The 251,265-nt window shown below is 48.6% G+C and overlaps 3 protein-coding genes and 1 long non-coding RNA gene across 4 annotated transcripts; all 4 read left to right on the top strand.

The window, feature by feature from the left end:
- The first annotated feature begins 32,476 nt into the window (after positions 1-32,476).
- Positions 32,477-187,705, top strand: LOC137302306 (zonadhesin-like). The gene is made up of 80 exons (XM_067971946.1): positions 32,477-32,570; positions 33,385-33,717; positions 34,654-34,916; positions 36,557-36,641; positions 38,830-38,988; positions 39,406-39,570; positions 39,882-39,979; positions 40,196-40,274; positions 40,755-40,979; positions 45,444-45,516; positions 47,424-47,467; positions 49,521-49,853; positions 50,790-51,052; positions 52,693-52,777; positions 54,960-55,118; positions 55,536-55,700; positions 56,012-56,109; positions 56,326-56,404; positions 56,885-57,109; positions 61,590-61,662; positions 63,570-63,613; positions 65,668-66,000; positions 66,937-67,199; positions 68,840-68,924; positions 71,113-71,271; positions 71,689-71,853; positions 72,165-72,262; positions 72,479-72,557; positions 73,038-73,262; positions 77,740-77,812; positions 79,707-79,750; positions 81,803-81,964; positions 83,072-83,334; positions 84,975-85,059; positions 87,248-87,406; positions 87,824-87,988; positions 88,300-88,397; positions 88,614-88,692; positions 89,173-89,397; positions 93,877-93,949; positions 95,787-95,821; positions 97,360-97,530; positions 98,505-98,767; positions 100,834-100,918; positions 102,303-102,461; positions 104,475-104,639; positions 105,277-105,371; positions 106,270-106,348; positions 108,863-110,512; positions 114,411-114,527; positions 117,434-117,558; positions 120,071-120,213; positions 122,246-122,389; positions 123,371-123,472; positions 127,233-127,402; positions 129,496-129,695; positions 132,843-132,984; positions 136,586-136,833; positions 139,021-139,198; positions 142,438-142,546; positions 144,887-144,972; positions 145,446-145,625; positions 147,698-147,900; positions 150,762-150,906; positions 154,804-155,045; positions 157,731-157,895; positions 158,608-158,735; positions 159,718-159,986; positions 161,467-161,675; positions 162,491-162,632; positions 164,357-164,604; positions 166,686-166,815; positions 168,263-168,509; positions 169,728-169,895; positions 173,095-173,225; positions 175,128-175,327; positions 178,072-178,210; positions 179,895-180,005; positions 185,448-185,538; positions 186,817-187,705. The coding sequence occupies exons 1-80, from the start codon at positions 32,477-32,479 to the stop codon at positions 186,956-186,958; spliced, it is 13,731 nt and encodes a 4,576-aa protein (XP_067828047.1). The 3' UTR covers positions 186,959-187,705.
- A 9,317-nt stretch (positions 187,706-197,022) lies between these two features.
- On the top strand, positions 197,023-205,136 carry tmem256 (transmembrane protein 256). Its single transcript, XM_067972077.1, has 4 exons — positions 197,023-197,139; positions 199,375-199,412; positions 200,862-200,942; positions 201,829-205,136. The coding sequence occupies exons 1-4, from the start codon at positions 197,061-197,063 to the stop codon at positions 201,970-201,972; spliced, it is 342 nt and encodes a 113-aa protein (XP_067828178.1). The 5' UTR covers positions 197,023-197,060; the 3' UTR covers positions 201,973-205,136.
- A 5,335-nt stretch (positions 205,137-210,471) lies between these two features.
- LOC137302426 (uncharacterized) lies at positions 210,472-222,257 on the top strand. Its single transcript, XR_010958456.1, has 5 exons — positions 210,472-210,672; positions 211,650-211,704; positions 215,029-215,085; positions 216,049-216,130; positions 219,956-222,257. It is a non-coding gene; the product is annotated as an uncharacterized lncRNA (long non-coding RNA).
- Positions 222,258-227,322: 5,065 nt separating this feature from the next.
- LOC137302422 (nucleotidyltransferase MB21D2-like) lies at positions 227,323-237,746 on the top strand. The gene is made up of 4 exons (XM_067972074.1): positions 227,323-227,493; positions 229,544-229,668; positions 230,679-231,227; positions 236,274-237,746. The coding sequence occupies exons 3-4, from the start codon at positions 231,011-231,013 to the stop codon at positions 237,548-237,550; spliced, it is 1,494 nt and encodes a 497-aa protein (XP_067828175.1). The 5' UTR covers positions 227,323-227,493; positions 229,544-229,668; positions 230,679-231,010; the 3' UTR covers positions 237,551-237,746.
- The last annotated feature ends 13,519 nt before the right edge of the window (positions 237,747-251,265 follow it).

Here is a 251,265-nt window from a genome sequence, read left to right as displayed (position 1 = left end):
ATCACACAGTGTCCCAGCAGAATGATATCTCACAGTGTCCCAGCAGAACAATATCTCACAGTGTCTCAGCAGAACGATATCTCAGTGTGTCCCAGCAGAACAATGTCTCACTGTGTCCCAGCAGCACGATATTTCAGTGTGTCCCAGCAGAACAATATCTCAGTGTGTCCCAGCAGAACAATGTCTCACTGTGTCCCAGCAGAACGATATTTCAGTGTGTCCCAGCAGAACAATATCTCAGTGTGTCCCAGCAGAACAATGTCTCACTGTGTCCCAGCAGAACGATATTTCAGTGTGTCCCAGCAGAACAATATCTCAGTGTGTCCCAGCAGAACACTATCTCAGTGTGCTCCCGCAGATGGTGAAAATAATGGACGAACGCTCAATGTGTTTGGGGCTAAGTTCCCTCGGATTTTCTTCGCCGCTGTATGTTTGGCGGAGACCCTGGGTATGTGCTCAAAAGGGATTCCACCAATCCTCAGCCGAAGTTACAATGACGGAGTGGGGCAAACGCTGAGGGATTTCAACCCTTGGTTTAACATAATGATGTCAGCCGTGGCTCAGTGGGTAGCACTCTCGCCTCTGAGGCAGAATGGTCGTGGGTTCGAGCCCCACTCCAGAGACTCGTGTCCACAATCCGGGCTGACGCTCCAAGTACCAGCACTGAGGGAGTGCAGCACTGTCGAAGGTGCCATCTTTTGGATGAGATGTTAAACCAAGGCCCCCTCAGGTGGATGTAAAAGATCCCATGGCACTATTTTGAAGAAGTGCAGGGGGAGTTCTCCCCGGTGTCCTGGGGCCAATATTTATCCGTCAACCAACATCACTAAAAAACAGATGATCTGGTCATGATCACATCGCTGTTTGTGGGATCTTGCTGTGCGCAAATTGACTGCTGCGTTTCCTACATTACAACAGTGACTACACTTCAAAAAGTACTTCATTGGCTGTAAAGTGCTTTGGGACGTCCTGAGGTCATGCTATATATCTTTAGTGCCTGTATTTACACAGCAGCCGGAGGAATATTAATAAACGTTAACCATTTGTCTGCCGTTACCGGCGTTAGCAATTAAGAGGTATTCGATGTTAACAGTCAGGCTGTCCGAGTAGTTATGAGGCACTGAGCTGAACACACCAGGAGGTCCCAGGTCTGGCGCCCAGCCCACGCTGGGTTAGCTGACTTCACTGGGAGAATCAGTACGGGCGTTCGAGTTGGACGCTCGAGGTGCTCGAGGGAGGTGATGTGGGGTCGGGGGAGGGCGGAATAAATCAGTAAAGGTTCCTGGTCGCTGTCACTGTCCAGAATGTGCGCATGGGGACAGGATGAGGCCTCGTTGTGATGCCGCCCACAGTCGAATAGGCTGTCTGCAATCACCGTGGGCTCATGCATGAAGAACGACCACTTGGGTGAGGTACCAAGATGGCTTCCTCAATGGCTCAGTCGGTGTGTGTAACTAGGCCCTACAGACTGGAAAGTCCCAGGTCCAATTCCCAGTCTGTGCTGAGCTGGCTGACCTAAGGTCAGGGGTGCTACTGTTGACCTCAGTACCCCTGGGCTAGGGAAGGGGAGAGGCGGGGGGGGGGGGGGCGGGGTTGCTCCTTCTCCTGACCTACAACCTTCGAACTCTGCAGGAAAGTACTTGCGGGTATTGTCCAAGGGAGCGATTGGGGGCTTGGCCGTGACCTCCTCCTCACCCGCTAGTCTAGGGTCGCCAACTCTGGTCGGACGTATTCCTGGAGGAAGCATCACATGACCCTCCTGCCGCCAACGACCTCGCCTCCGCTCTCCCCCTATTGGTCATCTGACTCATCCATCCTCACGACGCCCTGCCTTCCCACGGCCAATCGGACAGCGAGCAGGCTCCTTGTTACCCGATTGGATGATTCCGACTGTCAGCCAATCAGGCTTTCTCCCCCCCCCCCCCATCTCTAATATTTTTATGACTAATAAATGAAAGTGTCCAAAGAAAATTATAATTTTTTTCCCGGAGTGAAATCTTTAATTCCTGGAGACTCCAGGACAATCCTGGAGGGTTGGCAACCCCTAGTCTAGTTGTCCATAGAATCATAGAAAGGTCACAGCACGGAAGGAGGCCATTCGGCCCATCGAGTCTGCGCCGGCTCTGTGCAAGAGCAATCCAGCTAGTCCCACTCCCCCGCCCTATCCCCGTAGCCCTTTTTTGCTTTCAAGTACTTATCCAGTTCCCTTTTGAAGGCCATGATTGAATCTGCCTCTACCACCCCCTCAGGCAGTGCATTCCAGATCCTAACCACTCGCTGTGTAAAAATGTTTTTCCTCGTGTCACCTTTGGTTCTTTTACCAATCACCTTAAATCTATGTCCTCTGGTTCTTGACCCTTCCGCCAATGGGAACAGTTTCTCTCTATCTACTCTGTCTTGACCCTTCATGATTTTGAATACCTCTATCAAATCTCCTCGCAACCTTCTCTGTTCCAAGGAGAACAACCCCGGCTTCTCCAGTCTATCCACGTAACTAAAGTCCCTCATCCCTGGAATCATTCTAGTAAATCTCCTCTGCACCCTCTCTAAGGCCTTCACATCTTTCCTTAACTGGACACAATACTCCAGTTGTGGCCGAACCAGTGTTTTATAAAGGTTCATCATGACTTCCTTGCTTTTGTACTCTATGCTTCGATTTATAAAGCCCAGGATCCTGTATACTTTCTCAAATGCTTTCTCAACCTGCCCTGCCACCTTCAACGATCTGTGCACATAAACCCCCAGATCTCTCTGTTCCTGTACCCCTTTTAGAATTGTGCCCTCTAGTTTATATTGCCTCTCCTCGTTCTTCCTACCGAAATGTATCACTTCGGATTTCTCTGCGTTAAATTTCATCTGCCACGTGTCCGCCCATGCCACCAGAGTGTCTATATCCTCTTGAAGTCTATCACTATCCTCCTCACTGTTCACTACACTTCCAAGCTTTGTGTCATCTGCAAATTGTGTCATCTGCCCGTATCCATGAAGAATGGACTCGGTCGGGTTAGGCACCAGAAGATGACATGGGTCAGTGACGTCGTGTCCTAGCACGAGTCAGGTGAAGAAAAGTTGGGGGGAGCGACAGTGGGGGGAGGGGAAGAAACATCTGCTTCCAGCTGCTGACAGGGGTACATCTCCCCGTGTCCTGGTCCAGCAGGTGGGGGAGAATCGGGCGGGAAAGGATCACGGGCCCAATCATCCATCTATTTAAATGAATCGTAAAATTGGGGGTTCATAGAATCATAGGGCACGGAAGGAGGCCATTCGGCCCATTGTGCCTGTGCCGTCTCTTTGAAAGAGCTGTCCAATCAAGTCCCCACTCTCCCCCTGCTGTTTCCCCACAGCCCTGCAAATATTTCCTTTGCAAGGACGTGGAATTTGCTACCACATGGAGTGGTTGAGGCAAATGGCATAAGGAGAAGCTGGATAAACACAAGAGGGGGAAAGGAGTAGAAGGATATGCGGATGGGGTTAGATGTGGAGCATAAACACCGGCATGGACGATGGGTCGAATGGCCTCTTTCTGTGCTGTAAGTTCTATGTAACATCCAATTCTCGTTTGAAAGTTATTATTGAATTTGCTTCCAACGCCCGTTCAGGCGGCGCATTCCAGGCCGTAACAACTCGCTGCGTTAAAGCAGAATCTCTCCTCACCTCCCCAAGGCGGGCTCTGTCACTTACTCTCTTCCCTGTCCGATTTGCCTCCGCACTCTGAGCCCAGGCCACTCAACGCAGCTGAGGTACAAGGAACACCGATCTCTGCATTTGCTTCCCCCCCGCCCCCCTCTAATCCCGCCTCGCGTGGGCCGGTCCAGCTTTAAGTGGAGATCATAGTTCTGATCACGGCTCTGTTCGATCTGGTGAAGCACTCGCTCCCGAGAGTTATTTCTGTTGTCTGTCTGGCTCAGGCTGTTTTCTGGCCCCTTCTGAAACAGATTAAACGGCATAAAAGAGCCTCCTCTCTGAGTTATGGTCGCCCTTCCAGCTCTCCCGCTTATCAGGCGGCAAAGTGATGGGTGCGTTGACGCACCGCAAGGGGGCCATGAGACCCGACGTGGGATCCTGCTGCCCCTCGGTCGTTTAACCAAAAAGGAACTGAATGAAAATTAGGGAAGGGACGTCCCGGTAACACTGCCGGGTCCCACAGCTCCTTTTCCTACTTTCGCCATCCTTTCCCCCTTCTCGGAGTTTTTTTTTCCCCCTCTTCTCGTTTTCCTTCCCAATTCCAGGAAGGCGGCACGAGAGAAAAGCAGGCAGAGGTTGGCGATGCCAGCAGGGCGACCGAAAGCTTGGCCATTTGCAGGCCGCGGTTGGCAGGGTGGCGGGGGGGGGGGGCGGGGAGGAGGGAAATGTGGGTCAGTGAGAGTCGCCGCCCTCGTTTTCTGGCACTTTCCGCCCATGTGTCGCGCACTCTCATCGGGTGATGCAACGTATGTGACCTTTCACCTCTTGAGCTTAGGTTCAAATCTGGAGGAGGTGAAGGTTGAATGGGTGAACAGAATCCTGAATGAAGTGGACTCGGGCAGCTTTAACCCATTCAGAAGCGGGCATGAATTTAAAGGCCAACCTGCCGTTAATTGTAAAGCAGCTGGGTGATCTCACAGGAGGCAAAACTACATGCACAAATCTTTGAAGGTGGCAGGACAAGTCGATAAAGCTGTTAAAAAAGCATAGGGATCCTGAATTTTATTAATAGAGACATCGAGTACAAAAGCAAGGACGTTATGCTAAACCTTTCTAAATCACTGGTTAGGCCTCAGCTGGAGTATTGCGTCCAATTCTGGGCACCGCACTTTAGGAAGGATGTCAAGGCCTTGGAGAGGGTGCGGAGGAGATTTACTAGAATGGTACCAGGGATGAGGGACTTCAGTTATGTGGAGAGACTGGAGAAGCTGGGATTGTTCTCCTTAGAACAGAGAAGGTTAAGGGGAGATTTAATAGAGGCGTTCAAAATCATGAAGGGTTTAGATGGAGTAAATAAGGAGAAACTGTTTCCAGTGGCAGGAGGGTCGGACACAGATTTAAGATAATTGGCAAAAGAACCAGAGGGGAGATGAGGAAATTGTCTTTACGCAGTGAGTTGTTCTGATCTGGAATGTGCTGCCTGACAAGGTGATGGAAGCAAATTCAATAATAACTTTCAAAAGGGAATTGGATAAATACTTGAAAAGGAAAAATTTGCAGGGCTGTGGGGGAAGGGCAGGGGGAGTGGGACTAATTGGATAGCTCTTTCAAAGAGCCGGCACAGGCTCGATGGACTGAATGGCCTCCTTCTGTGCTGTACGATTTTATACATCTTGGGTTACAATTCTGATACCTAGCTCAGAAATTTTGAAAGATTTGTTTTTATTATCCAGCTTTCCACGGAAGGTTATCGAGGAGAAGCCATGCACAGTGATGTCATTTGATAGAAGGTGATATTTCAGAGGTTTGGTGATGGTGGAGCTGGTATCTGAGAGTGGGACAGACTGTGTGTGTGGGTGATGGAGGAGCTGGTATCTGAGAGTGGGACAGACTGTGTGTGGGGGTGATGGAGGAGCTGGTATCTGAGAGTGGGACAGACTGTGTGTGGGGGTGATGGAGGAGCTGGTATCTGAGAGTGGGACAGACTGTGTGTGGGGGTGATGGAGGAGCTGGTATCTGAGAGTGAGACAGACTGTGTGTGGGGGTGATGGAGGAGCTGGTATCTGAGAGTGGGACAGACTGTGTGTGGGGGTGATGGAGGAGCTGGTATCTGAGAGTGGGACAGACTGTGTGTGGGTGATGGAGGAGCTGGTATCTGAGAGTGAGACAGACTGTGTGGGTGATGGGGGAGCTGGTATCTGAGAGTGGGACAGACTGTGTGTGTGGGTGATGGAGGAGCTGGTATCTGAGAGTGGGACAGACTGTGTGTGGGTGATGGGGGAGCTGGTATCTGAGAGTGGGACAGACTGTGTGTGTGGGTGATGGGGGAGCTGGTATCTGAGAGTGGGACAGACTGTGTGTGGGGGTGATGGAGGAGCTGGTATCTGAGAGTGGGACAGACTGTGTGTGGGGGTGATGGAGGAGCTGGTATCTGAGAGTGGGACAGACTGTGTGGGGGTGATGGAGGAGCTGGTATCTGAGAGTGGGACAGACTGTGGGGGTGATGGAGGAGCTGGTATCTGAGAGTGGGACAGACTGTGTGTGGGTGATGGAGGAGCTGGTATCTGAGAGTGAGACAGACTGTGTGGGTGATGGGGGAGCTGGTATCTGAGAGTGGGACAGACTGTGTGGGGGTGATGGAGGAGCTGGTATCTGAGAGTGAGACAGACTGTGTGTGGGTGATGGGGGAGCTGGTATCTGAGAGTGGGACAGACTGTGTGGGTGATGGGGGAGCTGGTATCTGAGAGTGGGACAGACTGTGTGTGGGGGTGATGGAGGAGCTGGTATCTGAGAGTGGGACAGACTGTGTGTGGGTGATGGGGGAGCTGGTATCTGAGAGTGGGACAGACTGTGTGTGGGGGTGATGGAGGAGCTGGTATCTGAGAGTGGGACAGACTGTGTGTGGGTGATGGAGGAGCTGGTATCTGAGAGTGGGACAGACTGTGTGTGTGGGTGATGGAGGAGCTGGTATCTGAGAGTGGGACAGACTGTGTGTGTGGGTGATGGAGGAGCTGGTATCTGAGAGTGGGACAGACTGTGTGTGGGGGTGATGGAGGAGCTGGTATCTGAGAGTGGGACAGACTGTGTGTGGGGGTGATGGAGGAGCTGGTATCTGAGAGTGGGACAGACTGTGTGTGGGTGATGGAGGAGCTGGTATCTGAGAGTGGGACAGACTGTGTGTGGGGGTGATGGAGGAGCTGGTATCTGAGAGTGGGACAGACTGTGTGTGTGGGTGATGGAGGAGCTGGTATCTGAGAGTGGGACAGACTGTGTGTGGGGGTGATGGAGGAGCTGGTATCTGAGAGTGGGACAGACTGTGTGTGGGTGATGGAGGAGCTGGTATCTGAGAGTGGGACAGACTGTGTGTGTGGGTGATGGAGGAGCTGGTATCTGAGAGTGGGACAGACTGTGGGGGTGATGGAGGAGCTGGTATCTGAGAGCGGGACAGACTGTGTGTGGGTGATGGGGGAGCTGGTATCTGAGAGTGGGACAGACTGTGTGGGGGTGATGGAGGAGCTGGTATCTGAGAGTGGGACAGACTGTGTGGGGGTGATGGGGGAGCTGGTATCTGAGAGTGGGACAGACTGTGTGGGGGTGATGGAGGAGCTGGTATCTGAGAGTGGGACAGACTGTGTGTGTGGGTGATGGAGGAGCTGGTATCTGAGAGTGGGACAGATTGTGTGTGTGGGTGATGGAGGAGCTGGTATCTGAGAGTGGGACAGACTGTGTGTGTGGGTGATGGAGGAGCTTGTATCTGAGAGCGGGACAGTCTGGTTTGGTGATGGAGGAGCTGGTATCTGAGAGTGGGACAGACTGTGTGGGGGTGATGGTGGAGCTGGTATCTGAGAGTGGGACAGACTGTGTGTGGGGGTGATGGAGGAGCTGGTATCTGAGAGTGGGACAGACTGTGTGTGGGTGATGGAGGAGCTGGTATCTGAGAGTGGGACAGACTGTGTGTGTGGGTGATGGAGGAGCTGGTATCTGAGGGTGGGACAGACTGTGTGTGTGGGTGATGGAGGAGCTGGTATCTGAGAGTGGGACAGACTGTGTGTGGGGGTGATGGAGGAGCTGGTATCTGAGAGTGGGACAGACTGTGTGGGGGTGATGGAGGAGCTGGTATCTGAGAGTGGGACAGACTGTGTGTGGGGGTGATGGAGGAGCTGGTATCTGAGAGTGGGACAGACTGTGTGTGGGGGTGATGGAGGAGCTGGTATCTGAGAGTGGGACAGACTGTGTGTGTGGGTGATGGAGGAGCTGGTATCTGAGGGTGGGACAGACTGTGTGGGGGTGATGGAGGAGCTGGTATCTGAGAGTGGGACAGACTGTGTGGGGGTGATGGAGGAGCTGGTATCTGAGAGTGGGACAGACTGTGTGTGGGGGTGATGGAGGAGCTGGTATCTGAGAGTGGGACAGACTGTGTGTGTGGGTGATGGAGGAGCTGGTATCTGAGAGTGGGACAGACTGTGTGTGGGTGATGGAGGAGCTGGTATCTGAGAGTGGGACAGTCTGGTTTGGTGATGGAGGAGCTGGTATCTGAGAGTGGGACAGACTGTGTGGGGGTGATGGTGGAGCTGGTATCTGAGAGTGGGACAGACTGTGTGTGTGGGTGATGGAGGAGCTTGTATCTGAGAGCGGGACAGTCTGGTTTGGTGATGGAGGAGCTGGTATCTGAGAGTGGGACAGACTGTGTGGGGGTGATGGTGGAGCTGGTATCTGAGAGTGGGACAGACTGTGGGGGTGATGGAGGAGCTGGTATCTGAGAGTGGGACAGTCTGTGTGTGGGTGATGGAGGAGCTGGCATCTGAGGGTGGGACAGACTGTGTGTGGGTGATGGAGGAGCTGGTATCTGAGAGTGGGACAGACTGTGTGGGGGTGATGGAGGAGCTGGTATCTGAGAGCGGGACAGTCTGGTTTGGTGATGGAGGAGCTGGTATCTGAGAGTGGGACAGTCTGGTTTGGTGATGGAGATGCAGTATCTGAGAGCGGGACAGTCTGGTTTGGTGATGGAGGAGCTGGTATCTGAGAGTGGGACAGTCTGGTTTTGTGATGGAGATGCAGTATCTGAGAGTGGGACAGTCTGGTTTGGTGATGGAGGAGCTGGTATCTGAGAGTGGGACAGTCTGGTTTGGTGATGGAGGAGCTGGTATCTGAGAGTGGGACAGTCTGGTTTGGTGATGGAGGAGCTGGTATCTGAGAGTGGGACAGTCTGGTTTGGTGATGGAGATGCAGTATCTGAGAGCGGGACAGTCTGGTTTGGTGATGGAGGAGCTGGTATCTGAGAGTGGGACAGTCTGGTTTGGTGATGGAGGAGCTGGTATCTGAGAGTGGGACAGTCTGGTTTGGTGATGGAGATGCAGTATCTGAGAGCGGGACAGTCTGGTTTGGTGATGGAGGAGCTGGTATCTGAGAGCGGGACAGTCTGGTTTGGTGATGGAGATCCAGTATCTGAGAGTGGGACAGTCTGGTTTGGTGATGGAGGAGCTGGTATCTGAGAGCGGGACAGTCTGGTTTGGTGATGGAGATCCAGTATCTGAGAGTGGGACAGTCTGGTTTGGTGATGGAGGAGCTGGTATCTGAGAGTGGGACAGTCTGGTTTGGTGATGGAGGAGCTGGTATCTGAGAGCGGGACAGTCTGGTTTGGTGATGGAGGAGCTGGTATCTGAGAGCGGGACAGTCTGGTTTGGTGATGGAGGAGCTGGTATCTGAGAGCGGGACAGTCTGGTTTGGTGATGGAGGAGCTGGTATCTGAGAGCGGGACAGTCTGGTTTGGTGATGGAGGAGCTGGTATCTGAGAGCGGGACAGTCTGGTTTGGTGATGGAGGAGCTGGTATCTGAGAGTGGGACAGTCTGGTTTGGTGATGGAGATGCAGGATCTGAGAGCGGGACAGTCTGGTTTGGTGATGGAGGAGCTGGTATCTGAGAGCGGGACAGTCTGGTTTGGTGATGGAGGAGCTGGTATCTGAGAGTGGGACAGTCTGGTTTGGTGATGGAGGTGCTGGTATCTGAGAGTGGGACAGACTGTGTGTGGGTGATGGAGGAGCTGGTATCTGAGAGTGGGACAGTCTGGTTTGGTGATGGAGGAGCTGGTATCTGAGAGCGGGACAGTCTGGTTTGGTGATGGAGGAGCTGGTATCTGAGAGCAGGACAGTCTGGTTTGGTGATGGAGGAGCTGGTATCTGAGAGTGGGACAGTCTGGTTTGGTGATGGAGGAGCTGGTATCTGAGAGCGGGACAGTCTGGTTTGGTGATGGAGGAGCTGGTATCTGAGAGCGGGACAGTCTGGTTTGGTGATGGAGGAGCTGGTATCTGAGAGTGGGACAGTCTGGTTTGGTGATGGAGATCCAGTATCTGAGAGTGGGACAGTCTGGTTTGGTGATGGAGGAGCTGGTATCTGAGAGTGGGACAGTCTGGTTTGGTGATGGAGGAGCTGGTATCTGAGAGCGGGACAGTCTGGTTTGGTGATGGAGGAGCTGGTATCTGAGAGCGGGACAGTCTGGTTTGGTGATGGAGGAGCTGGTATCTGAGAGCGGGACAGTCTGGTTTGGTGATGGAGGAGCTGGTATCTGAGAGCGGGACAGTCTGGTTTGGTGATGGAGGAGCTGGTATCTGAGAGTGGGACAGTCTGGTTTGGTGATGGAGATCCAGTATCTGAGAGTGGGACAGTCTGGTTTGGTGATGGAGGAAGTGTATTTATACTGCATTGTTCCCAGCCACGTACAACGCTGTCCTGGAAACTGTACTTAGCAATGTCATGGGAGTCCCTGTAGGAAATGCTCCTTTCTCTATGTCACCAACCCTCTATTCAGTTATCACCAAACCTTCTCCGATCCCTTTACTTCTCTGGGCGGAGCTGTGTGGAATTCTAGGAATGAGAAGATCGACAGCTCATGAGAGAGAGCCTTCGATTCCAAACAATGTGCAGCGCGGCCTCGAAATTTGTCTCTCTGTGTTTCACTCGTCCTTGCCCAGGGCTGTCCTTCCATTTGTGGGAGGATTATTGTCTCAATGGGCCTCCATTGGGGAACCCTCTTTATCAACTTCATACATTATCCTCGACTAAGTATGACAAGGACAGTACGTTCCCTGTCTACAGCTGTAATATTAAATAAAAATGAGATCTCTCTGTTCTTGAGCAGCTTTTGTACAATGTACATGAACATAAGAGGGCATCGATTGAGGAAAGGTCACTGGGCCCATCAAAACCAGTCCTTCCACAGCCCATGTACACTCCACCCCATCACTGACTCTCTCCACCCAGTGAATCTCCTCCCACAGCCCATGTACACTCCACCCCATCACGGACTCTCCCCACCCAGTGAATCTCCTCCCACAGCCCATGTACACTCCACCCCATCACTGACTCTCTCCACCCAGTGAATCTCCTCCCACAGCCCATGTACACTCTACCCCATCACTGACTCTCCCCACCCAGTGAATCTCCTCCCACAGCCCATGTACACTCCACCCCATCACGGACTCTCCCCACCCAGTGAATCTCCTCCCACAGCCCATGTACACTCTACCCCATCACGGACTCTCCCCACCCACTGAATCTCCTCCCACAGCCCATGTACACTCCACCCCATCACTGACTCTCCCCACCCAGTGAATCTCCTCCCACAGCCCATGTACACTCGACCCCATCACTGACTCTCCCCACCCAGTGAATCTCCTCCCACAGCCCATGTACACTCGACCCCATCACTGACTCTCCCCACCCAGTGAATCTCCTCCCACAGCCCATGTACACTCCACCCCATCACGGACTCTCTCCACCCATTGAATCTCCTCCCACAGCCCATGTACACTCGACCCCATCACTGACTCTCCCCACCCAGTGAATCTCCTCCCACAGCCCATGTACACTCCACCCCATCACGGACTCTCTCCACCCATTGAATCTCCTCCCACAGCCCATGTACACTCTACCCCATCACTGACTCTCTCCACCCAGTGAATCTCCTTCCACACCCCATGTACACTCCACCCCATCACGGAATCTCCCCACCCAGTGAATCTCCTCCCACAGCCCATGTACACTCCACCCCATCACTGACTCTCCCCACCCAGTGAATCTCCTTCCACAGCCCATGTACACTCCACCCCATCACTGACTCTACCCACCCATTGAATCTCCTTCCACAGACCATCGTAAAAAAGAAGTTGCATTTCTATAGCACCTTTCACGACCTCAGGATGTCCCAAAGTGCTTTACAGCCAATGAAATACTTTGGAATTGTAGTCACTGCACAGCAAGATCCCACAAACAGCAACAAGATAAATGACCAGATAATCTGTTTTTAGGTGTTGGTTGAGGGATAAATGTTGGCCCAGGACACCGGGAGAATTCCCCTGCTCTTCTTCGTATAGTGCTATGGGATGGTTTACATCTACCTGAGAGGGCAGACGGGACCTTGGATTAACATCTCATTGGAAAGACGGTACCTCAGACAGTGCAGCACTCCCTCAGTACTGTTCTGGAAGTATCAGCTTCCTTCAAGATTCCTAAGGAACGGCCTTATAGAGCTTTATCAATTAGCGTAGCGGGAAATAATCTCTTACTGTTCAAAAAGTTAGTGAGCTCTTTGCTGTCGTGTAATTCTCCCCTCTGTATGTGTCTTCGCTCACTGTATGTCGATAGTATGTATACACATCGCCAGAGGGTCAGGGTCGTACAGCTCTGAAATCCCGACACTGTTATCGGGACACAGATTGCAGCTTGACTGACAGCCGATATCATGAACCAGGATTTTGCTGTGAAAATAACAGTGAGGCTAACAGCAGAAATCAGGCAGTCTCTGCAAAATGTGCGGGAAAAGGGCAGCTCGCTGGCTGACTCACCGTCCAAAGGAATTGAGCACCGTGAAATTTCTGCACTGACGTCTTAGATACGGGCTAAACTCGCCAGAAAAAGTTTGAGCTCCAATTTTAACGGCGTGGTAAGTCTTAATTACTGCCAAACAACCTCTCTGGCACTGAAAATTAACTTTAACAAGTGTGGAGTCTCAATGCTTCAGCATTTAATTATTGTTAGGCATTAAAAAAAAATTTAAATAAAATAATGTCTGCTTGCTTTTACTTTCTGTCTCTTTTATCTCTGTCTTTGGAGGGAGTGCAGCGTAGGTTTACTGGAATGATACCCGGACTTCAAGGGTTAAGTTACGAGGAGAGATTACACAAATTGGGGTTGTATTCTCTAGAGTTTCGAATGTTAAGGGGTGATCTGATCGAAGTTTATAAGATATTAAGGGGAACGGATAGGGTGGATAGAGAGAAACTATTTCCGCTGGTTGGGGATTCTAGGAGTAGGGGGCACAGTCTAAAAATTAGAGCCAGACCTTTCAGGAGTGAGATTAGAAAACATTTCTACACACAAAGGGTGGTAGAAGTTTGGAACTCTCTTCCGCAAACGCCAATTGATACCAGCTCAATTGCTAAATTTAAATCTGAGATAGATAGCTTTTTGGCAACCAAAGGTATTAAGGGATATGGGCCAAAGGCAGGTATATGGAGTTAGATCACAGATCAGCTGTGATCTTATCAAATGGCGGAGCAGGTACGAGGGGCTGAATGGCCTACTCCTGTTCCTATGTTCTCTTAATTCAACCTTTTTGACTCTTTCTTTATTTCGTTTTCCGTACCTGATCTGACATTGAATTCACTATTCTAATTTACACTTCCTGGTTCAGTCTCTGGGCTGCTTATTAACAATTCTTCAATCTGATCGGTTAAGGGGACAAGCAGCTGATTGCCCTGTCCACACAGGTCGCAGATGCCCTGTAGAGGGCAGCGCGCTGAATGGATCTCAAACTTAGAGTTGCCTTGCCGTTCGTTCGCTGCTCGCAGAAAAATCCGGCCCGTTATGTTTCATGCTGACCTTCGCTTTAAATCTTTTTTGAGAACAGAAAGCCTGAGGTCGCTCCTGTGTGTTTTAGCAGCATTGGGAAAGGGTGAAGGTGGTGTGGGAGCTTGCTGTGCGCAAATTGGCTGCCGCGTTTCCCTACATTAGCCGTGGCTCGGTGGGCCGCACTCTCGTTTCTGAGTCAGAAGGTCGTGGGTTCAAGTCCCACTCCAGAGACTCGAGCACACAATCTAGTCTTACACTCCCAGTGCAGTACTGTGGGAGTGCTACACCGTCGGAGGTGCCGTCTTTCGGATGAGGTGTTAAACCGAGGTCCCGTCTGCCCCTCTCAGATAGGCATAAAATATCCCACGGCCACTATTTCGAAAAAGAGCGGGGGCGGTGTCCTGGGCCAATATTTATCCCTCGACCAATATCACTAATGCAGATTATCTGGTCATTTATCTCATTGCTGTTTGTGGGATCTTGCTGTGCGCAAATTGGTTTTTTGCGTTTCTTACATTACAACAGTGACTGCACCTCAAAAGTTACTTCATTGCACTTTGGGACGTCCTTAGGTCGTGAAAGGCGCTATATAAATGCAGAGCAGGAGGATTCCGGCTTCCGTCCTGGTCTGTGCTGAGCTGGCCCTTCTCAGGTGGAGGGGCAGTCTAGGGGCTAGGCGAGGGGAAAAATAAATCTGGTCGGGTCCCTGCTCCTGATCGCTACCCGGTGACCCCTCCACCAGACGGCAGCACATTGGGCTACCGAGGTTGTCTTGGCATGCACAACAACAACAACAGCTTGCATTTATATAGCGCTATTAACGTCGTAAAATGTCTCCAAGGAGCGATTATCAAACAAAATTTGACACCGAGCCACATAAGGAGATATTAGGACAGGTGACCAAAAGCTTGGTCAAAGAGGTAGGTTTTAAGGAGCGTCTTAAAAGGAGGAGAGAGAGGGGGAGAGGTTTAGGGAGGGAATTCCAGAGCTTAGGGCTGAGGCACGGCCACCAATGGTGGAGCGATGAGAATCAGGGATGCGCAAGAGATCAGATTGGAGGAGCGCAGCGATCTCGGAGGGGTAGTATAGGGCTGGAGGTGGTTACAGAGATTGGGGGGGGGCGAAGCCATGGTGGGATTTGAACACGAGGATGAGAATTTTAAATTTGCGGCTTTGCCTGACCGGGAGCCAATGTAGGTCGGTGAGCAGAGGGGGTGAAGGGTGAATTTTTAAAAATTCGTTCATGGGATGTGGGCGTCGCTGGTGTGCTCATACCCAGTTGGGCGAGGTAGCGGGCGTGCATGGAACTGGCAAAGGGGTCGGGATTTTCAGGAGGGGAGCGGGCAAACGTTGGAGAGAGAAGCATCGCATTTAAGTTTTTAAAAGAACATTGGTCAGTTTAGTTCTCTTTGATATTAGAATCCTCCGGGACGGAGATTTTTAAATCGTATTCGACTGATCCTTCCATTGCGGGTGCAAACTCTGATTGGACGCGTTCCTGGAGGTTTCATCACAAGAGAATTAGATAAATACTTGAAGGGGAAAAATTTACGGGGCTATGGGGAAAGAGCAGGGGAACGGGATGAATTGGCGAGCTCGTTCAAAGAGCTAGCACAGGCACGATGGGCCAAATGGCCTCCCCCTGTGCTGTACCTACTGTGATAGGACTGACACAGGCACGATGGGCCGAATGGCCTCCCCCTGTGCAATGCCTACTGTGATAGGACTGACACAGGCACGATGGGCCGAATGGCCTCCCCCTGTGCAATGCCTACTGTGATAGGACTGACATAGGCACGATGGGCCGAATGGCCTCCCCCTGTGCAATGCCTACTGTGATAGGACTGACACAGGCACGATGGGCCGAATGGCCTCCCCCTGTGCAATGCCTACTGTGATAGGACTGACATAGGCACGATGGGCCGAATGGCCTCCCCCTGTGCTGTACCTACTGTGATAGGACCAACACAGGCACGATGGACCGAATGGCCTCCTTCTGTGCTGTACCTACTATGATACTATGATTGGACCAGCACAGGCATGATGGGCCAAATGGCCTCCCCCTGTGCTGTACCTACTATGATAGGACCGACACAGGCACGATGGGCTGAATGGCCTCCCCCTGTGCTGTACCTACTGTGATACTATGATTGGACCAACACAGGCACGATGGACCGAATGGCCTCCTTCTGTGCTGTATGATTCCATGTCCTCCCGCCTCCAATTGTCCAGCCCAGTTAAACAGACTTTTTTTTTAATCCTTTGCCAATATTTTTATAACTGATAAAACCAAAACGAAAAAGATACACAATTTATTTTTAATGCTGCCCCCCCTCCGAACTATGATTTTTCTCCCGGGTCGCACGCAGCGGGGTCAGCTGGAGATTAATCCGGGAGGGTCGGCAACCCTACCTTTCGTACGTGGCCGCTACGATATCAGAGGGTTAACGGCGCTGTGTGTTAATGAGCACCGAGATGCTGAACTTGTGGTTGAGGAGTTGAATGGAGGGGCCGGCTTCCTTTGCCTGCTCCTACTGCCAGCCAGCAGCACGAGGCCCCCCGAGGTCAGGCAGAGGATCGAAGGCATCAGCGTTTTACACAGGAGATCGGACCTGAAGTGATAAATGTGCCGCTGGGCTTTGTGTGAGCAGCCTGTCAATCAGCTGCACTGCATTCCCCTCATGCAGCTCACATGGAGCCGATTGGCCGGCGGTCCACTCTGTCTCAATCGCGCCCAAGGTCGTGAGGACTTGGAAGTCATCGGAATGCAGAGCAGAGCCCACTCTCGCACGTGGTGTCTGCGCACTGACAACTCCAGGCCAGCGCTTAACAGGCTCAAACACAGCCACATTAATATTTACTCAAACTCACACCTCCCTACCCCCTTCGGAATGGTTACACAGTGAGTAATCCTTACCCTGCTGAATAAAATAATACCTCAAAAAAACTACACAGCGAGTAATCCTTACCCTGTTGAATAAAATAATACCTCAAAAAAACTACACAGTGAGTAATCCTTACCCTGCTGAATAAAATAATACCTCAAAAAAACTACACAGTGAGTAATCCTTACCCTGCTGAATAAAATAATACCTCAAAAAAACTACACAGCGAGTAATCCTTACCCTGTTGAATAAAATAATACCTCAAAAAAACTACACAGTGAGTAATCCTTACCCTGCTGAATAAAATAATACCTCAAAAAAACTACACAGTGAGTAATCCTTACCCTGCTGAATAAAATAATACCTCAAAAAAACTACACAGTGAGTAATCCTTACCCTGCTGAATAAAATAATACCCCAAAAAAACTACACAGTGAGTAATCCTTACCCTGCTGAATAAAATAATACCCCAAAAAAACTACACAGTGAGTAATCCTTACCCTGCTGAATAAAATAATACCTCAAAAAAACTACACAGTGAGTAATCCTTACCCTGCTGAATAAAATAATACCTCAAAAAAACTACACAGTGAGTAATCCTTACCCTGCTGAATAAAATAATACCCCAAAAAAACTACACAGTGAGTAATCCTTACCCTGCTGAATAAAATAATACCTCAAAAAAACTACACAGTGAGTAATCCTTACCCTGCTGAATAAAATAATACCTCAAAAAAACTACACAGTGAGTAATCCTTACCCTGCTGAATAAACACAATCTACTCATTGGGTCATCCTTGATCCTTTGCTGCCAGTGGGAATAACACGCCCGCAGGGAGTGCTGGTCAGAGACACGCCTGCAGCAGTAGCTCTGATTTCCGACCCTACTTCCTGAGTGTGGTTTCCCAGTGGGAGGGGTGAGGGAGGGGGGGCAGAGTCGGGGCAGAATCGTCCTTAGGGAGTCATTCAAAACCTGCTGATAAACAGCAACGTCAAACAGACCGGCCAAAAGGTATCCCACAGTAACACTGCAACAAACCCATTGGTTCCTACGTCCAGATTCGCTGTTTGTGCAATCGCACCCTGTACACCCGCCCCAACTCTCCACACACTCTGTCACCGTCCTCTGGACTCAGTCTCAAATGGAGGTGTCCCAGAGACATGAAGCGATCTGGCCTGACGAGAAATCGGGCTGAAAGAAAAAAATAACTTGCGTTTATATAGCGCCTATCACAACCTCAGGAGGTCCCAAAGTGCTTTACAGCCAATGAAAAACTTTTTGAAGTGTAGTCCCTGTTGTAATGTAGGAGACGCGGCAGACAATTTGTGGACAGCAAGTTCCCACAAACAGAAATGTGATAATGACCAGATCATCTGTTCCAGGTCAGGTGCAGCACGGGTTAGATACAGAGTAAAGCTCCCTCTACACTGTCCCATCAAACACTCCCAGGGTCAGGTACAGCACGGGTTAGATACAGAGTAAAGCTCCCTCTACACTGTCCCATCAAACATTCCCAGGGCAGGTACAGCACGGGTTAGATACAGAGTAAAGCTCCCTCTACACTGTCCCATCAAACACTCCCAGGGCAGGTACAGCACGGGTTAGATACAGAGTAAAGCTCCCTCTACACTGTCCCATCAAACACTCCCAGGGCAGGTACAGCACGGGTTAGATACAGAGTAAAGCTCCCTCTACACTGTCCCATCAAACACTCCCAGGGCCAGTTCTGGTTGTGGGCCCGGGCTCACTAGGAACCGGACTGAGGCTGCCCGAACGCTCGGTGTACAGGAATCGTACATCCAGCAGACAGAGGGCGACTGCTGGTCTGAAGTGCACTCGAGCCCAGCTCCTGGAGGTGAAAGGTCAATGCCTAACCGAGTGCCCCCAAATGGCGCTCTTGAGGAATGACTGAAAGTAGTTCAATTCTGCCTGGGATCATTCAGTCTGATTGGGGCTGAGTCACACCAGCCAGTCACGACTCATTTTCCATTTCCCGCTGCCAAGGTGCACTGGACTGGAATATCATCATAAAATTGCTTAAGTTCGTAAACCATTTCGAACTCTCACTTCCCTATTGCTTAATATTTCACCGCCCCACTGCTCCGTCAGCCACTGATAAAATCTCACAGTTACTCTGCCCCATATTTAGAAAGAGAATTTGCATTTCTACCTTTCACCTTTCACCTCCTCAGGACTCCTCAGAAGGTTGAGGGATGAGCAAACATTTCCTCCGACTAAATAGCGGGAAGACCGAAGCCATTGTCTTCAGTCCCCGCCACAAACTCCGTTCCCTGGACACCGACTCCATCCCTCCCCCCTGGCCACCGTCTGAGGCTGAATCAGACCGTGCGCAACCTTGGCGCCCTACTTGACCCTGAGATGAGCTATCGACCACATTCTTGTTTTCAAATCCCTCCATGGGCCTCGCCCCCTCCCTATCTCTGTCACCTCCTCCAGCCCTGCAACCCTCCGTAGATCTCTGCGCTCCTCCAATTCTTGCCTCATGCAAATCCCTGATTTTAATCGCTCCACCACTGGCGGCCGTGCCTTCGGTTCCTCAGCCCCAAGCTCTGGAATTCCCTCTTGCCCTTCGCCTATAACTGCGTTGAACGAAAGAACTTGCATTTATATGGCGCCTTTCACATCCTCAGGACGTCCCAGAGTGCTTTACAACCAATGAGGTACTTTTTGAAGTATAGTCACTGTTGTAATGTAGGAAACGCAGCAGCCAATTGTGCACAGCAAGATCCCACCATCTGTTTATTTTTAATGATGTTGGTTGAGGGATAAATATTGGTCAGGACACCAGGGAGAATTCACCTGCTTTTTTCCCCAAGATTGGCCGTAGGATCTTTCCCGCCCACTTGAAAGAGCAGACGTGGCCTCTGTTTAAGGTTTCATCCGAACGTGGACGAGTGCTGTGCTGTCGGAGGTGCCGTCTTTCAGATGAGACGTTAAATCAAGGCCCCGTCTGCCCTCTAAGTGGATATAAAAGATCCCACGGTCACTATTTCGAAGAAGAGAAGGGGAGTTCCTCCCCGGTGTCCTGGGGCCAATATTTATCCCTTAACCAACATCACTGAAAACCGATTATCTGGTCATTCATCACGTTGCCGTTTGTGGGATCTTGCTGTGCGCAAATTGGCTGCCGCGTTTCCTACATTACAACAGCGACTGCACTTCAAAAGTACTTCACTGGCTGTAAAGTGCTTTGGGACGTCCTGAGGTGGGGAAAGGCGCTTAATAAATGCATGTTCTTTCTTCTATTTCCTAGACAATGGGACTGAGAGATGGATGGACCGAGGGGGCCTTTTTGTCCAATCCTAAATTAATTGGTTAAGCTCACTAAGAGAAACTCATACGTGTAATTAAGTGTTGCTTGTGTCGAAACGCAAAGGCCCGGTGCCACTGTGTGTTTGCGAGGCGGACAATTGATCGCTCCCCCTCCCACTCCCCCCAATCTTATCCCCTCCCTCTCGAAGGGGACAGTTTGATACCCGCTGGCTCTCAAGAGGCCAATCTTCAAGTGTCAATCTTCAGTGGGGTTTTTTTTGTACTTTGGTATTTTATTTTGCAGCCTTTGACCCTTATCGATCCCTGAATTTGCTGATTGTTGAGCTCAATAAGGAAGGTCCTGCGGTTTTGTTACATGTTCCCTAATGTGTTGATTATGGAACAAAAGCCCCAGTCACTATCGTCCAGAGAACAATGTGCACACTCCGGGATTTCTGAGCAGTTTTGTAAGCTCTGTTTTTGCATATTTTACTGCCCTGTTGGTATTTGTGTCGTAAACGTCTAGCAGCTGGCATCAATCCAGGTTAAGGAGCTCCAGGAAGGGGTCAGGTGTCCATATCAGCACAAATACGTGATAAGCCTACCGTCAGATTGACAGAGATTCCTGGTTGGAATGTGTTGCAGGGCAGGAATCAAGGTCAAAATTCACCAGAGAGATTCTGGATTTTAACTCTGGTTTTTTTTGCACACTTTTAGACCGGTTTCATTTTTCAAAATGGCAGCCCTTTGGCCGTCAATAGCCCAGTTTTCGCAGTTCCACAGGCAGTTACACCCCCTCCCCACCCGAGAAGCTCCACTCAACTTCACAGTCGCTCCAGTGAGACTCAGCCCCAGAGTAAACCATTTCAGGCCACGGCCTCAAGCCTCTCAAACGGTGACCCCAAGGGGACTGAGTCTCACTCTGACAGTCAGTCCCGATGGGCCTGCTTGTCCGTACAGGGCTCAGCCTCAGAATCGGTCAACCCAGGGAGCTTAGAGACTGTCCTCTCAGACCGAGGAGTCTCAGAGGCAGCATAATGGCAAGAGCGAGTGGTAGGTAAGGCTATTAAGGGTTATGGAACCAGGACGGGTAGATGGAGTTAAGATACAGATCAGCCATGATCTAATGGAATGGTGGAACAGGCTCGAGGGGCTGAATGGCCTCCTCCTGTTCCCGTGCCCACCCCAATCTGTGCCATATACCAAAATTGATTTTTTAAATTATTCGTTCATGGGATGCGGGCGTCGCTGGCGAGGCCAGCATTTATTGCCCATCCCTAATTGCCCTTGAGAAGGTGGTGGTGAGCCACCTTCTTGAACCACTGCAGTCCGTGCTGTTAGGAAGGGAGTTCCAGGATTTTGTCCCAGCGACGATGAAGGAACGGCGATATATTTCCAAGTCGGGATGGTGTGTGACTTGGAGGGGAACGTGCAGGTGGTGTTGTTCCCATGTGCCTGCTGCTCTTGTCTTTCTAGGTGGTAGAGGTCGCGGGTTTGGGAGGTGCTGTCGAAGAAGCCTTGGCGAGTTGCTGCAGTGCATCCTGTGGATGGTGCACACTGCAGCCACAGTGCGTCGGTGGTGAAGGGAGTGAATGTTTAGGGTGGTGGATGGGGTGCCAATCAAGAGGGCTGCTTTGTCCTCGATGGTGTTGAGCTTCTTGAGTGTTGTTGGAGCTGCACTCATCCAGGCAAGTGGAGAGTATTCCATCACACTCCTGACTTGTGCCTTGTAGATGGTGGAAAGGCTTTGGGGAGTCAGAAGGTGAGTCACTCGTCGCAGAATACCCAGCCTCTGACCTGCTCTTGTAGCCACAGTATTTATGTGGCTGGTCCAGTTCAGTTTCTGGTCAATGGTGACCCCCAGGATGTTGATGGTGGGGGATTCGGCGATGGTAATGCCGTTGAATGTCAAGGGGAAGTGGTGAGACTCTCTCTTGTTGGAGATGGTGATTGCCTGGCACTTGTCTGGCACAAATGTAACTTGCCACTTATGAGCCCAAACCTGGATGTTGTCCAGGTCTTGCTGCATGCGGGCTCGGACTGCTTCATTATTTGAGGGGTTGCGAATGGAACTGAACACTGTGCAATCATCAGCAAACATTCCCATTTCTGACCTAATGATGGAGGGAAGGTCATTGATGAAGCAGCTGAAGATGGTTGGCCCTAGGACACTCCTGCAGCAATGTCCTGGGGCTGAGATGATTGGCCTGCAAAAGCCACTATCATCTTCCTTTGTGCTAGGTATGACTCCAGCCACTGGGGAGATTTCCCCCTGATTCCCATTGATTTCAATTTTACTAGGGCTGCTTGGTGCCACACTCAGTCAAATGCTGCCTTGATGTGAAGGGCAGTCACTCTCACCTCACCTCTGGAATTCAGCTCTTTTGTCCATGTTTGGATCAAGGCTGTAATGAGGTCTGGAGCCGAGTGGTCCTGGCGGAACCCAAACTGAGCATCGGTGAGCAGGTTATTGGTGAGTAAGTGCCGCTTGATAGCACTGTCGACGACACCGTCCATCACTTTGCTGATGATTGAGAGTGGACTGATGGGGCGGTAATTGGCCGGATTGGATTTGTCCTGCTTTTTGTGGACAGGACATACCTGGGCAATTTTCCACATTGTCGGGTAGATGCCAGTGTTGTAGCTGTACTGGAACAGCTTGGCTAGAGGCGCAGCTAGTTCTGGAGCACAAGTCTTCAGCACTACAGCCGGGATGTTGTCGGGGCCCATAGCCTTTGCTGTATCCAGTGCACTCAGCCGTTTCTTGATATCACGTGGAGTGAATCGAATTGGCTGAAGACTGGCTTCTGTGATGGTGGGGATATCGGGAGGAGGCCGAGATGGATCATCCACTCGGCACTTCTGGCTGAAGATGGTTGCAAACGCTTCAGCCTTGTCTTTTGCACTCACGTGCTGGACTCCGCCATCATGGAGGATGGGGATGTTTGCAAAGCCTCCTCCTCCCGTTAGTTGTTTAATTGTCCACCACCGTTCATGACTGGATGTGGCAGGACTGCAGAACTTTGATCTGATCCTTTGATATCTGTGTTAGCAGGTTGTTATCTATGTTATTAGATTGATATCCATGTTACTAGGATCATATCTGTGTTATCAGGCTGATAAATATAGAAACATAGAAAATAGGGGCAAGAGTAGGCCATTCGGCCCTTCGGGCCTGCTCTGCCATTCAAAATGATCATGGCTGATCGTCTAACTTAGTACCCTGTTCCCGCTTTTTCCCCATATCCCTTGATCCCTTTAGCATTAAGAAATATATCTCTCTCCTTCTTGAATACATCAAATGACTTGGCCTCCACTGCTTTCTGTATTGTGACTAGCTGGGGCCCAAGCACTGATCCCTGCGGTACCCCACTTGTCACTGCCTGCCACCCGGAAAAAGACCCGTTTATTCCTACTCTCTGTTTCCTGTCTGTCAAACAATTCTCAATCCATGCCAGTATATTCCCCCCAATCCCAAGTGCTTTAATTTTGCACACTAACCTCTTATCTGGGACCTTATCAAAAGCCTTCTGAAAATCCAAATACACCACATCCACTGGTTCTCCCCTATCTATTCTACTAGTTACATCCTCAAAAAACTCCAGTAGATTTGTTAAGCATGATTTCCCTTTCATAAACCCATGCTGACTTTGTCCAAACCTGTAAATGCCTTCCAAGTGTTCTGTTATCACATCTTTTATAATAGACTCTAGCATTTTTCCCACTACTGATGATAGGCTAACTGGTCTGTAATTCTCTGTTTTTTCTCTCCCTCCTTTTTTAAATAGTGGGGTTACATTTGCCACCCTCCAATCTGTAGGAACTGTTCCAGATTCTATCGAATTTTGGAAGGTGATCACCAATGCATCCACTATTTCCAGGGCCACTTCCTTTAGTACTCTGGGATGTAGATTATCAGGCCCTGGGGATTTGTCAGCCTTTAGCCCCATTAATTTCCCGAGCACTATTTTTTTACTGATACTGGTTTCTTTCAGTTCCTCCCTCTCACTAGACGCTTGGTTCCCTGACATTTCCGGGAGGTTATTTGTGTCCTCCTTTGTGAAGACAGAACCAAAGAATGTGTTTAATTGTTCTGCCATTTCTTTGTTCCCCATTATAATTTCCCCATTTCTGACTGTAAGGGACCTACATTTGTCTTCACTAATCTTTTTCTCTTGACATATTTATAGAAGCTTTTACAGTCAGTTTTTATGTTCCCTGCTAGTTTACTCTCATACTCTATTTTTCCCCTCTTAATCAATCTCTTTGTCCTCCTTTGCTGAATTCTGAACTGCTCCCAATCCTCAGGCTTGCCGCTTTTTCTGGCAATTTTATATGTCTCCTCTTTGGATCTAATACTATCCCTAATTTCTTTTGTAAGCCATGGTTGAGCCACCTTTCCTGTTTTATTTTTGCGCCAGACAGGAATGAATAATTGTTGTAATTCCTGCACACGTTCCTTAAATATTAGCCATTGCCAATCCACCATCATCCCTTTTAGTAAAGTTCCCCAATCTATCATAGCCAACTCGCACCTCATACTTTCGTAATTTCCTTTATTTAGATTCAGGACCCTAATTTCGGATTCAACTACTTCACTCTCCATCTTAATGAGGAATTCTGTCATGTTATGGTCGCTCTTCCCTAAGGGACCCCACACAACAAGATAGTTAATTAATCCTTTCTCATTGCACAATACCCAGTCTAGGATTGCCTGTTCTCTAGTTGGTTCCTCAACGTATTGGTCTAGAAGACCATCACGTACACACTCCAGGAATTCCTCCCCCACAGTATTATTGCTAATTTGGTTTGACCAATCTATATGTAGATTAAAGTCACCCATGATTATCGGGCTAATCTCCCTGGTGTTGGGTTGATATCCATGTTATTGGGCTGATAGTTGTATTATCGGGCCGATATCCATGTTATCGGGGTCATATCTGTGTTATCGGGCTGAAAGCTGTATTATCGGGCTGATATCCGTGTTATTAGGCTGATACCTGTGTTATCGGGCTGATACGCATGATATTGGGCTGATATCTGTGTTATCGGGCTGATCTCCATGTTATTGGGCTGATATCTGTGTTATTGGGCTGATACCTGCATTATCGGGCTGATATCCGCATTATCGGGCTGATGCCTATGTTATCGGGCTGATACCTGTGTTATCGGGCTGATACCCATGATATTGGGCTGATATCCATGTTATCAGGCTGATCTCCATGTTATTGGGCTGATATCTGCGTTATTGGGCTGATACCTGCATTATCGGGCTGATATCCGCATTATCGGGCTGATGCCTGTGTTATTGGGCTGTTTTTAATGTTATCGGGCTGATCTCCGTGTTATTAGGCTGATCTCTGTGTTATCAGGCTGATACCCGTGATATCGGGCTGATATCCGTGTTATCGGGCTGATACCTATGTTATTGGGCTGATCTCCATGTTATCGGGCTGATCTCCGTGTTATCGGGCCGATATTCATGTGATCGGGCTGATATCTGTGTTATCGGGCTGATATCCGTGTTATCCGGCTCATACCTGCATTATCGGGCTGATATCCATATCGGGCTAATACTTGTGTTATCAGGCTGATATCCATATCGGGCTGATATCTGTGTTATCGGGCTGATATCCGTATCGGGCTGATATCTGTGTTATCGGGCTGATATCCGTATCGGACTGATACCTATGTTATTGGGCTGACACCTGTGTTATCGGGCTGATGCCAGTGCTATCGGGCTGATACCTGTGTTATCGGGCTGATTCCTGTATTATTGGGCTGATGCCTGTGTTATCGGGCTGATACCTATTTTATTGGGCTGATACCTATGTTATCGGGCTGATACCTGTGTTATCGGGCTGATATCCGTATCGGGCTGTCACCTGTGTTATCGGGCTGATATCCGTATCGGGCTGTTACCTGTGTTATCGGGCTGATACCTGTGTTATCGGGCTGATATCCATATCGGGCTGATGCCTGTATTATCGGGCTGATACCTGTGCTATCGGGCTGATATCCATATCGGGCTGATACCTGTGTTATCGGGCTGATATCCATATCGGGCTGTTACCTGTGTTATCGGGCTGATATCCGTATCGGGCTGATACCTGTGTTATCGGGCTGATGCCTGTATTATCGGGCTGATACCTGTGTTATCGGGCTGATACCTATGTTATCGGGCTGATGCTTGTATTATCGGGCTGATACCTGTGTTATCGGGCTGATACCTATGTTATCGGGCTGATGCTTGTATTATTGGGCTGATACCTGTGTTATAGGGCTGATATCCGTATCAGGCTGATACCTGTGTTATCGGGCTGATATCCATATCGGGCTAATACTTGTGTTATCAGGCTGATATCCATATCGGGCTGATATCTGTGTTATCGGGCTGATATCCGTATCGGGCTGATATCTGTGTTATCGGGCTGATATCCGTATCGGACTGATACCTATGTTATTGGGCTGACACCTGTGTTATCGGGCTGATGCCAGTGCTATCGGGCTGATACCTGTGTTATCGGGCTGATTCCTGTATTATTGGGCTGATGCCTGTGTTATCGGGCTGATACCTATTTTATTGGGCTGATACCTATGTTATCGGGCTGATACCTGTGTTATCGGGCTGATATCCGTATCGGGCTGTCACCTGTGTTATCGGGCTGATATCCGTATCGGGCTGTTACCTGTGTTATCGGGCTGATACCTGTGTTATCGGGCTGATATCCATATCGGGCTGATGCCTGTATTATCGGGCTGATACCTGTGCTATCGGGCTGATATCCATATCGGGCTGATACCTGTGTTATCGGGCTGATATCCATATCGGGCTGTTACCTGTGTTATCGGGCTGATATCCGTATCGGGCTGATACCTGTGTTATCGGGCTGATGCCTGTATTATCGGGCTGATACCTGTGTTATCGGGCTGATACCTATGTTATCGGGCTGATGCTTGTATTATCGGGCTGATACCTGTGTTATCGGGCTGATACCTATGTTATCGGGCTGATGCTTGTATTATTGGGCTGATACCTGTGTTATAGGGCTGATATCCGTATCAGGCTGATACCTGTGTTATCGGGCTGATACCTGTGTTATCGGGCTGATATCCGTATCGGGCTGATACCTGTGTTATCGGGCTGATACCTGTGTTATTGCGCTGATATCCGTATCGGGCTGATACCTGTGTTATCGGGCTGATGCCTGTGCTCTCGGGCTGATACCTGTATTATCGAGCTGATACCTGTGTTATTGGGCTGATACCTATGTTATCGGGCTGATATCCGTATCGGGCTGATACCTGTGCTATCGGGCTGATATCCGTATCGGGCTGATACCTGTGTTATCGGGCTGATATCCGTATCGGGCTGATACCTGTGTTATCGGGCTGATATCCGTATCGGGCTGATACCTGTGTTATCGGGCTGATATCCGTATCGGGCTGATACCTGTGCTATCGGGCTGATATCCGTATCGGGCTGATACCTGTGTTATCGGGCTGATATCCGTATCGGGCTGATACCTGTGTTATCGGACTGATATCCGTATCGGGCTGATACCTGTGTTATCGTGCTGATATCCGTATCGGGCTGATACCTGTGTTATCGGGCTGATATCCGTATCGGGCTGATACCTGTGTTATCGGGCTGATATCCGTATCGGGCTGATACCTGTGTTATCGGGCTGATATCCGTATTGGGCTGATACCTGTATTATCGGGCTGATACCTGTGTTATCGGACTGTTATCCGTATCGAGCTGATACCTATGTTATCGGGCTGATATCCGTATCGGGCTGATACCTGTGTCATCGGACTGATATCCATATGATCTTCATCATCGTCCTCTCCATAGCAGAGGAAAGTGAGATGGGAGAGGGGGGCAACGTCTAACCCATTGATTCCTGAGACACTATTAAACTATTAAAAAATCATCCAAGAAACTTCAAGAATTCTTAATGAATTTTTAAAAAAACTTTAATGAAGGAATTCAGTCATGTGGAGAGACTGGAGAAGCTGGGATTGTTCTCCTTAGAGCAGAGAAGGTTAAGGGGAGATTTAATAGAGGTGTTCAAAATCATGATGGGTTTTGATAGAGTAAATAAGGAGAAACTGTTTCCAGTGGCAGGAGGGTCGGTAACCAGAGGACACAGATTTAAGATAATTGGCAAAAGAACCAGAGGGGAGATGAGGAGAAATATTTTTACGCAGCGAGTTGTTCTGATCTGGAATTCACCGAAAGGGCGGTTGAAGCAGATTCAATAGTAACTTTCAAAAGGGAATTGGATAAATACTTGAAAAGGAAAAAATTGCAGGGCTGTGGGGAAAGGACAGGGGGAGCGAGACTAATCGGACAGCTCTTTCAAAGAGCCGGCACAGGCACTTTGACGGGCCGAATGGCCTCCTTCCGTGCTGTAACACTCTACGAACCCTTCAATAAATTTTAGAAAAAGCTTAAATCGACCCGTTGCTTGCGGGTTGTCCCAGCTAACCTTGCGGCCGTCAGCTCTGCTGATGAGGCGGGGAGGGGGAGGCAAATCGGCCACGCCACTATGTCACGTCCTCCCATTGTCATTCGAACATGGCCGGGGGGGGGGGGGGGGGGGGGGCGGGGGCAGGGGAGGGCAGCATGTAGTGGCAGATGAGGCCATTCCTCTTGGGGAAGGCGGAAAACATAAGAGGTTTGGCGGGGGGGGGGCGGGGAAGCTGGGATTCGGCAGTGGGCCTCCCCGCCCCACCTCCCCTCATTTTCCGCCAACTTAAATTCGGAGGCCGCCCGCAAGTTGGACCGATCCCAAGACGGAAACCTGTGCCAATTACTCAGTGACCTCTGGAATTTCGTTATCTGGTCGATGAGTCAGGAGCAGATTCGTGCCTTGCAGTGATTCAGTCCCTTTTTGCCTCGTACAAACCTTGCCATCAAGTGTGATAAAATGATAGCGTGGGCCAATCAAGACCATTCCTTTGATGATAGACGTTGTTTAAATCTAACGGGCATCCTTCTGCTCACTCCCATCAGCCAACCTTGAGGTTCGCTACCACCCGCGACAATGGGCTGTCGCAAATTTCACTTCTTAAAGATTTTAACTTTCTTCGCAGCGAGCGTCAATGGTGTGAGGTGAGAATTCAGTATGTCAAAATCTGCTGGGGGTTTGTTTTCTTAAATTTTGTTCGGTCGTGGTCCATCGGTAGAAAGAGGGATGAGGTCCTTCCGGCGGATTTTAAGGAGTTGGGGAAGAGATTAAGAAGCAGGACCTCAAAGGGTAATAACCTCCAGATTACTCCTGGCGCCATGTGAGTATAGAAATAGCAGGATAGAGCAGATGAATGTGTGGCTGGAGAGATGGTGCAGGAGGGAGGGCTTTAGATTCCTGGGGCATTGGGACCGCTTCTGAGGAAGGTGGGACCTGTACAAGCCAGACGGGTTGCACCTCAACGGAGCTGGGACCAATGTCCTCGCGGGGAGGTTCGTTAGTGCTGTGGGGGGGGGGGTTAAACTAATTTGGCAGGGGGATGGGCACCAGGATGTAGCAATGGAAAGGAGAAACACGGAGCACAAAGGATCGGGGGAGAAAGATAGCACTAGAGCAAGTAACAGTGCAGTATTAGGTGGGATCAGACGAAGAGAAAGTACAAGAAAGTCTAAGACTGGTTTGCAGTGCATGTGTGTGAACACACAAAGTGTGGTAAACAAGGTTGGTGAGCTTCAGGCGCAAATAGCCACATGGGAATACGGTATCGTCCCCACCATTTGCCATTACCATAAGCATCAATTATAAAGGCGCTGCTTATAACAGATTAAGTGTGCGGGCTATTTCGGGCAGTTCAGTAAATGTGCATCTCGTTAATCTCCTGTATTCGTGAAATCAGCCCTTTCCTCTTGGTACTCGGGTTCATCAAAGGCATCAAAAAAAAGAGCCATGAAGAGAGGAGAGAAACACACAATCGAAACTGGCCGTGAATTCACAGGCTGCCGTTTAATTCTCAGCGTCTGGAAAATTGTTTGATAACGGCCTGTCGAGATTATGTTAGCTTGTTAGAGCTACAAAACGAGGAGGCTTAACACTGAGGAAATAGTTTCTCCGAATCTACCTTATCGAATCCTCTTATCATTTTAAACACCGCGATTAGATCACTCCTTAATGTTCTATATTCAAGGGAGTACAAGCCAAGTTTATGCAACCTGTCCTCATAACTTAACCCTTTAAACCCTGGAATCATTCGGGTGGATCTGCGCTGCACTCCCTCCAAGGCCAATATATCCTTCCCGAGGTTCGATGTCCTAAACTGAATGCAGTACTCCAGATGGGGTCTGACCAAAGCTCTGAACAAATGAATCATAACTTCCTCCCCTTTGTATTCCGGCCCCCTTGTACCGAGTCACCCAAATCCCTTCGCTCCCCCACAGTTCACAATCTTTCACCGTTAAAAAAATCGCGATTTGTCCAAAGTGAATGACCTCACACTTCCCACTGAACTCCATTTGTTGAGGTCAAAGATCGTATTGGGCGGCGGAGCAGGCTCGAGGGGGCCGTATGGCCCACTCCTGCTCCTATTTCTTATGCTCTTATGCCACAGTTTTGCCCACTCGCTTAATCTGTCTTTGTCCCTTTGCAACGTCCTGCTCCCTCCTGCGCTCCTTACACTGCCTCCCAACTTAATCTCACCTGCAACCTTGGATATACGAATCTCTATTTCTCCATCGGTGTCATTGATAAATAGAGTGAAAAGCCGAGGGCCCCTGTGCAGATTCCTGGGGGACACCACTTGTCACATCCTGCCAATCAGAGTATGTAACCTTTATCTCTTAACTCAATTGTTGACCATGGCTGCTTAACTACACAAGTGGAGCTTTTGCCTTTTAAGGGTATGTACTGGTCTTGTAATCATCTAAAATCTTGCTGCCCCGTACCCTAACTCGCACCAAGTCCCGTTCACCCGTCACCCCCTTGTGCTCGCTGACCTACATTGGCCATGATTCGATTTCAAAATTCTCATCCTTGTTTTCAAATCCCTCCATGGCCTCGCCCCCTCTCCCTATCTCTGTGACCTCCTCCAGCCCGACAACCCTCCGAGATCTCTGCGCTCCTCCAATTCTGGCCTCTCGTGCACCCCTGATTCTCATTGCTCCACCATTGGCGGCCGTGCCTTCAGCTGCCTGGGCCCTGAGCTCTGGAATTCCCTCCCTAAACCTCTCCGCCTCTCTCTCCTCCATTAAGACGCTCCTTAAAACCTACCTCTTTGACCAAGCTTTAGGTCGCCTGTCCGAATATCTCCTTATGTGGCTCGGTGTCAAATTTTGATGGATAATCGCTCCTGTGAAGCGCCTTGGGACGTTTTACTACGTTAAAGGCGCTATATAAATGCAAGTTGTTGTTGTATAGTGCCAACTACTTCTTTAAATACCCCCCAGTGTTTGTCCGTAGGTTAGCCCGTCAACAGTTCGCAATGGGACGTCCCGAGGACGGGATCGGGCGCTATATAAATGAAAGACCATCCTTATTTTCAGATGGCGTTCACAGCTGGAATGCTCTTTTGATTTCGGTTATGGGTGTTCCAGGAATGCGCAGCTGTTGATAAGGTTTACTGTATTTTCTCGGGCTTTAAGGTTGCCTTTAAGAGTGATCTGATTTCATCCTTCTGTTTTCACACAGACCCTCGCATCTTCTGGATTGCTATTCAGACGGCCCAGTAAAAGGTACAGTCCATTGTACAATCGACAGGGGGGGACTCCCGTCAGAACTGAATCGCAGCAGCTCCTGACCAGACCATAAAAAAGAACACTCACCAGTTCAGGCGGCACCTGTGGAGGGAACAGCAGTGGGGCGGGGAGGGGGCAATATCTTGGGTAATGGGATCATAGGAACATAGGAACAGGAGTAGGCCATTCAGCCCCTCGTGCCTGCTCCGCCATTTGATAAGATCACAGCTGATCTGTGATCTAACTCCATATACCCGCCTTTGGCCCATATCCCTTAATACCTTTGGTTGACAAAAAGCTATCTATCTCAGATTTAAATTCAGCAATTGAGCTAGTATCAATTGCCGTTTGCGGAAGAGAGTTCCAAACTTCGACCACCCTTTGTGTGTAGAAATGTTTTCTAATCTCGCTCCTGAAAGGTCTGGCTCTAATTTTTAGACTGTGCCCCCTACTCCTAGAATCCCCAACCAGCGGAAATAGTTTCTCTCTATCCACCCTATCTGTTCCCCTTAATATCTTATAAACTTCAATCAGATCACCCCTTAACATTCGAAACTCTAGAGAATACAACCCCAATTTGTGTAATCTCTCCTCGTAACTTAACCCTTGAAGTCCGGGTATCATTCCAGTAAACCTACGCTGCACTCCCTCCAAGGCCAATATGTCCTTCCGAAGGTGCGGTGCCCAGAACTGCTCTCAGTACTCCAGGTGCAGTCTAACCAGGGTTTTGTACAGCTGCAGCATAACTTCTGCCCCCTTGTACTCTGGTCCTCTGGATATAAAGGCCAGCATTCCATTAGCCTTATTGATTATTTTCTGCGCCTGTTCATGACACTTCAATGATCTATGTACCTGAACCCCTAAGTCCCTTTGGACATCCACTGTTTTTAACTTTTTACCATTTAGAAAGTACCCTGTTCTATCCTTTTTTGATCCAAAGTGGATGACCTCACATTTGTCTACATTGAATTCCATTTGCCACAGTTTTGCCCATTCACCTAATCTATCAATATCCCTTTGCAATTTTATGTTTTTATCTACACTGCTTACAATGCCACCAATCTTTGTGTCATCGGATCAGGCCCAGCTGTGATGCCTCCATGGTTGAATGGCCTACTTATGCTCACTGCCCAAGATTAACACATGGAGGGTGGCCACTCCCGCAAGATACTGGAGGACGACAAGTGCTTGTGCAACCAGACCCCGGCAAGGAGTCCCCACTGTCAGGAGGGGACGGGTAATTAGCAGACAAGGGTAATTGAAGAAACAATTCAGCTGCTCCATTGCTCAGTATTTAGGGCCCAGTCTGTACCCTTTTCAACCTCTTGTCACGAAGCCTGGACCATCTCCTTCAACGAGCCACGCTGTCCACAGTCTCTGGGGGTGGGGGGCTCCTCCACTGACACCACAGATGTTGTTCATTGATTAACCCCGCCCCCCTCTCTCATGAAGGCCACTTTCCGACTCAGGGATGCAGCTCGGGAGTCTGAAACTCTCGTGTCGTGACTCAGTGGGTCGCACTCTCGCCTCTGAGTCAGAAGGTCGCGGGTTCGTCGTCCCACTCCAGAGACTTGAGCACACAAGCACGATATTTCCAGTGCCAGTACTGAGGGAGTGCAGCGCTGTCGGAGGTACCGTCTGTTCAGATGAGAGGTTAAACCGAGGGCCCCGTCTGCCCCTCTCAGGTGGACGTAAAAGATCGAAGGAGAGCAGGGGGGAGTTCTCTCTGGTATCCTGGGCCAATATTTATCCCTCAACCAACATCACTAAAAACAGATGCACTGGTCTTTTATCACATCGCTGTTTGTGGGAGCTTGCTGTGTGCAAATTGGCTGCCGCATTTCCTACATTACAACAGTGACTACACTTCAAAAGAAGTGCTTTGGGATGTCCTGAGGTTGTGAAAGGCGCTATATAAATGCAATTTCTTTCTTCTTAGCCCCGGTTCACTCCTTGCTTTCCGGAGTTGCCTCATTGATATCAATAAGTTTGACATGAACGCGATGTGCCCAGGTTACCTGTTTGAGGTGAATGTTATTTTCCACCTGCAGATTACCTCACGCGCTGTGACTTTAATGACGATGCCCGTCCCTACTGTGACTGGGTCCAATCGGTGACCACTGACGATGGAGACTGGAGGAGAACCAGCGGGACGACGCACACCGTACCATCGACAGACCACCCCGCCCCGTGGGAGAACGGGAGCGAGACGGGTAGGATTGTGAAAGATGTGGGAGGGGAGATTTTCGGTTTTCGGCCGTTGCGGCACGGGGCGCCCGTCCAAGGCCTCGGTCGAGCGGCCAACTGCGGTCGCCAAACCTGCACTCCGCTCATGCCCGCCGGTTTTGTGAGGCGGAAAATCAGCCGACTTCTGCATGGAGCAGGTCGGCCGGAATGACCCGTCCAGGGTCGGGGTGGGGGGGCGGTGGGAGCGGAGAGGTTCCTGGAGGTGGGGTGGGACGGGGTAACGGGTGAGAACGGACCAGCATGAATACTGCTCCTGTTCGTATAGTTGGAGCACTGCGTTCAGTTCTGGGCACCGCACCTCAGGAAGGACACATCGGCCTTGGAGGGGGTGCAGCGCAGATTCACCAGAATGATACCAGGGCTAAAAGGGTTAAATTATGAGGACAGGTTGCAGAGACTCGGCTTGTGTTCCCTTGAATATAGAAGATTAAGGGGTGATCTAATTGAGGTGTTTAAGATGATTAATGGATTTGATCGGGTAAATAGAGAGAAACTATTTCCTCTGGTGGGGGGAGTCCAGAACAAGGGGGCATAATCTTAAAATTAGAGCCAGGCCGCTCAGGGGTGATGTCAGGAAGCACTTCTTCACACAAAGGGGAGTGGAAATCTGGAACTCTCTCCCCCAGAAAAGCTGTTGAGGCTGGGGGTCAATTGAAAATTTCAAAACTGAGATTGAGAGATTTTTGTTCGGCGAGGGTATTAAGGGTTAGGGAACCAAGGCGGGTAGATGGAGTTAAGATACAGATCAGCCATGATCTGATAGAATGGTGGAACAGGCTCGAGGGGCTGAATGGCCTCCTCCTGCTCCTATGTTCTCAGTTCTGGTATCATCCTTGTAAATCCTTTTTGCACCTTCTCCAGTGCCTCTATATCCTTTTTATAACATGGAGACCAGAACTGTGCCCAGTACTCCAAGTGTGGTCTAACCGAGGTTCGATACAAGTTTAACATGACTCCTCTGCTTTTCAATTCTATTCCTCTAGAAATGAACCCCAGTGCTTTTATTTCAATGACTGACTGAATAAGATGCTCTGTGTACATTGCATTGGGTTATTATCTGGTCTCTCAAACAGGCTACTACATCTACCAGGACATCAGTAGCTTCTTTCCCAAGCAATTTGTCCGTCTGGAGAGTCCGATTGTGAACGTCAGCGAGGACGTTTGTGTCGAGTTCTCATATCACATGTACGCGGCATATGATAACGGGACAACGCTCAAAGTTCTGGTCAGGGACAGCAATCAGGAGACGCTGCTGTGGAACCGGACGATGCCACAGAGCCACTCCTGGCTATCGGGAGGAGTCACCGTCCCGGTGCGGACGGCCAAGCAGATTCAGGTGAGGGACCACTTTTATTACCAAAGACCACTGAATCTCTTCCGATCTGGCCCAGCCCCCACCCGGCAACCAATTCACTGCCCAGACATCAACAGGAGAAAGAAAGACTTGCATTTATATAGCACCTTTCATAACTGCAGCAGCGGAGAGAGGTGGCCGGGCAGTTCAAAGCCAGTAGTATAATTGCTGGCTGCAGCGCAGGAAGAAATTGAATGACCTTGCCAGGACTGCCAAGTAGAATGGGCTTATACTCTCTGGAGTTTAGAAGAATGAGAGGTGATCTCATTGAAACATATAAGATTCTGAGGGGGCTTGACAGGGTAGAGGCTGAGAGTTTGTTTCCCCTCGCTGGAGGGTCGAGAATGAGGGGGCATCGTCGCAGGATAAGGGGTCGGCCATTTAAGACTGAGTTGAGGAGGAATTTCTTCACTCAGAGAGGTGTGAATCTTTGGAATTCTCAAACACAGAGGGCAGTGGATGCTGAGTCATTGAGTATATTCAAGGCTGAGATCGATAGATTTTGGACTCTAGGGGAATCAAGGGATATGGGGATCAAGTGGGAAAGTGGAGTTGAGGTCGAAGATCAGCCACGATCTTATTGAATGGCGGAGCAGGCTCGAGGGGCCATATGGCCTACTCCTGCTCCTATTTCTTATGTTCTTATATGATTCCTCTTCATATCTTTCTTACTCTCTACACAGCCCCACAACGCTGGTCTTTAGCCTCAGCACCAGCAATCCTTCCCTCTTCCATTCACAAGCCTCTCATCCAATCACAACGGGACACTTCCGTACACCTTCTTCTGATTGCACTCAACACCTGCTAATGTCCTCACAACGACTCCCCCCCACAACACTTCAAGAAAGAAAGGAAGAAAGAACTTGCATTTATATAGCGCCTTTCCCGACCTCAGAACATCCCAAAACACTTTACAGCCAATGAAGTACTTCTGAAGCGCAGTCACTGTTGTAATGTAGGGAATGCGGCAGCCAATTTGCGCACAGCAAGATCCCACAAACAGCAATGGGACACTGACCAGATCATCTGTTTTAGGTGTTGGTTGAGGGATAAATATTGGCCCAGGACACCGGGGGGAACTCCCCTGTTCTTTGAATAGTACCATTTAATCTTTTACGTCCCCCCCGAGAGGGCAGGCGGAGCCTCGGCTCCCTTCCCTGACGGACATTAGTGAACCACTTGACTTTTTAACGACTGCTTTAATGGTCACGTTTTTTCCAATTCAGTTTCTTAACTTGCCATGGGGTTGAGGGGGGGTGGGATTTGAGTCACTGGTCCAGTATCTGTACCCAACCTAATGTCAACCATGATTTCAACATGATCTCCGCTGGGGAAACATAAATCAGGCAGTTTTGATAACGGGCAGCTGATGCCACTTTCACGCCCGGGGTGGCAAGTTGGAAATAGCCCCCTTTGGTGCCCAATGTTCATTCTCCGTGGCTGGTGGGCGCCCTCTTTGACTGGGACTCAGATAGTGTTGCTGGGAGTCTAACACCTTCATCCTCCAGATACCAGACACCCCCTGCCCTGACGATCGATCCCTGCTTTAAGGCCACTTCCCCCACCCCCGGCCTCCCCTCAATGACCGTCACGGTTTCTTCTTTTTTTGAATTTGCCGACAGATTATCTTTGAAGCGGTCCGAGGCCAAAGTGAAGATGGTGACCCTGCGCTGGACAACGTCGCTATAACGACCGGGCCTTGCTTCTGTGAGTGAAAATCAAGCCTTGACTTAAGGATGGCAGTGGTGAGGATGGAAACACTGGGGTAGATTTTCCAATTGACACCCGGGCGTGAAATTGGCATTGCCAATTGGCCGCCTGTTATAGAAACCATCTGATTTTTGTTTCTGTTGAAGTCAATGGAAATGCCAATCGGTTTCTATCAGGCGTGGTGATTGGCAATGCCAGTTTCACAACTGGGCACCAATTGGAAAATCTACCTCATTCTATACCGCACAAATTTTGTGACTGGGGTTCCCATACTCTGGGGATCAGCAAGGGGACGATAGTGGGAGCACCTCACGGTTACCAGACATATATTGATTTACCAGAACATTATTTCTGTTGCAGTCTGCCATGGTTTTTCTTTGATTATCTAAAGTTAGGACCGGGGACGGGGCGGGTTGTCCCTCGGTGCACGTCAATATTTGCAGGGACTTCCTGGGGGTCTCTCCACATCGCGGGTGATGATCATGGTCCATCTAGTTCGTCGTCTACCACCCTGGTAGTCATATGATACAACAATAATGGGAGTTGTCGACTAATCTCGGCAATCAATCTCTATCAATTAGTCTACAACAGATCCAGACATGAGGTGAGGAAAACTCCCAGTGGTTGGAGAGCTTTGGGAGTCATCGGTCCATCGGAGTAAACTAGCAATGAACATAAAAACTGACTGCAAAAGCTTCTATAAATATGTCAAGAGAAAAAGATTAGTGAAAACAAATGTAGGTCTCTTACAGTCAGAAATGGGGGAAATTATAATGGGGAACAAAGAAATGGCAGAACAATTAAACACATACTTTGGTTCTGTCTTCACAAAGGAGGGCGCAAATAACCTGCCAGAAATGTCAGGGAACCAAGCGTCCAGTGAGAGGGAGGAACTGAAGGAAACCAGTATTAGTAAAAAAAATAGTGCTCGGGAAATTAATGGGGCTAAAGGCTGACAAATCCCCAGGGCCTGATAATCTACATCCCAGAGTACTAAAGGAAGTGGCCCTGGAAATAGTGGATGCATTGGTGATCACCTTCCAAAATTCGATAGAATCTGGAACAGTTCCTACAGATTGGAGGGTGGCAAATGTAACCCCACTATTTAAAAAAGGAGGGAGAGAAAAAACAGAGAATTACAGACCAGTTAGCCTAACATCAGTAGTGGGAAAAATGCTAGAGTCTATTATAAAAGATGTGATAACAGAACACTTGGAAGGCATTAATGGGATTGGACAAAGTCAGCAAGGGTTTACGAAAGGGAAATCATGCTTAACAAATCTACTGGAGTTTTTTGAGGATGTAACTAGTAGAATAGATAGGGGAGAACCAGTGGATGTGGTGTATTTGGATTTTCAGAAGGCTTTTGATAAGGTCCCACACAAGAGGGACCTGATCAAAATTCCCCCCAAGCACATGGGATTGGGGGGAATATACTGGCATGGATTGAGAATTGTTTGACAGACAGGAAACAGAGAGTAGGAATAAACGGGTCATTTTCCGGGTGGCAGGCAGTGACTAGTGGGGTACCGCAGGGATCAGTGCTTGGGCCCCAGCTAGTCACAATACAGAATGTGGAGATGCCGGTGATGGACTGGGGTTGACAATTGTAAACAATTTTACAACACCAAGTTATAGACATGCCATGTCTAAATAAAATTGCTGGACTATAACTTGGTGTTGTAAAATTGTTTACAATTCACAATACAGAAAGCAGTGGAGGCCAAGTCATTTGATGTATTCAAGAAGGAGAGAGATATATTTCTTAATGCTAAAGGGATCAAGGGATATAGGGAAAAATCGGGAACAGGGTACTGAGTTAGACGATCAGCCGTGATCATTTTGAATGGCAGAGCAGGCCCGAAGGGCCGAATGGCCTACTCTTGCTCCTATTTTCTATGTTTCTATGGTCCAAAGTCACCTCCCAAGCCTGTTACACTCACCACATGCCATGTCTCAAATGATTCATAAACTGGATCCCAAAATGAACGAAAGTGTTCAAAGAAAATGAAGAAGAAAAACCAATCCATTCCTTCTCCATGGCCCCGATAAATTTCCTCCCGGGTTCCTCGCGGTCGTGTCCTGGAGATTAATTTCCGGTGAGAGATAACCCTGGCGGGTTGGCAACCTTGGTTGGAACGAGAGCAGCATTGACTCACTGTGTTTATTGCACTGTTCTGCACAGCTTGTGTCTACGGCTGTGATTTTGATGTGGTGGACGACCTATGTGGATGGACCACGGAGACACACGTTGGTGATGCAGACGACTATGGCTGGCAACAGTGGCTTGGCCAAACAGAGACCGAACATTCTGGCCCTAATGACGACTTCTCCAAGCCTGGCTGTAAGAAAACATTTTTCGAATTCATTCTCGGGATGTAGGTGACCCGAATTTTTCGGGTTCAAACATATAATTCTGTGAAAGTGAGTGAAACACGCACGTGCGCACACGCATATACACGCACACACACGCGCACACATGCCTGCGCACACACATGTGCACGCACACTCATGCATACACACACGCACATATGCACACACACATGCACATATGCACAACATATAAGCACACAACGCAAACATACACATGCACAACATACACATTCGTGTGCACGTGTGTGTGGACACGTAAACAGACACAACGCACGCATAAACACACACACAAGTAACACCCCCACTCACCTAATCATTAGTAGAGCAATGGGCAGAGGTGTGAAACCCTTTAACAGACGCTGCCTGAAGTCTATCCGTCCTCTTACAGTTGGTTACTACATGCTGCTTGAGTCAGCGAACAATAAACCAGGACACAAGTTCCATTTGAAGAGTCCGTCTGTCAACTCCCCCCAGTGCCTTTCTCTGACTTTCTACTATTACCTGTACGGGACGGCAAAAACAATGGCAATAAATGTCTACACACTGCAACAAGGCAAGTAGGAACCTTCCATTCACATCCAGGACTTGGCCCTTCTCTCCAACTTGTGCTTGGCTCCCCCTCCCTTTTTCACCCACCTCTCCCTCCCTTGCTTGCTCGCCCTCCCTCCCTCTCCCTCCCTCCCTCTCTCCCTCACTCTCTCACTCCCTCTCTCCCTTCCCCTCTCTCTCCCTTCTCCCTCTCACTTCCTTCCGTCGTTCTCTCTATCCCTCATGCTCTCTCTCCCCCTCTCGCTGACATACTCCAGTGAGACCCCCTCCGTTTAGCAGGCCAATGACACGTTCTTATGTTCTTGTTTGGCACAGGAGCATCTTCAGAAAGCCTGTTGCTGAGCATTGAGGGCGACAAGGGGCAGCAATGGAGAAAGGCGGAGGTTGTTCACTGTGGAGCTTTGCCGGTTCAGGTAAGTGGGTGAACCATAGGTCCGGGGTAGCTCTGGGGTGGTTCCCGGTGGGGTGGCAAACGGGCATTGATTAGGGTGCCACTGCTGCTCTTAAGCTCGTTCCGACAGGTTGCCAAGCCTGCCAAGTGCTCAGTGCCACTCCATGCGGGCAACCGAGGCCCAATTCATGCCGATCTGAACCTCGGACCTGCCTGCATCTAATTCGATTCTTTCCAGTTTGTTATAGAAGGAGTTCGAGGAGAGACGGCGGCCTCTGACATTGCCGTGGACAAAGTCTGCATCTTCACCTGCGACGGTAAGGAAGTAATCTCTCCAACCTCTCCCCCGGCTCGGTCAGTAAGTACACTGTGGAACCCGGCCGCACAGAGCCGGAAGGTTCCGGGTTTGCGCTCCGATCTGCGCTGAGACGGCTCTTACCACGGGCCTTATCGCTCCTGGGCGAGGTGGGGTGGGTGAATCAATCAGGTCTTCCCACTCGTATTCTCAATCCAGCGACCTCTGCTGGACAGGGTACGTGGACATTGGAAAAGGCAATGAGATCGGGGCCTATATCGGGCCATCTCAGCCCCCAACACCGGGGATGGGTGTTGACATCTTGTTATCGTAACCCCGAGGGAAGGCCCCGCATTCTAGATTGTTCTCCAATTTCTGAGGAGGTACAAAGGCTTTGTCTCCAACAACTAAAGACCCTCCCCGCCACACACCAGCAAAATGCACGAGGAGGTTGGTGTAATCTGTCCTTTTTTTACTGTTAGTCTTTTCTATTGTCAAACAGGGCCAGCGCCTTCAACGATGGACCCACTGACCACAGCCCCATCAATAGCTACAGGTCTCCCAACCACAATAACTATTACAAGCCTCCAAATGACTACAGACCCATCGACAGCAATTACTAGTGACCCACAGATGACTACCGCAGCCAACCCAACAACAGCAATCACCACTCCACCAACAACAACCAGAACCATCTCAACAGCACCAACCCAAGGTTCATCAACAGGTAAGACAAATGGTCCCAGTTACGAATTGTTCTGTTATTATAAGGTATGAAGCTTTTAAGATTCCAGCCTGAAACTCATTGCAGGCTCTCATAGTATGCTACAGCACAGAAGGAGGCCATTCGGCCCCATTCGGCTCTTCGTCATTTTATACTCAATTCATCCAAAACCCTCCATTAGATGCGAGCCAGTAACTTACTGGGACTCTCTCCCAGGTGCAACGCAAGTCTAGTTGTAGGTTTAAGCTTGTGGTGGACGACTAACTTTACAATTAAACAAATAGAAAGAATCCAAGTTGTCCATACTGTCCATTTCTCCAATGTTTATCTCCAAAGCAACATGGCCCTGATTTCTTCCTTTCTGTTATAACAACAACGTGCATTTATATAGCGCCTTTAACATAGTAAAACGTCCCCAAGGCGCTTCACAGGAGCGATTATTAGACAAACAAAATTGACAGTCAAAGAAGGCGATATTAGGACGGGTGACCGAAAGCTTGGTCAAAGAGGTAGGTTTTAAGGAGTGTCTTTGAAGGAGGTCGAGAGATAGAGAGGGAATTCCAGAGCTTAGGGCCTGGGCAGCTGACGCACGGCCGCCAATGGTGGAGCGATTAAAATCAGGGATGCAGACGAGGCCATACCTGGAGGAGCGCAGAGATCTCGGAGGGTTGTAGGGCTGGAGGAGGTTACAGAGATAGGGAGGGGGCGAGGCCACGGAGGGATTTGAACACAAGGTTGAGAATTCTAAAATCAAGGCACTGCCTGACCGGGAGCCAATGTAGGTCAGCACGGGGGGTGATGGGTGAACGGGACTTGGTGCGAGTTAGGATACGGGCAGCAGAGTTTTGGATGGTATGTATGGGTTAAAAACCAGGTTCACTGACAGAAAAGGCCCAACTTCTTTTGATAAATAACCAAATATTATTATTTGGGCCTGATATCTGAAGAAGGGGCTACTTCATTCGCTACAAAAATCTAGAAAGTTTTGATTGTCTGTTTGCGGGATTGGCAGCTCTTTTGGAGTTTAGTGGGCACCTTTTTAAATTAGATTTTTCCCCGTTATTTTTTTTGAAAAGTATTTCTCAGCCTGTCTTATAAAACTGAGTCGACCATCTGAAGCCATCAGAGAGAGAGATAGCCCTGAGAGAACATAGGAACATTGGAACAGGAGTAGGCCATTCAGCCCCTCATGCCTGCTGTGCCATTTGATAAGATCATGGCTGATCTGTGATCTAACCCCATTATTATGTGGTTTTTAAAAATTCGTTCATGGGATGTGGGCATCGCTGGTAAGGCCGGCATTTATTGCCCATCCCTAATTGCCCTTGAGAAGGTGGTGGTGAGCCGCCTTCTTGAACCGCTGCAGTCCGTGTGGTGAAGGTTCTCCCACAGTGCTGTTAGGAAGGGAGTTCCAGGATTTTGACCCAGCGACGATGAAGGAACGGCCGATATATTTCCAAGTCGGGATGGTGTGTGACTTGGAGGGGAACGTGCAGGTGGTGTTGTTCCCATGTGCATGCTGCCCTTGTCCTTCCAGGTGGTAGAGGTCGCGGGTTTGGGAGGTGCTGTTGAAGAAGCCTTGGCGAGTTGCTGCAGTGCATCCTGTGGATGGTACACACTGCAGCTACGGTGCGCCGGTGGTGAAGGGAGTGAATGTTTAGCAACAAACCCCCATGTAAAGGTTATTCAGGGACTTAGGGGGGTAATTTTAACTTTGGGCGATTGTGTAAGACGGGCGATATCGAATTGACCACTGATTGTAGATCCTGCACGACTTTCCCTTCCACTGACTTCACTGGAAAGGAAAATCAGACCGGGTGTATAATGGCCGGCAAATTCAATATCACCCGTTTTCACATCATCACCCAAAGCGAAATTAGTCCTCTTGGGCGCTAAATTGGGCCGTATAATGCCCGTTGTTTCGGCGCTTCAGGTCCTCTCCGACATCCAAGATGGCGTCTTAGATACGCACGCACATTTCCAGCGTGACGTGTGCCGGACACCATCTTGGTATAGGAGTTAGCGCAGGCGCAGATAACGAATGCTGGAATCGTGTAATATAGGGAGAAAATGGCTTCAATCAGTGTGCAACGCTGATTTAAAGTGATAGACACCATTTTGGGACTTAACGCTCAACTCAACGCACAGTCTTAACCCCGATCATCTGAACGTGTCTGAGAGTGCCTGGAGGACCCCCCCACCGGCACTATTTAAAAGGGTCATGCAGAATTTATAGGTTAGTGGCTGGATTATTGCTTCTGGCTGCTGAGACATTTCTAACTGTATTTGAAGGTCTCCCAGACTTGAATACTAGGACATTTAGAGCCAGGACGAGCAGGATTGAAGTTAGGAAATGCTTCTACACGCAAAGTGTGGGAGAAGTTTGGAACGCTCTTCTGCAGATGGCAGTTGATGCGAGCTCACTTGCGAATGTTAAATCTGAGATTGATAGATTTCTGTGAACCAAGGGTATTAAGGGATACGGGGCTAAGGCGGGTATATGGAGTTAGGTCACAGGTCCACCATGATCTCATTGAATGGTGGAACAGGCTCGAGGGGCCAAATGCCACTTGCTGCCTCCTGTTATGCGCCACCTTCTCCTGCAAGAAAGTGGGACGTGTGTCTGGGTGATGTGCCTGTCATGGTTGAATAGCTAGTGTATGTGGCCTGTGAGTTGTGGGTGGGTGGCTTGAAACAGTGGTAATGTGTAAGAGTGGGAGGGAGCATCTGGTTGGAAGAGTTGTGTACTGATGGAAAGAGTTTATTGGTATTTGGGTGATGGGGGTGTGGTGTAGTTGGTAGGAGACGCCACTTGACAGTTGACCTCACTCACCTTGACCACTCATGTCAAAGCATTGATCTTCTTCCTGCACTGTATCCATGTTCATGATGCTGTGCGCCTGGCATTGACTTTGTCCTCCGCTGCCTCCCACTGCCTCCCACTGCCTTTTGGATATATGTCTGGAGGGCCTCTTGGACCCCCCTCCCACCCCCCACGGATATAGGATGTCCCTCCTTCTGTCCACCTCTTGCTCCAAGGTCTCCAGTGCATCAGCAGAGAACCTTGGTGCACAGACTCTCTCAGGCCTGGTACCAACTCGGATCGACAGATTGGTGAGGTCTGACGTGCAGATTGGAGGATGTGGGATTTAGTAGTGCGCAACCTTTATTCAATGTTTTACCATAACTCATCAGCGTGTAAACATAGGGACGGGATCTGCATCTGTGTTTTACGTGTGCGATGTCTGATCTCCGTTCTGACTCCATGCAGACAGTAGACTGTTATTTTCAGCAAATAACAGGTACCAGCTACCTTTAAGAGCTTTCTAAGAAACATCCTCCCTTTAAGAGATTGAGCTCCCCTGGTGGTGGAAAGTGCAAATTGCATTGATTTCTCTTGCAAGGCACTCCACAGAGGCGTAATCAGACAAAAGATAAGGCTGGGGTGACCTGATAGAGGTCTTTAAAATTATTTAAGGGTTCGATAGGGTAGACGACTCAGCTTGTGATGAGACCAAAACTAGGGGTCAGAAATAGGAACATAGGAACATAGGAACAGGAGTAGGCCATTCAGCCCCTCGTGCCCGCTCCGCCATTTGATAAGATCATGGCTGATCTGTGATCTAACTCCATATACCTGCCTTTGGCCCATATCCCTTAATACCTTTGGTTGACAAAAAGCTATCTATCTCAGATTTAAATTAAGCAATTGAGCTCGTATCAATTGCCGTTTGCGGAAGAGAGTTCCAAACTTCGACAACCCTTTGTGTGTAGAAGTGTTTTCTAATCTCACTCCTGAAAGGTCTGGCTCTAATTTTTAGACTGTGCCCCCAACTCCTAAAATCCCCAACCAGTGGAAATAGTTTCTCTCTATCCACCCTATCTGTTCCCCTTAATATCTTATAAACTTCGATCAGATCACCCCTTAACCTTCGAAACTCTAGAGAATACAACCCCAATTTGTGTAATCTCTCCTCGTAACTTAACCCTTGAAGTCCGGGTATCATTCTAATAAACCCACGCTGCACTCCCTCCAAGGCCAATATGTCCTTCCGAAAATATAAGATAGTCACTAATAAATCCAATCGGGAATTCAGGAGAAACTTCTTTCCCCAGAGAGTGGTGAGAATGTGGAACTAGCTACCACAAGGAGTTGAGGCGAGTGGCATGGATGCATTTAAGGGGACGAGAGAGAAAGGAATAGAAGGATATGCTGATAGGGTGAGCTGAAGTAGGGAGTGAGAGGCTCGTGTGGAGCATTAACACCGACCGGCATGGACCAGTTGGGCCGAATGGCCTGTTTCTGAGCTGTAAATTCTATGTAATTTTCTGAACGGTGGGGATGAGGGGGGCGGAACAGGTTGATTTGTAAGTGTTGAAAGAAATAGAAAATAGTTTTGCAGTGATTTGTCTTAAAAATATAACTTGTTACTGCCAGTGTTGTAATATTTGAAATCATTTCCTCAGGTACAATTGAGTTGTCTTCACTTGGCTCAACGACGTCTGGACCCACATCGACACTGTACGAGTCTACCACAAGGTAACGAAGAGAAAAGTCCTCGAGATCAATCCAACCTTGCAGCCGGCATTCCTCGACCCTCGACCCCCAACTGCTTCCGTTCCGCGGGGAACCACAAGCCCTGAATATCCCACGGACTCTCTGCCGCCCTAATTTTTGCAGCGGGCGTGGCAGCGCTTAAATGGGGTCCGCGGCGGCAGAACGTCCCAGGAAATTCAGGGCCTATATCAGTGTTTCTGGGGTATCCTTATCCGCCCTTGGCTTTAATAGCCTGCTGTGAAAGAGTTAAGCCGCAGAGCATTGGAAAACTTTTCCATGTGTCTGCTTCCCTGTGTGGCAATTTTTCTGATATCTCACTTGGATTAGACTTTCAATGGACTTTGCTCATTCTTGACTTTTCTTCCTCTTGCCCATTTCCCACCCTAATCCTCTGATCAGAGTTCAAGTTTAATTGCCTGATTGCACCCACACAATTGACACCTTTCATGTTCTTTACCAATCTCCCATTCTCAAATGAGAACACGTCTCTCTTTCTCAGCCTTTCCTCAATCTTCAACAGATCAAGCCCCACTCCAGAGATTTGAGCACACAATAAGAACATAAGAAATAGGAGCAGGAGCAGGCCATTCGGCCCCTCGAGCCTGCTCCGCCATTCAACAAGATCATGGCTGATCTTCGACCTCAACTCCACTTTCCCGCCCGATCCCCATATCCCTTGTCCAAAGTGAATGACCTCACACTTCCCACTGAACTCCCATTTGTTGAGGTCAAAGATCGCATTGGGCGGCGGAGCAGGCTCGAGGGGGCCGTATGGCCCACTCCTGCTCCTATTTCTTATGCTCTTATGCCACAGTTTTGCCCACTCGCTTCATCTGTCTTTGTCCCTTTGCAACGTCCTGCTCCCTCCTGCGCGACTTACACTGCCTCCCAGCTTAATCTCACCTGCAACCTTGGATATACGACTCTCTACTTCTTCATCCGTGTCATTGATAAATAGAGTGAAAAGCCGTGGGCCCCTGTGCAGATTCCTGGGGGACACCACTTGTCACATCCTGCCAATCAGAGTATGTAACCTTTATCTCTTAACTCAATTGTTGACCATGGCTGCTTAACTACACAAGTGGAGCTTTTGCCTTTTAAGGGTATGTACTGGTCTTGTAATCATCTAAAATCTTGCTGCCCCGCACCCTAACTCGCACCAAGTCCCGTTCACCCGTCACCCCCTTGTGCTCGCTGACCTGCATTGGCCATGATTCGATTTCAATATTCTCATCCTTGTTTTCAAATCCCTCCATGGCCTCGCCCCCTCTCTATCTCTGTGACCTCCTCCAGCCCCGACAACCCTCCGAGATCTCTGCGCTCCTCCAATTCTGGCCTCTCGTGCACCCCTGATTCTCATCGCTCCACCATTGGCGGCCGTGCCTTCAGCTGCCTGGGCCCTGAGCTCTGGAATTCCCTCCCTAAACCTCTCCGCCTCTCTCTCCTCCTTTAAGACGCTCCTTAAAACCTACCTCTTTGACCAAACTTTTGGTCGCCTGTCCTAATATCTCCTTATGTGGCTCGGTGTCAAATTTTGATGGATAATCGCTCCGGTGAAGCGCCTTGGGACGTTTTACTACGTTAAAGGCGCTATATAAATGCAAGTTGTTGTTGTATAGTGCCAACTACTTCTTTGAATACCCCCCAGTGTTTGTCCGTAGGTTAACCCGTCAACAGTTCGCAATGGGACGTCCCGAGGACGGGATCGGGCGCTATATAAATGAAAGACCATCCTTATTTTCAGATGGCCTTCACAGCTGGAATGCTCTTTTGATCTCGGTTATGGGTGTTCCAGGAATGCGCAGCTGTTGATAAGGTTTACTGTATTTTCTCGGGCTTTAAGGTTGCCTTTAAGAGTGATCTGATTTCATCCTTCTGTTTTCACGCAGACCCTCGCATCTTCTGGATTGCTATTCAGACGGCCCAGTAAAAGGTACAGTCCATTGTACAATCGACAGGGGGGGACTCCCGTCAGAACTGAATCGCAGCAGCTCCTGACCAGACCATAAAAAAGAACACTCACCAGTTCAGGCGGCACCTGTGGAGGGAACAGCAGTGGGGCGGGGGGGGGCAATATCTTGGGTAATGGGATCATAGGAACATAGGAACAGGAGTAGGCCATTCAGCCCCTCGTGCCTGCTCCGCCATTTGATAAGATCATGGCTGATCTGTGATCTAACTCCATATACCTGCCTTTGACCCATATCCCTTAATACCTTTGGTTGACAAAAAGCTATCTATCTCAGATTTAAATTCAGCAATTGAGCTAGTATCAATTGCCGTTTGCGGAAGAGAGTTCCAAACTTCTACCACCCTTTGTGTGTAGAAATGTTTTCTAATCTCGCTCCTGAAAGGTCTGGCTCTAATTTTTAGACTGTGCTCCCTACTCCTAGAATCCCCAACGAGCAGAAATAGTTTCTCTCTATCCACCCTATCTGTTCCCCTTAATATCTTATAAACTTCAATCAGATCACCCCTTAACATTCGAAACTCTAGAGAATACAACCCCAATTTGTGTAATCTCTCCTCGTAACTTAACCCTTGAAGTCCGGGTATCATTCCAGTAAACCTACGCTGCACTCCCTCCAAGGCCAATATGTCCTTCCGAAGGTGCGGTGCCCAGAACTGCTCACAGTACTCCAGGTGCAGTCTAACCAGGGTTTTGTATAGCTGCAGCATAACTTCTGCCCCCTTGTACTCCAGTCCTCTAGATATAAAGGCCAGCATTCCATTAGCCTTATTGATTATTTTCTGCGCCTGTTCATGACACTTCAATGATCTATGTACCTGAACCCCTAAGTCCCTTTGGACATCCACTGTTTTTAACTTTTTACCATTTAGAAAGTACCCTGTTCTATCCTTTTTTGATCCAAAGTGGATGATCTCACATTTGTCTACATTGAATTCCATTTGCCACAGTTTTGCCCATTCACCTAATCTATCAATATCCCTTTGCAATTTTATGTTTTTATCTACACTGCTTACAATGCCACCAATCTTTGTGTCATCGGATCAGGCCCAGCTGTGATGCCTCCATGGTTGAATGGCCTACTTATGCTCACTGCCCAAGATTAACACATGGAGGGTGGCCACTCCCGCAAGATACTGGAGGACGACAAGTGCTTGTGCAACCAGACCCCGGCAAGGAGTCCCCACTGTCAGGAGGGGAGGGGTAATTAGCAGACAAGGGTAATTGAAGAAACAATTCAGCTGCTCCATTGCTCAGTATTTAGGGCCCAGTCTGTACCCTTTTCAACCTCTTGTCACGAAGCCTGGACCATCTCCTTCAACGAGCCACGCTGTCCACAGTCTCTGGGGGTGGGGGGCTCCTCCACTGACACCACAGATGTTGTTCATTGATTAACCCCGCCCCCCTCTCTCATGAAGGCCACTTTCCGACTCAGGGATGCAGCTCGGGAGTCTGAAACTCTCGTGTCGTGACTCAGTGGGTCGCACTCTCGCCTCTGAGTCAGAAGGTCGCGGGTTCGTCGTCCCACTCCAGAGACTTGAGCACACAAGCACGATATTTCCAGTGCCAGTACTGAGGGAGTGCAGCGCTGTCGGAGGTACCGTCTGTTCAGATGAGAGGTTAAACCGAGGGCCCCGTCTGCCCCTCTCAGGTGGACGTAAAAGATCGAAGGAGAGCAGGGGGGAGTTCTCTCTGGTATCCTGGGCCAATATTTATCCCTCAACCAACATCACTAAAAACAGATGCACTGGTCTTTTATCACATCGCTGTTTGTGGGAGCTTGCTGTGTGCAAATTGGCTGCCGCATTTCCTACATTACAACAGTGACTACACTTCAAAAGAAGTGCTTTGGGATGTCCTGAGGTTGTGAAAGGCGCTATATAAATGCAATTTCTTTCTTCTTAGCCCCGGTTCACTCCTTGCTTTCCGGAGTTGCCTCATTGATATCAATAAGTTTGACATGAACGCGATGTGCCCAGGTTACCTGTTTGAGGTGAATGTTATTTTCCACCTGCAGATTACCTCACGCGCTGTGACTTTAATGACGATGCCCATCCCTACTGCGACTGGGTCCAATCGGCGACCACTGACGATGGAGACTGGAGGAGAACCAGCGGGACGACACACACCGTACCATCGACAGACCACCCCGCCCCGTGGGAGAACGGGAGCGAGACGGGTAGGATTGTGAAAGATGTGGGAGGGGAGATTTTCGGTTTTCGGCCGTTGCGGCACGGGGCGCCCGTCCAAGGCCTCGGTCGAGCGGCCAACTGCGGTCGCCAAACCTGCACTCCGCTCATGCCCGCCGGTTTTGTGAGGCGGAAAATCAGCCGACTTCTGCATGGAGCAGGTCGGCCGGAATGACCCGTCCAGGGTCGGGGTGGGGGGGCGGTGGGAGCGGAGAGGTTCCTGGAGGTGGGGTGGGACGGGGTAACGGGTGAGAACGGACCAGCATGAATACTGCTCCTGTTCGTATAGTTGGAGCACTGCGTTCAGTTCTGGGCACCGCACCTCAGGAAGGACACATCGGCCTTGGAGGGGGTGCAGCGCAGATTCACCAGAATGATACCAGGGCTAAAAGGGTTAAATTATGAGGACAGGTTGCAGAGACTCGGCTTGTGTTCCCTTGAATATAGAAGATTAAGGGGTGATCTAATTGAGGTGTTTAAGATGATTAATGGATTTGATCGGGTAAATAGAGAGAAACTATTTCCTCTGGTGGGGGGAGTCCAGAACAAGGGGGCATAATCTTAAAATTAGAGCCAGGCCGCTCAGGGGTGATGTCAGGAAGCACTTCTTCACACAAAGGGGAGTGGAAATCTGGAACTCTCTCCCCCAGAAAAGCTGTTGAGGCTGGGGGTCAATTGAAAATTTCAAAACTGAGATTGAGAGATTTTTGTTCGGCGAGGGTATTAAGGGTTAGGGAACCAAGGCGGGTAGATGGAGTTAAGATACAGATCAGCCATGATCTGATAGAATGGTGGAACAGGCTCGAGGGGCTGAATGGCCTCCTCCTGCTCCTATGTTCTCAGTTCTGGTATCATCCTTGTAAATCCTTTTTGCACCTTCTCCAGTGCCTCTATATCCTTTTTATAACATGGAGACCAGAACTGTGCCCAGTACTCCAAGTGTGGTCTAACCGAGGTTCGATACAAGTTTAACATGACTCCTCTGCTTTTCAATTCTATTCCTCTAGAAATGAACCCCAGTGCTTTTATTTCAATGACTGACTGAATAAGATGCTCTGTGTACATTGCATTGGGTTATTATCTGGTCTCTCAAACAGGCTACTACATCTACCAGGACATCAGTAGCTTCTTTCCCAAGCAATTTGTCCGTCTGGAGAGTCCGATTGTGAACGTCAGCGAGGACGTTTGTGTCGAGTTCTCATATCACATGTACGCGGCATATGATAACGGGACAACGCTCAAAGTTCTGGTCAGGGACAGCAATCAGGAGACGCTGCTGTGGAACCGGACGATGCCACAGAGCCACTCCTGGCTATCGGGAGGAGTCACCGTCCCGGTGCGGACGGCCAAGCAGATTCAGGTGAGGGACCACTTTTATTACCAAAGACCACTGAATCTCTTCCGATCTGGCCCAGCCCCCACCCGGCAACCAATTCACTGCCCAGACATCAACAGGAGAAAGAAAGACTTGCATTTATATAGCACCTTTCATAACTGCAGCAGCGGAGAGAGGTGGCCGGGCAGTTCAAAGCCAGTAGTATAATTGCTGGCTGCAGCGCAGGAAGAAATTGAATGACCTTGCCAGGACTGCCAAGTAGAATGGGCTTATACTCTCTGGAGTTTAGAAGAATGAGAGGTGATCTCATTGAAACATATAAGATTCTGAGGGGGCTTGACAGGGTAGAGGCTGAGAGTTTGTTTCCCCTCGCTGGAGGGTCGAGAATGAGGGGGCATCGTCGCAGGATAAGGGGTCGGCCATTTAAGACTGAGTTGAGGAGGAATTTCTTCACTCAGAGAGGTGTGAATCTTTGGAATTCTCAAACACAGAGGGCAGTGGATGCTGAGTCATTGAGTATATTCAAGGCTGAGATCGATAGATTTTGGACTCTAGGGGAATCAAGGGATATGGGGATCAAGTGGGAAAGTGGAGTTGAGGTCGAAGATCAGCCACGATCTTATTGAATGGCGGAGCAGGCTCGAGGGGCCATATGGCCTACTCCTGCTCCTATTTCTTATGTTCTTATATGATTCCTCTTCATATCTTTCTTACTCTCTACACAGCCCCACAACGCTGGTCTTTAGCCTCAGCACCAGCAATCCTTCCCTCTTCCATTCACAAGCCTCTCATCCAATCACAACGGGACACTTCCGTACACCTTCTTCTGATTGCACTCAACACCTGCTAATGTCCTCACAACGACTCCCCCCCACAACACTTCAAGAAAGAAAGGAAGAAAGAACTTGCATTTATATAGCGCCTTTCCCGACCTCAGAACATCCCAAAACACTTTACAGCCAATGAAGTACTTCTGAAGCGCAGTCACTGTTGTAATGTAGGGAATGCGGCAGCCAATTTGCGCACAGCAAGATCCCACAAACAGCAATGGGACACTGACCAGATCATCTGTTTTAGGTGTTGGTTGAGGGATAAATATTGGCCCAGGACACCGGGGGGAACTCCCCTGTTCTTTGAATAGTACCATTTAATCTTTTACGTCCCCCCCGAGAGGGCAGGCGGAGCCTCGGCTCCCTTCCCTGACGGACATTAGTGAACCACTTGACTTTTTAACGACTGCTTTAATGGTCACGTTTTTTCCAATTCAGTTTCTTAACTTGCCATGGGGTTGAGGGGGGGTGGGATTTGAGTCACTGGTCCAGTATCTGTACCCAACCTAATGTCAACCATGATTTCAACATGATCTCCGCTGGGGAAACATAAATCAGGCAGTTTTGATAACGGGCAGCTGATGCCACTTTCACGCCCGGGGTGGCAAGTTGGAAATAGCCCCCTTTGGTGCCCAATGTTCATTCTCCGTGGCTGGTGGGCGCCCTCTTTGACTGGGACTCAGATAGTGTTGCTGGGAGTCTAACACCTTCATCCTCCAGATACCAGACACCCCCTGCCCTGACGATCGATCCCTGCTTTAAGGCCACTTCCCCCACCCCCGGCCTCCCCTCAATGACCGTCACGGTTTCTTCTTTTTTTGAATTTGCCGACAGATTATCTTTGAAGCGGTCCGAGGCCAAAGTGAAGATGGTGACCCTGCGCTGGACAACGTCGCTATAACGACCGGGCCTTGCTTCTGTGAGTGAAAATCAAGCCTTGACTTAAGGATGGCAGTGGTGAGGATGGAAACACTGGGGTAGATTTTCCAATTGACACCCGGGCGTGAAATTGGCATTGCCAATTGGCCGCCTGTTATAGAAACCATCTGATTTTTGTTTCTGTTGAAGTCAATGGAAATGCCAATCGGTTTCTATCAGGCGTGGTGATTGGCAATGCCAGTTTCACAACTGGGCACCAATTGGAAAATCTACCTCATTCTATACCGCACAAATTTTGTGACTGGGGTTCCCATACTCTGGGGATCAGCAAGGGGACGATAGTGGGAGCACCTCACGGTTACCAGACATATATTGATTTACCAGAACATTATTTCTGTTGCAGTCTGCCATGGTTTTTCTTTGATTATCTAAAGTTAGGACCGGGGACGGGGCGGGTTGTCCCTCGGTGCACGTCAATATTTGCAGGGACTTCCTGGGGGTCTCTCCACATCGCGGGTGATGATCATGGTCCATCTAGTTCGTCGTCTACCACCCTGGTAGTCATATGATACAACAATAATGGGAGTTGTCGACTAATCTCGGCAATCAATCTCTATCAATTAGTCTACAACAGATCCAGACATGAGGTGAGGAAAACTCCCAGTGGTTGGAGAGCTTTGGGAGTCATCGGTCCATCGGAGTAAACTAGCAATGAACATAAAAACTGACTGCAAAAGCTTCTATAAATATGTCAAGAGAAAAAGATTAGTGAAAACAAATGTAGGTCTCTTACAGTCAGAAATGGGGGAAATTATAATGGGGAACAAAGAAATGGCAGAACAATTAAACACATACTTTGGTTCTGTCTTCACAAAGGAGGGCGCAAATAACCTGCCAGAAATGTCAGGGAACCAAGCGTCCAGTGAGAGGGAGGAACTGAAGGAAATCAGTATTAGTAAAAAAAATAGTGCTCGGGAAATTAATGGGGCTAAAGGCTGACAAATCCCCAGGGCCTGATAATCTACATCCCAGAGTACTAAAGGAAGTGGCCCTGGAAATAGTGGATGCATTGGTGATCACCTTCCAAAATTCGATAGAATCTGGAACAGTTCCTACAGATTGGAGGGTGGCAAATGTAACCCCACTATTTAAAAAAGGAGGGAGAGAAAAAACAGAGAATTACAGACCAGTTAGCCTAACATCAGTAGTGGGAAAAATGCTAGAGTCTATTATAAAAGATGTGATAACAGAACACTTGGAAGGCATTAATGGGATTGGACAAAGTCAGCAAGGGTTTACGAAAGGGAAATCATGCTTAACAAATCTACTGGAGTTTTTTGAGGATGTAACTAGTAGAATAGATAGGGGAGAACCAGTGGATGTGGTGTATTTGGATTTTCAGAAGGCTTTTGATAAGGTCCCACACAAGAGGGACCTGATCAAAATTCCCCCCAAGCACATGGGATTGGGGGGAATATACTGGCATGGATTGAGAATTGTTTGACAGACAGGAAACAGAGAGTAGGAATAAACGGGTCATTTTCCGGGTGGCAGGCAGTGACTAGTGGGGTACCGCAGGGATCAGTGCTTGGGCCCCAGCTAGTCACAATACAGAATGTGGAGATGCCGGTGATGGACTGGGGTTGACAATTGTAAACAATTTTACAACACCAAGTTATAGACATGCCATGTCTAAATAAAATTGCTGGACTATAACTTGGTGTTGTAAAATTGTTTACAATTCACAATACAGAAAGCAGTGGAGGCCAAGTCATTTGATGTATTCAAGAAGGAGAGAGATATATTTCTTAATGGGATCAAGGGATATAGGGAAAAATCGGGAACAGGGTACTGAGTTAGACGATCAGCCGTGATCATTTTGAATGGCAGAGCAGGCCCGAAGGGCCGAATGGCCTACTCTTGCTCCTATTTTCTATGTTTCTATGGTCCAAAGTCACCTCCCAAGCCTGTTACACTCACCACATGCCATGTCTCAAATGATTCATAAACTGGATCCCAAAATGAACGAAAGTGTTCAAAGAAAATGAAGAAGAAAAACCAATCCATTCCTTCTCCATGGCCCCGATAAATTTCCTCCCGGGTTCCTCGCGGTCGTGTCCTGGAGATTAATTTCCGGTGAGAGATAACCCTGGCGGGTTGGCAACCTTGGTTGGAACGAGAGCAGCATTGACTCACTGTGTTTATTGCACTGTTCTGCACAGCTTGTGTCTACGGCTGTGATTTTGATGTGGTGGACGACCTATGTGGATGGACCACGGAGACACACGTTGGTGATGCAGACGACTATGGCTGGCAACAGTGGCTTGGCCAAACAGAGACCGAACATTCTGGCCCTAATGACGACTTCTCCAAGCCTGGCTGTAAGAAAACATTTTTCGAATTCATTCTCGGGATGTAGGTGACCCGAATTTTTCGGGTTCAAACATATAATTCTGTGAAAGTGAGTGAAACACGCACGTGCGCACACGCATATACACGCACACACACGCGCACACATGCCTGCGCACACACATGTGCACGCACACTCATGCATACACACACGCACATATGCACACACACACCCCCATATGCACAACATATAAGCACACAACGCAAACATACACATGCACAACATACACATTCGTGTGCACGTGTGTGTGGACACGTAAACAGACACAACGCACGCATAAACACACACACAAGTAACACCCCCACTCACCTAATCATTAGTAGAGCAATGGGCAGAGGTGTGAAACCCTTTAACAGACGCTGCCTGAAGTCTATCCGTCCTCTTACAGTTGGTTACTACATGCTGCTTGAGTCAGCGAACAATAAACCAGGACACAAGTTCCATTTGAAGAGTCCGTCTGTCAACTCCCCCCAGTGCCTTTCTCTGACTTTCTACTATTACCTGTACGGGACGGCAAAAACAATGGCAATAAATGTCTACACACTGCAACAAGGCAAGTAGGAACCTTCCATTCACATCCAGGACTTGGCCCTTCTCTCCAACTTGTGCTTGGCTCCCCCTCCCTTTTTCACCCACCTCTCCCTCCCTTGCTTGCTCTCCCTCCCTCCCTCTCCCTCCCTCCCTCTCTCCCTCACTCTCTCACTCCCTCTCTCCCTTCCCCTCTCTCTCCCTTCTCCCTCTCACTTCCTTCCGTCGTTCTCTCTATCCCTCATGCTCTCTCTCCCCCTCTCGCTGACATACTCCAGTGAGACCCCCTCCGTTTAGCAGGCCAATGACACGTTCTTATGTTCTTGTTTGGCACAGGAGCATCTTCAGAAAGCCTGTTGCTGAGCATTGAGGGCGACAAGGGGCAGCAATGGAGAAAGGCGGAGGTTGTTCACTGTGGAGCTTTGCCGGTTCAGGTAAGTGGGTGAACCAGAGGTCCGGGGTAGCTCTGGGGTGGTTCCCGGTGGGGTGGCAAACGGGCATTGATTAGGGTGCCACTGCTGCTCTTAAGCTCGTTCCGACAGGTTGCCAAGCCTGCCAAGTGCTCAGTGCCACTCCATGCGGGCAACCGAGGCCCAATTCATGCCGATCTGAACCTCGGACCTGCCTGCATCTAATTCGATTCTTTCCAGTTTGTTATAGAAGGAGTTCGAGGAGAGACGGCGGCCTCTGACATTGCCGTGGACAAAGTCTGCATCTTCACCTGCAACGGTAAGGAAGTAATCTCTCCAACCTCTCCCCCGGCTCGGTCAGTAAGTACACTGTGGAACTCGGCCGCACAGAGCCGGAAGGTTCCGGGTTTGCGCTCCGATCTGCGCTGAGACGGCTCTTACCACGGGCCTTATCGCTCCTGGGCGAGATGGGGTGGGTGAATCAATCAGGTCTTCCCACTCGTATTCTCAATCCAGCGACCTCTGCTGGACAGGGTACGTGGACATTGGAAAAGGCAATGAGATCGGGGCCTATATCGGGCCATCTCAGCCCCCAACACCGGGGATGGGTGTTGACATCTTGTTATCGTAACCCCGAGGGAAGGCCCCGCATTCTAGATTGTTCTCCAATTTCTGAGGAGGTACAAAGGCTTTGTCTCCAACAACTAAAGACCCTCCCCGCCACACACCAGCAAAATGCACGAGGAGGTTGGTGTAATCTGTCCTTTTTTTACTGTTAGTCTTTTCTATTGTCAAACAGGGCCAGCGCCTTCAACGATGGACCCACTGACCACAGCCCCATCAATAGCTACAGGTCTCCCAACCACAATAACTATTACAAGCCTCCAAATGACTACAGACCCATCGACAGCAATTACTAGTGACCCACAGATGACTACCGCAGCCAACCCAACAACAGCAATCACCACTCCACCAACAACAACCAGAACCATCTCAACAGCACCAACCCAAGGTTCATCAACAGGTAAGACAAATGGTCCCAGTTACGAATTGTTCTGTTATTATAAGGTATGAAGCTTTTAAGATTCCAGCCTGAAACTCATTGCAGGCTCTCATAGTATGCTACAGCACAGAAGGAGGCCATTCGGCCCCTCGTGCCTGTGCCGGCTCTTCGTCATTTTATACTCAATTCATCCAAAACCCTCCATTAGATGCGAGCCAGTAACTTACTGGGACTCTCTCCCAGGTGCAACGCAAGTCTAGTTGTAGGTTTAAGCTTGTGGTGGACGACTAACTTTACAATTAAACAAATTGAAAGAATCCAAGTTGTCCATACTGTCCATTTCTCCAATGTTTATCTCCAAAGCAACATGGCCCTGATTTCTTCCTTTCTGTTATAACAACAACGTGCATTTATATAGCGCCTTTAACATAGTAAAACGTCCCCAAGGCGCTTCACAGGAGCGATTATTAGACAAACAAAATTGACAGTCAAAGAAGGCGATATTAGGACGGGTGACCGAAAGCTTGGTCAAAGAGGTAGGTTTTAAGGAGTGTCTTTGAAGGAGGTCGAGAGATAGAGAGGGAATTCCAGAGCTTAGGGCCTGGGCAGCTGACGCACGGCCGCCAATGGTGGAGCGATTAAAATCAGGGATGCAGACGAGGCCATACCTGGAGGAGCGCAGAGATCTCGGAGGGTTGTAGGGCTGGAGGAGGTTACAGAGATAGGGAGGGGGCGAGGCCACGGAGGGATTTGAACACAAGGTTGAGAATTCTAAAATCAAGGCACTGCCTGACCGGGAGCCAATGTAGGTCAGCACGGGGGGTGATGGGTGAACGGGACTTGGTGCGAGTTAGGATACGGGCAGCAGAGTTTTGGATGGTATGTATGGGTTAAAAACCAGGTTCACTGACAGAAAAGGCCCAACTTCTTTTGATAAATAACCAAATATTATTATTTGGGCCTGATATCTGAAGAAGGGGCTACTTCATTCGCTACAAAAATCTAGAAAGTTTCGATTGTCTGTTTGCGGGATTGGCAGCTCTTTTGGAGTTTAGTGGGCACCTTTTTAAATTAGATTTTTCCCCGTTATTTTTTTTGAAAAGTATTTCTCAGCCTGTCTTATAAAACTGAGTCGACCATCTGAAGCCATCAGAGAGAGAGATAGCCCTGAGAGAACATAGGAACATTGGAACAGGAGTAGGCCATTCAGCCCCTCATGCCTGCTGTGCCATTTGATAAGATCATGGCTGATCTGTGATCTAACCCCATTATTATGTGGTTTTTAAAAATTCGTTCATGGGATGTGGGCATCGCTGGTAAGGCCGGCATTTATTGCCCATCCCTAATTGCCCTTGAGAAGGTGGTGGTGAGCCGCCTTCTTGAACCGCTGCAGTCCGTGTGGTGAAGGTTCTCCCACAGTGCTGTTAGGAAGGGAGTTCCAGGATTTTGACCCAGCGACGATGAAGGAACGGCCGATATATTTCCAAGTCGGGATGGTGTGTGACTTGGAGGGGAACGTGCAGGTGGTGTTGTTCCCATGTGCATGCTGCCCTTGTCCTTCCAGGTGGTAGAGGTCGCGGGTTTGGGAGGTGCTGTTGAAGAAGCCTTGGCGAGTTGCTGCAGTGCATCCTGTGGATGGTACACACTGCAGCTACGGTGCGCCGGTGGTGAAGGGAGTGAATGTTTAGCAACAAACCCCCATGTAAAGGTTATTCAGGGACTTAGGGGGGTAATTTTAACTTTGGGCGATTGTGTAAGACGGGCGATATCGAATTGACCACTGATTGTAGATCCTGCACGACTTTCCCTTCCACTGACTTCACTGGAAAGGAAAATCAGACCGGGTGTATAATGGCCGGCAAATTCAATATCACCCGTTTTCACATCATCACCCAAAGCGAAATTAGTCCTCTTGGGCGCTAAATTGGGCCGTGTAATGCCCGTTGTTTCGGCGCTTCAGGTCCTCTCCGACATCCAAGATGGCATCTTAGATACGCACGCACATTTCCAGCGTGACGTGTGCCGGGCGCCATCTTGGTATAGGAGTTAGCGCAGGCGCAGATAACGAATGCTGGAATCGTGTAATATAGGGAGAAAATGGCTTCAATCAGTGTGCAACGCTGATTTAAAGTGATAGACACCATTTTGGGACTTAACGCTCAACTCAACGCACAGTCTTAACCCCGATCATCTGAACGTGTCTGAGAGTGCCTGGAGGACCCCCCCACCGGCACTATTTAAAAGGGTCATGCAGAATTTATAGGTTAGTGGCTGGATTATTGCTTCTGGCTGCTGAGACATTTCTAACTGTATTTGAAGGTCTCCCAGACTTGAATACTAGGACATTTAGAGCCAGGACGAGCAGGATTGAAGTTAGGAAATGCTTCTACACGCAAAGTGTGGGAGAAGTTTGGAACGCTCTTCTGCAGATGGCAGTTGATGCTAGCTCACTTGCGAATGTTAAATCTGAGACTGATAGATTTCTGTGAACCAAGGGTATTAAGGGATATGGGACTAAGGCGGGTATATGGAGTTAGGTCACAGGTCTACCATGATCTCATTGAATGGTGGAACAGGCTCGAGGGGCTAAATGCCACCGCCACTTGCTGCCTCCTGTTATGCGCCACCTTCTCCTGCAAGAAAGTGGGACGTGTGTCTGGGTGATGTGCCTGTCATGGTTGAATAGCTAGTGTATGTGGCCTGTGAGTTGTGGGTGGGTGGCTTGAAACAGTGGTAATGTGTAAGAGTGGGAGGGAGCATCTGGTTGGAAGAGTTGTGTACTGATGGAAAGAGTTTGTTGGTATTTGGGTGATGAGGGGTGTGGTGTAGTTGGCAGGAGACGCCACTTGACAGTTGACCTCACTCACCTTGACCACTCATGTCAAAGCATTGATCTTCTTCCTGTACTGCATCCATGTTCATGATGCTGTGCGCCTGGCATTGACTTTGTCCTCCGCTGCCTCCCACTGCCTCCCACTGCCTTTTGGATATATGTCTGGAGGGCCTCTTGGACCCCCCTCCCACCCCCCACGGATATAGGATGTCCCTCCTTCTGTCCACCTCTTGCTCCAAGGTCTCCAGTGCATCAGCAGAGAACCTTGGTGCACAGACTCTCTCAGGCCTGATACCAACTCGGATCGACAGATTGGTGAGGTCTGACGTGCAGATTGGAGGATGTGGGATTTAGTAGTGCGCAACCTTTATTCAATGTTTTACCATAACTCATCAGCGTGTAAACATAGGGACGGGATCTGCATCTGTGTTTTACGTGTGCGATGTCTGATCTCCGTTCTGACTCCATGCAGACAGTAGACTGTTATTTTCAGCAAATAACAGGTACCAGCTACCTTTAAGAGCTTTCTAAGAAACATCCTCCCTTTAAGAGATTGAGCTCCCCTGGTGGTGGAAAGTGCAAATTGCATTGATTTCTCTTGCAAGGCACTCCACAGAGGCGTAATCAGACAAAAGATAAGGCTGGGGTGACCTGATAGAGGTCTTTAAAATTATTTAAGGGTTCGATAGGGTAGACGACTCAGCTTGTGATGAGACCAAAACTAGGGGTCAGAAATAGGAACATAGGAACATAGGAACAGGAGTAGGCCATTCAGCCCCTCGTGCCCGCTCCGCCATTTGATAAGATCATGGCTGATCTGTGATCTAACTCCATATACCTGCCTTTGGCCCATATCCCTTAATACCTTTGGTTGACAAAAAGCTATCTATCTCAGATTTAAATTAAGCAATTGAGCTCGTATCAATTGCCGTTTGCGGAAGAGAGTTCCAAACTTCGACAACCCTTTGTGTGTAGAAGTGTTTTCTAATCTCACTCCTGAAAGGTCTGGCTCTAATTTTTAGACTGTGCCCCCAACTCCTAAAATCCCCAACCAGTGGAAATAGTTTCTCTCTATCCACCCTATCCGTTCCCCTTAATATCTTATAAACTTCGATCAGATCACCCCTTAACCTTCGAAACTCTAGAGAATACAACCCCAATTTGTGTAATCTCTCCTCGTAACTTAACCCTTGAAGTCCGGGTATCATTCTAATAAACCCACGCTGCACTCCCTCCAAGGCCAATATGTCCTTCCGAAAATATAAGATAGTCACTAATAAATCCAATCGGGAATTCAGGAGAAACTTCTTTCCCCAGAGAGTGGTGAGAATGTGGAACTAGCTACCACAAGGAGTTGAGGCGAGTGGCATGGATGCATTTAAGGGGACGAGAGAGAAAGGAATAGAAGGATATGCTGATAGGGTGAGCTGAAGTAGGGAGTGAGAGGCTCGTGTGGAGCATTAACACCGACCGGCATGGACCAGTTGGGCCGAATGGCCTGTTTCTGAGCTGTAAATTCTATGTAATTTTCTGAACGGTGGGGATGAGGGGGGCGGAACAGGTTGATTTGTAAGTGTTGAAAGAAATAGAAAATAGTTTTGCAGTGATTTGTCTTAAAAATATAACTTGTTACTGCCAGTGTTGTAATATTTGAAATCATTTCCTCAGGTACAATTGAGTTGTCTTCACTTGGCTCAACGACGTCTGGACCCACATCGACACTGTACGAGTCTACCACAAGGTAACGAAGAGAAAAGTCCTCGAGATCAATCCAACCTTGCAGCCGGCATTCCTCGACCCTCGACCCCCAACTGCTTCCGTTCCGCGGGGAACCACAAGCCCTGAATATCCCACGGACTCTCTGCCGCCCTAATTTTTGCAGCGGGCGTGGCAGCGCTTAAATGGGGTCCGCGGCGGCAGAACGTCCCAGGAAATTCAGGGCCTATATCAGTGTTTCTGGGGTATCCTTATCCGCCCTTGGCTTTAATAGCCTGCTGTGAAAGAGTTAAGCCGCAGAGCATTGGAAAACTTTTCCATGTGTCTGCTTCCCTGTGTGGCAATTTTTCTGATATCTCACTTGGATTAGACTTTCAATGGACTTTGCTCATTCTTGACTTTTCTTCCTCTTGCCCATTTCCCACCCTAATCCTCTGATCAGAGTTCAAGTTTAATTGCCTGATTGCACCCACACAATTGACACCTTTCATGTTCTTTACCAATCTCCCATTCTCAAATGAGAACACGTCTCTCTTTCTCAGCCTTTCCTCAATCTTCAACAGATCAAGCCCCACTCCAGAGATTTGAGCACACAATAAGAACATAAGAAATAGGAGCAGGAGCAGGCCATTCGGCCCCTCGAGCCTGCTCCGCCATTCAACAAGATCATGGCTGATCTTCGACCTCAACTCCACTTTCCCGCCCGATCCCCATATCCCTTGTCCAAAGTGAATGACCTCACACTTCCCACTGAACTCCCATTTGTTGAGGTCAAAGATCGCATTGGGCGGCGGAGCAGGCTCGAGGGGGCCGTATGGCCCACTCCTGCTCCTATTTCTTATGCTCTTATGCCACAGTTTTGCCCACTCGCTTCATCTGTCTTTGTCCCTTTGCAACGTCCTGCTCCCTCCTGCGCGACTTACACTGCCTCCCAGCTTAATCTCACCTGCAACCTTGGATATACGACTCTCTACTTCTTCATCCGTGTCATTGATAAATAGAGTGAAAAGCCGTGGGCCCCTGTGCAGATTCCTGGGGGACACCACTTGTCACATCCTGCCAATCAGAGTATGTAACCTTTATCTCTTAACTCAATTGTTGACCATGGCTGCTTAACTACACAAGTGGAGCTTTTGCCTTTTAAGGGTATGTACTGGTCTTGTAATCATCTAAAATCTTGCTGCCCCGCACCCTAACTCGCACCAAGTCCCGTTCACCCGTCACCCCCTTGTGCTCGCTGACCTGCATTGGCCATGATTCGATTTCAATATTCTCATCCTTGTTTTCAAATCCCTCCATGGCCTCGCCCCCTCTCTATCTCTGTGACCTCCTCCAGCCCCGACAACCCTCCGAGATCTCTGCGCTCCTCCAATTCTGGCCTCTCGTGCACCCCTGATTCTCATCGCTCCACCATTGGCGGCCGTGCCTTCAGCTGCCTGGGCCCTGAGCTCTGGAATTCCCTCCCTAAACCTCTCCGCCTCTCTCTCCTCCTTTAAGACGCTCCTTAAAACCTACCTCTTTGACCAAACTTTTGGTCGCCTGTCCTAATATCTCCTTATGTGGCTCGGTGTCAAATTTTGATGGATAATCGCTCCGGTGAAGCGCCTTGGGACGTTTTACTACGTTAAAGGCGCTATATAAATGCAAGTTGTTGTTGTATAGTGCCAACTACTTCTTTGAATACCCCCCAGTGTTTGTCCGTAGGTTAACCCGTCAACAGTTCGCAATGGGACGTCCCGAGGACGGGATCGGGCGCTATATAAATGAAAGACCATCCTTATTTTCAGATGGCCTTCACAGCTGGAATGCTCTTTTGATCTCGGTTATGGGTGTTCCAGGAATGCGCAGCTGTTGATAAGGTTTACTGTATTTTCTCGGGCTTTAAGGTTGCCTTTAAGAGTGATCTGATTTCATCCTTCTGTTTTCACGCAGACCCTCGCATCTTCTGGATTGCTATTCAGACGGCCCAGTAAAAGGTACAGTCCATTGTACAATCGACAGGGGGGGACTCCCGTCAGAACTGAATCGCAGCAGCTCCTGACCAGACCATAAAAAAGAACACTCACCAGTTCAGGCGGCACCTGTGGAGGGAACAGCAGTGGGGCGGGGGGGGGGCAATATCTTGGGTAATGGGATCATAGGAACATAGGAACAGGAGTAGGCCATTCAGCCCCTCGTGCCTGCTCCGCCATTTGATAAGATCATGGCTGATCTGTGATCTAACTCCATATACCCGCCTTTGGCCCATATCCCTTAATACCTTTGGTTGCCAAAAAGCTATCTATCTCAGATTTAAATTTAGCAATTGAGCTAGTATCAATTGCCGTTTGCGGAAGAGAGTTCCAAACTTCTACCACCCTTTGTGTGTAGAAATGTTTTCTAATCTCGCTCCTGAAAGGTCTGGCTCTAATTTTTAGACTGTGCCCCCTACTCCTAGAATCCCCAACCAGCAGAAATAGTTTCTCTCTATCCACCCTATCTGTTCCCCTTAATATCTTATAAACTTCAATCAGATCACCCCTTAACATTCGAAACTCTAGAGAATACAACCCCAATTTGTGTAATCTCTCCTCGTAACTTAACCCTTGAAGTCCGGGTATCATTCCAGTAAACCTACGCTGCACTCCCTCCAAGGCCAATATGTCCTTCCGAAGGTGCGGTGCCCAGAACTGCTCACAGTACTCCAGGTGCAGTCTAACCAGGGTTTTGTATAGCTGCAGCATAACTTCTGCCCCCTTGTACTCCAGTCCTCTAGATATAAAGGCCAGCATTCCATTAGCCTTATTGATTATTTTCTGCGCCTGTTCATGACACTTCAATGATCTATGTACCTGAACCCCTAAGTCCCTTTGGACATCCACTGTTTTTAACTTTTTACCATTTAGAAAGTACCCTGTTCTATCCTTTTTTGATCCAAAGTGGATGATCTCACATTTGTCTACATTGAATTCCATTTGCCACAGTTTTGCCCATTCACCTAATCTATCAATATCCCTTTGCAATTTTATGTTTTTATCTACACTGCTTACAATGCCACCAATCTTTGTGTCATCGGATCAGGCCCAGCTGTGATGCCTCCATGGTTGAATGGCCTACTTATGCTCACTGCCCAAGATTAACACATGGAGGGTGGCCACTCCCGCAAGATACTGGAGGACGACAAGTGCTTGTGCAACCAGACCCCGGCAAGGAGTCCCCACTGTCAGGAGGGGACGGGTAATTAGCAGACAAGGGTAATTGAAGAAACAATTCAGCTGCTCCATTGCTCAGTATTTAGGGCCCAGTCTGTACCCTTTTCAACCTCTTGTCACGAAGCCTGGACCATCTCCTTCAACGAGCCACGCTGTCCACAGTCTCTGGGGGTGGGGGGCTCCTCCACTGACACCACAGATGTTGTTCATTGATTAACCCCGCCCCCCTCTCTCATGAAGGCCACTTTCCGACTCAGGGATGCAGCTCGGGAGTCTGAAACTCTCGTGTCGTGACTCAGTGGGTCGCACTCTCGCCTCTGAGTCAGAAGGTCGCGGGTTCGTCGTCCCACTCCAGAGACTTGAGCACACAAGCACGATATTTCCAGTGCCAGTACTGAGGGAGTGCAGCGCTGTCGGAGGTACCGTCTGTTCAGATGAGAGGTTAAACCGAGGGCCCCGTCTGCCCCTCTCAGGTGGACGTAAAAGATCGAAGGAGAGCAGGGGGGAGTTCTCTCTGGTATCCTGGGCCAATATTTATCCCTCAACCAACATCACTAAAAACAGATGCACTGGTCTTTTATCACATCGCTGTTTGTGGGAGCTTGCTGTGTGCAAATTGGCTGCCTCATTTCCTACATTACAACAGTGACTACACTTCAAAAGAAGTGCTTTGGGATGTCCTGAGGTTGTGAAAGGCGCTATATAAATGCAATTTCTTTCTTCTTAGCCGCGGTTCACTCCTTGCTTTCCGGAGTTGCCTCATTGATATCAATAAGTTTGACATGAACTCGATGTGCCCAGGTTACCTGTTTGAGGTGAATGTTATTTTCCACCTGCAGATTACCTCACGCGCTGTGACTTTAATGACGATGCCCATCCCTACTGTGACTGGGTCCAATCGGCGACCACTGACGATGGAGACTGGAGGAGAACCAGCGGGACGACGCACACCGTACCATCGACAGACCACCCCGCCCCGTGGGAGAACGGGAGCGAGACGGGTAGGATTGTGAAAGATGTGGGAGGGGAGATTTTCGGTTTTCGGCCGTTGCGGCACGGGGCGCCCGTCCAAGGCCTCGGTCGAGCGGCCAACTGCGGTCGCCAAACCTGCACTCCGCTCATGCCCGCCGGTTTTGTGAGGCGGAAAATCAGCCGACTTCTGCATGGAGCAGGTCGGCCGGAATGACCCGTCCAGGGTCGGGGTGGGGGGGCGGTGGGAGCGGAGAGGTTCCTGGAGGTGGGGTGGGACGGGGTAACGGGTGAGAACGGACCAGCATGAATACTGCTCCTGTTCGTATAGTTGGAGCACTGCGTTCAGTTCTGGGCACCGCACCTCAGGAAGGACACATCGGCCTTGGAGGGGGTGCAGCGCAGATTCACCAGAATGATACCAGGGCTAAAAGGGTTAAATTATGAGGACAGGTTGCAGAGACTCGGCTTGTGTTCCCTTGAATATAGAAGATTAAGGGGTGATCTAATTGAGGTGTTTAAGATGATTAATGGATTTGATCGGGTAAATAGAGAGAAACTATTTCCTCTGGTGGGGGGAGTCCAGAACAAGGGGGCATAATCTTAAAATTAGAGCCAGGCCGCTCAGGGATGATGTCAGGAAGCACTTCTTCACACAAAGGGGAGTGGAAATCTGGAACTCTCTCCCCCAGAAAAGCTGTTGAGGCTGGGGGTCAATTGAAAATTTCAAAACTGAGATTGAGAGATTTTTGTTCGGCGAGGGTATTAAGGGTTAGGGAACCAAGGCGGGTAGATGGAGTTAAGATACAGATCAGCCATGATCTGATAGAATGGTGGAACAGGCTCGAGGGGCTGAATGGCCTCCTCCTGCTCCTATGTTCTCAGTTCTGGTATCATCCTTGTAAATCCTTTTTGCACCTTCTCCAGTGCCTCTATATCCTTTTTATAACATGGAGACCAGAACTGTGCCCAGTACTCCAAGTGTGGTCTAACCGAGGTTCGATACAAGTTTAACATGACTCCTCTGCTTTTCAATTCTATTCCTCTAGAAATGAACCCCAGTGCTTTTATTTCAATGACTGACTGAATAAGATGCTCTGTGTACATTGCATTGGGTTATTATCTGGTCTCTCAAACAGGCTACTACATCTACCAGGACATCAGTAGCTTCTTTCCCAAGCAATTTGTCCGTCTGGAGAGTCCGATTGTGAACGTCAGCGAGGACGTTTGTGTCGAGTTCTCATATCACATGTACGCGGCATATGATAACGGGACAACGCTCAAAGTTCTGGTCAGGGACAGCAATCAGGAGACGCTGCTGTGGAACCGGACGATGCCACAGAGCCACTCCTGGCTATCGGGAGGAGTCACCGTCCCGGTGCGGACGGCCAAGCAGATTCAGGTGAGGGACCACTTTTATTACCAAAGACCACTGAATCTCTTCCGATCTGGCCCAGCCCCCACCCGGCAACCAATTCACTGCCCAGACATCAACAGGAGAAAGAAAGACTTGCATTTATATAGCACCTTTCATAACTGCAGCAGCGGAGAGAGGTGGCCGGGCAGTTCAAAGCCAGTAGTATAATTGCTGGCTGCAGCGCAGGAAGAAATTGAATGACCTTGCCAGGACTGCCAAGTAGAATGGGCTTATACTCTCTGGAGTTTAGAAGAATGAGAGGTGATCTCATTGAAACATATAAGATTCTGAGGGGGCTTGACAGGGTAGAGGCTGAGAGTTTGTTTCCCCTCGCTGGAGGGTCGAGAATGAGGGGGCATCGTCGCAGGATAAGGGGTCGGCCATTTAAGACTGAGTTGAGGAGGAATTTCTTCACTCAGAGAGGTGTGAATCTTTGGAATTCTCAAACACAGAGGGCAGTGGATGCTGAGTCATTGAGTATATTCAAGGCTGAGATCGATAGATTTTGGACTCTAGGGGAATCAAGGGATATGGGGATCAAGTGGGAAAGTGGAGTTGAGGTCGAAGATCAGCCACGATCTTATTGAATGGCGGAGCAGGCTCGAGGGGCCATATGGCCTACTCCTGCTCCTATTTCTTATGTTCTTATATGATTCCTCTTCATATCTTTCTTACTCTCTACACAGCCCCACAACGCTGGTCTTTAGCCTCAGCACCAGCAATCCTTCCCTCTTCCATTCACAAGCCTCTCATCCAATCACAACGGGACACTTCCGTACACCTTCTTCTGATTGCACTCAACACCTGCTAATGTCCTCACAACGACTCCCCCCCACAACACTTCAAGAAAGAAAGGAAGAAAGAACTTGCATTTATATAGCGCCTTTCCCGACCTCAGAACATCCCAAAACACTTTACAGCCAATGAAGTACTTCTGAAGCGCAGTCACTGTTGTAATGTAGGGAATGCGGCAGCCAATTTGCGCACAGCAAGATCCCACAAACAGCAATGGGACACTGACCAGATCATCTGTTTTAGGTGTTGGTTGAGGGATAAATATTGGCCCAGGACACCGGGGGGAACTCCCCTGTTCTTTGAATAGTACCATTTAATCTTTTACGTCCCCCCCGAGAGGGCAGGCGGAGCCTCGGCTCCCTTCCCTGACGGACATTAGTGAACCACTTGACTTTTTAACGACTGCTTTAATGGTCACGTTTTTTCCAATTCAGTTTCTTAACTTGCCATGGGGTTGAGGGGGGGTGGGATTTGAGTCACTGGTCCAGTATCTGTACCCAACCTAATGTCAACCATGATTTCAACATGATCTCCGCTGGGGAAACATAAATCAGGCAGTTTTGATAACGGGCAGCTGATGCCACTTTCACGCCCGGGGTGGCAAGTTGGAAATAGCCCCCTTTGGTGCCCAATGTTCATTCTCCGTGGCTGGTGGGCGCCCTCTTTGACTGGGACTCAGATAGTGTTGCTGGGAGTCTAACACCTTCATCCTCCAGATACCAGACACCCCCTGCCCTGACGATCGATCCCTGCTTTAAGGCCACTTCCCCCACCCCCGGCCTCCCCTCAATGACCGTCACGGTTTCTTCTTTTTTTGAATTTGCCGACAGATTATCTTTGAAGCGGTCCGAGGCCAAAGTGAAGATGGTGACCCTGCGCTGGACAACGTCGCTATAACGACCGGGCCTTGCTTCTGTGAGTGAAAATCAAGCCTTGACTTAAGGATGGCAGTGGTGAGGATGGAAACACTGGGGTAGATTTTCCAATTGACACCCGGGCGTGAAATTGGCATTGCCAATTGGCCGCCTGTTATAGAAACCATCTGATTTTTGTTTCTGTTGAAGTCAATGGAAATGCCAATCGGTTTCTATCAGGCGTGGTGATTGGCAATGCCAGTTTCACAACTGGGCACCAATTGGAAAATCTACCTCATTCTATACCGCACAAATTTTGTGACTGGGGTTCCCATACTCTGGGGATCAGCAAGGGGACGATAGTGGGAGCACCTCACGGTTACCAGACATATATTGATTTACCAGAACATTATTTCTGTTGCAGTCTGCCATGGTTTTTCTTTGATTATCTAAAGTTAGGACCGGGGACGGGGCGGGTTGTCCCTCGGTGCACGTCAATATTTGCAGGGACTTCCTGGGGGTCTCTCCACATCGCGGGTGATGATCATGGTCCATCTAGTTCGTCGTCTACCACCCTGGTAGTCATATGATACAACAATAATGGGAGTTGTCGACTAATCTCGGCAATCAATCTCTATCAATTAGTCTACAACAGATCCAGACATGAGGTGAGGAAAACTCCCAGTGGTTGGAGAGCTTTGGGAGTCATCGGTCCATCGGAGTAAACTAGCAATGAACATAAAAACTGACTGCAAAAGCTTCTATAAATATGTCAAGAGAAAAAGATTAGTGAAAACAAATGTAGGTCTCTTACAGTCAGAAATGGGGGAAATTATAATGGGGAACAAAGAAATGGCAGAACAATTAAACACATACTTTGGTTCTGTCTTCACAAAGGAGGGCGCAAATAACCTGCCAGAAATGTCAGGGAACCAAGCGTCCAGTGAGAGGGAGGAACTGAAGGAAACCAGTATTAGTAAAAAAAATAGTGCTCGGGAAATTAATGGGGCTAAAGGCTGACAAATCCCCAGGGCCTGATAATCTACATCCCAGAGTACTAAAGGAAGTGGCCCTGGAAATAGTGGATGCATTGGTGATCACCTTCCAAAATTCGATAGAATCTGGAACAGTTCCTACAGATTGGAGGGTGGCAAATGTAACCCCACTATTTAAAAAAGGAGGGAGAGAAAAAACAGAGAATTACAGACCAGTTAGCCTAACATCAGTAGTGGGAAAAATGCTAGAGTCTATTATAAAAGATGTGATAACAGAACACTTGGAAGGCATTAATGGGATTGGACAAAGTCAGCAAGGGTTTACGAAAGGGAAATCATGCTTAACAAATCTACTGGAGTTTTTTGAGGATGTAACTAGTAGAATAGATAGGGGAGAACCAGTGGATGTGGTGTATTTGGATTTTCAGAAGGCTTTTGATAAGGTCCCACACAAGAGGGACCTGATCAAAATTCCCCCCAAGCACATGGGATTGGGGGGAATATACTGGCATGGATTGAGAATTGTTTGACAGACAGGAAACAGAGAGTAGGAATAAACGGGTCATTTTCCGGGTGGCAGGCAGTGACTAGTGGGGTACCGCAGGGATCAGTGCTTGGGCCCCAGCTAGTCACAATACAGAATGTGGAGATGCCGGTGATGGACTGGGGTTGACAATTGTAAACAATTTTACAACACCAAGTTATAGACATGCCATGTCTAAATAAAATTGCTGGACTATAACTTGGTGTTGTAAAATTGTTTACAATTCACAATACAGAAAGCAGTGGAGGCCAAGTCATTTGATGTATTCAAGAAGGAGAGAGATATATTTCTTAATGCTAAAGGGATCAAGGGATATAGGGAAAAATCGGGAACAGGGTACTGAGTTAGACGATCAGCCGTGATCATTTTGAATGGCAGAGCAGGCCCGAAGGGCCGAATGGCCTACTCTTGCTCCTATTTTCTATGTTTCTATGGTCCAAAGTCACCTCCCAAGCCTGTTACACTCACCACATGCCATGTCTCAAATGATTCATAAACTGGATCCCAAAATGAACGAAAGTGTTCAAAGAAAATGAAGAAGAAAAACCAATCCATTCCTTCTCCATGGCCCCGATAAATTTCCTCCCGGGTTCCTCGCGGTCGTGTCCTGGAGATTAATTTCCGGTGAGAGTTAACCCTGGCGGGTTGGCAACCTTGGTTGGAACGAGAGCAGCATTGACTCACTGTGTTTATTGCACTGTTCTGCACAGCTTGTGTCTACGGCTGTGATTTTGATGTGGTGGACGACCTATGTGGATGGACCACGGAGACACACGTTGGTGATGCAGACGACTATGGCTGGCAACAGTGGCTTGGCCAAACAGAGACCGAACATTCTGGCCCTAATGACGACTTCTCCAAGCCTGGCTGTAAGAAAACATTTTTCGAATTCATTCTCGGGATGTAGGTGACCCGAATTTTTCGGGTTCAAACATATAATTCTGTGAAAGTGAGTGAAACACGCACGTGCGCACACGCATATACACGCACACACACGCGCACACATGCCTGCGCACACACATGTGCACGCACACTCATGCATACACACACGCACATATGCACACACACATGCACATATGCACAACATATAAGCACACAACGCAAACATACACATGCACAACATACACATTCGTGTGCACGTGTGTGTGGACACGTAAACAGACACAACGCACGCATAAACACACACACAAGTAACACCCCCACTCACCTAATCATTAGTAGAGCAATGGGCAGAGGTGTGAAACCCTTTAACAGACGCTGCCTGAAGTCTATCCGTCCTCTTACAGTTGGTTACTACATGCTGCTTGAGTCAGCGAACAATAAACCAGGACACAAGTTCCATTTGAAGAGTCCGTCTGTCAACTCCCCCCAGTGCCTTTCTCTGACTTTCTACTATTACCTGTACGGGACGGCAAAAACAATGGCAATAAATGTCTACACACTGCAACAAGGCAAGTAGGAACCTTCCATTCACATCCAGGACTTGGCCCTTCTCTCCAACTTGTGCTTGGCTCCCCCTCCCTTTTTCACCCACCTCTCCCTCCCTTGCTTGCTCGCCCTCCCTCCCTCTCCCTCCCTCCCTCTCTCCCTCACTCTCTCACTCCCTCTCTCCCTTCCCCTCTCTCTCCCTTCTCCCTCTCACTTCCTTCCGTCGTTCTCTCTATCCCTCATGCTCTCTCTCCCCCTCTCGCTGACATACTCCAGTGAGACCCCCTCCGTTTAGCAGGCCAATGACACGTTCTTATGTTCTTGTTTGGCACAGGAGCATCTTCAGAAAGCCTGTTGCTGAGCATTGAGGGCGACAAGGGGCAGCAATGGAGAAAGGCGGAGGTTGTTCACTGTGGAGCTTTGCCGGTTCAGGTAAGTGGGTGAACCATAGGTCCGGGGTAGCTCTGGGGTGGTTCCCGGTGGGGTGGCAAACGGGCATTGATTAGGGTGCCACTGCTGCTCTTAAGCTCGTTCCGACAGGTTGCCAAGCCTGCCAAGTGCTCAGTGCCACTCCATGCGGGCAACCGAGGCCCAATTCATGCCGATCTGAACCTCGGACCTGCCTGCATCTAATTCGATTCTTTCCAGTTTGTTATAGAAGGAGTTCGAGGAGAGACGGCGGCCTCTGACATTGCCGTGGACAAAGTCTGCATCTTCACCTGCGACGGTAAGGAAGTAATCTCTCCAACCTCTCCCCCGGCTCGGTCAGTAAGTACACTGTGGAACCCGGCCGCACAGAGCCGGAAGGTTCCGGGTTTGCGCTCCGATCTGCGCTGAGACGGCTCTTACCACGGGCCTTATCGCTCCTGGGCGAGATGGGGTGGGTGAATCAATCAGGTCTTCCCACTCGTATTCTCAATCCAGCGACCTCTGCTGGACAGGGTACGTGGACATTGGAAAAGGCAATGAGATCGGGGCCTATATCGGGCCATCTCAGCCCCCAACACTGGGGATGGGTGTTGACATCTTGTTATCGTAACCCCGAGGGAAGGCCCCGCATTCTAGATTGTTCTCCAATTTCTGAGGAGGTACAAAGGCTTTGTCTCCAACAACTAAAGACCCTCCCCGCCACACACCAGCAAAATGCACGAGGAGGTTGGTGTAATCTGTCCTTTTTTTACTGTTAGTCTTTTCTATTGTCAAACAGGGCCAGCGCCTTCAACGATGGACCCACTGACCACAGCCCCATCAATAGCTACAGGTCTCCCAACCACAATAACTATTACAAGCCTCCAAATGACTACAGACCCATCGACAGAAATTACTAGTGACCCACAGATGACTACTGCAGCCAACCCAACAACAGCAATCACCACTCCACCAACAACAACCAGAACCATCTCAACAGCACCAACCCAAGGTTCATCAACAGGTAAGACAAATGGTCCCAGTTACGAATTGTTCTGTTATTATAAGGTATGAAGCTTTTAAGATTCCAGCCTGAAACTCATTGCAGGCTCTCATAGTATGCTACAGCACAGAAGGAGGCCATTCGGCCCCTCGTGCCTGTGCCGGCTCTTCGTCATTTTATACTCAATTCATCCAAAACCCTCCATTAGATGTGAGCCAGTAACTTACTGGGACTCTCTCCCAGGTGCAACGCAAGTCTAGTTGTAGGTTTAAGCTTGTGGTGGACGACTAACTTTACAATTAAACAAATTGAAAGAATCCAAGTTGTCCATACTGTCCATTTCTCCAATGTTTATCTCCAAAGCAACATGGCCCTGATTTCTTCCTTTCTGTTATAACAACAACTTGCATTTATATAGCGCCTTTAACATAGTAAAACGTCCCCAAGGCGCTTCACAGGAGCGATTATTAGACAAACAAAATTGACAGTCAAAGAAGGCGATATTAGGACGGGTGACCGAAAGCTTGGTCAAAGAGGTAGGTTTTAAGGAGTGTCTTTGAAGGAGGTCGAGAGATAGAGAGGGAATTCCAGAGCTTAGGGCCTGGGCAGCTGACGCACGGCCGCCAATGGTGGAGCGATTAAAATCAGGGATGCAGACGAGGCCATACCTGGAGGAGCGCAGAGATCTCGGAGGGTTGTAGGGCTGGAGGAGGTTACAGAGATAGGGAGGGGCGAGGCCACGGAGGGATTTGAACACAAGGTTGAGAATTCTAAAATCAAGGCACTGCCTGACCGGGAGCAAATGTAGGTCAGCACGGGGGGTGATGGGTGAACGGGACTTGGTGCGAGTTAGGATACGGGCAGCAGAGTTTTGGATGGTATGTATGGGTTAAAAACCAGGTTCACTGACAGAAAAGGCCCAACTTCTTTTGATAAATAACCAAATATTATTATTTGGGCCTGATATCTGAAGAAGGGGCTACTTCATTCACTACAAAAATCTAGAAAGTTTCGATTGTCTGTTTGCGGGATTGGCAGCTCTTTTGGAGTTTAGTGGGCACCTTTTTAAATTAGATTTTTCCCCGTTATTTTTTTTGAAAAGTATTTCTCAGCCTGTCTTATAAAACTGAGTCGACCATCTGAAGCCATCAAAGAGAGAGAGATAGCCCCGAGAGAACATAGGAACATAGGAACAGGAGTAGGCCATTCAGCCCCTCATGCCTGCTGTGCCATTTGATAAGATCATGGCTGATCTGTGATCTAACCCCATTATTATGTGGTTTTTAAAAATTCGTTCATGGGATGTGGGCATCGCTGGTAAGGCCGGCATTTATTGCCCATCCCTAATTGCCCTTGAGAAGGTGGTGGTGAGCCGCCTTCTTGAACCGCTGCAGTCCGTGTGGTGAAGGTTCTCCCACAGTGCTGTTAGGAAGGGAGTTCCAGGATTTTGACCCAGCGACGATGAAGGAACGGCGATATATTTCCAAGTCGGGATGGTGTGTGACTTGGAGGGGAACGTGCAGGTGGTGTTGTTCCCATGTGCATGCTGCCCTTGTCCTTCCAGGCGGTAGAGGTCGCGGGTTTGGGAGGTGCTGTCGAAGAAGCCTTGGCGAGTTGCTGCAGTGCATCCTGTGGATGGTACACACTGCAGCCACGGTGCGCCGGTGGTGAAGGGAGTGAATGTTTAGCAACAAACCCCCATGTAAAGGTTATTCAGGGACTTAGGGGGGTAATTTTAACTTTGGGCGATTGTGTAAGACGGGCGATATCGAATTGACCACTGATTGTAGATCCTGCACGACTTTTCCTTCCACTGACTTCACTGGAAAGGAAAATCAGACCGGGTGTATAACGGCCGGCAAATTCTATATCACCCGTTTTCACACCATCACCCAAAGCGAAATTAGTCCCCTTGGGCGCTAAATTGGGCCGTGTAACGCCCATTGTTTCGGCGCTACACGGCCTCTCCGACATCCAAGATGACATCTTAGATACGCATGCACATTTCCAGCGTGACGTGCGTTGGACGCCATTTTGGTATTGGAGTTAGCGCAGGCGCAGATAACGAACGTTGGAATCATGTACAGCAGGGAGAAATTGGCTTCAATCAGTGTACAACGCTGATTTAAAGTATAGACACCATTTGGGACTTAACAACCATCTGAACGTGTCTCAGAGTGCCTGGAGGACCCCCCCGCACCGGCACTATTTAAAGGGACAGTGCAGGATTTACAGGTTAGTGGCTGGATTATTGCTTCTGGCTGCCGAGACATTTGTAACTGTTTTTGGAGGTCTCCTAGACTTGAATACTAGGACGTGGGGACATAGCCTAACATTTAGAGCCAGGACGAGCAGGAGTGAAGTTAGGAAATTCTTCTACATGCAAAGGGTGGGAGAAGTTTGGAACTTCTGCAGATGGCAGTTGATGCTAGCTCACTTGCAAATGTTAAATCTGAGACTGATAGATTTCTGTGAACCAAGGGTATTAAGGGATATGGGCTAAGGCGGGTATATGGAGTTAGGTCACAGGTCTACCATGATCTCATTGAATGGTGGAACAGGCTCGAGGGGCCAAATGCCACTTGCTGCCTCCTGTTATGCGCCACCTTCTCCTGCAAGAAAGTGGGACGTGTGTCTGGGTGATGTGCCTGTCATGGTTGAATAGCTAGTGTATGTGGCCTGTGAGTTGTGGGTGGGTGGCTTGAAACAGTGGTAATGTGTAAGAGTGGGAGGGAGCATCTGGTTGGAAGAGTTGAGTACTGATGGAAAGAGTTTGTTGGTATTTGGGTGATGAGGGGTGTGGTGCAGTTGGTAGGAGACGCCACTTGACAGTTGACCTCACTCACCTTGACCACTCATGTCAAAGCATTGATCTTCTTCCTGCACTGCATCCATGTTCATGATGCTGTGCGCCTGGCATTGACTTTGTCCTCCGCTGCCTCCCACTGCCTCCCACTGCCTTTTGGATATATGTCTGGAGGGCCTCTTGGACCCCCCTCCCACCCCCCACGGATATAGGATGTCCCTCCTTCTGTCCACCTCTTGCTCCAAGGTCTCCAGTGCATCAGCAGAGAACCTTGGTGCACAGACTCTCTCAGGCCTGGTACCAACTCGGATCGACAGATTGGTGAGGTCTGACGTGCAGATTGGAGGATGTGGGATTTAGTAGTGCGCAACCTTTATTCAATGTTTTACCATAACTCATCAGCGTGTAAACATAGGGACGGGATCTGCATCTGTGTTTTACGTGTGCGATGTCTGATCTCCGTTCCGACTCCATGCAGACAGTAGACTGTTATTTTCAGCAAATAACAGGTACCAGCTACCTTTAAGAGCTTTCTAAGAAACATCCTCCCTTTAAGAGATTGTGCTCCCCCTGGTGGTGAAAAGTGCAAATTGCATTGATTTCTCTTGCAAGGCACTTCACAGAGGCGTAATCAGACAAAAGACAAGGCTGAGGGGTGACCTGATAGAGGTCTTTAAAATTATTTAAGGGTTCGATAGGGTAGACGACTCAGCTTGTGATGAGACCAAAACTAGGGGTCAGAAATAGGAACATAGGAACATAGGAACAGGAGTAGGCCATTCAGCCCCTCGTGCCTGCTCCACCATTTGATAAGATCATGGCTGATCTGTGATCTAACTCCATATACCTGCCTTTGGCCCATATCCCTTAATACCTTTGGTTGCCAAAAAGCTATCTATCTCAGATTTAAATTTAGCAATTGAGCTCGTATCAATTGTCGTTTGCGGAAGAGAGTTCCAAACTTCTACCACCCTTTGTGTGTAGAAATGTTTTCTAATCTCGCTCCTGAAAGGTCTGGCTCTAATTTTTAGACTGTGCCCCCTACTCCTAGAATCCCCAACCAGTGGAAATAGTTTCTCTCTATCCACCCTATCTGTTCCCCTTAACATCTTATAAACTTCGATCAGATCACCCCTTAATCTTCAAAACTCTAGAGAATACAACCCCAATTTGTGTAATCTCTCCTCGTAACTTAACCCTTGAAGTCCGGGTATCATTCTAGTAAACCCACGCTGCACTCCCTCCAAGGCCAATATGTCCTTCCGAAAATATAAGATAGTCACTAATAAATCCAATCGGGAATTCAGGAGAAACTTCTTTACCCAGAGAGTGGTGAGAATGTGGAACTCGCTACCACAAGGAGTTGAGGCGAGTGGCATGGATGCATTTAAGGGGAAGCTGGATAAACACATGAGGGAGAAAGGAATAGAAGGATATGCTGATAGGGTGAGCTGAAGTAGGGAGTGAGAGGCTCGTGTGGAGCATTAACACCGACCGGCATGGACCAGTTGGGTCGAATGGCCTGTTTCTGAGCTGTAAATTCTATGTAATTTTCTGAACGGTGGGGATGAGGGGGGCGGAACAGGTTGATTTGTAAGTGTTGAAAGAAATAGAAAATAGTTTTGCAGTGATTTGTCTTAAAAATATAACTTGTTACTGCCAGTGTTGTAATATTTGAAATCATTTCCTCAGGTACAATTGAGTTGTCTTCACTTGGCTCAACGACGTCTGGACCCACATCGACACTGTACGAGTCTACCACAAGGTAACGAAGAGAAAAGTCCTCGAGATCAATCCAACCTTGCAGCCGGCATTCCTCGACCCTCGACCCCCAACTGCTTCCGTTCCGCGGGGAACCACAAGCCCTGAATATCCCACGGACTCTCTGCCGCCCTAATTTTTGCAGCGGGCGTGGCAGCGCTTAAATGGGGTCCGCGGCGGCAGAACGTCCCAGGAAATTCAGGGCCTATATCAGTGTTTCTGGGGTATCCTTATCCGCCCTTGGCTTTAATAGCCTGCTGTGAAAGAGTTAAGCCGCAGAGCATTGGAAAACTTTTCCATGTGTCTGCTTCCCTGTGTGGCAATTTTTCTGATATCTCACTTGGATTAGACTTTCAATGGACTTTGCTCATTCTTGACTTTTCTTCCTCTTGCCCATTTCCCACCCTAATCCTCTGATCAGAGTTCAAGTTTAATTGCCTGATTGCACCCACACAATTGACACCTTTCATGTTCTTTACCAATCTCCCATTCTCAAATGAGAACACGTCTCTCTTTCTCAGCCTTTCCTCAATCTTCAACAGATCAAGCCCCACTCCAGAGATTTGAGCACACAATAAGAACATAAGAAATAGGAGCAGGAGCAGGCCATTCGGCCCCTCGAGCCTGCTCCGCCATTCAACAAGATCATGGCTGATCTTCGACCTCAACTCCACTTTCCCGCCCGATCCCCATATCCCTTGTCCAAAGTGAATGACCTCACACTTCCCACTGAACTCCCATTTGTTGAGGTCAAAGATCGTATTGGACGGCGGAGCAGGCTCGAGGGGGCCGTATGGCCCACTCCTGCTCCTATTTCTTATGCCCTTATGCCACAGTTTTGCCCACTCGCTTCATCTGTCTTTGTCCCTTTGCAATGTCCTGCTCCCTCCTGCGCGACTTACACTGCCTCCCAGCTTAATCTCACCTGCAACCTTGGATATACGACTCTCTACTTCTTCATCCGTGTCATTGATAAATAGAGTGAAAAGCCGAGGGCCCCTGTGCAGATTCCTGGGGGACACCACTTGTCACATCCTGCCAATCAGAGTATGTAACCTTTATCTCTTAACTCAATTGTTGACCATGGCTGCTTAACTACACAAGTGGAGCTTTTGCCTTTTAAGGGTATGTACTGGTCTTGTAATCATCTAAAATCTTGCTGCCCCGCACCCTAACTCGCACCAAGTCCCGTTCACCCGTCACCCCCTTGTGCCCGCTGACCTACATTGGCCAATTCTCATCCTTGTTTTCAAATCCCTCCATGGCCTCGCCCCCTCTCCCTATCTCTGTGACCTCCTCCAGCCCCGACAACCCTCCGAGATCTCTGCACTCCTCCAATTCTGGCCTCTCGTGCACCTCTGATTCTCATCGCTCCACCATTGGCGGCCGTGCCTTCAGCTGCCTGGGCCCTGAGCTCTGGAATTCCCTCCCTAAACCTCTCCGCCTCTCTCTCCTCCTTTAAGACGCTCCTTAAAACCTACCTCTTTGACCAAGCTTTTGGTCGCCTGTCCTATTATCTCCTTATGTGGCTCGGTGTCAAATTTTGATGGATAATCGCTCCTGTGAAGCGCCTTGGGACGTTTTACTACGTTAAAGGTGCTATATAAATGCAAGTTGTTGTTGTATAGTGCCAACTACTTCTTTAAATACCCCCCAGTGTTTGTCCGTAGGTTAACCTGTCAACAGTTCGCAATGGGACGTCCCGAGGACGGGATCGGGCGCTATATAAATGAAAGACCATCCTTATTTTCAGATGGCGTTCACAGCTGGAATGCTCTTTTGATCTCGGTTATGGGTGTTCCAGGAATGCGCAGCTGTTGATAAGGTTTACTGTATTTTCTCGGGCTTTAAGGTTGCCTTTAAGAGTGATCTGATTTCATCCTTCTGTTTTCACGCAGACCCTCGCATCTTCTGGATTGCTATTCAGACGGCCCAGTAAAAGGTACAGTCCATTGTACAATCGACAGGGGGGGACTCCCGTCAGAACTGAATCGCAGCAGCTCCTGACCAGACCATAAAAAAGAACACTCACCAGTTCAGGCGGCACCTGTGGAGGGAACAGCAGTGGGGCGGGGGGGGCAATATCTTGGGTAATGGGATCATAGGAACATAGGAACAGGAGTAGGCCATTCAGCCCCTCGTGCCTGCTCCGCCATTTGATAAGATCATGGCTGATCTGTGATCTAACTCCATATACCTGCCTTTGACCCATATCCCTTAATACATTTGGTTGCCAAAAAGCTATCTATCTCAGATTTAAATTTAGCAATTGAGCTCGTATCAATTGCCGTTTGCGGAAGAGAGTTCCAAACTTCGACCACCCTTTGTGTGTAGAAGTGTTTTCTAATCTCGCTCCTGAAAGGTCTGGCTCTAATTTTTAGACTGTGCCCCCTACTCTTAGAATCCCCAACCAGCAGAAATAGTTTCTCTCTATCCACCCTATCTGTTCCCCTTAATATCTTATAAACTTCAATCAGATCACCCCTTAACATTCGAAACTCTAGAGAATACAACCCCAATTTGTGTAATCTCTCCTCGTAACTTAACCCTTGAAGTCCGGGTATCATTCCAGTAAACCTACGCTGCACTCCCTCCAAGGCCAATATGTCCTTCCGAAGGTGCGGTGCCCAGAACTGCTCTCAGTACTCCAGGTGCAGTCTAACCAGGGTTTTGTATAGCTGCAGCATAACTTCTGCCCCCTTGTACTCTAGTCCTCTAGATATAAAGGCCAGCATTCCATTAGCCTTATTGATTATTTTCTGCGCCTGTTCATGACACTTCAATGATCTATGTACCTGAACCCCTAAGTCCCTTTGGACATCCACTGTTTTTAACTTTTTACCATTTAGAAAGTACCCTGTTCTATCCTTTTTTGATCCAAAGTGGATGACCTCACATTTGTCTACATTGAATTCCATTTGCCACAGTTTTGCCCATTCACCTAATCTATCAATATCCCTTTGCAATTTTATGTTTTTATCTACACTGCTTACAATGCCACCAATCTTTGTGTCATCGGATCAGGCCCAGCTGTGATGCCTCCATGGTTGAATGGCCTACTTATGCTCACTGCCCAAGATTAACACATGGAGGGTGGCCACTCCCGCAAGATACTGGAGGACGACAAGTGCTTGTGCAACCAGACCCCGGCAAGGAGTCCCCACTGTCAGGAGGGGAGGGGTAATTAGCAGACAAGGGTAATTGAAGAAACAATTCAGCTGCTCCATTGCTCAGTATTTAGGGCCCAGTCTGTACCCTTTTCAACCTCTTGTCACGAAGCCTGGACCATCTCCTTCAACGAGCCACGCTGTCCACAGTCTCTGGGGGTGGGGGGCTCCTCCACTGACACCACAGATGTTGTTCATTGATTAACCCCGCCCCCCTCTCTCATGAAGGCCACTTTCCGACTCAGGGATGCAGCTCGGGAGTCTGAAACTCTCGTGTCGTGACTCAGTGGGTCGCACTCTCGCCTCTGAGTCAGAAGGTCGCGGGTTCGTCGTCCCACTCCAGAGACTTGAGCACACAAGCACGATATTTCCAGTGCCAGTACTGAGGGAGTTCAGCGCTGTCGGAGGTACCGTCTGTTCAGATGAGAGGTTAAACCGAGGGCCCCGTCTGCCCCTCTCAGGTGGACGTAAAAGATCGAAGGAGAGCAGGGGGGAGTTCTCTCTGGTATCCTGGGCCAATATTTATCCCTCAACCAACATCACTAAAAACAGATGCACTGGTCTTTTATCACATCGCTGTTTGTGGGAGCTTGCTGTGTGCAAATTGGCTGCCGCATTTCCTACATTACAACAGTGACTACACTTCAAAAGAAGTGCTTTGGGATGTCCTGAGGTTGTGAAAGGCGCTATATAAATGCAATTTCTTTCTTCTTAGCCCCGGTTCACTCCTTGCTTTCCGGAGTTGCCTCATTGATATCAATAAGTTTGACATGAACGCGATGTGCCCAGGTTACCTGTTTGAGGTGAATGTTATTTTCCACCTGCAGATTACCTCACGCGCTGTGACTTTAATGACGATGCCCATCCCTACTGCGACTGGGTCCAATCGGCGACCACTGACGATGGAGACTGGAGGAGAACCAGCGGGACGACACACACCGTACCATCGACAGACCACCCCGCCCCGTGGGAGAACGGGAGCGAGACGGGTAGGATTGTGAAAGATGTGGGAGGGGAGATTTTCGGTTTTCGGCCGTTGCGGCACGGGGCGCCCGTCCAAGGCCTCGGTCGAGCGGCCAACTGCGGTCGCCAAACCTGCACTCCGCTCATGCCCGCCGGTTTTGTGAGGCGGAAAATCAGCCGACTTCTGCATGGAGCAGGTCGGCCGGAATGACCCGTCCAGGGTCGGGGTGGGGGGGCGGTGGGAGCGGAGAGGTTCCTGGAGGTGGGGTGGGACGGGGTAACGGGTGAGAACGGACCAGCATGAATACTGCTCCTGTTCGTATAGTTGGAGCACTGCGTTCAGTTCTGGGCACCGCACCTCAGGAAGGACACATCGGCCTTGGAGGGGGTGCAGCGCAGATTCACCAGAATGATACCAGGGCTAAAAGGGTTAAATTATGAGGACAGGTTGCAGAGACTCGGCTTGTGTTCCCTTGAATATAGAAGATTAAGGGGTGATCTAATTGAGGTGTTTAAGATGATTAATGGATTTGATCGGGTAAATAGAGAGAAACTATTTCCTCTGGTGGGGGGAGTCCAGAACAAGGGGGCATAATCTTAAAATTAGAGCCAGGCCGCTCAGGGGTGATGTCAGGAAGCACTTCTTCACACAAAGGGGAGTGGAAATCTGGAACTCTCTCCCCCAGAAAAGCTGTTGAGGCTGGGGGTCAATTGAAAATTTCAAAACTGAGATTGAGAGATTTTTGTTCGGCGAGGGTATTAAGGGTTAGGGAACCAAGGCGGGTAGATGGAGTTAAGATACAGATCAGCCATGATCTGATAGAATGGTGGAACAGGCTCGAGGGGCTGAATGGCCTCCTCCTGCTCCTATGTTCTCAGTTCTGGTATCATCCTTGTAAATCCTTTTTGCACCTTCTCCAGTGCCTCTATATCCTTTTTATAACATGGAGACCAGAACTGTGCCCAGTACTCCAAGTGTGGTCTAACCGAGGTTCGATACAAGTTTAACATGACTCCTCTGCTTTTCAATTCTATTCCTCTAGAAATGAACCCCAGTGCTTTTATTTCAATGACTGACTGAATAAGATGCTCTGTGTACATTGCATTGGGTTATTATCTGGTCTCTCAAACAGGCTACTACATCTACCAGGACATCAGTAGCTTCTTTCCCAAGCAATTTGTCCGTCTGGAGAGTCCGATTGTGAACGTCAGCGAGGACGTTTGTGTCGAGTTCTCATATCACATGTACGCGGCATATGATAACGGGACAACGCTCAAAGTTCTGGTCAGGGACAGCAATCAGGAGACGCTGCTGTGGAACCGGACGATGCCACAGAGCCACTCCTGGCTATCGGGAGGAGTCACCGTCCCGGTGCGGACGGCCAAGCAGATTCAGGTGAGGGACCACTTTTATTACCAAAGACCACTGAATCTCTTCCGATCTGGCCCAGCCCCCACCCGGCAACCAATTCACTGCCCAGACATCAACAGGAGAAAGAAAGACTTGCATTTATATAGCACCTTTCATAACTGCAGCAGCGGAGAGAGGTGGCCGGGCAGTTCAAAGCCAGTAGTATAATTGCTGGCTGCAGCGCAGGAAGAAATTGAATGACCTTGCCAGGACTGCCAAGTAGAATGGGCTTATACTCTCTGGAGTTTAGAAGAATGAGAGGTGATCTCATTGAAACATATAAGATTCTGAGGGGGCTTGACAGGGTAGAGGCTGAGAGTTTGTTTCCCCTCGCTGGAGGGTCGAGAATGAGGGGGCATCGTCGCAGGATAAGGGGTCGGCCATTTAAGACTGAGTTGAGGAGGAATTTCTTCACTCAGAGAGGTGTGAATCTTTGGAATTCTCAAACACAGAGGGCAGTGGATGCTGAGTCATTGAGTATATTCAAGGCTGAGATCGATAGATTTTGGACTCTAGGGGAATCAAGGGATATGGGGATCAAGTGGGAAAGTGGAGTTGAGGTCGAAGATCAGCCACGATCTTATTGAATGGCGGAGCAGGCTCGAGGGGCCATATGGCCTACTCCTGCTCCTATTTCTTATGTTCTTATATGATTCCTCTTCATATCTTTCTTACTCTCTACACAGCCCCACAACGCTGGTCTTTAGCCTCAGCACCAGCAATCCTTCCCTCTTCCATTCACAAGCCTCTCATCCAATCACAACGGGACACTTCCGTACACCTTCTTCTGATTGCACTCAACACCTGCTAATGTCCTCACAACGACTCCCCCCCACAACACTTCAAGAAAGAAAGGAAGAAAGAACTTGCATTTATATAGCGCCTTTCCCGACCTCAGAACATCCCAAAACACTTTACAGCCAATGAAGTACTTCTGAAGCGCAGTCACTGTTGTAATGTAGGGAATGCGGCAGCCAATTTGCGCACAGCAAGATCCCACAAACAGCAATGGGACACTGACCAGATCATCTGTTTTAGGTGTTGGTTGAGGGATCAATATTGGCCCAGGACACCGGGGGGAACTCCCCTGTTCTTTGAATAGTACCATTTAATCTTTTACGTCCCCCCCGAGAGGGCAGGCGGAGCCTCGGCTCCCTTCCCTGACGGACATTAGTGAACCACTTGACTTTTTAACGACTGCTTTAATGGTCACGTTTTTTCCAATTCAGTTTCTTAACTTGCCATGGGGTTGAGGGGGGGTGGGATTTGAGTCACTGGTCCAGTATCTGTACCCAACCTAATGTCAACCATGATTTCAACATGATCTCCGCTGGGGAAACATAAATCAGGCAGTTTTGATAACGGGCAGCTGATGCCACTTTCACGCCCGGGGTGGCAAGTTGGAAATAGCCCCCTTTGGTGCCCAATGTTCATTCTCCGTGGCTGGTGGGCGCCCTCTTTGACTGGGACTCAGATAGTGTTGCTGGGAGTCTAACACCTTCATCCTCCAGATACCAGACACCCCCTGCCCTGACGATCGATCCCTGCTTTAAGGCCACTTCCCCCACCCCCGGCCTCCCCTCAATGACCGTCACGGTTTCTTCTTTTTTTGAATTTGCCGACAGATTATCTTTGAAGCGGTCCGAGGCCAAAGTGAAGATGGTGACCCTGCGCTGGACAACGTCGCTATAACGACCGGGCCTTGCTTCTGTGAGTGAAAATCAAGCCTTGACTTAAGGATGGCAGTGGTGAGGATGGAAACACTGGGGTAGATTTTCCAATTGACACCCGGGCGTGAAATTGGCATTGCCAATTGGCCGCCTGTTATAGAAACCATCTGATTTTTGTTTCTGTTGAAGTCAATGGAAATGCCAATCGGTTTCTATCAGGCGTGGTGATTGGCAATGCCAGTTTCACAACTGGGCACCAATTGGAAAATCTACCTCATTCTATACCGCACAAATTTTGTGACTGGGGTTCCCATACTCTGGGGATCAGCAAGGGGACGATAGTGGGAGCACCTCACGGTTACCAGACATATATTGATTTACCAGAACATTATTTCTGTTGCAGTCTGCCATGGTTTTTCTTTGATTATCTAAAGTTAGGACCGGGGACGGGGCGGGTTGTCCCTCGGTGCACGTCAATATTTGCAGGGACTTCCTGGGGGTCTCTCCACATCGCGGGTGATGATCATGGTCCATCTAGTTCGTCGTCTACCACCCTGGTAGTCATATGATACAACAATAATGGGAGTTGTCGACTAATCTCGGCAATCAATCTCTATCAATTAGTCTACAACAGATCCAGACATGAGGTGAGGAAAACTCCCAGTGGTTGGAGAGCTTTGGGAGTCATCGGTCCATCGGAGTAAACTAGCAATGAACATAAAAACTGACTGCAAAAGCTTCTATAAATATGTCAAGAGAAAAAGATTAGTGAAAACAAATGTAGGTCTCTTACAGTCAGAAATGGGGGAAATTATAATGGGGAACAAAGAAATGGCAGAACAATTAAACACATACTTTGGTTCTGTCTTCACAAAGGAGGGCGCAAATAACCTGCCAGAAATGTCAGGGAACCAAGCGTCCAGTGAGAGGGAGGAACTGAAGGAAACCAGTATTAGTAAAAAAAATAGTGCTCGGGAAATTAATGGGGCTAAAGGCTGACAAATCCCCAGGGCCTGATAATCTACATCCCAGAGTACTAAAGGAAGTGGCCCTGGAAATAGTGGATGCATTGGTGATCACCTTCCAAAATTCGATAGAATCTGGAACAGTTCCTACAGATTGGAGGGTGGCAAATGTAACCCCACTATTTAAAAAAGGAGGGAGAGAAAAAACAGAGAATTACAGACCAGTTAGCCTAACATCAGTAGTGGGAAAAATGCTAGAGTCTATTATAAAAGATGTGATAACAGAACACTTGGAAGGCATTAATGGGATTGGACAAAGTCAGCAAGGGTTTACGAAAGGGAAATCATGCTTAACAAATCTACTGGAGTTTTTTGAGGATGTAACTAGTAGAATAGATAGGGGAGAACCAGTGGATGTGGTGTATTTGGATTTTCAGAAGGCTTTTGATAAGGTCCCACACAAGAGGGACCTGATCAAAATTCCCCCCAAGCACATGGGATTGGGGGGAATATACTGGCATGGATTGAGAATTGTTTGACAGACAGGAAACAGAGAGTAGGAATAAACGGGTCATTTTCCGGGTGGCAGGCAGTGACTAGTGGGGTACCGCAGGGATCAGTGCTTGGGCCCCAGCTAGTCACAATACAGAATGTGGAGATGCCGGTGATGGACTGGGGTTGACAATTGTAAACAATTTTACAACACCAAGTTATAGACATGCCATGTCTAAATAAAATTGCTGGACTATAACTTGGTGTTGTAAAATTGTTTACAATTCACAATACAGAAAGCAGTGGAGGCCAAGTCATTTGATGTATTCAAGAAGGAGAGAGATATATTTCTTAATGCTAAAGGGATCAAGGGATATAGGGAAAAATCGGGAACAGGGTACTGAGTTAGACGATCAGCCGTGATCATTTTGAATGGCAGAGCAGGCCCGAAGGGCCGAATGGCCTACTCTTGCTCCTATTTTCTATGTTTCTATGGTCCAAAGTCACCTCCCAAGCCTGTTACACTCACCACATGCCATGTCTCAAATGATTCATAAACTGGATCCCAAAATGAACGAAAGTGTTCAAAGAAAATGAAGAAGAAAAACCAATCCATTCCTTCTCCATGGCCCCGATAAATTTCCTCCCGGGTTCCTCGCGGTCGTGTCCTGGAGATTAATTTCCGGTGAGAGATAACCCTGGCGGGTTGGCAACCTTGGTTGGAACGAGAGCAGCATTGACTCACTGTGTTTATTGCACTGTTCTGCACAGCTTGTGTCTACGGCTGTGATTTTGATGTGGTGGACGACCTATGTGGATGGACCACGGAGACACACGTTGGTGATGCAGACGACTATGGCTGGCAACAGTGGCTTGGCCAAACAGAGACCGAACATTCTGGCCCTAATGACGACTTCTCCAAGCCTGGCTGTAAGAAAACATTTTTCGAATTCATTCTCGGGATGTAGGTGACCCGAATTTTTCGGGTTCAAACATATAATTCTGTGAAAGTGAGTGAAACACGCACGTGCGCACACGCATATACACGCACACACACGCGCACACATGCCTGCGCACACACATGTGCACGCACACTCATGCATACACACACGCACATATGCACACACACATGCACATATGCACAACATATATGCACACAACGCAAACATACACATGCACAACATACACATTCGTGTGCACGTGTGTGTGGACACGTAAACAGACACAACGCACGCATAAACACACACACAAGTAACACCCCCACTCACCTAATCATTAGTAGAGCAATGGGCAGAGGTGTGAAACCCTTTAACAGACGCTGCCTGAAGTCTATCCGTCCTCTTACAGTTGGTTACTACATGCTGCTTGAGTCAGCGAACAATAAACCAGGACACAAGTTCCATTTGAAGAGTCCGTCTGTCAACTCCCCCCAGTGCCTTTCTCTGACTTTCTACTATTACCTGTACGGGACGGCAAAAACAATGGCAATAAATGTCTACACACTGCAACAAGGCAAGTAGGAACCTTCCATTCACATCCAGGACTTGGCCCTTCTCTCCAACTTGTGCTTGGCTCCCCCTCCCTTTTTCACCCACCTCTCCCTCCCTTGCTTGCTTGCCCTCCCTCCCTCTCCCTCCCTCCCTCTCTCCCTCACTCTCTCACTCCCTCTCTCCCTTCCCCTCTCTCTCCCTTCTCCCTCTCACTTCCTTCCGTCGTTCTCTCTATCCCTCATGCTCTCTCTCCCCCTCTCGCTGACATACTCCAGTGAGACCCCCTCCGTTTAGCAGGCCAATGACACGTTCTTATGTTCTTGTTTGGCACAGGAGCATCTTCAGAAAGCCTGTTGCTGAGCATTGAGGGCGACAAGGGGCAGCAATGGAGAAAGGCGGAGGTTGTTCACTGTGGAGCTTTGCCGGTTCAGGTAAGTGGGTGAACCAGAGGTCCGGGGTAGCTCTGGGGTGGTTCCCGGTGGGGTGGCAAACGGGCATTGATTAGGGTGCCACTGCTGCTCTTAAGCTCGTTCCGACAGGTTGCCAAGCCTGCCAAGTGCTCAGTGCCACTCCATGCGGGCAACCGAGGCCCAATTCATGCCGATCTGAACCTCGGACCTGCCTGCATCTAATTCGATTCTTTCCAGTTTGTTATAGAAGGAGTTCGAGGAGAGACGGCGGCCTCTGACATTGCCGTGGACAAAGTCTGCATCTTCACCTGCGACGGTAAGGAAGTAATCTCTCCAACCTCTCCCCCGGCTCGGTCAGTAAGTACACTGTGGAACTCGGCCGCACAGAGCCGGAAGGTTCCGGGTTTGCGCTCCGATCTGCGCTGAGACGGCTCTTACCACGGGCCTTATCGCTCCTGGGCGAGATGGGGTGGGTGAATCAATCAGGTCTTCCCACTCGTATTCTCAATCCAGCGACCTCTGCTGGACAGGGTACGTGGACATTGGAAAAGGCAATGAGATCGGGGCCTATATCGGGCCATCTCAGCCCCCAACACCGGGGATGGGTGTTGACATCTTGTTATCGTAACCCCGAGGGAAGGCCCCGCATTCTAGATTGTTCTCCAATTTCTGAGGAGGTACAAAGGCTTTGTCTCCAACAACTAAAGACCCTCCCCGCCACACACCAGCAAAATGCACGAGGAGGTTGGTGTAATCTGTCCTTTTTTTACTGTTAGTCTTTTCTATTGTCAAACAGGGCCAGCGCCTTCAACGATGGACCCACTGACCACAGCCCCATCAATAGCTACAGGTCTCCCAACCACAATAACTATTACAAGCCTCCAAATGACTACAGACCCATCGACAGAAATTACTAGTGACCCACAGATGACTACCGCAGCCAACCCAACAACAGCAATCACCACTCCACCAACAACAACCAGAACCATCTCAACAGCACCAACCCAAGGTTCATCAACAGGTAAGACAAATGGTCCCAGTTACGAATTGTTCTGTTATTATAAGGTATGAAGCTTTTAAGATTCCAGCCTGAAACTCATTGCAGGCTCTCATAGTATGCTACAGCACAGAAGGAGGCCATTCGGCCCCTCGTGCCTGTGCCGGCTCTTCGTCATTTTATACTCAATTCATCCAAAACCCTCCATTAGATGCGAGCCAGTAACTTACTGGGACTCTCTCCCAGGTGCAACGCAAGTCTAGTTGTAGGTTTAAGCTTGTGGTGGACGACTAACTTTACAATTAAACAAATTGAAAGAATCCAAGTTGTCCATACTGTCCATTTCTCCAATGTTTATCTCCAAAGCAACATGGCCCTGATTTCTTCCTTTCTGTTATAACAACAACTTGCATTTATATAGCGCCTTTAACATAGTAAAACGTCCCCAAGGCGCTTCACAGGAGCGATTATTAGACAAACAAAATTGACAGTCAAAGAAGGCGATATTAGGACGGGTGACCGAAAGCTTGGTCAAAGAGGTAGGTTTTAAGGAGTGTCTTTGAAGGAGGTCGAGAGATAGAGAGGGAATTCCAGAGCTTAGGGCCTGGGCAGCTGACGCACGGCCGCCAATGGTGGAGCGATTAAAATCAGGGATGCAGACGAGGCCATACCTGGAGGAGCGCAGAGATCTCGGAGGGTTGTAGGGCTGGAGGAGGTTACAGAGATAGGGAGGGGCGAGGCCACGGAGGGATTTGAACACAAGGTTGAGAATTCTAAAATCAAGGCACTGCCTGACCGGGAGCAAATGTAGGTCAGCACGGGGGGTGATGGGTGAACGGGACTTGGTGCGAGTTAGGATACGGGCAGCAGAGTTTTGGATGGTATGTATGGGTTAAAAACCAGGTTCACTGACAGAAAAGGCCCAACTTCTTTTGATAAATAACCAAATATTATTATTTGGGCCTGATATCTGAAGAAGGGGCTACTTCATTCACTACAAAAATCTAGAAAGTTTCGATTGTCTGTTTGCGGGATTGGCAGCTCTTTTGGAGTTTAGTGGGCACCTTTTTAAATTAGATTTTTCCCCGTTATTTTTTTTGAAAAGTATTTCTCAGCCTGTCTTATAAAACTGAGTCGACCATCTGAAGCCATCAAAGAGAGAGAGATAGCCCCGAGAGAACATAGGAACATAGGAACAGGAGTAGGCCATTCAGCCCCTCATGCCTGCTGTGCCATTTGATAAGATCATGGCTGATCTGTGATCTAACCCCATTATTATGTGGTTTTTAAAAATTCGTTCATGGGATGTGGGCATCGCTGGTAAGGCCGGCATTTATTGCCCATCCCTAATTGCCCTTGAGAAGGTGGTGGTGAGCCGCCTTCTTGAACCGCTGCAGTCCGTGTGGTGAAGGTTCTCCCACAGTGCTGTTAGGAAGGGAGTTCCAGGATTTTGACCCAGCGACGATGAAGGAACGGCGATATATTTCCAAGTCGGGATGGTGTGTGACTTGGAGGGGAACGTGCAGGTGGTGTTGTTCCCATGTGCATGCTGCCCTTGTCCTTCCAGGCGGTAGAGGTCGCGGGTTTGGGAGGTGCTGTCGAAGAAGCCTTGGCGAGTTGCTGCAGTGCATCCTGTGGATGGTACACACTGCAGCCACGGTGCGCCGGTGGTGAAGGGAGTGAATGTTTAGCAACAAACCCCCATGTAAAGGTTATTCAGGGACTTAGGGGGGTAATTTTAACTTTGGGCGATTGTGTAAGACGGGCGATATCGAATTGACCACTGATTGTAGATCCTGCACGACTTTTCCTTCCACTGACTTCACTGGAAAGGAAAATCAGACCGGGTGTATAATGGCCGGCAAATTCTATATCACCCGTTTTCACACCATCACCCAAAGCGAAATTAGTCCCCTTGGGCGCTAAATTGGGCCGTGTAACGCCCATTGTTTCGGCGCTACACGGCCTCTCCGACATCCAAGATGACATCTTAGATACGCATGCACATTTCCAGCGTGACGTGCGTTGGACGCCATTTTGGTATTGGAGTTAGCGCAGGCGCAGATAACGAATGCTGGAATCGTGTAATATAGGGAGAAAATGGCTTCAATCAGTGTGCAACGCTGATTTAAAGTATAGACACCATTTGGGACTTAACAACCATCTGAACGTGTCTCAGAGTGCCTGGAGGACCCCCCCGCACCGGCACTATTTAAAGGGACAGTGCAGGATTTACAGGTTAGTGGCTGGATTATTGCTTCTGGCTGCCGAGACATTTGTAACTGTTTTTGGAGGTCTCCTAGACTTGAATACTAGGACGTGGGGACATAGCCTAACATTTAGAGCCAGGACGAGCAGGAGTGAAGTTAGGAAATTCTTCTACATGCAAAGGGTGGGAGAAGTTTGGAACTTCTGCAGATGGCAGTTGATGCTAGCTCACTTGCAAATGTTAAATCTGAGACTGATAGATTTCTGTGAACCAAGGGTATTAAGGGATATGGGGCTAAGGCGGGTATATGGAGTTAGGTCACAGGTCTACCATGATCTCATTGAATGGTGGAACAGGCTCGAGGGGCCAAATGCCACTTGCTGCCTCCTGTTATGCGCCACCTTCTCCTGCAAGAAAGTGGGACGTGTGTCTGGGTGATGTGCCTGTCATGGTTGAATAGCTAGTGTATGTGGCCTGTGAGTTGTGGGTGGGTGGCTTGAAACAGTGGTAATGTGTAAGAGTGGGAGGAAGCATCTGGTTGGAAGAGTTGTGTACTGATGGAAAGAGTTTGTTGGTATTTGGGTGATGAGGGGTGTGGTGTCGTTGGCAGGAGACGCCACTTGACAGTTGACCTCACTCACCTTGACCACTCATGTCAAAGCATTGATCTTCTTCCTGTACTGCATCCATGTTCATGATGCTGTGCGCCTGGCATTGACTTTGTCCTCCGCTGCCTCCCACTGCCTCCCACTGCCTTTTGGATATATGTCTGGAGGGCCTCTTGGACCCCCCTCCCACCCCCCACGGATATAGGATGTCCCTCCTTCTGTCCACCTCTTGCTCCAAGGTCTCCAGTGCATCAGCAGAGAACCTTGGTGCACAGACTCTCTCAGGCCTGGTACCAACTCGGATCGACAGATTGGTGAGGTCTGACATGCAGATTGGAGGATGTGGGATTTAGTAGTGCGCAACCTTTATTCAATGTTTTACCATAACTCATCAGCGTGTAAACATAGGGACGGGATCTGCATCTGTGTTTTATCTGTGCGATGTCTGATCTCCGTTCCGACTCCATGCAGACAGTAGACTGTTATTTTCAGCAAATAACATGTACCAGCTACCTTTAAGAGCTTTCTAAGAAACATCCGCCCTTTAAGAGATTGAGCTCCCCTGGTGGTGGAAAGTGCAAATTGCATTGATTTCTCTTGCAAGGCACTTCACAGAGGCGTAATCAGACAAAAGACAAGGCTGAGGGGTGACCTGATAGAGGTCTTTAAAATTATTTAAGGGTTCGATAGGGTAGACGACTCAGCTTGTGATGAGACCAAAACTAGGGGTCAGAAATAGGAACATAGGAACATAAGAACAGGAGTAGGCCATTCAGCCCCTCGTGCCTGCTCCACCATTTGATAAGATCATGGCTGATCTGTGATCTAACTCCATATACCTGCCTTTGGCCCATATCCCTTGATACCTTTGGTTGCCAAAAAGCTATCTATCTCAGATTTAAATTTAGCAATTGAGCTCGTATCAATTGCTGTTTGCGGAAGAGAGTTCCAAACTTCTACCACCCTTTGTGTGTAGAAATGTTTTCTAATCTCGCTCCTGAAAGGTCTGGCTCTAATTTTTAGACTGTGCCCCCTACTCCTAAAATCCCCAACCAGTGGAAATAGTTTCTCTCTATCCACCCTATCTGTTCCCCTTAATATCTTATAAACTTCGATCAGATCACCCCTTAATCTTCGAAACTCTGGAGAATACAACCCCAATTTGTGTAATCTCTCCTCGTAACTTAACCCTTGAAGTCCGGGTATCATTCTAATAAACCCACGCTGCACTCCCTCCAAGGCCAATATGTCCTTCTGAAAATATAAGATAGTCACTAATAAATCCAATCGGGAATTCAGGAGAAACTTCTTTACTCAGAGAGTGGTGAGAATGTGGAACTCGCTCCCACAAGGAGTTGAGGCGAGTGGCATGGATGCATTTAAGGGGAAGCTGGATAAACACATGAGGGAGAAAGGAATAGAAGGATATGCTGATAGGGTGAGCTGAAGTAGGGAGTGAGAGGCTCGTGTGGAGCATTAACACCGACCGGCATGGACCAGTTGGGCCGAATGGCCTGTTTCTGAGCTGTAAATTCTATGTAATTTTCTGAACGGTGGGGATGAGGGGGGCGGAACAGGTTGATTTGTAAGTGTTGAAAGAAATAGAAAATAGTTTTGCAGTGATTTGTCTCAAAAATATAACTGTTGTTACTGCCAGTGTTGTAATATTTGAAATAATTTCCTCAGGTACAATTGAGTTGTCTTCACTTGGCTCAACGACGTCTGGACCCACATCGACACTGTACGAGTCTACCACAAGGTAACGAAGAGAAAAGTCCTCGAGATCAATGCAACCTTGCAGCCGGCATTCCTCGACCCTCGACCCCCAACTGCTTCCGTTCCGCGGGGAACCACAAGCCCTGAATATCCCACGGACTCTCTGCCGCCCTAATTTTTGCAGCGGGCGTGGCAGCGCTTAAATGGGGTCCGCGGCGGCAGAACGTCCCAGGAAATTCAGGGCCTATATAAGTGTTTCTGGGGTATCCTTATCCGCCCTTGGCTTTAATAGCCTGCTGTGAAAGAGTTAAGCCGCAGAGCATTGGAAAACTTTTCCATGTGTCTGCTTCCCTGTGTGGTAATTTTTCTGATATCTCACTTGGATTAGACTTTCAATGGACTTTGCTCATTCTTGACTTTTCTTCCTCTTGCCCATTTCCCACCCTAATCCTCTGATCAGAGTTCAAGTTTAATTGCCTGATTGCACCCACACAATTGACACCTTTCATGTTCTTTATCAATCTTCCATTCTCAAATGAGAACACGTCTCTCTTTCTCAGCCTTTCCTCAATCTTCAACAGATCATAGGTTCAAACTCCACTCCAGAGATTTGAGCACACAATAAGAACATAAGAAATAGGAGCAGGAGTAGGACATACGGCCCCTCGAGCCTGCTCCGCCATTCAATAAGATCATGGCTGATCTTCGACCTCAACTCCACTTTCCCGCCCGATCCCCATATCCCTCGATTCCCCGAGAGTCCAAAAATCTATCGATCTCAGCCTTGGATATACTCAATGACTCAGCATCCACAGCCCTCTGAGGTAGAAAATTCCAACAATTCACGCCCCTCTGAGCGAAGAAATTCCTCCTCATCCCAGTCTTAAATGGCCGTCCCCTTATCCCGAGACTATGCCCCCTAATTCTGGACTCTCCAGCCATGGGAAGCATCTGCTCAGCATCTACCCTGTCAAGCCCCCTCATAATCTTATATGTTTCAATGAGATCACCTCTCATTCTTCTAAAGTCTAGTATTGGCTCAATCTACTCAACCAGGCTGGCACTTCAGTGCAGTACTGAGGGAGTGCTGCACTGTCGGAGGTGTCGTCTTTCAGACGAGATGTTGATGTAAGGCCCCCTACCTGCTGGTGCAGGTGGAAGTTTACGGTCCCACGACACTATTTGAAGAGCATGGAGTTCTCCTGGCGTCCTGGCCAATGTTCCTCCCACAGTCATAAACAGATTATCTGGTCTAAAAACAGAAAATGCTGGAAAGGGCTCAGCGGGTCAGGCAGCATCTGTAGAGAGCGAGACAGAGTTAACGTTCAGGTCGATGACCTTTCATCAGAACTAACAAAACAGACTCTGTTTCTCGCTGACCTACATCGGCTCCCGGTCCCCGATTGCCTCCATTTTAAAATCCTCATCCTCATGTTCAAATCCCTCCATGTCCTCGCCCCTCCGCCCCAATCTCTGCGACCTCCTCCAGCCCTACAACCCTCCGAGATCTCTGCGCTCCTCCAATTCTGGCCTCTTGCGCATCCACCACTTCCTTCGCCCCACCATTGGCGGCCGTGCCTTCAGCCGACTGGGCCCAAAGCTCTGGAATTCCTTCCCTGAGCCTCTCCGCCTCTCTCTCCTCCTTAAAACTACCTCTTTAATCAAGCTTTGGATCACCAGTCCTAATATCTGCTCCTTTGGGTCAGTGCTAATGTTGTGTCCGATTACGGTCCTGTGGAGCGCCTTGGGGATGTCTTTCTACGTTAAAGGCGCTATATAAATGCAGGCCGCTGTTGTTGATGGTGATGTTTGCTCCATTTTCTTGGGTCTTGAGGTTCCATTGAAGGATCAGCTGATTTCTTTCTTCTGTTTTCACACAGATCCCCATGGCTTCCGGAGTGTGACATAGTAAAAGGTACAGTCCATTCACTCGATCTACATAGGGGGAGTGTCTCCTCCAAACTCAAACGCAGCGGCCTCCTGATCAGGCCACGCCATAGCGCCTTCCACCACATTCCACCGCAGCCAATCGTAGGAACAGGAGGAGGCCATTCAGCCCCTCAAGCCCGTTCCCCCATTCCATTAGATCATGGCTGATCTATATCTCAACTCCAATCCTTTCCCTGCACAGCTGCCTCACATTTGCTGAACCTCCCAGGTTGTCACTCAGGACCGTTCAAAATCCGAAATAAATATCACTGATGATTTATCACTCGACCAAGCTCCGTCATTAGTTATAATCAATTTCGAAGTAATCAATTATTGTTACAATCAGCCGAATATCCAAGGTATCAATGAGTTGCATGATCGAGACTCTGGGGCATTTAAGCCTTCAGTTCTGGTCAACAACTAGAAGCCTTGCAAGCCAGCAATTCCTGAGTACTAACTCTGCAGAAGGCTGACACTCCCAGTGCAGTACTGAGGGAGTGCTGCACTGTCGGAGGTGCCGTCTTTCGGTTGAGACGTTAAACTGAGGCCCCGTTCGCCCTCTCAGGTGGATGTATAAAATACCTTGGCACTATTTCGAAGGAGAACAAGGGAGTTCTCCCCGGTGTCCTGGGCCAATATTTATCCCTCAACTAACATCACTAAAACAGATTATCTGGTCATTATCACACTGCTGTATGTAGGACCTTGCTGCGTGCAAATTGGCTTTAGGTGGTTTATAGATAGAATAACGGATACCCGGGAGTGAGTTACAGGCTGGAATCTAATCAAGGGGTTCGGGGGGTTTATATATAGAATAACAGATACCCGGGAGTGAGTTACAGGCTGGAATCTAATCGAGGGGTTCGGGGGGGTTTATATATAGAATAACAGATACCTGGGAGTGAGTTACAGGCTGGAATCTAATCGAGGGGTTCGGGGGGGTTTATATATAGAACAACAGATACCTGGGAGTGAGTTACAGTCTGGAATCAAATCGAGGGGTTCGGGGGGGTTTATATATAGAATAACAGATACCTGGGAGTGAGATACAGGCTGGAATCTAATCGAGGGGTTCGGGGGGTTTATATATAGAATAACAGATACCCAGGAGTGAGTTACAGGCTGGAATCTAATCAATGGGTTCCAATGGATGCCGCAATTGCAGTTCTCCAGTGGACCCACCATCAATTTTCCTCTCTCTTCTGAAAGCTTTGAATCCAGTACTTTATCCAAGCTGCCGGGCTTTGTCAGTGAAACTGGGCCATGAGCGTCAGTGGGCTATTGAACCATGGATAGCGTCACCACTGAGCCTCATCCTGTTGTCACCTGATGTCCACACATGCGCACATCCCAGCAGGGGGGGTGTCAGTGGGCAGAGATCCGGGGCTGTATCCCTGGCTGATTTCCCCGCTGAGGTGAATAGATCCCACCCCCGTTCCACCACCAGGTGAAATCTGCAAACTCAGGCTGTGATCTTGTTCCTTTTATGAAATGAGATTAGTCATGATATTTCTCTGCCTGCAGATTACATCACCCGCTGTGATTTTAACGATAACCTGAAGCCCTACTGCGACTGGACTCAGAAATGTGACACTGACAACGGAGAATGGATCAGAACAAATGGGGAGACGCCCAGTGCACATACTGGACCCTCCAGTGACTATCCCGCACCATGGGAGGAGGGGCAGAAGAAGGGTAAGAATGTGAAAAGTAAACGCTGCCTGTACTGAGAAGTGATAGCAATGTGAGTTACAGTAAACTGCACACAGGCTGCACCAATACACCTCTCAGTTATAGTGGCACAAGGGATAGAATCAGCACAATATCCTTGAGCAATACTGTACCATGTGACTTTTAGTGATATTACATCATGTGACATTTGCTGATATTGCACCATGTGACATTTGCTGATATTGCACCATGTGACATTTGCTGATATTGCACCATGTGACATTTGCTGATATTGCATCATGTGATATTTGCTGATATTGCACCATGAGACATTTGCTGATATTACATCATGTGACATTTGCTGATATTGCACCATGTGACATTTGCTGATATTGCATCATGTGACATTTGCTGATATTGCACCATGTGACCCTCCCTGCAGCAATACCTGGTAATATTGCACCACGTGACACCAGTGGCATCATATCACATGACACTACAGTGATACCGTATCATATGACTTACCAACTGAGTGATATTGTACCACACGGCATTTACTGCAGTGATACTGTATCATGTGATCTAGTGACGCTGCACTACACGACTCTTATGAAAGTGATATTGTACCTTACAAGCACGGCTGGATTGAGAACATTTGGGGTTCCCTCTGCAACCCCTGCACAACAGAGCCGATCCATTAAAAGACAAACGTGTGGTAAAATACAGGAAGGGATAGGCTGGTAGAATGTTTACACCCTGCATTGATAATAAAGCAAATCATATCACAATATATTACACTGATCCAGCGGTTTTGGGCAGTGAGGTTTTACTCAGGGGGTCCCATATTTGGTCGAGGCCCCCTGGAGATGGGCCTATGGGCTAATCCGGCCCTGTCCACAGGAGTGGCATTGTGCTTTAAACAATGTCGCAACTTTTATCTCAGTGAGTTGATGGAACAAACTATTTCTATAACAGTTATTATCTCGTCTCCCCAACAGGCTACTACATCTATTTGGAAACCAGTAACTTTGTCGCCAAGCAATTTGTCCGTCTGGAAAGTCAGACCCTGAACGTCAGCGGGGACGTGTGCGTTGAGTTCTCGTATCACATGTACGGGGCGCGTGATGACGGAGCCATGCTCAAAGTTCTGGTCGGGGATGGTCCGCGCGAGACGCTGCTGTGGAACCGGACGATGCCGCAGAGCCGCTCCTGGCTGTCGGGAGGGGTCACCGTCCCGGTGCAGACGGCCAAGGACATTCGGGTGAGGAACCATTTTTATTACCAAATTTGTTTAAGTGTCAGCCTTGGCTCGGTGGGTAGCCCTCTTGTCTCTTGCCTCTTGCGTCAGAAGGTCATGGGTTCAAATCCCACTCCAGAGACAAGCACAAAATCCAGGCTGACACTTCAGTGGAGTGCTGCATTGTCAGAGGTGCCGTCTTTTGGATGAAGTGTTGAACTGAGGCCCTCTCAGGTGGAGGTAAAGGATTCCCTGGTACTATTCAAAGAAGAGCAGGGGAGTTCTCCTCAGGGACCTGGCCAATATTTATCCCTTCACTTAAAAAAAAAAACAGATGTTCTGGTCTTTATCACATTGCTGTCTGTGGGATCTTGCTGTGCGCAAATTGGCTGCCGCCTTTCCCACATTACAACAATGACTCCACTTCGAAAAGTACTTTGTTGGCTGTGAAGTGATTTGGGACGTCCTGAGGTCGTGAAAGGTGATATATAAATGCAAGTTCTTTCTTCCTTTGAAGGTCTTTGAACCGGTACTTAAGGCATTTTATATCAGAGCGGAAGAAGGTGCAGAGCGAGGAAAGGCAACGTCCCAAATAGTCGACTCCATTCAGAGCTCGTGTATAATGATTCCGTCGTAAACATCCAACCCCCTCATTAATCTACCTTAATGAACAGGAAGCTCATTATCCAGCTGGAAACGAAACCTCAAGCAGCGTTATTAACACCTCCGAAACCTTCTAAACCCCCCGCCCGCCCTCTCTCAGCAAGTATCAAACCGACTCTTCCTTGCAAGTGCCCGCCAATTAATTCCCTTCTCCAGTCTGCTCGTCATGTCCACCACCCTGTGGGAGAAATAAGCCGTCATTCTATCCTCTACCTTTGCCTGAGGCTTGTGAGTTTGTCTCCTCGAGTCCTGTGCTCACCCTCCAACTGAGACAGCTTCAACCTCATCTGCACCTTTCATAATTTTTGGAGACGTTAAACCGAGGGCCCCGTCTGCCTCTCTCGGGTGGACGTAAAAGATCCCACGGCCACTATTTCGAAGGAGGGCAGGGGGAGTTCTCCCCTGGTGTCCTGGGCCCGATATCTATCCCTCAACCAAGACTTAAAAGAACCCAGATTATCCGGCTAATATCTCATTGCTGTTTGTGGGATCTTGCTGTGCGCAAATGAGCTGCGGCGTTTCCTACAATGAAACAGTGACTACACTTCAAAAAAAAAGTACTTCGTTGGCTGTGAAGCGCTTTGGGATGTCCTGAGGTCGTGAAAGGCGCTATATAAATGCAAATTCTTTATTTGTGCGCATGAGACTGGCAAAGTATGGCCTCTTTCTTTGCAGCTTCCGAGAGGTTTGCCCTTCAATTGGGTCCCTCTCGCAGCCGGTCTCCATCGGCAGCTTGAAGCTCCAAATCCCCCAGGCCGGAGAGGCCTGCGGCTGAATTCCCAGGCCCTTACCACCAGCACTAGGCCCTGCCAGGAGTTGGCCTGTTTCTGGACTGCCCCCGCCCCCCCCCCCCTCCCCCACCAACGGCAGGCCACTTAAATAACCCGGGACAGGAAGCAGGGGCGATCTCGGGGCTGGCCCACTTCGGGTAGGCTGCTCCTGTTTACTGCCCGGGTGGGAATGGCCTAATTTCTGTGACCAGCACGAGCCACAACAACAACAACAACAACAACAACAACAACAACAACGTGCATTTATATAGCGCCTTTAACGTAGTAAAACGTCCCCAAGCCGCTTCACAGGAGCGTTAATCAGACAAAAGGCGATATTAGGACAAGTGACCAAAAGCTTGGTCAAAGAGGTAGGTTTTGAGGAGCGTCTTAAAGGAGGAGAGAGAGGCGGAGAGGTTTCGGGAGGGAATTCCAGAGCTTGGGGCCCAGGCAGCCGAAGGCACGGCCGCCAATGGTGGGGCGAAGAAAATCGGGGTTGCGCAAGAGGCCAGAATTGGAGGAGCGCAGAGATCTCGGAGGGTTGTAGGAGCTGGAGGAGGCTACAGAGACAGGGAGGGGGGGGGCGAGGCCATGGAGGGATTTGAGAATTTTTAATTTTCTCCTGCTAATAACCCTCGTGGTTTCTTTTGCCGATAGGTTATTTTTGAAGCAGTCCGAGGTTTAACTGAAGCAGGTGACACTGCGCTGGACAACATTGCTGTGACGGCCGGGCCCTGCTTCTGTGAGTGAAATTAAACACAAGCCTCATACGTATTACACGTTCGCACTGACTGACTGGCACCGTGAGGGTGGACGTGTTGGACGACCAATGGCGAGAGAATGGGGGTGGGGGTGGGGGGCGGGACTCCATGTCATGAAATCTCCAGGAATACATCCAACCAGAGTTGGCAACCCCAAAGTGGGGGGAGGAGGGGGAAGAGATCAAATTCATAACTGCATTCAATACATCTGGTAGCTTGTGGGTTAGTATCAGGAAAGGCCCTTAAGAAAAGACATTCTTGCTCTCGAGGCAGTACAAAGAAGGTTCACTCGGTTAATCCCGGGGATGAGGGGGCGGACATATGAGGAGAGGTTGAGTAGATTGGGACTCTACTCATTGGAGTTCAGAAGAATGAGAGGCGATCTTATTGAAACATATAAGATTGTGGAGGGGCTTGATCGGGTGGATGCGGTAAGGATGTTCCCAAGGATGGGTGAAACTAGAACTAGGGGGCATAATCTTAGAATAAGGGGCTGCTCTTTCAAAACTGAGATGAGGAGAAACTTCTTCACTCAGAGGGTAGTAGGTCTGTGGAATTTGCTGCCCCAGGAAGCTGTGGAAGCTACATCATTAAATAAATTTAAAACAGAAATAGACAGTTTCCTAGAAGTAAAGGGAATTAGGGGTTACGGGGAGCGGGCAGGAAATTGGACATGAATTTAGATTTGAGGTTAGGATCAGATCAGCCATGATCTTATTGAATGGCGGAGCAGGCTCGAGGGGCCGATTGGCCTACTCCTGCTCCTATTTCTTATGTTCTTATGTTCTTAAGGAAGGTTACCGCTCTCCTTACCTGGTCTGGCCTACATGCGACTCCGGTCCCAACTATGTGGTTGATTCCTAACGCCCTCCAAAGTGGCCTGACAAGTCTCGGAGATGCCAGGGCGACTCGGGACGGGCGATAATCGTGGCCCACATTCTGAGAACAAATGAGTTAAAATTAGACCTTCTGGCCTGGTGGGTTGCAGCAGGGAAAGCACCATCTTCACCAAGTGCGTCGGCACTGATCCCAAGAACAAACGATGGGCTTTCCCCCAGCGCAAGCCACACAGGGCTACGGCATTCCCATCACTGGACACATGCGGGCTTGTAGCTCCCTGAGCTCGGCACTGGGACAGACTCTGGAGTCTGGTAGTGAGACAGACCCTGAGTTTATTAGCGAGACGGCCCCTGCGTTTATTACTGGGACTGACCCTGAGTTTATTAGCGAGACAGATCATGAGTCCGGTAGTTGGATCAAGGATTTAGCTGTCGATGGACCCACTGCATTCGAAAGACTCACTCTGCACACAGTTAGAACAAGAGCAGCATTGACTTACTGTGTTTATTGCACTGTTCTGTACAGCTTGTATGCACGGTTGTGATTTTGATGTGGCGTTGGATCTGTGTGGATGGACCAGCGAGACATATCTTGGTGATGCAAACGACAAGGGCTGGAAACAGTCGAAAGCCAGCACGGACCCCGACCACACTGGACCCACTGACGACTTCTCCAAGCCTGGCTGTAAGAAATGCATCTTCTGCTCCTACTCCCTGTTGGCAAATCTTCTCTTTTAGCATTTAATTTGTTTAACCAAAAGCATTCTGACTTCTTTACAATAACAACTGGCATTTATACAGCGCCATTAAAGTAGTGAAACGTCCCAAGGTGCTTCACAGCAGCGATTAACATCAAACCAATTTTGACACCACGCCACATAAGGAGATATTAGGATCAGGTGACCAAAAGCTTGGTCAAAGAGGTAGGTTTTAAGCAGGATCTTAAAGGAGGAGACAGAGGCGGAGAGGTTTAGGGAGGGAATTCCAGAGCTTCTGGCCTGGACAGCTGAAGGCACGGCCGCCAATTGTGGAGGAGTTAAAATCAGGGATGCGCAAGAGGCCAGAATCGGAGGAGCGCAGAGATCTCGGAGGGTTGTAGGGCTGGAGGTGGTTACGGAGATAGGGAGGGGGCGAGGCCACGGAGGGAATTGAACATGAAGGGGAGAATTTTAAAATCGAGGCGTTCCCGGACCGGGAGCCAATGTAGGTCAGCGAGCTCAGGGGGTGCTGGGTGAACGAGAGTTAGGATACGGGGGCGGCAGAGTTTTGGATGAGCTGAAGTTTACGGAGGGTGGGAGACGGGAGGCCGGCCAGGAGAGCATTGGAATAGCGAGTCTGGAGGTAACAAAGGAATGGATGAGGGTTTCAGCAGCAGATGAGCTGAGGCAGGGACGGAGACGGGGCGATGTTACGGGGGTGGAAGTAGGCGGTCTTGGTGAGGGAGAGGATTTATTCAGAGTTCCCTGTCTGTGAGTTATTTTCTCCTATTCCCTTAGTGTGTTACATGCCATTGACTATCCTCTCAATGTGCGCCAGGTCAAATTGGTAGCCCAGAAAACAGGCCCTAACCAATTTCTTCCCCAAACCCCCCCCCAATTCCGGTGAGTTTTAGACAGACTCGAATGGAAGTGCACCCTTTACATCCAATTTAACCAGGTCCGTTCATCAGCATCATTTCAGGTGTACGGCTGAAGGGGAGAGGGGACCGAGGAGTGACGGGCAGGAAAGGAAAACCCAAAGGAGTAGGCCATGGAGCTGCCCAGCACCCTGCTCAAGGGCCGGTGAAGTGGAGGTGATGCCGCACGAGGTATTTTCGAGGAGGGTCGCCCGCTGTGCCGCTCTACAGTGCCAGTCCCATGGGCCGGCATTGCAGCAAGGGGGTGGACCAAAGTTTGAGGCACGGCCGACCATTACCGTCCCGGCATGCGCTCGCCCTAAGCTGCACGGTGGCCGCAGGTGTCCCTTGCAGCTGATGGCACTGCTCTACATCTGCCTCCCCGCTGACTCGGAGCCTGAGAAGACAGTTCCCCTCCACGGTCACTGCCAGCTCGGTGCTCCAGGTTAAGAATATACAAACATATAAAAAATTGACGGGCAGGAACCGGCTGGCCCATTAGGCCTCCCACATCCACATCCATGTAATCACCTGGGAAATACTAAATAAACCAGACAAAAAATCCACAGGGCCAATAAAAGAAAGAAAGACTTGCTTTTATACAATGCCTTTCACGACCTCAGGACATCCCAAAGTGCTTTAGAGCCAATGAAGTACTTTTATGCTGTGTAGTCGTAGTCACTGTTATAATGTAACAAACACGGCAGCCAATTTGCGCACAGCAAGATCCCACAAACAGCAATGTGATAACGACCAGATAATCTGTTTTAGTGATGTTGGTTGACGGCATAAATATTGGCCCAGGACACCCTGCTCTCCTTCGAATAATGCCATGGGATCTTTTACGCCCACCTGAGAGGGCAGACGGGGCCTCGGTTTAACGTCTCACCTGAAAGACGGCACCTCCAACAGTGCAGCACTCCCTCAGCGCTGCACTGGGAGGGTCAGCCTAGATTATGGGCTCAAGTCTCTGGAGTTGGGCTTGAACCCACAACCTTCTGACTTAGAAGAGTAATAGAATAATGGGCAGAGGTGTGAAACCCTTTAACAGACGCTGCCTGAAGTCTATCCGTCCTCTTACAGTTGGTTACTACATGCTGCTTGAGTCAGCGAACAATAAACCAGGACACAAGTTCCATTTGAAGAGTCCGTCTGTCAACTCCCCCCAGTGCCTTTCTCTGACTTTCTACTATTACCTGTACGGGACGGCAAAAACAATGGCAATAAATGTCTACACACTGCAACAAGGCAAGTAGGAACCTTCCATTCACATCGCTACTAGGCCCTGTGTGCTATGGGAAAGAAACAGCAAAACATATACACACACACGTATACACGTACATACACACAGGCACACACAGGCACACGCATACATACACACACACGCACACGCATACATACGCACACGCATACATACGCGCACACGCATACATACACACACGCGCACATGCATACATACACACACGCACACACATACATACACGTGCACACATACATACACACACGCACACGCATACACACGCACACGCATACATACACACACGCACACACATACATACACACACGCACACGCACACATATACATACATACACACACGCACATACATACACACACGCACATACATACACACACACGCACATACATACACACACACGCACATACATATACACACACACACATACATATACACACACGCAAGCACATGCACATACACACACGCAAGCACACGCACACACACTCACACACATTTTCCACGCATCCTCTCTGCTTGCGATAAAACAAGCTCGTTCACACACGGATGCTTACACGCGTGTGCCACCTCTTTCTGATATTCTGCGGTAACTTCCCCTCTAACTTTGATTCCCACCTTGTTCACTGCATTAGGAATTTTAGGAGGGCCGTTAATTAACATCGCCGGAAACCAAGGGCAGCGATGGAGAAAAGCCGAGGCCGTTTACTGTGGAGCCTCACCGATTCAGGTAAACGGATCGACGGTTCTGTGGGCTGGTAAAGGGAAACTGGGGCGGAGTTGACTGCTTGTGATGGTGTCTAGGTTCTTGTGATAGGCTGCGAGGCAGCACTCCTGATTGCTGGGACATAAGCCCATGCTCACCGATGTAGTTTAGGATCGTTCTGCCTTCTGTGGTTTGTCTAACTCGGCGCGACCTTTTTGTTAAGGGCTAGAACCGGATACAGTCGCGCTTGCTGTCCGCTCTACGATGCGCCGCGACGGAAGCCTGTGCCCTCGATACCCCACGCGCTGCCCTCCCGGTTTTAATCAGGCGTCAGCCGGGGCTCAGTGGGTAGCAATCTCGCCTCTGAGTCAGAAGGTCGTGGGACTTGAGCAGATAATCCAGGCTGACGCTCCCAGTGCAGTACCGAGGGAGAGCTGCACTGTCAGCGGTGCCGCCTTTCGTCTGTCCCTCTCAGGTGGACGTAAAAGATCCCACGGCCACTATTCGAAGGAAAGCAGGGTATCCTGAGCCAATATTTATCCCTCGACCAACATCACTAAAACTGATGATCCGGTCATTATCTCATTGCTGTTTGTGGGAGCTTGCTGTGCGCAAACTGGCTGTAGCATTTCCTTACATTACAACAAGTACTTTATTGGCTGTGAAGCACGTTGAGGTCATGAAAGGCGCTATATAAATGCAAGTTCTTCTGGGTTTTTTTTTTTTCCCTTTTTCCTTTATTTCCTCTCCCCTTGGGAAACAGGAGAAGGAAAAGCTGGAATCCTGTCTCTGGACACAATCCCTGGGTTTGAAGCGAAGGTCAGGGACACTTGGAGCGTCGGGGGCTGCTGGGGGTCAAAGGTCAGGAGGAATTGGGGCCGCGTGCGGGTTGTGATCTAATTCGATGCGTTTCTGTTTCCAGTTTGTGATAGAAGGTGTTCGAGGAGAGACCGCGGCCTCCGACATCGCAGTGGACAAAGTCTGCATCCTCGCCTGCGCCGGTAAGAAAGCCTTCAGTAACGACACCTCAATCGTTGACACCGGAATCCGCTCCTCCAAATAAAAAGTCCAGAAAAATTCAACAAAGGGAGTCATTTTAATCTAACTCGCTGTGTGGGAAATCCAGGGGTTCGAGTGGAACACTGGTTTTACACCACGTCCAATAACACCCTCCACTCACTTCAATAAAGAGTAAAATCGGGCGGGGTTTAAAACTGCCTTTCGCCTGATCCCCGGGGTTCCCGACGGGCGGGTTAGGTTAAAATAGCCCCCAGAGCGTTTCAGCAATTCGAACTAAAGAACGTTTCCAATTTGGATCTATTTATTTATTCTCCCATTCTCTTGCCGGTGTGTCTCCCCACCCCCTACTCCCCTTTTTTTTTTTAAAATCGGTGCTGCCTCTCGGCTTGGGTTCGGCTCCAAGTGATGGCTGGGTGGCTGACCTCCGGTGCCTTGCCCAGTGAGTGGCAGCGAGCTATTCGAACTTGGGGGGCATCGCAGCCCAGCCCGATCCCCAGTTCCTGCTCGATGCCCTGATGCATCCGCTTCCAGCGGGGGGGGGTGAGTGGGTGGCCATCGGGAGTGGGAACTCCTGATAACCGTCCCTTCCCTAACACGAGATCGACTAACCGCACAGGAGCAAGATGTACATTTACGTAGAGCCTTTCAGTAGCGTGGCTGCAAATATTGAAGAAGGGGAGGATGGAGACCTAAAACTCACTTCACATCGTTTTTGAATAAAATATTTGTTCGCAATACTCTTACCTAATAAAAATCTATCGCCCTCAGTCTTGAAAACTCCAAAGCCCCAGTATCCAAAGCCTTTTGGGGGGAAGAGATTCCCAGATTCCCACTCCTATTTGTGTGTAAAAGTGCTTCCTGATTGCTCTCTTGAATGGCCTGGCTCCAATTATAAGATTACGTCCCCCTCATTCTTGATTACCCCCATCAGAGGAAATAGTTTCTCTCTATCTGCCCTATTGAATCCTCTTCACCTTCTAAATATCTCGATCAAATCATCCCTCAATCTTCTATACTCAAGGGAATACAAGCCTAGTCTGTGCAACCTGTCCTCATAATTTAACCCTCCAAGTCCCGGTATCATTCTGGTGAATCTGGGCTGCACCCCCTCCAAGGCCAGTATGATCACTCAATGAAATTGTGTCTGTACATCACATCCAAGGCCAGTGCCTTTTTCTCCTCCCCCCCCACCCCCCCCGCATTCTTTTTTTAATTCGTTCATGGGATGTGGGCGTCGCTGACATTTATTGCCCATCCCTAATTGCCCTTGAGAAGGTGGTGGTGAGCCGCCTTCTTGAACCACTGCAGTCCGTGTGGTGACGGTTCTCCCACAGTGCTGTTAGGAAGGGAGTTCCAGGATTTTGACCCAGCGACGATGAAGGAACGGCGATATATTTCCAAGTCGGGATGGTGTGTGACTTGGAGGGGAACGTGCAGGTGGTGTTGTTCCCATGTGCCTGCTGCTCTTGTCCTTCTAGGTGGTAGAGGTCGCGGGTTTGGGAGGTGCTGTCGAAGAAGCCTTGGCGAGTTGCTGCAGTGCATCCTGTGGATGGTACACACTGCAGCCACGGTGCGCCGGTGGTGAAGGGAGTGAATGTTTAGGGTGGTGGATGGGGTGACAATCAAGCAGGCTGCTTTGTCCTGGATGGTGTCGAGCTTCTTGAGTGTTGTTGGAGCTGCACTCATCCAGGCAAGTGGAGAGTATTCCATCACACTCCTGACTTGTGCCTTGTAGATGGTGGAAAGGCTTTGGGGAGTCAGGAGGTGAGTCACTCGCCGCAGAATACCCAGCCTCTGACCTGCTCTTGTTGCCACAGTATTTATGTGGCTGGTCCAGTTAAGTTTCTGGTCAATGGTGACCCCCCAGGATGTTGATGGTGGGGGATTTGGCGATGGTAATGCCGTTGAATGTCATGGGGAGGTAGTTAGACTCTCCCTTGTTGGAGATGGTCATTGCCTGGCACTTGTCTGGCGCGAATGTTACTTGCCACTTATGAGCCCAAGCCTGGATGTTGTCCAGGTCTTGCTGCATGCGGGCTCGGACAGCTTCATGTCTCTAGTCAATCAGCTGTGACATTACAGACAGGTAATCAAGACCAATCTGAATTTAATGCATAGTTAAAGATTAGAAAACCATTTTACATTGATAATTCTGTAACATTACCTATAAAAATTTAAGCATAATCTGGAGACAGTTTCAAACCTGGAATTGTACTTACAGAATTGAACAACTCCAGAAACAAAACCATTGCATGACCACAAAATGGCCAAATAGCTAATGTCACTGTGATTTGCCTCCTAGTAGTTGAGATAGTTCCATGTTTTAGTTAAGGAGCAGTAAACCACTGATGCCATGTTAAATCTGCAACAGAAAATGAATCTTGGTGGTGATAAAGCCAACCAGCCCCCACTCTCCAAGTGCCAGTGAGTCAGTGAGCAAAATCAGAACCAATAATCGGAACATTTAATCAAAGCTCTTACTATTACTGATACAGGTGTGACCACAACTCCAGGATCAACCACCGGTGGGATCACAACTCCAGAAACAACCACAGGTGTGAACACAACTCCAGAAACAACCACAGGTGGGATCACAACTCCAGAAACAACCACAGGTGTGAACACAACTCCAGAAACAACCACAGGTGTGAACACAACTCCAGAAACAACCACAGGTGTGAACACAACTCCAGAAACAACCACAGGTGGGATCACAACTCCAGAAACAACAACAGGAGTGAACACAACTCCAGAAACAACCACAGGTGTGAACACAACTCCAAGATCAACCACAGGTGTGAACACAACTCCAGAAACAACCACAGATGTGATCACAACTCCAAGATCAACCACAGGTGTGATCACAACTCCAAGATCAACCACAGATGTGATCACAACTCCAGGATCAACCACAGATGTGATCACAACTCCAGGATCAACCACAGATGTGACCACAACTCCAGAAACAACCACAGATGTGATCACAACTCCAGGATCAACCACAGATGTGACCACAACTCCAAGATCAACCACAGATGTGATCACAACTCCAGGATCAACCACAGATGTGACCACAACTCCAGGATCAACCACAGATGTGATCACAACTCCAGGATCAACCACAGATGTGACTACAACTCCAGAAACAACCACAGATGTGACCACAACTCCAGGATCAACCACAGATGTGATCACAACTCCAGGATCAACCACAGGTGTGATCACAACTCCAGGATCAACCACAGGTGTGATCACAACTCCAGAAACAACCACAGGTGTGATCACAACTCCAGGATCAACCACAGATGTGATCACAACTCCAGGATCAACCACAGATGTGATCACAACTCCAGGATCAACCACAGATGTGATCACAACTCCAGGATCAACCACAGATGTGATCACAACTCCAGGATCAACCACAGGTGTGATCACAACTCCAGAAACAACCACAGGTGTGATCACAACTCCAGGATCAACCACAGATGTGATCACAACTCCAGAAACAACCACAGGTGTGATCACAACTCCAGGATCAACCACAGATGTGATCACAACTCCAGGATCAACCACAGATGTGATCACAACTCCAGGATCAACCACAGATGTGATCACAACTCCAGGATCAACCACAGATGTGATCACAACTCCAGGATCAACCACAGATGTGATCACAACTCCAGGATCAACCACAGGTGTGATCACAACTCCAGGATCAACCACAGGTGTGATCACAACTCCAGAAACAACCACAGGTGTGATCACAACTCCAGGATCAACCACAGATGTGATCACAACTCCAGGATCAACCACAGATGTGATCACAACTCCAGGATCAACCACAGATGTGACCACAACTCCAGGATCAACCACAGATGTGTCCACAACTCCAGGATCAACCACAGATGTGACCACAACTCCAGAAACAACCACAGGTGTGACCACAACTCCAGAAACAACCACAGATGTGATCACAACTCCAAAAACAACCACAGATGTGATCACAACTCCAGGATCAACCACAGATGTGATCACAACTCCAAGATCAACCACAGGTGTGACCACAACTCCAGGATCAACCACAGATGTGATCACAACTCCAAGATCAACCACAGGTGTGATCACAACTCCAGGATCAACCACAGGTGTGAACACAACTGCAGATCACTAATTTATGTGGTCAGTAATTTGAATGGTCAGTGATTTGGGTCAGTGATTTAGGTCAGTGATTTGAATGATCGGTGATTTGGGTCAGTGATTTGAATGGTCAGTGATTTAGGTCAGTGATTTGAATGATCAGTAATTTGAATGGTCAGTGATTTGAATGGTCAGTGGTTTGAATAGTCAGTAATTTGGGTCAGTGATTTGGGTCAGTGATTTGAATGGTCAGTGATTTAGGTCAGTGATTTGAATGATCAGTAATTTGAATGGTCATTAATTTGAATGGTCAGTGATTTGGATCAGTAATTTGGGTCAGTAATTTGAATGGTCAGTGATTTGGGTCAGTAATTTGGGTCAGTGATTTGAATGGTCAGTGATTTGGGTCAGTGATTTGAATGGTCAGTGATTTGGGTCAGTGATTTGAATGATCAGTGATTTGGGTCAGTGATTTGAATGGTCAGTGATTTGAATGGTCAGTGATTTGGGTCAGTAATTTGGGTCAGTAATTTGGGTCAGTGATTTGAATGGTCAGTGATTTGGGTCAGTGATTTGAATGATCAGTGATTTGGGTCAGTAATTTGGGTCAGTAATTTGGGTCAGTGATTTGAATGGTCAGTGATTTGGGTCAGTGATTTGAATGGTCAGTGATTTGGGTCAGTGATTTGAATGATCAGTGATTTGGGTCAGTAATTTGGGTCAGTGATTTGAATGGTCAGTGATTTGAATGATCAGTGATTTGGGTCAGTAATTTGGGTCAGTGATTTGGGTCAGTGATTTGAATGGTCAGTGATTTGAATGGTCAGTAATTTGGGTCAGTGATTTGAATGGTCAGTGATTTGAATGATCAGTGATTTGGGTCAGTAATTTGGGTCAGTGATTTGAATGGTCAGTGATTTGAATGGTCACTGATTTGGGTCAGTGATTTGAATGGTCAGTGATTTGGGTCAGTAATTTGGGTCAGTGATTTGAATGGTCAGTGATTTGAATGGTCAGTGATTTGGGTCAGTGATTTGAATGGTCAGTGATTTGGGTCAGTAATTTAGGTCAGTGATTTGAATGGTCAGTGATTTGGGTCAGTGATTTGAATGGTCAGTGATTTGGGTCAGTGATTTGAATGGTCAGTGATTTGGGTCAGTAATTTGGGTCAGTGATTTGAATGGTCAGTGATTTGAATGATCAGTGATTTGGGTCAGTGATTTGAATGGTCAGTGATTTGAATGGTCAGTGATTTGAATGATCAGTGATTTGGGTCAGTAATTTGGGTCAGTCATTTGAATGATCAGTGATTTGGGTCAGTAATTTGGGTCAGTCATTTGAATGATCAGTGATTTGAATGGTCAGTGATTTGAGTGTCATTAATATTTACAACTCTTTTCATTTTACAGACACCACAGCACCTCCTTTACCAGGTATGTGACATTTCCATCACCCATAATAAGCAGGTAACAGTCAGGATAAACCTTCCAGCCCTTCCAAAGTGTTTGAGAACTCTTATGGGCCTTCTGTGAAGCAATCTCACCAGCCCATTCACAAGTCTCCCTTCAGGGGTGCAATTGAATTCCAAGGGGGCAGGTGGAGGAGAATAATCAGGGAGCATTACTCGCTCTGAACTTTTGATGTTTGGCTATTTTAAATCACCAGGTTAAGATACTGAGCAACATGGGCTGGAGATCCCAGGTTTGATATAATCCCTGAAACACTCCCATACATTGAAATCGATGGGTAACTAACACCCATACATTGAAATCAGTGGGTAACTAACACCCATACATTGAAATCAGTGGGTAACTAACATCCATACATTGAAATCAGTGGGTAACTAACATCCATACATTGAAATCAGTGGGTAACTAATCCCATACATTGAAATCAGTGGGTAACTAACACCCATACATTGAAATCAGTGGGTAACTAACATCCATACATTGAAATCAGTGGGTAACTAACATCCATACATTGAAATCAGTGGGTAACTAATCCCATACATTGAAATCAGTGGGTAACTAACACCCATACATTGAAATCAGTGGGTAACTAACATCCATACATTGAAATCAGTGGGTAACTAACATCCATACATTGAAATCAGTGGGTAACTAACATCCATACATTGAAATCAGTGGGTAACTAACACCCATACATTGAAATCAGTGGGTAACTAACATCCATACATTGAAATCAGTGGGTAACTAACATCCATACATTGAAATCAGTGGGTAACTAACACCCATACATTGAAATCAGTGGGTAACTAACATCCATACATTGAAATCAGTGGGTAACTAACATCCATACATTGAAATCAGTGGGTAACTAACACCCATACATTGAAATCAGTGGGTAACTAACACCCATACATTGAAATCAGTGGGTAACTAACATCCGTACATTGCAATCAGTGGGTAACTAACATCCATACATTGAAATCAGTGGGTAACTAACATCCATACATTGAAATCAGTGGGTAACTAACATCCATACATTGAAATCAGTGGGTAACTAACATCCATACATTGAAATCAGTGGGTAACTAACATCCATACATTGAAATCAGTGGGTAACTAATCCCATACATTGAAATCAGTGGGTAACTAACACCCATACATTGAAATCAGTGGGTAACTAACATCCATACATTGAAATCAGTGGGTAACTAACATCCATACATTGAAATCAGTGGGTAACTAACATCCATACATTGAAATCAGTGGGTAACTAACACCCATACATTGAAATCAGTGGGTAACTAACATCCATACATTGAAATCAGTGGGTAACTAACATCCATACATTGAAATCAGTGGGTAACTAACACCCATACATTGAAATCAGTGGGTAACTAACATCCATACATTGAAATCAGTGGGTAACTAACACCCATACATTGAAATCAGTGGGTAACTAACACCCATACATTGAAATCAGTGGGTAACTAACATCCATACATTGAAATCAGTGGGTAACTAACATCCATACATTGAAATCAGTGGGTAACTAACACCCATACATTGAAATCAGTGGGTAACTAACACCCATACATTGAAATCAGTGGGTAACTAACATCCGTACATTGCAATCAGTGGGTAACTAACATCCATACATTGAAATCAGTGGGTAACTAACATCCATACATTGAAATCAGTGGGTAACTAACATCCATACATTGAAATCAGTGGGTAACTAACATCCATACATTGAAATCAGTGGGTAACTAACATCCATACATTGAAATCAGTGGGTAACTAACACCCATACATTGAAATCAGTGGGTAACTAACATCCATACATTGAAATCAGTGGGTAACTAACATCCATACATTGAAATCAGTGGGTAACTAACACCCATACATTGAAATCAGTGGGTAACTAACATCCATACATTGAAATCAGTGGGTAACTAACATCCATACATTGAAATCAGTGGGTAACTAACACCCATACATTGAAATCAGTGGGTAACTAACACCCATACATTGAAATCAGTGGGTAACTAACATCCGTACATTGCAATCAGTGGGTAACTAACATCCATACATTGAAATCAGTGGGTAACTAACATCCATACATTGAAATCAGTGGGTAACTAACATCCATACATTGAAATCAGTGGGTAACTAACACCCATACATTGAAATCAGTGGGTAACTAACACCCATACATTGAAATCAGTGGGTAACTAACATCCATACATTGAAATCAGTGGGTAACTAACACCCATACATTGAAATCAGTGGGTAACTAACATCCATACATTGAAATCAGTGGGTAACACTGTCACAGTAAGACCTGTTATTCCTACTTGCAGCAGTGTTTATAACTCACAGGCTCGTTACTAAGAGGCACAAAACTAATTTAACTTTACCTTTAAACTGTTTCCCCCAGCGGAAGGGTCGTGCATCATCTCCGGAGATCCTCATTACCTGACTTTCGACAGCAGGAAGTTTATTTTCTTGGGCACCTGTACCTACACCCTTGCCAGGAGCTGCCAGAATAAGACAGGTATGTACAGTAGGAAGAAAAATAAACTGAAAATCTGAAATAAGAAGTGCTGGCAACACACAGCCTCCATAAACGAGAGTTCTGCTGAAGGGGCTACACTGAAATATTAACCTGTTTTTTTCCTCTTTTCGGATGCTGATGGGCCTGTGATTATATTTAATATTTTCTGCTTTTAACAAAGAAAGGACTTGCATTTATATAGCACCTTGCAACAACCTCAGGATGTCCCAAAGTGCTTTACAGCCAGTTGAGTACTTTTGAAGTGTACTCACTGTCGTAGCTTGGGGAAATGCAGCAGCCGATTTGTGCACAGCAAGATCCCACAAACAGCAATGTGATAAATGACCAGACAATCTGTTTTAATGATGAGGGATAAATATTGGCCCAGGACACACCCCACTGCTTTTCTTCAAATAGTGCCATAGAGTCATAGAGTCATAGAGTTATACAGCACAGATAGAGGCCCTTCGGCCCATCGTGTCCGCGCCGGCCATCAAGCCCAGTCTAATCTAATCCCATATTCCAGCATTTGGTCCATAGCCTTGTATGCTATGGCATTTCAAGTGCTCATCCAAATGCTTCTTGAATGTTGTGAGGGTTCCTGCCTCCACAACCCTCTCAGGCAGTGAGTTCCAGACTCCAACCACCCTCTGGGTGAAAAAGTTCTTTCTCAAATCCCCTCTAAACCTCCCGCCTTTTACCTTGAATCTATGTCCCCTTGTTATAGAACCCTCAACGAAGGGAAAAAGCTCCTGAGTATCCATCCTATCTATGCCCCTCATAATTTTGTACACCTCAATCATGTCCCCCCTCAGCCTCCTCTGCTCCAAGGAAAACAAACCCAATCTTCCCAGTCTCTCTTCATAGCTGAAGCGCTCCAGCCCTGGTAACATCCTGGTGAATCTCCTCTGCACCCTCTCCAAAGCGATCACATCCTTTCTGTAGTGCGGCGACCAGAACTGCACACAGTACTCCAGCTGTGGCCTAATCAGTGTTTTATACAGCTCCATCATAACCTCCTTGCTCTTATATTCTATGCCTCGGCTAATAAAGGCAAGTATCCCATATGCCTTCTTTACCACCTTATCTACCTGTTCCGCCGCCTTCAGGGATCTGTGAACTTGCACACCAAGATCCCTCTGAACCTCTGTCTTGCCTAGGGTCCTCCCATTCATTGTGTATTCCCTTGCCTTGTTAGTCCCTCCAAAGTGCATCACCTCGCACTTTTCCGGGTTAAATTCCATTTGCCACTGTTCCGCCCATCTGACCAACCCATCTATATCGTCCTGCAGACTGAGGCTATCCTCCTCACTATTTACCACCCTACCAATTTTTGTATCATCAGCGAACTTACTGATCATACCTTTTACATTCATATCCAAGTCGTTAATGTAGACCACAAACAGCAAGGGCCCCAGCACAGATGCCGTGTGATCTCTTTTAACATCCTCCTGAACAGCTCAGTTTAACATCTCATCAGAAAGATACCACCTTCTAATAATGCGGCACTCCCTCAGTACTGCATCGAGAGCATCGGCCGAGGTGGCATGTGCTGGAGTGAGGCTCAGAACCCATAGCCTTATGATTTAAGATGGGTGAGTGCTACCAACTGAGCCACAGCTGACACCAGGATTAACAGCATTATGTTCCTAATACACAATGCTGGGTGTCTCTATTTTTTTTACACTTTTTACAGCCTTAGGATCCTTTTATGACAGTTTTATTACTACAGAAACTTTTATTGTTCCTTCCCAGGAATGTAAGTAGTGTGTCTGCACATGGAGAAGACACAGATTATTAATGAAATGGTTATGAGGAACTTCAGTGCTTACAGGCAATGCGCATCTGGCCTGTGCTGACTGCAGCTAGTACAGCAGGAGGGGGGCACTGCAATTGGCCTTAGCGTCTTTGGGCCTTGGGGGGGGGGGAATCAGCCAGGGCTCCTGCACATGATCATAATCCAGTGATTCAGTCTGTGTGTCTCTCCCTAATAGATTCTGTCAGCCGTGGCTCAGTTGGTAGCCCTCTTGCCTTTGAGACAGATGGGCGTGGTTTCGAAGCCCCACTCTGGGGACATAATCCAGGCTGACGCTCCCAGTGCAGTACTGAGGGAACGCGGCAGTGTCAAAGGTCCCGTCTTTCAGATGAGACATTAAACTGGGGCCCCGTCTACTCTCTCAGGTGGATGTAAAAGATCCCACAGCCACTATTTAGAAGAGTAGGCCAGTTCTCCCTGATTTCCTGGCCAATATTTATCCCTCGACCAACACCAAAAGCAGATTATTTGGTCATTATCACATTGCTGTTCGTAAATTGACTGCCGCAGTTTCCTATATTACAACAGTGACTATATTTCAAAAGTACTTCGTTGTCTGAAGTGATTTGGGACGTCCTGAGGTCGTGAAAGGCACTGTATAATGCAAGCCTTTCTTTCATGTCTTTTTTGACGTCCCTGTGTGCCTGTGTGTGTGCGCGCACATGTGTGTGTGCCTGTGTGTGTGTGCGCGCACATGTGTGTGTGCCTGTGTGTGTGCACGCGCACATGTGTGTGTGCCTGTGTGTGCGCGCGCACATGCATGCGTGTGCCTCTGTGTGTGTGTGCGCACGCGCACATGTGTGTGTGCCTCTGTGTGTGTGCACGCGCACATGTGTGTGTGTTCGCACATGTGTGTGACTATTTGATGGCCCAGTCTTTGGTGTGTGTGTTTGTGTGAATCTTTGATGGTCCAGTCTCTGGTCTGGTGTGTGCGTGTGTGTGAGTCTTTGATGGTCCAGTCTCTGGTCTGGTGTGTGCGTGTGTGTGAGTCTTTGATGGTCCAGTCTCTCGTGTGTGTGTGGATCTCTTGGTATTGACTCTGTCTCCAGTTGGTACATCTTTCTCCTTATTGTGATTTGGTGTTTTCCAGGACCCTGGTTCAGCATTGAAGGGAAGAACGAGGAGAGGGGACTGCCTGGAGCTACTTACCTGAGAAAACTTTACATCACCTTTGACGATATCACCATCACTCTGATGAAAAACAGGAGAATTCTGGTTCGTCTTCTTGCCGTTACAATTCACTGCCGCTGAGATTATCGCTGGTTCATCACTACTTGAACAGGGTGTACATTTAACAGAAGCTGAACTGTGTTTTAAAAAACACAGTGTAGTCTGGGGACATAGAAAGATAAAAACATAGAAAATAGGAGCAAGAGTAGGCCATTCGGCCCTTCAGGCCTGCTCCGCCATTCAAAACGATCATGGCTGATCGTCTAACTCAGTACCCTGTTCCCGCTTTTTCCCCATATCCCTTGATCCCTTTAGCATTAAGAAATATATCTATCTCCTTCTTGAATACATCTAATGACTTGGCCTCCACTGCCTTCTGTGGTAGAGAATTCCACAGGTTCACCACCCTCTGAGGGAAGAAATTTCTCCTCATCTCGGTTCTAAATGGCAGACCCCGTATCCTGAGACTGTGACCCCTGGTTCTGGACTCCCCAGCCACCAGGAACATCCCTGCATCTAGTCTGTCTAGCCTTGTTAGAATTTTATATGTTTCGATGAGATCACCTCTCATTCTTCCAAACTCGAGTGAATATAGGCCTAGTCGACCCAATCTCTCCTCATACGTCAGTCCTGCCATCCCAGGAATCGGTCTGGTGGAATACAATCAATTGGCACCCAGCCAACGCACCTCTGAGACTTAAATTCAAACCAGGCCCAGACTGATGGGACAAAGGTCTCCCTCCTCTCTCCTCTTTATGGGAGTGGGGGGGCGGACAGACCCAACCCGGGCTCAGGTCGGCTGCGAAACGGGTGTGCCTCGTAAAATGGCCCCTAGTCTAGCACTCTCACTCAAAGAAAGACACTCTGAGGGTGCAGTGGTGCAGTGGTTATTCTGCTGGCTTAATAATCCAGAAAACTGCAAGATCAAATCCCACCCAGTTTGAGAATTTGAATTCAGTTTAGAAAGCCGGTGTCAGTAAAAGTGACCGTGAAGCTGTGGGATTGTCCTAAAAACCCAACTGGTTCGTTAATGCCCTTTGGGGGAGGAGACCTGCCCTCTCTTACCTGGTCTGGGCTGAAACGTGACTCCAGTTCCCACGCCAATGTGGTTGACTCTTAACTGCCCTTGTAAATGGCCAAGCATGGCAACAAGGGATGGGGCAATAAAAGCTGGCCTTGCCAGTGATGCCCACATCCCGAGAATGAATACGGAAAACAAAGTTGGGGTGTTGGAGAGGGGGCACTACACTGTACGGGTGGCAAAAACGGTAAGCTATTCCACTGCCCGGGGCTCATGTCCCTCGTCTCTCAGCACACTTATAGTAACTTTTACCTTCTCCCCTCATGGCTCAATGGGCAAGGGCTATAGCCGTTTGGTAATAACAACAAACTGTGCAGACGGGAAAATCTTCGGTTTGACTTTGCTGAGCTAGCTGATCTCTGCTGGGGGCAGCAGACGGGGTGCTACAATTGGCCTTAGGGCCCCCCGGGTCTAGGGAGGGCAAAATCAGCCAGGCTTGCTCCCGATCCCTGCTTTTCAGTCACGGTGGGCTCACCCGTGATGGTCCCCATGGTCGGCTGTCCTGTTGATGCTCACTGTTTAGGCATGAAGAGCGGCCAGTTGGCGGGGTGCTGGGTGGGGGTGACGAGGGGGTGGGTGGGGGGGGGGGTGGGGGGGTGCCTACTGACAGCTGTGGAACCCAAACCCCTTGCAAACAGTCAGTGCCTGGAGGAGAAGACAAGAGAAAATTGGGAAACAATGGAGAAAAAACGGTTTACTTTTCAAACGGTACTTGAGAAACATCAAACTGCCCATAATCCAGAGCTACGGGGCGAAAACTGCCCACAGTGAGGTCAGTCTACCCAGAATCCATATCTATAGGGTATTAATTGGCCACAGTGAGGTCAATCGACCCAGAATCCATATCTATAGGGTTATAAATTGCCCACAGTGAGGTCAGTCTACCCAGAATCCATATCTATAGGGTATTAATTGGCCACAGTGAGGTCAATTGACCCAGAATCCATATCTATAGGGTTATAAATTGCCCACAGTGAGGTCAATTGACCCAGAATCCATATCCATAGGGGTATAAATTGCCCACAGTGAGGTCAGTCTACCCAGAATCCATATCTATAGGGTATTAATTGGCCACAGTGAGGTCAATTGACCCAGAATCCATATCTATAGGGTTATAAATTGCCCACAGTGAGGTCAATTGACCCAGAATCCATATCCATAGGGGTATAAATTGCCCACAGTGAGGTCAATCGACCCAGAATCCATATCCATAGGGGTATAAATTGGCCACAGTGAGGTCAATCGACCGAGAATCCACAGCTGTCGGACACAAGCTGTCATTCTACTTGGAGCCAATGGTGACAGGGCACAGGCTGGCTTTAGAGACGCCAGCCTACCGATTAAATATTTCTGACTCAACAACAACGACGACAAGTTGCATTTACATGGTGCCTTCAGCGTAGGAAAAAGCCCCAAGTTGCTTCACAGCAGACACAAACTGATGCCGAGCCTAAGGCTCTCCCCTTCTGATTGCAGGTGGGCGAGACGAGAATCCGTCTGCCCAAGAGTTTGGGGAGAGCCCACCTCTCTCAATCTGGGCAGTACGTATTCGTCAAGACTGATTTCGGTTTGCTGGTACAATACGACGGAAACCATTTTGTGAAGATAGTTGTACCTGGGTGAGTCTCCTGGCTTTGAACTTGGTGCAGTGATTATTCTTCATTCAAGTAAATCTCACCATAACATAATCTTCACCTCTACTTTATACTCGCTTCTGGGACAATCCTAAATCCTGTTGGTGAACCCAACTCACCCGCGTACACATAACTCACCCGCGTACACATAACTCACCCGCGTACACATAACTCACCCGCGTACACATAACTCACTCAGTTACACATAACTCACCCGCGTACACATAACTCACCCACGTACACATAACTCACCCGCGTACACATAACTCACCCGCGTACACATAACTCACTCAGTTACACATAACTCACCCGCGTACACATAACTCACTCAGTTACACATAACTCACCCGCGTACACATAACTCACCCGCGTACACATAACTCACCCGCGTACACATAACTCACTCAGTTACACGTAACTCACCCGCGTACACATAACTCACTCAGTTACACATAACTCACCCGCGTACACATAACTCACCCGCGTACACATAACTCACCCAGTTACACATAACTCACCCTCGTACACATAACTCACCCGCGTACACATAACTCACCCGCGTACACATAACTCACTCAGTTACACATAACTCACCCGCGTACACATAACTCACTCAGTTACACATAACTCACCCGCGTACACATAACTCACCCACGTACACATAACTCACTCAGTTACACATAACTCACCCGCGTACACATAACTCACTCAGTTACACATAACTCACCCGCGTACACATAACTCACTCAGTTACACATAACTCACCCGCGTACACATAACTCACCCGCGTACACATAACTCACCCAGTTACACATAACTCACCCACGTACACATAACTCACCCAGTTACACATAACTCACCCGCGTACACATAACTCACCCGCGTACACATAACTCACCCAGTTACACATAACTCACCCACGTACACATAACTCACTCAGTTACACATAACTCACCCACGTACACATAACTCACTCAGTTACACATAACTCACCCGCGTACACATAACTCACCTGCGTACACATAACTCACCCGCGTACACATAACTCACCCGCGTACACATAACTCACCCAGTTACACATAACTCACTCAGTTACACATAACTCACCCGCGTACACATAACTCACCCAGTTACACATAACTCACCCGCGTACACATAACTCACCCGCGTACACATAACTCACCCAGTTACACATAACTCACCCACGTACACATAACTCACCCAGTTACACATAACTCAACCGCGTACACATAACTCACCCGCGTACACATAACTCACCCAGTTACACATAACTCACCCGCGTACACATAACTCACCCAGTTACACATAACTCACCCGCGTACACATAACTCACCCAGTTACACATAACTCACCCACGTACACATAACTCACCCGCGTACACATAACTCACCCGCGTACACATAACTCACCCAGTTACACATAACTAACCCAAGGACACATAACTCATCTGTGTACACGTAACTCACCCGCGTGTATACAACTCACTCCAATGTACATTACTCACTAACATACATAACTCACCCGCGTACACATAACTCACCCGCGTACACATAACTTACCCATGTGTATACAACTCACTCTGATGTACATTACTCATTAACATACATAACTCACCCACACGTACAAAACTCATCCACGTAAAAAACTCGCCCACGCGTACAAAATTCATCCACGTACAAAACTCACCCACGCGTACAAAGCTCACCCTGATATACATTACTCACCTACACAAATAGCTCATACAGATTTCCAACGCCTGGGTTGTGACCTTTATTGGGTCCGTACTGTAGCTGACACTAACGTTCTCATTTAAGTTTCTAAAAGATGTAATTGGTTTGCTGCAGACACATAACTTTCTGTATCTGTTACTTGTGGTGTACCCTATGATACAGAGGTACCCTCAGTCTGAATGCACTTACTCCAGAGGTCCCTCGTTCCCCCAGTGCTGGTGTATTCATTCCTGGACACTGTTGAAAACGGTCTCTTTCTCTCTCAGTTCCTACACCGGACAGATGTGCGGACTGTGTGGTGACTTTAACGGCGACGATACCGATGATTACCGAAAGCCGGATGGGACCATGGCATTGAACGACACCATTTTCGGAGATAGCTGGAAGACGAAAGATGATGAGGAGGAAAGGTAAGGGCTGGCTACTCACGTCTACAGAACATTTACTAGATGCAGGGAGGATGTTCCCGATGGCTGGGGAGTCCAGAACCAGGGGTCACAGTCTCAGGATACGGGGTAGGCCATTTAGAACCGAGATGAGGAGAAATTTCTTCACTCAGAGGGTGGTGAACCTCTGGAATTCTCGACCACAGAAGGCAGTGGAGGCCAAGTCATTAGATGTATTCAAGAAGGAGATAGATATATTTCTTAATGCTAAAGGGATATGGGGAAAAAGCGGGAACAGGGTACTGAGTTAGACGATCAGCCATGATCATTTTGAAGGCAGCACAGGCCCGAAGGGCCGAATGGCCTACTCTTGCTCCTATTTTCTATGTTTCTATGTTTCTATTCCCAGCTTCAGAATTCTAAAAAAATTCCTCAATTCTATCTCCACAAACTTGAGCTCATCGAAAACTCTGCTTCCCGTTTCCTAACTCCCGTTCACCCATCACCCCCTGTGCACGCTGACCTACATTGGCTCCCGGTCCGGCAATGCCTTGATTTAAAAATTATCATCCTTGTTTTTAATTCCCTCCATTGCCTCGCCCCCTCCCTATCTCCGTAACCACCTCCAGCCCTACAACCCTCCGAGATCTCTGCGGTCCTCCAATTCTGGCCTCCTTGCGCATCTCTGATTTTCACTGCTCCACCGCTGGCGGCCGTGCCTTCAGCTGCCCAGGTCCTAATCTCCGGAATTCCCTGCCTAAACCTCTCGATTAGATTAGACTTCAGGCACAATTATTGGAAAGTGTGTTCAGAGTCCCTCAATGGTCCGATGGGTAAAGACATGACCCAATATGATACCAAGCCATAAAGACCAGAGACAGAACCTGCATTTATATCACACCTTCAGATCTCAGGACGTCCCACAGCGCCAATCTCTAGTCCAAGTTATCCAGATGTTCTTGAGCAGTAATGCGAAGACACATTGAGTTCTGTTCTGTCTTCCAGATGTCGATCTATTGACCCAATTCCATGCGAGAAGGATATCTATGACAAGGTGATCAGCACTGACCAATGTGGCCTCATCACTGATACTGTGGGGCCATTCAGGTAGGCGTCTTGGATTGTTCAGCAACTTGTGAATCTTTGCCCCTTGCACGCAGCCAGCGGTTCACAGGGTTCACCCAAATATCTTTTGGAGTCAAACTTAACTTGGCCTTTTATGATAGTCGGGTACGGTCAAGTTCAGGGGTGGAAATCTGTCCATCCTGGGCAGCCAATACCAGCATCAAGCACTCACAAGTCATTAATCACTGTGGGCCCTTGTACATTGATCGCTGTGGGCCCTTGTCCATTAATCACCGTGGGCCCTTGTCCACTAATCACTGTGGGCCCTTGTTCATTAATCACTGTGGGCCCTTGTACATTGATCGCTGTGGGCCCTTGTCCATTAATCACCGTGGGCCCTTGTCCACTAATCACTGTGGGCCCTTGTTCATTAATCACTGTGGGCCCTTGTTCATTAATCACTGTGGGCCCTTGTCCACTAATCACTGTGGGCCCTTGTCCATTAATCACTGTGGGCCCTTGTCCATTAATCACTGTGGGCCCTTGTTCATTAATCACTGTGGGCCCTTGTCCATTAATCACTGTGGGCCCTTGTCCATTAATCACTGTGGGCCCTTGTCCATTAATCACTGTGGGCCCTTGTCCATTAATCACTGTGGGCCCTTGTCCACTAATCACTGTGGGCCCTTGTCCATTAATCACTGTGGGCCCTTGTCCATTAATCACTGTGGGCCCTTGTCCACTAATCACTGTGGGACCTTGTCCACTAATCACTGTGGGCCCTTGTTCATTAATCACTGTGGGCCCTTGTTCATTAATCACTATGGGCCCTTGTTCATTAATCACTGTGGGCCCTTGTCCACTAATCACTGTGGGCCCTTGTTCATTAATCACTGTGGGCCCTTGTCCATTAATCACTGTGGGCCCTTGTCCATTAATCACTGTGGGCCCTTGTCCATTAATCACTGTGGGCCCTTGTCCATTAATCACTGTGGGCCCTTGTCCATTAATCACTGTGGGCCCTTGTCCATTAATCACTGTGGGCCCTTGTCCATTAATCACTGTGGGCCCTTGTCCATTAATCACTGTGGGCCCTTGTCCATTAATCACTGTGGGCCCTTGTCCATTAATCACTGTGGGCCCTTGTCCATTAATCACTGTGGGCCCTTGTCCACTAATCACTGTGGGCCCTTGTCCACTAATCACTGTGGGCCCTTGTCCATTAATCACTGTGGGCCCTTGTCCACTAATCACAGTGGGCCCTTGTCCATTAATCACTGTGTGCCCTTGTCCATTAATCACTGTGGGCCCTTGTCCACTAATCACTGTGGGCCCTTGTTCATTAATCACTGTGGGCCCTTGTCCATTAATCACTGTGGGCCCTTGTCCACTAATCACTGTGGGCCCTTGTTCATTAATCACTGTGGGCCCTTGTCCATTAATCACTGTGGGTCCTTGTCCATTAATCACTGTGGGCCCTTGTCCATTAATCACTGTGGGCCCTTGTCCATTAATCACTGTGGGCCCTTGTCCATTAATCACTGTGGGCCCTTGTCCATTAATCACTGTGGGCCCTTGTCCATTAATCACTGTGGGCCCTGGTCCATTAATCACTGTGGGCCCTTGTCCACTAATCACTGTGGGCCCTTGTCCATTAATCACTGTGGGCCCTTGTCCATTAATCACTGTGGGCCCTTGTTCATTAATCACTGTGGGCCCTTGTCCACTAATCACTGTGGGCCCTTGTCCATTAATCACTGTGGGCCCTTGTTCATTAATCACTGCGGGCCCTTGTCCACTAATCACTGTGGGCCCTTGTCCATTAATCACTTTGGGCCCTTGTCCATTAATTACTGTGGGCCCTTGTCCATTAATCACTGCAGGCCCTTGTCCATTAATCACTGTGGGCCCTTGTCCATTAATCACTGTGGGCCCTTGTCCACTAATCACTGTGGGCCCTTGTTCATTAATCACTGTGGGCCCTTGTCCACTAATCACTGTGGGCCCTTGTCCATTAATTACTGTGGGCCCTTGTCCATTAATCACTGCAGGCCCTTGTCCATTAATCACTGTGGGCCCTTGTCCATTAATCACTGTGGGCCCTTGTCCACTAATCACTGTGGGCCCTTGTTCATTAATCACTGTGGGCCCTTGTCCATTAATCACTGTGGGCCCTTGTCCATTAATTACTGTGGGCCCTTGTCCATTAATCACTGCAGGCCCTTGTCCATTAATCACTGCAGGCCCTTGTCCATTAATCACTGTGGGCCCTTGTCCATTAATCACTGTGGGCCCTTGTCCACTAATCACTGTGGGCCCTTGTTCATTAATCACTGTGGGCCCTTGTCCATTAATCACTGTGGGCCCTTGTCCATTAATCACTGTGGGCCGTTGTCCATTAATCACTGTGGGCCCTTGTCCATTAATCACTGCAGGCCCTTGTCCATTAATCACTGTGGGCCCTTGTCCATTAATCACTGTGGGCCCTTGTCCATTAATCACTGTGGGCCCTTTTCCATTAATCACTGTGGGCCCTTGTCCATTAATCGCTGTGGGCCCTTGTCCACTAATCACTGTGGGCCCTTGTCCATTAATCGCTGTGGGCCCTTGTCCATTAATCGCTGTGGGCCCTTGTCCACTAATCACTGTGGGCCCTTTTCCACTAATCACTGTGGGCCCTTGTTCATTAATCACTGTGGGCCCTTGTCCATTAATCACTGTGGGCCCTTGTCCATTAATCACTGCAGGCCCTTGTCCATTAATCACTGCGGGCCCTTGTCCATTAATCACTGTGGGCCCTTGTCCATTAATCACTGTGGGCCCTTGTCCATTAATCGCTGTGGGCCCTTGTCCATTAATCGCTGTGGGCCCTTGTCCATTAATCACAGTGGGCCCTTTTCCATTAATCACTGTGGGCCCTTGTCCATTAATCACTGTGGGCCCTTGTCCATTAATCACTGTGGGCCCTTGTCCATTAATCACTGTGGGCCCTTGTCCATTAATCACTGTGGGCCCTTGTCCACTAATCACTGTGGGCCCTTGTCCATTAATCGCTGTGGGCCCTTGTCCATTAATCACTGTGGGCCCTTGTCCATTAATCACTGTGGGCCCTTGTCCATTAATCACTGTGGGCCCTTGTCCACTAATCACTGTGGGCCCTTGTCCATTAATCACTGTGGGCCCTTGTCCATTAATCACTGTGGGCCCTTGTCCATTAATCACTGTGGGCCCTTGTCCATTAATCACTGTGGGCCCTTGTCCATTAATCACTGTGGGCCCTTGTCCATTAATCACTGCAGGCCCTTGTCCACTAATCACTGCAGGCCCTTGTCCACTAATCACTGTGGGCCCTTGTCCATTAATCACTGTGGGCCCTTGTCCATTAATCTCTGTGGGCCCTTGTCCATTAATCACTGTGGGCCCTTGTCCATTAATCACTGCAGGCCCTTGTCCACTAATCACTGCAGGCCCTTGTCCATTAATCACTGTGGGCCCTTGTCCATTAATCACTGCAGGCCCTTGTCCACTAATCACTGCAGGCCCTTGTCCACTAATCACTGTGGGCCCTTGTCCATTAATCACTGTGGGCCCTTGTCCACTAATCACTGCAGGCCCTTGTCCATTAATCTCTGTGGGCCCTTGTCCATTAATTTCAGGGCTGTTCCAGACAGTCTCTCAGATTCAGCGTCTCCGGACTCTCCAGTAAGTGGACCCTATGTCCCACATAATCTGGAGTGCACGATATCTACTTGAAGGATTGATGAGACCCAAAGCCTTGTGTAACATTCGCTCTGATTAACAGGGACTGTGCTAAGATAGTGGACCCCATGCCTTACTTCAACAACTGCGTGTACGACATGTGCCAGTTCCAGGGTTTCCAGCCACCTCTGTGTGACCAGCTGCAGGCCTACACGGACGCCTGCCTGTCTGCAGGGGCCACCGTGCACAGCTGGAGGACGCCAGACTTCTGCGGTAAGTCAGCGCCGTACGTTGTTACGTGGGTGGGGGGGGTCGTTTCTGGGGTGGGGTGGGGGGGCAGTATCCACCTGGTAATTTTGAACGACGATAAATTGGACGATAACGCCGGGGTTTCCAACAGGGGGAGGTTGGAAGAACCTCAGCGGAAATGCCAGACGGAAATCTCCAGTCTCCAAAATTGGACATTTGAAAGGCCCCGCAAGCACAAAACTGACCGTTACATGCCCAGGGCAACGCTCCTCCGCGCTCCCATTGTGCACAGGCGCCCCTTTTAAAAATATAGCCCCTCGCACTATAGTCACCGGGTCCCCTCGCACTATAGTCACCGGATCCCCTCGCACTATAGTCACCGGGTCTCCTCGCACTATAGTTACCAGGTCCCCTCGCACTATAGTTACCGGGTCCCCTCGCACTATAGTTACTTGGACCCCTCACACTATAGTCACCGGGTCCCCTCGCACTATATTCACCGGGTCCCCTCGCACTATAGTCACCGGATCCCCTCGCACTACAGTTACTGGGTCCCCTCGCACTACAGTTACTGGGTCCCCTCACACAACAGTTACCGGGTCCCCTCACACTATAGTTACCGGGTCCCCTCGCACTATCGTCACCGGGTCTCCTCGCACTATAGTTACCGGGTCCCCTCGCACTATAGTCACTGGGTCCCCTCGCACTATCGTCACCGGGTCTCCTCGCACTATAGTTACCGGGTCCCCTCACACTATAGTCACCAGGTCTCCTCGCACTATAGTCACTGGGTCCCCTCACACTACAGTTACTGGGTCCCCTCACACTATAGTTACAGGGTCCCCTCGCACTATAGTCACCGGGTCCCCTCACACTATAGTTACCGGGTCCCCTCACACTATAGTCACCAGGTCTCCTCGCACTATAGTCACTGGGTCCCCTCACACTACAGTTACTGGGTCCCCTCACACTATAGTTACAGGGTCCCCTCGCACTATTGTCACCGGGTCCCCTCACACTACAGTTACTGGGTCCCCTCACACTATAGTTACAGGGTCCCCTCGCACTATAGTCACCGGGTCCCCTCACACTATAGTTACAGGGTCCCCTTGCACTATAGTCACTGGGTCCCCTCGCACTATAGTTACTGGGTCCCCTCACACTATAGTTACAGGGTCCCCTCGCACTATAGTCACCGGGTCCCCTCGCACTACAGTCACCGGGTCCCCTCACACTATAGTTACAGGGTCCCCTCGCACTATAGTCACCGGGTCCCCTCGCACTACAGTCACCGGGTCCCCTCTCACTATAGTTACCGGGTCCCCTCTCACTATAGTTACCGGGTCCCCTCGCACTATAGTTACTATAGTTACTGCATTCCCTCACACTATAGTTACTTGGTCCCCTCACACTATAGTTACTGCATTCCCTCACACTATAGTTACTGCATTCCCTCACACTATAGTTACTTGGTCCCCTCGCACTATAGTTACCGGGTCCCCTCGCACTACAGTTACTGGTTCCCCTCACACCATAGTTACCGGGTCCCCTCACACTATAGTTACTGCATTCCCTCACACTATAGTTACTGGGTCCCCTCGCACAATAGTTACCGGGTCCCCTCGCACTACAGTTACTGGTTCCCCTCACACCATAGTTACCGGGTCCCCTTGCACTATAGTTTCTGGACCTCCTCAGACTATAGTTACTAGGGCCCCACACACTATAATTACCGGGTCCCCTTGCACTATAGTTACCGGGTCTCCTTGCACTATAGTTACCAGGTCCCCTCGCACTATAGTTTCTGGGTCCCCTTGCGCTATAGTTACCAGGTCCCCTCGCACTATAGTTACCGGGTCCCCTCACACTATAGTTACCAGGTCCCCTCACACTATAGTTACCAGGTCCCCTCACACTATAGTTTCAGGGTCCCCTCGCACTATAGTTACCGGGTCCCCTCACACTATAGTTACCAGGTCCCCTCGCACTATAATTACCGGGTCCCATCGCACTATAGTTTCTGGGTCCCCTCACACTATAGTTACCGAGTTCCCTCGCACTGTAGAGATTCCAGCCACCACACTATAAGAAATGACTGTTTTCTGTTTGTATCACAGCTCCATCCTGTCCGCCAAACTCCCACCACGACATGTGTGCCAGTATGTGCCCCAGGACCTGTACTCACCCCAGCGAGCCCGACTGTTCAAGCAAATGTATTGAGGGATGTGACTGCGACCCTGGATACGTGCTGAGTGACAGAGTGTGCGTTCTCCTCTCCGACTGTGGCTGCTCTGATGCTCAGGGTGACTATCACATGGTGAGTAGCCTTTACAGACTGGTTGGCTTTACTTGCACCAGGCAGCCTGCGCTGCTGATTTAATGTGAGATTCTGCCTTTTGATAGTGTGGGCACCCTCACGCACAAAGCAAAATTCTGGGGTGTCAGGACCATGAACCGAAATCCTCCTTCTCATCAGGTTTCCTCCCCTTCCCTCCTGCCTCCTCGCTGGGGTACAGGTTCCGCGGTTGCTGGATACCTTCCGGTACCTCACTGAGCATGGTGGAGCTATTCGACTGCTGGAAGCATCACAGCCAAGCCCAAACCTGTCCTCACTCGGGCCTTGGCTTTCTGGACCCCCCCTCCCAACCCACTCCCCGTTATTTGGGGCACATCTCCGCTGTGGGGGGGGCGGGGGGTGGGGGGGCAGACTTTTGTCCATCCTGGGGATGTCCCTGCTAACCCCGGCCTTGTTTCTGACCTTGGAGCCATTCACATTCGTGAGGCGGGACTCTCTAGCCTTGGGGGTGGCCTTGGGGGTGGGGGGTGGGGTTGTGGAGGGACGGGGGTGGGGAGGGGGCCTGCTGCAGCAGGAGAAAGAGGCGGCCAGCGAGCTGCCTGATTTTAGCTTCACAAGTGTTCCCTGTCGCTGACAAGGCCTGTGCTTGGTTGCGCTCTGAGAGTGTTTGCACAGGCCCCTCTTTAATTTTGGACCTAGGACCCCCCCCCCCCCCCCCACCTTGGAATGCTGGACGCAGTGGTCGCACTGTTAGGTTCCTGTTCAGAGGTCAGCAAGATCCCACAAATAGCGATGTTGGTTAAGGAATAAATATTGGCCAGTGACACGCGGGGAGAAACATCCCCCGCTCCCGCGGGATCTTTTACATCCGAGAGAGAACGGGAATCAGGCTCTGCTGTGATGCCCCCCATGCTCGAATAGCCTGCTAGCATTCACTGGGCAAGGTACCATTGGAGTCGAACCCAAACCAAGAGTCAGCAGCCGTGAAGGAGGAGGGGAGGGGAGACATGTTGGCGAGAGAAAGGAGAATGAATAAGTAAATTCAATTTGGGACCATAAGGCCATAAGAGATAGGAGTAGGAGTAGGCCATTCGGCCCCTCGAGCCTACTCCGCCATTTAATGAGATCATGGCTGATCTGATTTTTACCTCAACTCCACTTTCCCGCCCTTTCCCCATATCCTTTGACTCCCTTGCTGATCAAAAATGTGTCTAACTCAGCCTTGAATGTATTCAATGACTCGGCCTCCACAGCTTTTTGGGGTAAAGAATTCCAAAGATTCACGACCCTCTGGGAGAAGAAATTCCTCCTCATTTCCATCTTAAACGGGCGACCCCTTATTCTGAGACTATGCCCCCTAGTTTTAGATTCCCCCATGAGGGGTAACATCCTCTCAGCATCTACCCTATCGAGTCCCCTCAGAATCTTGTATGTTTCAATAAGATCTCCTCTCCTCTAAACTCCAATGAGTATAGACTCAACCTGTTCAATCTTTCCTCATAAGACAACCCTTCCATACCCGGAATCAACCTAGTGAACCTTCTCTGAACTGCCTCCAATGCAAGTATGTCCTTCCTTAAATAAGGGCACCAGAACTGTACGCAATACTCCAGGTGTGGTCTCACCAGCACCCTGTACAGTTGTAGCATGACTTCCCTGCTTTTATACTCCATCCCCCGAGAAATAAAGGCCAATATTCCGTTTGCCTTCCGGATTACCTGCTGCACCTGTATGTTGACTTTTTGTGTTTCATGTACGAGGACACCCAGATCCCTCTGTACCGCAGCATTTTGTAGTATTTCTCCATTCAAATAATATTTTGCTTTTTTATTTTTCCTCCCAAAGTGGATGACGTCACATTTAGTTTTGAATTGTTGAAACGAGTTAGGTTAAAATGACTCCCTTTGTTGATTTTTTCTGGACTTTTTATTTGGAGGACTGGATTCCAGTGTCGATGATTGAGGTGTCGTTTCTAAAGGCTTTCTAGGCGAAGATGCGGACTTTGTCTGCTGCGATGTCAGAGGCCGCGGTCTCTCCTCGAACACCTTCTATAACAAACTGGAAACAGAAACGCATTGAATTAGATCACAATCCACATGCGGCCCCAATTCCTCCTCACCTTTGACCTTCAGCAGCCCCTGACGCTCCAAGTGTCTCTGACCTTCGCTTCAAACCCAGGGATTGTATCCAGAGACAGGATTCCAACTTTTCCTTCTCCTGTTTCCCAGGGGAGAGGAAATAAAGGAAAAAGAAGAAAAAAAACAAAAGAGCTCGTATTTCTTTCATTCAACCTCAGGTCGTCCCAAAAACACTTTGCAGTCAATGAAGCATTTGTTGAAGTGTAGCCATTGCTGTAATGCAGGAGTCAATTTGCACACAGCAAGCTCCCACAAACAGCACTGTGATAATGACCGGATAATCTGTATTTTAGTGATGTTGGGTAAACATTGGCCCAGGACACCAGGGAGAACTCCCCCTGCTCTTCTTCGAGATAGTGGCTGTGGGATCTTTTGTGCCCAACTGACAGGGGCCTCATCTGAAAGGCAGCACTCCCTCAGTACCGCCAGTGGGAATGTCAACCTGGAGTTATGTGCTTGAGGTGGAACCTGAACCCGCAACCATTTGACTCAGTAAGGCAAGAATGCTACCCACTGAGCCTCAGCAGCCACCTGAGGCAGGAGGCAGGGGCAGGGGCAAATGTAAAATGAGGTAGGCACTGTTATCGGACGTAATCTCTGCAAAGGCCCACCCCCGCCCCCTCCCCATGGGTCCGGTGGGTAAAGGTTAGAATACAGGTAGACCGTGCGGACCCCCAGTCTGCGCCGGGTTAGCTACTCTCAGCTGGCGGGGGAGATACTGCGACTTTGCCTCAGTGCCCCTGGGGTCGGACAGCGGAAAGATCAGCCACTGCCCCGACCGCTATCCAGTGACCGCCGGGCTCGGCTGTGATGCCCCCTACGGCCGGATAGCCTGTGCCCCCCCCCCCCCCCTCACCATCTAGACTCGCACTTGGATACGGCGCTGTACACCAGAGAGGGAGGTGGTGGGGCGGGGGGGCGTTGGGCAGGGGCATTGGACGCACCTGTCCCAAAAAAACAAAGTTGAGGAGGTGGTGGATAATGATGACTGGAACTGGTCAATGATGGAGCCTCTCTTGTCCCCTCACAGATCAATGAATCCTGGTACCTAACTGGATGCACCGAGAGATGTACCTGTCTTGGTGCGAACAGAACCGTGTGTCAGAACGCGGGCTGCTCCGCGTTGGAGACGTGCGATCTGCTGAATGGCGTCTACAGCTGCCACCCTAAAGGTGAGGTTTTGATTCCATTCATTCGTTCCATCGGGAGGCGGGGGTCGCAGGCATGGCCAGCTGGGTCAGAATCCTGGAACTCCCTTCCTAACAGCACTGTGGGAGAACCTTCACCACACGGACTCTAGCGGTTCAAGAAGGCGGCTCACCACCACCTTCTCAAGGGGCAATTAGGGATGGGCAATAAATGCCGGCCTCGCCAGCGACGCCCACATCCCATGAGCGAATAAAAGAAAATTGATGACCCCGCGTAGGAAATTTGGGGTCTTTCCCAGGGACAATAGTTCAGACAAAGTAAGCCACCCTGACAGGGTAGACTCGTTGGACAAAGTGATTATTTATTTAATGAGTCAAAAAGAGCACATATCAAGCATGAAACAAGTCAATCAATACGTAGATTACTCTACCCGATAATACAATTGGTGATTCACAACGTACTTCATCTAATGATTTGAAAAGGAGTACATAAGCAAGCGTGAAGCAAAGCAGGCAAGTAGCACATACAACCTTTATGCATCAAAGCAGCTGTCCAAGTCCAGATAAAGGGTTTTGGTCGCTGTGTCGAGATTCTTTGTCTCATTAGAGTTTACCTCTTTGTTCCAGTTCAGTAGCAGAGTATTGAAGTTCTATGTCTTTTTTTTTATTCGTTCATGGGATGTGGGCTTCGCTGGCGAGGCCGGCATTTATTGCCCATCCCTAATTGCCCTTGAGAAGGTGGTGGTGAGCCGCCATCTTGAACCGCTGCAGTCCGTGTGGTGAAGGTTCTCCCACAGTGCTGTTAGGAAGGGAGTTCCAGGATTTTGACCCAGCGACGATGAAGGAACGGCCGATATATTTCCAAGTCGGGATGGTGTGTGACTTCGAGGGGAACGTGCAGGTGGTGTTGTTCCCATGTGCCTGCTGCCCTTGTCCTTCGAGGTGGTAGAGGTCGCAGGTTTGGGAGGTGCTGTCGAAGAAGCCTTGGCGAGTTGCTGCAGTGCATCCTGTGGATGGTACACACTGCAGCCACTGTGCGCCGGTGATGAAGGGAGTGAATGTTTAGGGTGGTGGATGGGGTGCCAATCAAGCGGGCTGCTTTGTCCTGGATGGTGTCAAGCTTCTTGAGTGTTGTTAGAGCTGCACTCATCCAGGCAAGTGGAGAGTATTCCATCACACTAGTGACTTGTAGATGGTGGAAAGGCTTTGGGGAGTCAGGAGGTGAGCCACTCGCCGCAGAATACCCAGCCTCTGACCTGCTCTTGTAGCCTCAGTATTTATGTGGCTGGTCCAGTTAAGTTTCTGGTCAATGGTGACCCCCAGGATGTTGATGGTGGGGGATTCGGCGATGGTAATGCCGTTGAATGTCAAGGGGAGGAGGTTAGACTCTCTCTTGTTGGAGATGGTCATTACCTGGCACTTGTCTGGTGCGAATGTTACTTGCCACTTATCAGCCCAAGCCTGGATGTTGTCCACGTCTTGCTATCTTGTTGTCCAAGTGCAGAGGTAAAGTCGTCTTGTCAAGGTCCAAAAGCAAACTATTGGAGAGTTCACTGTTGGAGGACTCGTTGCAGAAGTGCAGCTGCTGCTCCAGCATCTGTTGACTGTTTAAACGTCTACGCTGCCCTATTTTTATATGGCTTTAGCTGACAGAGCGTGCTCCAAGTTACAAGAGGGCCCAGTTTGGCCACTCGCCCATCGTAGCGTTAAGATGGGTGGTTGGTTGGACCACTCAAGAGCCGTGTGAAACCTCTTCCATGTGCCTTTTGCATTTCGTTGTGAGCATCGAGAGGCTTCTGGAAGCTTCTGTCTTTCGTGCTTATCGGTTGTTATTGAAAACCGTAGCTTGTTGTTGTTTCTGTACTCTGCTTCTTTTGCAGTTTTGAACCTATGTTCGAATGTCCAGTTTAAACTGACTGCACTTTACTGTGACTTTGCGGTTGTGAATTTATTCTGTCCAAATGTCCAAGGGACGAGTTAACCCTTGCTTCCAAATGTACTGTCCAAGTGAATGTCCAAATCCTAAAAGGGACCAGTTAACCCTTTACGTTGACACGTCCAACAGTTCAAAAGAGTAAAATGGGGTCTGACCCAATGTCCAAGATCCTTACACCCATCCCTGGTTGCACCAAGAAGCTGGTGGTACGAATGAGTGGCTCGCTAGGCCCACCTATTAAGTTACAGCCACTTTGGTGTGGGGCTGGAGTCACATATAGGCCCAGACCAGCTTAAGGACGGCAGGTTTCCTTCCCCTGAAGGGCATCAGTGAACCAGTTGGGTTTTTACAACAATCTAACAGCTTCATATTTCCAGGTTTTTGTTTTAAAACTGAATTCATAATTCCCACAGTGAGATTTGAACTCCTGCTCTCTGGATTATTGGACCAGTAACATAACCACTATGCTACCACACCCATGCTGGGCCTCCTCCAGTACCTCGGCCTCCTCCAGTACCTCGGCCTCCTCCAGTACCTCGGCCTCCTCCAGTACCTCACCCATTCACGTGTGAGCCTAGGCTGTGCGTCAGCGTCCTATGTGCCCTTGGAAAGCCTCGCAACTAGGCCCAGTCCTGTCCCCGTCTGACGTCAGCAAACACGCACCTTTCAGCAGGAGGGCGGCCAGCCCCGGGCTGATTGTTTCTCTCTCCGCCGCCCCCTCCCACCACCAGCCTAGGAGCCTTGAGGCCTATTGTGGGGCCTCAACCACTACCTGAGCTCAGATCAGCTAACTCGGCACAGGCCTCGGGCCTCCTGGTCCACTAGTACACGCTGCCTTTTCCAACCGGACCGTGGAGGGAGCTGCAGATTGTAGCTAACTGACTGCGTTCTTCGGTGTTCACCAGCGCGTGCCCCCTGTGGCGTTGCTCGCGGCGATTCACAGGCTACGCTGGTTCGGGCTGCCACCAACACAATGTGACTGGAAGTAGGGTTGCCAACCCCTCCAGGATTGTCCTGGAGTCTCCAGGAATCTCCCGGGACACTGTTGCGAGCAAAACGCCCGGGAGAAAAATCACAGGGGCGTTTAAAAAAAAAAGCGCGGTGGGTTTTTCTTTTCATTTTCTTTGAACCCTTTTTGTTTATCGGTCATAAAAATATCGGAGACGGCGGGGGGGGGGGGAAAGAAAGGCGGTTCGATTGACGGTCGGGAATCATCCGATTGGCTCTGTCCGCTTTCCGATTGGCCGTGGGAAGACGGGGCGTCGCGAGGGTGGACGCGTCGGGCGACCGATGGCGGGAGCGTGGGGGGATGGGAGAGGGGGGGGAGCGGGACGGGGAGTAGGGGGGGTGGAGGTCATATGATGAAACCTCCAGGAATACGTCCAACCAGAGTTGGCAACCCTAACGGGAAGCGTGCGCTGTACAAGACAGCTAACGTGTTATGCGGACGGTCCCAAAGCGCCATGCAGCCAATCAAGTACTTTCGAAGTGTAGTCGCTGTTGTGATGTAGGGGAAACGCGGCAGCCAATTGGCGCACAGCAAGATCCCACATCCAGCAATGCGATAAATGACGGTGAGTTGAGGTCACCTCCTGCGCAGTTAGTGATCACTAGAAGTCCCTGGAGTCTCCGACGACTCCCTAAGGTATCGGCCGATGCCTGACCTGTGGTTCTGCTGCCTTGTTACAGGCCGCGAGACGTGCAGTGCCTCCGGAGACCCTCACTACAAGACCTTCGACAAATTCTATTACGACTTCATGGGGAACTGCACCTACACCTTCTCCAAGCTCTGCAATGCCTCCTCCGTCCTGCCCTACTTCAACGTGGAAACCAGCAACGAGCACCGAGGCAGGAACACGCAGGTCTCCTACGTGAAGGCGGTTCACGTGGAGGCCTACGGTCACCGCGTCACGATAACGAAGAGCCGAAGGGTCATCGTGAGTACCGGATTAGTCGGGGGAAGCGGGGGGGAGGGGGGAGGGGGGGTCCGCGTCAGTTGAACAATGTCCGTCCGTCCGGCTCTCTGGGGTTCAATAAAACCCAGTGGGGCCCAATTTCGTGCTTCTGGAAGCTGGAATAAAGAAAGAACTTGCATTTATATAGCGCCTTTCACAACCTCAGGACGTCCCAAAGCGCTTTACAGCCAACGAAGTGTAGTCACTGTTGTAACGTAGGGAAACGCAGCAGCCAATTTGCGCACAGCAAGATCCCACAAACAGCAATGTGATAATGACCAGATCATCTGATTTTGTAGTGATGTTGGTTGAGGGATAATTACTGGCCCAGGTCGCCGGGGAGAACTTCCCCTGCTCTTCTTCAAAATAGTGCCGTGGGTTCCTTTACGTCCCGTTGGGAGGGCCTCGGTTTGACGTCTCATCCGAAAGACGGCACCTCCGACAGTGCGGCACTCCCTCAGTGCGCTGCAGCTCACTCAGTGTGTGAGATACGCTGGCTGTGCCAGGATAGCGAGGACTCCTGGTGCGGGGAATCCCTGCCCCTTGGCTTCAGATGGCATTTGCCTTGTTGGGGTGGTGGGGGGCTGGCGGAGGCTCCGCTCCTTACCAGGCCAGTCAGAAACTTCCGGAAAAACGGCGGGGATCTGGTGCAACCGTGGTCTGCACCATTTTCCGGGGAGGGGGAGAGGTGGGGGGTGCGGTATTGATCTCCTGCCAGGATCCCCTGTGAGAATTTTGGCCTCAGAGAGTGACAAGTGGAGATGTCAGACTGGAGGGGTCACTCCTGAGTTCCAGGTGAATGCTCGCCGCTGATGAGATCTGGGCCATGCGCTCTACTGCGTTTGGCCATTCTAGCACCTGACCTGTAAAAATCTAATGATTTAACGAATGCAAAGATTTAACACTCAGCAGTACTTCAGTAACGTCTAATCAATAGACATATCCTAAAAATTTACTACACCTGGGGCCTTCAATAAAACCGAGGCCAGATTCAGAGATGAAGGGCCTTTTGATGTAATAAATCAACACATCGTTCAGACTGTGCATGAGCTGAGCAGGTGTTAATCGGAGAACACATTTGGTGCACAAGGGCTGCCAGCGTTTGCGACACCGCCTGAGGGCTGTACTATCGGCCGATATCTGTGGCTCACGGGGCTCCAGGGATTGTCCCCTAATTGGGCCTACGAGGCTCCAGGGATCGTCCCCTAACTGGGCCCATGAGGCTCCAGGGATCGTCCCTAACTGGGCCCACGAGACTCCAGAGATCGTCTCCTAACTGGGCCCATGAGGCTCCAGGGATCGTCCCTAAGTGGGCCCACGAGGCTCCAGGGATCGTCCCTAATTGGACCCACGAGGCTCCAGGGATCGTCCCCTAACTGGGCCCATGAGGCTCTAGGGATCGTCCCCTAATTGGGCCCACGGGGCTCCAGGGATCGTCCCCTAATTGGGATCACAAGGCTCCAGGGATCGTCCCCTAACTGGGCCCATGAGGCTCCAGGGTTCGTCCCTAAGTGGGCCCACGAGGCTCCAGGGATCGTCCCTAATTGGGCCTACGAGGCTCCAGGGATCGTCCCCTAATTGGGCCCACGGGGCTCCAGGGATCGTCCCCTAATTGGGCTCACAAGGCTCCAGGGATCGTCCCCTAACTGGGCCCATGAGACTCCAGGGATCGGCCCTAAGTGGGCCCACGAGGCTCCAGGGATTGTCCCTAATTAGGCCCACGAGGCTCCAGGGATCGTCCCCTAACTGGGCCCATGAGGCTCCAGGGATCGTCCCTGAGTGGGCCCACGAGGCTAGAGGGATCGTCCCTAATTGGGCCCATGAGGCTCCAGGGATCTTCCCCTAACTGGGCCCATGAGGCTCTAGGGATCGTCCCCTAATTGGGCCCACGGGGCTCCAGGGATCGTCCCCTAACTGGGCCCAAGAGGCTCCAGGGATCGTCCCCTAACTGGGCCCAAGAGTCTCCAGGGATCATCCCCTAAGTGGGCCCATGACGCAATCCAACGAGGACAGTCCGATTGTAGAAATAAGGACTGCACATAGACTGGACATTTTCAATACGTACAGTTACAAACCGAAAGGTCTGGAGGGCAGTAAGAGTTGCAGCACACGCGCAGGGTCGCGATCGACGGCCTGACGACACTTCTAACGGCGCGCCCTCTCTTGCAGTTGAACGGACGCAGAGTTCGCCTCCCCGTCATCATGGGCGAGGAGCTGGAGGTCCGGGTGAGCGGCGCCTACGTCTCCCTGGAGACCGACTTCGGCCTGTGGGTGCGGTACGACGGGAACCATCACGTGGACGTCACCGTCCCGTCGTCCTACGCGGGACAGCTCTGCGGCCTCTGCGGTAAAGCTCTTGAGAGAGAGACGGGGGGGGGGTCTCCATCCCACGCGATACCCTCGCGCACCTGCGTTGGGGCTAAAAGGGTTAAATTGTGAGGACAGGTTGCATGGACTCGGCTTGTATTCCCTCGAATATAGAAGATTAAGGGGTGATCTAATCGAGGTGTTTAAGATGATTAAAGGATTTGACAGGGTAGATAGAGACACTATTTCCTCTGGTGGGGGGAGTCCAGAACAAGGGGGCATAACCTTAAAATTAGAGCCAGGCCGTTCAGGGGTGATGTCAGGAAGCACTTCCTCACACAAAGGGGAGTGGAAATCTGGAACTCTCTCCCCCCAAAAAAGCTGCTAAGGCCGGGGGGTCAATTGGAAAATTCAAAACTGAGATTGATAGATTTTTGTTGGGTGAGGGTATTAAGGGTTACAGAACCAAGGCGAGTAAATGGAGTTAAGATACAGATCAGCCCATGATCTAATTGAATGGCGGAACAGGTTCGAGGGGCTGAATGGCCTCCTCCTGTTCCTATGTTCCTAAATGACAACCACCTCATCTCTATTTAATGCCTGTTTCTTGCTGGGGTAATTCCCCTGTACATCAACAGTAGTCTGGCTATTTGGCACACGAGACAACCCGTCTATCCAGGGTGTAACTATCAGGAAATCCCCCGCACACTGGGAAGCTCTGGTGGCTGATGGGACATCTTGCACATCGGTCATAGATTATTCTTTCAGGTTTTTGGGGTGGAAAGTGGGGGAGGTCACCCTGTTGCGTTATCTTGGCTTGTCTTCCCTTGAGTAGAGAAGATTGAAGGGTGATCTGATCCAGCCAGGCCATTCAGGAGTGAAATCAGGAAGCCCCTTTTCACACAAAGCGGGAGTGGAAATCTGGAACTCTCTCCCCCCAAAAGGCTGTGGATGCTGGGGGTCAACTGAAGCTTTCAAGACTGACACTGATAGATTTTTGTTGGGTGAGGGTATCAAGGAAAATGGAGCAAAGGCAGGAAAATGGAGTTGAGGTTCAGATCAGCCCATGATCTAAATGAATGGCGGAACAGGCTGGAAGGGCTGAATGGCCTCCTCCTGTTCCTGTGTCCCTGTAACCGAAGAGAGTGGAATGCACCGCACTGAGAGACCACCAGGGCTGGAGGGCAGGAGGAGGAGGAGGATACATGTTTGGCCGGGTCACTGATTCTGTCCCAGACTTTCACCTTCAGCTTTAATTGGATTTGGGTCAGAATCCAATGACTGAAGTGAACGCAGTGTGAACTGGGAGTGTGTCAGGCCCTTGTGGTAGAATCATAGAATCATAGAAGTTTACAACATGGAAACAGGCCCTTCGGCCCAACATGTCCATGTCGCCCAGTTTCTCCCACTAAGCTAGTCCCAGTTGCCTGCACTTGGCCCATATCCCTCTATACCCATCTTACCCATGTAACTGTCCAAATGCTTTTTAAAAGACAAAATTGTACCCGCCTCTACTACTGCCTCTGGCAGCTCGTTCCAGACACTCACCACCCTTTGAGTGAAAAAATTGCCCCTCTGGACCCTTTTGTAACTCTCCCCTCTCACCTTAAATCTATGCCCCCTCGTTATAGACTCCCCTACCTTTGGGAAAAGATTTTGACTATCTACCTTATCTATGCCCCTCATTATTTTATAGACTTCTATAAGATCACCCCTAAACCTCCTACTCTCCAGGGAAAAAAGTCTCAGTCTATCCAACCTCTCCCTGTAAGTCAAACCATCAAGTCCCGGTAGCATCCTAGTAAATCTTTTCTGCACTCTTTCTAGTTTAATAATATCCTTTCTATAATAGGGTGACCAGAACTGTACACAGTATTCCAAGTGTGGCCTTACTAATGTCTTGTACAACTTCAACAAGACCTTCAGTGCACCCTTCAGTGTAAGCAGTGCCACACTCATTGGCATAGGTGGCAGAATGCCCGCTGGCGTTCACGATGCCACAGCTGTGAAACCATGCCCTTATTCTCTTTGCCGAATCCCATCCCCCTGTTCCAGTGCTTGAGTTACGATCCCATGGCTTTATTTGAAGAGTACCCAGGAGTTCTTGGATTTTGGACTTCTAGGCCTTGGAGAGGGTGCAGAGGAGATTTACTAGAATGGTACCAGGGATGAGGGACTTCAATTATGTGGAGAGACTGGAGAAGCTGGGGTTGTTCTCCTTAGAGCAGAGAAGGTTAAGGGGAGATTTAATAGAGGTGTTCAAAATGATATGGGGTTTTTGATAGAGTAAATGGGGAGAAACTGTTTCCAGGGCAGGTGGGCCGGTAACCAGAGAACACAGATTTAAGATAATTGGCAATTTTACTCAGCGAGTTGTTACGATCTGGAACGCGCTGCCCGAAAGGGCGGTGGAAGCAGATTCAATAGTAACTTCCAAAAGGGAATTGGATAAATACTTGAAAAGGAAAAATTTGCAGGGCTCTGGGGGAAAGAACGGGGGGGAGCGGGACTAATTGGAGAGCTCTTTCAAAGAGCCGGCAGAGATACGATGGGCCGAATGGCCTCCTTCTGTGCTCCATGATTGTCGTCGCCTGCTGTCCCCTCAATCGGGGATAGTCAGCGCTCAGCCCTCGCGCTCCCTGCGCCCATGTGGTCCTGCCAACATCATTGTGGGCTGGGCACCGTTAATTGCACCCCTCGACCGACCCACCGGGGGAGGTGCTTTGAGCAATGTGGAGCAGGATGGCCGCCCCAATGGTCCGGGTATGAGGATAACACGGCGAGTTGTTACGATCTGGAACGCGCTGCCTGAAAGGGCGGTGGAAGTAGATTCAATAGTAACTTTCAAAAGGGGAATTGGATAAATACCTGAAGGAGAAAAAATTTGCAGGGCTATGGGGGAAAGGGCAGGGGGGAGTGGGACTAATCGGATAGCTCTTTCAAAGAGCCGGCACAGGCACAATGGGCCAAGCGGCCTCCTTCTGTGCTGTATCATTCTACGAACACCCGTCATTCCAAAACCTTCGCCCTGATTCTGCCCCTCGGACAGCACTCACCGGTCTCTGCCGCCGCCACCAACCCCCCCACTCTTTTCCCTCACCTTTGCCCCCTGGGGTGCAAAGGTGAGCAAGGTCGGCTCACTAGTGCCTGCTGCACTCCTCCAAATGGCCGAGTCTTGCGGAGTCTTGGGCTGTTTTCTCCCCTCAGACATGCCGCTTGGTTGCGTCGAGTGCAGCAATGACAGGCAGGTGATTAACGGCCCCACTGTCTCCGATACAGGAAACTACAATGGAATCAAGTCTGACGACAATCGCAAACCCGACGGTGATGACACTGATAGCTTTGAGGATCTAGGAGCCAGTTGGCTGGTGCCAGGCACCGACACTCAGTAAGTGCAAATTTTTAATCTACTTATTGGATAATAGCCTCGCTGCTGCTGCACTTTTATTCCCTGATGCTTCGAGATTTCCATTAAATATAAGAAGCGTATCTCATTTTTAAACACAGGATGCAGCTCCCCCACTGGGTCCGGCATTTAGTCCGCTACCCAATGTAAGGTTCTAACTAACGCCTCGTCTTACTAATCAATGGGTTCGAGAGCCCAGTGTCAGCAACTTTAACACTTTATTAAGGAATGTAAGATTAGCAGATGCTCTGCCCTCTACCGTAGCTTGTATTGATGAGTCAATCATTGTAAACACACAAGCCCCGCGCATCCGCATTGCTTACACAGAATCTTACAGCACAGAAGGAGGCTATTCGGCCAATCGTGCCTGTGCTGGCTCTTTGAAAGAGCTCTCCAATTAGTCCCACTCCCCCCTGCTCTTTCCCCAGAGCCCTGCATTTCTTTTTCCTATCCAATTCCCTTTTGAAAGTTACTATTGAATCTGCTTCCACCGCCCTTTCAGGCAGCGCGTTCCAGATCAGAACAACTCGCTGCGTAAAATTGCCAATTATCTTAAATCTGTGTCCTCTGGTTACCGGCCCTCCTGCCACTGGAAACAGTTTCTCCCTCTCTACTCTCTCAAAAACCCCATATCATTTTGAACACCTCTATTAAATCTCTTCCTAACCTCCTCTGCTCTCAGGAGAACAATCCCAGCCTCTCAAGACTCTCCACATAACTGGAGTCCCTCATCCCCAGGTACCCATTCTGGTCAATCTCTAGACATGTAGCCAGCCCTATGGATTGAATCTTGGTGTCTTACGTTCAAGCTGCCCACTCTGTACCAGAATGTTCTCACTTTTTATACCCCCTTCCGTAACACGCCTACTTTTGGTCACAAGATATGATCATCACATTCTCTCTGTTTGACAATTGGCAGAAACTGGTTCTATAATAACCCTCTAGACAGTAAGCCTCGTCCCTTATCACTTCAAGCTTGCTCTGTTCAGCACTTTCCCACTGTACTTTCACTGTAACCTTTCTTAATTACTTTAAATTTATACACTCTTACAGTCACGTGAGACAATTCTCATCTAAGAGTCTACTGTCTACAGGGACGCAATTAATTCCTACCCCAGCTGCTCTTATCTTGCTCAGCCTGCTTACTCTGCAAAGACATGTTTGAGACACATGCTGGACCTTCTATACTAGTCAACCCATCATTATTTCTGCTCATGTCAAGTTATCCTAACACCAGTCATTTTTCTACCATTACCCCTGAAACCTACACCTCCAGCGTCATAATGAGCTGTTCAAACCAGGGAGGCACTAGGTTCGATACCAGGTTTCTGGTGAGTTTGCAGATCTCGGCTCTACCCAGGTGTTACAAATGACCTCAGGGTCAGGGGAAGGGGGAAGGAGAAATCAACTAAGTTTTTCACATCTGATCACCACCCAGTGCCCCCCCCCAACCCCCAAGCCGAACGTGGTGTGAACATGGGTGGAGGACAGGATTGGGTTCGGCTGTGATACCCTCCAGGTTGAATAGACTGTTGAGACGCACCGCCTGGGTTCATACTTGGGTGAATTGATGGAGGGGCTGGTGGAATTGTACCACAACCAGGAGTCAACATTTACAGGAGGAGAGGGGGGGAGTGGGAGATTGGCCGTAATAGTAACTAGGAATCAACTAACATCCCCTTCGTGTACCAAACCGTTTCCCCTTCGTGTACCAAACCGTCTCCCCTTCGTGTACCAAACCGTCTCCCCTTCATGTACCAAACCGTCTCCCCTTCATGTACCAAACCGTCTCCCCTTCATGTACCAAACCGTCTCCCCTTCATGTACCAAACCGTTTCCCCTTCATGTACCAAACCGTTTCCCCTTCATGTACCAAACCGTTTCCGCTTCATGTACCAAACCGTTCCCCTTCATGTACCAAACCGTCTCCCCTTCATGTACCAAACCGTCTCCCCTTCATGTACCAAACCGTCTCCCCTTCATGTACCAAACCGTTTCCCCTTCATGTACCAAACCGTTTCCCCTTCATGTACCAAACCGTCTCCCCTTCATGTACCAAACCGTCTCCCCTTCATGTACCAAACCATGTCAGCTTCGTGTACCAAACTTTGTCCCCTTCGTGTACCAAACCATGTCCACTTCATGTACCAAACCATGTCCACTTCATGTACCAAACCATGTCCACTTCGTGTACCAAACCATGTCCACTTTGTGTACCAAACAACGTCTCCTTCATGTCCCAAACCGTGTCCCCTTCACACACTGAGACCGTGTCCTCTTTCCCAAAACTTATTTCATTCATTTAATCTGCAATATTCACAGGTGCTCACACGACGACCCTCCCTCAGACTGCGATGAAGACGAGTTCAAGGAGCCCTGGAGCTGCGGCTTCATCAAAGATCCGAACGGTAAGAGCCCGAAAGCACCCGTCACCACAGAGAGGGGATTAGCAGTGGGAGCAAGACCCTGTAAATTAGTGTCCGCACCCATAGGAATTATACAGATTGGAATCACTGGATACGCTGTCACAGTCCGACAGGATCTAGACACTCCAGAATCCTGGGATTCACCGTCACAGTCCTACCATTGACGGTCGTGCCTTCAGCTGTCTAGGTGCTAATCTTTGGAATTCCCTCCCTAAACCTCTCCTCCTTTAAGACGCTCTTTAAAACCTACCTCTTTGACCAAGCTTTAGGCCACCTGTCCTAATACCTCCTTATGTGTCTCGGAGTCAGTTTTTGTCGGATTATGCTCCTGTGAAGCGCCTTTTACTACGTTAAAGGTGCGATTTAAATGTTGTTGAGACTCGCCAGAGTGTTATCTGATCGAACGGTGTAAATTGAAGACCTATATTTTTCTCTCCATCCTTTCTCTGTTTAAGGCCCATTCAAGGAATGCAACAAGCAAATCCCTCCAGAGCAGTACTTCAAAGACTGCGTGTACGATATGTCCTGTGCGACGAACGATGAGATGGCGTCGCTCTGCTTCGCCCTGCAGTCCTACGCAGCCATCTGCGCCCAGGCCGGAGTCCCCGTAACCTGGAGAAACAAGACCTTCTGCCGTAAGTAGCTCTTTTGGCCTCTCGGCAACCCCTTCCCCCGACCCCGCCCCCTCAAAGTGTTCAGTGGTTCAGTCAGTTGAAAATGCGAGACAGATTCTTTTCCTCTGATACAGTGTCAAAACCGACAGAGGCACTTCTCTGCACTCCACGAAGGGGAATAACCTCTCGGTGCAAGGCACTGTGCACGCAAACCTACATCAGAGTACTCCTGCTTTCCTGTTTATACTCCCTGGCGTATGAAGGGAACGGTTTCACTCATAGGAACATATAGGAACATTGGAACAGGAGTAGGCCATTCAGCCCCTCGTGCCCGCTCCGCCATTTGATAAGATCATGGCTGATCTGTGATCTAACTCCATATACCCGCCTTTGGCCCATATCCCTTAATACCTTTGGTTGCCAAAAAGCTATCAATCTCAGATTTAAATTTAGCAATTGAGCTCGTATCAATTGCCGTTTGCGGAAGAGAGTTCCAAACTTCGACCACCCTTTGTGTGTAGAAGTGTTTTCTAATCTCACTCCTGAAAGGTCTGGCTCTAATTTTTAGACTGTGCCCCCTACTCCTAGAATCCCCAACCAGCGGAAATAGTTTCTCTCTATCCACCCTATCCGTTCCCCTTAATAGCTTATAAACTTCGATCAGATCACCCCTTCACCTTCGAAACTCTAGAGAATACAACCCCAATTTGTGTAATCTCTCCTCGTAACTTAACCCTTGAAGTCTGGGTATCATTCTAGTAAACCTACGCTGCACTCCCTCCAAGGTCAATATGTCCTTCCGAAGGTGCGGTGCCCAGAACTGCTCACAGTACTCCAGGTGCAGTCTAACCAGGGTTTTGTATAGCTGCAGCATAACTTCTGCCCCCTTGTACTCTAGTCCTCTAGATATAAAGGAGAGTCCACCTGCAAACGATCAGAGCCACTCAATGTAAAAAGGGCAGTTACCTCTCTCACCAGAAGGCAGGACAGCTGTTGAAAAGAAAAACTTACATTTATATAGCGCATTTCACGGTCCTCAGGACGTCCCAAAGTGCATCACAACCAGTGAATCCCTTTTTTTGAAGTGTAGTCGCTCTTGTAATGTAGGAAACGCAGCAGCCAATTTGCGCACAGCAAGATCCCGCAATCAGCGATGAAATGAATGGCTAATCTATTTTTAACATTGTTGGTCAAGGGATAAACATTGGCCCGGGACATTGGGAGAACTCCCCTGCTCTTCTTCGAAATAGTGGCCGTGGGATCTTTTACATCCACCTGAGAGGGGCAGACAAGGCTGTGGTTTAGCTTCTCATCTGAAAAAAACTGTACCTCCGACAGTGCAGCACTCCCTCAGTATTGCACTGGGAGTGTCAGCCTGGACTACATGTTCAAGCCTCTGGAGTGGGATGTGAACCCACGATCGTCTCAGAGGCGAGAGTGCTACCCACCGAACCACAGCTGACACATCTGTGGGGGTGGAACCAGCCAGAGTCAACAGAGGCGCTTTGAGGATTCATATGCTACAGCTCTGGTTGATAGCCTTTGCGATCGTGGGGTATTCTTAGAGGATTTTCCCTCGGGACATTCAGGGGGTGATGTCAGGAAGCACTTCTTCACACAAAGGGGAGTGGAAATCTGGAACTCTCTCCCCCAAAAAGCTGTCGAGGCTGGGGGTCAATTGAAAATTTCAAAACTGAGATTGATAGATTTTTGTTGGGTAAGGGTATTAAGGGTTACGGAACCAAGGCGGGTAGATGGAGTTAAGATGCAGATCAGCCCATGATCTAATTGAATGGCGGAACAGGCTCGAGGGGCTGAATGGCCTCCTCCTGTTCCTATATTCCTGTGCGTGTAAAGTCTCTATTGTCTGGCATTTTTTTACCCCTCTTCCCTCGACAGCCCTGAGCTGCCCGGCCGGCAGTCACACCGACCCCTGGGGCAGCGCCGCCCCCCTCAGTTGAATAGCCCGGTATCCCGCGTCCGTCTTTCGGTGGATTCGTTCCTGTGGTTAGTACGGCCGTCGCGTCCCAATTGTTATCGCTTCCTCCTCCGTTGTCAAATGTTTAAACCATTCCTCTCTTCTCCCTCGACAGCCCTGAGCTGCCCGGCCGGCAGTCACTACGACCCCTGCGGCAGCGCCTGCCCCTCGTCCTGCACCGACTTGGCGGCTCCCAACGACTGCGGCAGGCCCTGCGTTGAGAGCTGCGTCTGCGACCACGGATACGTGCTGAGCGGAGACCAATGCGTCGCCTTCAGTCAGTGCGGCTGCGTGGACGCGGAGAGGAATTACCGGCTGGTGAGTGGTCTGCGCTTGCTGAGGACAAACCCGGTTAATCCGTCACCGGCTGACGGGGGCACAATGAGGAGTAACGTCAGTATTGGGTTTAGGTTCTAACTAACTGAGAGGTGGAACACAAAGGGGTGGAAGTTATGTTACAGTCATATAAAGCTCTGGTCAGACCCCATCTATTGCTTTTTGTGGGAGAGAGTTCCACACTTCTGCCACCCTTTGTGTGAAGAAGTGTTTCCCGACTTCTCTCCTGAATGGCCTGGCTCTGATTTTAAGGTTATATCCCCTTATCCTAAACTCCCCCACCAGCGTAAAAAGTTTCTCTCTTTCCACCCTATCTATTCCTTTCAAAATCCTAGAAGTCTTGATCAAATCACCCCTTAACCATCTATATTCCAGGGAATACAAGCCTAGTTTGTGTAATTTCGTCTCATAATCTAACCCTTGGAGCCCTGGTAACATTCAGGTGAATCTGCACTGCACTCCTTCCAGGGCCAATATATCCTTTCTGGGTTGCGGTGCCCAGAACTGTACACAGTGCTCCAGAGGTGATCTAACCAGGGCTTTGTATAGCTGTAGCAAAACTTCCTACAAGTTACAAAGACTAACATTCCATTAGCCTTTTTGATGATTTTTTTGTACCTGACTACTACATTTTAGTGATCTGTGTACAAGGACCCCTAAATCTCTTTGGACCTCCACTGTTCCTAACTTTTCACCATTTAAAAAATACTCAGATCTGTCCTTTTTTGGTCCAGAATGGGTGACCTCACACTTACCTGCATTGAAATCTATTTGCCACAGCTTTGCCCACTCACTTATTCTATCAATGTGTCTTTGTAATTTTATGCTCCCGTCTACACTACTTACTATGCCACCAATCTTTGTGTCATCAGCAAACTTGGATATATGGCTCTCTATTGTGTTATCTAAGTCATTAATAAATATAGTGACTAGTTGAGACCCCAGCACAGATCCTTATGGGACACCACTAGTCACTTCCTTCCAATTCGAGTACATACTCATTATTCCTACTCTCTGTCTTCTGCTGCCTTCCCAATCTCCTAACCAGGTCAATAATTTGCCTTCAATTCCATGAGCTTTAATTTTAGCTAACAGTCTCTTATGTGGAACTTTATCGAATGCCTTCTGGAAGTCCATATAATCTACATCCATAGACATTCCCCTGTCCACTACTTTAGTTATTTCTTCAAAAAATTCAATTAGACATGACCCACCCTTTACAAAGCCATGTTGCCTCTCTCTAATCAGCTCAAATTTCTTTAAGTGCTCAGTCACGCTGTCCTTAATTAGAGATTCCAATAACTTCCCCACAACAGATGTTGGACTAACAGGTCTATAATTTCCTGGTCTGTCTCTCTCTCTCACCTTTCTTAAATAATGGAGTTACATTTGCAATTTTCCAATGTAAAGGGAGAATTCCTGAATCAAGGGAGCTTTGGAAGATTATGGCTAAAGCATCTGCAATTTCCTCACCTACTTCCCTTAAAACTCTGGGGTGGCAGCCATCGATTTGTCAGTCTTTAGTGCCATTATTTTTTTCTAATACTGTTTTCTTGCTTACGTTAGCTTTAGTGAGTTCCAGTCATTGATTCATTATTAGTTTGTCTGGAATGTCAAGTATATTATCCTCTTTCTCTCCTGTGAAGACTGACACCAAGTAATTATACTAATTGATGTGTTTAAGATGATTAAAGGAATTGATAGAGTAGATAAAAACTATTTCCTCTGTTGGGAAGTCCAGAACAAAGGGGGCATAGCTAGGCCGTTCAGGAGTGAAGTCAGGAAGCACTTCTTCACACAAAGGGGAGTGGGAATCTATGATTCTCTCCCTTGGTGGTCCTGCTCCGTGGGGCGTGGCCCCTTTCACGGAGGTCCCTCAATAGAAACAAAAACCCCGCAGATCCCCCCCCCCCCCCCACCGATGGCTCTGTGCCCTGAGCCGGGAAGGCTCCCCCAGGTTCGATTCCGAGCCCGCGTTAGCTGACCCGGAGCAGGAATTGGAACGGCACAGTCCACCTCACCATTCTCGTGGGGAGCAAAATCCGTCGGGAATACCCGTTCTTCGCTGCTGTCCAGCCAGGCCACCCGGAATGCAGGTGCAAGGATTTCACCTCTGGATAGGAGCAGACTGGGAAGTGATGCACTCACGGTTGAGTAGCCCACTGACGCTCACGTGTCGAGGCTTACAATCGAAGAATGACTACTTGGGTGAGGTGTATGGGGGGGGGTGGGAGAAGGGGGCAGTCGCTGTCGGTGAAACCTCCCCCAGCAAAGGTCAGGGATTTTAGGGGAGGAGAGGAGAACAACAGAAATTTGTATTTATATAGCGCCTTAAACGTCCCCAAGGCACTTCACAGGAGCGATTATCAGACAAAACTTGACACCGAGCCACATAAGGAGATATTAGGGCAGGTGACCAAAAGCTTGGTCAAAGAGATAGGTTTTAAGGAGCGTCTTAAACGAGGAGAGAGAGGCGGAGAGGTTTAAGGAGGGAATTCCAGAGCTTAGGGCCCAGGCAGCTGAAGGCCCGGCCGCCGATGGTGGAGCGATGGAAATCGGGGATGCACAAGAGGCAAGAATTGGAGGAGCGCAGAGATCTCGGAGGGCGGTAGGGCTGATGGAGGTTACAGAGATAGGGAGGGGGCGAGGCCGCGGAGGGATTTGAACGCGTGGATGAGAATTTTAAAATCGAGGCATTGCCGGACCGGGAGCCAATGTAGGTCAGCGAGCACAGGGAGGGTGATGGGTGAACGGGACTCGGCGCGAGTTAGGATACGGGGGCAGCAGAAAGGGGAGGGAGAGGAAATAACAAAATAACCAGTGTCCCTGTTACTGTCCGACAGCTGGGAGAGAACTGGATCACGACCGGGAACTGCACGGAACGCTGCACCTGCTCCGGCCCCAGCAACATAACCTGCACGGAGTGGGAGTGCGGCCCTCAGGAGATGTGCGGAGTGCAGGACGGGGAACTGGACTGTCACACAACAGGTCAGTGATGAGGTGAAGTGCAAATGGGAATGAGTTCTGCAACTCAACGAGATCACCTTTAAAGTCGGCACTGGTGGTGCCTTCAGTTTCGGCGTCCTGACCAATATTTATCCCTCGACCAGCATCACTGAAAAAGATTATCTGGTCATTCATCACGTCGCTGTTTGTGGGATCTTGCTGTGCGCAAATTGGCTGCCGCGTTTCCTACATTGCAACAGTGATTACACTTCAAAAAGCACTTCATTGGCTTGAGGGAGAGCTTTACTCTGTAACTAACCCGTGCTGTACCTGCCCTGGGATTGTTTGATGGGACAGTGTAGAGGGAGCTTTACTCTGTATCTAACCCGTGCTGTACCTGCCCTGGGAGTGTTTGATGGGACAGTGTAGAGGGAGCTTTACTCTGTATCTAACACGTGCTGTACCTGCCCTGGGAGTGTTTGATGGGACAGTGTAGAGGGAGCTTTACTCTGTATCTAACCCGTGCTGTACCTGCCCTGGGAGTGTTTGATGGGACAGTGTAGAGGGAGCTTTACTCTGTAACTAACCCGTGCTGTACCTGCCCTGGGAGTGTTTGATGGGACAGTGTAGAGGGAGCTTTACTCTGTATCTAACCCGTGCTGTACCTGCCCTGGGAGTGTTTGATGGGACAGTGTAGAGGGAGCTTTACTCTGTAAATAACCCAATGGTTTACAAACTTTTCTGTATGGATAGATCCCTGCAAATACAGACACCCCCTGTAAATACTGACACACTCCCAGGGACCCCCTGCAAATATAAACATACTCCCAGGGACCCCCTGTAAATATTAACACATGCCCTGGGTCCCTCTGTAAATATTAATACACTTCCAGAGACCCCCAGTATATTAATACACTCACAGGGACCCTCTGTCCTAACTTCAGAAAGTCAGTATCCCCACACAAAGGAAAACAGTGCTCTCATTGCAGAAAATGGGTTTTACTGTTGAACAGCCACAGAAATAAATCAACAAATATAGAAATCTGGGGATCCCAGTTTGAAATCCCAGCTTGAGTACTGTGTACAGTTCTGGTCACCGTCACAGGAAAGATGTGACTGCACTAGGGAGGGTACAGAGGAGATTTACGAGGGTGTTGCCAGGACTGGAGAATTTTAGCTATGAGGAAAGATCGGAGAGGCTGGGGTTGTTTTCATTGGAACAGAGGAAGCTGAGGGGAGATTTAATTGAGGTGTACAAAATTATGACGGGACTAGATAGAGTGGAGAGGGAGGACCTATTTCCCTTAGCGGAGGGGTCAGTGACCAGGGGGCATAGATTTAAAGCGATTGGTAGAAGGGTTAGAGGGGAGCTGAGGAGAAATGTTTTCACCCAGAGGGTGGTGGGGGTCTGGAACTCACTGCCTGAAAGGGAGGTAGAGGCAGAAACCCTCAACTCATTTAAAAAGTACTTGGATGTGCACTTGAAGTGCTGTAACCTACAGGGCTACGGACCAAGAGCTGGAAAGTGGGATTAAGATGGATAGCTCTTTTTTGGCGGGCGCGGACACGATGGGCTGAATGGCCTCCTTCTGTGCCGTAAATTTCTATGATTCTATGAAAACCTCTGGTTTACACAAAGCATAACAGCACCACATGGTGGCAGAACATATATGTTACAGGAAGAATAATTTCAAGTAAAGTGCTCATAATAAAAGGGCCAGGTAATACCCTACCATTGATCCTGTAAAGGGAACTGAATGTTCTCACTCCTGTCCCTTTAATGAAGAAACACATTCCCACCATCACTCCCAAAGGGAAGTCAGCATTCCTGCAACTCCCCCCACGATTGTGCCTTGACTGTGAAGTTTGACTGAAAGAAAGAACTTGCATTTATATAGCGCCTTTCACAACCCCAAAGCGCTTTACAGCCAACGAAGTGCTTTTGAAGCGTAGTCACTGTTGTAATGTAGGAAACGCGGCAGCCAATTCGCGCACAGCAAGATCCCAGAAACAGCAATGTGACAGTGACCAGATAATCTGTTTTAGTGATGTTGGTTGTGGGATAAATATTAGCCCCGGGACACCAGGGAGAACTCCCCCTGCTCTGGAATCTTTTACATCCACCTGAGAGGGGCAGACGGGGCCTCGGTTTAACGTCTGATCCGAAAAACTGAACCTCCAACAGTGCAGCGCTCCCTCGGTATTGCACTGGGAGCGTCGGCCTGGGATGATGTGCCCCACGACCTTCATGATCTCAGAGGTGAGAGTGCTGCCCGCTCCCCAACAGAGGCTTAATTTCCTCTGGTGCCCTTAAAATTCACCATTTTAATGTTATTTGTCAATCCGTTTATTTTAAAATTTCAGATCAAGGAGTTTTAAGTAAACGTATTAAACAGAGGAAATGAAACTCCCGTTAATTCATTCTAACTTTACCTTATCAGAAGAGCTTTGGTTAAGAGTTGGGGATATTGAAGGAGAATTCTCACAAGAATAAATTAATAAACCTCGCACTCCAACCAGTGAAACCAGAGTCGAAGGCAGCACAGGTCGGGGGGTGGATAGGGGGGCAGAGGGTAAGATCATAACACTCTAGTCCCGATTCTCCAACTCGAGGTCCCTTTGGGTGTGGCTCCTCACAGGGAGTGCATAATTAACCTGCCCTCTGGAACATGTCACTCTCACTGTTGGGCCCCTAACCCTGAGGTCTCTGAGCTATATTTACCCTGTGTCTTCTGTACCGGTGTGTTTCATCTGCACGAGCTGTGCAAAACCCGTCGTGATTTTTTTTTAATGAAATGAACTTAAGGTTGGTGAAAATTCCTCGTAATGCTTTACTTTTTTGACGGTGATCTTGGGGAGTGTGGCAATATTTGCAGGAGTGCCAGGAGCGTGTCAATATTTACAGGGGGTCCCCGAAGTGCATCAGTATTTGCAAGGAGTCCTGGGAGTGTGTCAGCATTTACAGGGTGCCCCCGGGAGTGCGTTAGTATTTACAGGGTGCCCCCTGGAGTGTGTCAGTATTTACAGGGGGTCCCCGGGAGTGTGTCAGTATTTACAGGGGGTCCCGGGAGTGTGTTAGTATTTACAGGGTGCCCCCTGGAGTGTGTCAGTATTTACAGGGGGGTCCCGGGAGTGTGTCAGTATTTACAGGGGGTCCCCGGGAGTGTGTCAGTATTTACAGGGGATCCCGGGAGTGTGTCAGTATTTACAAGGGGTCCCCGGGAGTGTGTCAGTATTTACAGGGGGTGCCGGGAGTGTGTCAGTATTTACAGGAGGTCCCCGGGAGTATGTCAGTATTGACAGGGGGTCCCCGTGAGTGTGTCAGTATTTACAGGGGGTGCCGGGAGTGTGTCAGTATTTACAGGGGGTCCCCGGGAGTGTGTCAGTATTTACAGGGGGCCCCTGGGAGTGTGTCAGTATTTACAGGGGGTCCCTGGGAGTGTGTCAGTATTTACAGGAGGTCCCCGGGAGTGAGATCAGTATTTACCAGGAGTCCCCGGGAGTGTGTCAGTATTTATAGGAGGTCCCCGGGAGTGTGTCAGTATTTACAGGGGGTCCCCGTGAGTGTGTCAGTATTTACAGGGGGGTCCCCGTGAGTGTGCCAGTATTTACAGGGGGGTCCCCGGGAGTGTGTTAGTATTTACAGGGGGTCCCCGGGATTGAGGCAATATTTACGGGGATCCCTGGGAGTGTGTCAGTATTTACAGGCGATCCCTGGGAGTGTGTCAATATCTTCAGGGCTGACTTCAAAGAAAAGGAATATTGGGAGAGTTACACCATTGCCAAAAGTTTAAAATGACCCCCTGGGTCCTTTTTTTTTTGAATACACCTCTTGTGAAGCGCATCAGGGCGTTTTTCTGCGGTAAAGACGCTGCATAGATGCGAGTTGTCGTCCTGACTGTTTATTGTTCTTGACCGTCTGTGCGTGTCCTCACGCAGGCTCCGCCTCCTGTCACGTTGCTGGCGACCCGCACTATTACACGTTCGACAACGCCATGCACACCTTCTTGGGGACCTGCACCTACACCCTGGTCACCACCTGCAACGCCACCATGGTCACTGCATTCACCATCAGCGCCAAGAACGAGGAGCGCGGCCTGCCTTATGCCTCCTACCTCAGCCTGGTCCATATCGACGTCTATGGTCTGCGTTTCACCATGAAGAAGAGCAGGAGGCTCCTGGTAGGTCTCAGTGGAATGGCATGCGTTCAGGGGATGGGTTGGTTTGTAGCGGTCGCGAGCAAGGCTGCGACCGATCTCGTGGATCGTTATAAAGAAAGGGATTGCATTTTTATCGCTGCATATAGTGACACCACTATTCCCGGCCAGAATGGAGATGATTGGGTAGTTCCCCCTTCAATCACGCCCGGAGACCGCACTGCTGTCAGTGACTGGGATTGATTTTACCGCATAGTAACTATCCTCCACTCTCTGCATTTTGCTGGAGAAATAATCCTGCTGTATTCGGGAGACTTTCTTTGCTGTAGTTTCGGTTAAATTCTGCTGTCTGTAAATCATGAGTAAATACGCTTGTCATCAAAGTTGTGAAGCCCGTGGAATAAAAGGGGCAGTGGCAGCATGGATACGAAATTGGCTAAGTGACTGGAAACAGAGAGTAGTGGTGAACGGTTGTTTTTCGGACTGGAGGGAGGTGTACAGTGGTGCTCCCCAGGGGTCGGTACTAGGACCGCTGCTTTTTTGATATATATTAATGACTTGGACCTGATTGTGCAGGGCACAATTTCCAAATCTGCAGGTGACACAAAACTTGGGAAGTGTAGTGAACAGTGAGGAGGATAGTGACAGACTTCAAGAGGATATAGACAGGGCGGACACGTGGCAGATGAAATTTAACGCAGAAAAGTGTGAAGTGATACATTTTGGTAGGAAGAACAAGGAAATGCAATATAAAGTAAAGGGTACAATTCTAAAAGGGGTACAGGAACACAGAGATCTGGGGGTTTATGTACACAAATCGTTGAAGGTAGCAGGGCAGGTTGAGAAAGCGGTTAAAAAAGCATGCAGGATCCTGGGCTTTATAAATAGAAGCATAGAGTACAAAAGCAAGGAAGTCATGATGAACCTTTATAAAAAACTGGTTTGGCCACAACTGGAGTATTGTGTCCAGTTCTGGGCACCGCACTTTAGGAAGGATGTGAAGGCCTTAGAGAGGGTGCAGAAGAGATTTACTAGAATGGTTCCAGGGATGAGGGACTTTAGTTACGTGGATAGACTGGAGAAGCTGGGGTTGTTCTCCTTGGAACAGAGACGGTTGCAAGAAGATTTGATAGAGGTATTCAAAATCATGAAGGGTCTAGACAGAGTAGATAGAGAGAAACTGTTCCCATTGGCGGAAAGGGTCAAGGACCAGAGGGCATAGATTTAAGGTGGTTGACAGAAGAACCAAAGGTGACATGAGGAAAAATATTTTTACACAGCGAGTGGTTGTGATCTGGAATGCACTGCCCGAGGCGGTGGTGGAGGCAGATTCAATCGTGGCCTTCGAAAGGGAATTGGACAAGTACTTGAAGGGAAAAAATTTGCAGGGCTACGGGGATAGGGCGGGGGAATGGGACCAGCTAGATTGCTTTTGCGGAGAGCTGGCACGGACTCGACGGGCCGAACGGCCTCCTTCTGTGCTGTAACCGTTCTATGATTCTGTGAAATGGACTCTGCTGTAATTCACAAGTAAATAGATTCTGTTTGCTGTAGTCCATGAGTAAATTAAAAGCACAAGTCCCGCCCCATCTCCAAATCATTGGCTGACACTGCGGTGTTACTATTCACTCCGCATTTATATAGTGCTTTTCACGATCTCAGGATGTCCCAAAGTGCTTCACAGCCAATGGAGTGCTTTTTTGAAGTGTAGTCACTGTTGTAAAGTAGGAAACATGCCAGCCAATTGGCGCACAGCAAGATCCCGCAAACAGAAATGAGGTCATGACTAGATAATCTGTTTTTCAGTGATGTTGGTTGAGGGATAAATATTGGCCCCAGGACACCGGGGAGAACTCTCCTGAGAAATAGTGCCATGGGATCGTTTACATCCACCTGAGTGGCCAGACAGGGCCGCGGTTTAACATCTCATCCGAAAGAGGACACCTCCGACAGTGCAGCTCCTCAGTACTGGCACTGGGAGCATCAGACTGGATTTTGTGCTCAAGTCTCTGGAGTGGGACTTGAATCCACGACCTTCTGACTCAGAGGCGAGAGTGCGGCCCACTGAGCCATGGCTGCGATGGGCGGAGTGGGGTGGGGTGGGGTGGGGGGGATCTGGACTTGGCCTCATCGCTCTCGGGTTGGGGAAGGGTCCCTGCTCCTGATCGCCATCCCAGTGACCCTCCCTCCCCCTTTGCTGTAAACCTGCAGGTGCGAGCTCAGTAGCCGAGGTCAGGATTGGGCTTGGCCGCGATGCCTCTTACAGTCGAATTGCCAACCGACACTCACACATGGAACTGCACCTCAGCACCGGACACAGGCAGACCGAAGGCACTTTTATGGTCTAAGTGTAACCGGTTCCTGGCATTCGCTGTACTCGGAAACATAAAACGGCCGGCCCAGCCTTGTCCCTCGTCAGCGGAGACCCACTCTCCTTGCGGCCTTGTGGGCTGCCACCTTCTCTCTATCTCTGGCCACTGTAGAAGAAAATAATTGGGTGGGAGGGAGAGCGAGAGAGAGTGCAGGCCTCAGGGGGCCGGTCAAGCACTGCCGTAGCAGCGAGCCGGCGCAGACGCGATGGGCCGAACAGTCTATTCCTGCGTTGGCAAACCTCTAACAGGCTTCTGCAGCTGCCTCGGAAGCGAGGCGAACGGGCCTCGGTTGTAAAAGTCCGGCGCTCACAGGCTCCTTGTCACTCTTGCCTTGCAGCTGGATAACAAGAAGATCAGGACGCCGTTCGAGGACCACATTAAAGGCATCAGCATCTACTCCAGTGGCATCTACAACGTCCTGGAGACCAGATTCGGGCTGATGGTCAGGTTCGACGGCAACAACCACCTTGAGATCAAGCTGCCGAACACGTACTATGGAAAGGTGAGAGGGGGCGTTCACCGTCCTCGGTGGCGTCCCTATAACGTGACGCGGTGCTACAGAACCCATGAGTGCGGTGACCCCATGTGGGTCACCCTTGATCTCGAACCACTTTTCCCAACAAGGCAGACTCCAGGCAGGAAAGGCTTGTTGATTGACAGCTCTTAGACGTAGAGAAGATGTTTCCACTTGTTGGGGGAGTTCAAAACTAGGGGCCCATAAATATAAGATAGTCACTAAGAAATCCAATAGGGAATTCAGGAGAAACTTCTTTATCCAGAGAGTGGTGAGAATGTGGAACTCGCTCCCACAAGGAGTAGTTGAGGTGAATAGCGGAGATGGATTTAAGGGTAAACACAGGAGGGAGAAAGGAATAGAAGGGTATGCTGATAGGGTGAGATGAAGTAGGGAGGGAGGAGGCTCGTGTGGAGCATAATCACCAGCATAGACCAGTTGGGCCGAATGGCCTGTTTCTGTGCAGTGAATTCTATGTAATTCTTTTTTAAAAATGAATTCGCAGGATGTGGGCATCGCTGGCAAGGCCGACATTTATTGCCCGTCCCCAGTCGCCCTGAGAAGGTGGTGATGGTGGGCCGCCTTCCTCCTGAGCCGCCGTGGCAGGTTTGATACGACTGCGTGGACTCGCTAGGCGACTTCAGGGGTTGGTTCAGAGTCAATCGGCTGTCTCACTCCAGTAAACATCTGTCTGTTCCAGGTGTGCGGTATGTGCGGTAATTTCAATAACAACGGCGCTGACGATCTTTTGATGCCCAACGGTCTCCCGGCTAACAACGTCACCCATTTCGGAAACAGCTGGAGGGTCGAAGGAGACAAAGACCCCCGGTAAGAGAACAAAGAAAGAACCTGCATTTATATGGCGCCTTTCATGACCTCAGGACGTCCCAAAGCGCTTTACAGCCAATGAAGTACTTTTGAAGTGTAGTCACTGTTGTAAGAAATGCAGCAGTTAATTTGCACACAGCAAAATCATAATAATCTGTTTTTAGTGATAAATATTGGCCCAGGACACCAGGCAGAACTCCCCCTGCTCTTCTTCCAATATTGCCATGGGGTCTTTTACGGCCACCTGAGAGGGCACTTGGGGTTTAACGTCTCGTCCAATAGACAGCACAGCACTCACACTCAGTGTTAGCACTGGGATTATGTGCTTGAGGGGGACTGAACCTACAACCTTCAGAAGCGAGAGCGCTACCCACTGAGCCGCAACAGAGGTGACAATTTAAGGTGGACGCGTGGGTCGCCAAGACCTGCGTCCGGTCGTTCGCTGCTGTCGCATCGCAGCCAATCGGTTCGGTCCCACACCTGTCGCCTGCCCTGGATGAGACCGGGGAAGCTGGAGTTTTAATCGTCCGGTGATGCCGGTGATGGGTTCCACTCACACCGGGTGCTGGGGGCAGTTCTTGGCAGGAAACGCACGAGTTTGGGGAAGTGCTGAGTTTGTGTCGGTATCGTATTTCTCAGACCTGCTTATAGAATACTGCACCCCAGGGGTGGGGGGGGGGGTGAACTCCCCCTGCTCTTCTTCCAATAGAGGCCGTGGGATCTTTTACGTCCACCCGAGAGAGGCGGACAGGGGCCTCGGTTTAACGTCTCATCCGAAAGACGGCACCTCCGACAGTGCAGCGCTCCCTCAGTACTGGCACTGGGAGTGTCGGCCTGGATTTTGTGCTGGAGCGGGGCTCGAACCTACGACCTCATAACTCAGCAGGCGCGGAGCGCTGCCCACTGACGCCTCAAAGGTCCTGAGCTCAGTGCGGCGAGAGAGGTGATGGCTCATTGATAAGGCTCTGCTTTCGTCACTCAGCTGCCAGTCCGATGACAGAGAGGATCTGAATCCTTTGTGTACTCCCGAGGAGAAGGCAGTAATGCAGGCCCGGTGTGAGGAGCTGCTGTCTGCTAAATACCAGCAGTGCCACAGTGTGGTTAAGCCAGCTTCGTTCATCGAGAACTGCGTGTACGACCTCTGCATGTACGACGGCATGGTCTCCACGCTCTGCGACAACATCCAGTCCTACGTCGAAGCTTGTAGGAGCGAGAAGGTCGACATTAAGTGGAGAAACAGCACCTTCTGTCGTAAGTGATGTGTCCAAATGTTCATTTCCATCCTTCTGTTTTTTCCAACCCTCTTCTCCAGGAGGCACACTGGCTTTTGCCGGGGCCCTGCTGCCATCCCGTACCGAACTCACCCAGGTCTTCACATGAGCCCGCCAGTGTCGGCGGGCTATTTAACTTTGGGAGGCATCGCTGTCACGTCCGACTTGGTCCACACCCAGCACTCTACGGCAGGGATCGCTGACAGTGGTCATAGGAACATTAGGAACAGGAGGAGGCCATTCAGCCCCTCGAGCCTGCTCTGCCATTCAATTAGATCACGGCTGATCTGTCCCTCAACTCCATTTACCCGCCTTAGCTCCATATCCCTCGATAACCTACCCAACAAAAATCTATCCATCTCAGTCTTGAAAGCTCCAATTGACTTCCAGCATCCACAGCCTTTTGGGGGCGGGGGGCGAGAATTCCAGATTTCCACTCCCCTTTGTGTGGAAAAGTGCTTCCTGATTTCACACCTGAAGGACCTGGCTCTGAGTTTTCTTGATTCCCCCCACCAGAGGAAATAGTTTCTCCGTATCTACCCTATCGAATCCTTTTAATATTTTAAACACCTCGATCAGATCACCCCCATAATCTCTTATACTCAAGGGAATGCAAGCAAAGTTTAGGCAACCTGGACTCATCATTTAACCCTTTAAGCACTGGAATCATTTGGGTGAATTTTCACCGCACCCCCTCCAAGGCCAATAGATCCTTCCTGAGGTGCGGTGCCCAGAACTGAACGCAGTGCTCCAAATGAGGGTCTAACCACAGCTTTATATAACTGAAGCATAACTTCCACCCCTTTGTATTCCATCCCCGATGGAAACCATCAAGTCCTGGAGATTTAGCTACTTTGAGTCCCGTTATTTTCTCCATTACCATTTTATAAGTTCCACCTCTTGATTTATTTTTAGTTTCCCTTCTTTAACTGGTATTTTATCTGCTTCCTCTACTGTTAAAACAGGTACTCAGTGCCCATTTTTTCCTGATGGCTCTGTGAAACCCCTTGGGACATTCTTCCCACGTTAAAGATGGCACTTTTTGTTGCTAATGATTTGTACCTGGCCTTGTCCGACTGAGTGCTTTCTCAGTCCGCCTTCGAAATGATCAGAAAGGCATGTGCAAAAGACATGAATATCAGGTTCAGATCACAAGGGGGTCCCTATTGTTACAACCCTCTATATCTATAGATCGATATTGGGCAGTGTGAGTGGACTCTGGCATGTAAGGGAGGGAGGGAAATCCACTTCCAGCGACTGACGCTCCCGAACCCGAGCTGTCTACGACAGACCCGACCTGGACAAAGCAGTCCACTTGATCGGCAGCCCGTCTACCATATCAAATATCCACCCCCTCCACCACCGGCGCACCGTGGCTGCAGTGTGTAGCGTCCACAGAGAAGGCTCGAATTAAGGCAGCGCCCAGCAGTCTTTCAGTGACATCTGCCTTTGCTCCCCAGCTCTGTCCTGCCAGGAAAACAGCCACTCTACGGAATGCGCTTCGGCCTGTCCGGCAACCTGCGTCAACATCTACTCGCCCGCGAACTGCGAGAGCACGCGGCCGTGCGTGGAAGGCTGCGAGTGCGACAGTGGCTTTGTGCTGAGCGACGACCGGTGCATCACGTTGGAGAACTGCGGCTGCGTCGACTACAACAACAACTATCACGAGGTAGGTTCCGCGCTCCCTCCGTTGGTTGACGCACGCGCGGCACGCAGTGGCCTCCGGAACCGGGGGAGGCGGATTGAACCGAACGAGCATTCGAGAGCGGGCGTTCTGGGTCCAGGGGCTCGCTGAGGCACTTCATTCGGGCAGTTACCAGACCTACCGCCCTTATGTATTATGGAATCGCTTAAAAGATCTTGCATTTATATAGCGCCTTTCACGACCTCAGGACGTCCCAAAGCGCTTCACAGCCAATGAAGTACTTTTTCTTTTGAAGTGTAGTCACTGTCGTGATGCAGGAAACGCAGCAGCCAATTTGCACACAGCAAGATCCCACAAACAGCAAATGACCAGATAATGTTTTTTTAGGTGTTGGTTAAGGGATAAATTTTGGCCCAGGACGCATCAGGGAGAATTCCCCTGCACTTATACAAATAGTGGCCATGGGATCTGTAATGTCCACCTGAGAGGGCAGACGGAGCTTCGGTTTAACGTCTCATCCAAAAGACGGCACCTCCGACAGTGCAGCCCGGGGAGCGTCAGCCTGGATTCTGCGCTCAAGTCTCTGATGTCGGACTGCGACCCCACGAAATTCTGATTCAGAGGCGAGCGAATGCTACCCGCTGAACCATGTCCTTCCCCACCCTTGAAACGCCCGAAAGTGTTTCAGAGCCGACTAATTACTCTCGAAGTGCAGTCTCCGTTACGACGGAGGTGTTAAAAAAAAAAACCCTTCCTGTGTGGCGGAGGCCGTGTGTTTGTTTTTTTATTTAAAAATATGATGACGTAGCGGGACTCCACTTTGCTTTCTGTTCTTGCAGTCCGGGGACAGCTGGCTGAACGAGCGCTGCGACACAAAATGCACGTGCAGAAAAGGGCAACTGCGCTGCAAGAAGCACAGATGCGGTGACAACGCGGTCTGCGCGCTGACGAAAGACGGAAAATACAAGTGCAGGCCTGTCTGTAAGTACACCACCGCCGCCACCCCCCACACGACCCTTTTAAATTCGGCTCCTCGCTGAATGCCTGGCCTCAACGGCGGGGGCAGCGCCCGGATTGAGATCGGCGCTCGGCTCAACGACGTTCCTGAACCCCACTACCAGAAATAAGGACGCACGTCAGGAAGCAGACGCTACCGTCTGCTGACCCAGCTCCCCCTATTTGAACTGAGTGAGGGGGGGGGTACGAATGCGGAACTCGCTACCACAAGGAGTAAGTTGAGGCGAATTGCATGGGTGCGTTTAAGGGGAAGCGAGATAAACACATGAGGGAGAAAGGAAGAGAAGGATATGGTGATCGGATGAGACGAAATAGGGAGGGAGGAGGCTCGCGTGGAGCATAAACACCGGCATGGACCAGTTGGGCCGAATGGCCTGTTTCTGGGGGTGGTTGTAAACCCTAAAAACGGGTGGGTTGGGGGCAGGCGGGAGTTGAAAATAGTTGTTTTTTGGGTCGCGACCGCAACCCGGCTTTATTTCCGGGTTTAACGCGGGCGATAAAAGTGCGGGCTTCCCACTGGGAATGCAAAGTCCGAAAACTTTGCGGTTGCGACCCCAAAAAAAAGCAACTATTTTCAACTCCCGTCCGCTCCCAAACCACCCGTCCTTGGGGTTTAAAATCACCCCCTATGTAATTCTATATAAATAGGGGTGCGTTTTCACGGAGGTTGTCTGCCGTTTGTTTCAGGGGTTCTGCGCCCTTTACGGGAGGAGGAACGAGAGAATCCCCTGCGGGAAATCCCCCCCCCAACTCGGTAACCGTTGAGTTGCTAGTCCATGACACCACCGTCCCCATGTACAATACGCACAGGGAGCTCATCCAGACAATGGGCTTGTGCTGAAAACTCAGTCATACTCAACACAATAGTCAGGCACATGCTATTAATGTACTACACCACCGACACCCAATTGGACAAATCTACCCCATTATATTTACGGAATCTTACAACACCAGGTTATAGTCCAACAAATTTATTTTAAAATCACCTGACGAAGGGGATAATCTCCGAAAGCTTGTGATTTTAAAATAAATTTGTTGGACTATAACCTGGTGTTGTAAGATTCCTTACATTTGTCCACCCCAGTCCATCACTGGCATCTCCACATCATTATATTTACAGAAGAGACCTTGTAAAATGATGCGTTTTCATTCAGTTATATCTATCGAACATAAGCACTCTAGAATATTAACCCTCCTCTTCCTCACCTGCATGCCCACCAGAGCAAGATCACTGAACCATGCAGTGCAGAAGGAGGCCATTCGGCCCATCGTGCCTGTGCCGGCTCTTTGAAAAAGCTATCCAATTAGTCCCACTTCCCCCTCCCCTCCCATTCCTCTTTCCTTTTATCCTTTCCAAGTATTTACCTTTTGAAAGTCACTATTGAATCTGCTTCCACCGCCCTTTCAGGCAGCGCATTCCAGATCATAACAACTCGATGCGTAAAAAAAATTCTCCCCATCTCCCCTCTGGTTCTTTTGCCAATTATCTTAAATCTGTGTCCTCTGGTTACCGACCCTTCCGCCAGTGGGAAACAGTTTCTCCTTATTAACTCCATCAAAACCCTTCATAATTTTGAATTATTAAATGTCCCCCCTTAACCTTCTCTGCTCCAAGGAGAATAACCCCAGCTTCTCGAGGTCAAAGGCGATGGTTATAAAATAATTCTATTCTGTTTGTCTCTTACCAGCATTCGAGACCTGCCTGATCTCAGGCGACCCTCATTATCTGACCTTTGACGGGTTGGTCCACTACTTCCAAGGCAAAGGCACGTACACGCTGACCACAACCTTCAATGCTTCCGAGACCCTGCAGCCGTTCAACATCGAAGGCAAGAACCAAGTGAGATCCAGCAACAAAAAAGTCTCCTTCCTGTCTGCGGTCTACATCGACGTTTATGGCCACTCCATAGAATTCCACAAGAACAAACGCTTCCTGGTGAGGGCATCATTGCATTGTTACTGTGACGTAACGTTACGTTGTACTAGCACATCTCCCGTGGCATTGCTCAGGGATCGCTGCAGAATACCGTTTGATAATAATAGACGTGGTCTCAGGAAAGTTGTATTCCCTTGAATATAGAAGATCAAAGGTTGATCTAAATGAGGCGATTAAGATGGCTAAAGGATCTGAAATAGAGAGAAACTATTTCCTCTGGTGGGGGGGGGAGTCCAGAACAAGGGGGCATAACCTTAAAATTAGAGCTAGGCCGTTCAGGAGTGATGTCAGGAAACACTTCTTCACACAAAGGGGAGTGGAAATCTGGAACTCTTCCCCCCCCGATAAAGTTGCTAAGGCTGGGGGTCAATTGGAAAATTCAAAACTGAGATTGACGGATTTCGGATCTGGGCACCGCACCTCAGGAAGGATATATTGGCCTTGGAGGGGGTGCAACGCAGATTCACCAGAATGATACCGGGGCTAAAAGGGTTAAATTATGAGGACAGGTTGTATAGACTAGGCTTGTGATCCCTTGAATGTACAAGATTAAGGGGTGATCTAATTGAGGTGTTTAAGATGATTAAAGGATTTGATTGGGTAAATAGAGAGAAACTATTTCCTCTGAAGTGGGGAGTCCAGAACAAGGGGGCATAACCTTAAAATTAGAGCCAGGCCGTTCAGGGGTGATGTAAGGAAGCACTTCTTCACACAAAGGGGAGTGGAAATCTGGAACTCTCTCCCCCAAAAAGCTGTCGAGGCTGGGGGTCAATTGAAAATTTCAAAACTGAGATTGATAGATTTTTGTTAGGTCAGGGTATTAAGGGTTAGGGAACCAAGGCGGGTAGATGGAGTTAAGATGCAGATCAGCCGTGACCTAATGGCATGGTGGAACGGCTCGTGAAGTTGAATGGCCTCCTCCTTTTCTTAAAGTGTGGAGGGGGAAGTGTTACAGGAACTGGCCCCTGCTCGTTGAGAAGTATTTCTCCCCCTGCAAAGACTGATCGGCATTAAGAGTGAGCGTCTTAAAGGAGGAGAGGCGGAGGGGTTTGGGGTGTTAATAAGAGTTGCAAAAAGAAGTTACCTTCTAAGTAGCTTCAAGAGCCAACAAGATGTGTTCATGGAGAGGGAAGGCATTGGGCAGGGGCGGGGGGAATGGAGAGATGCCACCAAGGTACCTGTTGTCTCATTTTCTCTTGTACCCACTAATCTTTTCACCGACCCCATGAAGGCATTGATTCCGCGCTGGGGTTGCAGTCCCACAGGCCCTAGGCCAGTGTCTGCGTGTGACCCCAGGCAGTGAATGTCAGCATGTCATTTGACCATGGGGAGCATCACATCCCATCCTGATCCTGACCTCACCCGACACCCACCCACTTTGGCTTTCCAGCAAGTGGCCAATGGACAGCAGTCGGGGATAGGCACCTGGCCGATTTTCTTTTCCTCCTTGACTGTTGTCTTGGCTGAGAATGGCTAATTTCTTTTTTATTCACTCTTGGGATGTGGGCGTCGCTGGCGAGGCCGGCATTTATTGCCCCATCCCTTGTTGCCCCTTGAGAAGGTGGCGGTGGGCCTTCTTCTTGAACCGCTGCAGTCCGTGTGGTGAAGGTTCTCCCACAGGTGCTGTTAGGGAGGGAGTTTCAGGATTTTGTCCCAGCGACGATGAAGGAACGGCCAATATACGTCCAAGTAGGGATGGTGCTTGTGACTTGGAGGGGAACTTGGAGCTGACGGTGTTCCCCTGCACCTGCTGCCCTTGTCCTTCTAGGTGGTGGAGGTTGAGGGTTTGGGAGGTGCTATCAAAGAAGCCTTGGCGAGTTCATCAAAGACCAAAGTTAGAACCTGACACCTTGCTATCTGTATAGCTCAGCTACACATTGTCTTAATGGCTGAACCATCGAGCAGTTTGGTCCCATTATCTTATTTGGTTTCTGACTCCTCTGGTGCTTCCGGGCTGCTCAGTCGGGGCACAGCTCTCTTTAAGCAAAGCTTAACTCTTTGCTCCGCTGGTCGGGTATTTTAAGTTATTTCTTTGTCCCGGTTGATGTTTTTAATTAAAGTTATCTCCCTTCTTGACGCAGCTGGATGACGAAAGGGTGAAACCGCCATACAAATCACGCGAAGGTTTCCAAGTCTACCAGAAATCCAAGACCCTGTACCTGGAGACAGACTTTGGGCTCTCTGTCAACTTCGATGGGAAAGAAAATGCAGGTAACAGAGCTTTGCAAATAGCTGTCACAACGGGGCTTAACTTGCGTCATGTGTAACGTAAGGGTCTGGTGGTTTAGTGGGTTATGGCCTAGACTAGCAAGCTATCAATCATGAGTTCAAATCCCGCCATGGACAGATATGGAACTGAACTCAACATGTCTGGTCATTTGGGAGCTGGTACTGGAACAACATGACCATAAAAGCTGCCACTTTGTTCTTTAAAAACACACCCACTCCGGCCTGCTCGTGATGCCAATCCCCACACTGTGTGATTGACTCTTGATGCCCTCTTGACGTAGCCCAGCACTCAAAACAATTGAAGAAGGCGCACCACAACCTTCTCAGGGCAACTAGGGATGGGCCATACATACATGTGGCCCAGCCTGTGCCTGGATCCCGAGAATTACCTGAGCTACTTTAATGCAGCAGTTAACCCGCTTTGAGTAAGGGGCACCCGTCCAGGGTCGGCGATGCAGGGCTGAGGGTCGCATTTCTTTCTGAAAGCAACTTGAAAACCCACATCGCAGGCTGCCTCCGTATCCGTGGGAGAGGCAAGGCGGTCCAAAACTGATGCTGCTTTGCAAACAGTGAAATATCATCGCATTCTGGAACACAGGAACGGGAGTAGGCCATTCAGCCCCTCATTAAGCTTCCGTCCCCGGGTGGGTTTGAACCACCAACCTTTATCGGTTAACAGCCAAATGCGCTGACCGATTGCGCCAGAGACAGGTCTAACCCTACTGTAAGTCTGCATACTTCATTTCGACGAGAAAGAACTATGCTGTAGTAGGGGTGGGGGAGCTTAAAATGGAATAGCGTCACCTTCAGAGCCCATACCTTGGTATGTGGGCAATGCCGTCAAGGCCATGTGTATTGCCCATCCCTGTGTTACATGTAGGCACCAGGTACCTTTCCCCGAAGGACATTAGTGAAGCAGGTGAGTTTTTACAGCAATCCGGCAGGTTTGATGGTAATTTTTTTCCTGGTGCCGACTCACATTTTACCAGATCCGTTGAATTCAATTGTACAACTTGCCAACGGTGAACTTTGAACTCACACCCTATGGTCCAGTACCATAACCGCTACATTACTGTACCCACTATCCCACCAGACTGCAATCTGCTTCCTCGTGCCCCGACTCACACCCACTGCTCCTCTATCTCCAGTCTATTGCGCATCTCCCCCACCCTCTGCCCCCACTCTTGAGCCACAGTTCCCTCTGGGATTCTATTCCTTTGTCTTGCGCTTCTCTCTCTCCCGCCTACAAACGCCTCCTCTGAAACTCGCCTCTGGTCTCCTTCCCTAACCTCCTCTCCCGCTTCGCCGTAAAGACCCTCGCGGCATTTCTTGGGTTAGGCGTGAGCTGCCGATTGCCTCTGTCAGGTGCCGTGTAACCCAAAGCTCCCACGTTGTTCCCCCCCCCCCCCCCCCCCCCACACCACTCCAGATATTATTATTCCCAGCCTGTACAAGAGAAAGGTGCGAGGGCTGTGCGGTAATTACGATGGCAGGTACAGGAATGACTTCACCTTGCCGGATGGCACACGGGTTTCCGACCTGAATGTGTTCGGGAACAGCTGGAAAGTGGCCGACAAAGAAGACGAGGACGAGGACGAGGACGATGACGATGAGGACGAGGATGACTCCGACAGGATGGGGAAACAGGTGCAACTGCCCAACACAAGGAGATACAAGTGAGTAACAGCAAATGGGAAACCCAATGGCCGTGTCTCCATTAAAAAAGCCCAGTGGTTCCATACGGTAGGTAACGAACCATTTAAGAAATTGCATTTATACACCGCCTTTCCCGTCCTCAGGACGTCCCAAAGCACTTTACAGCCAATGAAGTGCAGTCACTGTTGTAACGTAGGAAACGCGGCAGCCAATTTGCGCACAGCAAGATCCCACGAACAGCAACGTGACAATGGCCGGACCGTCTGTTTTCTTTTTCAGTGATGTTGGTTGAGGGATAAACGTTGGCCGCGGACACCGGGGAGAACTCGCCCCCCGCCCCCCGCTCTTCTTCGAAATAGTGCAGTCACCCAGGTCGACAGTAGTGGCCCAAGCTGAAACTATACAGGCCGAGGATTGAGCACGGGACTGTGTTGCTCTCTCAGCTGGCTGTACTCCCTCGCCTTTAATTCGGAAGGTTGTGGGTTCAAGTCCCACTCTGGAGACTCAAGTACATAACCGAGGCTGACTCTCCCAGTGCAGTACTGAGGGAGTGCTGCACTGTTGGAGGGACCATCTTTCGGATGGGACGTTAAACCGAGGCCCCGTCTGCCCCTCTCAGGTAGACGTAAAGCATGCCACTATTTTGAAGAAGAGCAAGGGAGCTCTCCCCGGTGTCCTGGCTGATATTTATCCCTCAATCAACACTACAAAACAGATTATCCGGTCATTACCTCATTGCACTATCAAGTTCTTCGAGTAAACCATTTATTTGACCCTTAATCAAAAGCAAAAACACTGCGGACGCTGGAAATCTGAAATAAAAACAGAAAAAGCTGGAAAAGCTCGGCAAGTCAGGCAGCATCTGTGGAGAAAGGGACAGAGTTAACGTTTGAGGTCAAAGGCCTTTGGTCAGCACTATTTGACCCTTCCCCGGTAGCTATTGTCGGCGACACTACCACAAAGGAACATGCTTGTGTAACATTTCTCTGTCTGCTATTTTAACCCAATCATTTTAACTTCGATTATAACGGCAGACGGAGGAACGTCAAAGGACTGATCTAGATTTGTCCACTGTCACGGGGATGGGGGGGGGGGTGTTGGTCACTTCTAGCCTGCAAATGGCGAGCTCCGGAGCGCAACGTAAGCCCTCGGCTGTAAAAGGGCTCGCGCTCTGAACGTACTTTGTCGTGGCCTGCCTTTTGTCTTGGTTCCTAAGTTGTGCTCTCTGTGTGGAACAGGCGCGCAGTCGTCGAAGAGGATCCCGAGCCCGAGACGGGGTTTTTGGCGAACTGCACCCGGGAGCAGCAGGCCGTAATCAACAGCACGGCTTCTTGTGGGGCCATTTCGGACCCTCGGGGGCCGTTCCGCGACTGCCATCGTTTGATTGCTCCAGAAACGTATCACCGGTAAGCGCAATTCGACAGCACCGACTCCCAGTGGGTTTTATACAACGGGTGGTGTGTAGAAGGCTGGGGTTTAGGCTTCCAGTGATCCGAAAGAATTCTGTTCTTCAAACGTTTGGGGTGGGTTTTTTTTTTAAAGACTTCCCATCCCTCTTCCCTGACAGCCTTGGCTGGCAAAAGACGGTGAACAGTGACAGACTGGAGGGACCTAGGTCCCGTGAAGGTAGTATGGACGCAATTGGCCTTGTTGTGTGTGAGATGAAATGGGACAAATGTTGGCCTGATCACCATCCGGCGGCCTGCTCTGGGAAGGGCGCCTGCGTTATCGGTGAGACTCAGCTTGTCTGTGATAACCCCCTTGGCCGTGAGGCTGCTCGGACACACTGTCTAAACCACTGAGATGGGGTAGTGGGGAGCTGCCTTGTGCGGGTCTAGACCAGTGTTGCCCAATAGAAATCACCGACCAGCCACCGGTGGCGACACTGTTTCAGCCGCGTGCGTTAATTGTGGTAGAAAATGCCTCACACATAATACAGGTAAATGTACTTCGCACACACGTGTGTATACTTACTCAATAAAGATCTACCACCGTTCAGTGACGGAGGAAGTAAAGCAGCCACAACGATCAAAAACACTCGCACGCTCTGCTTTTCCTCTTACCCTTTTACCAACAAACGCACAAAAAGGTTAAAGTTCACACTCTCACGCCGTGCGAATATGAGCGTTGAGATCACACGACCCAACGACGGTGACTGTTACTCATTGTTTAAATTTACGACTCAGAAGTGCAATTAGCCACATCTGGATTCCCAGTTAGCCACATCTGGATTCCCAATGAGCCACATGTGGCGAGTGGCTGATGTTTTGGACGACGCTGGTCTACACCAACTAGCTGTTAATAACTTCAGGAGGGGGGATGGGAGAAAAAAGGGCTGAAGGGTGGATAGGGGTCCTCTTAAACAGATTAGCTTAAATAATTGACAGACATTTTCGTCCAACAATTTTGAGCTGCTTTATCTGACATCACCAGACGTTTTCTTCCACAGTCTCACAACAAATCTGTGCTGATTAATCCATTGAAGAAAAAAGTGAAAATGCATCTGATTTATTTTGTCAGTGCATTGTTGAGGGAGCTCTGTACTGTCAGGGTAATGTAGAGGGAGCTCTGTACTGTCAGGGTAATGTAGAGGGAGCTCTGTACTGTCAGGGTGATGTAGAGGGAGCTCTGTACTGTCAGGGTAATGTAGAGGGAGCTCTGTACTCTCAGGGTAATGTAGAGGGAGCTCTGTACTGTCAGGGTAATGTAGAGGGAGCTCTGTACTCTCAGGGTAATGTAGAGGGAGCTCTGTACTCTCAGGGTAATGTAGAGGGAGCTCTGTCCTCTCAGGGTAATGTAGAGGGAGCTCTGCACTGTCAGGGTGATGTAGAGGGAGCTCTGTACTGTCAGGGTAATGTAGAGGGAGCTCTGTACTCTCAGGGTGATGTAGAGGGAGCTCTGTACTGTAAGGGGAATGTAGAGGGAGCTCTGTACTGTCAGGGTAATGTAGAGGGAGCTCTGTACTCTCAGGGTAATGTAGAGGGAGCTCTGTACTCTCAGGGTAATGTAGAGGGAGCTCTGTACTCTCAGGGTAATGTAGAGGGAGCTCTGTACTCTCAGGGTAATGTAGAGGGAGCTCTGTCCTCTCAGGGTAATGTAGAGGGAGCTCTGCACTGTCAGGGTGATGTAGAGGGAGCTCTGTACTGTCAGGGTAATGTAGAGGGAGCTCTGTACTCTCAGGGTGATGTAGAGGGAGCTCTGTACTGTAAGGGGAATGTAGAGGGAGCTCTGTACTGTCAGGGTAATGTAGAGGGAGCTCTGTACTCTCAGGGTAATGTAGAGGGAGCTCTGTACTCTCAGGGTAATGTAGAGGGAGCTCTGTACTCTCAGGGTAATGTAGAGGGAGCTCTGCACTGTCAGGGTGATGTAGAGGGAGCTCTGTACTGTCAGGGTAATGTAGAGGGAGCTCTGTACTCTCAGGGTGATGTAGAGGGAGCTCTGTACTGTAAGGGGAATGTAGAGGGAGCTCTGTACTGTCAGGGTAATGTAGAGGGAGCTCTGTACTGTCAGGGTGATATAGAGGGAGCTCTGTACTGTAAGGGTAATGTAGAGGGAGCTCTGTACTCTCAGGGTGATGTAGAGGGAGCTCTGTACTGTCAGGGTAATGTAGAGAGAGCTCTGTACTGTCAGGGTAATGTAGAGGGAGCTCTGTACTGTCAGGGTAATGTAGAGGGAGCTCTGTACTGTCAGGGTGATGCAGAGGGAGCTCTGTACTGTAAGGGTAATGTAGAGGGAGCTCTGTACTGTCAGGGTAATGTAGAGGGAGCTCTGTACTCTCAGGGTAATGTCGAGGGAGCTCTGTACTGTCAGGGTAATGTAGAGGGAGCTCTGTACTGTCAGGGTGATGTAGAGGGAGCTCTGTACTGTCAGGGTAATGTAGAGGGAGCTCTGTACTGTAAGGGTAATGTAGAGGGAGCTCTGTACTGTGAGGGTAATGTAGAGGGAGCTCTGTACTCTCAGGGTAATGTCGAGGGAGCTCTGTACTCTCAGGGTAATGTAGAGGGAGCTCTGTACTCTCAGGGTAATGTAGAGGGAGCTCTGTACTCTCAGGGTAATGTAGAGGGAGCTCTGTACTCTCAGGGTAATGTCGAGGGAGCTCTGTACTCTCAGGGTGATGTAGAGGGAGCTCTGTACTGTCAGGGTAATGTAGAGGGAGCTCTGTACTCTCAGGGTAATGTAGAGGGAGCTCTGTACTCTCAGGGTGATGTAGAGGGAGCTCTGTACTGTCAGGGTAATGTAGAGGGAGCTCTGTACTGTCAGGGTAATGTAGAGAGAGCTCTGTACTCTCAGGGTAATGTAGAGGGAGCTCTGTACTCTCAGGGTAATGTAGAGAGAGCTCTGTACTCTCAGGGTGATGTCGAGGGAGCTCTGCAATGTCAGGGTAATGTCAGGAGAGCACTCTTACCGTCTCTTGACTGTCTGAGCGGTATAATTACCGATGATTTTGGTTTACAAGGGCCCTTCCAAGTTTGTAAACTGTAATGATATCAAGAAACTGTTTTTTTTTGCACCTGCTTTTCCTTTGGAGTCCAGCTCTTGCTCCAGCGTGTTTCTCCCGCTCTGTTAAAAGTTGAGGTCCTGAATGTTGTCCTCTGTCCCCAACAGGAACTGTTTATTTGACCTGTGCCAGTTCTACAATAACGCGGAGATGTTGTGTGCCAGTTTCGGGGTGTACGCCCAGGTCTGTCAGGCAAACGGGACGAAGCTGCAGAGCTGGAGACTCGAGACCGGCTGTGGTGAGTCCGAGCATGGGACCCGAGGCCTGGGTATCTCGGGGGAAACTGGGTGTTCGATCAGTCGCAGCGCCTGTTATCGTACTTTGAATCTAACACCCGGTGGGGGGGGGCGTCGGTGAAGAGTGATCCAGCCCCGGGCCCGATATTTTTTTTTATCCTCTCCCTAATTCAGGAGTGTCGAGGCCGATTGTAGCCCCCGCCTCCTCCATACCTGCACCGGGGCTCAGATCACAGACCTAGGAGCAGAATGTTTCCAGGGTCTCTACGGCTCATTAACCAACGCAGGGCAGGGCATTTACCCATTGAGCCACAAGGGGTGAAATTCGACTCGGGCGGGGATGTGAAACAGGCGATATCTCATCTGCCCCCTGTTGTACGTCCCTGGAGGATCTGGATATCGGGTGGGGCGGGCGCGGGTATAACTGGCTGGTCTCCATAATTTCTGGACCGCAGGGAAGATACCTATGCTGATGGTACAACGGATCAGACTGAGGGCCAGGGCGCAGGAACGTCTGACCTAGGGAGTTTCTAGGGGCTGCCCCCCTCTCCCTTCACGCCGATGACCCTACGAGACTGATCAGGAATCCCCCATGGAAAGGTGCATCCAGATGGGGATGAAAACTCTGAAGATTGTTAAGGGGTGTCATTGAATTTGAGAGTCTCAGTCTGGGACTCAGAGGCTGCAGTTGTCACAGAGCACAATGGGCAGAAAATTCCAGCGGGCAGTGGGGGGGGGGCAAAAGATTGGGCAGGGATCTGATCTGCCGACTCCCCGCCGTCCATCGCACTTCCAGGATTTGCCCGCCAGAAGTGACGTTGGGTGTTCAAAGTGTCTGCCAAGGACGGATGAGCGTATTGAAATGCCGTGCGGATGATGGGAATATGCCACACAAAGTATTTGTGCCGTAGCAACACTGGGCACACTACGAATGCCAGGCACCGCAGCATACAGCATCACTATGGCATGCCTTAGGGAGAGCCTTCACCACACGGACCTGCAGCGGTTCAAGAAGGAGGCTCACCACCACCTTCTCAAGGGGCAATTAGGGATGGGCAATAAATGCCGGCCTCGCCAGCGACGCCCACATCCCACGAACGAATAAAAAAAAAATTGCAAAGGGAGAAAGAAAGAAACAAACGATTGAAGAAAGAGAAAAGAACTTGTAGATACACAGCGTCTTTCATGACCTCGGCACATCCCAAATCGTTTCACAGTCAATGAGTTATTTCTGAAGTGCTGTCATGTAGGCAAATGTGGCAGTCAATCAGCGCACAGCAAGATCCCACAAACTGCAGTGAGACAAGTGACCAGATAATCTGCTTTTGCTGGTGTTGGTTGAGGGAGGAACGTTGGACTCGGCACACCTCCCGTTCTCTTCTTCCAATAATGCCATGGGATCTTTTACATCCACCTGCCGAAGGCAGACGGTGGGGGGGGGGGCATTGGTTTAACGTCTCATCCGAAAGACGGCACCCAACGACAGTGCAGCACTGAAGGGGTGGCAGCCTAGATTACGGTGCTCGAGTCTCTGGAGTGGGGCTCGTGAACCCACGACCTATCTTGACTTAGAGGCGAGGGTGCCACCAACAGAACCAAACTGACAATTTCCTTGCCTCCCTCTCCTGCAAAGCAGGCTCCCCAACGCAAGCAGGAATCCTGCTGAGTTTATTCAATTGAGCCTGACCCCGGTAAAGTGGCTGAGGTCAGGGTAACAGTGACAACAGTGCTTCATTGACTGTAAAGGGCTAAGGGACATTCCTGAGGTCATGAAAGGTGCTGTATCGATGCGAGCAAGATGTCTTAATTCACTGCACCACCAAGTGTTGCGAAGTAACTCACCTTGACCGGTAGTCGGAAGTGGCGCGCGTTCTAATGACTGGCTGTGGATGTCTGTCTTGCAGCAATGACGTGCCCTCCTCACAGCTCGTACAAGCCCTGCATGGCTGTCTGCCCTCCCACCTGCGCCAATCTGGCTGCCCCATCAGAATGCGACATGCCGTGCCAGGAAGGGTGCCAGTGCGATAGGGGATACGTCTACAGCGGTTTCGACTGCGTGCCTTATAGTCAGTGTGGCTGCACGTATCAGAACAAGTATTACGAGGTAAGTCGAGACAACAACAGCAACTTGCATTTATATAGCACCTTCAACGTAGTAAAAACGTCCCCAAGGCGATTATCGAACAAAATTTGACACCGAGCCACATAAGGAGATATTAGGACAGATCACCAAAAGACTGGTCAAAGTGGTAGGTTTTAAGGAGCGTCTTAAAGGAAGAGAGAGAGTAGAGAGGCGGTGCAGTTTAGGGAGAGATTTCCAGAGCTTAGGGCCTAGGCAGCTGAAGGCACGGCCGCCGATGGCGAAGCGAAGGAAATCTTCAGAACATCAGCGATCCTCGATAAGAAGCAAAACGCAAAGAAAACCTGCCTCTAGTCAGCTATCCCTGTCTGCAATCACCCGCCCACATTTCTGATCAGCCACTCATATCCAGGGAACTACTAATCATAGTATCATAGCAGGAGGAGGCCATTCGGCCCATCGTGCCTGTGGTTTCATGGGCATCCCTCCCAGTACCTTGCCCAGGTAGGGTATGGTAGTGTAGTAGTTATGGCACTGGACTAGCAACCCCAGAGGTCATGAGTTCAACCTTCCTCCTTGGAAACTGAATTCAATAAATCTACAACGACAGACCACGAAAGCTGCCAGATTGGTGTAAAAACCCAATTGGTTCACTGACAGGAACAGGAGGAGGCACTTGAGCCTGTTCAGCCATTCAATTAGATCATGGGCAGATCTGTACCTTAACTCCATTTACCCGGCTTGGTTCCATAACCCATAATACCCTTGCCTAACAAAAACCTATCAATTTGAAATTTCCAATTGACCCCCAGCCTCGACAGCCTTTTGGGCGAAGAGAATTCTAGATTTCCACTCCCCTTTGTGTGAAGAAGTGCTTCCTGACATCACCCCTGAACAGCCTAGCTCTAATTTTAAGGTTATGCCCCCTTGTTCTGGACTCCCCCCACCAGAGGAAATAGTTTCTCTCTATCGACCCTATCAAATCCTTTAATCATTTTAAACACCTCAAAGGGAAGGTCGTGTCCGACTAACTTGATTGAATTTTTTAGGAGGGTTGATGAGGGTAACGCGTTCGATGTGGTGTACATAGATTTTAGCAAGACTTTAGACAAGGTCCCACATGGCAGACTGGTCAACAAAGTAAAAGCCCATGGGATCCAAGGGAAAGTGGCTAGTTGGATCCAAAATTGGCTCAGTAGCAGGAAGCAAAGGGTAATGGTTGACGGGTGTTTTTGCGACTGGAAGGTTGTTTCCAATGGGGTTCCGCGGGGCTCAGTAATAAGTCCCTTGCTTTTTGTGGTATATATTAATGATTTGGACTTGAATGTGGGGGACTGATCAAGAAGTTTGCAGATGACACAAAATTGGCCGTGTGGTTGATAGTGAGGAGGAAAGCTGTAGACTGCAGGAAGATGTCAATGGACTGGTCAGGTGGGCAGAAAAGAGTCAAATGGAATTCAATCCAGAGAAATGTGAGGTAATGCAATTGGGGAGGGCAAACAAGGCAAGGGAGTACACAATAAATGGGAGGATACTGAGAGGTGTAGAGAAACAAAGGGACCTTGGAGTGCATGTCCATAGATACCTGAAGATAGCAGGACAGGTAGATAAGGTGGTTAAAAAGGCATACAGGATACTTTCCTTTATTAGCCGAGGCATAGAATATAAGAGCAGGGAGGTTATGCTAGAACTATAAAACATTGGTTAGGCCACAGCTTGAGTACTGTGTACAGTTCTGGTCACCACATTACAGGAAGGATGTAATTGCACTGGAGATGGTGCAGAGGAGATTTACGAGGATGTTGCCTGGGCTGGAGAATTTTAGCTATGAGAAAAGATCGGATAGGCTGGGGTTGTTTTCTTTGGAACAAAGGAGGCTGAGGGGAGATTTAATTGAGGTGTATAAAATTATGAGGGGTCTAGATAGAGTGGAGAGGGAGGACCTATTTCCCTTAGCAGAGGGGTCAGTGACCAGGGGGCATAGATTTAAAGCGAATGGTAAAAGGATTAGAGGGGAGCTGAGGAGAAATCTTTTCACCCAGAGGATGGTGAGGGTCTGGAACTCACTGCCTGAGAGGATGGTAGAGGCAGAAACCCTCATCACATTTAAAAAAGTATTTGGATATGCACTTGAAGTGCCGTAACCTACAGGGCTACGGACCAAGAGCTGGAAAGTGGGATTAAGGTGGATGGCTCTTTTTCGGCCAGCGCGGACACAATGGGCCAAATGGCCTCCTTCTGTGCCGTAACTTTCTATGTATGATTCTATGACTAGATCACCCCTTAATCTTCTCTACTCGAGGGAATAGTGTCCTTTCAGGTAGCCAAGCCTGTTACTCCTACCTGGTCAGGCCCGCACGACTCCAGTCCCATGCTACATGGAATTGTAGCATCCGAAGTCATTCAAGTTATAAAAACAATCGCTATGATACCTATAATAAAAACAGAAAATGCTGGAGAAGCTCAGCAAGTCAGGCAGCATCTGTGGGCCTGATGATTCTATGAAATATCCCCATTTCTATCCTAGAGGCATTAAAAACCAATTGTAGCATCCCAACTGCTAACTCAGGACAGTCCAGGAAGAATATGGACTTTCCAGATGTCAATGCTATGAGCAAGTCTCCTGACTGTTTTTTTTTTCCCCCATGGGGATGGTTAGGCCAAAAACAGCACCGATAATCAATGTCCTGGCTGGGATCAACTAACTGCTTCCTGCGTCACACAGTGTATTGACTTGTCGCAATTGCTTTTGTTGAATTGTAAAACAGGTTGGGCAGAGGTTCATCACCGAAAGTTGCACGGAAGACTGCAGTTGCAATATGACGGAAAACGTTCAGTGTTTATCGATGAGGTGTCCGGAGAATACGACATGTACCATCGCCAACTCCATCAGAGCTTGTGAGAAAAGTAAGTGTGGAAACCTCCCAATCCCAGAAGATAAGACACTGACCTTTCACTTCCGAGATCCAAGTTCAAATCCAACCCACTGAAACGGGGACAGAGGTTTCCTCTGTCTATTGGCTGTAAGGGTTCTATGCGAAGTTGTCCCTAATCTGCAATCTCACCTGGAAAATAGAAAAATATTTCATTTGTTGGGCCCGAGACATATGGTTGGGGGTAAAGTACATGTAATATTGCTACACCTGTCCTGACAGTGTTTGATATTGACCGGGTGCCCAAAATGGAATGTGTTCCATTCCCCAGCAGTGGCCATTCGTTATAAGCACAAGAAAGTCATTAATCCTGCAGCATAGTCAGGACACTGACCTCTCACCTCTGACTCTGAGGGGCCAAAGACTCCTCCCTCTGCCCGAGGCCAGAGTGTTCGCTGGCTTGGAACTCTGGCACTCCCAACATCAGAAGCGAGGCTTGTTTGTAATAACCGCACAGAACCAATTACATAGAATTTACAGGACGGGTACAGGCCATTCAGCCCAACGGGTCTATCCCGGTGTTTATGCTCCACACGAGCCTCCTCCTACTTCATCTCACCCTATCAGCATTTCCTTCTATTCCTTTCTCCCACATGTGTTTATCTAACTTCCCCTTAAATGCATCTATGCAAGTTGCCTCAACTACTCCTTGTTGGAGCGAGTTCCACATTCTAACCACTCTCTAGGTATGGGTACGGTAGCATGGTGGTTATGTTACTAGACTAGTAATCCAGAGGCCTGGACTAAAAATCCAGAGTCATGAGTTCAAATCCTACCATAGCAGCTGGTGAATTTAAATTCATATTAATTAAATAAAATCTGGAATTAAAATACTAGTATTAGTAATGGTCACCATGAAACTACTGGATTGTCATAAAAACCCATCTGGTTCACTAATGTCCTTTAGGGAAGGAAACCTGCCGTCCTTACCCGGTCTGGCCTAAATGTGACTTCAGACCCACAGCAATGTGGTTGATTCTTAATTGCCCTCTGAAATGGCCTAGTAAGCCACTCAGTTGTCAAGAAGGTGGCTCACCACCACCTTCTCAAGGGCAATTAGGGATAGGCAATAAATGCCAGCCTCGCCAGCGATGCCCACATCCCATGAACGAATTTAAAAAAAAGTTTCTCCTGAATTCCTTATTGGGTTTCTTAGTGACTATTTTATATTTATGACCCCTAGGTTTGGACTTCCCCACAAGTGGAAACATCTTCCCTTCATAATTTTAAAGACCTCTATCAGGTCGCCCCTCAGCCTTCTCTTTTCTAGAGAAAAGAGCCCCAGACTGTTCAGTCTTTCCTGATATAGTTATAACCTCTCAGTTCTGGTATCATCCTTGTAAATCATTTTTGCACTTTCTCCAGTGCCTCTATGTCCTTCTTATAATAACTTGTTTATCCTCTTTATACCATTTTTTTGTGGAAAGTAAATTTATGTCAGTGTGATAATGGGTGACGAGCTCCAATTAACAGCTTGCAACGTGACCCCAATTAATGGCTTGCAAGTTAAAAAATAATCAGCTGAAAATAATCGTTTGGTTTTTATAAGCGTGGGGTGGAGGGGGATGGATGGAACATGTGAGTTATCAAGAATCAATTAATTCATGTTTTATTGATGAATTATTTAATGATTAATTATTTACTGATTTGTTTCTCAGTTAAACCTAATTGTTCCATGAATACCTGTCAGAACGGTGGCACCTGCAAGCAGACTGCAAATGGAATCATGTGTTTGTGTCCGTCCTTCTACGAGGGCCAATACTGCGAAAGTAAGCTCCCTATGTTCGTTTCGTTTTTCTCTCAACCTCTTCTGAAGATGCTGGGGTGGTTAAAAATCAGGAGGGGGTTTTGATAGAGTGAATAAAGAGAAACTGTTTCCACAGGCAAAAGGGTCGGTAACCAGAGGTCACAGATTTAAGATAATTGGCAAAAGAGTCAGAGGGGGGAGATGAGGAGAATTTTTTTTTACGCAGCGAGTTGTTGTGATCTGGAATGCGCTGCCTGAAAGGGCGGTGGAAGCAGGTTCAGTAGTAACTTTCAAAAGGGGAATTGGATAAATACTTGATGGGGAGAAAATTGCAAGGGCTGTGGGGAAAGAACGGGGGGGGAGTGGGACTAGTTTTCACAGGCACGATGGTCCGAATGGCCTCCTTCTGTTTTGTGATTCTATACTTCATGTCCTCTTGAAATTCAGTCCGGAACGGTTACAAAACTGACGCAGCTTTATCCCGTGCCTAGATTTTTCTCAGTGGTAACTTTAGCCCCAGAACTGTGGTGGGTGGGTGGAAGGGGGTAGACGTTTTGGCTAAACCAGGTGAATTTGCTGGGTCCACCTCATTGGTTTCATGTGGGCTCCCAATGGGGGCTGAAAGGCTACTGTAATCCTTGGCCGCCTGCAGCAGCAGAGTGGGGTCAGATGCCCACAGGGCAGTATTGCCAGAGGGGCCTTCTTTTCAAAAAAAATAATTGAATTTTGCGGGGCACGGAGGATTTAAATTTTAAAGGGCCTTCCCACGGCCCTTAGCAACCCTGGACGCCAGTAATGTGCAGGTGTGACCTGCTGTTATGGAAGGAGTAATGAAAAATGACTTCATCTTTGCACCCAGAAGTAATCAGTCCCTCAGCCAATTTTCCAACCTCCAAACCGTCGTGTGTTAATAACATGCAGTTATCCCCGGTCAGCTCATTGTGTCTGATTTGCATTAGTTAAATCAATGCTAGGTTCATTTCTCTGCTGACTGGTCCATTTCCTTCTCAGAGGGACCGTGTGAAATAAATCTCTGTCAGAATGGAGGAACCTGCGTTAAGGTCGGAGACACGTTTGTGTGCTCGTGTCCTGCTTTATATGGAGGGCAGCTCTGTAACGATAAGGGTTTGGTGTGGTTTTCCTTTAAACGGAAATTAAGTAGACATAAGAGGGTTACTCCAGCTCACCGCCAAGGCTCACTGTTACAGCGAGGAGATCAAAATAGAGAGACTGGATGAGGAGGGTGACTTAAATTGAAGTCAATGGGAATCAGGGGGAAAACTCTCCAGTGGCTGGAGTCATACCTAGCACAAAGGAAGATGGTAGTGGTTGTTGGAGGCCAATCATCTCAGCCCCAGGACATTGCTGCAGGAGTTCCTCAGGGCAGTGTCCTAGGCCCAACCATCTTCAGCTGCTTCATCAATGACCTTCCCTCCATCATAAGGTCAGAAATGAGGATGTTCGCTGATGATTGCACAGTGTTCAGTTCCATTCGCAACCCCTCAGATAATGAAGCAGTCCGAGCCCGCATGCAGCAAGACCTGGACGACATCCAGGCTTGGGCTCATAAGTGGCAAGTAACATTCGCGCCAGATAAGTGCCAGGCAATGACCATCTCCAACAAGAGAGAGTCTAACCACCTCCCCTTGACATTCAACGGCATTACCATCGCCAAATCCGCCACCATCAACATCCTGGGGGTCACCATTGACCAGAAACTTAACTGAACCAGGCAAATAAATACTGTGGCTACAAGAGCAGGTCTGAGGCTGGGGATTCTGCGGCAAGTGACTCACCCCATGACTCGCCAAAGCCTTTCCACCATCTACAAGGCACAAGTCAGGAGTGTGATGGAATACTCTCCACTTGCTTGGATGAGTGCAGCTCCAACAACACTCAAGAAGCTCGACACCATCCAAGATAAAGCAGCCCGCTTGATTGGCACCCCATCCACCACCCTAAACATTCACTCCCTTCACCACCGGCGCACTGTGGCTGCAGTGTGTACCATCCACAGGATGCACTGCAGCAACTCGCCAAGGCTTCTTCGACAGCACCTCCCAAACCCGCGACCTCTACCACCTAGAAGGACGAGAGCAGCAGGCACATGGGAACAACACCACCTGCACGTTCCCCTCCAAGTCACACAGCATCCCGACTTGGAAATATATCGCCGTTCCTTCATCGTCGCTGGGTCAAAATCCTGGAACTCCCTTCCCAACAGCACTGTGGGAGAACCGTCACCACACGGACTGCAGCGGTTCAAGAAGGCGGCTCACCACCACCTTCTCAAGGGCAATTAGGGATGGGCAATAAATGCCGGCCTCGCCAGCGACGCCCACATCCCATGAACAAATTTTTTTAAAAGCTGCTGCCTCTACACTTTTGGGACTGGGGTGTTTGAGACCTGCCCAGACTGAGGGAATGAGATGATAAGGGTGCCCATCTTCTCCTTGGGACTCCTGCAGGGCACTTGACAGGCACAGGTACCTCAAGTGTGCTCTCCTGGCCAGCCTCCCACCTTCCACCCTCCGTAAACTTCAGCTCATCCAAAACTCTGCTGCCCATATCCACAATCGCACCAAGTCCCGTTCACCCATCACCCCTGTGTTTGCTGACCTACATTGGCTCCCGGTCCAGCAATGCCTCCATTTAAAATTCTCATCCTTGTTTACAAATCCCTCCACGGCCTCACCCCGCCCTCCCCCTCCCTATCTCTGTGACCTCCTCCTGCCCTATAACCCTATGAGAACTCTGTGTTCCTCCAATTCTGGCCTCTTGCGCATCCCCGATTTCCTTCGCCCCACCATTGGCGGCCGTGCCTTCAGCCGCCTAGGCCTTAAGCTCTGGAATTCCCTCCCTAAACCTCTCCGCCTCTCTCTCCTCCTTTTTAAGAGGCTGCTGAAAACCTACCTCTTTGACCAAGCTTTTGGTCACCTGTCCTAATATCTCCTTATGTGGCTCAGCGTCTGATGACACTCCTGTGAAGCGCCTTGTGACATTTTACTACGTTAAAGGCGCTATATAAATGCAGGTTGTTGCTGTGTGCTGGACCTGCGAGGGGCCCTTGATTTTCCTGCCCCAGGCCATTTGTGCACTCCCAAGGCAATCTGCTCACTGTCAGGGTTGGCACTGCAATTGGGGATGGGGAGGTGGTAAACAGAAACAGGAATGTAGCTCCAGGTCGCACTGCAAGCATCAAGGTCTGGAGACTGGCAGCCAGAAGATCCTGAGGCCCAAAGAACAATGGAGGGGTGAGGGGGGGGGGGGGGGGGGCGGGGGGGGGGTGGTTCAGGTGGGAGGGAATGTTTAAAATCGACTTGCCTGCCCTTATCTCTGGAGCGTCCCTCTGTTCCGAGGGGTCCCTGTGCAGGCCCCTTTGCCAGGTTTCTTTGGGTGCAGCCCTCCCCTTGGACGCCCAAAGGACTGACATAGAGAAAACTGAGGCGGGAGGGCCATGAACACCACTTCCCGCCTCACTACCATTCTTGCGCTCGATACAGGTCCAATAACAACAACAACAACAGCTTGCATTTATATAGCGCCTTTAACATCATAAGACGTCCCAAGCTGCTTCACAGGAGCGTCATCAAAAGAAATTTGGCACCGAGCCACATAAGGAGATATTACGGCAGGTGACCAAAAGTTTGGTCAAAGGGGTAGGTTTTAAGGAGCGTCTTAAAGGAGGGAAGGGAGGCGGAGAGTTTTGTGTTCCATTGGGGAGGCTCTGGAAATCCTGGGCTAGTGTAGTGGAGGTAGAGACCTGATGTAATGGGTCTCCTTCCCCCATTGCCTGGGGAAAGTTTCCCTGTGGCATCATGCTGGTGTTAAGGTGCTGGTAGGGCTGTAGTCAATTGGTCACCCGACGAGCGCCACTCTCACCCCCTTTAACTTTGTGCTGTCCAGCTGGTTCTAATGGGGATGGAGGCTGGATATTGCATTACCTTCAGTGGCAGCTCTCAGGAACCACAGGCGGCATAAGACTGTGAAGAAACCTATCTAAAATGATGGACATGGTCACTAATCATTGTCCAAATGCCTCTAACTCCTTAAGCACTTCTGTGACGGTTGATTCAGAGTATTTTGATGGTTCTGGTGTGTTTCGTGCTACTGATTGATCACACTTTGGGCTGGAGGTATGGAGGCCTGTGAACGCCAGCAAGATTAAGATGTGGTTTAGGAAAAAAGTCAACCTGGAGCAAATTGAAGCATGAGAGTAGGAGAAGGGGAACATAGGAACATAGGAACAGGAGTAGACCATTCAGCCCCTCGTGCCTGCTCCGCCATTTGATAAGATCACAGCTGATCTGTGATCTAACTCCATATACCCGCCTTTGGCCCATATCCCTTAATACCTTTGGTTGACAAAAAGCTATCTATCTCAGATTTAAATTTAGCAATTGAGCTAGTATCAATTGCCGTTTGCGGAAGAGAGTTCCAAACTTCGACAACCCTTTGTGTGTAGAAATGTTTTCTAGTCTCGCTCCTGAAAGGTCTGGCTTTAATTTTTAGACTGTGCCCCCTACTCCTAAAATCCCCAACCAGCAGAAATAGTTTCTCTCTATCCACCCTATCTGTTTCCCTTAATATCTTATAAACTTGAATCAGATCACCCCTTAACCTTCGAAACTCTAGAGAATACAACCCCAATTTGTGTAATCTCTCCTCGTAACTTAACCCTTGAAGTCCGGGTATCATTCTAGTAAACCTACGCTGCACTCCCTCCAAGGCCAATATGTCCTTCCGAAGGTGCGGTGCCCAGAACTGCTCACAGTACTCCAGGTGCAGTCTAACCAGGGTTTTGTATAGCTGCAGCATAACTTCTGCCCCCTTGTACTCTGGTCCTCTAGATATAAAGGCCAGCATTCCATTAGCCTTATTGATTATTTTCTGCACCTGTTCATGACACTTCAATGATCTATGTACCTGAACCCCTAAGTCCCTTTGGACATCCACTGTTTTTAAGGGGGCACAGCTTCAAACTGGAGAACTTAGGGCTGATGTTGGAAAGTTCTTCACGCAGTGAGGAACAAATGGAGTGAACCTCCTGGTCCAATAAATGAATCAAAAGCTCGGGAATCCTTTAAGGAACAACTGGCTGCTGTGATGGAGAGACTGCAAGTTTGTGCTGAGCTAAGATGGGCATTCCTCCTCCCTATCTAGCCATGTCATCTTGTAAATGTTGTTCAGCCACGTCATCGGTTGGGTTTATCAATCTGCAGGATCCTTGCAGTTCAGAGAAACAAGGGGGGCTGCCTACAGCCAAGGACACCTCGCTCTTTCGCAACACGGACAGTTTTAAACCTTGAGCGTGTGGAGAATCTGCAGTGCGACCGTCTCCGAGTCTCAGAACTGCAGCTCTTATTTGGAGGCAGGAATTTCTGCAATGCATGCCTGAAATTCCAGGCGAAAAAAACCTTCAGGGCTACTCAATGCTAACAGATTTTTCTTCGTCTCTTCCTAGATATCACCAATATCATCATTGTTGGGGTTGTGGTGCCTGTCGTGATCCTTCTAATCATCGGGGCAGTCCTGATTTACATCTTCTGCTGCAGGTACGTCTTAACAAAATCTCACTGTCGCAAAAAAAATGGCAATTCAATATTTCGCTCTTATTGATGTGAGGGCTGTTAGTGCTGAGGAGTTGAATGTTTTCAGTGTCGGCACCAGAAGCTCGCAGGTCATGTGTAACGAGGTTAATTGTGGAGCGAAGCTCCCTTTACACTGTTTCAACAATGGGCTCAGCCCAATCTCTGTGGGTTACCCTCAACTGCATGACAGCTCTCCAATTCCCCATAGCAGCCATTCTGTGGCTGCTGCGAGCAAGACCGACAGATTAAGACTAGGACTGTGGACCCATGCCCACTGTGAACTCGAATGGGACGACTCTAACTCATGCCAGCGCTCTGCTACAGCACTCCAAAATTAACCCCACTGCCCCGCTCTCTCCCCGTAGCCCTGAATCAATCCCAAACTAATCCCACTGCCCCGCTCTCTCCCCATAGCCCTGTATCAATCCCAAACTAATCCCACTGCCCCGCTCTCTCTCCATAGCCCTGAATCAATCCCAAACTAATCCCACTGCCCCGCTCTCTCCCCATAGCCTTGTATCAATCCCAAACTAATCCCACTGCCCCACTCTCTCTCCATAGCCCTGTATCAATCCAAAACTAATCCCACTGCCCCGCTCTCTCTCCATAGCCCTGAATCAATCCCAAACTAATCCCACTGCCCCGCTCTCTCCCCATAGCCCTGTATCAATCCAAAACTAACCCCACTGCCCCGCTCTCTCCCCATAGCCCTGTATCAATCCAAAACTAACCCCACTGCCCCACTCTCTCCCAAGAGCCCTGAATCAATCCCAAACTCAGCTCAGTGGCAGCACTCTTGCCTCTGAGTCAGAAAGTTCTGGGTTCAAGTCCCACTCTAGAGACTTGAGCACATAATCTTGGCTGGCACATCCAGTGCAGTACTGAGGGAGTGCTGCACTATCGGAGGTGCTGTCTGCCCTCGCGGGAGGGGGGACATAAAAGATCCCATGGCACTATTTCAAAGAAGAGCAGGGGCAGTTCTCCCCTGGGGCCAACATTTATCCCAAAACCAAATCACTAAAAAACAGATTACCTGATCATTATCACATTGCTGTTTTATATTGCAGTCCTATATCTGCGCCTCGAGATTCCATCTTGAGGCTCTGTCAGAGTGGTGCCTCGTAATCTCTCCCCTTTGTGGCTCAAAGTTAACGACAAGACACTGGAAAGGTGGGGGGAGCGAGTTGCTGAGAGGCTGTACCCGTGCCCAAATAATCCCAAGTGTCTTTGTTTTGTGACTAGGAATGGAGGGACGAAGGCAAGCGACAGGATGAGTGACAGCAGCTCCCTCAGCTGCGACATCGAGTTTAAAAACATAATCCAGAGTTGGCAAACAAAGCAAGACGGGAGACATGGAATATCAAATCCAGAATACAGCTACTAACCACCATGGTGCCTGGGATTGAATTACAAATGTTCTAAAAGTCCTACATTTTAAGTGGATTGGATTATGTATGGCGTGAATACAACCAAGGTGCCTTATTGTTAAGTGTTTGGTGTTAATTGTATCTATGTAATTTATATCAGTGAGTGGTAATTGTATTCGGATGGTGCGTATCAACTGGGGACTCCCGTGTGTCCTTCTCATATGAGAGCTTATCCGTGTGGTGTATGAGTAAGGGGGAATCTCTGTGAATAAAGGCTTGGAAGCAACTGAAGACCAGGCTCTAGTGTTCTGTCCTTCACCACTTGGCTATTCAATTTAGAACATTCGGGTCCTCTTATCTGGGGCAGAACGTCCTGATGCTATTAGAGCCAGTGTAACTTTCTGTCAGTTTAAATTACGGAGGTGATTGGCGGCACAGAGTGTGGGCATGGCTGGTTTACCGTTGGCCACTTGCCACTCACGCGCCGGGGGCCAACCAATGATGTCATCCCCCCCCACCCCCACCCCTCCCCAACCCTCCGGTGACATCACTTGCTCTTGCTGCCGTGTCAATAAATTCCACGCACGTCTTCCGCGTCAGTGAAATGCATGTAATTCCAGCTGTGCCGCTTGTCTGTTCTGTGAATCCTGCGTCAGCTTAGTGGTATAAACTGGGCGACGTGGACATGTTGGGCCGAAGGGCCCGTTTCCATGTTGCAAACTTCTATGATTCTATGATTCTGTAATACAGTAATTTGAATACCAGCCTGCGTCGCCTTTCAGTTTGTCACCGGTGCGATGGCCATCGGGTCCGCAGGGCGTCCGGGCGAGTGTTCAGCCGAAGCCCCGCAGTTTAACATGATCCTAGGCGCACGAGCGTCCCGTCTCCTTCTCCCTCGGCCGAGGCTCGGTGGGTGGCGCTTTCGCCAGTGAGTCAGAAGGTTGTCGGCTCAAAGCCGCAACCTCCAGAGATTTGAGCACAGAATCCGGGCCGACACTCCCAGTGCAGTTCTGAGGGAGTGCTGCACTGTCGGAGGTGCCGTCTTTAGATGCACATGAGACATCCCACGGCACTATTCCAAAGAAGAGCAAGGGGAGTTCTCCCCGGTGTTCTGGCCAACATTTATCCCTCAACCAACATTACTAAAACAGGTTATCTGGTCATTAGCACATTGCTGTTTGTGGGATCTTGCTGTGCACAAATTGGCTGCCGCGTTTCCTACATTATGACAGTGACTGCACTTCAAAAGTACTTAATTGGCTGGAAACATCCTGAGGTCATGAAAGGTGGTATACGCTATATATATAATCTTTTTTTTTCTTTCCCTCCCTTTAAAGTGCTGCCCTGAAAATATAAGGTCTCTTAAGCATCGCTGAAAGCTTCTGGGACTGCCCAGGAAATAATACATCCATTCTTAGCCTTCCTGGAGGGCGTCAGTTGATGACACCCCTCTCTCCTACTTATCTGCTACTTTACCCACTGCTCCTCTCGCATGCCTGTCCTCTACTTACCCTTGAGGTCAAATTGCAGCACACACTGGCAGTCGCCCGTTATCAGCGAGCAGAATAAGCAGGGCTCGAGCTGGGTGGGCGGGAGTGATCCTGCCCACTGCGGGGAAGGATTGAGAGTCTGTGCTGAGAACACATGCTCTGAGTCAAAGGCGAGGGGAGGCAAGGGTAGCTGTGAGGAGAAACAGCCACCTGGGCGTGGGGTCGTACATTTGAAGAGGTCCACGAGACAATTCCTGGGTTGGCTTGGCATCGGTGAACAGGTTAGTGTTGCTTAATGGCACTACTACTGGGGCTAAAAGGGTTAAATTATGAGGACAGGTTGCATCGACTAGGCTTGTGTTCCCTCGAGATTAAGGGGTGATCTAATTGAAGTGTTTCAGATGATCAAAGGAGTTGATAGGGTAGATAGAGAGAAACTATTTCCTCCGGTGGGGGGAGTCCAGAACAAGGGGGCAAAACCTTAAAATTAGAGCCAGGCCGTTCAGGGGTGATGTCACTTCTTCACACAAAGGGGAGTGGAAATCTGGAACTCTCTCCCCCCAAAAAGCTGTTGAGGCTGGGGGTCAATTGAAAATTTTAAGACTGAGATTAATAGATTTTTATTAGGTAAGGGTATCGAGGAATATGGAACAAAGGCGGGTAGATGCAGTTGAGGTACGGATTGGCCATCTAATTGAATGGCGGAACAGGCTCGAGGGGCTGAATGGCCAACTCCTGTACCTATGCACTTCTGATTCCTTCCATCACTCTACTGATGATTGGGAGGAGGCTGACAGGGCAGAATGTGGCCGAGTTAGAGTTATCCTGTTTTCTCTGGGTGACCATCAACATTAAGAGGTAGATGCCATCGTCATGGCCGCACTGGAGCAGCTTGGCTTGGGGAACGGCAAACTCTGATGTACGGGTCTTCTGCACCTCAGCTGGGATGTTCTTACGACCTATGGCCTTTGCTGTGCCCAGGGCACTGAGCCGCTTCCCAATGTCATGTGGAATGAACCGAACAGGCTGGACACCGGATGGTCAGGGGAACTCGGGAGGAGGCCGAGCAGGATCGTTTGCCTGACTGCGTTGTCACCGCTGGGAGGGAGTTGAGGGAAATCGGAGTGGGGGGGGGGGGGGGGGGCTGCAGGCTGCGGCTCTTGAAAAGGCTGAAGCGTCCACAGGAACAGCAAGAAGGGAGAATGAGAGAAAGAAAGTCGTAGCCGCACGTGAACATTGGGAAGAGATATGCCTGGTAACATACGTCATGGGAAGGGCTGCTGATGGTGGGTTCCATGGGAAGAGGAAAAGAGACACAAGATTGAAGATATTGGATTCCTTTCTTCAATTCTTTGTAAGGAATAGGACCAGGGGTAGGCCATTCAATCCCTTGAGCCTGCTACACTTGGCTGAATAGCTAATCTGTACTCCAACTCCATTTCCCCACCTTTGCTCCATATCCCTTGATACCCTTTGCTAACAAAAATCTACCGATCTCAGTCTTGAAAACTCCAATTGACCCAGCCCTTTGGGGGAGAGAATTCCAGATTTCTACTACCCTTTGTGTGATTCTTTCTGATTTCCCTCTTGAATGACCTGGCTCTAATTTTAAGATAATGTCCCCTTCGTTCTTTATGCCCCCACCAGAGGAAATAGTTTCTCTGTATCAACCCCATCGAATCCTTTTAACATTTTAAACACCTCGACCGGATCACCCTACAATCTTGTATGCACAAGCCACGTTTATGCAACCTGTCCTCATAATTTAACCCTCTAAGCCCGAGTAACATTCTGGTGAATCTGCACTGCAGCCCCACCAAGGTCAATATACACATATGTACTTTGTACTCAGTATTGCCTCCAATATTTCCTTCTCGTTACATCATGTGCTGAGTGGAAAGCATTGGAGGGAACTTAATTGCTCTCAGCATGTTGTCCCGAACTGACCCACACTATACTGACAGATAACGTACTTTGTTTCTCACTGCGATTGGAACTTGGTACCAATAAAAGGGGGAGGGTGGGGACTGTCCTGGGCTACAGGAACAAGCCAGCAGATAAGAAACCCTCATTAGGACTGCACGTCTTGTCAGCAAAATAGTTAGGAAATAGCAAATGTATCCTGGAAACCTTGTGCAGAATCTCAGTTCATGCACTTTATTAGCTTCTGCGTGTTGTGTTTTTTTGGTGTTATAAACTCATCTGGGATATTTGTATTTCCTTATTGAGCTCACACGCAAAAAAAATTAGGAGCTGGATAAGGTCCAGAAACAGTAAGCTAGAGTTTGAAGTTTTCAAAGTACGGGCAAAACTGGCAGTGGAAAATGCTTGAGAATTAGAGGAGAAACTGTCAACTCTAATTATTAACCTGGTAAGTGTTTCATTCAATGGGCAAGATCGGTGCCAATGGACAGTCCGTCCATGGGTTCATTGCCTCTGTGAAAACGGACCTGAGCGAAGTGTCATTGCCTGCAGCAGAGCAGGAGGGTGAGGGATATGGCACGGAGCAAACTGGGAAAAGATTATGGAAAATCAGTCATCGGTGGGGGGGGGGGCGTGGAGGGATACTCTATACTTGGTGCTCCCCCCCAACATTTCCTTCTCCTTTTCACTGTGTGCTCAGTGACGAAACATATTCTCTGATGCCAGGCTCCCGGCAGGGAGCGCGGGGCAGAAAATCGGTGCTGCAGAATTGTAGTCTTATCTCTGACCTGCATGTCCGTTCAACGTGGCTTCCCGCTAGGAGCAGGGGATGGGTGAATTTACACTGTAAATCTGTCCCAATATGAACCTTGTCTGTTTAATTGAAAGCTAAGAATACTTGACTATTCCTGGAGCACTGGTATAGCACAGTGCTGCACCGCGGAGTGGAAGGGAACAGTGTACAGGTCTCCATCAGAGGGGGATACTGAAAGAACTTGCATTTATTTCGCGCCTTTCACGACCTCAGTCAATGAAGTACTTTTTGAAGTGCAGCCACTGTTGTAATGTAGGAAACGCAGCAGCCAATTTGCGCACAGCAAGATCCCACAAACAGCAACGTGATAAGGACCACATAATCTGTTTCAGGTGTTTGTTGAGAGATAAATATTGTCCAGGACAACGGGGAGAACTCCCTTGCTCTTCTTCCGTGGGATCTCTTACGTCCACCTGAGAGGGCAGACGGGGCCTCAGTTTAACGTCTCATCCAAAAGACGGCACCTCCAACAGTGCAGCACTCACTCAGTACTGCACTGGGGGTGTCGGTCTGGCGTTGTGTGTTCAGGTCCCTGCAGTGGCACTTGAACATGGGATACATTTGTTACTTCCTAACTATTTTGCTGACCTTGTGCAAAGACATGCAGTTCTAATGAGGGTTTCTTATCTGCTGGCTCGTTCCTGTAGCCCAGGGCAGTCCCCACCCTCCCCCTTTGATGGAACCAAGTTACAATCGCAATGAGAAACAAAGTACGTTATCTGTCAGTATAGTGTGGGTCAGTTCGGAACAACATGCTGAGAGTAATTAAGTTTCCTCCGATGCTTTCCACTCAGCACATGATGTAACGAGAAGGAAATATTGGAGGTAATACTATGTACAAAGTATTCCTGTCACTCGTGTCCCACATCTTCAATCTTGTTTCTCATTTCCTCTTCCCACGGAACTCACCATCAGCAGTTCTTCCCATGATGTATGTTACCAGGCGGCCCCTGTACATCTTGGAGTGCCCCTTTTACGTTTTCTTATTCTCCAATTTCTTCCCCATTTCCCCTCCCATCTCTCCTGAAGGCACTGACTATTGCTGGCGGTATTTGTACTGCGTTGACTGTAAAGCGCTTTGGGACATCCTGAGTTCGTGAAAGGCGCTTTGTAAATTCAAATTCCTTCTTTCTTTCTGTAAATCTTGAGCAAAGTCTCAGTCTGTGCATTTTATTCGCTTCTGCGTGTTGAGCTTTATTGGTGTTATGCACTCATTTGTGATTTTTGTAATTCCTTATCGAGCTCACGCACACAAAAAATTAGGGGTTGGATCAGGTCCAGAAACAGTAAGCTAGAATTTTAAGTTTCAAAGTACGGCCAAAACTGGCAGTGGAAAATTCTTGAGAAGTTGGAGGAGAAAGTGTCAACTTTAATTATTAACCTGGTAAGTGTTTCCTGCAATGGGCAAGATCGGTGCCAATGAACAGTAAGTCTATGAGTTCATTTCCTCTGTGAAAATGTACCTCAGCAAATTGTCGATGTCTGCAGCAGAGCAGGAGAGAGAGGGATATGTTACGGAGCAAACTGGGAAAAAATTATGGAATTTTTCCTGTTTCCAGAAAGAAAGAAAGAAAGAAATTGCATTTCTATCGTGTCTTTCACGACCTCAGGATGTCCCAAAGCGCTTTACAGCCAATGAGGTACTTTTGAAGTGTAGTCACTGTTGTAATGTAGGGAAACGCGGCAGGCAATTTGCGCACAGTAAGATCCCACAAACAGCAATGAGATAATGACCAGATAATCTGTTCTAGTGATGTTAGTTGAGGGATTATTATTGGCCAGGGATTGGGGATTACACCCGTTCTTTGAAATAGTGACGTGGGATCTTTTGCATCCAGCTGAGAGGGCAGACGGGGCCTCGGTTTATCGTCCCATCCGAAAGGCGGCACCTCGGACAGTGCAGCATTCCGTCAGTACTGCACTGGGAGTGTCGGCCTAGATTACGTGCTCGAGCCTTTGGAGTGGAACTTGAACCCATGACCTTCTGATTCAGAGGGCGCTAAATTGGGCCGTGTAGCGCCCGTTGTTTCGGCGCGACACGGCCACTTCGACATCCAAGATGGCGTCTTGGATGCGCACGCACGTTTCCAGCGAGACGTGCGCCAGACGCCATTTTGGTATAGGAGTTAGCACAGGCGCCGATAACGAACGCTGGAATCATGTAAAGTAGGGAGAAAATGGCTTCAATCAGTGTACAACGCTGATTTAAAGTGATAGACACCATTTTGGGACTTAACGCTCAACTCAACGCACAGTCTTAACCCCGACCATCTGAACGTGTCTTAGAGTGCCTGGAGGACCCCCCACCGGCGCTATTTAAAGGGACCATGCAGGATTTACAGGTTAGTGGCTGGATTATTGCTTCTGGCTGCCGAGACATCTGTAACTGTTTTTGGAGATCTGCTACACTTGAATACTAGGACGCGGGGACATAGCCGAACATTTAGAGCCAGGACGTGCAGGAGTGAAGTTAGGAAATGCTTCTATGCGCAAAGGGTGGGGGAAGTTTGGAACGTTCGTCTGCAAACGGCAGTTGGTGCTAGCTCAATTGAGAATTCTAAATCTGAGATTGATAGATTTCTGTGAACCAAGGGTATTAAGGGATATGGGGCTAAGGCGGGTACATGGAGTTAGGTCACAGGTCCACCCTGATCTGATCGAATGGTGGAACAGGCTTGAGGGGCAAAATGCCACCGCCACTTGCTGCCTCCTGATATGTGCCAGCTTCTCCCGCAAGAAAGTGGGACGTGTGTCTGGGTGATGTGCCTATCATGGCTGAATAGCTGCCACTGTGTACGGCCTGTGAGTTGTGGGTGGGCGGCTTGCAACGGTGGTAATGTGTAAGGGTGAGAGGGTTGAGTACTGATGGAAAGGGTTTGTTGGTATGTGGGTGATGGGGGGTGTAGTGTGTGGAGCAATGGATGCGGCTCGTGGTGTAGTTGGTAGGAGACGCCACTTGACAGTTGACCTCACTCACCTTGACCACTCATGTCAAAGCATTGATCTTCTTCCTGTACTGCATCCATGTTCATGATGCTGTGCGCCTGGCATTAACTTCATTCCCTACTGCCTCCCACTGCCTTTTGGATATCTGTCTGGAGGGCCTCTTGCTCCCTCCCCCCCACCCCACCGCGGATATAGGATGTCCCTCCTGTCTACCTCTTGCACCAAGGCCTCTGGTGCATCAGCAAAGAACCTTGGTGCACAGACTCTCAGATCGGCAGATTGGTGAGATCTGGCATGCAGAATGGAAGATGTGGGATTTAGTGGTGCACAACCTTTATTTAATGTTTTAACATAACTCATCAGTCTGTAAAAATAGGGATGGGACCTGCAACTGTGCTTTACGTGTGCAATGTCTGATCTCCGTTCAGACTCTGTGCAGACAGCAGGCTGTTATATTCAGCAAATAACAGGTACCAGCTACCTTTAAGAGATTTCTAACAGACAGCCTGCCTTTAAGAAATTGGAGCTTCCCCCTGCTGGTGGGAAGTGCAAATTGCACGGAATCCTCGTTCAACGCTGATTTCCAACAGGTAAGTCCTCAGGCCTGACAAAAATCTCGTCCTGCCTGCGCAGGGACCATTGGGCACGGGGTAATAGCGGATCGTGCTACCCCCGCCCAAAAACAGGCCCTATCCAATTTTTCCCCCAGAGAGTGCTACCACTTAGCCAAGGCTGACATCTACTGGGAGAAGATAAAAATTACAGTTTGATGCTTTCCATCACATCATTACCCAAGAAACTGATGCGAAATCGAATGACACACTTTAAAATATATATATTTGTTCTCGGGATGCAGGAGACACTGGCACGGATGCATTTACTGCCCATCGCCAGTTGCCCTGAGAAGGTGGCGGTGGCCCTTCTCCTTGATCTGCTGCAGTCCTTGCGGTGATGGTGATCCCACAATGGTGTTAGGTAAAAAATTCCAGGATACCGACCCAGCGAAAATGAAGCATTATCTCCGGGTACTATACGCTGGCCCTACAGCAGCACGCTAGCGACCCAGGCACAGGCTGTTTGTTCTGTAGGTGAGGGATACAGGAGATTTAAACGAAGGAACGAAACTGGGGATACGGTTGTGTGGTAATGAAAGCACTGGGGCAGGTTCAGTCCATCCCACTCGAACACCAAATCAACTTGCCCCAAAGAAATAAGCACACGCACAAGCTTCTTAATTCAGGAGAAAATGGTGGTGGTTCTCACCCATACTCCTCAGCCTCGGAGAAACTCTCTCACTTTATTCTAATTTTCACCTGTGGGTAAATGAAATGAAAAAGAACTTCTACCCAATTCTTTCTTTACATTTGTTCAACATTAAACATACCCCAATCCTCACAATTGACTAGAATTACTTTAACAGATTTACTAGAATGGTACCAGAGATGCAGGGACTTCAGTTATGTGGAGAGACTGGAGACGCTTGGGTTGTTCGGCTTAGAGCAGAGAAGGTTAAGGGGAGGTTTAATCGAAGTGTTCAAAATCGTGAGGGGTTTTGATAGAGTAAATAAGGAGAAACTGTTTCCAGTGGCAGGAGGGTCGGTAACCAGAGGACACAGATTTAAGAATTGGCAAAAGAACCAGAGGGGAGATGAGGAGAAATTTTTTTACGCAGCGCTGCCTGAAAAGAGTGGCGGCTGAGGGGAGATTTAATTAAGGTGTATAAAATAATGAGGAGCCTAGAGTGGGCAGGGAGGACCTATTTCCCTTAGCAGAGAGGTCAATAACCAGGGGGCATAGATTTAAAGTAATTGGTAGAAGGATTAGAGGGGAGCTGAGGAGAAATGTTTTCACCCAGAGGGTGGTGGGGGTCTGGAACTTACTGCCTGAAAAGGGAACACTTCAGCGGTCAAGGACATTCAGCCTCCGATCTTCGGGTAAGCGTTCTCCAAGGCGGCCTTCGAGACACACGACAACGCAAAATCGTCGAGCAGAAATTGATAGCCAAGTTCCGCACCCATGAGGACGGCCTCAACCGGGATCTTGGGTTCATGTCTCGCTACACGTAACCCCACCAGCGGGAAAAAAAAGTTATCTGTTTTTAATACAACTGGTCATTCTCTCTCTTTCTCTTCCTTTCGGATGTTTCTCTCTCTCTCTCTCTCTGTCTTTGGTTCTGGCCGTTTGTATATTCAGTCGTCTGGTATCTAATGTCTCTCTGTCTGAACACCATTCAGTTCCTTTGCCTTGATAACGGGCAGTTGGAAAGATTATCTGTAATCACCAGGCATTGTTCTCTGTCTATATATGCGATAAATTTCAAGGAATCCCACACACACCTGATGAAGGAGAAAGCCTCCGAAAGCTTGTGATTTTCAAATAAAACTGTTGGACTATAACCTGGTGTTGTAAGATTCCTTACATTTGTCCACCCCAGTCCATCACCGGCATCTCTACATCATGAAAAGGTGGTAGAGGCAGAAACCCTCAACTCATTTGGATGTGCACTTGAAGTGCCGTAACCTCCAGGGCTGGGGACCAAGAGCTGGAAAGTGGGATTAGGCTGGATGGCTCTTTTCCTGCAGGCACAGACACGATGGGCCGAACGGCCTCTTTCTGTGCTTTTAATTTCTATGATTCTCCTGGCCGATCCTTCCGCCCACAGGCGAAGCACCCACTTCACCTCATCACCTTCGCGCAACCGCTCCGCCTGCGCCCAAGAAGACCCGCCCAAACCTGTCGCTGATTGGTCAGGTCTACCGTCAATCACGTCAAGCGGTCAGCCTACCTTTAGACTCCGGTGATTGGACGGCGGGTACGTCAATCATCTCCAAAACGTCGCCGCGATTGCTCGGTCCGGCTGCCAATCATTCCGCAGCCTCCATTGGTTGGGGAGGGGGGGCGGGCGCACTATAAGAAGGCCCTGACCGCGGCTTTTCTAGTAGAAGGATGGCGGCGAGGGGTGTTATGAGGGTGGCTGGCCTCTCGGGTGCTCTGGCGGTCGGGCTCGGTGCCTACGGGGCGCACGGTAAGTCTGCCGTCCCCCCCCCCCCCCCCCACGACGGTCGGGCGTTTGCAGCGGGTAGGCCCCGGGGTGAGTGAACGAGTCTCTTCCCGGAGCTCCAGCGGGCAGGAGGCACCCCACGCTGTGGGGTGGGTGGGTCTGATTCCCCTCTTCCCTTTCCTCACCCGATTCCCCTGTTAGGGTTGGGTTCCCTGAACCTGGCCAACCCCCTTATGTTTGAATCTGGATAGTGAGTGCCAGCAGGATATTCGACTGTGTGTGGCTTCATAGCTGAGCCATCCTCTTCCCTCCTCCCTCTCCAGCAGAGTCACTGGATAGCAACCAGAAGCAGGAGCCCTGGATGAATCTTTTTCTGTCCCTAGCTCTGGAGTGCTCAGGCCAGCCACAGTGCTGTGGCTACCCCAGGTGTTTTGAACCAGTGCACTGGCCCCAGTTTGGCTCAGTCGGTGGCACTCTTTCCCCTTTTGAGTTGGATGTCGTGGGTTCAAGCCCTATTCCAGAGACATGAGCCCATAATCTAGGCTGATGCTTCAGGAGACTGTTTGTGTGTGTGTGTGTGTGTGTGTGTGTGTGCCCTTCCTGATCAGATGTTAAATGGAGCCTCTGTGCTTGTTCAGGTGGGTGTAAATGATCCCATGGCACTCTTTGATGAAAAGCAGGGGGTTCTCCCAGTGTCGGGGTCATTTGCTCCCTCAACCAATGCCACTGATGGGGGGGGGGGGGGGAGAAACCTGATCATTCATCTCATTTGCTCTTTATGGGATCTTGCTGTGTGCAAATTGGCTGTGATGCTTGCCTGTGTAACAATGATGATTATGCTTCAAAAAGCACTTAATTGGTTGAGAAGGGCTTTGTGATGTCCTGAGAACATGAAAGGTGGTATATTACTACAAGTTTGTTTGTTTTTTTATCCTAAGGTCATCCCTATCTGTGTAAATAGGCCAATGCCACATTTCTTAATTTATGGATTGGGAGATTGTAGTTTGCTCTGAACCCTGTGGTCTTGTGTCAAAATTGAGTTGTTTGAAAGATATTTGGGGAAGGGGAATGTTGCTCAGTGATGTGACTGTGTTGCAATGCCACTGAAGGTCACAGATATGTAACTGCTTGTTCTTATCTAGTAGTGTTGGTCTGTGTATATCCTATTGGGCCTTGTCTTCGTAACAATCCAATAATGGCCTGGAAGCATGAAGTGTTTTGAGTGTCCCAGTAAAATAATTTTAAACAATTGCTTAAATCCAGAAATTAATATTCAGTGATCTACATTTAAGTTTACACTTAATATGTATTTATTTATAATCTTAATGTGAGATTCCCCTCAACACTCTTTGCCACTTTATTTGTGCTGGAGAAGTCTGCCTAAAGCTGTCAGTGATAGGTCACATCTGCTGTCAATCATATCACTGCTCAATAAACATTAAGGGCCTATCTCATCACAAATCATCTCTTAAACTTACATATTTATAATTGCTTTTTTTTATTTCACTTTTTGAAAGTCTGCTGGGCATGGTTTCACAGGTACGCACAGTTCTTCAGTGACTTAGGAACAGGAGGAGGCTATTCAGCCCCTTGAGCCTGTTCCCCCCCCATTCAATTAGATTATGGCTGATCTGCACCTCCCCTCCATTCACCCGCCTTTGCTCCATATCCCTTGGTAGCCGTACCTAACAAAATCTGTCGATCTCGCTCTTGAAACCTCCAACTGACCCCCAGCATCCATAGTCTTTTGGGGGAAGAGTTCCAGATTTCCACTACCCTTTGTATGGAAAAAAAATGCTTCCTTGATTTCACTCCTGAATGGCCTAGCTCTAATTTTAAAATTGTGCCTGTTCTGGATTTTCCCACCAGAAGAAATAGATTCTTTTTATAATTTTAAACAATGTGATTAGATAACCCCTTGATCTTCTATACTCAAGGGTATACAAGCAGAGTTTATACAACCTACCCTGATAATTTAACCCTCTAAACCCTGGTATCATTCTTGCCCAAGTAGACATTTTCATGTTTGAGCTCAGACAGGGAGTGTCAGTGGGCTATTGAACCGTGGGGTACATCGCAGCTGAGCCTGATCCTGTCGTCCTCCAGTATCATTACACACACTTTCCAGCAGGGGTCACCTGATAGAAATCAGGAGCAGGAGCCCTGGTGGATTATGTCTCTCCTCATTCCCCTTCCCTTCGCCTGGGATGCGAGTGGTTATGGTGGAAGCACTGTAATGCCTTTCTGTTGCTTTTCTAGGATTCCGACGCAGTGACCGAGATGACTATTTGAAAGAAGTAAGGCTGTGTGTGTGACCTGTAATTTCCTTTTTTAAAGGCACTTTTACAGCATGTTTCTTTTATTTTCATTCATTGTCGGTGTCACTGGCAAGGCTGGCATTGATAAGGATGGCAGATTTCCATCCCTAAAGGACATCAGTGAACCAGTTGGGTTTTTACAACAATTTGACAGCTTTGTGGTCACTAACATTTTTTTTTAAAAACCTGTTTTTAAAAAAAAAACTGAATTCAAATTACCAGAGTGAGATTTGAACTCATGCTCTCTGAATTATTAGCCCAGCAACATAACCGCTACCCTACCCTTTCCCCACAACAGTGACTGCACTTCAAAAGTACATCATTGGCTGTAAAGTGCTTTGGGACATCCTGAGGTTGTGAAAGGTGCTGTATAAATGCAAGTCTTTCTTTCACTCTGTGCTTGCACATGTGGGGTGTCTAGTGTACTCTCAGACACTGGTTTCCTTCCAACTAATCTGTCTCCACTGGGCCTGCAGACGGCCAGCAGTAGGCTTCAAAATGGGGGGAAAAAGGGAAGCAATGAGGGGAGTTGGCTTGGCTTTGCTTTCCCAGGCCTGTGCATTGGGCCACAATGTAAAAGGGCCTTGAGAATTGAAGGTTGAGAGCTGTACTGGTAATCTCAACTGTCTGTGGAGTGTTGTTACTAGCTTTATTTAGTGTATTGATGCTAATGTATACGATAGGGAAAGTCTTGGGTATTCTCTCCTCCCCTGCCCCTCCTGAATTCATGGGCTTCTTGCTTGGATTCAGTTTCACAAATACCAGTTGCCCTGAACCAAGTGGCCATTTTCCTGAGTATCAGTGGGCTATTTTCCTGTGGGGGGGCCATCACATCCCAGCCCAATTCTGCCCTCACCCAACATCCCTATATGCAACTTCCAGCAGGGGTCAGTGTTCATTGGCTGAGTTCTCTGTCTCCTCCTGTTGTAGCACCCCTACCTCCACCTCTGACAATGCTCTTTAATATTAAATACAATATACATTGTTGTGTGATGCACTTCATTTGTCGCCATTAGTGATGGGCCTGTAAACCACCCCCTCCCCTCCAGTACTATATATTAAGTTTTCCCATCACTCAAAAATCAAAACTTTCTATAGACACAACCTAGGTTTAGAAGGACAGAATCCAATTGCTCTACTGGGTGTTTTCTCAGTTTAGTAAAGTTGGATGGGCTGGGACTTAATCAGCAACAGCCAGAGGCAAAGATAGATGCCTGCAGCGAGTTTGAAAGCTCTGGGAACTCAACACGCTCATTTAAGCTAAGCTATCATTGAGAATCGGCTGGAGTGTAATGTCTGAGGGTGGCAGCTTTTATTTTGGTAACTGAGGGTGTGTGCTGGGATGTTGTAATGGGTTGGTTTCTCTCCAGTTTACCCTGTGTGTTTATCACTTTGCTAGCTGCAGCACTAACCTATCTTGTCCCACAGCTGTTTGAAACTGCAAACAAGTACCACTTCCTGCACAGCCTGGCACTACTGGGAGTTCCTCACTGCCGAAAGCCTCTACTGGTATGAGATCACTTCAATATTTCATCCTTGGTTATATTCTGCTCTTCATTTTTGCCAGTTATCATTTTTAATCCCCCCCCCCCCCCCCAATCCAAAGGTGCTAACGCTTGCTTGGGGCACAGTTGCTTGGGTGCCAACAACCATCTAGTACCTCCTCCAACTGCCCATTCTTGTGAGCCTCGCCAGTGAATGTTGGCAGACTGTGTGCGTAGAGGATACCGCAGCTTGGCCTGATCCTGTCCTCACCCCAGGCGCTTTCCAGCACAGGTTACCAGACAGTGAGCAGGGACACTGAAGGCAATTCCAGTGCCCCAGTGGCACCCAGGCTGAGAACAGCTAACTCAGCACAGAGTGGGATTTGAACTGGGTGTACACACAACATGCATGTGTCTGTCCATGACACAACATCATTCCAGAACGCAGCAGTCTGCTTGATTGCCAACCCCATCCACCACCATAAACATCCACTCCCTCCACCACCGGCGCACCGTGGCTGCAGTGTGTACTATCCACACAATGCACTGCAGCAACTCGCCGATTCTTCTTTGACAGCAGCTCCCAAACCTGCGACCTCCACCACCTAGAAGTACAAGGGCAGCAGATGCATGGGAACACCATCCCATCTTGCAGATATATCACCGTTCCTTCATCGTTGCTGGGTCAAAATTATGGAACTAACAGCGGGAGCACCTTCACACGGACTGCAGTGGTTCAAGAAGGCGGCCCATCACCACCATCTTAAGGGCAACTAGAGATGGGGGCAATAAAAAGCGGCCCTGCTAGCGATGCCCATAATCCCAAGAATGAATTTTTAAACTGTCTTTACTTAATCAGCATTCGGAGGTGCTGTTCCAATCTTCTGAAGTTTTTTGTTTTTTGATTCCAGGCTGGCTCCTTGCTGACCTCTGGGATGGTGATGTTCTGCGGCGCCCTCTACTATCAAGCGGTGACTGGGGACCCTTTGTTCACCAAAGCCGCACCGTTTGGCGGGACCCTGCTGATTGTGGGCTGGGCGGCCTTGGCGCTGTGAGATTAGAAGGACCAAGGGACACCGGGCAAGAGAACAGAATTTTACACGGGATACTTGGGAGGGGATTGGGGTCTGCAATTCCTAAGTTGCTGCACATGAGCAAAACCAACTCCTGCACTGATGTCAAACCTCTTCTCGATAGAAGGCATCCCTGGAAAGTCACAGCTTACTCCTGTGCAGTCTAATGTGGCCACTGTTCTAACAGCTAGTGCTGTTTCAAGTGCTTGCTGTAATCGTGGCACATGTGGTGGTGGTCCCAAGTCCAATCCTTGACCTCCAGTTGTTTGCCTATCCATGTCTTTCTCTCCTTCTGCCCCCTCCCCCAATTAAGATTCAATTATTTCATGTATTCTGTTTATTTGACAGACCCTTGAGCAGAATCTGATTGGAAAGTTTTTTTTTAAAAAAGGAACAAAGGGCGTCAGTACTGCATTTTGCAAAGGATGACTCATCCCATTTTAAATTGATATTCTACTGACTTATTATGTCTTTGCATGTGTTTAACTTTCTGCCTGAATATGCAGCCCCCACACTTTATTAAGCAACATGCCCATTTTGACTGATTAATCGGCACACCCCCTCCCCAGTCTTGTGGTGTTCATGTTTCCAACTGGTTGGAAATGGTTTACTGCCATCTCCCGGGTGAGACAAAGCCTCACCGCCATGGTAAACAGGTGCAAGACACTGGCGCCGGTGTCATGGCTGTCCTTGCAGGCTGATGTGGCTGAGAGTGAACAGTCAGGGGAATGTTTTAGTAATGTCAGGTTTGTAACCGCACCCATGTACCACAGCTGGATGTGGCTGCCTTTCCTGTGGGAATATTGGGGCAAAATTCTGCCTGTGAAATCTCATTTTGCACTTGGTACTGACTCTCTTTCTCTCACCACCTTTCCTCGCGCCCCCCCACCACCCTGCAATAAAGTCATCGACAGAGAAATTTAAGTCTTTCTCACCTCTTTCCTCCCCACTGTGAACAAATTTGTACAAAACAAATAAATGGGCCAAGCACTAAAGAGCAGCAGCACTTTATGGCAATCTAGCTCAGAAGGTTTTTAATATCCTAATAGGTGTTTAAAATTATGAAGGGGTTTGATAGTGTACTTGTGGGGAATCCAAAACTAGGGGCCATAAATATAAGATCGTCACTGATAAATCTAATGATGAATTGAGAAGAAACTTCTTTACTCAATGGTGAGAACATAGACCTTGTTATCACATGGAGTAGTTGAGGCAAATAGCATAGATACATTTAAGGGGAAGCTAGATAAGTACATGAGGGAGAAAGGAATAGAAGGATATGCTGGTAAGGTGAGATGAAGAGGGGTGGAAGGAGGCTCATGTGGAGCATAAACACTGGCATAGACCAGTTGGGCCGAATGGCCTGTTTCTGCGCTGTACATTCTATAATGTTCCAGATTTTGGTGTTTTTTCTGGTGGCTGTTAGTCCTCTGCACTGTTGAGCTGCTAGTCAGATCGCCCTGCGTTGCAAGTGCCAATCCCAATCTATGCAGAGTTCACTGATCTCAACCGGGACAGCAGTATGAACGCTACACTTGCTCTGAGTGCTCCTACTCCTGACTGACCCCTGCTAAAACAAATGGACACTGCGGTGCTGAGGAGGGGATTGGGCTTGACTTTGCTGCCCAGCGCTGTTCGATAGCTGACCAACACTTGCCGTCTAGGTGCACTCAACTGTTTAAGCAGGATACCTCCAGAACGGGTGCCTTCAGAAGAGATGGGTGGGGGAAACGAAATCATGTGATCAGGTTTGCCTGCAAAATATAAAAGCTTCTGAAAGTCCTCGCAGTGTGACATCTGAAGTTCTATTTTAACATGGCAATTGCCAGGGTCTGAATGTTTGATGTGTCAATAACTGAAGCATTTTGATAAATCGGGGTTGCACGTCCCTCAGTCGGTAGCACTCTTGCCCCGGAGTCAGAAGGTTGTGCGTTCCGGCCCCGTGCTAGGGACTTTAGCGTGTAGTCCCGGCTGACGTTTCAGTGTAGTATCGAGGGAGCGCTGCACTGTCTTTCGGATGAGACGTTAAACCAAGGCTCCCATCTGCCCCCTCTGGTGGATACAAAAGATCCAATGGCATTTTTCGAAGAGCAAGGAAGTTCTCCGGGTGCCCTGGCCAACATTCCTCCCACAGCCAACAAATACTAAACCGATTAACTGGTCATTTATCTCATTTGCTGTTTGTGGGAGCTCGCTGTGCACAAATTGGCTGCCTTGTTTGCCTACATAAGTAACTAAACATCAAAAGTAATTTAGTGGCTGTGAGGCACTTTGTGACGTTCTTAGGACTTGAAAGGTGCAAAATAAACGCAGGTTCAATCACTATCGGTCACTTTATGGGACCTCGCTTGGGCTGTTGCGTTGTTCAATCAGCACTTTTCCCAATAACTATATTTTAGAATACTTACCACTTAAATAGAGGGTGTGTAAGATCAATATTCCTCTAATACCTGGTGTAGGACCACCACCAGCACTGCTGGTCCTGACACCAGTCAAATTTCAGGCCTCACACCATCATGGGTTGATGATGAGATGGGATACTGGGCTTTGTTAGGTAAGTACTGGGTTAGAATCATGGAAACGACGGTGCGGAGGGTGGTTATTCGACCCATCACACCTGCGCCCCTGCTAGATCTTCAACTGGAACAATCCACTCTCAACTCATTTTGCTGCTGTTGATATTCCTTTTCAAACATTTCTCCAATTCCCTTTTAAATAATATAGTCTCTGCCTCAATAACCACTTGTGGTAAAGCAGTCATGTTCTAATGACCTGTGTGGGAGGGAACATATTCTTTGAGTGGTCCTGTTTGTGCCCTTTGTTCTCGATTTGCCAGCCGATGGAAACCATTTTCACTATTTCCCCTCTCAAAACCCTTGTGTTGGGTTGGGGGAGACTAGAGAATTCCAAATAAACTGTTCACTTGTCCCCAGTGCATTGTTTTGGTGGGAGGACATTTGATGTCCACAAATTGAAATCACTGGATTTGTGTTGTGAAAATTCCGAGACACTACTTATTAGAGCATACCCCAATACAGGGTATAATCATGTATTAGTGCTTGTGTTCGCTGAATTAATTAAGACCGAATTTTGTACAAAAGTTATAAATGTATCTTCTGTATAAAATAAATTTTTATTGCTTTGAATTTGTCAGATTCCAGTTTTCTTTGCCTGGTAAATCATACAGTCGCAGCATTCTACTGCCTATTCCAGAGACTTGTGCACATAAGCCAGGCTGACGCTCCAGTATAGTACTGAGGGAGTGCTGCACTGTCGGAGGTGCTGTCTCGCGGATGATACGTTAAAGCCCTGTCTGCCCTCTCGGGTGGACGTAAAAGATCCCAAGGTGCTATTGGAAGAGGAGCAGGGGAGTTCTCCCCGGTGTCCTGGCCAATATGTATCCCTCAACCAGTTTCATTAAAATAAATTATCTGGTAATTATCACATTACTGTTTGGGATCTTGCTGTGTGCAAACTGACTGCTGCGTTTCCTACATTACAACAGTGACTACACTTCAAAAGCACTTCATTGAAAAGCAGTTTAGGATATCCTGAGGTCATGAAAGGCACTATATAAACAAGTTCTTTCTCTTTATTCTTCAAGGGTGCTCCTGGGCTATTTGACCATGAGAATCATTGCAGCCAAGCTTGATCCTTTCTTCATCTGACTGCCCACACGCACATTCAGCAGGGGATACTGGATAGCAATCAAGAGCAGTTGCTGATTTTTGTCCAGCCATTCCAAGCAAGTAGATTCTACTCAAATCATGAATTTCCTTCAGGTTGCACAACCCCAATGCCTAATTCTCTTGCAATGCACCCTAGATCTTGATCTCCTGCCCTTCAACGGGACGATGATATTTTTCATTATGGCTCCTGTCAAACCAGAAGTTACCATCTCCTGCCTTTGATGACTCAGATCTGGCCATTATCTCCTTTTGCCTTAAATGGAGATGCACATTGCAAAAGCTGTCATCCAGAAAACTGTTTCCACTTTCATGCAAAGGCCTTTTTTATTTTCCTTTTTTTAACAGTTCTCAAATTTCCTGTAAAGGCAAAGTCTTGTCTGAGACTAGAATACTGCTCCCTATCTCCGGAGGCTCTTCCAACATCTATTGTGCTCCCAGACAAGGTAAAAGGAAAAGCCTGGGTTATGATGGGTGATCAGTCACTCGCTTCTAGTCTTTAATTTCTCTTTGCCTCGTGCCTCTTTTATAATTACTGCTATGTTTGATGCTCCTCTTAACTTTCCTCTCATCCTTCCAATCATGTCATCCTTCCCACATCCTCATTTTGGTGACGTTAAGTCTAATTTTAACAGCCTCCTTCAGGGACATCAAAACAAAAGCTCCTTACCCTTCTCAGTTTTTCTTTCCTCCTAGAATAGTCATGCTTTTAAGGCCCAAGCTTGGTATCATTATTTCCTGATTCACTCTTATCTTGTCTTCTCTTACTCTTCCATCCTTGTTGGTACTTGCACTGTGGGTCTTGGTCCTTCACCTTGGTTTATTTAAAAAAAACAAAAGCCCAGGGGTCTGAAGGCAAGGGCCGTGCAATACTACCTGGGTGGTTAATGCAGCACAACCAATTTCAGGCCTGCCTCAAGGTATTCTCTCGGGTTCAGTGCTGCTGGTCATTCCCATAAGCTGTCTCATCGTCGTATGTTCAGGAATGTGCCAGTATTGCCCAACATCTAATTATATGATCAGGTTGCCCACGTGATCTAAATTGCAGAGTGTCTTTCACACATTGTTTCTCCAATCTTTCAGTAGGTGGGCTAAAAACACTTTAGTGAGACAGGGCTGGATAAACTGCTTTAATTTACAGACAGCAAGTGAATTTACAGTTCATTGACACTCACTTACTTCGCTTAACTTCACTTCCCTTCACGTACATTTAGATGCAACTGAGACTCTATATCAGAACTGAGAGGTTATACCTATCAGGAAAGACTGAACAGGCTGGGACTATTTTCTCTAGAAAAGAGAAGGCTGAGGGATGGCCTAATAGAGGTCTTTAAAATTATGAAGGGGTTTGATAGATTAGACGTAGAGAAAATGTTTCCACTTGTGGGGGAGACCAAAACTCGAAGCCGTACATATAAAAGATAGTCACTAATAAATCCAATAAGGAATTGAGGAGAAACCTCTTCACTCAGAGTGGTGAGAATGTGGAACTCGCTATCACGAGGCAAATAGCATAGATACATTTAAGGGGAAGCGAGATAAACACATGAGGGAGAAAGGAATAGAAGGATATGTGGATAGGGTGAGGTGAAGTAAGGTGGGAGGAGGCTCATGTGGAGCATAAACCTTTTGGGCCGAATGGCCTGTTTCCGTACTGTAAATTCTATGTAACAAACCACGCCACACAATCTCCAGGTTAATGAGTTTGTTTTTCTGTAAGGAATCTTACAACACCAGGTTATAGTCCAACAGCTTTATTTGAAATCACAAGCTTTCGGAGGCTTCCTCCTTCGTCAGGTGACTATAACCTGGTGTTGGAAGACTCCTTACATCAGTGTATCATGGTCTGGGAACAGCGACATTCCACAAACTAGTCTGTCTGGCTTTAATACACATCTTGAATGTCTGGCTGGTTGCCAAATCAACTTTTTGTTTCAGTGGCTGCGCTACGTGGCTATACAGAGGATTTTAAACCCAGGCGAAACTACTTTGATTTAATTTAATTCCCCCTCCTCTCTTTGCCCCACCACTGGTGTCAGTAACTCAGCGCCAAGATCCCACTCTCTGGAATTCCCACCCTGAACTTCTCCTCGTTAGTGTGCTCCTTAAAGTTCACTTCTTTGACCAAGCTCTCGGTCATCCCTCCTAATCTCTCCTTTGGCTCGGCATCTGGTATTTCCTCCGTGAAGTGCAGCGGGACGTTTTGTCCCCCACAGGAAGGGTGCTACATAAATGCAAGCTGTATGTTCAAGGGCAAGAATGGTGCAGGATAATTTATATAAACTGGGATTTGTTAGGCCTGAAATTCAGCTAGTTACATCTTTAGATATCATACAGCACAGAAGGGAGGCTATTCGGCCCATTGTGCTTGTGCTGGCTCTCTGAAGGAGCTATCCAATTAGTCTCACGCACCCCCACCCCCTGCTGCTCTTTCCCCATCGCCCTGAAAATGTTTCCTTTTCAAGTGTATATCCAATTCCCTTTTGAAAGTTACTTATTAAATCAGCCTCCACCACCCTTTCAGGCAACGCATTCCAAATCATAACTGGCTGAGCAAAAGGATTTCTCCTCATCACCTCCCCTGGCTTTTTTTGCCAATTAACTTAAATCTGCGTCCTCTGGTTACCGACCCTCCAGCCAGTGTAAACGGTTTCTCCCCATCTACTCCATCGAAACCCTTCAGATAGTCTGGGGGAGATTTAAGTGCCAGCGTTGGCTCAGTGATTGCACTACTCTTTCTGAGTCAGAAGATCATGGGATTTGTTAGGCCTGAAATTCAAGCCTCACTCCAGAGATTAAGATGGATGTAAAAGATCCCATGGCACTATATGAAGCAGAGCAGGGGAGTTCTCCCCAGTGTCCTGGCCAATATTTATCCCTCAACAAACACTACTGAAAAAAGATTACCTGGTCATTATCTCATTGCTATTTGTGGGAGCTTGCTGTGCACAAATTGGCTCTTGCTTTTCCCTATATTACAACAGTGAGGACACTTCAAAAGGTACTTAATTGGTTGTGAGGCTCTTTGGGAAGTCCTGAGAACTTGAAAGGCGCTATATAAATGCAAGTTCCTCCTTTTTTTCTTTTAATTATACATGAGTGTCACTTATCACACGGCCTGATAAGCAGTGAGATTGTCAACTTCCATTTCTCACACGTGTAGCACTCAAACACCTTGTTACATTCTGCTATGTGATGGACAACCTAGGTGGAGAAGTTTCAAACAGATCTGCAGTATTAACCCAGCGCATTTGCCCAAATTCAGTTGAGAAAGCGAGGCTGCCGTGTGGCCCCCCCGCCCCCGGGAGCATAATAAAGGTGCCTGACCCGGGACAAGAGTCACAATGTGGGCCTCTGACACACTCCCAACCCCGCCCCCATCCCCCGGTCCCCTGCAATGCTTTAATTCAGACCTGCTCCGGCTATCCAACTTGCCCTCGTTTCCCATCTCTGGTCTCTCCCACCCTGTCTGTCGGGTGCTTCATCCTCCCACGCCTTCTCCATGGTTACCCTCTTGCCACCATGTCATTGGTTCATGGACGAGAAGCCGTGGTTGCCAGATGTCAAGTGTTCCTGCCTGCCCTCCGGGAGACAGTGCATCACCACTGAGATAATCATATTCTGCTTCTTCGGTTCAGCTGTCCTGGCCGTGCTCATCTTCAACACCATCGCACTGGTATCTCTTAGACGAGCCTTAAATAAGTGTATGGAAATAAGGGGTCTGGGAGAACGTAGATAGTCCTAGTCTAGGTATGGTAGTCAGACACAGCACAACTCCAGGTGGGCATGGGATTCAGAACCGAGCAATCCCAGAATGTCCATGGGATTCAGAACCGAGCAATCCCAGAATGTCCATGGGATTCAGAACCGAGCAATCCCAGAATGTCCATGGGATTCAGAACCGAGCAATCCCAGAATGTCCATGGGATTCAGAACCGAGCAATCCCAGAATGTCCATGGGATTCAGAACCGAGCAATCCCAGAATGTCCATGGGATTCAGAACCGAGCAATCCCAGAATGTCCATGGGATTCAGAACCGAGCAATCCCAGAATGTCCATGGGATTCAGAACCGAGCAATCCCAGAATGTCCATGGGATTCAGAACCGAGCAATCCCAGAATGTCCATGGGATTCATAGAATCATAGATCACAGAAGGAGGCCATTCGACCCACCATGCCTGTGCCAGCTCTTTGAAAGAGCTATCAAATTAGTCCCACTCCCCCTGCTGTTTCCTCATAGCCCTGCAAAAACTTCTTTTTCAAGTATTTATTCAATTCCTCTTTGAAAGTTACTATTGAATCTGCTTCCCTTTCAAACATTACATTCCAGATCATAGTAACTCACTGATTTAAAAAAAAATTCAGGCTGGCAGTGCCAGTCAGCGCCAAGGAGTCCCAGAATCTTCAAGCAACTCCACAAGGAACATGGCAATCCCAGAAAGGGCCAAACTGACCAGTCAAGCGGCAGTCACAGTGTGACTACACTAGATAATCAAGAATGATATTTATTTGTAGGTTTTCTTAGAATAGAATCATCGAAGTAAAGCACCACTTTAACCTAATTGGAGTTACCTCCTTAACAGGAAGTACTTTTGTGAGGTTCAAGAAGAGTTGGATAGGATTGTTTGAAAAGAGGGATGGAGGAGTGCAATCCAAACAAGGGAATAAAAAATTCATAGCAAATCTTCAAAGGGCGGGGTTGGGGGAATATATTAATAACTAAAGTGCAAATACTTTGGTAATTTTATTCAATAATGCCACATCTGTGTTAACAAAGAAGTGGCTCCAATCCTGGACCAGTCTTGTTCAGAAACCCCATGAAAGATGTCACTTTGTCTAGATGCTGTGGGTGCAAGCTTTATACCCTTGTTTTTTTCTTTGTTTTTTTGCAGATGTGCTCCCAAAGTCTAGCCATGCCGTGGCACGGTCCCACGGGTGCTCGCTAACCTCTGGTAACTCGCCCGAGCAGCCGCGTTTCACCTTTGAGCCTTGGCAGTGAGTGTCAACAGTGCATCACCACAAAAAAACGACACTACCCTCACCCGACATCCCGCACATTCAGCAGGGGTCACTGGATAGCGATCAGGAGCGACAGCCCTGACTGATTTCCTCCCCCTCCCCCCACCCCCACCCACCCTCTTACCTGAGGGTGTTGAGGCTAACTGTAGCACCCCTTAACAACCCCCCGGGCTAAGAACAGTCAACTATGCGCTGATAGGGAACTGAAGCTGGGATCTTCTGGTCTATATGGCACAGTTACAAACTTCCCTTAGCAAGGTGAGCCACCAGGTGAGCTCTACAGCTTTAATTTAACATTAACAGCAGAACTCCTTCTATCATGGATTCTCGCTTGGCACTTCCATATCTATTATATATTAAAAATGGTACGTCTGCATACAGTTCCTGTCTAAAAAACCTTACTTCCTGTTGTCACATTTATTTCACACTTTTGTGTTAGCTTTTCCTATTATAAATTCCTATATGTGCATTTATAATGGAAATTGCCTATGTAAACTTGTCACGCTGTAATTGCACCCTCCTACCAGTGGTGGCACTGTAATACCCCACTGTTGCCTCTCCCAGCTCCTCAGCCTGTACCACAGAGAAACTCCTATGCTCCAACTGACTCTACTTTTCTGTTTCCCAAATTGTCCTAAGTTTTCCTATTTAAACAATAATCCAGAAGTATATATATATATATATATAAGACAGAATGTTTGACTTCAAAATGGGGTCTGAATTCTGCATTACCTCTGCACGCCCTACTTCAATTTTCCCTCTAATCCGTCTTCATCTGGAGGCTACAATTGGTCTCAACTCCCCTGTGTGCAATACAGTGTTAATGTAAGAGCAGTTCCATTATAACAAGGGACTTTTACGTCATTGTAACCAAACTGCAAATAGCAAAGCTTTGTATACTGCAACAGGATTTTGCTGTCGTGATGCTCACTTGTATTTTGTTGTTCACACAGTTCCTTACAAAAGCGAAGATTTTGTCCAGCATCTTGAAACCCACTAAAAGAAAGTGTAAGCTTCTGAAGCAGTGTACCTGCAAATAGGTTGGGCCAGATTTTGCTGAAAAAAATAACAGCGTCTGAATGACACACGCCGTTACTGATGTGCAAATCAGCCAGGAGCTTGTGGCGAGGAAGAGACACCCCGTGAATTGCGAATCGCCACAGGTTGTTGGCTGATTTGCGCCGCACTGCCGTCAGCTTCGCGAAAATGGCGTCTCGCGCTTAATCGCCCCGTGATTTTCATGAATTTGCTGCGTTTGCACATTAGTTGCTCATTAAACTCGCCGCAGAAAGTTAAGTCTTGTAATTAACAGCGTAACTATCCTTTTAACGATGTGATAATTGTTAATGATTGTCAATCAATCTCTCTGGCCCAGAAAGTAATAAATTCTATGTGTGGAATCTCATTCCTTCAGGTTGTGAATTGTTTTAAGAGATTTTTAAAATGTCAAATTTTAAATTTAATTTTTTTTTCTTTTTGTCTCTTTTTTCTCTCTCTCTTAATCCAATCTTTCTATCCCTCTCATTTCTTTTTCTGTACCTGAATTGACATTGAAATCACCCACTCTAATTCACCCTCCTTCTCAGTCCCTCCTCTGTTTATTTCTCAATCTTTTGCTATGTCAACTGTCATGATGTAATTGTAGACTCCGGCCACTAAGTGGCTCTGTGGACTGAGTTCCTGCAGTCTCTCCCAACTCTGTTACAGTCTTGTATAATTAAAAAACTTATAATCATTAATTAATCGTGGACAATGCCATGGGCAGTTATATTAGGATGTAAAATAAAGGCCACTCATTTACTGTTTGCGTAGAGTAACAGACAGAATTATAGAGTTTGACCTCCAAGGTAGAAGGTTAAATGATGAGGATAGGTTGCATAAACTTGGCTTGTATTCCCTTGAGTATAGAAGATTGAGGGGTGACTTGATCGAAGTGTTTAAAATGTTAAAAGGTTTCGATAGAGAGAAACTATTTCCTCTGATGGGGGAATCAAGAACGAGGCGACACAATCTTAAAATTAGAGCTAGACCATTTAGGAGGGAAATCAGGAAGCACTTCTTCTCACAAAGGGTAGTGGAAATCTGGAACTTTCACCCCTCCAAAAGGCTGTGGGTGCTGGGACAACTGGAGCTTTCAAGACTGAGACGGATAGATTTTTGTTGGGTAAGGGTATCGAGAGATATGGAGCAAAGGAAGGTAAATGGAGTTGAGGTACAGATCAGCCATGGCTCGAGGGGCTGAATGGCCTACTCTTGTTTCTATGTTACTGTCCCTCAACTCACCGTGAGCAATGCCACAGGGGATCTGCTAGTAATAATAGAAGTGTTGAAGAGGGAATGGTTCAAAGTTCAAGCTGGTAGACTCCATTTAGGTGTCAGCATCTTAACAGTGAACAAATAAACTAGAACAGTCTGAACAGGAACTGGCAATGCAAAAGGCAAAGTTGAATACATTTTTTTCAAGATTTGGAGCATCTTTCCCATCCCTTCCTTTGTCTCACCAATTTGCTGCATCTTGCTTGAGGCACGGTTTCACATGCACTGGTCGCCATCCTGCCCAAGTCACCCTTATTCACGCGTGAGCCTTGATAGTGAATGTTGGCAGGCTATTCAACTGCGTGGGTCACCACAGCCAAGCCCCATACTGTCCTCAGCCAATATCCACATATGGACACTTCCAAGTGATCAGGAAAGGGAACTCCAGCTGATTTCCCTTTCCCTTGCCTGGGTGCTGCTGCCATTTATAGCATCCCAGTTCTCTTCTCTAACAGTTCTCTTCTCTAACTGAAATCAGCCAACTCAGCACAGGCCAGGGATCAAAAATGGGACCTTCCTGGTCTCCATGGCTCAGCTGCTCTTGCTATTCTCTATTCAAGGGGACAGACAGGACCAGGCCGTCTACCTCCCAGGCCTCTGCCGTCTGATCAAGGCCACTAAGGAGTGTCAAGCCCACCCCTTCAATGGCAACATGAGGATTGCAACAGTGAAAGAAGAACTTGCATTTATATGGCGCCTTTCACTATCTCAGGATGTCCCAAAGTACTTTACAGCCAATTTGCCCACAGCAAGGTCCCACAAACAGCAATGAGATAATGACCAGATAATGTTTAGAGATGTTGGTTGAGGAATAAATATTGGTCAATATTGACACATCAGGGAGAACTCCCCAGCCCTTCAAAATAGCACCATGGGATCTTTTATGTCCACCAGAGAGGGCAGACGGGGCCTCGGTACAACGACTCATCTGATAGACAGCACCTCCAACAGTGCAGCACTCCCTCAATACTGCACTAGGAATTTCAACCTAGGTTTTGTGCTCAAGTCTCTGGAGTGGGACTTGAACTCACAAACTTCTGACTCAGAGGAGAGAGTGCTACCCACTGAGCCATGGCTGACACATTATGTGGACTGCCTTATGGCTGTAGGGACTTCATTATGAATATAACCTGCCCCCAAGGCTCAATTTTGAACTGTTGGTGTTGCACGTTAGAACTGGTGTGCTGAATTATGTGTCAATTCCTGCGATAAGAGAGTTGTCCTATGAGGAGAGATTGAGTAGAATGGGCCTATACTCTCTGGAGTTTAGAAGAATGAGAGGTGATCTCATTGAAACGTATAAAATTCTTAGAGCGCTTGACAGGGTAGATGTTGAGTGGCCGTTTCCCCTGGCTGGAGAGAATAGAACTAGTCATAGTCTCAAGATAAGGGGCCGGCCATTTAGGACTGAGATGAGGAAAAATTTCTTCACTCAGAGGGTTGTGAATGCTCAGTCGTTGAGTATATTCAAGATTGAGGGAGATAGATTTTTGGATACTAAGTTGAATTGAGGGATATGGGGATAGGGCAGGAAAGTGAAGTTGAGGTAGAAGATCAGCCATGATCTTATTGAATGGCAGAGCAGGCTCAAGGGGCCAAAAGGCCTACTCCTGCTCCTGCTCCTATTTCTTATGTTCTTAAATCAGAAACATCTCCTGATGACTCATATGATCAAAGCAACTTGTAGCTGAGCAACAACAGACCAGAAAGTGTGGAAGATTGGCTGGGATCCAGGCTTTTGATCATTATTCAGTGACCCCCCACCCCACCCCCATTTATAAGTGGATGCTGATTGGGGGCAGGGTCAGAATCAACCATTTTGTACCCCTCATGGTCAAATAGCCTATGAACATCCACTATTTAGGCTCACACATAAAGTATGGTTGTTTGGCCCGTGATGTCTATGGAACCAAACCCCAGGAAGAGTCAACACTTACAGTTGAGGAGAAAATTGCCAATAAAAACATATGCCTTTGTTTTGTTAAGGAGACTCATTAATTTTTCTTTTAATCAAAGGCAAGAAGCACAGAGATGCAGTCACCCAGATCTCCAACATCAGACTTTGTTCTTCATGTAAGTTGCAACCTATTCTCCATAAGCCTCTAGTGAAATGCTGCCCCTGCCTAACCCAGGGTGGGTGGATGTATCTCCTCCGGGCAATCAAACATCATCAACAACTTCCCAGCTGGAGTTCCTTTGATGGCTCGGTTGGGATCGGAAAACATGTCACCGAGCCGTGCAGACCAGGTCCGATTCTCGGCCTGTGCCGAGGTAGCCCGACCTCAGCTGGGATAGCACCTCAGGTTGCACCGCAGTTGACCGGAGCACCTTTGGGCGGTCGAGGGGGAAAAGTCAGACCGTCAGTCATGGAAGGAGGGGAGGGGGAGACAATTACCATTTTCCATGTGGTGACAATGCTGCGGCCAGCTTCTGCACTGCAGCTGCTGTATAATGCAGACTGCAGATTCCGGCTTCTTTGCTGGTCCTTTGATGCCCTCCTGGGTAAAGGCCAGGGGTTAAAAACATTTATGTAGCGCCTTCAACGTAGAAAACGTACCGAGGCGCTTCATACAGTTGTGAGGAGAATGGATGCTGCGCCAAAGAATGAGAGATTAGAGGAGGGAGGTGACCCAAACTTGGTCAAAGACCTGGGTTTTAGGAAGAATTCCAGAGAGTGGGATGAGGAGACGGGGAAGACAGATGCACCAGAGGAACGGAGAATTCAGGGAAGGCACAGAGCTGGAGGAGGTTACGGTATAATCTTGGAACCTCCAAGGTGGCTCCTGGGCTGGCAGCTCCTCACTGAGCTTCTTTGCTCTGCAACTCTATCCGTGGTCATCCTTCGCCCTTCAATCTCCACTCTTCTGCTCCCCCGTCTCTAATAGTGGGTGCATTTTAGCCCAAACTATTAAGTTCAAGCTGCAAGTTTAACAATACCTGTGCAGAGCCCCAACCCTGCTCGGTCTTTGTTTTCACTGTGCTCCTTTCAACTGCTGGAACTCTGCTCAAATTTGACTTGGATTCCTCTTCCATCAGGACTGCGCTGCTGTGCTGGACTCCACTGCAAGACTCGACTGCCGTGACTCTGCTCTGCTCCTCGGTCGCTTCAAGTTTTAAGGTAACTTTTTCCAGCAGCTTCTGACTGTCCTTCAGTGCACTGCTGGTTTCTCAGGTTTATTTTTGCTGGTGTGTTTGGTGGGGGTGGGGGGGGGGGGTAAAAAAGAGGGGTCCCGGCCAGAAATCCACTTCCCACTGGGCTGAAGTCCATTTCCCCGCTGCTTCTGGACCTTGCAGTGACCTCCAACTTCGCCTGCCGTTTTCTACGGAGACACTGTATTCTCTTCTGGGTGGTCGCCTCGGTTTTCTGCTCCTCCGACGGGAATTTCTCAATCTACGTTGAGTTTTAGTAATGGGTTTGTAACCGTCCTCATGCCCTCATCTTGTCCATGAGACCCAGCTCCTGCTCACTCAACCCTACTCCCACTAAACTGCTGACCACCCAACTTCCCTTCCTGGCCCCCATGTTAGCTGATAATGTAAACGATTCCCTCTCCTCAAACACTGTCGCCCTCCCTTTTAAATCTGTCATCACCTTCCCCCTTAAAAAACACACCCTTGACCCCTCTGTCTTTGCAAACTACCGCCCCATCTCCAAAGTTCTTGAGCTTGTTGTCGCCTCCCAAATCCGTGCCCATCTTTCTCGCAAATACATGTATGAACCTCTCCAATCAGGTTTGTACCACTGCTATCGCACTGAAACGGCCCTAATCAGTCACAAATGACATCCTCTGTGACTGTGACCATGGTAAACTATCCCTCCTCATCCTTCTCGACCGGTCTGCAGCCTTTGACACAGCTGACCAGAGCTCCTCTTCCTCTTCCAAATTCTATCCTACGTTGTCCAGCTGAGTGGGACTGCCCTCTTCTGGTTCTGTTCTTACCTATCCAGTCATAACCAGAGAATCTCCTGCAATGGCTTCTCTTCCCGCCTCTACACCATTACCACTGGACAGCCCCAAGGATCTGTCGTTGGCCCCCTCATATTTCTCATCTAAACGTTGCCCCTTGGCGACATCATCTGCTGACACGACGTCAGATTCCACATGTACGCTGATCACACCCAGCTCTACCTTACCACTACCTCTCTCAACTCCCCGTTGCCTCTGTGTTATCAGATGGTTTGTCCAACATCCAGTCCCGGATGAGCTGCAATTTCCTCCAATTAAACATTGAGAAGACCAAAGCCACTGTCTTCAGTCCCCGCCACAAACTCCATTCCTCAGCCACCTAGTCTATCCCCCTTCCTGGCCATTGTCTCAGGCTGAACCAGACTGTTCGCAACCTTGGCGTCCTATATGACCCCGAGATGAGCTTCTGACCGCATAATCTTCTCCATTACAAAGGCCGCCTACTTCCACCTCCATAACATCGCTCGTCTCCGTCCTTGCATCAGCCCATCTGCTGCTGAAACCCTCATCCATGCTTTTGTTACCTCCAGACTTGACTATTCCAGTGCTCTCCTGGCCAGCCTCTCATCATCTACCCTCCACAAACTTGAGCTCATCCAAAACTCTGCTGCCTGAATCCTAATTTGCACCAAGTCCCATTCACCCATCATCCCTTTGCTCACTGACCTACATTGGCTCCCAGTCCACCAACGCCTTGATTTTAAAATTCTCATTCTCGTGTTCAAATCCCTCCATGGCCTCGCCCCTCTCTAATCGCTCTAACCTCCTCCAGCCCTACAACCCTCCGAGATCTCTGCGCTCCTCCAATTCTGGCCTCTTGTGCATACCCCATTTCCTTCGCCCCACCATTGGCAGCCGTGCCTTCAGCCGTCTAGACCGCTAAGCTCTGGAATTCCCTCCCTAAACCTCTCCATTTCCTTTAAAGACCCTCCTTAAAATCTACCTCTTTGACCCCACCCTTCTTTGGTTCAGTGTCAATGTTTGTCTGATTACACTCCTGTGAAGCACCTTGCATGCTTTACTACATTAAAGGCGCTTTTTAAATGCAAAGTTGTTTGTGTTACGGAGCTAGGGAGAGGCAGGGTGGAGGTTAAGAGGCCAGCAAGAAGAGCACTGAAATAATCGCGTCTGGAGATGACAAAGGAACATACGAGAGTTTCAGTGGAGGATGAGCTGAGATCGGGGCGGAGGCAGGCAATGTTATGGCTATGGAAGTCTTTGTGATGGAAAGTGTCGGGATAGTTGTCTATATTGCCAAGAATGAGAGTCCTAGATATCATGTTTCTTAGACCTTGACACTGGTCAGATGGGCCAGAATGGTCTTCTATATGCATTTAAGGAGAAGGGAAAGCTAGATAAACACATGAGGGATAAAAAGAAGGATATGCTGATAGGGTGAGATGAAGTAGGGAGGGAGGAGGCTCGTGTGGAGCATAACACCAGCACAGACCTGTTGGGCCAAATGGCCTGTTTCTGTGCTGTACAGTCAATATAATTCAGATGCCAGAGTCAATGCTTATAAATTTATTGGAGGAAACTATACTCCTAGTCAACACACACGATGGCTGCGGAAGACCTCACATTACAGTCACTGAGCTCAGTAGTAGGGAGATCAGCCCTCGAATTCCTAACTTTGCGTTACAAAGTCTCGCTCGTTATACACTAGCTTCAAACCATGACCTCATATTCTACAATCTGACCTCTACTCTCAATGTTCATTAGCTCAGCATCCCAGAGAATGGTCATCCTCTGCCGGATCCAGTTGGTACCAGTCAGGTAAGGGGCCCTTCAGCCTTCAGCCCATCCACCACTGTTGGTCTCAAGGCAAAGTACAAGCTTCCTGCATGATAACATTCAGGACTCAGGACATTACATCACCTCTCTGCATGGACAGGTTAGGGATAAGGTTAAAAACAATTTTTTCCAAGGCTATAAGACATTTGCTTTTCTACACGTGTCAGCCGTGGTTCAGTGGTAGCACACTCTCTGAGTCAGAAGGTTGTGGGTTCAAGTCCCACTCCAGAGACTTCAGCACAAATTCTCAGCTGACACTCCAGTGCAGTGCAGTACTGAGGGAGTGCCACACCGTCAGAGATGCCGTCTTTCGGATGAGTCGTTAGGGCATGCTGGGCCTCGGTTTATCAGGTGGATGTAAAAGATCCCATGGCACTATTCAAAGAGGAGCAGTGGAGTTCTCCCTGGTGTCCTGGGCCGATATCTATCCCTCAATTGACATCACTAAAACAGATTAGCTGGTCATTGTCTCCATGCAGTTTGTAGGACCTTGTTGTGCACAAATTGACTACACTTCAAAAGTACTTAATTGGCTGTAAAGCACTTTGGGTCATCCTGAGATTGTGAAAGGCGCAATATAAATTCAAGTTCTTTCTTTCTTACCAAGCACGGGAGATGGCCGCTACTGCCCTCTCAGCGCCTTTCACAACCTCAGGACGTCCCAAAGCGCTTTACAGCCAATGAGGTACTTGTGAAGTGTAATCACTGTTGTAATGTAGGAAACGCGACAGCCAATTTGCACACAGCAAAGTCCCACAAACAGCAATGTGATAAATAACCAACCAGATAATCTGTTTTAGCTGCTGGTTGAGGGATAAATATTGGCCGGGACACCGGGGAGAACTCCCCTGCTCTCCTTCAAAATAGTGCCATGGGATCTTTTATGTCCACCTGAGAGGGCCTCAGTTTAACATCTCATCCAAAAGACGGCATCTCCGACAGTGCGGCACTCCCTCAGTACTGCATAGAAAGTGCCAGCCTACATTATGTGCTTAAGTCAGAGGGGCGCAGTGGTCAAGAGTGAGAGACAACCCACACTGCTCCAGTGAATGCTAGCACCTGACCCACAGCAACAATGTCAGAGACTACCTATTTACTTACTCAGTGAGGGGAAGGTAGTTTACATATTTAGACCTTTAGTTACACAGTGCTATGTCTAAGAATCTCTCTTTTATTTTCAGGTGCCAGTGATAAAACAGTGCCCCCGTGACTGGATTTATTGTGCTTCAATATAGATAACCTCAACAAGCAGAGCACAAACCATATTAATATTAAGTGCACGACTGAACCAGTGCAAGGTACAGCAGGTGGACCCTGCACTGCCAATTTAGATTTGGGCAATTGCCTTCCAAAGCACCAATTGAATTATGACTCCAGGAGTCGAACAAAAGTAGGTGTCACACTACAGATCTTGGAAGATAGCCATCAAAAGCCAGTCCTTGATTCTGATCAAGGACTTGGGGTTGCGTCAAATTCAGGTGTGGCATCTGGCGGATTGCGGCATAGCATGGATTCAGGAATAGCAAGACTAAGGAAGAATCACAGCAAAACATCTTCAAGTCCTCAGAGCCCAGAAGATTTAATAAGGAAGCAAGGTAAAGATGGAAAGAAAGAGCCAAAAAAGGTAGGGAATGTTTGTGAACAGAAATTCCACCACAACTCTGGCCCAGCATGTGATATTGCAAACCCCGAATTCCTGGCAAACTCAATTCCCTGGATTTCAAACTCCCGTTCTAGTTCAGGATTAACGTGTACTTCTGAAGATTTCCAAAATTCTAATGCAATATTACATGCTAACACTTCTGAACCTCTTCAACACATAGATCCAGTAACATATCATCGAGCTAGTGTTGTATCATTTTCCGATGAACCTCTGTCATGCACTACCCCTCGTCCAGTAAGGCGTGCTAAGACATCTCAGTCTCATTTTACCCCTGATTCAGTCAGATGTGCTAACACATCTCATTATCATTCTAGCCCTGGTCTATTAAGGCATGCTAAAACACCTCAGTCTCAGTCTAGTCCTGGTCCAATAAAGCATGCTAACACATCTCATTCTCACTCTTGCCCGGGTCCAACAAGGCATGCTGAAACATCTCAGTCTCACTCTACCGCATGTCCACTAAGGCATGCTAAAACATTTAAGTCTCACTCTACCTCTAGTTCAATGAGGCGTGCTGAAACATTTCAGTCTCACTCTAGCCCTGGTCTAAAAAGGCACACTGAAACATCTCAATTTCATTTTACCCCTGATCCGGTCAGATGTACTAACAAATCTCATTGTCACTCTAGCCCTGGTCTAAAAAGGCACACTGAAACATCTCAATCTCTTTTTACCCCTGATCCGGTCAGATGTGCTAACGCATCTCATTGTCACTCTAGCTCTGGTCCAATAAGGCATGTTAAAACACCATACCCCTCTAGCCCTGGTTCAATAAGGCACACTGAAACAGCTCAGTCTCCCTCCATACCTGGTTCAGCGAGGTGTGCTGTAACATCTCAGTCTCATTCTACTCCATGTCCAGTAAGATGTGCTAACAGATCTCATTCTCACTCTACCTCTGGTCCAATAAGGCACTCTGAAACATCTCGGTCTCCCTCTATCCCTGGTCCAGCGAGGTGTGCTGTAACATCTCAGTCTCATTCTACTCCATGTCCAGTAAGATGTGCTAACACATCTCATTCTCACTCTAGCCCAGGTCTAATAAAGCAAACTCATGCACATCAATCTAACTTTAGCCACGAACATGCACAAAAGCGTCAGCCCGCCGTTAGCCCAGTTCTAATGGGGGATGCTAATACTGGTAACAGTTTGACAAACTCAGGCACATTAACAGACCCAGTTGCTTCTGGCTCATTCAACAGTCTGCATTTAGTCAATTTATAGCCTGATCCTGAACTTTTGGAAAACTTGACTTCAAACCTCTGAAAGGCGCCAAATTCCTGGCCCTGTATTAAGGACTCACGCTACACAAATCTTAAACCAAATACTCAACTTGTCATACTACTGATGTCAGTCTTGGTCAACTTGGCCAATTTTATTGATGACCTTCCAAATCCAGAGCTCGGTTCGGGTCAACATCTTCACGCTAAGATTCCAGAAAGGAGACATCTTCAGCCAAGAGAGCAAAAAGAAACGCTGCCAGAGTGCAGGCCACACCGCACATGGTAGCCACTTTAAAAAGATCAAGGCACAGTGTGAGGAACACTCCACCAGGAATGGGAATCGGATGTCAGCAAGAAGCAAGGAGATGACCAGGACAATCTTCAATTACTTCACAAATGAAGAACTGGCTCCTAAGCCTTTGCTAAATATTCCCAACATTTTCCAACAAAGACTTCAGTACCTTCACTGCTCATTGCCTTTAAGAAGAATTGGAAATGCTCTACCTCTTTAATCCTGCATATGGGGCACTTGATCAGCTATTTTACTGCAACAAAAAAAGTGCAGTCAGACCAATAAAGGGAGAGCGGAAAACACTATTTTTCTTTCTGTGGTTTTTATTTCAAGTTCAGAATCTCAACAACTTGTATTTCTATAGCGCCGTTAAGGTAAAAAAGTAGTCCCAAGGCGCTTCACAGAGGTGTAATCAGACAAAAATGGACACCCAGACGAAGGAGATATTAGAAGAAGTGACCAAAAGCTTGATGAAAGAAGAGGGTTTTAAGGAGGGCCTTAATGCACAAGAGGGAACTGCTAGACAGAGAAAGACCAAGGTCCATCCAGTTTGTCTTTTACCATCCTGGTAGTCGCACGATACAACGATAATAGGAGTTGTTGACTAATCGTAGCAATCAATCTCTCTCAATTAGTCTACAACAAACCCAGACATGGTGGAAAGCCCTGGGAACCATAGGTCCAAGGTCACCTGTTCCTTCCAAGCATGCTACACTCACCACATCATGTCTCAAATTACTCATATACTGCATCCCAAAATATTTTCTGAAAGAAATTTAATCTAAATTTTCATTTGAATGAATCAACACTGTCTGCTTCCAACGTCTCCCTAGGGAGCCTGTTCCAAAGATTTACCACTCGCTCACTGAAGTAATGTTTCTGCAGATTAGTTTTGAATTTAACCCCCTCTGGTTCTACTGCTCTAACAAGAGGCAGAGGGGTTTTTAGGGAAGGAATTCTAGAGTGTAGGGCCCAAACAATGAAGGCACGGCTGTTAATGCTGGGGTGAAGGGAGGCATAAAACTCCATAAGAGTGTGTTCAGGAAAGAGTTTCTCCTTACTTACTCTATCTAAACCTTTCATGAACACCTCTGTTAAATCTCCTCTTAACCTTCTCTGCTCCAACGAGAACAACCCCAGCTTCTCTAGTCTCTCCACGTAACTGAAGTCCCTCATCCCTGGTGCCATTCTAGCAAATCTTTTCTGCACCCTCTCTAAGGCCTTGACATCCTTCCTAAAGTGCGGTGCCCACAATTAGACACAATACCTAACCAGGACGTCCTAATGGTGTCCTGGCCCACATTCTTCCCTCAACCAACACTACCAAAAAATTAATTGGTGGTTCACCTCATTGCTATTTGTGGTATCTTACTGTGTGCAAAATGACCACTGCATTTGCCTACATAGAAAAAAAGACTTGCATTTATATAGCGTCTTTCATGAGCTCAGGATGTCCCAAAGCAATATTGGCCAGGATATCGGGGCAAACTCCCCTGTTCTTCTTCCAATAGTGCCCTGGGATCTTTTACATCCACCAGTTTAACGTCACATCCAAAAGACGGCACTTCCTACAGTGCAGCACTCCCTCAGCACTGCACTGAAATATCAGCCTAGATTATGCGCTCGAGTCTCTGGAGTGGGGCTTGAACCCACAACCTTCTGACTCAGGCAAAAGTGCCACCCATTGGTCCAAGGCCGACACCAACATAGCAACAAAGTCTGCACTTCAAAGTAATTTGTTGTGAGTGAAGTGATTTGGGAGATCCTGAGAGACACAGGTGCTATATAAATGCAAGTTCCTTCTTTCTTTGAGTTAAGTTAAAATCGGAATGAGCAGCATTTTAATCCAAAGCGAATAGGCCTTGTAATTTTAGAATCTGTTAATTACCCTATGAACAATGAGTTGCAAATTTCTGGCTAAAACCCAAAGGCGATAAATGCCGTCTTCAAGCCAAGCAAAATCATAATTAAAGAAGACACTGCCCTCCTTCCCCCGCTACAGGAAGACACATATCATGCAATGAGCCCCTCCCTTTTTACAAAGAAACTCGCACTCGTTGGCCAAATTGAGGGCACTGTGTTTTTCTGATTTGCTGTGATTCACCAAATAAACCCAAAGTTTCTGATTACAAACACCGTGTTAATTTTTGAACTGAAAAGGCACGAATTTGCCTACATCTGATCCCACCTGATCTTTGACCCCAAAAATCAGACAGGATAGATCCAAAATAATAGAATCAAAGAATCTTACAGCGCAGAAGGAGGCCATTCAGCCCATCGTGCCTGTGCTGGCTCTTTGAATGAGCTATCCAACTAGTCGCACTCCCCTGCTCTTTCCCCATAGCCCTGCAATTTTTTCCCCCCATTTTCATGTACATATCCAATTCCCTTTTGAAAGTTACTATTGAAGCTGCTTCCAACACTCTTTTAGGCAGTTCATTCCAGATCACAATAACTCGCTGTGTAAAAAAAAAAATCTCATCTCCCCTCTGGTTCTTTTACCAATTGCTGTATCTTAAATCTGTGTCCTCTGGATACTGACCCTCCTGTTAGTAAAAACAGAGTAAATAAGGAGTAGAAACAGAGTAAATAAGCAGAAACTATCAAAACCCCTCAATAAAAGGGAAAAACTGTGACTGCTAGAAATCAGAAATAAGAAGAGAAAATGCTGGAAACATAAAGGTCAGTCAGCATCTGAAAAGAGAAGGGGGCACATTTATTTGGTTTTTAAGTTGATGACACTGCAGCAACCCAGTTTCTCCTTATTGGTTGTTTTAGAAAAGGCATCTGAAAAAAAAAAGGTAGGTTAAGCCTTTATCAGACCTGGTTCTGATGTCTGATGAAAGGTGCACACCTAAAATGTCATAACCTGTCTTTTCTCTTACAGCTGATTACAATATAGAAAGAGGCCATTTGGTGGTGGCTGTTTGCTCGGGCAATCCAAAGCTAACCCCACTGACCCATGCTCTCCCTGTATCATCCTCTGCTTCAAATTTTTATCTACTTTTCCCTTAAAAGATTCAATGGTCTCTGTCTCAACCACTCCCGCTGGCAAAGCAATCCGTGCACCAACAACCCTCTGGTAAAGTTTCTCCGAATCACTCTCAAGATACTTATGGATGAAGAGGGCGATTGGGCCCATCTTAATGCATCCATCCAGAATAACCCTACATTCCTCCCAAGGCTGCATCTAGTTGTTTACAGGGTTTTCACCTCCATCACTCAGCTCAGAAGCCCATTCTAGGCGTTGATCACGCTTTGTGTGACATCAGTCCTAAAGTTTTACTAGTTTGAACTTTGTCCTACTCGCAGTTTAATTTAAAGTAATATTCCAGATTAGGAAAAAAAGAACACATTTATATAGTGTCTTTCACGTCGTCCCAAAGCACTTTACAGCCAATTAAGTATTTTTTGAAGTGCAGTCACTGTTGTAACATAGGCAAATGCGGCAGCCAAATTGCACACAGCAAGGTCCCACAAACAGCAATTAGTTAAGCGGCCAGTTAGTAATCTGTTTTGGTGGTGTTGGCTGAGGGAGGAATGTTGGCTAGGACACTGGGTGATCTCACCTGCCCTTCTTCGAATTGTGCCATGGGATTTTTACATCACCCGAGTTGGCAGACTTGGTTTAACATTTCATCAAAATAAAAGCACCTCCGACAATGCAGCACTCCTTCAGTACTATACTGAAGCCTAAATTACGTGTTTAAATCTCTGGATTGGAATTTAAACCCACCACTCTCTGACTTAAAGGTGATCATGCTACCACAGAACCAAGGCTGACACAACTTTTTCATACCATTCCTCAATTTCTTAGTGACAATTTAAATTTGATCAATTCGGTGAAAGACGCCCTATGGTCTGCCCAAAACTTGCTGGTCTTCCAGTGCAAGGAGCTGTCCTCGACCGAGTGTTGCAGACTGGCACTTTCCAAGGTCCAGGACTACGTGCTCAGGGACACACTGAAGCTGGGTGCGGCCGCCGCAAAGGCTCTGTGGGGAAAGGCAACCGTTTAGAGCCTTCCCACTATTGTATACCAATGGGGCTGCATTCAGGGAAAAAACCCCCTCGGGCAGAATGTAAAAATCAAATTGATGTAACGTACCTGTAATCAATAATCTGTATAGATTGTATTGCAATGAGGCACCCTAGAGTGACATGAACTGTAATTATGTACAATGTGTTCATTGAACTGTACTTGACGTAACCTGCAAATTGTATAATCTGTATTGTGTACATTTGAAATGTGATATGACAACTGTATTGTATGTATTGCTGCAGATTCTATGAATAAAGTATATTTTTTGGACTCATTTATTGCATCAGCTTGGCTCAGTTGCTATAACTTGCCTCTAAGTCAGAAGGTTGTGGGTTCAAGAAATGAAGTGGGCAGGCTGCAGTCCTGAGGGAGTGCTGCGTTGTTAGAAGCTTTTCTCCTCTAAGGGCACCTGTGAGTGGGATTGCCAACTCTTATTCCTAGAGGTGTTACCACATGACCTCCAACCACAACCACCACCCCGCCCCTGTCAAACAGCCTCCCCCTCCAATATATTTTTGTAACTAAGAAACAAAACTGTTCAAATGAAATGAAAACACATTTTTTATTAAATTATTTTTCTCCTGGGTTGCTCACGGCAGTGTCCTGGAGATTAATGTTTAATTCCTGACTGGTTGGCAACCCTACCTGTGAGGACTTGTACAATTCCAGCGCTTGCTGTCTTTAGGTCCAAAAATGGCGGCCACTTTGGGCAAGGCGCGGGATAGTTGCTCGACCCCCGCGTGACCCAGCACAATCCACCGCCTTCACTTTGTAGGGAGGCAAGTGTTGGTCTTCCAACTAACAAATTGAAGCAACCAAACTCCCGGAGTACAAGTGACCAGAGAGTCTCTGAACTTAAAGGACACCTTTTAAGGACTACAATTCCCAGAGTGCACTGCGCACCGACCAAGGCGCAGTAAACGAGAACTGTTTTTGGGACTCGCTTTTCTCGGCCGTGTTTATCCCGCTGATTTCGTCAATAAACATTTTTAAGCTTTCGGCCTACCGTCCGCAAACGCCTCCGGATCCGCCATCGGCCCAGGTGAAGCAGTCTTCCAGCGACTACAATTCCCAGAAGTCTTTGGTGCATGACGCAAGCGCAGTAGAACAAGTGCGGTTTTTGTTTTGTCAGTTTTCTAATTTTTATTTCAGCTCACTTGTGCATGTCATGTGATTTGCGTTAACGCTTCCTGATCGCTTCTATATCGTAATAATTTTAGATTTATTTTTGAGGTGTGAAGGATGAGACTACATTTCCCAGCGTGCGCAGCGGGCAGGCGCATGCGCAGAGCCGGCCGTGGCGGGAGGCGTGTCCATGGCAATCGCGACCTGTGGAGTTTAAACCCTCGGGCCTGGGACAAGGGAGGAGGCGGCGGTGGTGTCCACTCCGGGAAACACCGGCACCGAGCTGGGTCTGACCGAGGAGGGGGAGAAAAAAAAAATAAATAAGCGCACAATGTGCGAGGAGACGAGAGGTGAAGGGAGGCTGAGGATGGAACCAGGTGTGTGTTTAGCCATTGTCCCGAGCGAGAGGGCGGCCGCCTGGAGTGGAGTGGGAAGGGAATCTGGCTGGGCCTTCCCGTCGCGTTGTTGATTATGTTCCGGCAGTCTCCTCCCCTCAAGGTGTTTTGACTCCCTTGCCCAGGGTGTCTTGGCCAATTGGCCATTCTCCAAGTGTCAGCCCCCCGGACGCCCAGTGGGGGCAGGCAATTCGACCGTGGGGGGCATCGCACCCCGGCCCCGATGCCACACCGCCAGTGTGGGATACTCGATAGTGGCTGGAAGTCCCAATGCTTCCCCCCCCCCTCCCCTCCCCTTTCACTCTCTTACTAAGATCACCTCACTCGACATAGTTTGGAGAATTTCAACCCAGTTACCGAACTGAATCATCTTGCTGAGTCACTCTGGGTTCAAGTTTGATTGTTGTTTTGAAGGAAAGCTCTTCGATGAGCAAAAGGGGGATCGAAGCCTCTTTAGCTCTGTAGGTTAAGGAGGGGTAAAATGAGCTAGGGTCCCATTCCTGATTGCTACTCAGTGACTCCTGCTGGAAAGTGTATGTTTATGATGAGACGATCAGGCTTCAGTGTGATGCCTGCCATGGTTGAATAGAGCCTCTGCTGCCGCTTAAAACCAGTCAAACTGCAGTAATATGTTTGTGCTAACACCTGTTGCAATGCATCCATGCTCACACATAGTGAGGGATTGCTTAAATCTAAGGGTTGTTCTATTTTAAAACAGATGTGGGGAAACTGATGCAGCTGTTCTTACTTTTACATTTTATTTTATGTGTCTCTAATTCCATGTGGGTGTAAGTCTGAGGCTGGGATTTTATGGTTCTATACTCACCAGCTGTGATTTATGAGTTGGTAGAAAATCATGATCTGTCTAGCACAGATGCATGTATTTTGAAATGCAGTGTGTGAGTAATCTGAGGTGTGAATTATGGTGAGTATGGTATGTTTGAGAGAAGCTGGTGACTTTGAACTTATAGTTCTAAAAGCTTTTCACCACAATCGCCTCTGAGTCAGAAGGTTGTGGATTTAAGTCCCAATCCAGAGATTTCAGCGTGTAATTTAAGATGACACTTCAGTATACTGCTGAAGGAGTGCTGCACTGTCAGAGGTGCTTTATTTTTGATGAGCTATTAATCTGAGGTGGTTTTGCTCGCCCCATGTCTGAGTCTGTTGTAGACTAATTAGTGGTTGACATGATGAGTCATCAACTCCATTATGATTGTAGCATGCGACTACCAGGATGGTAGAAGGTGAACTAGATGGACTTTGGTCTTTTTGGTTTACCAAATCCTTTGTTCCTCACCCTAGCGTGAATCTCGTCCTCTATTTGATATCTGCTCCTGATAATTTGAAGTTGTTTCTTATAGAATTTTACAGCGCAGAAGGAGCTGTGCCAGCTCTTTGAAAGAGCTATCCATTTAATCCCACTCCCCTGCTCTTTTCCCCATAGTCTTGCATTTTCTCCCCTTCAGGTATTTATCTAATTCCTTTGTGAAAGCCACTCTTGAGAATCTGCTTCCACCACCACTTTCAGGCAGAGAAGTTTAAAATTTAAAAGTTTAAAAATGTTAGAAAAGTGGAATTATCAGAAAACTTTAAGCATCTTTTGCAGTAGGGGGAATAGACTTTGCATTCATTCATTCATTCATCCATCCAGTGGATCCTGTTTGTCTGGCTGAAGGGATCTAGTTTCTGCATTGCTCAAATATTACCTGATGAGATGATTATGGTCTGAACCATGCTTCCCCTCTCAGCTGAAAAAATAATTTTGGTGTGGGGGGGGGGGTGGATGGAAAAGAGTACAGAAATGAAGTTTTAAAACTACAGTTTTTATTCTTAATCCTTTTGGTATGACGAGCTTGTTCTGGGTGTTATGCTAATGGGTGTACCAAACTATTGTAACATGGAGGTAGATTGTGATTTGTATTTGTGAGATTTTCTGCTCCACACTTCACTGTCTCATCTGGCTTTGAGAGCAACAGGAAGTGAGGAAAAACTGTGGATGAATCAGTCACTCTATGTTCTTATTACCACCTAGCATCGCTGGCAAGGCTGGCATTTATTGCCCATCCCTAGCTGCTGGTTACTGAGCAACGTTATTCAAGACCTGGAAGCAGATTACTTGCCTGACTTTTGACTGCATGAAGCCCAGAGGAAGAAAAGGTAGGGGGATAACTGAAGTTTCAGACTGGTGGCTGCATGAAGAGAGCTCTTTAATCTGTTTTGACTTTACTTTCAAATGTTATAAAATGTATTTTTGTTAAGGCATGTAGCACCCCCTCAGGCCAAGGAAAACCAGTTGTTTGGGCACAGCTGTAAGAGGGCGTGGTTGAATGGAATCGGGTGGGGCGAACGAAAGAACTTGCATTTATAGAGCTCGGGACGTCCCAAAGCACTTCACAGCCGATGAATCACTTTTGAAGTCGCTGTTGTAATGTAGGCAAATGCAGTAGCCAATTTGCTCGCAGCTAATTTGCTCACAGCAAGGTCCCACAAACAGCAACTTAGATATTTGACCAATTAGACTATTTTAGAGATATTGGTTTGAGGGATAAATATTGGCCAGAACACTGGCAGAATTCTCCTGTTTATCTTTTATGCCCACCAGAGAGGGCAGTCAGGACCTCGGTTTAACGTTTCATCCAAAAAATTTGCGCGGCTGACAGTGCAGCGCTCCCTCAGCACTGCACGGGAGTGTCAGCTGAGCATATGTGCTCAAGTCCTGCTCCAGACCCTGTTATCCAGGGTCCCCCCTCCCCCCTCTCCTACTTCAAAGTGCATTTGTGTGGGCATCTGGTGAGAATTGGATTGGTTGTCCCCACCCCAAACACACACGCACACAACACACAGCCTGCCAATACTTGTTATCAAGGCTCACACATGAATAAAAGCCACTTCAGCAAAGGTGCTCCAGACAATTGGTGCCTGTACCTCTGCAAGGAACCAATAGCATCCGAAGAGGAGTGAACAAAAAGCAGCAACACGTTGTACCTGGCCCTATCGCACTCCCGTTTGCTCCTGCAGCGTTGCCGACCACAGCACAGGCTGGCTGCACTTTAGTGGATCGGCGCTCACCGCGGCTCCTGCATCCCGGACGAATCGGGATGCGGATTTTCCCGATTGGAGCTCAAACCGCTAACTTCTTCGGCTTGTTTTTTTTTTTGTCGCCACAGACCCCCGCGATGAAGAGCTTCGATTCCCCATTGCCCGTGCCACCCGGGGCGACGAAAAAGAAGCTCCTTCACTCGCCTGCAATTGCAGCAAGTCGTCTCCCGGAATCTCAGGAATTGAAGAGGGGAACCGAATCCGCCTCAGGACTGTGTGTCGCTCCACGCTCATCCCACCGGTGCTGAATTCCTGAGATGATCGCAGGGCTTTGACTCCTCAATCCTCCCGGCTTGTAAAGGCTGCAGTGAAATCTCTTTCCCGGGGTGCGATTCTTTTTTTGCCGCTACTCTTAAACCCGCCTTTTTTCTCCTCTCCTCCTCCTCCTCCTCCTCTCAGCATGGCTTCTGTGGCATCGATGTCCGGCAAGGACGCTGCACCAAACGCCAAGCCGGCCTTTGCCAAACCGCTGATTGACTTGGATTTCCACTCGGGAGCTCGGATCGAGGAGATTAGCAAGTTGATCCAGGAGTTCGGTAAACACGAGCTGAGGGACTTCGATGATCAGCGAGCGCTGGAGGTGCACACGGCCAAGGACTTCATCTTCTCCATGCTGGGTGAGTGAAAACCATGTCCAGCAGTAACCTGGTTACAGTACCGCACTGGCGTGAGTTCCTCTCCCCCCCCCCCCCCCCCAAGTTGTCCATAGAAATGACGACTGGTCGTTCGGCCCAACCAGTCCGTGTTGGTGTTTATCCTTCACACGAGCAGTAGTCCTATTCCCAGGTGCCTGCCCTGTTCCCATGTTACTTTTATCCAACCTCCCCCCCCCCCCCCCTCCTCCCTCCACTTTCCTTCAACCACCTATCTAACATGTGGAGATGCCGGTGATGGACTGGGGTGGACAAATGTAAGGAATCTTACACCAGGTTATAGTCCCAACAGTTTTATTTGAAAATCACAAGAAAGCCTCCGAAAGCTTGTGATTTTCAAATAAAACTGTTGGACTATAACCTGGTGTTGTAAGATTCCTTACACCTATTTAAACAAAAACCCTCACAACGTTCAAGAAGCATTTGGATGAGCACTTGAAATGCCATAGCATACAAGGCTACGGACCAAATGCTGGAATATGGGATTAGAGTAGACAGGGCTGATGGCCGGCGCGGACACGATGGGCCGAAGGGCCTCTATCCGTGCTGTATGACTCTATGACTCTATGAGGAGGCCATTCAGCCCCTCGAGCCTGTTCCACCATTCAATTATAAACAATTTTACAACACCAAGTTATAGTCCAACAATTTTATTTGAAATTGTTTTTGAAATTGAAATTGTGTTGTAAAGTTGTTTACAATTGTCAACCCCAGTCCATCACCGGTATCTCCACATCATGGCCACCATTCAATTAGATCAGGACTGATCTGTATCTTAACTCCATCTACACGCCTTGGTTCCGTTAACCTTAATACCCTTACTTAACGAAAATCTATCACTCAGTTTTGAACTTTTCAATTAATTTCCCCCCCCCCCACCCCAGCCTCAACAGCTTTTTTTTGGGGGGGGGGGGAATTCCAGATTTCCACTCCCCTTTGTGTGAAGAAGTGCTTCCTGACATCACCCCTGAACGGGCCAGCTCTAATTTTAAGGTAACCTATTCTTAAATGTTGACACGACCTCTGCTTCAGTCACTAACTCCGGTAGTGCATTCCAACAAAGTTGCTCCTACTCTGTGCTAAACCGTAATATTTTACATTTAATCTTACATCTATGTCCCCCCCCCCCTTGTTCAAGACCCCCTCGACCACTGGAAAAGTGTTGCTTCGATCCATTCTGTCTCATCCCTTCTTGAATTCAATAAATCTTTTCCTGGTAGCAGTGCACAAATGATAAGAATGACCACGAAAGCTGCCAGATTGTTGGAAAGACCCAACTGGTATAATGACCTTCGTGGGTACGGGAACCTGCCACCCCTACCCAGTCCGGCCTACACGTGACTCCAGTCCCACGTTAAGCGAGTGCCTCTGTCGCCCACCAAGCCCTTTAAGTCGCAATTGTTTTCATAACTAACAAGGCCCGCCAACACCACCACCACCTTCTCAGGGCAACAAGAGATAGACAATAAATGCAGGCCTTGCCAGCGTGGTGCAGCTCCCGAGAAACTGCTGGCAGTCTATCAAAAGCACGGTATTTGTGGACAAGTTTTGGACTTTGAAAGGGCAGACATAGAGAAGATGTCTCCACTTGTGGGGGAGACCAAAACTAGGGGCCGTAAATATAAGATAGTCACTAATAAATCCAATAGGGAATTCAGGAGAAACTTCTTTACCCAGAGAGTGGTTGGAATGTGGAACTCGCTCCCACATGGAGCAGTTGAGGCAAATAGCGTGGATGCATTTCAGGGGAAGCGAGATAAACACATGAGGGAGAAAGGAATAGAAGGCCCTGTGGTGGAATTTCTCTCTTTGCTTTCAAGCACCTTAATGGCATCAAGTGAGATTCTGAGTAGTAAGTGCAGGTGGAATTTGAGTCCAAGCCTCTGAGCATTTCAGTTTAGAATTAACATCTCCTTTGCACGCAGAGGCAGTAATGTTTGCTGGTGGTTTAACTTTCACTGCTGAAAGAAAAGACTGCATAGAAGAGACGTGCCTCGGGGTGGGTGGTCACATTCTTGAGAGGTGAGCAGTCAAAGGGAATTTCGCTGTATCTGTTTTTTTAAAAAAAAAACTTCCTCTATGTAGGCAGGATGCAGCCGAACCCCAGGAACTGTCAACAAATCACCTTGACTTGAATGGTGCGTTGTTCCCAGCAGGTACTCTGCCATAATGACGATCTAAGTGTGCCAACGTATTTTCCGTCCAGTAATAGAACTGGACAGTGACATTACAAAAATGTGTGTATTTTTTACTTAACAGCATGGAAGCTGGTGATTTAAATATATTTATGGATTGTCCTTAATGACACTGGCTGAGATTGGCATAGATCGGGAATCGAACTTCAGATTTTTAAAAAAATCATTCTCGTGATGCGGGCATCGCTGGTGTTTGCCCATCCCTAGTTGCTGTGAGAAGATGGTGGTGACTTAAGTGGCTTGCTAGGCCACTTTAGAGGGCAGGTCGGAAGTAACCACGGTGGTGTGGGACTGGAGTCACGTATAGGCTAGACCATTTAAGGAAGGCAGGTGTCCTTCTTTAAAGGACATTAGTGAACCAGTTGAGTTTTTACGACAATCCCATCATCTTCATGGTCACCTTTACTGGAGGTGAGTTTCCACGGTGTGTGGGGGGGGGTTACATGTGAAACAAGCGAAAGTGATGGTCAGGATAAGGCCCATTGGTCCCTCCAGCCTGTCCCACACAGTTGTTGTGCATCACGATACAGACACACCCCACCCGAAGCCACGTAAACTCCTGCGAGAAGCGTAAAAACCCAGCTCCGTTGTGGAGGGGGAGTTCTGGAAAATTCCTCTGACCCCTTTAGGGGATCGAAACTAATCTAGGAGATCACACTGACCCTGATTAACATTACAGGGCACCTACCTCTGGTATGAGGTGATCTCTGCCCCAGCCAGAAACAGGTCCAGCTCTCTGGAAAGAATTCAGCTAATCAGCGTTCACTGCACGAGCCGGCAGCCTGTTCCACAGGTCCACTGTTCTCTGGGGAAAGAAACCCCTCCTGACATCCAACCTACTTCTGCCCTTATATAACTAAATAATTAGTCTACATCCACACCATCTAGTCCTATCATTACTTTAACAAACCTTAAACTCTGGGGGTGATTTGATTAAGTATACAGACCAAACTTTTTGAGCCTATCTGGGTAACGTAAGGTGTTTTAAACTGGGGAATTAATGTTGTCGCCCTCCTCTGCACCCTTCCCAAAGCCTCTATGTCCCCAGCCTCTTTTTTTTTAAGCCTACTGCACCTGGTATTCCCAGGCGGAATCCCAGACACGAGTACTAGCCAGGCCTGACTCTCTGTTCGGCTTCCGAGATCAGACAGGAGCAGGCGTTTTCAGAGTAGAGTGGGTTTCTCCCACTCAGTTGCTGTCACGATATTTACGCCGCCGTCCTGGGGTTTCCGTCAAACTTACGACGGACGAGCGGAAGAACCCCCCCACCACCCCGGCCATTTGAAAATTCACCCCCTCACTCTTCACCACCATCAACTGAGTGGGGGTGGCGGCAGAGTCCAGCAAAAAGCTATTCGAGTGTGGATTGTTGCAGTAGTTCGGCCCATCGCGTCTGCCCCTGTGTTTTCCTCCTCGTGAGCCGCCAATCTAATCCCGTTTGCCCGCTGGCTTCCTATCTCTTCTCCTCCTTCCCCCCCCCCCCCCCCCCCCCTGCCCTCTTAATGTTTTTTGTAAACAAAACAAAAAAAAAATCCCAGTTCCTAATGACTCGTGTTTACACAATGGCCTTTTAAGGTAGGAAAAGCATCTCGAGGTGTTTACCAGCTGGGTGAGGAAAACCAGACGTAGAACCAAAGAAGGAGAGATTAGGAGGGGCAACGACAAAGTTTGGTCGAAGAGGTGGGTTTTATGGAGGGTCTTTTTTTTTTAAAAAGAAAAAAAGTTTTACAAATAAGAAGGATTTGCATTTATATAGCGCCTTTCGCGACCTCCGGACATCCCAAAGCGCTTTACAGCCAACGAAGTACTTTTGAAGTGTAGTCAATGTGTTGTACTATGGGGAAAAATAAGAGACTGGAGCGTGTGTGTTGATGTGACAAATGAATGCTATATTGCCTAGCACTGAAAGGGCTAATGCATTGCGTTTACACACTTTGTTTTTCCCCCTCTGTGTTCTCCCGTGTTAAAGTAGTGAAGTTGGCAGTGTGCCCACCCAGCCACTTTCTCTGTGTGGACCTGGCAGTGTGCCAGCCACTAAGTCTCCGGATTGCAGATAATTCCGCTGTGTGCTGATTAGATTTAGCCGTGGGATCCCTGCAGGATTTGAAGGCTCTCGGATGGGTCCTGGGCGAATCGACCCTTCTGGTTAGTATTAGAAGAATTCCAAGAATGAGAAATGACGCCGGCAACTCGCCATTTAGGGAGGAGTGATTCAAATGTAGTGAGCTCCGAGCTCACTTCTGTTTGCACCAGACACGCTGCATCCCCTTGCATTTATACGGCGACTTTCATGACCTCTGGACGTCACAAAGCGCTTTACGGCCAATGAAGTACTTTTTTTTTTGAAGTGTCGTCACTGTTGCAACGTAAGAAATGCAGCAACCAATTTGTGCTCAGCAAGCTCCCACATACAGCAGTGATAAATGTCAGATTATCTACTTTGTGATGTTAGAGGGATAAATACCAGGACACTGGGGAGAACTCCCCTGCTCTTTGAAATAGTGCCATGGGATCTTTTACATCCACCTGAGGGGGCAGACAGGGGCCTCGGTTTAATCTTTCATCCGAAAGATGGCACCTCTGACAGTGCAGCACTCCCTCAGTACTGCGCTGGAGTGTCGACCTACATTTTGTACTGTAGAGTATCAGTATCAGTGTGCTAACCATTCCTACTGGCAACAATGACTAGTTATAAAGTACTGTGAGCAGACGTCTGGGGTTAGGTCTCTACTCGTGGTAAGGGACAAGGCATGGCACAAGGAGCACTTGAAAGCAGCACAACCTAAGCCTGAAAAGTTCCTCTCTGCTTCCACAGGATTGGTACAGAAGCTGGACCACAAGTTACCCGTGTCGAACGAGTACCTGCTGCTCTCTGGGGGTGTCCGCGAAGGAGTGGTCGACATGAACCCCGACGAGCTCGGGGACTACGCTAGGGGCACGGACTACGACGTCGACTTCACGCTGCTGGTGCCGGCGCTGAAGCTCCACGACCGCAACCAGCCGGTCACGCTGGACATGCGGCACTCTGCCCCCTGCCACTCGTGGCTCAGCCTGCGCCTCTTCGACGAGGGCACCGTGAACAAGTGGAAGGACTGCTGCACGGAGACAGAGAACAACGGGGGGGACCCGGGCGGCAGCTACTACTTCTCGCCGACCAAGGTGGCGGACTGGTTCTTCCGCTCCATCTCCGCGGTGATCGAGGGAATCTGCCGTAATCCCCAGCGGGGCATGCCCAGGGTGGTGAAGGTGGAGAAGAACGGGACGGTGGTGTCCGTCATCCTGAACGTGGGCCGCAGCCGGATGCTGTACGACGTCGTCCCCGTGGTGTCCTTCAAGGGCTGGCCGGCCGTGGCCCAGAACTGGCTGATGGAAAACCACTTTTGGGACGGAAAGATAACAGAAGAGGAGGTGATCAGCGGGTTCTACCTGGTGCCGGCCTGCTCCTGCCTGGGCAACCGGGAGAACGAGTGGCGGCTGGCTTTCTCGCGGAGCGAGGTGCAGTTGAAGAAATGCATTTCCGTCCCTCTGATCCAGGCCTACCAGGCATACAAGGCCGTGATAATCAAGCTCCTCTCCCGGCCCAGGGCCATCAGCCCCTACCACCTGCGGAGTTTGATGCTGTGGGCCTGTGACCGTCTCCCGTCCAGCTTCCTCTGCCAGGACGAGAACATGGCCCACTTCCTCCTGGGCCTGATCGACGACCTCTCCCACTGCCTGGTCAACAAGTCCTGCCCCAACTACTTCCTCCCGCAGTGCAACATGTTCGAGCACCTGCCTGACGACACCGTGCTCCTCCTGGCCTGCAAGCTGTCCTCAGTCCGCTCGGACCCAGCTGAGCACCTGCGCAGCGCCATCGAGCACGCCAAGGCGGCCAGCAAGCTGGCCCAGGAGCTGCGCCGGTGCCGGGCCGCGCCGGGCTTGGCGTCCTCCCAGTCGGACGGGGTGCTGGCGAGCGCTGCTTGCCAAGACGACAGCCTGGCCCGCAAGCTCCAGCAGCTCGTGACGGAGAATCCGGGCAAGTCGATCTCGGTCTTCCTCAATCCAGATGACGTCAGTAAGCCTCACTTCAGAATCGACGACAAGTTTTTCTGAATTTGACGCTTTAAACATGGACCAGTTGCCATATTGTGCGTCGTACAACAGATGTGACTGTCCCACTGCATGGTGGGCTACTGGGGGTCGTGCTGTCCCACTGCATGGTGGGATACTGGGGGTCGTGCTGTCCCACTGCATGGTGGGATACTGGGGGTCGTGCTGTCCCACTGCATGGTGGGATACTGGGGGTCGTGTTGTCCCACTGCATGGTGGGCTACTGGGGGTCGTGCTGTCCCACTGCATGGTGGGATACTGGGGGTCGTGCTGTCCCACTGCATGGTGGGATACTGGGGGTCGTGCTGTCCCACTGCATGGTGGGATACTGGGGGTCGTGCTGTCCCACTGCATGGTGGGATACTGGGGGTCGTGCTGTCCCACTGCATGGTGGGATACTGGGGGTCGTGCTGTCCCACTGCATGGTGGGATACTGGGGGTCGTGCTGTCCCACTGCATGGTGGGATACTGGGGGTCGTGCTGTCCCACTGCATGGTGGGATACTGGGGGGTCGTGCTGTCCCACTGCATGGTGGGATACTGGGGGGTCGTGCTGTCCCACTGCATGGTGGGATACTGGGGGTCGTGCTGTCCCACTGCATGGTGGGATACTGGGGGTCGTGCTGTCCCACTGCATGGTGGGATACTGGGGGTCGTGCTGTCCCACTGCATGGTGGGATACTGGGGGGTCGTGTTGTCCCACTGCATGGTGGGATACTGGGGGGTCGTGCTGTCCCACTGCATGGTGGGATACTGGGGGGTCGTGCTGTCCCACTGCATGGTGGGATACTGGGGGTCGTGTTGTCCCACTGCATGGTGGGATACTGGGGGTCGTGCTGTCCCACTGCATGGTGGGATACTGGGGGTCGTGCTGTCCCACTGCATGGTGGGATACTGGGGGTCGTGCTGTCCCACTGCATGGTGGGATACTGGGGGTCGTGCTGTCCCACTGCATGGTGGGATACTGGGGGTCGTGCTGTCCCACTGCATGGTGGGATACTGGGGGTCGTGCTGTCCCACTGCATGGTGGGATACTGGGGGTCGTGCTGTCCCACTGCATGGTGGGATACTGGGGGTCGTGCTGCCCCACTGCATGGTGGGATACTGGAGGACATGCTGTTCAATGGACATTCAATGATGGTTATCAACATTATAACCTGGCCAGTATCTACCTTTTTTTTTATTGGTCTGGCCAGTTAATTTAGGAGGTGGTGGGGGGAGAAATGGCATAACTGGGATTAGTTGTTAATAGTGATCTAATCTCATGACTAATTTTGTTGAAACCCAACCCAGCGCTGATGACTCAGATTCCTGAAGGCTCACCCCTCATTTGTACATCCCAGAATTTTGTTTTCCCGTGCTGTCACCAGGACTAGATTGCAGTGGCGGGTGCGTGAAATTTTCATGACCAGTCGTGCAAAAAGAGCAGCCGTCTAATTCTCGATCCTGGCTTCCAAACTCGGGCTGGCCTGGGGGGAGAGAACGTTTAGAGCTGTACGATGGCATGCTGAAGTACCAGTGGGTACAGGCCTGTCGTTGGTGCATTGTAAAATGTATCGGCTTTTTTGTTTTCCCCTATTAAGTATTGGTACTAAGATGCAAAAATAATCACAGTGACAGCACCGAATACACCTCTTTATTTCACAGACTAAACTGTGTCCCCCTAAATTAAACGGGTAATACGAATGGGGGCGTGTAGCTCTGGTTCCATTGACCTAATCAGAACAGCTCACCGGGGTTGTCATTTTTAATAAGGGGTCCTTATCTCCTGGTCGCCGCTCTCTGAAGTGTTGACTTTAGTTAAGGGCAGGATCAGCTGAGAGGGTGCTGCGGGGTCAGAGGTGCCGTCCTACAGTTGAAGCACTGAAGCGAGTTCCTGCCCATCCGTTCGGATGAATGTTAAGCTGTGATAGGGAGACGGGAAGGGTTGGAATTGTGGAGCCTTCATCCAAACTGATCTTGTAAACGTTTATGGGGAAATGCTGGTGTTTAATTTTGCTTTTCACTGTCCGATTTGTAACAGCAGCTTATGAGAATGTGCTTGCCTGATGATCCTTGTGCTTCCTTGCTTAGAAATAGGAGATCCTTTTGGAAACATAAACTTGGTGACTGAGGGCAGACGTCTGGGCCTCTTGGCTCTGTTGGTAAAGGGGTGCTGGGGGTGAGGCCAGTACGACGACCTAGAGGTTATATTTGGCAGTAGTGTTGGAGAATCTTGTCTTTGCATTTCAGGCTGTGGAGAAAGGAGTGAGGGGGTGGATGGATGAAGAGGAGTCTTTCGTACTGTGGGGTTACTGGGGGTGAGGCAGCAGGTATTCCTGCTGCTGAGGGCGTGTGGAAGGGAATGAGCACGTCTCAGCCTGCCTCGAGGTGTGTGTGTGTGTGTGTGTGTACTGCTGCCGAGTGTAACCCGTGGGCCTCGACTGTGGTAGCGAGGGTGCATGGAGCGAGGTGGGGATCAGACGCAGCAATATCTCAGTTCTGCTGGTTGAAGTTATTTACCTATATAAAGTGTCCAAAGGTGAGCTGTGAGCAGGATCGAAACCGTTTGACACCACAGTGCACAATAAACATTGTGTTTAAACAGTGAGGTGGGGCGTTTCTGTGATTGTGCCTGGTTCAGGGAATGGTGCAGCCTGGTTAAGGGGACGGTGCAGCTCGTGACTGCAATCCAGAATGTCTGACGGTTGGGACCCTGGAAGTGGCCGTCACTAAACTGTATCTCAGTTACAAAAAGTTTCTTTGAGGTTCTATGTCCCTTTGCTGGATTGTGCTGTGCCAGTGGGGTGTCTATCTCAAGGAGGGAAAACAGTTATCTTGTACTCGAATTGTGACTCTTGCCAGCCCGTCACAGAACAGCACTGACGAGGCAAGTTCTGTGCTTCAAACAGCTGCCTCCTTCCAGGAATGGTGGTGGAAGGTCACCAGAAGCACAGAAGACGGATGTGGTGGGGAGGGAGTTGTTAAACTTGATGCTTAATAAAGTCGAAGGGGGCAGAGAGCCCATTGGCAGCCTATCTGAATCTGTGTTCAACTCTTAACGGTGTCATGACGGACTTGGTCGTTGTTACTCGGCTCTTGTCGGTTACTCACCGTAGAACTCCGTCAGGACAAGGGTAGGGGGAGGGGGGCGCAGGGGGAAGGGAGGAGGAAACATCAGTCACCGATCACCGATACGGTTCCTGTTGGCCAGTACTGGCACTGGTGAATCAGTCCATTGTTTGTTTGATAGGCAGTGGCACATTGTCAGGTGATTGAGCTTATTGTGTGTTAATGGAGCTGGCATCCCAATACATTAAGTTCTTCCTGTCAGCCCATCTGGCAATACTGCAATATATGTACTGAATACTAAGCTTGTCTTCCATCTCAATATTCTCTTCCATTGATTCCCCCAGGTGGTGCTGTTTTATACCTGGTGTGTAATTAGAGAGGGAGGGAGTGTTGCACTAAGGCATTAGATGTAATTCTGACCAATTTTGTAAATCCAATTTGACCTCATCACTTCCTGCCTTGCAATTTCGACAGGAAGGGAGAAGGCTTTATACTAAACCTATTACTCCAGCAGAGACACGTACATGTGAAAAATGGCAAGAATTATTTGATAATTTCAAATGAATTGTGTTCGCCTCCAGATAGTCTCGAAGAACGTGGGCTTGTTGCTTTACCTGATAGGGTGACTAAATATCAACATCAGGGCAGTCCGTGTTCAGCGTCAGCGTAATGGGGTGAAAATTTGCCCTGAAGTATCCTTTGGTGGTGAGTTCCCCACCTCAGCTGGACTATTGGGTAAAGGAAATATCAACCCAATGAGTCTATCTGTGTTGTTATCATGTACCCCCAGAGACAGAGGAGAGGGGAGTAACCCATAGCCAGGGGGGATTCTCTGGTGGTTTGCTGATGGAAGAGCTTGGACCCAGTCCCTGGTCTGTGCTGAGTGAGTGAGCTGATCACAGCTGGCTGGCTGGCAGTAGGAGCGCTACAATTGACTGTAGCACTCCTGGCTGGGTAAAGGGAAAATCAGTCAGGGTTCCTGCGCCCCAGGACTACCCAGTCACCTGCTGTTGTGGATTGGGTTTGGACGTGATGCCCCCTGCAGTAGAATAGCCTGCCAGCAGTCACTGCCTGGAGTTGCACATGAAGGGTGGCCTCTCGGCCGAGGTACCGGGAAGTGCCAGCTGCCCGTGGAATCGCAGCCCGGTACTAGATAGTGCAATAGTTATAAACTCTCAACGAGGTGATTACTTGCGTCATAAATGGACATGAAAAGGTTTACCAATTCTCCCCCGCCTCCACGGGCATCCATGTTTTATTCGTGCATCAGGAGATCAGGCTACTCACTGGCACGACTTTCGCAGTTAATGCGAGACCACACACGCACACACCTGTCTGCGCTGCACTCGGGCGTGCAGTCTGGTATCGCCCAGCCGCTGCCCCACGCTGGGGGTGGCCTGACTGACCCGCAGATCGGACGGCTTCAGCGTGCATAGCCACTTGCACTGCAAAGTGCGTAACGATCGCCTGCTTTTGTCAGAGCAGCAGACTTGTCCCCGTGCCCAGCAGAGTTAGTTGTGCCCAATATAATCCACCTTGGATGACACTGCAAAGTCTTGCGATAAAGGCTGTTGCTAGGTAATGAAGTAATGGTACGAACACAAACAAGTGTAGATTTAGGAGGTCGCGGTATCACAGGAATCTTTAGTGTAGCAGGGAGGAGATAAAATGCCTTAGAATGATCAGATCTGTAGGAATTCTGATATTCTGGAGGGGAAAAAAAAGAAGCCAGTATCAAGCAGTACTGGCAGTCACTTGTGATTTGTTGGATGACCCTAATGTGCACTGGAGCTAAAGCTGGTGTGTTGGCATTGGGTGAGTAAAGTTGGGAAAACCTCACTCCCCAAAAGCCGGCTCCAAGTGGGGCTGAGTGACAGCTCACTGCTCTGCTCCAGCCTTGCTGCAGTCCCAAATCTCTCTCTTTCTCTCTCTCCCCTTTTTTTTTCTCTCTCTCTCTTCCCCCTTTTCATTTCTCTTTCTTGCTCTCCTCCTTTTTTCAATCCTGATATCTCTCAATTTTATTTCTGCCTCCTGACTTTGTCCAGAAGTAGTGTGATCATTCTTGGCGTGTCACAGGCTGAAACAATTGTAGGATCTCTTACAATTAAGGATAGTGATTTCTGTCCGTAACACACTCTATGCTTGTGTGAATTTTTTTAAAGCGGGAGGGTGTGGGCTAGCACAGGACTCAAAAGCCCTGTTTTTAAAAAAAAAAAATAGTTTCTGTAAAATGGTTATACCTTTACTTGAATTGGTGCTGCTGTGCCATCTCTTGGTGCTTTCTCCTGAGCGGGTTCTGCAAGGTGACTCCGTTGGGTCAGCGCTGGTGACCTGTTCCCGGTTACCTGCTGCTTATTCGGTCGAGAGATCAAAGTGCTGACCGTGCGAGACACCCTGCTGCTTATTTCAGCTCCTGCACCGTTACGCTGCCTTGTGCGAAAAAACTTTTAGGTCTTGGGACTTCTACGTCTGACTTTAGCAAAGGTGTGGGAAGTATGATTATAGATTCTGCCCGTGCCAACTTGGGTGGTGTCTGGAGAAAGTATTTATTTTGGGTTGTATAATACTGGGGTGAAACACTTGGTGAGTACGGGGCTGTCATTGGTATTGGGAGCAATTTGAGGGGATGGGTTTAGAGCGTTACATAAAGCATTAAAGTAATTTGGCCAAAGTGCAGTTTTTCCTTTAGCCAAGTGACAACATAACTTTATACATGGGCAGATAATGCAATGCTATTTAAAAGCTGCACCTAATGTAATTTATACTACTATTTGATTGTCAGAAATTCCCTGTAGCCTAAGTATGCTTCTATTTGCTTCTATTTGTACACATCAGGGATGTTGCCTGTTACTTTCAAAGCTAGACAATCCAACTCTGACACTAATTCTGCTGGGCTGTGTTTAAACAGATGGGCCCAGTGATTTGCACACTCTCTTGCGCCTGCCTATGGGGGTTGGCGTTCAGAGGCCGGGTTTTGTTCCCTTCTTCCACTTTGCCAGCCGAAGATTCACGTTTTGACCGGTCTAGGATTCCGCAGCAGGAAAAAGGGGATCTAAACTTTATGAAAGCTGAATGCGTTTTTGTCTGGGGCTGCACGGGTGTGGAGTTGCTGCTTGTGGTAACTTGGGAGCTGTGCTTTAAGGTGTGCTATTTGCTTACGTAGATCAGGACTTGCAAACAGTGATTGTCAAAAAAAACCAAAACCATCTTCGAGGGGGGGAAAAGTTACCCAAGTGTACTTGACAGTGAAATAACACTAAAATGTGAAACGGTGCAATAAAAAAACCCCCGCACACACAGCACTAACCATTCTGTTCCTGTAGGTGCCACTGGGATCACCCCTCCTGAGTTAGGAAATGTATTTCCTGCAATTGCCAGCTGGGATTTCTGCTAGCTTATGGTGTGGTGCTTGAAGATGCTGATCTCGTTAGTGAGTAAAATACAGGGTGAGTTCTCCCCTTTCCCCGCCTCTCCACCCCATGCAGGTGATGACCCTAGTTGGGGTACAGTTTAATGGGCCCTCCTGTGCCATTTTCACAAGGCCGCTATTTGTAACCTTTTAGGCCGCCTATGGTATCTGTTACTTATATTTATAATATAGGTTAGTCGATCTGCTGTGACGTTGCACGTGAGGAATCCAGATGAAATGTAATCTTCAGATGAAGCGGGGTTAAAGGGAAGGCAGAAGGAAAGGGAGATGGGGTAGACAGAAAACGGAGTTGAGGGCTGGAGGAAAGGGGGGTAGACAAGGGCAAGATGAAGGAAGGAGATGGGGCAAGAGGGAGGGTGAAGGACGTGGTATGGAGCAGGGAAGAGGGTAAGGTGGGAGGGAGGGAATTGTGGCGAGGAGGGTGACTGTGAGGGAAGGGAGAGAGAAGGTGGGACAGCAAGAGTGGGGAGGGGGAGGAGGATTGAGATATCCACGTCCATAAATCCCAGCATGGATTACTGGATGGGAATCAGGAGCGTGAAGCCTACTTGGCTTTACATCCCTCGGGCTGAGGGCCTTCCTGATCTCTCTGGCAGGTGAATGTTCACGCCTCAGCCACCCCCCCAAGCCTCGAAGCCCAGGTGACGCTGTCCTAACTGCTTATTACATTATTTACTGGTTGGGCCTTTCGAAGTTTGGGAAGAGCAGTTTAGTGTTGTTTCCTCCAGTGGTGCATAAGTCCTAAATTGGCGCGCCAGGATCGGTTGGTCTCTGCGACTTGAGATATCTGCAAATTAACTGGAAAAGTGGATTTTAAACTTTACACGTGGTCCTTGAGACGCCATGGTGCACACGTAAAGCATGGACAGCCTTGGCCTGCTACCACGCTGAGATCAGCTAACGCAGCACCCACTGAGAATCAAACCCATGACTTCCGGTCCGAGTTCGCTCACTTAATGCATTGCGTGCCACCCAAGCCACGGGGAGGGGGAAATTGTGAGTGATTTTAATATTGCCCGGTTACAGAGCAGCTCCTTCAGAACTGATGCCAATGACCAGACGTGCCCACAGTGCTTGGCATTTCAGCTTTAACCTTCTCGTTGACACTCGCCACTGGGCGAGGGGTAACAACAAAAGTGGCTTCAACATTGTTGAGAATTGTTTTTAAAAAAAAAACTGTTAAGAAGCACAGTCCCATCCAATAAATTCCATGAGAGCGATGAAAATAAATTTAAGATTGTATTTTTCTTTTTTTTAAAAAAAAGTGCCCATAACCCCTAAAGGGTTGTGTAACTACAATTTTCACGTGTGGGAGCAGTGAGACTCAAGATATAAATCTGCACTTCCACGTTTTAAGAACATAAGAAATAGGAGCAGGAGTAGGTCATACGGCCTCTCGAGCCTGCTCCGCCATTCAATAAGATCATGGCTGATCTTCGACCTCAACTCCACTTTCCCGCCCGATCCCCATATCCCTTGATTCCCCTAGAGTCCGAAAATCTATCGATCTCAGCCTTGGATATACTCAACGACTGAGCATCCACAGCCCTCTGGGCTAGAGAATTCCAAAGATTCACACTGAGTGAAGACATTTCTCATCAATCCTAAATGGCCAGCCCCTTATCCTGATACTGTGCCCTATGTTCTAGACTCTCCAGCCAGGGGAAACAATCTCTCAGCATCTACCCTGTGAAGCCCTCTCAGAATCTTATGTTTCAATGAGATCACCTCTCATTCTTCTAAACTCCAGAGAATATAGTCCGGTCTACTCAATCTCTCCTCATGCAACAACCCTCTTATCAATGTAGTGAACCTTTGTTGCACCCCCACCTCTAAGGAAGGATATCCTTCCTTCGGTAAGGAGACCAAAACTGTACACAGTACTCCAGGTCTCACCAAAGCCACTTTGATCATTACTGGCCTGTTCATGGGAGTCTATCCCGCTTATAAGTAAAGGACCGTATACTCAGGGAAGGGATGGGGGAGAGGAGGAGGTTGGCATATATATCCAAAAAAAAGTGTCTCCTGATGAATTGAATGTCTGTACAATTAAATTAATAAATATTGGTGTACATTTCAGGCTTTTTGTATATTTTGATCATGTACCAAAGTCTCCTTTACTGCTGTTCGGGCTTAAAGTGTGCATTATCTGATTCATGGAAAATAAACATGCTGTACTCAATCGTCATTTTTTCTGCATTTTTTTTCTGTGTGTGTTGCATGGGGGTTGTATGAATAACATTTGCATTTTTATAGTATCCAAATGCCATTGAAGCATCTTAAAGCACTTCAGGGTGAATTACTTTTTAGACTGTTGGGTAGGCGTTTTGCACCTGCAAACTCGGAGTGAATGTTGACCAGAACCTTCTCGATCAATAGTGCCACTGGGGCTTAAACAATGAATGTTAAACGGCGCTTCCTAAAGTGGTATTTTTTGTCAGTGCATCACCCCACTTGGGTGTCAGCCATGGCTCAGTGGGTAGCCCTCTTGCCTCTGAGTCAGAGGAACGTGAGCACAAAAATCTAGGCTGACACTCCAGTGCAGTACTAAGGGAGTGCTGCACTGTCAGCGATGCCATCTTTCGGATAAGACCGAGGCCCAGTCTGCCCCCTCAGGTGGACGTATAAGAAACAATGGCGCTATTTTCGAAGAACAACAGTCGTGAAAGGTGCTATATTAATGCAAGTCGCTCTTTTGACGCTACACTGAGGTACTAAAAAGAAAGAGCTTGCATTTATATAGCACCTTATCATGGCCTCAGGCTGTTCCAAAGTGTTTCGGAGCTAATGGATTGCTCTCGAAGTGTAGTCGATGTAATGGAAGCAAGTGAGGCAGCCAATTTGCGCACAGCAAGCTCCCACAACTGGCAAATTGACATGAATGACAAGACAATCTGTTACTGGATGGTGATTATTGAAGAAGGAATGTTGGGCAGGACACCGGGAGCATTCCATTCTTCAGATTGTTCTATGGGCTCTTTTACAACCTCCTGAGCAGATAGACGAGGTCCAATGTCTCGCTCAAAGAGCAGCACCTCCTCCAATGCAGCACTCCCCTCAGGGCTGTGGAGGCTAGGTCATTTGAAAGTTTTAAAAGTGGGATTGATTTTTGTTAGTCAAGGGTTACGGAGCCAACGTGGTTAGATGGAGTTAAGATGTAGATCAGCCATGATCTAATTGAATTGCGGAACAGGCTTGCGGGACTGAATGGCCTACTCCTGTTACTTATAACATCCCAAGGCGCTTCACAGAAGAATTATCAAACAAAATATGACACTGAGCCACATTAGGAGATAATAGGGCAGGTGACCAAAAGCTTGGTCAAAGAGATAGACTCTCCTTAAAATCTTAAAGTGGGGGGAGAGAGGCGGAGAGGTTTAAGGAGGGAATTCCAGAGCTTAGGGCCTAGACAATTGAAGGCACGACTACCGATGGTGGGGCGAAGGAAATCGGGGATACGCAAGAGGCCAGAATTGGAGGAACACAAAAAAATTGCTGTTGAAATGTTAGTAAGTTTGAGAAATTGGCGCGCACACATTACAGCAAAACAGCAGCAGACAAAATTCCAGTTTCACACCCACTGCCGTTATTTTGTGTGATCATGCAGCCTTACTGTGTTGACATGGACACTTATCACACTGTCTCCGACTCCAACTCCTCGCCAGAGCCTCAAAGCTGTGGACCTCATTGCTTCACTCCGTCTTCCCACCTCCCCACAATCTACACGGAGCTTAAAACCGCAGCTTGATGTCTATTGATTTCAATCTCATGGTCTCTTGCTTCATGGTCCTGAGTCCTTCCTGGATTTCTCAATATGAACAAAAAAACACCCATGCGAGCACTATTCAGCAAGCTTCCAACATAAGGCCATAAGAGATAGGAGCAGGAGTAGGCCATTCGGCCCCTCGAGCCTGCTCTGCCATTCAATGAGATCATGGCTGATCTGATTTTTACCTCAGCTCCACTTTCCCGCCCTTTCCCCATATCCTTTGACTCCCTTGCTGATCAAAAATTTGTCTAACTCAGCCTTGAATGTATTCAATGACTCAGCCTCCACAGCTTTTTGGGGTAAAGAATTCCAAAGATTCACAACCCTCTGGGAGAAGAAATTCCTCCTCATTTCCATCTTAAACGGGCGACCCCTTATTCTGAGACCATGCCCCCTAGTTTTAGATTCCCCTATGAGGGGTAACATCCTCTCAGCATCTACCCTATCGAGTCCCCTCAGAATCTTATATGTTTCAATAAGGTCTCCTCTCCTCTAAACTCCAATGAGTATAGACCCAACCTGTTCAATCTTTCCTCATAAGACAACCCTTCCATACCCGGAATCAACCTAGTGAACCTTCTCTGAACTGCCTCCAATGCAAGTATGTCCTTCCTTAAATAAGGGCACCAGAACTGTACGTAGTACTCCAGGTGTGGTCTCACCAGCATCCTGTACAGTTGTAGCATGACTTCCCTGCTTTTATACTCCATCCCCCTAGAGATAAAGGCCAATATTCCGTGTGCCTTCCAGATTACCTGCTGCACCTGTATGTTGTGATGTGGAGATGCCGGTGATGGACTGGGGTGGACAAATGTAAGGAATCTTACAACACCAGGTTATAGTTGGACTATAACCTGGTGTTGTAAGATTCCTTGCACCTGTATGTTGACTTTTTGTGTTTCATGTACGAGGATACCCAGATTATTTGACACCGAGCCAAATAAGTAGATATTAGGACAGGTGACCAAAAGCTTGGTCAAAGAGGTAGGTTTTATGGAGGGTCTTAAAAGGAGCAGGTGGAGAGGTTTAGGGAGGGAATTCCAGAGCTTAGGGCCTAGGCAGCTGAAGGCACGTTCCGACTCGGAAGCAAAAGTGCGACTTAAGAGCAAAGCTGACACACTGAGAACTGTATGACATTAATGTGTCATCTAATCACTAATTTATCATTTCTAGTATTGATTTCAATTTCGACGGTCTCTTGCATGGCCCTTTGTGATTGCTCAGTGTGAATGAGGAAAAAAAATCCGATGCAAGCCCTATTCAGCAATTCAGTTCAGTGCGCAAGTGTTTGACAGAATTTGTAGAGTGTTGATGCAAGCTGACGCCCAGACAGTGGAGGTCACCGCTGAGCACAGTATAATGTGCTATTGGTAGCGCGATTGTGACGACACCTGCTTGGGTTAATATATACAGAGGCACTCTGGGAGTCATTAGTTGGTTTTGGCTGGCAGATTTAAAGAGACAGTGCGTGTCTCATTAACATTAACTCATCAGGGTGGCTATCAACAGATAAATAACGAATAATAAGCATTCTGCTTTCCAAAGAAGTGAGATGTACTTTTGCTTTCATAAGTGCCGATTAGGGACAGTTTTGTGCTGAGGGTTCACTAGGAACAAGATTGAGACTTGCCAACTCATTTCAGGTATGTCCCACAGGTGAAAGGCCCGTGTCTAACTAACTTTCACCTCTGAGTCAGAATGTTGTGGGATTGAAGTCTCACTCCAGGACTGGAGCACATAATCTAGGCTGACACCTCAATGAAGTACTGTTGGCAGTGGTGTCTTTGAGATGATACGTTAAACCAAGGCCCCGTCTGCTTGTTCAGGTGGATGTAGTAAAATTAAACTCCCCCTGTCCCGGCCAACATTCATCTATCAACCAACCCTATCAAAAAAAACATTAACTGGTCCTTCATCTAATTTGCTGTGTCGTCATTGTTGTAGGAAACGCGGCAGCCAATTTGCACACAGCAAGATCCCACAAGACACTGCTCTTCTTCGAAATAGTGCCATGGGATCTTTTACATCCATCCGAGAGGGCAGACAGGACCTCAGTTTAACGTCTCATCTGGAAGACAGCACCTCTGACAGTTTGATAAAGTGCCGCACGGTAGGCTTATCATCAAGATTGCGGCCCTTGGAATAAAGGGGACAGCAGCAACATGGATACAGAATTGGCTAAGGGACAGGAAACAGAGTAATGATGAACAGTTGTTTTTCGGACTGCAGGGAGGTGTACAGTGGTGTTCCCCAGGGGTCAGTGATGGGACCACTGCTTTTCTTGATATATATTAATGACTTGGACTTGGGTGTACAGGGCACAATTTCAAAATTTGCAGATGACACAAAACTTGGAAGGGTAGTAAACAGTGAGGAGGATAGTGATAGACTTCGAGAGGATATAGACAGGCTGATGGCATGGGCGGACATGTGGCAGATGATATTTAACGCAGAAAAATCCGAAGTGATGCATTTTGGTAGGAAGAACGAGGAGAGGCAATATAAACTACAGGACACAATTCTAAAAGGGGTACAGGATCAGAGAGATCTGGGGGTATATGTGCATAAATCGTTGAAGGTGGCAGGGCAGGTTGAGAAAGTGGTTAAAAAAGCATACAGGATCCTGGGCTTTATAAATAGATGTGGAGATGCCGGTGATGGACTGGGGTTAACAATTGTAAACAATTTTACAACACCAAGTTATAGTCCAACGATTTTATTTTTAATCCCACAAGCTTTCGGGGGCTTTCCCCTTCCTCAGGCAGTGTGGACTTCCACACTGCCTGAGGAAGGGGAAAGCCCCCGAAAGCTTGTGGGATTAAAAATAAAATCGTTGGACTATAACTTGGTGTTGTAAAATTGTTTACAATTTATAAATAGAGGCATAGAGTACAAAAGTATGGAAGTCATGATGAACCTTTATAAAACACTGGTTCAGCCACAACTAGAGTATTGTGTCCAGCTCTGAGCACCGCACTTCAGGAAAGATGTGAAGGCCTTAGAGAGGGTGCAGAAGAGAATTACTAGAATAATTCCAGGGATGAGGGACTTTAGTTTCGAGGATAGACTAGAGAAAATGGGATTGTTCTCCTTGGAACAGAGACGGTTGCAAGGAGATTTGATAGAGGTGTTCAAAATCATGAAGGGTCCAGACAGAGTAGATAGAGAGAAACTGTTCCCATTGGCGGAAGGGTCAAAGACCGGAGGACATTGAGTTAAAGTAATTGGCAAAAGAACCAAAGGTGACATGAGGAAAAACTTTTTTACACAGCGAGTGGTTAGGATCTAGAATGCACTGCCTGAGGGGGTGGTGGAGGCAGATTCAATCATGGCCTTCGAAAGGGAACTGGATAAGCACTTGAAGGGAAAAAAATTGTCGGCTTACAGGGAAAGGGCGGGGGAGTGGGACTAGCTGGATTGCTCTTGCATTGAGCCGGTGCGGACTTGATGGGCCGAACGGCCTCCTTCG

Source organism: Heptranchias perlo, chromosome 35 (genome assembly GCF_035084215.1).
Source record: "Heptranchias perlo isolate sHepPer1 chromosome 35, sHepPer1.hap1, whole genome shotgun sequence".
In the NCBI taxonomy this organism is placed as follows: Eukaryota; Metazoa; Chordata; class Chondrichthyes; order Hexanchiformes; family Hexanchidae; genus Heptranchias; species Heptranchias perlo.
This window is presented reverse-complemented; position numbering and strand designations above follow the sequence as displayed.

Coding starts and splice junctions, on each gene's coding strand:
- LOC137302306 (XM_067971946.1), top strand. CDS start 32,477: ATGGAGGGTGGCCACTCCCGCAAGATACTGGAGGACGACAAGTGCTTG. Junction 49,854..50,789: donor CCGACTTCTGCATGGAGCAG/GTCGGCCGGAAT, acceptor TCTCTCAAACAG/GCTACTACATCTACCAGGAC. Junction 77,813..79,706: donor CTGTACGAGTCTACCACAAG/GTAACGAAGAGA, acceptor GTTTTCACGCAG/ACCCTCGCATCTTCTGGATT.
- tmem256 (XM_067972077.1), top strand. CDS start 197,061: ATGGCGGCGAGGGGTGTTATGAGGGTGGCTGGCCTCTCGGGTGCTCTG. Junction 199,413..200,861: donor GAGATGACTATTTGAAAGAA/GTAAGGCTGTGT, acceptor CTTGTCCCACAG/CTGTTTGAAACTGCAAACAA. Junction 200,943..201,828: donor ACTGCCGAAAGCCTCTACTG/GTATGAGATCAC, acceptor TTTTGATTCCAG/GCTGGCTCCTTGCTGACCTC.
- LOC137302422 (XM_067972074.1), top strand. CDS start 231,011: ATGGCTTCTGTGGCATCGATGTCCGGCAAGGACGCTGCACCAAACGCC. Junction 231,228..236,273: donor CTTCATCTTCTCCATGCTGG/GTGAGTGAAAAC, acceptor CTGCTTCCACAG/GATTGGTACAGAAGCTGGAC.